This window comes from Agelaius tricolor, unplaced genomic scaffold, assembly GCF_023055355.1.
Source record: "Agelaius tricolor isolate 1412-34295 unplaced genomic scaffold, bAgeTri1.0.p SCAF_22, whole genome shotgun sequence".
In the NCBI taxonomy this organism is placed as follows: Eukaryota; Metazoa; Chordata; class Aves; order Passeriformes; family Icteridae; genus Agelaius; species Agelaius tricolor.
Genome location: NW_027269282.1, coordinates 833084 through 1111784, shown reverse-complemented (window position 1 = coordinate 1111784; position 278701 = coordinate 833084). Strand labels below are relative to the sequence as shown.

General features: G+C 50.0%; 8 protein-coding genes across 22 annotated transcripts; 2 read left to right on the top strand and 6 right to left on the bottom strand.

Annotated features, from left to right (window-relative positions):
• Positions 1-10037: 10037 nt before the first annotated feature.
• NPM3 (nucleophosmin/nucleoplasmin 3) lies at positions 10038-14330 on the bottom strand. The gene is made up of 6 exons (XM_071446446.1): positions 14028-14330; positions 12406-12491; positions 11585-11704; positions 11251-11344; positions 10727-10850; positions 10038-10612 (listed from the first exon to the last, which is right to left on the bottom strand). Exons 1-5 carry the CDS (start codon positions 14320-14322, stop codon positions 10759-10761), a joined length of 687 nt encoding a protein of 228 aa, XP_071302547.1. The 5' UTR covers positions 14323-14330; the 3' UTR covers positions 10038-10612; positions 10727-10758.
• Positions 14331-15545: 1215 nt separating this feature from the next.
• On the bottom strand, positions 15546-37656 carry OGA (O-GlcNAcase). The gene is made up of 16 exons (XM_071446445.1): positions 37114-37656; positions 33526-33577; positions 33106-33203; positions 31731-31861; positions 30917-31088; positions 29956-30054; positions 29527-29811; positions 28829-28987; positions 27204-27814; positions 26637-26811; positions 23041-23126; positions 22079-22183; positions 20409-20494; positions 19469-19661; positions 18515-18674; positions 15546-17828 (listed from the first exon to the last, which is right to left on the bottom strand). The coding sequence occupies exons 1-16, from the start codon at positions 37298-37300 to the stop codon at positions 17692-17694; spliced, it is 2736 nt and encodes a 911-aa protein (XP_071302546.1). The 5' UTR covers positions 37301-37656; the 3' UTR covers positions 15546-17691.
• A 2630-nt stretch (positions 37657-40286) lies between these two features.
• Positions 40287-83373, bottom strand: KCNIP2 (potassium voltage-gated channel interacting protein 2). Of its 5 annotated transcripts, XM_071446469.1 has the most exons (9): positions 83058-83372; positions 45990-46089; positions 44751-44871; positions 44300-44369; positions 44132-44202; positions 43514-43621; positions 43038-43142; positions 42721-42783; positions 40287-42400 (listed from the first exon to the last, which is right to left on the bottom strand). In XM_071446469.1, the coding sequence occupies exons 1-9, from the start codon at positions 83128-83130 to the stop codon at positions 42353-42355; spliced, it is 759 nt and encodes a 252-aa protein (XP_071302570.1). In that variant the 5' UTR covers positions 83131-83372; the 3' UTR covers positions 40287-42352. The 5 variants fall into 5 exon arrangements, with proteins under 5 accessions (XP_071302570.1, XP_071302571.1, XP_071302568.1 ...); XM_071446470.1 differs by lacking the exon at positions 45990-46089 and having other exon boundaries at positions 44751-44875; positions 83058-83373; XM_071446467.1 differs by lacking the exons at positions 45990-46089; positions 83058-83372 and adding an exon at positions 62986-63823 and having other exon boundaries at positions 44751-44875.
• Positions 83374-91176: 7803 nt separating this feature from the next.
• Positions 91177-214617, bottom strand: ARMH3 (armadillo like helical domain containing 3). Its single transcript, XM_071446213.1, has 26 exons — positions 214484-214617; positions 207513-207624; positions 206990-207046; positions 206718-206864; positions 204821-204928; positions 203898-203990; positions 202948-203022; positions 202211-202297; positions 198912-198968; positions 197876-197919; positions 196306-196366; positions 195305-195351; positions 194565-194640; positions 191888-191981; positions 187008-187109; positions 182489-182547; positions 181115-181180; positions 179969-180038; positions 178442-178502; positions 175752-175840; positions 162938-163020; positions 162313-162439; positions 159599-159674; positions 124989-125067; positions 99373-99489; positions 91177-93537 (listed from the first exon to the last, which is right to left on the bottom strand). The coding sequence occupies exons 2-26, from the start codon at positions 207612-207614 to the stop codon at positions 93445-93447; spliced, it is 2070 nt and encodes a 689-aa protein (XP_071302314.1). The 5' UTR covers positions 207615-207624; positions 214484-214617; the 3' UTR covers positions 91177-93444.
• Positions 214618-214734: 117 nt separating this feature from the next.
• Positions 214735-218745, top strand: HPS6 (HPS6 biogenesis of lysosomal organelles complex 2 subunit 3). 2 transcript variants are annotated; one of them, XM_071446207.1, is made up of 2 exons: positions 214735-214872; positions 215159-218745. In XM_071446207.1, the coding sequence occupies exon 2, from the start codon at positions 215160-215162 to the stop codon at positions 217605-217607; it is 2448 nt and encodes an 815-aa protein (XP_071302308.1). In that variant the 5' UTR covers positions 214735-214872; position 215159; the 3' UTR covers positions 217608-218745. The 2 variants fall into 2 exon arrangements, with proteins under 2 accessions (XP_071302308.1, XP_071302309.1); XM_071446208.1 differs by having other exon boundaries at positions 214751-214872; positions 215130-218745.
• A 2185-nt stretch (positions 218746-220930) lies between these two features.
• On the bottom strand, positions 220931-231701 carry LOC139599156 (prominin-1-A-like). 4 transcript variants are annotated; one of them, XM_071446211.1, is made up of 25 exons: positions 231563-231701; positions 230431-230637; positions 229322-229377; positions 228887-229092; positions 228365-228485; positions 228171-228234; positions 227668-227757; positions 227225-227415; positions 227071-227145; positions 226707-226770; positions 226324-226483; positions 225919-226071; positions 225311-225434; positions 225068-225159; positions 224759-224843; positions 224508-224651; positions 224193-224264; positions 223972-224061; positions 223804-223857; positions 223389-223469; positions 223011-223079; positions 222825-222914; positions 222447-222559; positions 221520-221537; positions 220931-221124 (listed from the first exon to the last, which is right to left on the bottom strand). In XM_071446211.1, exons 2-25 carry the CDS (start codon positions 230558-230560, stop codon positions 221073-221075), a joined length of 2394 nt encoding a protein of 797 aa, XP_071302312.1. In that variant the 5' UTR covers positions 230561-230637; positions 231563-231701; the 3' UTR covers positions 220931-221072. The 4 variants fall into 4 exon arrangements, with proteins under 4 accessions (XP_071302312.1, XP_071302311.1, XP_071302310.1 ...); XM_071446210.1 differs by lacking the exon at positions 231563-231701 and adding an exon at positions 230840-231037; XM_071446209.1 differs by lacking the exon at positions 231563-231701 and adding an exon at positions 230840-230961 and having other exon boundaries at positions 230431-230641.
• A 1780-nt stretch (positions 231702-233481) lies between these two features.
• On the bottom strand, positions 233482-259275 carry LDB1 (LIM domain binding 1). 5 transcript variants are annotated; one of them, XM_071446217.1, is made up of 11 exons: positions 259017-259275; positions 239624-239726; positions 238983-239027; positions 238696-238771; positions 238363-238465; positions 237999-238171; positions 237646-237768; positions 237391-237474; positions 236963-237086; positions 236402-236544; positions 233482-236031 (listed from the first exon to the last, which is right to left on the bottom strand). In XM_071446217.1, exons 1-11 carry the CDS (start codon positions 259039-259041, stop codon positions 235801-235803), a joined length of 1230 nt encoding a protein of 409 aa, XP_071302318.1. In that variant the 5' UTR covers positions 259042-259275; the 3' UTR covers positions 233482-235800. The 5 variants fall into 5 exon arrangements, with proteins under 5 accessions (XP_071302318.1, XP_071302317.1, XP_071302319.1 ...); XM_071446216.1 differs by having other exon boundaries at positions 236396-236544; positions 259017-259273; XM_071446218.1 differs by lacking the exon at positions 259017-259275 and adding an exon at positions 256948-257008 and having other exon boundaries at positions 236396-236544.
• PPRC1 (PPARG related coactivator 1) lies at positions 256847-276720 on the top strand. Of its 3 annotated transcripts, none has more exons than XM_071446206.1 (14): positions 256847-256891; positions 266623-266766; positions 266885-267040; positions 267431-267547; positions 267921-270675; positions 271089-271142; positions 271528-271588; positions 271936-272021; positions 272188-272986; positions 275051-275230; positions 275397-275460; positions 275678-275799; positions 275935-276086; positions 276389-276720. In XM_071446206.1, exons 2-14 carry the CDS (start codon positions 266707-266709, stop codon positions 276490-276492), a joined length of 4710 nt encoding a protein of 1569 aa, XP_071302307.1. In that variant the 5' UTR covers positions 256847-256891; positions 266623-266706; the 3' UTR covers positions 276493-276720. The 3 variants fall into 3 exon arrangements, with proteins under 3 accessions (XP_071302307.1, XP_071302306.1, XP_071302305.1); XM_071446205.1 differs by lacking the exon at positions 256847-256891 and adding an exon at positions 262678-262862 and having other exon boundaries at positions 266888-267040; XM_071446204.1 differs by lacking the exon at positions 256847-256891 and adding an exon at positions 262678-262862.
• The last annotated feature ends 1981 nt before the right edge of the window (positions 276721-278701 follow it).

Here is a 278701-nt window from a genome sequence, read left to right as displayed (position 1 = left end):
AGGCAATCTGTACTTTTTTATATATTAAAAAATCAAGGAATTCAGTCTATTTCCCAGATGCTGCTCTCCTTCAGCCGTGGCCACCTCTACTTTATCCCTGGTTGGCACGGGATCAGGCAGGCAGGCACATGTTACCCTGCACACCACAGTCTACTCAATAGCACCATTTCCAGAACAGCCCAGACTGCCTTAAATTGGGAGATTTATGGTGTCCTGTACAGGGTCAGAGGCAGCTGCAAGCTGACAGTCCCGTGTGCCCCCTGCCCTCAGCAAACAGGCTCAAGTGCCAGTCATGGCTGTAAAATCAAGCCAGTGTGGGATCACGCAGGGGTGGCCACACTTTGCCTGACAGGGGATGACAGACGATGCTCCTGTCAGCCATTCGCAGGCCTACAGCCAGAGCCTCCACAGCCCCCATCCCACCCCACCTTTGGGAAGGGAAAAGGAACGAGCAGGTCGGTGACAGCAGCCAGGCACAGGCAGCTGGGCTCACCCCACCTCTGCTGCTGCCTTGCATCATGGCCACAATCTGCTCCTTGCAGGGAAGATGTGGGCCTGCACAGAGGCATTTGCCTTCTTCCCTTGGTGCTTCCCAACCTGCACACACACAGAGCCCCGCACACACCTGTGTTTGCATCAAGAGTGACACCCCCACCTCCTTTTGTTTTTAAGTAAAAAAACCTTTTTGGATATGCTCTCGCCCATGCCAGGCAGAACAAGGGAATTCTGCCTGCCTGTCAGCTCCTTCACAGGCCATCTGAGATAAGCCCCCTGGTCCACAGGGTGAGGGTCCCCTCCATCCCCTGGCACAAGGCTAAATGGCTTGTCTGGCTCTCCTGGGGAGAAGAGAAACTCCAGTCCTGTGCTCCTGAGACCAGCTGGGCCTCAGGCCAAACTGCTGTGGGGATGGTGGAGGAAAGCCCCTTGTGGCAGAAAGGCTTGGGGACCTGCTGTGCCCCCAGCACACCAAGCAGCCATTGGGCTGTGATCCCTGGAAGAGCTTACCAGCATGGTCCCATCAGATCTTGTCCTGCTGCCCCACTGCTCCATTGCCCTGGTCTGCAGAACTGGGACCATGCTTAGGCTGGTCAGATACAGAAGGGTTTTCCTTCAGAGAAGAGCTCATGTTCATGTTCATCAGGGATGTTAAATGCTGCAGATGAAGCATTAGCAGCAGAGATGTGAGCTGCAGCCCTCCCATCCCCTTCCCCACAAAGCTGAGGGTACCAACGTGCAGCCACAGGGCTACAACACCAAGAAGCAGGAGCTGAGAGAGGAACCACGACACAGAGGCATCTGATCCAGCCTGGCTGGGGTCCAGGCTTGGTCTCAAACTTTGCCCACCTCCTTCACCCCACACAGAACCTCCTGGCAGCTGGGGAGTGTGGAGGCAGCTCCTGGAGCAGCCTAGACTGAGATAAGACAGGAAGCAGATCAGGAGAGGATTTGAGATGGAAGGAGCAGCAGGTGAGGGACTGTGAGGCTCTGGGAGGGGTCTGTGCCTCTCTGTACAGCAGGAACCAGAGAGAGCACAGCAGGTGCTGAAGAAAGCTCTTCCCATTCCCCTTGTGATGCTCAACACGGCACCCCCACAGCCCAGGACCACCCCAGCACCATCCCTTCTCTCTCCCAGGATCTCCCTTAGCACATCTGCAGGACAGAGCCAGATTTCACCTCTAACTTCCTGCCTGCTTCTTTACCATCCCTGTCTAGCCCAGTTCTAGCCAGAAATGGCCCACATACACCCCTTTCCTTGTGCAGGATGACAAACAGTGGTGTCAGCTCCTGCTCCCCACAAGAGATCAAAGCCAGCAAGGAGCATCAGCCTGAAACCTCTCCACTAGCACCCCTTCTTCCAGAAAGACAGAGACAAGGAAAACAACACCAACTGCAGCTTTAGGGGCAAGCAGTCCAAACTGGGCTGCTGGCAAACTGGGAATTCACATCCTAAGAGGGGTCTGGGAGAATTTGGAGTGAGGGGATGCCAGCAAAACACCCACAGGAGTTTTGCCTTGAATACCTCTTCCAGGGGGAACTACCGGTGGATAGTTTCAGGGGAAGCTGTCGGGTGGAGAAGCAACCAGGACGTTGCTGTCCCTCACAGAGAGAGGCCCAGAGGCAGAGTGCCCTGCTCCTGGCAGGCAGGGACACAGACGGGAGCACAGCGCTAATCCCGACCGATGGAGGAGAGCAGTACCTGCAGCAGCACACAGCAGCGCTGAGCCGCCCAGAGGGCAAGGAGAGCTCCTCTCTGCAGGTGCAGAGCGCTCAGACAGGCTGCAGAGCGGTTGCCTGGGGGACTCTGAAAGGTGACAGACAGTGTAGGCAGCGGGCTTGAGGGTTAGCCAGAGGCTGGGGCTCACAAAGGTGGGGACACTGAAGTGCAGGAAGCACTGCCCAATACCTGAGCATCTCTCTCTGCTCCAACACCATATGAAGAAGAGCCAAAATGCACAGAACGCAGAATCCTGTAATGTTTTACAGCCATGCCTGGAGGATGCTTGGCCATAAACTAACTTTTCCACCCCAAAATAAAGACATGGAGGTTTCCTAGCAAAGCCAGAGGGATATTAGCCTACTCTACCCTCACTCTTCCCAGCCCTGTGGCCCAGTGCCCCCGGCCCTGCCTGCTGATCCTTCACTGTGGCTTTAATGGGCCGTTTCAGAGGCAACAGCAGCTCCTCCATGGCTGAGCAGCACGGAGCAGCCTGGGGCAATCCCGCTGCTCACCATTAACCTGCCCCCACCCCCCAAAGGGAAGGAACTTGGCAAAACCCCATTGGGATGTGTTACATGGGAATGACCTTGTCTTCACTACCCACAGCACCAAGGCAGCCCCAGGGCAAACGAGGAATGGGGAGGGGAGACACAGCCCACTCACAATTAATTCTTCTCTCTATTCAATTACTGGCAGCAAGACTGAGGCATGTTTTGTGGGCCAGGAGACTGTCCCTGTGTTCTGGACCCCCTGTGCAGGACCAGGCTGGATGAGGTGGCCCTCTCTTGTCACTCTTCAGCAGCCTGCTCTCACAGCTTCCTTTCAGGGAATTGGGCTGACTCCTATGCCCCTCACCACCTCCTGTCCCTCCTACCCAGCAGCTTTCTAGAAACACGACCTCTGCTTCCATAATTTCAGTCTGTGCTCCTGGAATTGCAGGTGTCAATATTGGCTTCACCATCCCCCAGTGGCCCCGTGCTGGCTCCCAGGCAGCGATGCTCCTGCAGACCAGAGAAGGCAAAGCTGGGCTCTGCTTTCCATCCAAGCTGGGCCATGTGGAGGAGAGCTCACCACTCACAACAGCAGGGCTGCCAGCACAGCAGGGGCAGCCTGGGTGGCTCAGCCTGTGGCAGCTTCACTCCTGGCTCCCAGGCAGAGCAGAGGATCCTCCTGTCATCCAGGACAGTCCATGGATTCCCACATGGGTTTTCCAATGGTGTTAAGCATCCCCTGCATTTGGGTCTGTTGAGGCTGGTCTGTTCTCATCTCTGGCATCCCCACCCAGCATGTGGGGTGAGCCAGGCACATGGGTAATGATCTGGCAGTTGAGCAAGACCAAGAGCCTTGTGGAGGGCACTGCAGGGGAGGCACATGCTCAGGTCCCATCCATTTGCAAGGAGAGGGAAACGGGATGGCTCTGCAACTACCCAGCTCAGGAAGGGGTCCACACAGAGTCTTTGAGCTAAGCAAGCCAGAAACAAAGACCAAAGGGTCCCAGTGAGGGCAGTTCACATGGCATCAGCTCAGGGAGAAGGTGACATCTCCAACCCTGCAGGATTTAAACCCCAGGCTGAGTATTTTTGTGCAATTCTGCTCTGCATTGAACAGCGGTCAGCAAACAAGCAGCCTGACCAGGAACGGCCATGACACGTGCACGGGGAAGGGGTCACACCCGTGGACATGTGGATGAGGACGGGTGTGCTCATGGCCCTTGGCAGCTGCACTCCCTTCCTGACCCCCTTGTACAGAGCAAACAGCACCTCCAAAACCTGCTCCCAAGGCATTCCTGGCTGGCAAAACTTCCCCAGCATCACAGCCCCAGCCCAAGCTGGGGTGTCCAGCCACACATCATCAGGCAGGGCTGGAAAGGGGGGGGTCAAAGCCAGGCTGGGTAGGCAGGGGCTCCATTGGCCACCCAGGAAGGTGGGAGCCATCACTCAATGCCAGGTGTCACTGTCCTGTCTGTGGGATGGGGTCTGTGGCTCCTTCAGGATCAGGAGTAGCTGAGACAGAGATGCAAAATGCTGTTTCTTTCTTCCTCATTTCCCAGGCAGCCCCATCAGGCAATTTGGCTTGGTTTGGGTCCTCTTAGGAAGAGGACTTCTACACCCAGCCTGCAGTGGGGTTAAGCCTAAAACCAACAGCATGGCCCGGGGGGGCTCCACGTTGCTGTAACTCTACCTTCGTTTGTTTGCTTACAGCATCCACCCAAAATGCCCGTGTGTGTCTCTGGGCCTCTGTGTCAGTGGCAGCTGAACTGCTGACCCCAGGAGTTTGCAAAACATCAGGGTTATGGCCCCTTTGACATCCCAGCCCAGCAGAGCCTCAGCTCATCCTGACCCTGGCCCCGAGGAGCCAGGCCCCAGGGCACCCCACATGGCCATGGGGACACAGGGGGCCAGAGGGAGTGAACCCCAAAGGAGCGTTGAGGTGGGCACACACGGTACTTGCTGCTGTCCAGGCTTGGCTGCAGCCCCCCACATTTCTGGGGACCACCACAACACAGACCTGCCCCAAACCCCCTGCTAGTCCTTATCCATGCCCAGCCCTTCGTCTTCTGTCAACTCCACAGCCCCCACCGGCACAGGAACTGTGCCCCTTGCTAGCTTCCATGCCCAGGCCATGCCTGGTCTCTGTGCTGCCCTGCAGCCCTCTGTGTTTTAGGAAGGTGAGGAACATATGGTCACAGGCAAAACAACAGCCAGAGCCTGGAGACAGCCTGTAATTGGTTTCTCCCCAGTTCCAGCTGTGGTAGGCACTTCATGCCACCCTGGAGTGTGGCCATGGCATGCACAACCCAAGCTGCCATCAATGGTGCCAACACCATCTCCAGGATGTGCAGGGGTGGCTCAGGGCTGCAGGGAGTCAGCCTAGGCACAGGTGCAAATGCCCAGGGAGTTCAGATGGAGTTTGAGAGCTCTCCAAACATTCTACTTCCATTTTTTTCTCCAGGAGCCAAAATCCTACCTCCCAATGGCCAGGCCCCACTGCTAGACCATGCTCCCTTCCCCTGTAAGCTGAGCATTAGGAGGTCTAGCAGGACAGACCTGCCACAGACAAGGTCCCTGTCCCCTCTGCTCTCCTCATCCTCTACTCTGCCCATCAGCAACAACCCTTCCTATCCAGCCCAAAACCTCATGCACTGCAGCTCTTTGCCTGCCTAAGAGCCTGTCAGGGGAGCAGGGAATGGAGGTGTGGAGTGGTGTGAGGTGTCCCCCAGGCCCTCTGTGGAGACATCACCAGCAAGGATACCACAGAAGATAAATCCTGCCCATCCAGGCCAGGGCTCTGCCACTGACATCCCTGAGACAAAAACTCTGAGAGATCCTAAATCCCCTTGGGACACAGCCCAGATGCTCCATGCAGGCCCCGTTCCCCTGGATGCCACCAGCCTGGCAGGGACATGTGGCCAGTAGTGGCAGTTGTGCCAGTGCCAGGGACAGCCCAGAGCAGAGTGGTCAGATTGCACCTCGAGGGCAGGAGACCTGCAGGTGCTGAGCACAGAGCTGCCAGCACTGCCCTGGTGTGAGGTGGCTGTGCAGGGGCTCGGGAGGGGACAGTGTGGGACAGCTCAGGGAGGCTCAACCCAGGCTGCCCTGCATGGAGCTCTCTGCCACGGCCCAAACACACTCACTTTTAGCACCTGCTTTACGTGTCTGTGGGTGTCTGTGAATTTAAACTCACACAACCCCTGCTCCAACGTTGTCCCGTGCTTCTCCAGCTGTGCCCTTAGTGCACAACAAAAAGCCACAGCAGCACCTTCATGGAATCAGCCCCCTCCTGCATTCTGGGCAGCACTGTGGGGCTGGGGACACGAGTCCACATCACATTATCACAGCCTGCCACCACCCCGGGCATGAGCTAACCCCTGTGCCAGGGTGTGAGTCCAGACATCTGCTGTGGAACTGGGAGCAGGAGGAACCTCTTCTCCTCCCACAGAACACTCAGTGGGTGAACAGCCACACATACAAGCTCCCAGCAAACTTGAGGCAGCCTGGGGAGGACCCAGCACGTATCTGAGCACCAGCATGCAGGAGATGACACCAGACCTGAACTTCAGTTTTTCCAGCAGAGAAGGCCATTCCCACACAGTGCACCAGCACCATTTTCCTTTGCAAGGCATATTGATGGGAAGAGGATGGGAATTACTGTCAGCCTGACCCTTCCAGATCCTGCTGCTGCGTCCCTTGTTTGCAATCTGTCCTCAGCGCGCTCCACCCAGGCCTGCCCTGGCTCCCTGAGGCAATAGCAGAGGTACCTGTGCCCACTGCAGCAGGATGGAGCAGGGATGGCACAGTCAGCTAACACTCTGGAGAACAGGACACTCATCACACCCACCATCAGGGCAGTCCCAGCTAAAGGTGGCTCTGCTAGCCCTTTTTCTGGCTCCTGCTGCCACCAGGGTGCCACATGGCTCTCTGCCCCCTTCACAGAGCTGCTGCACCCCAGGATAATGGGATGCTGCATCTCCTGGGGTGTCCTTCTTGCTTCCTTCGAAGCCCAGGCAGCCAAGACTCAGAGAAAAAGAGCTTTACCCTGGATCAGCGTGGGAACCAGCAACAGGGAGCTCATGGAGCAGGGGACCAGCCCCACCTACAGCACAGTCACAGCTGTGCTGCTCAGCTGCCCTGGGGCCGTGGTCTAAGCCACAAAGAGTTGAAACCCAGCCAGAACTCTGATAGGGCAGGACCCGCTGGGGCATCAAAAGGAAAACCACTTCCTGGCCACGCTCAGCAGAGCAGCTCCCCATCCTGCTCCTCCATCCCTGAAATAGCAACTCAGACCTGACCTCTGAAATCAGAGCATCCTCTGGGAGCTGCTGGCCTGGCCCAGCCACCCAGAGGGAGGAGGCAGCCAAGCCCCAGCCTAGCAAGGCTGCACCTGAGCCAGGCCCTGCAGCAAGCAGCCTGAGCCTCTCACCAGGAGCAGCAGGCTGGTTTGGGAGGGCTGTAGTGTGTGGCACCACGGGTGCACAGCCACCCTCATGCAGGATGAGCTCCACATTAAGCTCAATTTCTCTGCTGCATGGCTCAGCCAGGGGCAGGGTTACCCACTGCTGCCAGAGCAGGGAGGGGTCCATGGCCAGCTGTACCAGCATGCAGAGCCCTGAAGCAGCAGAGAGGAGGGATGCTCAGATCAAATCAACTCCCAGAGCAATCCTGGACCCACCTGGAGTGGGGCATCATTTGGCTCCCCAGGTACTGGCACCTCCACACCCTTAGGTGTGTCTCCAGCATGGGGAGCTCACGTCTGTACATAGAAACACAACCAGTGGATTACCCCTCACCCTGTGGAAGACAAGGCAGCCCCACACCAGGAGCCCCAGCCTCACTCCCTGTGCACAGAAAGCCTCCTGCCCCCCACCAGCACTGTGTGCCCCCCAGCCCAGCCATGCCCGAGCCCACCTGCTCTTAGCCAGCCCTGTTTGTTTGCCCAAGGTATTTGCAGCCGGGGGCACCTGCTTTGATACCATCAGCTCCACCAAGGAAGCTGCTCACCTAGCGTGACCCCTGTAATCCCATCCTTCCCCATTAAGTGCTGTGTGAGCATCCCCCCTCCCAGCCTCCTGACATTTCAGCATTTATCTCCCTCTCCCCAAGCTGAGCACATCAAGGCTCTGACATTGCTGGGGAGCAGGAAGCAAACCACCCAAAGTCACTTAGAAAGGGGCTTGGCAGTACCAACACGCCCCAGCCCCTCTATTGCTCCCTCTGGGTTGAGGGCACCCAATTCCCACAGCATTCCCTACAGCAGCACTGGAGACCAGCCAGCACTTGTGGAAAGGTCTTGAGCTGAGCTGGTCCTACAGTGGGGTGTACAAGCTTTGTCTCCTCAAGCCTCCTGCCACCACCCTCATGTCCCCCATGGTGCCACTTTCGCCCCTTGCCAGGACAGTCCTGCCTGCCTCTGCTCCAGCTACCTAGACACACATCAGCAGCCTGAAATAATCTCCTTTTACTGATGAAGAATAATCTCCTGTTACTGATGAAGAATAATCTCCTTTTACTGTTGAAGAGGCCAAATATTCCCTCTCGTTAGCCCACACAGCCTCTTCCACTCTGTGTGAAGCAACAGTTCACCCTTCCAGGATCGAGCAATGCCCATTCCCTCCACTCATCACTCCCCATCAGGCTGGGAAGCAGATGCCTCCCCCAACCCTCCCTTCCAAGAGTGCCTTGTTAAAAATGGTCTGCTGGCTCCCGTTCCCCTGGAGTCAGGCTGCATTTCCGCGGAGCACAAGCACAGTCAAGGTCTGGCAGACAGATTATCCCTGACCCCTTCCAGGTGCACATAGCCAGGCAAATCTGCAAGGTGATGGGGTGCCAGCCCTGGCAGGGGCTGGGCACTGTCCCAGCACTGTCCCAGCCACGGCTCCATCCAAAGCCCAGGACTCCTCTCCCGTGCCGTCAGCACAGGGCACTGGTGTGTGTGCCCACCGGCACCTCTCCAATATCCACTGCCCCACAGGGCGATGCTACTGCCTCCCCTCACCCACCTCGGCTGCAGGAATGTCCCGCTACTAAGGACATTCCCAGGGCAACGGGATTTGCCGAGAGATCCTGTGGCGCCTGTGGGCACGGGCACCGAGTGCCAGCCCCGGGCACACGGGATGGCGGGGGGGACAGGAGCCCTGCCAGCCACAGCCGGCCTCTCACGGGAGATGAGGAGCAGCAGGGCGGGATGCCCTGTGCACCCTGCCGGGGGAGAGCCCCCACGGGCCGGACGGTCGGAGCGGGAGCGGCCGTCGCGGTGCCCCGGAGCGGCCCGCAGAGCCCGCCTGCCCCCTGGCGGTGCCGCTCCGGCCCCGGCATCCTCGCCCGCGCTGCTGCCGGGCTTCAGCTCCCCCGGGCCGGCTGGTGCCCCCCAGGCAGCCGAGATCGCGTTCCCCGGAGCTGGGATGCCAGCGGTCTTGGAGACATGGAATTTTTTGGGTTGGAAGAGACTTTTAAAGGCCATATATTCTAACCCCCCTGCCACGGACAGGGACATCTTTAACTAGATCAGGTTGCTCAGAGCTCTGCTCAACCTGATCTTGAATGTTTTTGGGGATGGGGGATCTACCACTTCTCTGGGCAATCTGTGCCATTGTTTTACCTCCCTCAAGGGTGGTAAAAAGCCCTTCTTCCTTATATTTGATTTAAATAAACCCTTTTAGTTTAAAATTATTACCCCTTGTCCCACCTCAACAGGCCATGCTAAAACATCTGTCCCCATATTTCTTACAAGCTCCCTTTGAGCACTGAAATGCCACAGGAAGATCTCCCCAGAGCCAGCTCTTCTTCAGTCCTTTTCCCTTTGCTGCTCGGGGCTTTGAAGCCTCATTCTGAGAGCTAAGCAAGGTCTGTTTGGGGCCAGAAAGAAACAGTGAATAGGTGCAAAGGAGCTGCCCAGGTTCCAGAGGAGAGAAACATAATCTAGAAAACAGCCTGAGCTGAGGATCCACCCTGGATTTCCTACATGAGTCCAGGCTACTGAGAAATTCACTGTCCCAGGGCACGCACAGAGCCAGCATGACAGAACAGTCCATGGTGCTTCTCAGGGACAACAGCCAGTGTCTCAGGCAAGGAGGACAGCATTGACACATGGGCCAAGAATGCAAGACTGATTGCAGACAAACTGCCAGAGAAACATTTAAGGGCAGAACCAGCCACCATGGGTGAGAAATGCCACCTGGCTGAAGTGCAGAAAGGATCAAACCCTCTCCAGGTACCCAGGCAGGGGGACACAACTCCTCAGCAAAGGGCACAGCTCAGACTTGCCCCACTGAAGCGTGCATGGGAAGAACCTGCAGCCAGCAGGGACCTTTCTTCAGACCTGATGCCTGAGAGATCTTTATTGAGTGTAAGAACAGTTCTTTACAATGCAGATTGACCCAGAACCTCCCCCAAATCAGAGAGGCTGTGAGCTTCCACCTCACCATAACTGCAGCTGAGAACAGAGCATGGGCCCCATTTTACACTTCCAAGTATAAAAACCACCAAACTGTGAGTAAGCAAAAGCAAACACATTAGAATCAGTGAAAGTGCCTGTCCCACACTGGCTTTACACCCATCTGCTGGACAAGGGGCCAGGACTGAGTGTTTCACAGCCAGGGAAAGGGGGTGCACAGAGCAGAGGTCCAGGACAGCAGAAAGGCACAGGGTAAGGATCACCTCCTCAATCCCCAGCTCCCAGAACAGGGATCAGGGAGAGGGGATATACCAGCAGCATCCATCCAGTTTTGGGATCACCCTCCCAGGGCTGTGTGAAAGGAGACATCTCAGTGCCAGGAGCAGCCTTTGCTCCCCAAATAGTTAAAACAGCATTAAAAAAAGAACAAACAGCAAATGTTGAAGTCGTGGCAACAGGTATCCAAGGTAAAAACCATCCAGGGAGAGAAGTTCCAGTGAGTACCTAGGGGAAGAACCAGGGTGAGATCAGCAGACTTGAGCAGCACATTCCACCCACACTTGCCACACCATATTACAGCCACCCAGATCCTTCCTCCAAGGCAGCCTGGCCCCTCACCTTGCCTGGAGACAAGTTACTCCTTCCTCCTCCTACTTCTTCGCTGGCATAATAGGAGGAAGGTCCTCCTCATCCTCCTCAGATAAGTCATCATCCTCCTCAAAGGAAACATCTTCCCTGTGCACTGGGACACACAGAGGTAATTGTTACTCACCAATGCATGTCTGTGCAAACACAGCTGGCTCACGAGACACCCCAGGAGCAGAGCAGCCCAAGGAGCTCTGAAGCAGCTTTCACAGCAGCTAACAGTGGGAAATAAGCAGCATCCCAGCTGGAGGGAGGTCTCAGAGGGGAATGGTGACAGGCAGACATGAAAAAAGGGGACAGTTTGAGACATCCAGACCCCTTTTCCCATGCAAGGCCTTATGGTAGGGAAGGAATCCCTGCACTGAGATGGCCCCTGGGGAACCAGCACAAAGGTAGCACCCAGTGCATCTCCCAGCAGCTGCCTGGATGTTGTTGAGACTGGAGCCCCTTTATCCCCCTCAGTCCTGCCAAGCTTTTCCCCACCCCTCAGTCCTTACTGATCCTGTGCCAGCCAGCCAGGTGCACTGGGCCAGAGCCTGCTGCCAGCCGAAAGGTCACTGGAGGCTGCAGCTTGAAGTTGTCCAGACTCAGCTGCAAAGAGCAGAGATGGAGCTGAGTTAGGGACAGAGGCAAAAAGCAGAATATCCTGTAGCTCCCAGTACAGCACCTGGCCCAGTTCAACATGTCCATCTGAGGGCACCTGCAGCCAGGCCAAGGGTACCCAGGGCATTTGCCTGTGAGCTGCAGATCCTAGATCAGAATCCACAAACTTCCAGAGCTGTCCTGTTCCCTGCAGCCATCCACCCCTGAGTCTTTAAATCAGCCTCTTACCAAGGGCTGGCATGACAACTTCAGGTTTGCCACAGGCACAGAGATCTCTTGGTTCTCATGGTTTCGCCCAACGACTTCCACCACGTTGCACTCGTCCTTGGCACCATCAGTGAGGCAGACCTGGGTGGGAGTGGAGACTGTGAACAAATGCTCTTCCAAGGGACACATCTGGGACAGCTGGAGCTCTCCACAGGACAAGGAACCCACAGCAATGCTATCAGCCCAGATGTCATGTAAGGTGTGGGGATGGTGCTCCACAAAACAGGGAGAGCACTGAACAACCCCACTGCAAATGTCCGCTGACTGCCCCAGAGAGGGCTCTGTGCCTCTCCCAGCTGCAACAGCTGCTACTGCAGTCACATACAGGGATGGCACCTAGGCTGCATTTTCTGCTGATCTGATCAATGCTGACAGGCTCTGTGCTCCCAGGATAGAAAATATCCCCAGGAAGAGCCAGGAATGAAGCCTTACACCTATCTGGGCTTGGGGAGCACCAAGCCAGAGACCCAGCTGGTGTGGATGTGGTGTGAAGCGCCAGCAAGGTCAGATACAAGGGAAAATTTTTTTTCTTCACCACGTGCCTGGAGCATTCCCCTACTCAGCAGTCTCCTGACATTAGAGGCTTTGCACAGGCACCTCTGTATGATGGATAATTGTGACCACTCTGTGTCGTGCCCTGAGAGCAGCCAGTCCTGGGACCTCAGCCAAGGGAGTCCCCTGATCCAGCCCAGCCAAGAAAGGAGGATGAGCCTGGAAAATGGGCATAAGGATATGGGCAACTACAGGAGAGAACAAGCACAGTTAATTAATATTTTTCTTACCACAGACAGTGCTAAAATGTGGTCAGAGTTGTCTTCTTCATCCACCTGAAATGTGTAGGATTTGGTACTGGCAGTCAGCTCACAGCCTAAAAGGAGGAGATTAAAAAAGCACTAGCAAGTATTACAAAACAACAGTCACTACAGGTAAAGGGTCCTGAGGAGCAGCCCTGGCCAGGCATGCACATGGCACTCTAAAACTCTTTATTTTCTCATGTGAGGAGCAGCATCAGACCAGGGCACCCTGGGCTCCAAGGTCTCAGAAAACCACACACCTGCCTCTGCCCCATGCAGGGACAAAACCTGGTGTCCCCAAAGCAGGCTGCCATGAAGCAATGCCCATGGGCACCCAAGGTTCCCAAGCACTGGCACAGCAAGGTTCTTCCCTTCCAGAGAGCAGAACAGTCAGGGCACACCACTGTGAGAAACAGGAGGGAGCAGACAAAACAGTGGCTCTGCTCATGCCATCGCCAGTACAACTTTTTCTTGAATGGGAGTCTGGAAGCAGAGACAGACACAAAGTGCCAGACCTGAATGATGAGGCACAACCCAAGGGGAGGATGGGTCCAAGTTGCAGGGAGCTGGAGTGCCTCAAGAGAAGTTTTGAGACATATTTTATTAAATACCTCAGACAATTACAAAAACAAGGGAGATGCATAACTACGTCCTTAGCTCTTAGGATCAGGATTCAGCCGACTAAAGGGAGGGACTAAATTGCCCTGGGTGCGTTTACTTATTACAGGATGATTCACCAACGTGAGGCTGACCGGAAAAACACAGAGCTGAGCACTGCATACCGGCAGTGCCGGCACTTCAAAGGGAGAGGAATCAGCCTTCACAAGCGCAGCCCGGGGCAGCACCGCTTTTTTCCCCCATGCTTATATATTGAACTTACCGAGGGGAGGGCCGAACCCAGGTGCCTGAGAGGCCTGGGGAGCTGTAACTGCGCTCCTCCCGCAGTGCGCGGAGCCGCGCGGCCCGGCCCGGCCTCACACGGGTGAGGGAGCAGCGCAGGGCCCCGCCTGGCCCGGCAAACCCCTCCCGGAGGAGGGGCCCGGCCCCACCGCCCTGCGACGGGCGACCACGACACGCTGACGGGGGAGCGCGGGGGGTGAGCCGGAGGAGCGGGAGAGGCCGCGGGAGCCGGGGCTGCCACCCCGCCGCCCCATGAACCCCAGCCCTCTAAAGCCGCCAGAACATCAAAACCCCACGCGGCTCCCTCAACCCGCCCCGGGACCCCCAGCAGTGCCTGCTGCCTCCCAAGCGCGGCCAAACACGTGTGTCTCCACGGCGTCCTTCCCCCACGGCACGATAATGCCCTCCACGTGTGTCTCCATACCCACGTGTCTCTCCGGCCTCCTTCCTCCACAATGTCTCTGCTGCCCCAGGTCTCTCTCTGACACTGCCCCCCGGCTCCAGCTGCCCCCATACGTGTTCCCCCCCACCCACACGTGCCTTTCCAGCCTCCACGCCGTCCCCAATACTCACCAAAGTCTCCTTCTGCCCCGTCTCTCTCTCACTTTCCTACGTCTCTCTCGTCCCCACACCCCCGCCTCGTGTGTCACCTCCCCAATTCATCTGTGACCCCCCGTGTCTCTCCCTCGCCCTGGCCCGGGGCCGCTCACCGAAGAGGACGCTGCCGGGACAGGCGGGCCCGTGCGGCTCCATGAGGCGGCGGCGCTGGGATCGCTCTGGCAGCGGGGCGGGCCGTGCAGCGCTGTGCCGAGCTGAGCCGAGCCGAGCCGCTCCGCCCCGTGCCCGCCCCCGGGGACCGAACCAAAGGGTCCTGCGGCAGCGCCCCGCCGGAAAGCTCAATATCAGGGTATTTCCTGGCCACCCTGGGCCTTCAGCATTTACTGACCCCACCGCCAGCTGTGGAAACGCCACACCGGAAAAATGGCCCTTGCTACCGCTGCTCATCTATCGCCCTTCTGGGCACCATCCCGGCCCACGGCAGCAGCCGCCCAGCACTGGGGAGGAGACACAGGGCACATGCAGAGCCCCCCAGGGGACTGAGGGTATGAAGAGGAGTATCGGGGGAACAGGAGGGTGACAAGGATGGAAACAGGAGGGCAGCGGGAGGGCGCTCTTCATCTCTATCCCTTTAAGCATGGGCAAGAGCAGCGTGACCTGACACGGGGGACTGCGGCACAGGAGCATTTGAGAAGAGAAGGCAACATCCTACTTCAAAATCTACAGCAAGGAGGAGAGGGCTGGACTGGTCTTTCAAAGCAGAGAGGGAAGCAGTCTGCTTGGTGCTGCAGAGGAGCAACCAAATTAAAACAAACCCCACTAACAACGAGATCACATTGCCTTCTGGGGACAAACCTGGCTCTGCTCCTACCACAGAGACCTCTGCTAGCCAACCACTTGCTTTGCTTGAGCTGGAGTAGATTCAAGGAAAACCTGACTGAAGGTTTGAAAAGCTGAACCAGGTCCCAGAAAGAAGCAAGTGCTCGTGCAGCAATGGTTACACAAGCACACCCATGTGCTTCTCAGCAGCTGCTCTGCGCAGCCACCTGACCCTACCTGACCTGTCTGAAGCCACCACCCCGGAGCGATGGAGGCAGGAGCTTCCATTCTGCATTATGCTCCCTTAAAGGAAAAGAGTCTGGGGCAACATCAGAGCCCAATCCCTTTTCCCAGGCCCACATGTGCTGTACAGAGACAAGTCTGTCATAACCTCATGAAATAGGCTTTAAGAAAACATAGGTGACTATGTGCAACACATTACTTGTTTTAACAGAGAACATTTACTGGGCCAGGAGAAAAGTTTTCACCTTATAACTTCCCTGCTTGGTTTGTGTGTTATCCTGTTCTCCACACTGCACAGCTTCTGAGCCACCACCAGTGAGTGCACCCATGCAGCAGGTGGACAAACTCTTGTGAAATAGCCTTAGGAAAGAGCTGCTTTTCATACCCCTTTGATTATTAGCTGTTACTCTAAGCAGGAAGCTACTTGCTTTAGGCATCTCAGTATTTATCTTCCCAAGTTAAATTGTGTGGATGTGCAGCTGCCAACACCAAAACCAGTCACAAGTCTCTGACAGCTGATCCCAAGGGCATCAAACACTTACAGTGTGATGTAATGTACATTGCTGAACCACTTCTGGTTCTGGACCAGCTCATACACAAAATACACATTTATTTACATTCACTTCTCAATTTTTATTCTATTTCTCGCATGGTCTTCAAATACAGTTTTACAGGTCTTTTTCTGCTACAGATACTGTTGATCTAAAACAGATTAATGAAAGTGGCATTCCAACCTTAATGAAAATTCATAACCATGAAAGATATGTCAACATATCACTTTACAATCCTAGAATGATGGTATTGGCCTGACATTCCATAGGCTTAGACAATTAACTTCTATAATAATAACAAATTCATAGGAAGAGAAAATGTGGCAACTCCTTAAAAGCCAAGAAATAAGGCCACAAGCATCCTATGCTGTAATGTTATGCATCCAGATGAAGTAAGTCGAGTCTGGTATCCATGAAGAAACAAAACTCTCCCACCTGGTAAATCAAGGTTATCAGCTACTCAACATGCACTCAAAGCTGTATAAAAACTAGTGGCATTCAGCTTGGACTTAATGAAATCCCACAGCACAACCCCATACCTCTCTCTAAAAATGAAATGAACTTGTTTCAACTTAAATACTTTGCTACCGCATTAAAAATCATTCACATTCTGCAGAAAAAAAAAAAAAAAAAGAAACATCTTGCACATGACTGCACCAGAAGGCCAAACACAGCATCTCCTTACAGGCTGCAGAGAGCGTTACTGCAATCTTAATGCCATTCATTACAGGTTGCAAATCAACTTCTATGCAGCTGGAGGCTTGTAAGAGCAACCAAGCTTCCTTTGTGCACCACTGAAAAAACCCCAGGAAAATTTAAACGTAAGATATAGACAGCTTATGGCAGCAGGTGGAAGAAACAAAGTACTGCAAAGTGCATACCATTGTCCAATCACCTGTCTGGGACACTGGGCCTACTGCCAAGTACCATTTCCATTAAATGATCCAACTACCTGAATACCAGGTCCCATACGAAGCCAGTTCCATCCCATCACCAAGCATGTCCATCCTGGGTAAAAACATTAAACTCTTGGAACATTTAAAAGTAGATAACCATTTAAATAATGTGTAAAAATGTGCTTATTGTGGCATTTCTTATAGAAAAGTTATTTGATACAAATGTGCAGGACTTGAAGACCCTGATTTAATCAAACTAGTACGAACAGGCTTTGAAACATGGTGACTCTTCCAAGGACAAATCCCAGCTGTGGGCCAGCTCTCTCTCCCTCTCACCATCTTTCATCCATAATCCCATGTGAACATTACCAAAATTAACGGGTTCAGCAAAGCATCCTGTGAATTGCTGTTTCAGTCCCAGGAGAATGATACCCTCGAGCAGTGACAAACTGCTATCTGAAGGAAGGGTCAGTTGGGATCTGCTCCCCTTTCCCAAGATGGTCAGTACCTAGCCCTGGATATGAGGCACAGTAAGAAAGGTCAGTGCTGAGGACAGACTTGTTCTCGATTGTGGTTTTAGGTTTTTCAAAAGTGCCATCTTGGACCTATACCATTTCACTTTTCAAAAGAAAAAGTTACAAAAACCAGTAAACAAAAAGTTAGTCAGCATACATCTAGGTTTATATACACTGAGATTTACAAGTTTGTCATTGAGTGACTTCTGCCACAGACCACTGCACATTTGTCCCTAACAAAACAAAAAGCTTGAACCAATGGTCATTAGAAGTGACAACAGGTCATTGCTTTATCAACAAGCATAAAGGTAGTAAAAAATAGAACTGTAACTACTTATCTTTAAAAATGCTGATTGACACAAGCAACCCCTCCGATTTCTGCAACTTGCAATTGCACATCCTGCTCTATGACAGAGAACAAAACCTGCATCTTTATAGGCATTCTGCCAGAGACCAATTTTCTGTTGACACTTGAACACAGAGAACTGTCATCAACCACAGCACCGACTGAGAGGGATTCCTCTGAGAAGCTATAGCCCATGCAAGATTCCTTGGCACTTCACACAGGACCAGGAGAGGACAGGGTTTCTCTTTGTTTAACAATGTTTTCAGCAGCATTATCCCCTTCCAACAAATGACAGTCTGAATGTGTGATGGGTGATTTTCGCATAGCCCCTTTTACCAAGCTGGCTTATTGCTGGCTTTGTGCAGTTAGACCATATGAAGATCCCCACCACTACCTGCCCAGCTGTTAAGGGTCTACAGTACTGGAACAGTTCACTGTCAAGCACTTCAAAGGCTTCTTCCAAGGATAACAACATCCTTCGGAAATCCTTCCATTTTAGCAATTTCAAAACAACCCAGCTTGCTGTAAAATTCCAAGATTCTTTTATCATCTGGTCTCACTTCACAAAAAGCCCCACGGGAGCCTGAAGAAGAAAGAAAAGAAACAAAATACTGTAGGAGAAGAGTTACCATACAAAGCACAGACATCAAATATTACTAGAGTTCCCACCAATTTTATGAGGTAAATCAGTGATCCAATCCCACACAGAGCATAGTGCCCAAGAGTCCAGATTTATGGCAGCACAGCTGACCATCCCTAACAGCACTACACACTGCAGGCATCCATCAGTCTGAACAAACCCTCTGCACACCTTTCACTGCACACAAAAATACCTGACGTTGGCTCCAAAAACAGCATTGCAGGAGGGCACCAAGTGGCACAAAGGAAGTGTGAGTGTGAGGTGCACAGTCAGGGCAGGCAGCCAAGCACTTCCCATACTGAAGGTTTGGTAATTACCCACCAGTGCACACAGCCAAACTTTAAAAAAAGCATCATTGCCAATGCCAGCAGGAAAAATATAGACTTTTGGGCAGTGTTCAAGATGTAAAGATGTGTGCTCTCAGTGCCAAATTGCTCCCTCAGTTCTGCCTATCTTCTAATTTGCAGGATAATAGCTAAAATGAAAAGCTCCCCTTTTCAAGGCAGCAGCAGAAGTCAGCTGTTCAAAAGCTTTTGTAATTATTTACCCACATCTTCCCAAGTTTGCCTGGCACCCTAGAAATGACATGCAGTTAGGAAAAAAAGGAATTCTAAGTGCAAGAAACTTACCATTAGCCTTTAGAGAAGAGAGCAGGCAGGCCATCATACTTTTGGCCACACTTGGATCTGTCACTTTTTTGTGGATATCAATCTTTATCAAAGATGGGAAGTTAGCAAGGAACGATTCTGGCAATACTTCTTGTTCTTCATGGAAGCTTAGCATTATTTTCTGGAAAGAATATTAGAAACAGGTATTTAATAATTATCCAGCTTTTCATTTTAATTGATCTTTATCAGGGGAGACTGCTTTTCTCATGGAGTGTACCCCCAAACCAGCAGGCTTTTCAGCTACACCTCTTGATGGCTACTTAGTTCCTCATCTGCTAAATTGCTGTACTCTACACAAAAAGACTGGCTAGAAAAGCTTCTCAGACCATCAAAGGAGGCATGCAAAGCTCCTTCTCAATGACCCGTACTTCAAGTGAAAGAAAACATAAGCCAACACATAACCAGCAGTTTGCACACAGATACTCATCTTTGTTTCTTTGCCTTTTTAATGAGCAGTTTTAGGCTGCCTTGCACCATTTACAGCTGTCACACTCCACAAACAGCTCAGAGATTTTCACACCAAAACCAAGTGCTCTTGAATTTGTTTTCCCTACTTAAACTGGTAAGACTTTCAGTGCTCTACCTGCAGTATGGGGAAACTAATACTACATTTTGCAGTAGAACAGAGCAGGAGCAATAGTTTACTTTCAAATGTAATTTTCTCCAGATGAAGGTGCTTTATATTTACTGCATGGATTACTACTCAAGTACACCTCATGGGTGTATTAGAGCACATAGCTGTAGCTGACTGGCAATGAATAATTCTACTGTCTCCTTCTGATACATCAGATGCTTTAATACATGCTCAAAGTCTTCAGAAAGGTGAAAAAACTGAATTTCATGTGAGCTCAAAAAGCAAAGACCCACTTTGGAAAGACTTCAGCATACAGTTCTGACCTCACAGGTTATACCAACCTCTGCTTCAGACAGCTCCTTGTCACTATTTGGTTTAGTGTATTTTTCTTGCATGAAAGGGATCCAAGACATTTTGCATTTCTTAATGAAGGGAGTTACATCAACTGTTCCCAAAGCATAGCCACATATGCCATCCTCATCTTCTAAGACGAAGCAGTAATCCAGGCTGAGGGTGAGCAGACCTCCAACTAACCTGCAGGAAAAAAGTACAAATTCAGTCAAAAGAAGGTCTGTTTGACCAAGTATGCTCTTCAGGTTCCACAGAGGAGACTCCAGAGTCAACCAAAGAAGTGAGTCCTCCAGTATGGAATTAGTTCCAACAAAGCACTAACTGACTGATCAGCTGTCAAAACTCAGCTGTGAGCAACATCTGCACCTCAGGCTTCAAGTGTTTAATTCTATACACACTGCTCTTCAGCTTTTGCTCTTAGTAGCTCATTTTACAGCTCATTTTTAATGCCCCATTTTTTTTAAACTTCATCTATCATCGATTATCCTTTTAAAAAGTTTGTATATGTACTTCAAAAAAAACTTGAGGCACTTGACTGGGAGACAGCACCTCAAAAACTGTCAATTCTCTTTTAAGAACTACAGTAGGTCAGAAAAAATACCAGAGGATAACTACAGACTATGGACAGTCTCATGATATACTTTCACAAAATTTGAAATAAGATACTGTGATGCACACCTTTCATAATATAGAGGTTTCAGCTAAATTTATTTTCTAATAGCTCACAACAGGCAACCAAGCACATGAGCTGAGACATAACTGTCAACAGTCTCTTTAAGAAATCAAAACCCCAATTTCCTGAGAGTAAATTATTTTATCTGCTTCAAATGTTCTTTGTATTCTTCCCACACACAATCCTAAAAATTCAAATTAAATACACTATCAGGACTTCATCCTTCAGAATGAAGGACACTTGTTGCTAATACATACTTGTCTCCAATTAAATCTGGTAAACTATGGAAGGGTTGATCAGCTCCATCAGCATACATTTCTCTGCAGATCTTATATACAGATGCCTAAGAGGAGAAAAGAGATTATTCAAACTGAGCAGTCACATTCAAAAGAGAGTGTGCCATTAGCAGCTGCACTGTAACCTAGCACTGACAGGCACCAGTCACCAGAGATCAAAAGTATCCATCTATGCAAAAAGGATGGCATTCCCTCTACCTCTTCCCTGAAAGTAACTCAAAGTTGCCTTCAAAAACATGGCAGTTAAGTTGAATGGCTGGGAAGGAAAGGCTGGAGGGGAACCTCCTGCTCTTGTAACAAGATTAATTCTGAGGGGCAGATATCTAAACACTCAGTGCCACCATTGCTACAAAGTCCCTTCACAAAACCTCTGATGCTCCAGTATGGCAACTCAACCTCTGCAAAGGACAGATACATCCTGCATGTTAAAAGGCTTTCACCTGCATCTCTTTAAAAGAGCAAATTTGAATTACTCCCATCTTAAATAAGAAACTTCACTTTTTTAAAAAAACAAAAATGCTCTGCATTTGACACTCTCTTCCTTTAGTTAAAGAGTAACTCCTCAGAAGAAATACTGTTTATGACTGCATGCTCAGCTGCACCTCTCATTGCTAAGGTGGTTTAGAAATATCAATTCCATTTTCTACCAAAGAACAAGTCAGCTTAGGGGGAGTCCTGCATGAAAGTTTGGAAAAGGCTGCTTTACTGCTCGTGTAACAGCACAGGATAGAGCTGGCCCAGAAATGACAGGAAAAGGAGTCTTCATGTGTCAGCCTAGTACGTCTGACTGGCTTCAAAGTTAAGACTTGTTTGAAATACTACAAACTCAACCTAGAAACTCCTGTTTCATCTCAGTCTACCTACCAACACAAGATCTCAAGCTGCATTAACCCCTACATTGTTTAAACTGCATCCATAAAGAGTTAATTAACTATTGGCTGATACTTCACTTTCAAGTGTTCTCCATGCCAAGCTAATAGGAAAGAAACTATACTAGAGATCCATTCAGAAAACAGGAAAGGTAAAAAGCACTAATCAAAAATGACTAATGAAATTTTCCTGATTTTAAAGTAATCAAACACTCCAAAGCAGATTTGACAACATTCTTTCAAAATCAGACCAAAAAGCTTCCAACTGTAACTAAAATGATAAGAATGGCTGAACCATGATCCCATTTTTCAGCTCCATTTTGAGATGCAGTATCAATGTTCTGCCTATACAGCTCTGCAAATACCAGCAGGTACCACAATAACCATTGACTGAAACAGGCATACACACCCACCTTCTAAGGTTAATTCACTGGATGTTTCCCTGCGGCAAGAATTTTTCTACCAGCTGGACAAATTTAACTTGTCTTTCATAAATAAAGAAGGCACTCAGAGATTTGAAAGGGTGAGAGGGTGGGAGGCTGGGAATCAAGCTGTGGGTGTACATGAGGTGTTGCACAGCATATTGCTGAAGCAGAGGCATATCATTTAACCTCAGTTCTCCTGTGAGCTGGCATTTGTACTTTGTGCAAGACATCAGGACATCTGCTTCATTAGGGAAGACGGGACTCAGCAATAATCACTGTTGCCCTGAAAGAACGTGCATCACTCACAGCAAAAGTGACAAGTGTCAAAAGCAGTTACCTCATCTTTAGGGAAGTAGGGTCGTATGGTGTACACTTTGGAAGTGGGTGTTAATGGAGGTGGTTGAAAAAAGAGGTCATTTGCCCCATCAATAGGCAGCAAACGCTGTGAAAACAAAATATTTAATATAACTGTATGAACAACGAACCCCATCACTCTTGGGTGTGCACTGCAGACTCCCAAAATAACATTTGCTACTTGCTACCCCAAAAGAAGGTGGGGTTGGTATGCTTTACAAATGCAAAGACCTTATTTGAATAGAAAATATCCAATTGGTGTTCTAAAATATGCAATTGAAACAGCACATTAAGAGTCTGTTAATCTTAACTGCTTTAAAAACTTTTTACCAATCATATCTATACTGTCTAAGAACACAGAATGTCAGGAGGAAAGGTTTGGTCTGAAGAGGGTTAACTGGCCAGAGGAGACGCTTTATCCCAAAAGCAATGCGCTGATTCAATTTGCTGCGCGCAGAGCACCTGTGAGGGGGGAAAAGTACAGCGCCTGAAAAATCCATGAACAAATCTGCACATGGTACAAACAGCGAGCTAGGAATACTGGCCAATTGAATTCCTCGCAGTAAAGCACATTATGGCATTATTTCCAGAGGAACCAAAATTTGGAGGACGATCCCTTTTGCTCATGGAATTCCCATTGGCAGACAAGCATGCGCGCATTGTGCAATTGCGGGCGCAGGTAAAAATGCTGTGCGACCTGCAAAGAAACAATGTGAAATGTACAACTAAAGCCGCTGCGCTTCGCATGCGCGTGGGACAGGCAGCATCTCCTTGAGAAATTACTGTAGAAAGGGGAGGAAAATTATTTTAAACCAAGCTGTAAGGCTAATGGGCTTTGGACCAGAAAGCCTTCGGCAGACCAATCCTTCCAGACCTCTGATGTGCAACAAAAGGTTTCTCATAAAACAAAGAAAATGTCATTCAGTTGTGAAGTCATATTGATACCTGGAACTCTCCTGCTAGACCACCTCTAAAGGCCCAGGGTTCTTGGTCTCCACTTAAGAACTGTGCTGAAGATTGACTACGACACCCTGTTGAGATCAGATCCAAGCGGAGAATGTTACGAGAAGGGGGATTTCCTGGGTGTCTTACATGTCCAAAAAGCTAACATACACTTGTGGAAAAAGCTCTCTAACTGAGCTAGAATCCAGGGCTTGGGGAAGGGGAGGGGCTGTAATAATGTATCATTTATAAAGCTTTTGTGCTTGTGCACTAACTGTGGTACTTAAAATTTTTTTCATTACCTGTAACAGACAGGTGAGACAATTCAGCTACACACTTCATTCTAGACCAGAAGGCACAAAAATGGTGCCATGCAGAACTACATACTCTTCCCACACATTTTGTACACTTTTTTTTTTGGGTATTTGTGTCAGAAACATTCATTAAATCTATGAAAATCTGACATCTTGGAAGCTATGTGGCTCAATAGATACTACCATAAATTTTAGATCAAACAAATGCCATTATCACAGCCCCTGAAAAAAAAAATGGACCTTTCTGAAGTCACATTTTAGTACTGATTGTTTCTAATCTTGTCAGAAAACTAGGACTAGCAATACATGTAAATAGTCTGGAACAGATGAGGCAGCCAGGACAGCTGTATGAAACAGCATTCTTGCAAGAGACTACACAGATTTACGTCATCCAGGCGACACCTTCACAATACTGTTGGCACATTAAAAAGCTAAGTAGTGTTAACTGGAATTAACTCACAATTTAACTAATACACCTTGGTGGCCACTACTAGCTTTGCTTTTTGTATCTTGATTTTTATTTCCACAAGCATACTGGATGCACCAAGGACCCTGCTGCTCAACCAACAGCAGCAGCAGGCCCACTGCAGTGCTTAGCTTTAGCTTGCACTTGCTTTAGAAAAGAAGCTTCCATTGGCTGTTTGATTTTTAACACCGTTCTGCCAGCAAGGCACTGCAGCCTTTGCCAAATAACATAAATGACAGCTCTGGAGAGACAAAAAAAGCCAAGTGGTATCTGGAGTGGAGATCTCAACTACCTGCCTAGTTTTCTGACAAGAGGAGCAGCGCAAATACTCTTTTCCTTTTGTGGACAGCAATCTACCTCCTGTTCAAGTAACAGTCTCAGATCAGTACAGACAAGTATGTTGTGCTAGTCAGAGAGTCCCAAAGTGTGCCAAGTTTGACATTTATGCGAGTTTAGGAAAATAGGTTCAATACAAACTATCCTTAGTATGGTAAATTTCAGAAACAATCCAAACACCAAAACTCAAATTTGGTTCACTCCCACATTTTAGAATTCTCACATAAGAAGAGATCCTTCCCAAAGAGATCTAGTCAAAAACTTGGAAGACAGTATCTGTCTGTCCTTTGAGACTACAACTTAACTAGCACTTCCAATAATTACAGTAAAGAGCTGTGTGAATGAAGAGCTGTATAAATGAAAATCATAGTTAATGCCTTAGTCGCTGCGCAAATGTGACTTCAGTTCATGCCTGCTGTACATCTAATCTATCTGAGCTGCCTCACAGACAAAACCTTTCCATTTTAATTAATTAATGACGACGCGCTGTGAACATCTGGCGCTGTCCATCCAATAGCAGTAGAAACTTGTGCTGAGGATTCTCCCATCTGTACACAATGGGGAAGAAGACAATAGAAGTCATTAGTAATCCATAGTACTGTACAGCCACACTAATTTAAGGGACTGAATGCTAGCTGGACTTGGGAGGAGAGGTGAAAAAAGTGAACATCCAGTGGACCATTGAGCACACCACTGTGAAAACTAACTTGTTTGGATTTGTAATGTACTTGACTTTATATAATGAGGTATTTTATCAAAGACCTTTACTCTGTATTTACACCAGTGATCAAACACAAGCTGAAGACAAAAATGGCCCCTCTCACAGAAGCACTGTTAGCATAAGAGTATTAAACTGTACATGTGAAAAAACCTTAATTTTCCAACTATCTAATACCAGTGTGAGTACTGGAACAGAACAGTGCCAAAGTTAACAGAGTTGGTGTTTACTCAGTTGGCTTCTACTCAGTTGGCTGTGAACCACTCCAAATATTTGATGCACTTAGAGACTTGAATCTAACTTTACAGGGACACTGAAAACAATTTCAGCTGAATTTAGTACATAGTCTGATAATTCTGAAAGGCAGTCTGCATTGGGCCCTTGATGAAGACTACAAGAACCACTGTTCCCTTTATAGAGCTTTGGCCTAGAGTTGTAAGCAGATTAAGTTATCAAGAAGAGAGCATTCTGTCTAGCTAAATGTCAACATACAGCAAGGATAGTAAAGTTGGAGGAGATGTGTTACACTTAAAAATGCACAAACTAAGGCTTTAAAAACAGCATGAAGTTGTTCAAGAAATGTTATCATACTACAATGCTGCTGAGTTTTCCTCCCCCACTATGTTTTCTTCTCTGTGCTTTGCAGAAGGCAGTCTTAAAAGCTCTCTTCTTTATCAACTATGAGTTTGGGGATCAGATATTTAACAAGCACAAAACTCAGGAATTTGTTGGGCATAGATGAAGTTGATCATTTAATAGGTCTTCTCTGTCCCTGTTTAAATCTGTCAGTATTTAAGAATATAATTTAAAGACAATCCAAACACTAGGATTAGATCAAGGTTGTGTAACGGTTAGCCACTGTGAGGTTTGTGACAGCTACAGAAAGTGTGACTTGAGACCATCAGCTTTGCTGTCTGCTGTGTATATCAAGCAACTCCACAGCATATTCCTTACAGTTGGATTGAAACCTGAAAGTGAAATGAGGTGACTAGAATTACCCAGGCCATGCTGGTGCTATATGCCAACTTAGGATCTCTCAAAAATATTTCAGGAAAAAAAGCAACAAAACAAAACAAAGTGCCACACATTAAAAAAAAAAAATACTGTTTCAAGATTATTTTAAGTCTCAGACTAAATCTGTCCAGAGAGCTCCACAATTTCCATCCATTACCAAAAACTAAAATATAGATTTAAAAAAAATTAAAAAATCAGCAATTTGGAAAGTGTTTAAAGGAAATGATTTTGCACCAGAATAGCCTTATGCTAAAGCTCGCATGCGCACAGGGGCTGGGAGGATCACCTTCCTCATGGCCAGGCCCATTGAAAGGTCTGTTGAAGACAGCAATAACGTTATCAGACAGAGCAAACAGCAGATGGCTGAGGTGATCACATTTCGTAGTGTCATTTCCAATCAAACAGCGGGGCATCCAAGGAGTTACATGGCATAGTCCAGTGTGCATTCAGTCAAGAGTAAGTTAAAGTCAACACTTACGTGTCAGATGAGATTCAAGTTTCATTAGCCCAAGAAGAAAATCAAGGTCTCCAATCTTAAGCATCCAGCAGACTTCACTTTTAATAGCAAAGCAAACTCACTGCAAGCATTGCTTCAAATAGCAAGACAGGAAAACCTTTAAAACAGGGTCAAACTAGACCCCCTGTCCAAGAAAACACATTCACCTAATGCTTTAGTTTTCCCCGTGGGCTAATTAAAAACACACATAAAAAATAATCTATCTGGGATTATAATGGCTCCCAATGCACCTACCTAACCACTGCACAAAAGATTTCACCATTGACATAATACTCTTGATATCCCAGACGTAGGAGTACATGTCATAAAGGATTGTCCTGTTGGCACAATTGGAGAGGCGAGTGAACATGCCCATCACCAAGCTGCACATCTCTTCAAACTTGGCTGCTCGGTTACGCCATTCTTCTATCTATGAGAAAGATCCACAAGATCAAACACAGGCTCCTAGAGAGGAGTGGTACTCTAAATACGGAGAAAGACTACGCAATTCACCACTTCTTTTTACCAGGAGGGACTATCACACCACACATGACTCACAGATAGTCTCTATGGCTGTTAGAAGTCAGGCCAGTACAGGGAACACTAGTCAAATGCAGATACTAGGCTGCCTTCATAGCTGTGTGGCACTACAGGGCTTAAAACAGTAGATTCCACTGGAGGAATGAAAATTACTGTGACCCGTGGTTCATTATACACTACCCTTCAGGTCCTACTAAGTAGAACACCAGTCTCTGTTACAGACAACAGATAAAATTGCTTTATATTTTGACATAAAAGGAAAGAAACAAGATTTGCACTCACTTTTTCAGCATCCTTTCCTTTGCAATTTACGCTGACAACACTGCTATTTGCTCTAAGCCACTGGAATTCCCTCAGCATCTGTGCACCTTTGGGTCCATGCTCATAAGGAAGGTAAAACAAGTCAGCAAGAAGCTGTAAGTCCTCTAAAGTCACTGGTTCTACTGTGTAAAGAGGCTTTTCATTCGGCCCAGGCACAAAATGTTCTTTGTTAATTTGCTCATCAGTCTGCATAGGTGCAATGTCACTACCAGAGTCTTCCTGCATAGACATCTCTGGAGACTTTGACTCAACTATACTCTCCTTATCGGTATCCATTGGCTTCAGCTCCTCTGCCATCTTGGCTTCAGCAATATCTGTCAGTATCTGGTTTGCATTCTTGTCTGCATCGTCTTGTTTTTCCACCACCATGTCCATTGGTTCCTCATCAGATTGCTTCTTCTCCTCCTCCTTGGCCAAGGCCGGTGAGTCACTGCTCAGCGCTGCACCCTGGCTCATGATGGGCTCCTGGTACACCGTGGTAACCACTGTTGCTGCATTTAAAGAGGATGGTGCCACCAGCGGCCCTACATCCCCTACAGAGGTTTTAGCACCACTGTGGGCCACTTGCCTACCTGAGAATAAGAAACAAATTTTGTTTTCAGTATCTGCCAACTAACATTCAAATCACCAACTCCTGCAAATGGTGGATGATTTTGTTACCACAGCATCCCATCAGCACAGATTCCTTTTGGTACTTCGCCTGTTCACTTCTGTCAATGTAACTCTAACTATTGACTTTGAGTTTTGCAAGTTTCCTTTTCACATAACTGGTAAGCAAATATAGGATGAAGAAAAAGGTAGGAAAATGATTTAATATTTATTTTTAACTATGCCATCAGAATAAAAAGCTCTCCAAGTAACTATTTTCCCCTCCGCATCAAATGACTTGGTAAAGTTGTATTTGAATATAAAGGACAGTTCATAATAAAAGCTTAATATAATGAGGTGATGCTTAAATATTTCAAATTCAAAACTGTCTTTAACCTGGGGAAAATTGAGACATTCAAAACCTTACCAGATACAATCTTGGACAACATGCTCTAACTCACCTGCCCTGACCAAGGTCATTAGACTCAAGATATCCCAAGCTCCTACTGTAGAAAAAAGGTGTACAGTGCCAGAAGGGACTCAGCTGATTTATGCAGACAAACTCAGGAAAGTAAAACTATCTTAAAACAACTGGAAGAACATAGAGTGTTCAGGACCAGAACTAGTTTTTAAAACAATCTAACATCAACTCAAAAAAGAATTCCCAACTGTACTTCCTATTCTCACAGGTTCCACTGAAGCCTAGTAAGAACTGGGACTAGCAAGATCTGGACCCTTTCCTGCCTTCTATCAGAAATGCCAAAAGATAATACATCAAGACTGCTTCTGTTGATCAGTCAGAGCATTACAAGCACACTGCAGAACATCAAGCATTCTTACTCTTTAATTAAGGTTCCCCAGTTACTAAGGCAGAAAATATTTCCAGCAGAAGTGTATGAATTGCCAGGATCTGTAAAATAGCTTTAATCAAAGCACAAATACTGAACATCTAACACCATTTTTCTACCAGTCCCAGAATGATACCAAATCATACTCACTGCTGTATTGCTGAGGTACTCCAAACTCCTGTAACCATTCCGTTAAGGCCAACTTCAGGGCCATTTGTGGGCTGTAGAGAACATCTGTTTCAATATCTTCATCACTCCCCTCATTTTCCAATTTAATCTGGATCGAAACCGTGCTGTCTTCAGTATCAGCTACGGAGACAAATTTTAAAAGTTATCACGTTAGTTTAATTTAATATAGCAAAAATAGATGTCAGACAAGGCATTCAGTAACTCAGGGGCTTACTTGACAGAAAGGACAAGTTACTAGATTTTAATTAGAAAAAAAAAGAAAATGATGGTCACCACCAATGTGAACGCAGAACCCGACACCTTGGCATTCAGCGTGTCTTCTGATCTGAACTGCTTCTATTCCAATGAAATCATATCCATGGACATATTTCAAACTTGGGCATTAAACTCGCTTTCCAAAAGCATTAATTACATAACCACAGAAACCTATCCAGACTAAGAAATTCTTTGATACCATGTGCTACAGATATGCCCCAGGAAGTCAGTAAAGCAAGATCATTATCTTTCAGGCAACTGCCATTTACTTATGGAACAAAAAAGGCTAGGTGATCATAAGAAGAAAAAGTTGGTGAGGAAGAGAGAAAATCATTAAAAACACAGAGAATTGGTATGATTTATATGGTTAAGCATAGATCCAGCAAACAGTTACACATACTTACTCATCACTACATCTTTTCTCACTCCATTCATGTTAGACTTGTACCAGGTCGCAAGCGTGTGAATGGCAACATAATTGGCTTCAAATTCACAGTTTGGATTGGTCAGAACACCCTTGAGTCGAGGGATGAGCTCAGTTGACCGACCCTTGTAAGGCCCAAGAAAAAGCCTCTTCTGATCATAATCATTAGCATGAATGTTATCCCAGATAACTGGAGCTCTCCTGATGATCTTAGAAACTTCTTCAATGGATTCTACCGGAATGTCTTTGGATACAACTTTCGGACCTAAGCAGGAAAGAGGATGATCAGAGGGCTTTGCATATACTCGAAGATTCAACCCCCAAGTAGCTGGACAGTTTAGTTTACAAAATACGTATGAGAAAATACTTAACACCAACAAAATAAAAGAAATAAGCTATCAGTCTTTACCTGTCCATAACACTTCAATTCCAGGGAGCAGTTTTTCTCCTACAGTCCGTAAATACGGCGACTGGGCAACATTTGGATAACAGAAAGTTCCACAGTACTCTGCACAGGAAAAGAGAATGTCACTGTCAATAGAAGGATGCACATGTGTGACAACATACACAACTGTCCCACAAACACATTGAGAGAATACCACCCTTGGAAATGAAAAACATTTATTAAATTAATCAAGTAAGGCCCAAAAGTCTAAAGTATAAATGAAAAGGACATTATGAATGACATTCAGCATAAATATCAGAAACAAATGGTAGAGAATTATTTTAAATTGCTCAAATGTCAAAATTAGGAAAAAATCAAGTCCTTAAGTACAAGGCCTGTTACAGCAGATAGTATCCAAGAGAATTAGAAAACCCCAGCACTCATCACAAAGTGCAAATACCTAAAAACTGTAATAATGGAACATATATCTCTAAAGTTAAGGTCTGCAACAGAACCACAGTGTAAGAGGACAAACTAAAAATAATTTTTGATAAAAAAAGCAACTCGGTGACTAGTGAAGTAAGCAATCTTATTAAAAATAGGAACCAGTGACAGCTATAAGCACAGACTACCTCTACTTTAAAAAATTCTTAGAAACTAACAACCTGCTAATTCAAGAAGCAAACATTTCAGTTCAAGTTAGGAAAAAATAAATTTTCCATTAGCCTAATTCTCAGTTCAAACTTCTTGAACTGTTCTATCAAGCTGCCTTATTTGCTTGGCATTGAGCCTTTCAGAGATTTATAAATTTGAAAAAAATCTTTGCATACATCTGAATAATCAAACTTTTCTTTGTAAAACAATTTCTCCAATCAACCCCAAAATACTCCTTAAGGCAGTTATTAAATGTTAAACCAGGTTTTCAAACAGTAAGATAACAGTCCCCCTCCTTTAAGGCTCAGTGAAAATATTCTGCTTGTTTTACCTGTAGGACAGAAAAGGAATGTGTCTGGTTCTCCTAGATATTGATAAATTTCATTTGTGATTGAGACTTGAGCATGAGCAAAAGAACTGAAAACTTCTTTGTCTGCTGCACACATGTTGTGATCAATATCATCAAAGAGCAGTGCAAAAGATCTGCAGCCAAACTGAGAAACCTAATACAAGAGACAAGAGTAAAATGTTTAATTTGTTAAATTATTGTTGCTTATTCTAATCAGACTGTAGTACTTTTAGATCTAACCTAAGAGACAGCTACAGGAACAGGGATATCATTCTATTCACAATGAATGTCTGTCTCTGACCCATAGCTCTGCTTCTCTCAAAGATTAGATCTTTAAAGACCTGCAATCTGTTCCAGTTTTAACCATCCAAAGCTGATCTCACAGGATGGACAGCTGGGGAAAAAGCTAATTCTGTAACAGCTCTTGGACAAAGGAGAGGAGTCAGGAGAACAAAGAAGATGCACATGTCAGGTCTGCAAAGGCATTTATTCTGGGCTAGAGTTCTTGCTTTAGCAGTGCATCTTGGCTTCAAGATTCTGAAATACTCTGAAGACAAAAATAGCCTTCAGCATCCAATACAAGATGAGAATTTTTTTTAAAATCAAGGTTATCACTGGCTACTTTTGCAATGCAACTTGAACACAACCATTGGAATCATTCAGAGACACCCAAACTAACACCTGAAAAGTGCTGAAAAGGTTCAAGAAGCTGGTGAAAAGCTGCAAGAGTGAGCAAGGTACTGGAGCTTCCAAATTAAGCAGCACTGGAACTGTGCTAAGTTTGTGTCATCCTTACCTGGTCCAGCTTACGTTTCAATGTGGATACCTCTTTAGGATTGGAGAAAGTGATGTCAAGTCCAGGTGAGATTGCATAGATGAATTCTATTTCATGTTCTCGTGCAGCTGATATTAGAGTCATTAGCTGCTCTGGAAATTAAATTAAAATATTTCAGAAGGACTCAAAAATTTCTCAGGCATCATCTTAAATTGTATTATAAAGTGCAGATGCCTCTTCTATCATAATTAGAAAACCAAATTTCTGGGATTTCTTGAAACTAACACAGCAAAGAACCCCAAATTATTTGGAAGATTTTTCAGCAATTATGCCAAAAAGAATACAACTGTCCTTGTATTCTCATTTTCCATATTAAAATTTTTATAAATATTTTAGAAGTTTTCTTTATCTCAACACTGTGAGACAAATATGGCTATAATCTGTTTCCACAGTACATACATCAACAGTTCTAGAATTATTACTCACTTTCCCCACACATACTAACAATTTATTGCAGTAATATCACCCCATGTGACAGAGGTTCATACACCACTCATATGACTGAAGCTTGGGCACATGAAAAAGTGGGGCATAACATCACCATGTTACTACTTCATGTGCAGAAGTAGTTTCCTTAAGAAACAAACTTGCAATTGAATCTTTCACAGAATGTTAAATATTCTAAAAATATTTATTCATTCTATTCATATTATAAAAAATATTTATTCAATCTCTGATGTTATTAGGTATTACCTTGCAGTATCCTTTATTTTTCTGCATTGATACAAAGAGGCCTCCAAGAAGGATTATTTACTTTCAAGAGAGTCTAATTTTTCCCCTCACCCAAGGAAAACTATAATCCCTTCAGTTTAATACAGCACCATAAATCCCATAAACACCAGAGGTGGATAAAACAACTCACACTAGTGTGAACAGATCATTTATGTTCTGACTAATTGGTCAAGAGCTGTTTTTCTAACAGGTACTATTTTCATTGAGACAAGGACTTAATGAATCACATAAAAGGACATGCTATTTGCTCATCAATCTTTTTTTCCTTTCCTAAAGCAAATAATTTCTACTTCAAAAAATGTTCAAAAGACATTCAAGAGCCAGAGGAATAAGTCTAAGCAACCTTTCCTGTGACAAAAAATAAATCCTGTAAGACAAAGCCTTAAAAGCAGTTTCAGAAATCATCTGCAGTTATAGTTAAAAGAAGTAAATCCATGCTTGTTCCAAAGCTCCCATAAACACACCTGCAGGGTATTAAAAAGAGGCTTTCAGTCACCTTTGGGAATGGCTACTGTGATTAAACACACACAAGTATACATAGCAATAACCAATTCATTCAAAAATCTGCTTCTAGAAAGCACAGAGGAGAAATAAAGGCAATTACCCGCTTCCTCCACAGAGTACATTTCTCGCCAAAACATCCTGTGCTTGTAGTCATCCTTTGGAGCATACAGGTATGTATTCAGTCCCCACTTCTGAAGCCTAAAACACAGGAAAAAAGCCTTCCAATAGCCCACAAATTCAGGAATTCTGTGTTTTACTTCATGTTATTCTTTTACTCAATCGGATTTTTTTTTCTTCACTGAACATTGTGTTATATTATTAAGTCACAATAACTTTAAGCAAAAATTATATTGAACAAAATTGGTATGTGCAAGATAAAAAGGTGAATACAAATCCCAAGAATACAGATATTAGGCAGAAAGTTGCTCTAGGTTAGAACAATAATTCTTTCCAGACTTAAGTGGAAGTTTATGATTACATTCCGATGGAATGTGCTGCAGTAAGAGGAAACATGACTTGCCTTCTAAAAAGTTCCTTCCTCTGCTCCATCACCCAAGGTCTTCCATAAAATCCTATGGGCAACAAGATTAGAATTATCCAGTTAGATTATGCCTGCTTCATGAAACTTTGTATTACAACCCACCATTTTCTTCTTCTTTTGCTACATTTGTCAAAAAGCTTTCCAAAGCAGAAAGGAACAAAAAATAGTTAGCACGAGGAAAGTGTTATAACCTAAAGTGATCTAAATTTAAAATGCAATTATAACTTCGTTTATTTCTTATGATCTAAGGTCTTATAATTTTGGCCACTGAAGCAATTAATTTTCAGAATGCAAACTGTGTTCCTGAGCATATGCCCTTGACAAGTCAAGTCAGCATTTTTACAGCAGCAGACTGAACAGTTATATCTGAATTAAACTACCACACCAGACACCCACAAAATAGACTTGACTTTAAGGTGAACACTGAAAACAGTTGAAAATATTTACCAGCTCAAAAATGCTTAACTGGTGGTACAGACTAGGATTTATATAAGCAGAATATATAAATGCAAAAGATGATGTGTAATTAAAAAAAATGTGCAAGTGAGTCAACAAAATGCTTAGGATTTTATTTCTTTTCTGTTTAATAGGATCTTTGTCAAAATTAAGTTGCAAAGTGATATCCTACTTTACCATTTCCACATTTTACGAGCTAATACTATGTCTGTGAATAATCATATATAAAAGCATCTACCCAAGTGATTTTAGAGTGTATTGAAAGTCATACAATTCCATGGAAATTGCAACTGCTTCTGGCTTTAAATCTAATATTTCCATTCTAGAAACAATACTTTAAAAAAGCACTCTCAATGCCCTCTTAGTCAAGCCAACTCACTTAGACCTATGTGCAAACAGTTCAACCACAAGTGGGAACTTCAAAACAAAGCTTCAGCTTGCAGCCCATGCAAAGACCAGGGACTAAAATAACATGAAATTTAATAAGCTCTGCTTTTCAAACAGCATGGGCACTCAGTGATGAATGATACTACTAATACACAAAGCTCACAAGTATCCGTAGAACACCAGCTCAAAAGGTAAACAATATCTTCATTTCCAAAGCTATTCACCCTTGTAAATCTGCAAATATTCAGTCTCATTGAGGACACAATCACCCTTCTACCTTCAAAAACTCCAAACTGGTGCAACTGAAGACATTTTCTATATATTATATTTCAGTTACATGCTAAGTGTACAATGCTCTTTTAAGAAGCTTAAAACAAGAGGCTCAAGTTTTAAGAATTATTCTCTCTAAAAGTGATCTGAAACTGCCTGGCACCACAACGTGGCAAAACTGAGCAACTACTCCTCACAACTGCCTGGTGCAACAAGGAGCAACAAGAGAGAGCTGGGAGGCCTGAAAACTTCACAGTTTACTTCACCCAGAAGGAATTTCTTATTTTCACTATAGTTTCCAAACTCTGACTGATGCTGCCCTGAGGAAGCTCAGGAACTCACAGAAGAAGTAAAATCCTGTGAAACCTAAAGAATTTCCCCTATGCCTCATAACTTGTTCATGACACTTTTGCTTTACTTTTAATACTACTGTTTCAGACCTACAAGCCTAAACAGAGCACAGCCTACTATTAAAAAAAGGAAAAAAGAAAATCAGTTATCAAAAACTTATTAAATAAGGCTGAACAGAACTGGCTAATCTGCAGCAATACTCTGTCACCACATTTCTTAGGTTACTACTGTTACCAGCCAAGTACAATTCTTGGATCTTTCTGTCTAACTAAAAAAATCGACCTAGTTTTGTATTACTCCCTCAGGACTGTGTGTCAGGTTAATACGAAGTCAACAGATTATGCCAAAATACCTCATCCCATTACCATGCTCTCCATCACTGAAAGTCAGGACATCCTAGAGGCAGTGCATCCAAGCTTTGCATTCAGCAAGCCCTTAGACCTTATTACTGTGCAAAGAGTGAATTTGGTAAGTGGCATACACTCTTCACACTCTTAGAGTGCACACCCACTGTTTGGCCAGCTGCCCTCTGCCTTTTCTACCAAGATCCAAATTCTCCATCTCAGCACTCTAACCTCACCACACCTTAGTCTGTGCTAACCACTACTTTATATTTAAGTATTTATCTACACTTCTGAAGTTAATTCCTGTTTTTCCCTTAACTCTATAATTCCCTCGAGTCACTAACGAGACAGATGTTTTCACTCACTACCGTTTACCTCCTTCACCACAAGTTTGTTTTTCTGTTGGTGGTGGTTTTTTGTTTGCCTTTTTCCTCAACACTCCCCTATTCCTTTTTTCCCGTATTATTGTCAGACTGGCAACTCCTAACCAGTGTTTGACGGCTTCTTCGGGCAGAGGCCATTTTCTTGCTTTGTTTTGTGCACAGTACACTCAGGAACACCTGCAACAAAATATATGCTGAGGCAACCAACGATGTAACTAACATGACAAGAAAATTTATTATGGTATTCTCAGTGGTTCCAACAGAAACCTGGATGAACAAGAGATGTTCCAGGTGTATCAGCAGGAACATGAGAAAACATGTTGTTCAATCTGTGTTTTTCTTCACTGTTATGTGTCTCCAAAGCCCTCAATTTGGTATCTACCTTCACAGAATTAAGTCCATTAGCAGAAGAAAGGCATTTTTCTCTACACTGATTGTATTTAAGCCTTACCAATTCACCTATCACAGTCATATTTACAGAACCCGAACGATTTTTTAAAAGATACAAACAGAAAACAGTCTGCAAAGCAATGCAGATACTGACTTTGATAAATGGCCTGTTTCCCTCTCCATTCCATCTGCTAATAATTTTTGTTTTCCTACTGGAAAATCATTATTGGTACAGAAATAATTTGAGATCATAAGAAATAAAACTATTTAAAACCAACTGTTACGCTGGGAATAAACCATTTTTCCTGCTGACTTTCAACTACCTACCTTAACTGACCTGTCAGAAATGCATTACTAAGAACTACAAAAAGTCCCTTTATTCTGCAGCTTGAAGAACAATTTAAACCTTTTAATGGTGCAACTATGCTAAAAGACAGAGGATTGTTCTACAACTAAAATGAGACGCCAAAATATTTTAGAGAACAAAGTGCATTTAATTTTTGAGTAGAAGTCCACGGAATCACCTATTTCCTACTCAGGACTGAATGTGAGCCTCTGGAGCGCAGGAAGAGCACGTACAGCCAAGATAATCGCGCGGTAGCTCTGCTCTCCCACTTCCCCCTTTAGACACGTACGAGCAAGCGAGCCCCAGCACCGCCTCAGCCGCTCGGAGGAATCATCGGCGCGCTGGGTGCCGGGCCTGCCCTCGCCCCGCCGCACAGCTGCCATCAAAGGGCGCTCCCCGCTCCGCCACAAGCCCCGGGGGCAGAAGCCCCGCCCGGGAGCCGCGGCTCCTCCCCACCCTGGCGGAGTCCCGGCCAAGAGCCGCACGCCACCTCCCCGCCGAGCGCGCTCCTCCGGGCGGGGGAGGAGACGGCAAAGCAAAGCCAGCTGGGACCAGCCCACCCCCCGTCTCCCGCGGATACCCAACCCCCCGTTCTCCCGCATCCCGTCTCCCAGGGGAGACCCCCTCTGAAAGCTCTCACCTTCGACGACTCCGCAGAGGAAGCGGCGGGAGCCCAGCGCGGTCTCCGTCTCGGTGTCGGTCTCCTCGCCCCCTGGGACCGGCCCTGCCGCGGCGCCCGGCGGTTCTAAGGGGGCGCCGGGCACCCCGGCCGGGTTGGGACTGCCTTGGGGCTCCTCCAGCGCCGCCTGCCCCTCCTTCTGCACCATCCTGCCGCCCGCCGCCAGCGCCGCCGCTCGCTGGGCCGGGCCGAGCCGAGCCGAGTCCCTGCCGTCCCCGCTCCGCAGCCCCTTTGTCTCCGCCGCTCCGGGGCCGCCGCCGCCGCTTCCTGTTTACGGGGCGCTGCGCCTGCGCGGGGAACCGGCCCCAACCGGTCCGCGCCGCTCCGCCCGCAGCCGCCCCGCTCCGCGGGACCGCCGCGGGGGCAGGGGAAGCGTCTGCCTCGGCGGGACGGGAGCGAGGGACGCGGGCGGTCGGGACGGCGCCGGTGGAGCGGGAACAACGGGCTGGGGCGCGGGAGGCTCCTCGGGGAATGAGGCGGGCGGGCGGCGCGCGCGGTCTGCGCAGCCGCGGGGCGCGGGAGGGCGCGCACTGCGCGTGCTCGGCGGGGCCGGCAGCGGGAGGGGCGAGGCCGCGGCCGCCTCAGGGCGCTTGCGCGGGGAGGCAGCGCGCGCCCGCGGCGCACGCGCGAGGGGCCGCAGGGAGTGAGGGGGAAGCGGCAGTGGAATAGCACGCATGCGCACTGGGGTTTGTGTAGGGAAGCGGCGCCGAGGGGGGAAGGAGGGTGGGGAGGGAAGTGTTTACCTCTGCTCTGCGCCTGCGCCTCGCGGCGTAGCGCCCCGGCGGGAGCGCGCCTGCGCGGGAGCGGAGGGCGCGCGGGCTCCCGTGAGACGTGCCCTACTTCTCGCGCTGCCGCGCAAGCGCAGCAGGGCCCGCCGGGGACAGCGAGCGGCTGGGGGCGGGGGTCGGCTGTGACCCTCACGGCACGGGCGATGGCACGCCTGGAGGTGTGTCCGTGCCTGGAAGAGGCCACGAGAATGCTGAAGGTGGGATGGTATCAGTAGATCAGAGGTGGGCTGTGAGGTCACACAGCATCTCTCCTGCTGCAGCCGCAGGGGAGCACCCCAGGGCTGAGGTGACCTCTCTTGTGACTGTGGGGAAATTCCGGCAAGGCGATCCTGCCAGCCTTCCCAGCACTGGGGAGGCTGCAGCAGATGCCAGCCAACAAGGAACAAGTTAATAAAGAGCTGCCGCAAACCCCAGCTGGCGAGGAAGGGCTGGACGAGGCCTGCGGACATCAGGGCAGACACTTCACGTTTCAGCCACGTTTCCGCTCATTTCCACTGACAGCAGCTCGGGCATGACGAGAAACCGAAGGCGGCTGCGTTTCCGGCAGCGGCAATGAGCCTTGGCCAAGGGGCATCTCTAGTTACTACCATCAGCAGGCCAAAGCTTTCAAGGAGCAAAAATAGAAATTGTACAGATACCCTAAATAGGAGCCAGCTAAATTGTATTGACACACGAGCAGTCTTTACAGAAGGGTTAGAGAGGAGAAATGCACAGAATCTGGGTGGAGAACACACAGGACTGTCACACACCTCCAGAGCTTGGTGATAACCACAGGGTCACATAAGACCCTGAAGGGGTGCTCATATCTCTATCATGGCAAAATAATCCTACAGTAATAATTCTCCCAGTGTTGCAATCTCATCCTTTTACAAAATGCTTGTGTTTCTAGGCAGTGTTCAGGATGCTGGAGTGAATCACTGCCCCAGGCTGCATCAGCTGCCTCATCCAGTTGCTCAGCTGTTTTACCACATAGCGACTATTATCTTTTCCTCTGAAAGCTGTGAAAAACTTGGCCTTTTCCAAGGATCCATCAACTCTTCTCTCTGTTCTCATTATAGACCAAATGACTTGGCGGTCCACCCTTAAATGCCACCTCCTACTAACAAGGGTCATCCAAGCCCTGGCTCACACGGCAGCTTCTCATGGCAAGCTGAAGGCATACCTAAACGATCCCAGGCCTCCCTGCCCTCAGGCCCTTCCTGAGGGCCCCTTTTGGGTAGAGCTAAACAGATTATTTTCGACTCCCAGCTCTCCCACCCTCCCCTCCAAAAGCTACACTCCCCGCACAAACCTTTTCCCATTTGATGTGAAAAGTCTATGGCAGCATTCCAAGGCTGAGCCCCACAGCGCTGTTTTTCCCGGTATCACCTCAGCCTCTTTCCTGCCTTTCCCCCTGGGGACAAGGACGCACGGGATCCCATCAGTGGCTCACAGCATCCCTGTGCCACAAGAGGGCACATCAAGCCCTTGGATGTCATTGCCCGAAATAGCAACCAGCCGAACAGAGCTCAGGGGATAGGATATACCGGGGAAAGTGGGTTAGAGGGGAAAACGTGCTCAGGCCCATTCATACTGCCATACACAGCCCTGGGTGATGGCCAGCAGCCCAAAAAGGTCCCTGGAGAGTCAGAGGCTTTGGAAAGATCAGACTTGCTACTTACCCAGTCCCACAATGGTAATTCCCCCCACAGCCAGAGCCCATCCTTTTAAGGCTCTGTTTAGTCTCCAGGCAGCTCTTTGCATTGAGCTTTCAGTTCCTGGATCAGTCTGTAGAATGCTGGACCACTCTGCTGTCCCACATCAGGTCCACCACTCTCTTGTTCTGCTACTTTCTTACTTACGTGACTGTTCAATTAATTTTTCCCAGTTTTCAATGGTGGACTTTTCCAACAACCAGTAATTGCCATAAGAAAACCCCTTCCCAATCCATACCTAACTCCTCAAGTGGCAGGCTACCATGTTCCTGCTAGCTCAGCCTAAACTGCCACATCCTAACAAGGGTCACCTGGTCCCAAGCTTAGGTTCACCCAGCAGCACCTGTGGCAAGCTGAAAGCACACCTGGCAGCCTGGCTCCTGAAATGCAACACACTTAATGCAAGAGCTTTTTAACCTTTACACCTCCAGCCTCTTAGCAGGAGAAAAATCTGTATTTACAGGACCACCAACAACATGGCTAAGCTCAGTGTGCACCCTGTCCCCCATGCAACCTCCCAGAGCACCCATGCAGAGCACCCTGCAACCAACCACAGCACCCCGTAAAGGATACCAGCCCTCTGCAGAGACCCCTCATATTTCCTGCGCTCCCATCCCAGGCAGCTGACAGATGCAAAGACAGTACAGTAGTGTGCATAGCGATTGTGGTTAGATTTTATTGGGTTTTTGTTGGTTTTTTCTTTTGTTTTTTTAACTCATGTAATTGTTATAATACAAAATATACAGACTGGAGATGCCAAGCAGGTTGTGGGTCACCATGCCCCAGGACAGGGGGTCACACCATGCGACCTACAGCGTGAGGGAGGAGGCGGCAGGTGCTCCACATGGCAGCGAACAATGGGTACCCCAGAGAGCTGGGAGGAGGGAGAACAGGGCCAAGAGATGGAGGGGTAAGGCCCTCCCACCCTTAGGAGAATGGAAGTGGGAGCTCAGCCCCACAGCAAACCTGGAAACAGGTCTGTGAGATGAACAGTGTGTTGAATGAACCTAAAAAACACATCATGTCCGCAAGATAAATAACATGTCAAATGAGCCTAAAAAACATGTGATATCTGCAAGGGCTGGGACAGGGATAGTCCCCCTGGGAAGGAGCCCCATAGCTTTGGCTCAGAGCCCCAGGGGTTAAATTCTAATGTCTCCAGCCCCAAGGCCTCAGCCCTGGTCTGGCCCAGCATGAGTGCTGATCCCAGACATCGCAGCTCAGGCCAGCCCAAACCACCCCTGGCCAAGGATACAGAGAGTGGAGCCACAATTGGGTCTACCAGGGCTGGGTATGTTCCCAGTGCCTGTGAGGGGCTTCTGGAGTTGGCATGGGATTAGCCCATGGGCATCACTCTCCAAGCTATGACTTGGAGTGGAATGTGGGCAGGACAGGCCTGTCTGCACACACCCATCTCCAAGGAGCTGGTGGTGACAAAAACACCCAGGGTCCCCATCCCCAAGGTCCCCAGGCAAGCTCTCACACAGCCATGCTAGAAAAAGGAGAAGAGTCCCCTGCCCCAAGGTGACCCTCGAGCCTGCCAGAAGCATGGCAGTAACTCCTGACTAACCCCAGCCTCAACTTTCTCCTCCAGGAGCTGCCAGCTCAGCCATGTCACCAGCACAGGGCTATCCTGTGGGGACTCCTCTCTGCCTCATCGCTCATTCCCCCGTTCCCAGGGCAGCAGGTGGGCTGGGATGGGCCAGGGCACAGGAGCAGGGCAAGGTCAGCAGCAAGTGATGCCAGGAGCATGACTGTGAGCCCTACGGAGCCAGAATGGCCACCAGAGACCAGCCCATCTCCCTCTTCCACATGTCCCCATACCATGGCTGTCACATCCTCAGGAAGGGTTGGAAAGGGTGTCTCTCCACTGGAGCCTCAGAGTGGATCCCTGGGGATCCCCCTGTGCCAGCACCCCAAACCTGAGGGTCAGGGGCTGAGGTTGCAGCTCTCCCAGCCTTACATCATCCCTCCTGGGGGACAAGTGCCACAAGTCATCTCTGAGTCCCTTTAGCCTCTGCCCCTGTCAGGAAGAGCCTTGTAGGTCTAAGCAGGACCCTCGGATCAGGGGATGCTCCCCATGGCTCATGCAGCAATGAACCCCCAGGGCCTGTGTGCCTGCCTTCTCCAGGAATGGCCCCTCTGCCCACCCACTGGCTCAGGACAGGGAGGGTGCCCGGTGGCTCACAGCGGACACACCGGACATCTTCCCACAGCAGGGCACAGCCAGGGCAGGGGAGGAAGCCGAGGCACTGGCTGTGCCCATTCCAAGACTTTATTGGTGTCTAGACAGTGTTGCTGGAGGATTTGGGCTGGAGCTGGGACCGGGGGCTCCTGGGGCTGGGGAGGATCAGGGTAGGCGAGCTGTGGGTGCACAGGGTGGTGTGCATGGGGAAAACCTCTACTGCAGCCCAAGGATGCATCTTTTCCACCGGGATTGGGTGCAGGGAGGTCCATCCAGGTGAAATTCTCATCCTGTGCCAGCCATGCCCATGCTCCAACATCTGGGAGCACCTGCTTGGGATTCCCCGAGGAAAGCAGAGCTGGGCCAGGGGAAAGGGAAGATCTCGGCACTGACTGCATCTCAAGGAAGGAAGGCCCCTTTCCATGAAGGTGTCTGTGCAGCTGGAGGAGGGGAGTCTCAAAGGAAAAGTCAAGAGAGAGAAGAAGGTTCTGGGCCCAGTGTCAGGAGAGCTCATCTGGAGGCAGGTCCGGGAGCTAAATCACGCTGTCGAAGAGCTGCATGGATCGCATGATGTTCTCATCCTGTCAGGAGCAGGTGGGAAGCAGGCAAGTTGGGCACAGAATAGCAATCTGGGCAGCTCCCCCAAACCTTGCTTCACCCTCATGGCAGCTCTGGCACATAGGACAAGAGCCCCAGGGATTACAGAGCCCTAGTGGGATCCATGGCTTTCCTCATCTGTACAAGGATACTGGCATGGGTACAGTTCCCAAAGCAGAGCCCCAGCCTTGCCCCTGGGAACCCTGGCTTCACTCCCTCTCTGCAGGAAGGAAGCAGGAGGGACAAAGGTCCCCAAGGAAGAGGGTGGTGACCTAGCTCAGAGAAGAGTTGCTGGTGACTTTACCTTCTGGCAGGACTCCAGGAACTCCTCGATTGTCACCACACCATCCTTATTCCGGTCCATTTTCTGCAGACAAGCACAGCACAGGGAGCATTGCAAGGACAGCCCCAGCCCTAGGGAGAACCTGGTACCCCCTGCCAAGGTCCCACAGGGGCTGGACACAGTGCACCCCTGGCCCCAAGCATGCCCAAGCACCAACAGGACCAGCACAGCCCTGCTTCATCCCCAGAGTGGGGTGTTTTCTACTGCACCCCCTGCAGCTCTGTGCTGGAGCTCTGCTTCCCCAGTGCTCATGCTTCCTGAGGATGTGCTCAGCTCACCTGGAAGAAGTTCTCCACGTGCTCCCGGGGTGCTTCCTCCCGCATGGCCGGGTAGGTGTATTTGCCCATCATGTCGTAGATGGACTTCATGATGTCCAGCATTTCCTGATGGGAAGGGGAGCAGGGTTGCAGTGTCAACATGGGGCTCTGCCTCCGCCTGGTCCCCAACCCACACCTTTTTCTTGATGCTCCTGAGGGACCTGTGGGGTGCTCAAATGTGTTTCTGCTGGCTCTGTGCACAGTGTGGGGCCATGTGTGCATGTGTGATGGAGCCCCAAAGCTGCACACCACTCATCCACCTCCATCCCAGAGTCGCACCAGTGCCAGGGGGCCAGGAGGGACATTTGCAAAGCTGAGCTCAGTTAAATATTGATCCCCTAGGCCCTTCTCCAGAGCTCAGCCGAGTTCTGCCCTTGTCCCTGCCAGGTTCAGACTTGCACTGGCCCCAGGGACTAGTCTGGATCCCCCCATCCCACCTCTTTGGTGATGCAGCCATCTTTGTTCAGGTCATAGAGGTTGAAGGCCCAGTTCAGGCGATCATCAATGGTGCCCCGCAGGATGGTGGACAGCCCAGACACAAAGTCCTGCAAGGATAGACAAGGCAGGCAAATGGGAGTTACAGCCACAAAGGGCCTCAGAGACAGAGGGTACAGCCCTGCTTGATATTCCAGCAGGGAGGAACTCAGCCCCAAAGCTGATATGCCCTGGGGCTGGGCTGACAAGGCAAAATGTTTGGTATCAAAAAGAGTTGGGGGAGAAAAAATTGCTTAACACTGTACATTTTCCACACTACTCCTTTGGGTCACAGCAACCAAGAGGACAATGTGTTCAGTCTTGTGTGAACAAGACCCAGCCATGGCTGTGTCTGCCAGTCTGGGTCCCTACACAACCCTACCCAGAAATTACAGAAAGCCCCTTTTTTATGCTTTGCATTAGTTTCTGTTGCCTCTGGGAATTTAATAAACTCCACTAGGCCTGCCAACTCTTCATCCATCTGCAACAACAACACTGCGGACCCCAGTCCATGGTCCCTGGAGGGCTGTGCTCTCCTTGCCCTGCTGCACGCCATCACCCCCTCCCTGGCCACAGCTCACCTCAAAGCTGACGGAGCCATCATGGTCGGTGTCAAAGGCGTTGAAGAGGAAGGTGGCGTAGGTGCTGGAGTCTGCAGGGAGGCAGACAGCATGAGGGGGTGCTGGGTGACCCTCTGCCCTGCAGAGGCACCTATGTGTATAGGGACAGGGACAGGGATGGGCACTCACCTCCTTGAGGGAAGAACTGTGAATAGATCTGCTTGAAGTTTTCTTCGTTGACAATGCCACTTGGGCACTCCTGCCAGGGCAAGGTCACAGTGTCACTTCCACATTGCAAAAAGGGCTGAACACCCCCTAAAAACCTATGTCTGCCTTGCCTTGCCCTCCAGCCCTGTGCACCTGGTGGGGTGGCTAGAAAATCTGCTTGGAGCATCTCCCTGATTTTTTGGGCTGCACCACTTAGTGTAGGGGCTTTGAATCCCAGGCACCCAGGAAGGGGCTCTCTGTACCCAAGGAAACAGCACAGGATCAGGTCTCCCCACTGAGCTCCTTGGAGGTAAGATCAGGCTGTAGCCTTATATAAACTTCAACCCCAAAAACTTTCACACACAAAGCAGTACCCCAAGGTGGACATGGCAGCAGAGGTGGGGGCTATCAAAGCTGGTCAAGGAGTACTCACATTCTTGAAGCCTCGGTACAGGACCTGCAGCTCTTTGCGGGTGAACTTGGTCTGCTCCTGGAGCTGCTCCAGCCCCTCGGGGCGGTGGCAGACGGTGGAGAGCTCAAACTCATCCTCAACACTGTCTGCAAGGAACCCAGGGGAAGAGAGGGTGGCTGAGGCCAGCACTGTCCTGCCCTATCTTGTCATGCCAGGGGGCAGAGAGGTACCTTGCACAGCACACACTGTCCTCTCACACCTGCCCAGGTTGACACATTTTTGGGGTGCTCTGCTCAGCCAGAGCTGGGTCTATGCCAGAAGAGGACACTCAGAGACACCCTGGCTACAGACCAGGGACTGACACTGGCAACAACCCCCCTCCAGTACAGCCCAGCTTGGGCACAAAAGGGGTGTGAAAATCCCCCAGTGCTGAAACCCTCCCTGCCTGCCCTTCTCCTCCCACCAGCACAGGCATCTACCCCGTGGAGTTCAGACCCTTGATGTCCTCCAGCACCAGGGCTCATATCCAGTAGGAGAGTTGCCCCTCAGAACCCCCAGCCCCAAATTCCACCCCCGCCCCAGCCTTTCCAGATTCTTTTCTACCCACTTTGCTCTCACCTTCCTTGACAGCTTCTCTCCACCACCTGCCAAGCTGCACAACCCCTGCCTGCAGCACCAGCACCCCTACATCCCACTCAGCCAAGAGGGGCACACAGCAGGTACTCCCTCTTCATGGGACGGCTCAGACCCTGCCCCTCCACACTCACCTTCTCCCAGGGGGGATTGGCTTGCACTGTGGAGCTGGGAGAGATCCTGACCAGGGGCTTGGGCTCTCCAAGGAGCCAAGCACACCCAGTACAGGGGGTTAAGGGACTCTGCACTCACACCCTGCTCAGCCTCTCATTACTCCATCACATCTCCATCTCCAGACCAACCCTGAGCTTAGAGAAACAACTCCCCACCCCTCAGACCAGTGCCGGGAGGGCCCTGCTCCCTGAGCCAGCTCCCAAGCGGTCCCTGCCGCTGTGCATCCCGTGGGAGCTGCTCCAGGGGGATGAGCAGGGAGAAAACCAGCCTGTGAGCAGGTAATGACAGAAGTGGGTGCAGAGCCCATGGGATCGGACCCCTCCGGGGCAGGGCTGATCCTGACAGCCAGGGCAGGGAGAGGTGGAGGCGTCCCCTTCCCGCAGGCAGAGCCAGGGCGGAGAGCAGGCAGCAGCACCGCCGGGGACACACACACACAAAGGCAAGAAGAAGCACTTGCTTTCACTGAGCGAGGGGATGGATTTGGGCCGGCAGCAGGGCAGCAGTTTGAGGAATCGCTGCTTCAGCGCTTTTTTAGTTTGGACTGGCGGGTTGCCTGGAAGAAAGAAGGAGTCACCAAGCAGAAGAATTAACACAGCATCAGCCCCCGGTCCCGACGGGCAGCAGGGTTGGGCACCCGGCGCGGGGTGATCTGAGCGGAGGCAGCACGTGCAGCGTGAGGCTGGAGGAGCAGGAAGGCAAAACCCAGCCCAGGCTCTGGTCGACCTTCCTGCTCAATCCCAGGACAAACCCAGCACTGGAGTATCCATCCTTGGGAAGGATGAGAACAACCCTGCTAGGTTACCCACACCCAGCCCTTTTGTACACCTCCATCATACCAGGGCGCCCTAGAGACTTCCAGGAGCCCAGAAAGTCAGGAAATGGCAGGGCCAGACTCTGTCCTTTAGCCTTGAGGACAATTACCTGCACCCTGGGGACCCTCTCGAGAGGCTCTGCAGGGAGGCAAGGTAGAATGAAGCTCAAGAAACAGCCTGTGGAGGAACCAGGGCATTGCATCCTCGCTAAGCTCAGGCTGGGTTTGATCCTGCTGGCACCCAAGGGCTGAAGGCAAAGCATGCACCAGACCCCCCCCATGCAGCCCAGACTGCAGCATGCACCCCCACCCCAGTGCAACACTGGGATCTGAGCCCAGGGAGCTGCTTTGAGACAGCCAGAAGGGGAACGGGGCTTTGCCTTGGCCAGGCTACACGGCTGGGTGAGGGACTCCCCACACCAACCTGGCCATGGCCACTGCATCCAAGTCACTCTGCATTAACAGTAGGTCCCCTCACTGTACTGACCCCACTGCCACCCCCTGCTCCCCCATTTGGACCCCAGTGGGTTCACTCAGCCCCATCTCTCCCAGCTGGTGTTGCCCCATGGCTGCAGGCCCCCTCCCTCCCTTCCCACAGTGCCTCAAGCCAGCAAACTCAGCGCAGGACTAATGCTGCAGGTGGGGAAAGGAGGAGGAGGAGGAGGGGATGAAGGCCATGCTGGGCTCCAGCCTCTGAGGGAAGGCAGACACCAGCATGGGGACAAATGGGACAAAAGGTGCAACGTCCCTTTGGGGCTCTGGTTTGTCACTGTGTTTGCTCCAAGCATCCTGAACATCTGCAAGCAGCAGGTTGCAATGCCTACACATCCTGAGCCCTGTTTTTGGGGCTGTTTCTCTAGGATCTAGCAAAAGCTGCCAGAGAAGCTCCTTCTCAGCCTTGTGGGACTAAGCTGAGCCCCAGACACCAGGAAAATGGTGTTGTATTGTACCCAGCTCCAAGACAGAGACATGGGTCTGCATCCAGCAGCCACTTCTAGGCAGGTTGGCCCCAAAGTGCCCACAAGCAGAACCTGGCACCCTCTGAGCTCAGACCAAGGCAGCTCCACCATTCTAGGGGATGGAGAATAGCTCCAGGAGGTCATGGATCCAGCAGGACATCCCAAAAAGCCACTCAAAGAGGGCAAATTCTCCCCAGGGATGCGGCATCCCCACTATAGGGATGAACCAACACATCCCCTGGCATTTGTCAGGGGGTGACAGGGTCAAGGGTGAGGACCAGGATCTTGGCACTGGCAGAACAGCACAACCTGGCAAAACAGCACACCTGCCTGCTCCAGGGTTTGCAGGCAGGTGAGGAAAGAGAACTTTTCTTTCCTAGAAGTGCGCTGCACATCAGTTGTACATAAACCATGATTTTGTCCCAGCTACCCTTCCAGGGCCTTAATTTGCAGAGGGAAAGGGAAATTGCACCTTTCAGCCTTTTAAGGATGCTCTGGGGCCAGGTCCCTCCAGCAGAGCTGAGCTGTGGGAACAGACCTGACAGGCAGAAGTATCCCCTTTGCTGAGAGGGAAGGGACAGGGTGGGCAGAGCAACACCCAATGCCAGGGTGATGCACCCAGGAGGGAGCAGGGCAGGAAGGAAACCACACAGCGAGAGAGATGCAACAGAGAGTAAACTGTGGTTGGACTCACAGGGGCAGCAGGTATAGGCACGTGCAGTAGGTCAGGTCGGGTGCAAGTTACACTTTAGTTTGTTATAAAGAAGGAAAAAGAAAAAAATAAAGAACATGGGCGTTTTCTCAAGGAGGAAACCAAAGGGGGCCCGATTCCAGGGTCCCTCAGGGCAAGGGGGTGAGCACATTCAGCACATGCAGCTTAACAACAGGAGAGGGGTGACCAGGACTGGGGTTTTGCTGTCCTGGCTTTAGTGAACACAAGGGCTCTGCTGAGTAGGACACACCACCCTCTTTCTGTCCCCAGCATCCAAACCACAAGCAAGTCTGGGAGCTGCTTCTTGCTGGGAAACAGCTCTGCCCAAAGATGAGGAGCAGAGCTCAACCATGTGCTGCCACTCTGGACACAAGGGACATTGCAGCACAAAGCCCTGTCCCTGCCAGCGACAGCTCCTTCTCCACCCTCCTGCAAGGGCCATCCAGCGGCCGGCACAGAGCAGAAAGGGCTGGCAGGGCTTTGTCTGCGGCGGGAGGGCTGCTGCGTTGAGTGGCTTGTCGCTTCCCATGCATCGCTCTGCAGCTCGCCGACTTCAAAACACACAAACGCACACAAGCTGACACTCCATCCTCGAGTAGCACCAGAAGGGGAAGGGATTTCCCATCCCCACCTTCACACGCTGTTGAAATGAATCCTGAAGGCTGGCTCCAAAGGGACCTACAGACTGCCATCAGGATGGCCACAGACCACTTTGTATGGAGCCACCAGCAGCTGATGTGTCCTTGGAGGCTGGATCCAGCCTATGCCACCATGCTGAGGGTTACCCAGTGCTGGGCTGACACCCCCTTCCCACAGAGGACCCAAGAGGAAAAGCAGGAGACAGAGTCAGTCAGGTGCATAACAATGTCCCTGCCCTCCCAGACAGCCACAGCCACAGTGCCCTTCCAGTGACAGCTGGATGGGGAGACCAACCCACCCCTCCCATAGCACCCTCCTGCTAGAATACACCCTCAATAACAAACCGACAGGCAGTGCCAAAACTTCCCCATCACTCTCAGTAACCTGTCAATAAATGCATGATCATGATGGGTGGAAAATGTGCATCCCACAATAAGACCCCCCCCAGTGTCCCCAGCCCCAGCACCATTCCAGGAGGGGAACAGAGCACCAGCAGCCCACCAGTCATGCAGCATCACAGCCCCTGCTCGGCCCCGTGGGCACCACTGGAGGCAGGAGGAGCTGGTATCCCAGGCTGATCTGAACCCAGCTGCCCCTAAAACCTGTGGCTGACAATCACCCCTGTGCAGGGCTCAGCCACTCAGGGAAGTGCCCAGCCTCGGGCAGTGCCATCAGCCACTGCTCTCTGGGGTCTGCAATGAGCTCAGCCCGAGGAAGAGTGAGTCTCCCCTGGGGAGTCAGGATGTGTCCCACCAACAGCAGCTCTGCAAATGACCCTCATCAGTCAGCAATACAGAGCCAAGTGTAGCAAAGGTGCCAGACAGTCATCCATCAGAGGAATGAAATCACAGCTGGCACTTCCCAGAGCCAAAGAGTCCCTGTCCTGGGGGTGGGACAGAGATGGGAGCAGCAAAGCTGCCAAGCAAGCTGCAGTCTGTGGGACAGCAAAGGCTCAGGACCAGGATATTCCCTGGTGCCAGACAGAGAATCAGCTGCACAACCCTTGTGCTGAGCAGAACGGGCCAGAACAGGGCACAGAGTCAAGTGGGGCTCGCAGCACTGCTGTCCCCATTGCCATCCCCAGCCTGTGACAGTGCTCCCAGAGAGCCTGGCTGTGCCCAAAGGAGATGCTGCAGAATCATAATGTCTTCATACCACACCATGCACAAAATGTTGTGAGCAGGGAATGGGAAAGGATACACATCCCAAGAGACAGTGGAGCTCAGGGGCTCCCCAAATGGAGCAGATAAAGCTGCAGGACTGGGACAGCCATATGCATCACCCTGCTGCAAACCCACACACACAGGGACACATCCTGCCCCCATCAGCACCTCCTCTGGCAGCAGGAACCAGCACATCCAAGGTGCCAGAGGAGCTGCCCAAAACAATGCCCCAGTGGAGCAGCAGCTCCTCTTGGCTGCAAGCAGCGAGTTCCACTGGAGAGCTTGAGTTCTGCATATCCATTACCCAGATGTCATCCATACCCTCCACAGTAAGGCACAGGGACAAAAAGTGGATGTGCTTCAGCCACACCCCAGCCAGATCCCAGGCAGTTCAGGGACATTCCCCATCAGAAGGAGGTTGAAAGCACCTCCTGAGCACAGCACCCTCTTCTTCTCCTCTCTCTCTCTGCTCTAATACTAGTTGCTCCTCTGATCACTCCTGACCACACACCTCCCATTCCGAAATCTGGCTGCCCAAGGGGATGTGATCTGCAGTCCCTTCATTTCACAGCATCCCCAGTGCCAGCAAGGATGCAAAGGGGATGGAGGCAAAAAACCACATTCATGCAAAGTCCATTGGCAGCCCTTGCTTGAGCTGGGACTGTCTGTGGCACCATCGAGCCAGAGGAAACAAGGCATCAGCACCATGCAGCTCCCTGCACTCCCACCCTCACCAAGCACAACCAACAGGTTGTGTATCCATTGCTCTGACGTATTTTGGGTCCTCTTCTTTGGCCACATCCAGCCCTGTCCTCAGTACCCACTTGCCAATCCAGGAAGGCCAACACCCAGAGCATCCTCGTCCTTCCCCAACCCTGGCACAGCCCTACAGGGAGGGAAAAGGGGCTCTCGGCTCTTTTCAAATGCTCTCCCCATAGCCACCAATTCCTGTAGCAGTGAGAAAGCTTTGCCCTGCATGGTGCTACACCCCACATTCATAGCTCTTTTCTCCCAGTTCACAATTATCTCTTCAGCCTCAGTTACCTGCAGTGCTTTTCCCCATCATCTGACAAAGCCCAGTCCTCTGCATCCCATTGTCCTGAGACTCCAATAGCCCAGACAGTCTCCCTCCCCCAGCACCCCACATGTCACTGCATCCCAGTGCCTCAAGACATAGATATCCCCCACCCTAAAGCTCCCAGACACCTTAAATTTCTAGCATCCTGCACCCAACACCACACATTCCAATGTCCACAAATATTCCCACCCAATATCCTAACACTCTGAAACACCCCCAGACACCCTCACTTCCCCAGTTCCTTACACCCTAATGCTGCCAGACATTCCAATGCCCCCCTGCCCCCCAGCCCCCCAAAAAAGCCCTAAACCACACTAATCTTTCAGAAACTCCCCTAAGCACCCTGCAAGCCCTTGGGATAGGAGGAGCACCTCCACCACCACATTCCCATCTCCTTCCAACCCCATCCCTGTCCCCATCCCACCTCCCCTGGTCAGGTCGATGATGCCCAGGGCATGGAGTATCTTGAGGCTGGAGCAGAGCAGCAGGATGATGCCCACGGTTTGCAGCCCCTGCAGGTCCCAGGGTGCCTCAGCAAGCGCCATCCCCAGACACACAGCCCCAGCCGGCAGCTGCTCTGGCAGACCCAGCAACGTAGGAGAGGGGAGGGCAGGGGAGGAGAGACCTGCCTTGGCCCTCCCTCTTCCTGCCCTGGCACCCTCTGGGGTCCCCCGGGGCACCCAGGCTGCAGAGAAGGAGAGCCTTAGGGGTCAGCTCTCCTGCAGGGCACCCCTGCACTACACAGCCTGGCACAGGAACCTGCAAAGGGGTGCACAGTGGGCACCAGTGGGGGCATGGAGGTGGCAGAGGCTCAGCCACACTGACTTCCATCCCAACAGCAGCTCGTGGTGGCACTGGAGCTGAGCAGTCTGCAGGGACCCTCGAGTTCATCACACGCTACTGGGATACTGCTGTCACCAGCCTGGGGGGCAGCTCTGCTTAGGAAATCCCCTCTGCCCCATCACAAACCACCAAACCTTCCCCCCAACAGTGTCCCCACCTTGCATGGCACAAGTTCCCTGCCTTGGAGCTCAGCCTTGTCCACTGATCCCCTCCACAGACATCTGCAACCCTCATCTCCTCCCTCTTCTTCTGCATCTCTGCACCAGCAAGTCAGTCACAGCCACAGCTGGGGCTGCCAGCCCTGGCTACGTTGCTTGCTGCTGGAGGGAAATGTGCTCCATAGGGTGAAAATGTGCCCTACAGGGTGCAAATGTGCCCCACAGTGTGCTGCCTGGAGGGAGAGCAGCACATCTGGGACAGCCAGGGTGGGTGCTCCCCACAGCCCACCCAGCATCCTGCTTTGAGGGCAGCAGGAGAGACTCCAGCCTGGCAGCAGTGGTTGTCAGAAAGCGGCTTTCAGCTGTCTATGCATCTCTCACCTAACAGCTGCTTCTGATGAGGCCACCTCCTGCCCCAGCAGTACAACAAGCCCCAGGTCAGGCACCCATGGGGGAATGAGACATTCTCCTCTATCCGTGGGAGGGGATGCTGTAGCCAAGCATGGATGGCACATCTGACATCCCGATAACAGCACTCCAGGGACTCCATACTCCTAGAGCCCAGTCCAGGGCACTTCTCTTCCTACCTGTGCCCAGTCCTGGGGTCTAATCCTGCCCCTCACAGGGGAGAGGTGAAGGACATCCCAATGAGCTCCCACAGCACCCTGGAGCCCAACACAACCTTGTGCTAGAGAGCCACAGCCTCTCCCACTGGACATGAAGGTTTCACCCTCCACCAACAGAGCAGGACTATAAAGAAGGGCAGTCTATTCTAATAGGCTCCTTTGATCTCTACATTTCTTGCTTTTTCTCCAGCCTGTGGTTTTCTCACTTCCCTGTGGCCAAGTGATCTCTTGTCCATCTATCTGCTGGCTCAGAGCTCATCCTGGGACAGAGTGGGGGCCCTTTCCCATGTCCAGCTGGATCTCCTTGCTCCCCTCTCCAGGCACATCAGCAACAGTAAGAGCAAATCAGGCCAGAGGGAATTGGGAAGGAAGCAATGTGAAAAGTGATTAACACAAGGCCGGAGGGGGAAGAGATTCAACAAGCTAATTAGGTCTGGCTGGGCTGAGCAGGACATGTCACCACGCAGCAGCAGAGGCACAGGGAGCACTACAGGTACTGTGGACCTTGGGGAGCTCAGGGCCACTAGGAGAGCCAACCCTGCCCAGCCCTAGAGCCAGCTGACAAACCTGCTAGCCCATGGAAGAGCAAGGGTTAAATCCAGTGCAGAAGGGGGAATGTCTGGTGCAGCCCAGCCCAGGGAACCCCAAACTTCAACCTGGAGTGCCTGCAGCTATCCTAGGCTAGACTTCTGATGCTCCAAGATCTACTGCCCTGTAGCAAGCTCACCTTGACCTCTGGGTCTGTCAGACCCACCAGGCTGGATGACACCCTGAGCCCAGGGACCAAAACATCACACCCCAAAGGGCCAGTCCCTCCTGCAGCCAAGACACAGCACTCCTTACAAAGAGGTTCCTGGAAAGCAGGAGGAACCAGGGATTGGCACAGGACTTTGCTCTCACCAGCACCTTGGGGATGCTTCCTTTCTCCCCTCTCCAGAGGGACCCTCATCCTGAGCCAGCCATGAGGAGGGGTCCATTCTGCTCACTGCCACCACCCTCCTGCCTGGCACCTTTTGGGGTGCTGGTGGCACCCAGGCATGCTGCTGCTCCCTCCTGTTTCTCCCACATTCTGGAAGGGCTTGGCACCCTCCCAGCCCTGCTTCTCTCTCCCTATCCTGAGCTCTACAGCAGCAGCAGCCCCCAGGGAAGGCAGAGGCCAGCACACCCTATGCTGGGGGCTCTCCAAGACACCCCCAGTCCTGCCTGTCCCCCAGCACGTACCCTGAACAGCCAAGGCAGGAACAGCCCTGGGCAGGCACCAATTATCCTGCCGACAGCAATCTGCCACTTCATTCAATATTAATCTGTGGCTGGGCTACGCGGGTGGCGCTCCCGCCTTCTCCCTCCCGCCACCCCTCCTCCCAGCCGGGACCGATTGCTCTGAGCTGAATTATTGATGCTGCACTTCAAGAGGCAAAATTGATAGCGTTTCTCTCCACCTGCCCCATCCTGAGCGCTTGGCCAAAGCGAGATCTCAGCAGAGCTCTGAGAGCCTCCTGCATGGGTCTGCCAGATCTTCAGGGCTGGGGACAGCCATGATGGCACAGGGCAGAGGTGGGATGACACAATCCATCATTGATTATCCAGCTGGTAAACAACGTCAGTTCCAGCATTGATCACCTTGAAGATCCTGGAGCACAGTGCAATCATGGGGATGCTCCAGTGGTGCTGCCAGACAGCGGCTGTGCCCGTGCCACCAAGGCTGAGGCAAGGTCCCCGGGGGTACAGCACCAAGCAGACAGGACAAGGGGTCACAGACAGTCAGCACTTCTGTCCAAGCCCTTTTTCAGGGAAGTGCCAGCTCCAAATGAAGGATGGGGTCCTTGGGGCCTCATCCAGCTGAGTTTGGGAACCCAGCAAGCCTGGAACTCCCCCAGAATCTCACTGCAAGATGCTCCCACTGAACCCTTCCCCCAGACTTAGAGAGGTTGGCTTGGTCCCCTCTGGAGCTGCTCCATTCCCAGCCCATCACTGTGGTGGCAAAGCACAACCTGGGCAGAGAAAGAGCTGCAGTCAGGAGAGCAGCAGGGATGGGGCAGGGAGGGCCTGGGCCCGCAGCTGGAGCAGGGAAGCACCGCCGGCAGCATCGATGGCTCGGGAGCAGGGGGCAGAGCCCCGTGTCCATTAGCAGACCCAAGCCATTAGTGTTTGGTTTCAGGCTCTTTGCCATCTCTAGGCTGTCACTGTTGACCCAGCCTGTAAACAACCCCCGGAGGGGACACAGTATTTACCAGCCCTAGACACTGCCTGGGACCTTCCCTGGAGAGCAAAATCCTACCTGCTGCCTCTCAAGTCAGAAGGGGCAGCAACCTATGCAACAGCAGTTAAATAGTGATGAAAACTTCAGCCTTTCCTGGGTAATGAAAACCACCTTTCCTGTCCTGCAATCAGGTTCACAGGATCAGAGGGAGAGATCCCCCCATCTGTCCCCTCTCTCCCTCCCTATCCCCAGGCACAGCCATCCTGTAGGTGCAGCCTTGGGTGCTGGCTGCTTCACTGCTTGTGGAGGTGAGCATTCACCACTACACCCAGCCCGTGTGCACCCAGTGCTGGAGAAGCACAGCAGATATCTCAGGGCACCAGTGGACCAGGAAAACTGTGTCTCCTCCTCACCCTGTGCATGCCCCGATGCCAAGGGCCAGGCAGGCTGCAGCATCCTTCAGAGAGGTGTGTGCAGGCACGGGCAGGGGCTGGGGGACCCTTCACACAACCATAACCCCGGGAGCCAGGGAGCACCCAGCCAAGCAAGTCTCGACCTCACTCCCACCATGAACAAAGCAGAGTCCCCGGGTGGATCCAGACTCTGCCAAGTGTGTCCCGTGCACAGCACTCAGCACCTCACACAGCCCATCCACAGCTGCACAGCTCCCTCTGTGTCCCCCAGCCTGCCCAAGGGCCACAGGGAGCCTTGGGAGAGCCAGGAGCAGGGAGCCCAGCATGCACCCATCCTGCCTGAGCCTGGCTGCTGTGCAGACTGGTGCTCAGCCCAATACCTCACGTGCAGGGTGAGGTGACCATGGACTCTGCTAACACCTTGCTCCTGTGGAGGTGCTGGAAAACACCCTGGTGCCCACAAACACGGTCACACACAGTCCCAGCCCCCAGCATCCCAGCACACATCAAAGTCACCACCATACAGCAGACACATTGCCAGCCCGGTCCCCTCCCTACATCCCCAGCCACTGGGACAGGCAGGATACTCTGCTCCTTCCATACTACGCCCCTATAAGCAGCCAGTGGACACCAGGACTCTCTGATGGATGCAGCAGCCTTGGAGCATCCTTGGGGGCAGCTCTGGACACCCACCACCTGCCCCTCATGTCCCCAGAGGTGACAGCACCACCCACACCCGTTACCTTCCACGGACACAGGCTCGAAGAGGCCAAATTGCTCCAGCACCTTGACGAAGAGGACCAAGACCACCAGCACTGCAATCATCTCAAGGCCTTCCAGGTTCATGGTGGGGGTGTCTCATGGCCCTCACCCCTCCACCCCTCCCTACCACAGTCCTGGAGCCCCCTCACCCCAGCACCTCGCATCCCCAGGGACCAGGGCCTGTGTCCCTGGTGGGGGTTTGGCTGTCACCCCCTACTCAGGGACAGCTGCCATCGGCCATGGGCAAGCGAGGGGTCAGCACAGGGCTGTGGCAGGAGGCTCTGGGAGCCACAGCTGAGAGCCCAGGCACAGCAGGGCCGTGCCTGTGAGTAAGAGTGGAGAGAGGCCAAGTGCAGGGAGGCGTGGGGGGTGGTGGGGATGGGGGGGGGCAGAGGGGGAAAGAAGGCATGCCCTCCCATTCCAATGACACCACCTCCATCGATTTGCTTAATGCAGTTGCTAAGGAAACGGGCCACAGATATTAAAAGGCACTCGGTTCCCAGGGGGGGACACGGGGAGGGGCAGGACGCTGGGCACTGGCAAAACATCCAGGATGGGCATGACTCAGATTTGTCCTCTGTGCCCCAGACATGTGTCTGCCCCACGGGGACCAGCTTGGCTAAACACCTCAACATCTCCCTCCTGGGGAGTGTCTGGGGCAACAATTCCATCTGCCCCATTTCTGAGCAGGCAGATGGGTCCACCTGTTTTGCTGGGAACATCAAGGGAAGATGGGGAGCAGGTCAGGGAGAACAGGCTGGGAGCAGAGTCTGTGATGTAGGACGCCCAAGACAATAGCAGGAGAGGAGGACAAGCAGGGGCTAGGGACCCAGCCAAGGTCACGCAGAAGCTGGAAACAGAGGGTGAACCTGTGCATGTGTGCCTCGAGCACACATCCACACACAGCCAACAGGGCTAAATTTAGCTCTTTTCTAACAGCATTCCAGCCCCTGCCTGGCTGTTTGATCACAAACACAGGGATCACTGGGGATCCAGGTACCTGTGGTCACTGCCTATCACCAGGGCTCAGCACCCCTTGGGGTCTTCCCCATCGCTTCCCCCATGGATGCCACTGGCAGTGCCCATCTCCAGGAAGACAATTCCCATATAGCCCATGATGCAAGACCAGTCCTAACTCCAGCACTGGTGTGGTAAGCAGGGAGCAGGGCTGCCCCCATGCCACTGCTGCCTCCCAGTTCACCCCAGGAGCAAGGCCAGCTGCCACAGGTGGGGTTGCCATATCTAGGATATGAAGCAGACCCCTGGCAAGAGCTCCCAGCAGGGATGCCTCACACCAATCTCCCAGGAACCCCCATCTCCAGCACAGCAGGCTGCAGGTTTGTCCCCTGGCAGGGATGGGGAGGGCTGGTGTCTCAGTCCTGGGTCACAGCATAGCCTGGCTATCTAGTGGCTCCATGCCACAGGGCTTGGCATCGCCTGCCCACCTGGGGCACGCTCCCAAGGTTGATCTAACAGCAGCAGAAGATGCCAGAGATGCATCAGAGGTCTCTTGGTGAAAGAGCTGAAAGCCTTCCCTGGGGAAACATTCTCCAGGCTGGAAGTTTTCAGACCTCACATTTCCTTTTCTTGGAAAGAGCTCAGTTTCCAGGCACTGAGCCTGGATTTCATGTGTTTGCTTCCCAGTTTTGCCCTTGAGTCAATCCCTGAGGGCTGGGGTGGCACAGACCTGTTGCATGCCTGCAGGAAGTTTCCGTTTCCAACTGATGTCAACTGTGTTGTTAAAGCCACTTTTCTTGCTGAGCCCCAGTTACAACCCATCCTCTCCTCAAGCCTCCAGCTGCTTCCAGCGCTGATGCCTGTCCTGCAAGCCATGAGTCTATTTTTGCAATCTAGTTTTAGCCAGATGTAGAGGGAGAGGAGCCCTTCCAGCCTGATCCAGAGGGTTCAGGGCAGTTTCTCTGCAAAGGGAACCTGCTCAACCCATGTGAACAGACTGTCATCAGCCCCTCATGCCTCTGGCAGCATCGTGGGATGCTGGGGCTGAAGCAGTGGCAGGTCAGTCACCAAATGACAGCTTCCTCACCTGCCCTTGTGCCTCCCCCATGCCAGCCATCTTCCCCAGCAGAGCAGTGCTGCAGGGCAGCAGGGCTAGGTGTGGCAAAGGACCACCCCTTCACCTCATCAAGGTCCCCAGGGATGTTACTCCATCTGGAGCTGTCCCCAGGACGCAGGAGACACATGGGACCACATGTGGGAGGTCACCAATGGAGCCAGACCCACAGCTGTCTGCAAGGGATGCTCAAGAGCACGTGTACCCCACCAGAAGTATGGGGCAGGGCTTTGCCCCCCATCCCACTGAGGGGCATCGCTCCCAGGGGTGCTCCCTGCCCCTGCAGCCAGTCAGCATTTGGCCATGCTGTGGGAAGCGCCCCAAGGCTCTGGCTGAGCTGTGCAGAGGGCTCACAGACGGATGGAGCAATGCACACCCCGGGCAGGAGAGGCTCTGCACGTCCCCAGACACGTGATGCCAGTGTCACCCCTCCTGCCCTGCTCCTTGCCTTGGGGTCTCACCCTGCAAACCCCCAACACTCACATCCCACTGCAGTGGGGCTTGGAGAGACCCTTCACTGGGGAAAGTGGGACCCCCACCATATCGCAGAGCTCCCCAACACACCAGCTGAGCACCAAAGATGTGGGTCACGCCCAAAGGGACCCAGAGCCCCAAAACGCAGACTGAGGCCCGAGCATGAGCCGTGGGCACCCTACATGAGTGGGACGCCCCAGAGAGCCCATCTGCATCCCCATCTCACAGTGAGGGGCAGCAGCACACCAACACCAGCAGCATGGTGGACCCAGAGCAGCACTGGATGCAGCCCTGAGCCACAGCTCAGCCCTGGGCTGCCACCGGCTGCTCTCACACACAGGAACAGGACCATGGCCAGGAGGAACTAATGGAGTCACTGAGGAGATGGAGCTCTCCCAGAGAGGGAGTCCCCAGTGCACCTCTCCCACACCAAGCATGTGGCCCGCCTCACCGCTTGGCCTGTGGAAGTGGCCGGGCTAGGCCACCCTGTCCCCCCATGTCCCCAGCCCCGTACCTTCAATGCCGCTGATGATTTTGAAGCAGCGGGTGGTGAACCAATAGGAGATGAGGAGGAGGATGGCAATCAGGGAGGCATAGAGCAGGCTGTCGTTGTGCAGGGATGTCCTCTCCATGGCTCCATGCCCCGTGCCCCGCTGTGCTATCTGGGGCAGCCCTGTCCCGGCAGTCCCCTGCCAGAGGAGCGGCCACCGCGGGCAGGGAGGCGGGGGGCCGCACGGGCAGGCAGGCAGGTAATTGGGAGCGTTGTGTGAGAGCCAGGCTCCCAAACCAATTACCTTAATTGTGCTCAGACAGCACATGGCAAACAGTTAAAAATAACCCTCCTGGCCCGGGGGGAGAGTGGCACCATCAGCCAGGAGAAGGAGGCAGGGGGCAGAGAACAGACGGGGCTCGTTACACATGTGGCTGTGTCTCAGTGCCATGGGGCCAGCAAGGCATCACCACAGCCCAAGGGCTGCTCAGAGTTCCCTGATGATCTTGGGATCCTCAGGGCTCAGCTCCTCGCTGCCACACCACAGGTGAAGCTGAGAGTCCTGGAAAAGGGACTCCCTAGGGAATGATGCTGCCAGGATCTCTGCTGATGCCTGTGTCTGTCCTTGCTCCAGACACAAGAGCTTGAAGGAAGGTGTCTCTTCAGTTCTGCCATCCTGGAGAGCTGGGTCTGGCATCTTGTTCCCTGTGTCCCACAACAGCACCTCCCCAGAGATGTCTGCCATCAGCATCTGTTTCTCTCAGCCTGGAGTCAGAGCCAGCCAGCCTGGCTCCTGCTCCATGATGCCAGGTGCATTTAGTGCCACTGTGGGTTTGGGCACACTCACTCACAGATGCCAAACCACGCTGGATTAGCTGCACCCATGCCTGAGACACTTCTGGCCCCGGCACAGTGCTTGGCCCCATCTGCTGTCCCATGGGACATATGGCTGAGGAGGACACTCGACCCCAGTGTTTAATCCCAAAGCCTCTTTGCATACGAAATGTCACATCCCTACCCTGCACCCACAGCCAGGGGTTGTGGCCACCCCACTGTGTGAGGAGTACAGCATTGCCCCAGTTGTGCCCCTTTCAGGGAGCAGAATCCAAGCATGCAGATCCATCCCTCTCTCCCTTCCTTCCTCCCTCCCTTCTCTCTCCCCCAAGATCAACGGCTCTGAGGATCTACAGGTGACGCAGGACAGGATGGCAAAGTGGCCCTGGCACATGCCCATGGCTCAGCACTGAGGAGAGCTGCAGGCTCTGTAACACAGCCCCAGGACCAGGCAGCCCAGTCCGGCACTGAGCCCATGCTGCCTGTCCCACTTTGGGCTGTGACACTGACAGCCACAAAGTGTTCCCTACCCAGCCACCCCTGCCCTGGCTCTCCAGTGCTGCCAGCAGCACAGCCCTGCCACACTGCTAAATTTAAACACCCTGCCAGCCACCTGCTGGGTGGTGTATAAATAACCCCTGGAGGGGGGTTCTTGCCCAAAAAGCAGCTCCATGTCCACAGCATGCCACAAGCACACCCGGCTAGCCAGGTGGCTGGGCCTTGTCTCCATCCTCCTCCCAGCACTACCAGCAGCTGGGGATGGGGAACTGTCCCCCACTGCAGGATGGAGCAGATGGGGACAGAGCAGGGCAATCATCCATCGTCAAGGGGTCTGTCTCTTCAGGAGGGGACCATGCACCTTGCCAGGATCTGCCCTCCTTGAGAGCCACTCCTGTGGCTGCCCCTAAAGTGTTCTTCACTCAATGCAGAAGGGTGTCAGGACACTACTTCCACAAAATGTGCCACGGGACCTGCTGGGTCACACTGAGGTGATGGTCCCTAGGCACAGCTGGACAGCTGCTGCCCAGGTCTCAGGTGCTCCTGACCTGCTGGGGGGCCAGCCTGATGGATAGGAATTTCTCCTTTTTTTTTGGTTCTCGGGGCCATCATCCATTAGGGAGAGTTAAATTTAGGTTAAAGCTGATCCCTTATTACCTTGCTGCTAATCAGAGCACGAGCAGATTATTAATAAGCACATTAAAATATTGGTGAAATGCTATTTTTGGGAGGTGAAGTCACAGTTTTAATCTGGTTAATTGATTGAGTCATTTCTCTTTGCCCTCTCCGGCAACCCGTCCTTGGCCAGCTCCCCAGAGCACCCAGCCAGGGGGCCCCTTGCCCCACGCCCACCTGGTCAAGCACCCAGTGCCTTCTGCAGTGAGCTCCAGGAGACCTCCTTCACTATGCAGGAAGGACAGGGGGTCACTGCCTCCCAAAAGGGAATGATGTGGTAGGATAACAGCCAGAGAGGGGTCAGCATCTTGGTGACCCAAGGATCAGAGCAGCAGCTGGGGAGGAGGTGAGCTGCAGAGGGGAGGAGGCTGTGCAAGCCCCACATCCCACACCCAACTCAGAGCTGCCCAGCTTTGGGTTTCACCCCACTTTGGCTTGTCTCAGAGCTTGGGAAGACACCAAGAAGACGGTGAGGGTAGTCAGTGCCCCACAGCCAGCCATGCCCTCTGTGCCCATCCCAATCCCATGCACACCCAGCAGGGCTGTAGGGAAAGCCCTTGGTCCTGCGCAGCACCACAAATGGTCACTCCAGAAACCCAGTCCCAGGGGACACCTGCTACAGTCCCAAGGCCATAGCACCCAGCTGTAAAGCCCAGGACAGAGGGAGAAGGTCCTGCAGGATATCCTTGCAGGTGGTGGGGTTTGGGAGCATCCCGAGGTCCCATTCCCTCCTTGCTCCATCACCTGCAGCTCTGCCCCTCGTGCCCTGGGCTGCACTCAGCTGACTCATCCTCTGCCCCTCCACTCCAGGCAAGTTGGCTGGTGCCCAATGGAGCCAGCTAGCGGGGATGGAGCTGGCACTGCGTGTGGCACACCCAGCCTCCAGAGCCTGGCATGCTGCTGGGCCTGGGGACTGTCCTCTGCTTTGACCAGGAGCCTCCGCCCCAGGGCTTGGGTCCCTGTGGGCAGGAAGGCAGCATGCCAGCTGGAGACACAGCTGGAGAGACAGGTCAAATATTGCTCCCACATCCCATCCTCCCGGGCTGTGCCAAGTGCTCCATGCTATTCCTGCCTTTCTCTGGCCCCAAGGACAGGCACAGGCTGTGCAGACCCAGGGGTTTCCCCAGGCAAGGAGGGGACAAAACCTGGGAGGGGCCTTCCAGGCAGGCTGAGTCCTGGCAGAAGCAGTGCAAGTCCCAGCCCTGCTCTGAGGCGTGACGCTGCCACATTGGCCTAACAAGGCTTTCCCTGCACTCACGGTATGGTGCATCCCTCCCCAGCACTGCTGCGGCCCAGAGGGGCAGCCCAGTGCTTCTCAGCAGGGCAAGTCCATGGGGATGCCACCTTTGTCCCTGCACAGGGACGCAGGGACAGGGGTGGGAGTAGGGCACCCAGATTCCCAGCACACACAGGCCCAAGATGACCTCCCCAGGATATGCCCACTGGGTTCAGGAGGCAGTGCTGGGTTCACATCCAGAAGATGAGGTACTGGGCAGCTGGCAGGGCAGTGCAGGGGCTGGCACAGGGGTGAGGGTCCTGCCATGGCAGTGACATCAAACCAGGAGCACACAGCAGCAGCTCCATCCCCAGGACCAAGCATCCCAGGACAAAAGCACCAGTAGATGCAGGCACCAGGGTGTGTCCCTGCCCTGGCTCATGGGGCACACCCAGGGCACACCCATCTTTGTCCAGCTAGATGGAGGTCATGGCTCCAGCCCCAGAGGAGTCAGATTCCTTGGCATGTCAGGCACCATCAGACCAGCTGCAATTTATTTGTACAGCAGCTCTTTCATGCTCCACTTTGCACCAGTCCCCTCCCTAAATAAAACATTCCCCTCACCCCAGGTCCACAAGGGGCCTTCAGGGGCTTTTGTTGCCTCCTGGAGCCATCTTCAGCTTTGCTCCACACGGAGCTCAGTGCAACCCCTCCACCAGCATTTCTAAGCAGCATTTCTCCCCTCCCCAAATAACCCCACAGAGCTCACCAGACAGACATCCCCTGTCACAGAACAGAGACCCCGTGTCCCCCAGGACGGTACTTACCTTGGGAGAGAGTGCCGGTGACAAACTGGTAGAAGAAGCGGATCACCCGGCCCAGCTGCCTCTTGCAGCGCTGCTGGCAGTGGCTCATGGCTCCAGCTCCCAGCGCTGGGGAGGGACCCAGCCGCACCCCCTCCCGGCCGCCAAGCAGCCCCCCGGCTCCTGCGAGCAGCGGGCGATGCCCGGGGCAGCACCGAGCCGTTCTGCCCGGAGCGAGCCTGCGGGCATCGGCGTCGCTGCGGGCCGGCGGAGCGGGCAGCGGCAGCCCCGGCAGCGCGGCACCGCCGGCCCCGCTCCCGGCGGCGGGCAGCGGGAAGTTTTGCGCGGGGATGCTCCGGTGCAGGAGGGCAGCGGGACACGGAGTTGGGCCGCGGTGCCGCTCCCGGGGCTGGAGCTGGCGAAAGCCGGCCGGTGAGAGGGAGCGGGATGTCCCGGTTCGCCCCCCCCGGGCCGTGCCCTCCCGCCGGCCGCAAAGTTGCGGGGAGCGGCGGGGAGCAGCGTCGGGGCGATGCGGGGTGCCGGGGAGCCCGGCGGTGCCAGCCAGCCCTCCGGCAGAAGCGGATGGACGCCTCCCTGGCTGGCAGAGCCTCGGGTTGCCCCCGGCTCCTGATCCGCCCCTTGGCACCAGCTCGACCCGGCACTTCACGCCCCGGCTGGCCGGGAACCAGAGGCAGGTTGGTATGGCAACCCGCAGACTCCACAGGTCCCGCTGACCAATGAGGCACCGCTGCATCCCAGGGCCGCCTCTCTCCAAGAGCAGGCGAGGATGCTCCTTCCGGAGGGAAGCCGGCACCGAGAGCATCCTGCATCCTCGAGCAGGAGCCACCCACTCCCACAATCAAGTGTTGTGAGCATCCTGCATCCCTGGGCATCGGTCCTTCATCACTGCAAGTGTCCTGCAGTCCTGCATCTCCAAGCATCCACTTCTGCTGGCTCCACACAGGGGAGGAGACAAGGATGGATGCAAGGATAGGAGGAAGAGGAGTCAGACTCTGAGCCCACCCAGGCTAAGAGCTGCTCACTCCAAAGCTCAGCCTGGCAGCAAGTTGCTGACTTGCACAGTATGTCAGAGCCAGAAGACAGACTGGAGTGTGGTGGCAGTGGGATTTCCCTGCTCCCAGAGCCAGTCTGAGACTGTCTGTGTAGACTCAAGACAACGTCCCTTCCCCTAGTACCATTTTCCCAGCTGTATTCCATCTCTATAGTGCATTCACACCCCACAGCAGCAGGATTCTATCAGTTCTGAATCCATTCCAGACTCTGTAATCTCATAAATTTCATCTCTTATTAATAGGGAAGGAAGTGAACAAAAAGGGACCTGATGGAAATTACAGCTTCTGTTCCCTCAGGGATGGAAAAGAGGGTGGAGCCATGATACAGCCAGGAACAGCCAGACTGTCCAGTCCCTACCAGTACCTCAAGAAGGAGTCCAGAGGGAAGGGGCAAGAGCACCACCACTTCCCCCCAACCCTGTACTGGGGCTGGCATAGGGGAGCCTCACCTCCTGCTCCCCAAAAAAAGGCCATCCCCTCCAAACCAAGCCCCCTCTGTCTGCCCCTCTCTCTTATACAGGCTGTGGCCCTGCCAAAGGGGCCAGCTGCACACAGCTGCCCAGCAGTGTCCCCACACCACAGCAGGACAGTGTCCCAGAGGGAGGGGACCTGTGGCAGGGGATGCTGCACTGGCCGCTGCATAGCTGAGCCAGGTTTGGAGAGATCCTGAGCAAGGCACAACACACAGCACAGCAGGGGCATGCAACCCTTTAATAATACATCCACAAAGCCCCAGGCCAGGGAAGGGCTGCAAGGGACATCAACCTCACAACAGGAAGGGGCCAGGCCAGGCCAGCTGAGGCAGATTGGGCAGCTCAGCACATAGAGACACAGATGTAGAGACAATCTATGAATGCAACACCTTGACTGAATCTACCCCTGTGAACCATGTGGCCCCAGCTGAAAGTTCAGAGACTGGGGAGCCAGCAGTGCCCAGTCCACTCCTGACACCTTCCAGGAACAGGTGTGGGGTTTAGGACCCTCATCCATGTCTACAATACCCAGGAGCTCTGCTCCTGGCTCAACCCCACAACACAAATACATTGGGACAGTTTCTTGCAGCGATCAGGTCCCATGAGCTGTGTGATACAAGGCCAGATCCTGTAAACACACGGTGTCCCCAAATCTACTGGGACCACCCAGCACAAACACCAGACCAGGGCAGCTGCAGCATCCCAAAGGCCCGCGGGACACAGGACAGGCGACACAACAGCCACAGGAGGGTGCCAGAGCCCACAGTACGTGGCAGCACACAAAGTTTGCAGATCCATCCCAAGCCCTACCAGTTCCCATCCGCCAGGGAAAGCTGCTCCATCCCAGCATGTCCCGGGTGGGTGAGACAAGTGCCATCCTGTTCCCCCTGGTCATGCGGGACAGGGGACCTCCTGTCCCTTCCAGATCAGCAGATGTTGGCCACCCCCGTCACTGACCCTGCTCCTCCTTGGAAAGCCAAGTAGGAATTCAGCACAAATCAAAAGCAAGCCAGAAGGCAGGGCTGTTGAGCCCACCCCTACACAACGTTTCTCGCTAAAGACCCCACCTGGGTCACACCCACCCACGGGTGCCACTGCAGGGTGCATCCTGCCAGCCTCCTGCCCCACAGCCCAGCCTGTGGTTCTCCCAGACCTGCTCCCTGCTTAAGAAGGCCAGTGGTTCCCCCACCCTGCCCCAGGTGCAGCCCCAGGTGAGCTCCATTCCCCGCAGTGCCTCACTGTGGACAAAGGAAACTATCTCCCAGAAAGATCCTTAGAGTGAGCCTGTGTCCCCAGAGCACCTGCTGGGCCCCCAGAGGGGACATGCCACTGCTGGAGCTTCAGCAAAGGGAAGGAGGAAGACTGTGACTCCAGGCTCTGCCTCCAGCTCCAGCACGTGGTCCCCCCATGTGCTTTTACCCTGGCAAAGAGAGATACTGCCCACCCCTCCTAATGCTGAGCCTGCACCGGGGACCAGCCTGGCTTAGGGGATAAAGAGCAAATTCAGAGAGACTGAAGAACAACACTGTCCCGCACTTCCCTGCCCCAGTCCCATGGCCGCCTGCTGGCTGTGCTGGGACACCTCCAGCTTGGAAGCACAGGAGCCAGGGCGGGCAGTACAGGCCATGAGACACTCCCTGTCATGGGTGGGGACACGGACTGCCCACACTCCCTGCCCCCCGCTCCGTGCCACTCACTCCGTGCCCCACACTCCGTGCCCCACGCTCCGTGCCCCACACTCCCTATCCCACACTCCGTGCCCCTCACTCCATGCCCCACACTCCGTGCCCCTCGCTCCGTGTGCCCCTCGCTCCGTGCCCCTCGCTCCGTGCGGCCGCGGTGCCGCCGCCCGACGCTGAGAGGAGCCCCGGTACAGCGCAGCAGAGCGGCGGAGCGGCGGGAGGTGAGCCGGGGACACGGCTCGTTCAGACGGCTGTGGCAGCTGATGGCACACGGGGGACAGCAGGGGACACGTGTTGTTGTGTCGGAGCGTGGCCCTGCACGCGTGTGAGAGGATGCACGGGAGCCGTAAAGGCCACGCGGCCACCACGGACGTGCGGCCACCGCGGTCCCCTGGCAGTGCCTCGGAGGCTGAAGAGACAGTGACAACACCGCCGAGGAGGGGGACACGACACACCTGCCCACACCAGAGACGCTGCTTGCTTTCCTACCCGGGCCCTCTCCTCCCGGGATGGCTTCCTGGTAGATGCATCCTTCCTCAAACACCGACTCTTGGGCTGTACCTGGCGAGGGAGCGCAGGGAGCTGCCGGGGGAATTCACGCTGGTTCCCGGCCATGAAATATTCATTAGCACAGCCGCCAAGAGAAGGGAGGAAATAAAAGATAAACAGAAGGGGATGGGGGAGAAGACATAATGCTTGCAGGCAGCTCAGCATGGCACTGACAAGCCCATGGAGTGGCTGAATCAAGGTCTTTATACCAGTCATCACACCAGTATGTGGGTCCCCTGGTGTCCATGCAAAGCCTGATTCACTGTAATGGATGTCATGGGCACATAAACACCCTTAGAAAATGCAGCCAGGAAAGAGCAGAGCTTGCAGGCACACCCAGCATGGGTAGGGATGTGCCTGCCATCCAGCATGTCACAGGGATGCCCTGTGACAGGCACATCACCAAGGGGCACCATGCTGGGCTGGTGGTCAGAGACTGTGCCTGTGCCAGCCCTGGATGGTGCCTGGCTTCAAAGTATTTCAATCTGGGCTATAGCCCTCAGGGACAACAGTAGAGAAGGGCCCCAGCCCAGGGCACCTTGGCCAGGGCATCTGTGAGCTCTCTGGGGTCATCCTGTGGCTGGCAGAAAGCAGATGCAAACATTTCTCTCAGAGAGGAAGGGCTGTCAGGATGGGAGGCACATTTCCAGTAATGAGGAAGGGCAATCAGGGCGGGAAGGAGGAAAATTTCCATTACCAAGGAAGGATAATCAGAGTGGGAAGGATGCAGGACATCCTGCGACCCTGTGCCAAGCCTCAGCCCACCACTCAGGTCCACAGCGGCTGAGCAAATGCTCTGCTCTCTCTCTAAATAATTCAAACTCACTTCTTTTTTTTTTTTTTTTTTTTTTCAGATGGAGGGCATACACATCCCAGCAATGCCAGACCCACAGTTGCTTGGCAGGGACAGAGCAGGTCCTGGCTGGAGGGAGAGCTCAGTAGGACTCACCCCAGAGCCAGGACACGATGAGGGAGAAGGAGGTGGGCATCCCAGCAGCGGGGATTACTTCAGGAGCCATGAGTTTCTGTTCCAGATACACCACATCGGGGTGGGTGGCTCCGTGGGATCCCGACACCCCTGCCACCAGCAGAGGAAGGCTCAGCCCAGCCAGCCCTGCGTGCTGCTGCTCTGCTCCTGCCTCCTCCCAGCCCGGGGAAACCGCAGCCTCCGGGTCTGGGGGAAGTGCTGAAAACGTGATGCCAGAGAAAATAAATAAAGCAGCTAATGAGGTAATTTGCATAGCTATTAGCAGTCAGGATTTGCAGCGGGTCTGACATGGGATGTGCTGTCACAGCGAAGCTCAGCCCGAGGGCTCTGCTTGCAGAGGGAAACACTCAACACAGCCGTGCTGCACGGGCACAGCGCAGGCACCCGCCGCAGGCAGCCCACCCCACCACCGGGGAGGCCAGGGGGCAGCAGCAGATCCAGCGAGGAGGTGGAGGAAGGCTCGGAGCAGGGCACACGGCCTGGGAGGAGCTGCGTGCTCTCACCGTGAGCCCCTCCTGCCTTTGGCCACGCAGCCCGCGGCTTGGCCCTGGGATGCACAGATCGTGGGCCAGCACTCAGCTCCTACCTTGCCAAGGCTCAGAGAGCATCCATGAAAGGACGAGCTTGCAAAGGCCAAGGAAAAGCTGCCAGCAGCCCAGGCTTCCTCGCAGGGCAGCCCTACATTGTCACAGCCAGCTGGCTCCCTGTGCTTTTCCATCCAGAGCTAGCCACAGCTCCCTGCACCCCTTACATCTGCTTGCTCCCTTGTAGCCCTGGCCTGAAACACATCCCCAGACAAGCACAAACCCTTTTCTACCCCAATCTTTGCTGGCAGCAAACCCACCTCATTCTGACTGCCAGCAAAAGGTGCAAATTTTGGGATGTAGGACTGTGCATGAAGCATAACTCCATCAACAGCTCTGCACCGTAACTGCACCCACCCTTAGCTGTTCAGGTCAGGAGTCATTGAACCGCAGCAGGCAGGAGGGCACTGGCCATCCTGGCACATTCAGGGATGCAGGGGCACGTACCTGCAACCTGTGACACGGCTGGATCCCTGACCTGCTGTGCCCAGTAAACTGTGACAGAGAGGAATGGCACGCAGGGCCACTCTCCCCAGGGCTGCCAGGGCACGTCTGGCTTTGATCACAAACGTGCAGTGACAGCTCAGCTCGTTCTCAGCTGGTGGATCTTGCTAAGAAATGCATGTGACGTGATCTGTCTGCTCGGGAAGGCGCTGCCAGGGAAAGAGCCCAGCCCAGCACTGTGCTGGGTTGGTTTCTGGCCCTGCAGCACCCACCTGCCAGCAGCTGGCAGGCAGCAGGTGAGGGGCAGCAGCCTGGCTCTGTGGCACCTCGCTAGGGATGGCACATGCCAAAGCATCCCTGCAATGCAGGGAAGGGATGGGGCACCCCCACTCTCTGATGGCAGAGACAAAAGACCCAACGGATGGGTGGTTGGACAGACAGACACAAACTCCACCACCAATTTGGGTGGTGTGTGTCAGGCCAAGATGAAATCAGAGCCCCACAGGGTTCACCCTGGCGTGTCCATCACCCCCAGAACCCTCATGGTGGCCCTCAGACATCCAGATTACACTGAGACACTGAATGCTCCCAAGCCGAATCTTTTTTTGTCAGTTCTGCTAAATATTTTAGGTATTTACACAGAAAAGCTCTCTGTGCTCAGCGGCATGTCGGCCCCCTTGGCATCACACAGGCGGCCAGACACGCCCCCGCCTGCCAGGGTATGAATAATTCATTGACCCCACGAACAGGAGGGTGGTAGGAGAGGACAAAGTTGGGGGAACAGCTTCATCAACCCCCACCCCGGCTCCTGGGGTGCACCCCGAGCATCTCCATGTCCTGCAACAGGAGGGCAGAGAACTGGACCAAAGCTGCAGGGAAACAGAAGCACAGGGAAGGGAGAAGAGCCAGGAGCTGAACCCAGCCCTGGTTATAGGGCTGACACATTGAGACAGCAGCTGTAAGCGAGTAGAACCATAACCTGCCTGGGCCATCTGGGGGTATTTCAGAGCTTTTTGTGTCTGAAAAGCACAGCAGTGTTGGGGGCACCCAGGGTATATCAGGCAGTGAGGCAGCACAGCAGCCAGGAGCTCCAAAGAGCGTGGCCCTCACAAGTGTGCACTTTGCTGTACAGGGGTGCACAGCTCACACTGGGGCACAGCACAGACACAGCATCTCCTTATCCCAAACCAGCATCTCTCTGCCCCTCAGATGCCCACCTTGCTCCAGGCCCATGGCACCCCATGAAAATCAGCAGGGATTTCTAGCTCCAGTCCTGTTCCAGCACCCATTCCAATCATCACCAGGGTTTCCTGAATTGAGAAGCTGAGAAAAATCTCAGCCTGGTCACAAGTGATGCCAGCCCTGCTCCCAAGCCTGCTCCAGAGAGGACATTGTCCTCAGCATCTCTCCAGCCTTGCCACCCTCACCGCCCCACACCAAGCCACAGTGATGGTGGCAAATTAATGAGCTCTGTGCAATCACACATAGGTTGGGCTCCAGTAAATTGGAGGTGGCACCAGGCTCATTTCCTCGCAATCAGCGCTCGCTTGGCCACCAACAGATCTGTCTCGGCAGGGTGACAGGAGGAAGCACAGTGGGAACAGGCTGGGACACGACCTCGGCTCCCACGTGTTCAGGCAGCTCAGGGCTGCCTTGGGCCGGGAGTGGGACCCCGTGTGTCACCCAGGCGGGCGCTGTCACACTGAGTGACACGGGCTGTTAGCGCCACCGCTTAGCCAGGGGCTCCGCACACACAGCCTGCACAGCTGGGAGAGGGAGATAAGACGCCCAGAGGGGAAAGATGCTTCAAATGGCAGGAATCTCCCCCAGAATGGACTTGGCTTGAAGGCACCGGGAGTGTTTGCTGCTATTAATAACTGCAGAGCTGTAATGAGGAGCGTGCCCTCGGCTCAGGGAGACACAGCAACGAGGCAGGGTGTGAGAGCAATGTGGTGTGGAATGGGGCTGAGGTCCTGACCCATGGCTCCTCACCAAGCCCATGGAGTCCCCATGCCAACAACACCCCAGCACTGGCCTGAGGCCCCTGGATAGGTGGCTGGGTGGACCTGGGGGCTCAGGGCAAGGCAGACACACAAAGTCAGTGCTGCCCTTCCAACAGCCCACAGCCCACCTGCGCCCTTCTGCAGCCTCAAGCCAAGGCACAGTGCATCCCCATGGCTGGGCCAATGGCCCCCCATGCCAGCATTGACCCTCTCCCCACTTGGGAGCCTTCCACCCTGCTGCTCTCTGCCCCACAGGGCAGCAGGGCCACCCACTCAGCATCTCCAGGGCACCTGCCCAGGTGACTGCCAACCCAGGGGGGCCCTAAAGACTGCCTTTTTAAACTGACATTTTGGGAACAGGAAAGCTATTTTCAGTTGTTTCCATTGCAGTTTGTCTGCCTCCACTGGAGGGAAGGATGCTCTCCCTGGAGGTGCCATGGCCACAGCTTTGTGTTGGGCTGTGGTGCCCAGCACCAGCTCTGCACCACTGGGCCATCCTCATCCCTCCTCTGACTGTCCAGTTCCTGGACCCACTGTGCTTGGGAGCACATGTGAAGATATCCCTGGGTTCCCAGGTGGGCAGGAGGGTCAGGAGCATCCCATCTGGGAGGCTTGGGGCAGAGCCCAGGGGCCTTGCTCCTCCCTAAGACCTTCTCAGCATCAGCAGCTTTTCTTCTACACACCTTAATGAGACAATCCCAAAAATTAGCACACAGACCTGAACAGCACCCCCCTCCCTGGAGCCCCCAGGCACTCTTGATAGGAATAAATGTGCCTGGCAATTATGGAGGGGGAGTACAAGCTTCCAGTGCAAGACCTGCTGAGAGATTCAGAAATAAATATGTTAATAATCAAATATCCATCCTGTGTCTGAGCTCACGGGAGGACTTTCAAGTCTAATTAGTGGAAGATTTGTACCATTGCTGCCAGGGCTCGAGGGACAATTTGCCGTGGTTCCCAGGAAGTGAGAGGTTCTCTATAATTAGCCAGTCTGCAAGGATTACCTCCAGCACTCCAGGCTGGGGGCAGGCGGGACCCAGGTAAGCCAAGATGAGAGATGGCCCCGGGCTTTGATCTGTGCAAATCGAGTCTGGAGCTGCAATTCCAGGGCAGGCAGGGGGACGGGCTGTGAGGATGGGCAGCACACCAGGAGGAGAGCTACCCTGAGCCTGCAGGTCATCCCATGCTTCCACATCTGCACACAACCCCTACATCACCACGGAACTCAGCTCCCCACAACATCTGCCACAAAGACCAGGAGTGCCTCTAAACCTGCTCCATCTCCAGACTGATGGTTTCCCAGCCAGGACCCCAAGAGCCAGGGCTGCTCAAGTGGGGGCATTTCCCAGTCTACCCCAGTCAGACATGGTCTGCATCTGCTCCCTGATCTATCACAGCAGCACGAGCAGTGCCCAGGGGAATACTCCTACCACCCCAGCCCATGTGTTTGTAAACAGGGCCATATCCTGCTCCTGAGGATTTGACAACAGACTCCATTTCCACTGCTGCAACAGCTTGTGGGGTGGCTGTGATGGGGAGAAAGGAGCACCCAGAGCAGAAAGACACAGGGGCAGTACCTGGAGGTGCACCATTGACAGTGCCCAAACTGGGACCAGCCTCAGGGCAAGGTGCAAAGGCAAAGAGCACAGGGATGAGGAAGGGATGGAGACTGAGCAGAGGGAGCCATGTCTGCATTGAGGACCAACAGCACAACCGAGGATGCTCTGCTGAGCAGGGAGTGGGACCCATGTGTCTGGTCTCACGGGGGGACAGCCTGGCAGATACTCTGCCAGAGACCACTGCCCTGGCAGCAGCTGCCAGGGACACTCATTAGCACCATTAGCACCAACTAATTGCAGGCAGAGGTGGCTGGCCTGGCAGCAGGCACCCTGACCACACACTCTTCCCAGCCTGGTAGCTGGCAAGGCTCCAAACTGAGGGGAGAATTATAGATGGGGTGTCAGTGGTCACATCCAGGGCACTTCCTCAGGGCTGGCCTGGAAACATCTGTGCCAGAGATCCTGTGCCCATGAACAACAAAGCCAGCACCTCATCCCTCCCAAGGGCATGCAGGTACCCCATGTTCAGCCCTGTTGCCAGGGCACAGCCATCCCCACCCAGCTCCTCTGGCAGCCCCAGGAGACCTCCTCAGTGCCACTGGGTTGTTCATCCCAGCAAACAAGGGGTTACCAGCCCCTCACTTCCCCATTATTTAATTAAGCAATGATAAAAGAGAAGTTGTATTATCCAAAGAGTGACAGCAGGTTGCAATTACAGCAGGGCAGGCTGAGAAAACAAACAGTGCTGAGGGAGGCACAGGATGGTGCAGGGCTGGGGGGACACCACAATCCCTTGGGACCCACGTCCCTGTCCTGGCACTGTGGTCCAGGGCAGAGGTGGGACTCTGGAGTCTGTGAGGGATGGAGGAGGAGAAAAGGCTCCTTTGCCTCCATGGGTGTGGTCCCAAAAGAGCCTCTCCCTCCAGCTTACTCTGCATTGGGATGACCCCGATCCCAGCCCCTCCTGGGGGATGCTGGGGGATGACCAGTCCCAAGGAACAGCAGGTTTTCAGTGAGTCACTTGGAAATATTAAACACCATCTCCTTCTTCCCCTTTCTGCTTCAGGGCAGCCCCCTGCACTGAGGGGCTGGCTGCCCAGCTGAGCCAAGGGCACTAAGTCCCAGCTGGGACAAGGCACACAAAGGGGCTCTGCCTGCTCCTTCCCCCCAGTCCCCCCACCCAGGCACGATGCTCTCCTGCTGGGTTACTCCAGGCTGGGCTTTGAACCTGTGCCTGGTGTCTCACACAAAGCACAGATGGGTGGAACAAGAGGCACGGCCACACTGCAAACAAGCAGCTCATAGCCCTGTCCCCCCCAGCCACCAGCAGCTCTCCCCGAGGAGGGGAAAAGCTTCACTCCATGTTCCCTGTTGGAGGGTACCATGGGTGCCATCACAGTGGCAGCTGGGACACATCAGGGTGGCTCAGTCTTGAGGAGTGCACAGCATTCCCTGCCCATCCCAGTCTTGAGGAGTGCATGTCATTCCCTGCCCATCCTGCACCATCAGACCCTGTGCAGCCCCCAGCCCCAGCCACATCCCTTCCCTTTGTTAAATCCTCCTGCCCTCAGCCCAATCCTCTTACGCTCTCCTCTCTCATTACAGCATCCTTAAATTAATGCCTGGCCAAGTGTGGAATAGAAGGAAATTAACCCTGGGGAGGAGGAGCAGTCTCTACAATGCCTCTTATCACCTAAAGCACTGTTCCTTCTCTTCTCCCACTTGATATGCAGGGGGGACATAGGATCTACCACAATCACAGTGAGCATTCCTCGAGCACAGGCTCTCAGCCCCCACAGCCCTTGGCTTGTGGGGTGCCAAGAGTCCCCTCTGGGCAGCCCTCTGCTTGGGAGGCTGCAAGGTCTGCCAGCTGCGCTTGGGTTTACACCAAAAACAGCCAGCTGGGAACTCACTGGGAGCAGTTCCAGAGCTGCCTGCACCGTTGCTGGGACACTTTGGGGTCCCCAGTTCTGGAGCAAGAAGTCAGGAGGGATTTGGATGCTGGTAGGAAACTCTTGTGACACCCACAGCGTGGGGAGCTCAGAGGAGCTGCAGTGGGTAGGAGGCAGGGATGTGGCCAGAACAAAGAGTGCCACAATCCACACCCTGATCAATGGAGGGGACACTTCTTGCCTCTGCCACTGTGGGGGAGCTGGAACATGTCCCCTTAGGAGGATCTGTGTGAGGCTGAGCAGACACCAAGGCCATGACAAACAGGTCCATCCCCCCGGCTGGGATTCGGGCAAGACTTGATGGCTTTTGGAAAAACACCTCAGGCATCCGACCCCACTGCTGCCAGCATGGTGCAGCTGTGGCACCAGCAGGATCCCATCAAGCTGCCCTCTCCCAGGGCAGTGGTGGCCAGGGCCAGGAACTCCTTGCCAGAGCAGCGCTCCCGCTGATCCTCTCCGTTATGCAACAAATTATTCCACTCGCATTAATGACTTTGCGGCAAAGGGGGAAATGACATGAATGATTCCTGGTGCCGGGAGTGACTCACTTTGCACGATGGAGGGGAAGCAAGCGGGGAGGGCGGGCTCCAGGGGAAATTTGTTTGGGTCAGCATGATCAGCAGAGGGCCGGGGATGGGCTCAGAAGATCAACTGCTAGAAGCAGAGTGAAGGGGAAATAAAGAGGTACTTAGGGGTAGATCCCACCACTCAGGAGAGGGCTGAGATGTCTCCAAGAGATGCTGGGATCAGTCAAAACCACAGCATATTATAACATCTGTTATTGTGCTGCCCAAGCCCCACACCCCTTTTCCACCTGGGCTGCGACCCCAGAACGTGGCACCAGCAGCCATCCCTCCCTGCTCCAGGGTCAGATGAGACCTCAACCAAGGGCAACCAGGGCTGGGGGTGCTGTACCACATCACTGAACCACCCAAATCCAGCATGCCCCTGGATAGCCTAGCAGGATGGGCAGCTGCCTGCCACGACCCTTGAGGCAGCAGGGGCTGAGGGGGATGGCAAAAGGGACCTGCCACATGTGCTGCAAGACAGAGCCTGGCATCTGAGCCAGTCCCTTCTCCCTCACCTCTGGAGACTTCACTAAATCACACCATTAAAAATTAATGCATATTCCCTCCTGGAATAAATCAGAAGCTGTCAAGGGCCAGTGCTGCCAGCCACCTCCTGGGGACACCAGAGACACGTGGAGACACTCTGGGGACTTCAACAACCCACTGCCCAGCAGCCCCAGGGGGGCCTTGCAGTGGCAGAGGGCCAGGTGGATTATTGCCTTTAAACCCATTCAGGGGCTTTCTGTAAGCAATGCAATTTTTAAAAATTCAATCTCGGAAGAAGCGATTAACCAAAGGGGCCAGGGCAATGGCTCGCCTGTCTAATCTCGTTAGCGAGCAGGCCAGTTCCCACTCACCCTGCCCCTGCATGGGCTGCAGGAACTGGTGAAAGCACATGGATGGCTCTTCCCTGGCTCCTGACCAGGCTCCTGATGGGTGAGAGTTTCCTGGTGCCTCCCTGCATCCCACAGGGCTACACCTTCCCCATCTGGGTGAAGGAAAACCCTCTTCCCTGCGACTCTCATCCTGGCCAGATCATCACCAATGATACTCCATCCCTAAAAAGCACTTTTTGTGTCCAGATGCGTGGTTGGTAACAGGAAGAGGACAGGTAAGGGATTTGGTGCATCTCTGCTCTGCTGCTGGGGTGAGTGCCTGAAGCCAGGAGCAGGGTCCCACTTTCTGCCCCACAGGCTCAGTGACAGGCCATGCCAGTCTCTCATGGGAGCATCTTGCCAAGAAGCCTGCCTCTGCTTCAGACTGTAAAGCCCCTTCCCAGCAGGCCTGTCACTGCCATGGGATATGTCTCACAGGGACATCAGGACAGACCAGGGTGTCCAGTCCCATCCAGTTCTCAAGTCTCTGCAGGGCAGAGCTAAGGCAGTAGATTTGTGCCACCACCCCACCTCTGAGTTAGTCACTCCATCATTGTCCCTGACCTGCTCCCTACAGAGGGACCACAGGTGAAGCTGTCCATCTCCACTGGCAGCCCCATGGGGCTCTGAGTGGTCCCTGCCTTCCTACAGGCACTGCTGCTGCTGCAGCATGGTCCCTGACAGACTCTCTGTGAGCAGCCAGACCCTACACCTCCCTCTGATCAGGACAAAGCCATCTGCCTGTTCTAGGTCCAGCCCAGGGCTCTTTAAGCAGAGCAGGTTTGCCTGCAGGCAGGGTGTGCAGTGTCCCTGCTGGCACAGGGCACAACCCCTAAAACACTCACTGTGGATGAAGCTGGAGCAGGAATCAGGTGATCACACACGCTCAGAGTGGGGCTCCTGCTTGTACATCCTGCAGACCTCTCAAGGCCCCCCATGTTCCCCGGTGGAGTGAATAGGAGCAGCATGGATGGGACATTGACCTTCTTGCCCAGCATCCCCAGCAGCAATGACAACACCAGCCCAGGGTTGGGAGATGTGCCAGCTCCCTAAACAGAGGGGATCTCCAACCCAACAGGTTCAAAAGCAGAGTGCTTCCTGCCAAAAGGGGGCTGGAGTCATCTGGAACCTGATGGAGCTGAGCCTTTGGGGCTGGAGAGGCACACAAGGCATGGACACAAGTGCACGTCAATGGCAGCGAGTGCCTTCCCTGCCCAGCAGTGTCCATAGGTGACTTGCCCTGTCTGGATCACAGAGGAAACATTCAAGGAAGCCGAGGTTCAGAGGCAGTGAAGGTGGCAGCTCTCCACATCCCCCATCTCTGCCAACTCCTGTTGAAGGCAGCAGTATCCTGCCCCAGCTCCCTCCTGCAGGGCTGTGTCTCCAAACAAGGTAATTACTCTCACTGCTCCCCAGGAGCTGCACCACCCCTTCTCATTTGAAGACGAAGACAAGTTAACTTAAAAGCCAGAAGCAGCCAGAGCCACAGCAGCTCGGGGACAGGAGGACCCCAGTAAGAGCCTCCCACCCAGCAGAGCCCGGCTGCCACAGAACATCTGCAAAGCCCTCCAGGGGAATATCACTGGGACCGGGGTCACTCGTCCCCTGTACCCTGCCACTCACCCCATGGCATGGCATGCACCCAGCCCCAGCTGCCAGCAGAGCACTCTGGCATGGACAGGGGGTTGAACATGACCCCTGCACCCATCCACAGACCCTGCCCCATGGAAAGGGGCTCCTCTGCCCCTTTGCTTCCACAGAAGCCGCTCGCAACAACCCCAGCAGCTCACTTGCTCAGCAATAACCACCCTCAGAGTTCTACAGTGCTAGTGAAGGGCTGTGGTTCCCCACCTCAAGGCAGAGCCCTCACCATGGCATCAGACCACCCAGCTCAGCCCCCCGGCGAGGCACGACAGGGAGATTGGTTTCACTGAGGGCTCATTTATCTGCGGCGTGATTAGAGAGCAGGGCTGGGATCCGGCGGCAGGAGAGCGATTTGCAGCAGATGGATTTATCATCTCCCAAGCACAGCAATTTGGCTTAAACAAAACCAAACCACTTCTCCTAATGAAAACATCACTAATGAGGAGTGAGGCAGAGGCAGCTCCATGAATGGGGTCTCTCCTGTCCTTCAGGGCTGGGGCGACCCACCGACATCCAGGCTGTTAATGCATGAAGCTCAGGTCCAGCTGGGACATATGGACCCAGTACAGCCAGGAGAAACCAGGGTTTGCTCCAGGGACCAAACCTCCTCATGTCCTGGCTCACAAAGCTCTGAGGGCAACTGGTTTCAGCAAAACCTACAGTATGAGAACAGCACCACTGAGTCGAGACACATTTTCCAGTTGTAACATGGTCAACAGTGAGGAAAAACTCTCTGCTCAGACACAGACCTGGTGAAAGAGGCTGTGCATGGTCAGCCCTGTGCAGCAGGAGCTGTATCCCTGGCCAAAGTTACAACAATTCATGAATTATGCATCAGCATCTGTAGAGATCAGCTGTTTAACCGGCCCAACCAAACCCAGGAACTTCCTGTCAATTAATCCTGGGCCACCAATTCCCCATGGACTCCAACCTGCCTTTGCTTGCAGGGATGCAGCAGCGGCTGCCAAAACCTCAGTTCCAGCCCTTCCACCTGCGAAATCCAACCTGCCCATGAGCAGTGGCACCCAGCAGCATCACTCACATGCTCCTTGCCCTGTGTGTGGCTGGGAGCAGCATCCCTTCCACCAGGGACCCTCAGGATCTCAGCAACGCCACAACACCCCATGAGAGAGAAGTCATCAAAGTCAGCAGCATCAGAGGACTGCAGACAAGCCAGGACAGCAAAGAGGAATGAGGAAGAGGGTACAGGTGCCAGAAGGAGGGAGACAGCAGACAGAGATGAGGCAGAGTCAGGCAACAGTCCCATCACCCCGGGAAGGTGCAGCAGCCACCGAGGGCAGGCGCTTTGGCACAGAGATGACCCACGGGAGCCCCTAACCTGGCACACGAGGGGAGACCCTTCCCTACAGCACCCCACCCTGGCAGAGAACCTCCTGGGAGCTCGGGGACCTGCCTCGAGGGTCAGTGTGGCTTCCAGCCCAGCCTCACTGCCAGGCTGCAGGAGCAGAGGTGGCAAGCAGAGGGAGGTTGCATGGGGCAGCAGCAGGAGGGGAGGCAGGTTAGCGGGGCAGCAGGTGGATGGGCAACACAGTTCCCATGGGTCAGACACCCAGGGGAAGGACACTGGTGGCAGTCACCCCTCCTGGGGGCTGCTGTTAGGAGGAGGGGACAACCCATGCTTGACAGTGACCAGAGGGATGCAGGTAGCTGGCCCTGCCAGACCCATGAGGACAGGGCTGTACGGGGCTGTGCAGGGCTGTTCTCAAGAAAGCAACTGGGCAAGAGAAGGGCCTTTATTCTGGATGTGGGTGAGCTGGTTTTGGGCACAGTTCCCACCCCAGTCCCCCTCCTTGGGATCCATCCAGCACACAGGCACAGCACACAACCTGCCATGCACACTTGCAGCTGAGCTCCTGGCCAGCCCCTGCCTGCTCATGCCCTTGCTCCCACCCAATGATCCTGTCACTCCATCTTCCAGCTGCAGATCCCAGTGCTTCCCCCTACACACACTATTATTTGGGACAGGCTACCACTGACACCTCCTCCACACTCTGGGAAATAAATTATCCCCCATGCAGATGGAAGTCCTACGCCATGGCAAGCTGGTGGACATGTTCCCCCCAGCTGGCTGATCAGGGGCTGTGAGCAGACATGATGAAGCTGCTGGGTTTGCCCGTGGCACAGCCCTAGCTCTGCCCATCACCTGGGGCCCTCCTGCAGCACTGCCAGGACACAGCTCCTGAGCTTTATCCCATGGCAGGGACTGGAACCCCGCTCCCACTGTCCTCCCACCGACCCAGCTGGCCTCTTCTCCCTCTGATGTGTCTCTGGGGGACAGCTTGGCCCCACCTCTCCTTTCTTACTGCCATGGGGAGAAATACCTCTGAAGCACCCTCCCTCGAGGTGGGGAGGAGAGCTCAGCCAGATGCTGTGCTGCTGCCACGCTGCTGCCTAAGGCTTCCATCTCACAGGGTGGGCTGCTAGAAGTGCTAGGAGTTGGGGAGTCCCCATCCATCAGCCGTGCCTCTGGAGACAGGAGGATCCCAAAGCTCTGCAGATGATCTCTATAGCAATTGCTCAACCCTGCAAATGCTGCAGCTGCTTTTGGGGTGGTTGCTCAAGTCCCCAGATCATGACAATTGGAGGAAAAAAGCAGGGGTGAAAAAGCAAGAGTGAAAAGTGAGCCTCCTAACCCTTTTTCAGGGACAGCCCTGGAGATAAATCCCTCATTTTCCCAAAAGGCAGGCAGGGGCTTTGCCCACCCCAGACAGCCTGGATATTGACCCTGTGCTGGCACATGCTGTCCTGCTCATGGGATACAGCATGGCTGGGAGGGGTTTGTCCAATAGGGTATGACAAGTTCCAGGCCACCCACCCTTGTTCCAGATCTGGAGCTAGGGCAGCTGTGATGCCCACACATCCCTGTGGAGAATCAGGCGGGAGGGAAATCCTTCTCCAAGCTCACTCACCTCTCACACTGCCGGCATTCAGGGTCAGGGATGTGGCACCTGCACTTCTTGGGACAAAGTGGCTCTGGATTCCCATTTCTTCTGCATGGAGAGCCATGGCCACAGCAGTCCTGAGACACTGGCTCTGGGCGCTGCTTGCACACTAATTGCTCATGCCATTAGAGGCATGAGGAATAATGTAATTTATGGATGGCTTTTATTTCTCGCTAGCGTCATCTAAATATCCCAGAAATGGACCAGTTTAATTTCCTGGTGGTGTAACCTAAACATTTCTCTCCTCAGCACCCAGGTGGGTGCCCAGCCTCAGGCTCAGCAGCCAGGCAGGCATGGCTGCTTCCTGCCCCGTGCCACCACAGCAGGGTCAGCACAGGCAGGGTCTGTCCTGGCTCACCCAGCACAGCCTCTCTGTGTTTCCCCCGCACAGGGAGCGCTGCTGCTCTCCCCACTGCTCACACACAGGCAGTTCTCATTCACTCAGGCCTCTCACACACACATCCAGGTGCCCACGTAGCCAGGGCAGCTGGGCATCTCTGGAGATGCTGCAGGGGGTGGGGACTGTCACTGCACCCTCATTTCCAACAGCTTTTTAAATTTAAAAATGAGTGGACATTGTGGAGTGTATCCACCCTGAGCATGGATAGGGGTCCTGCTTAGCCCCTCTCCTCCTGGAAGTGGGTGTGCTAACCCTTCTGTGGGCATGCACAGGTGGGACTCACATTGCTGTCACCCGTGATTTTGGGCAGTGATGGGAGGCAGCATCTGTCTGCTGTCCTGAACACACTGGAGCTGCTGTCCCTGAACACACTGGAGCTGCTGTGGGGCTGCCACCTCGCCTGGCACCAAATCATCTCTTGGTTAACAGCTCTTGCATGGCAGATTCCTCTAAACTCTGACACATCCCGGTGGATGGGGGTCTCCAAAGCTGCAGGAACACCCCAAACTGCTCATGCTTGACCCCAAGCAGAGCTGAGCTACCAAACAGCAGGTGCCAGCAGCAACCCTCCTGTCTGCAGATAGAGCCCACACAGGCACTGCCAGCTTCACCCCAGGGCGTTGCTACAGCCCTGTGGAGGTCCCGGCTCCTCAACACATCTCCAGGGAATCAGGAGAGCCAAGAGCAGGTCAGAAGGCATGGGGTCAAGCTAGAAAACTTCCCTAGAGTTAAGGTTGCATCCCCTGCCTGCATCACTTCCACACTTTCTGGGAGAAAGACAGCTTTCCCTGCATAGGGGAGGTCAGCTTCAGTGCATTCAGCCAGCACACGGGAAATCTGGGACCAGCTCCTTCTCCTCCATGGTGCTACTGCAGGCTCTGCCCTGGCAGGTCACTGACTTGACAGAGATGGGAAATGAGTGACATGCCCTACAGGGCGTGTTTCCCACTCTGGGAAATGGGGCAGATATTTCCACCCTTGTTCCCCAAAGCCCCATCCCTGTGGGCAGGGACTTGCATGGTGGTACAGCTCCACTCCATCCATGTTTGCTGCACAGCTGGCTCAGAGGTAAGCCCTGGCATAAAAGGTCTCAGTCTTGGAGAGACGAATTTATTTTTAACTTTGATTTGATTTAAATCCATATGGACATTTTAAAGTTACCGGAGAAACCAAAAGTTGTGTGTGGGTTCCAAGTTCCTACACAGCTCAAAAATATCTTCCCTGCAGCACGTTTGGGCAGACAGTAAGCGGCGTTTCCCATGTGTGGGGCTGTTCAGGAAAGCAGAGTAGAGGTCCTGCTCTGCTACCACCACCTATTTGAAATTCTAGAGCAAATCCTGAAATCCACCCCTTCCAGACTTCAGCAGGAAAAGCATCACTGGGACTCAGGGAAGCTGCCTGTGCCCACACAACAGCGCCTGTGGCACAAGGACACCGAACCCCACTGGCTAAGGAATGGTTCGGCTCCATCGGGGTCCCAGAAGGCAGCTGGGAACTGCTGCCCCATTTCACAGCTGCAACAGAGGCCCTGAAAGAGGACAGGATTTGGCCTGATCTGCGGAGAGCACGTGGGGAAGGAGGGGTGTTGTGAGCTCCAGCCCAGCTGCTTCCCTGTCGGACAGTGGAAGATGAGGTGTGACAGACGGACAGATGTTGTGGGATGTGGGATGCTCGGCAATTCCCTCATTGGGCAGAGGATGAAGGGGAATACAATAGGGTCACAAATGGGTTGATTTAATCCTCTCTGTCCCACGGCTATCCCATCCAGGGGCAGGACATCTCAAGGGGTGCTCTAGGGGACACCGGGTGATGAGTGAAGGCACCATGGTGCTGCTGGGGTTTTCTGAGAGGAGTGAGCATCTCTTCCCTGGGGAATCTGCTGCCGGGATGCGGCTGTGCCACCCCAGGGTGCGGCGGGGGCCCAAGGCACGGCAGAGAGAGCCCAGCGCCGGACCCTGGTGTCCCGAGGGGCTTGGGCGTAACAGTGCGGGAGTGTGAACCTGGGGGCGGCCGAAAGCGATCCAAGCATTCCACCCCCTGCCCGGGCCCCTTTCCTTGCCTCGGGACAGCCCCTGCAGGCTGGGACCAGCCCTATCGCCCCGGAGCACCCTCCCCCCGGGGGTCGGGACTGTTCCCCTGCTCCAGCGCCGGGGTCGCGGCCGTTTCCCCTCTCCCCGAGCAAGGCGTGCGGCGAAGCGGAGCGGGCAGGGAGCGGGCAGGGAGCGGGGCTGGGAGCGGGCAGGGAGCGGGGCTGGGAGCGGGGCTGGAAGCGGCTGCCCGGGACCGCCCCGCGCCGTGTCCGAGTGGCTGCTGCACCTTCCCCGGCGGCGGCACTCACCCGTCAGCTGGTCGTAGGAGCCGTCCAGGTCGCGGGAGTCGGACAGGCTCTCCTTCCTGCCCTTGCTCCGCATCTTCCCGCCCCGCCGAGCGGCGGGGGGAACGGCGACGGGGCGCACGGGCTGCGCCGGCGGGCAGGGGCTGCCCGCGGCCGCCGCCTCCCCCCGCCCCGCCGCTCAGCGCCGCTCAGCGCGGCAGCGCCAAGGGGCCGGCGGTGCCGGGAGCTCGGCACGGCTCGGCTCGGCTCGGCTCGGCAGCAGGAGCGCGCAGCCGCCCCGGTCCCCGCCGCCGCCGCCGCCGGGGCTGGGCACGGCCGCCCCCTCCCTCTCGTCCTTCCCCGCCTCTTCCCGGGAACCGCCAGCCCGGCCCCGCCGCCGCGGGGAAACTGAGGCACGGGCGGGGGGCGGAGAGCGGGGGCGCTCCCGGGAAGAGGCAGGCAGGGAGAGAGCGGCTCCGGACCGCAGCGAGGTGCGGGCTCCAGGGGCAAGGGAGAGCCCCGGGTATCAGGCACCGCGCAGGGACGGAGAAGCGGACAGAGATGGAGAAGGCGCGGGGCAGGAGGGGTGCAGACCCCCACAGCCCCTGCGGGCGAGCGATGGTGCCCCGAGCCCTGCGTGTCAGTGCCCATCCCGGGCTGCGCCGTGCGACCCCCAGGAAGGGAAACCCCAGCCCTGCCCGCTCCCGCGGGGCTGTTGCACCCCCGCCCGGGGGGAGAGGCTGGATGAGAAACCGGCCCGAGACAGAGGGGATGGGCAGGGGTCAGGAGATGCAGCAGAGGGGTGGGGAGGGCGGCCAGGTCCCTCTGCCTGCAGCCAAGCACAGAAGCGCATCCCACTGCCGTCCCCATCCCGAGCATGGCTTTCCATGCAGGGTTGGAGTCTTCAGCAGGATTTTACCCCCATCTCCTGCGGCCCCAGGGAAAGGATGAAGCAGCTGCATACTTGGGGAGGCTTCCACAGGCACGGTGCTGCCAAGAGAGGAGCTCACAGCCCACCGGTACATCTGGCACTGGGAACTTGATGTCCCGCTGCTGCCCCTGGTTATTTGTTGCCATCTGTGCACGAAGCCATCCCCGGGGGATGCCGACTGTGCTGGAGAGTCCCCTCCATGGACAAAGCCGGGGGCTTTTGTCATGCCACTGCCTGAGTACTGACTGTTTGCACCATGGCAGGGGTTCTGGGCACGTCTCAGGGGCCGTCCAGCTCCCATCGCTTCCCAGCGCTCCTCCCTTCAATCTCTCACCCATGCAGAGAGACAGAGGAGAGCAGGGGCTGCGGGAGGAGGCAAAGCATCCCTCCTGGTCGCTGTGCCAGCCCGCCACACGGGAGCCGCAGGGCAGAAGGGAATCCAGAGCAGAGGAGGGAGGGCCGTGCTCACGAGGCAGCATGTTGTCAGCGTGCTTTGGTGTCAAGCCATGAAAGAAGCCGCCTTAGCGAGGCAGTGATGCTTAGCAACTGCCTGGATCTAAAAATAAGAGCCATTTAGCAAGGAAAACGCAGTGGAGAAATGCTCAGAGAACTAAACACATTCCCCCAGCCCTCCCTGTGGCCCGGCCAGTGCACGGAGCCTGCCTGCACTGACTGCCTGGAGGGAAACTCCCGGGACAGCTCCAGCAGTGCCCCCTCTGCTTAGCCTGACAAGCAAAGCTGGAGCCTGGCCAGCCCACAGAGCCCCTGCACTCCTGGGCTTGTCCATCCTGCTGCTCCCTGGCCTCCTCAGCCTCCATCCTCCACCCTCTCCACCACGTGCTTGCCCGCATTTCCTTGGCTGCCTTGGGGACCAGCAGTGTCCCAGGGAGGTGGGTTGGGAGCACTGTGTGATCCATGCCCAGGCTCACCCACCAACTGCACCTTCCTCGGGGTCCATCCTGCTATGCATGTGGCAAGCCCAGCAGAGCTGCACAGGGAAGTTTTCACCTTCTGCCATCCCTGGTCCACTGGGAGGCAAACATGGCTATTTTTATCCTAGCTAAGTGCTCCTGTTCTAGCAGGCAAGCAAGAGATGCTTTGCCAGGCTGGGGAGAGGGGGGAAGCTGGGAGGTTTGGTGGGTACCACATGGAAGGATGGGACAGGCCCAGGCCCAGGCTAACATATCCCACCCCACCCCCCCCCCAGTGTAGAAAAAGGGGGACACAACTCACTTGATCGCTGGTTACAGCTCCTTTCCGTAGCAGACATGAGGGCTGGGCATTCTGCCAGGATTCACAGCCTCTGAGCCTTTCTCTGCTTGGGAAAAATACAACATCCTCCCCTAAATGTTCCTCTGGGCACTGGCAGGTGGGGGTCTGCAGGCTGCCCGGGGAGGAGCAGCAGGAATGGCTCTGGTCTCTGCCCTCCTGTCCAGCCCAGACAGGTGCCCTGCTGTGGGTGCACTGGGCGCAGAGATGCCTCCGTGAGTGTGTCTGGACAGGGACAGGCACAGCAGCAAAGTCACCCCAGAATGCTGAGCATCCCTTGCAACATGTCTCAATCTCACCAGGACGTGCTGCAGATGCAAAAAGAACGGGCCAGGCTGAGGAAAATCACCTAAGCGGTGTCTGAGGCTTTAATCAAAGCGTGCCTTGTGCAGCCTGGCTGCTGCTGGCCACATCCACCACAAAAGCAATCAGCAGGTTCAGGATGGGCAGGAGCCAGCTGCAGGCAGGGCTGGTGGTCTGCACTGCGGAGATGTCACTGGATTAACTATTTCCAGAGGATAGAAAGAGCTGTATCAGCTCCTGAGAGCCCAGATCCCAGTTACACGGGGTGACTGGGAGGAAGGGCTATGCTCTAGCTGGCCAACACATGGCACAGGCACCACAGGCTCAGCTAACCATGAAACCCATGCTCCAAAGCCCAGGGCCAGGGAAGTGTGGAGGGCAGGCAGCAGGTAGATGGATTGAGCCTGCTGGGGCAGGCAGGGGTCTGGTGGATGCACCCAGGTCCCCAAAACTCACCTCTGCAACAGCAGCAGAGAGCCATGAGGAAAACAGGGCCATGTAAACCAGCCCCAGGGCTTGGCACAGCCAGCAGAGGGGTGGGATGAGTAGGAGACAGAGGGAGACAGGCTGGGGGTTCACATGGTGCTGCCCCATGAGGTGTCCCCAGGCCGTGTGAGGCAAGGTGTCCCTGGCACCACTCAGACACCTCATCATGATGGAAATCACCCAGGCATGGTCCCTGAGTGGCCTCTCTGTCAGCCTGTCGAAGACAGCAGAGCTTTGGTAAGGGACATCTGCACAGGATTCCTGCTGCTCCCAGGCAGTGAAGCTGCAGCCAGGAATGACTCTTAGGGTGAGAAGAGCTGGAAAGAACGAGCAGGGTCGTGCTGTCCAAGAGCCTTGTTCATCCCCAGCTCATCACGGGGCCACTGCAGCCTGGTCATAACTGGGGAAGAGAAGAAGTTTGGAAATTTTCCAGATTAAGAGTCTGGCTGGAGACAGAACTGTGCCTGGCTGCCACCAGCCTCATCCACACCCAGGCTGGACCAAGCTGAACCCACTCACAACCATCCCTGCTCCTCCTCCAAGACATTTACCCTGCAATACTGGACTGATCCTTTGGCTCATCTATGCCTCCTGCTCCCTGCTGGGACACCCCAGCTCTGGGGCCACAAGTCCCTACACTCCCCTGCTGAAAACCCTAGGCTCCACAGAGAACCCAAGACAGTCCCAAAACACAGAAGACGACCCTGGAGAGGAGTCAGGAGTGCTTGGGTCTGCACCTCAGGGGTAGAGGAATGCAGGGAGATCTCCCCAGGCCCTCTGCTCTCTGCAAGCAGCCTGGGGTGGATGTGATTAGGGGACAGGGAGAGGGAAAGACATAATTTAAACATTTCATTAGGTAACTACAAGGCATTGATCTGCCCTACCATCCTGCACGCTCTCTAATTGCAAATCTCCATTCTTATTAGTTCTATCGAAAAAGCAGAGAGCAGCACTCAGGAGTCTGATCCTATCTTTAGGAAATTTCAAACAGAGATGTAATTGTGGAGTGCTCGAAATCACGGTGCTTTATCCACTGTTAACAGTATTTTAAAGCCATGATCATCAATAGCAGTCCTCGGGATGAGCTCCCAGCAGATGCCATTAATCCTATTTTGTCTGTGGTCACCTGGTGTCTCTGGGCTCAGATTTACACTTGGTGACAAGGGACAGCTCTGCTTCCCCAGCAGAGAGGGCTCCCAGGCAGCTCCTGGGCTGGGACAAGGGATGCAGCCCCCAGGGACTGGCTCCAGAGGCAGAGGGCAAGCAAGAGGAGCTCCTTAAACCAGCTTCACCCCTTGTAAATGTGCCAGCAGATGGAGATGAGCAGCTCTGCACCAGGGGCTGGATGTGCATGGCCATGCAGGTGTCTGGGAAGGGCTCCAGGCAGGGCAAATGGCCTCACTCAGGAATAAACCACAACATTTACTACATCTGCAGAGGAAATGGATCTGGGTGACACGAGACCAGGATGGGCCCCTCGGTCTCTGCAGAGATGGGAATCTTGGAACAGCTACAGCAGCAGACCAGCAGGTCCCTGGGAGGTGATGCCCCAGGGGGACATCAGCCAGGACACACACACACAGGGGAGGGCTGCTCCCATCTCCACTAACCCACCCTGCAGAGACACATGGACAGGTGGGATCCACGGTGAGATTCAGACCTGGGGGGAATTTCAGCTGCTGAAAAATCTTGCAAAGCTGGAGGAGGAACAGATGATCCTGCAAGCTGCTGGGAGAGCCTTGCAAGCAGGAATGCTGCAGGAGGAAGGGAAATTCCTCTGTCAAATGCAAACTAGCAGGTATGAGAAATCTGGGTGTGCAGGAGGGAGAAAGGACTTGGCATCACACTCTGTATCCTCGAAAGCCAGGCACCTGCCTCTGCTTATCCCTCTGGCAAGGAGGGATTCCCCAGCATGGCCTCACTGCTGGTGGGCTGCAGGGGGGCTCTGTGTCCGCCCAGAATGTTTCTTTGCCACTTCTGCACAACAGATACAAAGTCTGTGTGAAGAAAATACTTAAGTCTGGGAAGTGGAGACTGGAGCATTCCTGGGCTCAGGACATAACCCTGTGTCCCAAAAGCCCTCCCAGCATTACAAAGCGTCTCATGTTTGTGTGCTCAGTGCCTGTGGGCTCAAGTTTTAATTAAAGAGGAACTAGATACTATTTCCAACCTTCATTTATGCCACGCTGGATGCCACACCAGGGACTCTTTCAGCAGCTCAGGTTTGCTAGGAGAACAGATGTGCATCTCTGTCACGAGTGAGTCCACACTGCGGACACGTGTCCTCCTGCTCTGCCAGGGCAGGGCAGGGATGTCTCCACTGTGACTCTGGTCTCAGCTGCCCATCCCAATCCATCCTATCCCATCCCACTGGCCTGCCACTGGTTGCAGCAAGGGGCTGAAAGCAGGGCATGGGGCTGGAGTGCTGCTGGAGCACCACTTGTAGGCTGGGGGAACAACAGGATTGGAACTCCTGAGCAGCCACAGGTCATTAGAGCATCCCAGCCCCTGAACACCGTCGGGAGCACCCTGGCTGAACCCTGGAGCAGGGGAGCTCCAGCTAATTAGTCATTAATTGCTTCAGAAGGGAAAGGAGCCAAGCCAACCTCTGTGTGCCTGTAGCAGAATGACCCGCGGGCCCTGGGACACAGCCAGGCTGCACATCACTGGGAAATGGCCGAGGGTCCATCTGTCACAGCAGAGCTGGACAAGCAGCCCAGCACAGTGGGTGTCCATCCCTGCAGCCCCCCCAGCCCCTTCCTGCCCCCACAGGACTCCTGGGAGCTCCCAGTCTCTGGCAGCAGCTTGGCAAGGCTCTGAGCTTGCTGCAGTGAGAGGCAAGCCCAGCTCATTTAATCTATTCAATTGGATTCAATTTCCAGCCACATGATTCAATTAACCCTGGAGGGACAGTACATAGAGCAGAAGCTGCAGAGCATGGTCCAGCCTGTGCTCTGCAGCTGCCAAGCTGGGAGAGGGCAGCACTGGACCCTGTGCTTGTTCTGGCCCTCTGGGATGAGCTGAGATGTCAGGAGCTCCAGGGGAGCCCCATTCTGTCCCAGAGAGCAGGAGCTCCTCTGGGCACAAGCTGCTGGTCCTGGGTGATGTGGGCAGCTGTAGGGCACAGCTGGGGAAGCCCCATCCTGAGCATCTCTCTTTGCAGCCAGTCACAACCCTGAGGGGTGGCAGCCACACTGGGTCAGATCTGAGGTCTGCAGCCCTGAGCATCTGCCAGGGTGGCCCAAAGAAGCTTTAGAAAGACAACAGCATTCAGCAATGCTCCCTCGAGGGTGCTGCCTATCAGATACATTTGGGATCACCCCTCTGCTTGATCAGTGTCCCCCTGGGCACAACCACTCTGTGCTGTAGGTGGGAGAACCAGAGCTCTGACCAGCACAAAGGACTCTCAGCAGCCCCAGGGGCCTCCAGGTCCCACCAGCCTTGCACCAGCCCTTCTCTAGACTGCTGGTCCAGACTTCCATTCATCACTAACCCTCCCCCTGAAAGCATCAGCAAAGGCATTAATAAGTTGCCACCATGGAAAAAAGCTCATCTTATACCGGCCCCTTTGGATTTCTACTCTTTCCAAAGCTGGGCTTTACCTCTTTCAGGTTACTGCAATGCCTCATCTGCCAAAGAAACCCATCAAACTTCTATCCAGCACAACCCTGCTCATACCAACAAGCACCAAACAGGAAAACAGAGCCCCACAAGAGATGAGAATAAATACTCAAAAGTCCTCAGTGCTGACCAAGAGCTGCTTTTGAGTGCCAGCTGTAAATCTTACCATTAACAGCTGGCCACACACTGTCCCAATGCACACAGTGCCAGCTGTGACCTGGCAGGGGGAACAGCCACTCCCTCTGCCTGCCCTGTACTGGAAGGGGAGCTAGGGGAGAGAGCAGCTCCATGCTGAGAAGGACGTGTGGGGAAGCAGGTGGAGCACGCTGGGGTTGGTCCCTTGTGCAAGTGCTGTCTAGGAGATGTCTCTTTCTAGGACTTCTGCTGATATCCACCACGGAACAGTGTGCAGGACCCCAGAGCAGGGAGTGTCCAATTCTTCAAGTGGGGTTGAGGAAAGCACCCCACAGCAGACACCAGGACCTGCTCATATGGAAGGCAGCTCGATCCTGCAGAGGAATGGCCCCTGTGCCTGCATACAGGACCAGAGCAGGCAATAGCCATCACCAGGAAGAGGACAAAGAGGTTTGCAAAGCAAACACGGCAGGTGGGCAAAGGTGCACCCTGCCCTCTGGCTGCAGCACACGATCAGGGGCTTGGCTTGCTACTACCTGCTCCTGGCAGCTCCAAAGAACACACAAAACACCCTTTGGAGCTGCTGGCCCATGCAGGGAAGACTCAGCTCCTGAGGAGCTGCCCCCCTCTCGAGTCTGCATGAAAAGTGGGACCTGTAAGAGCTCAGGAAAAAGAGATCAAAAATCAGTGACACTTACAAAACAATTCTTAGTAACTCCCTCCAAAGTTTAGCTCAAATTCAATTCTCTTCCAGGTCATTATTTTGTAAAGTATTTGTCTCTCTGCATCTGCTGCATAATTTAAAGGTAGCAATCTGACTTCTCCCCACACTTCCCAAGCCTCAGAAACAGCTCTTCCAATAACAGACAGAGTTATGAATTAGATATAACAAAATACACTCACCTGCTCAGATCAGATACAGGGAAGTTGGAGGCTGTCACACACATCCTGAAGCTGAACATTAAGATTTAAATGACTTTCTGCTCAGTTCAAGCTGGCCTCAAAACACAAATTGTAGTAGGGTGTTTAACAAAGCAGACAATTGTGCAGCAGAATCTGTGAGCAGGAGTTTGCTGACACCAGCAACAGAGAGCATCACACCATGCACAGGCAGGTCCCTGCATCCCTCGCTCATGGGCTCAGCCTTGCTCATGGTTTCCTTAGTGCCAGCCACAGGGACGCGTAGGAGGAAGAGGGATGCTGACTACAGGGTGGTACCTGCACACAAGGACAGAGCATCACTGTGCAGCACCACAGCCTCCCTCTGCACAGGCAGGAAGAGCCCAAGGACAGGTGACAGCCCTGCTGCAGCCAGTGTGCCACCAAATGGTGACAGGACCACTCCCCAACCACCCCACTCTCCCTCCAGTGAAGGACAAACACTGCACACTCTGGACAGATGGGGCTCTGCTATTTATTGAGTTCTAGGTTTGTATGTACATCCATTTACAGTGCTTGGTTCAGTGACAGTGTGACAAGAGGACATGTATCACAGTCTTCCCCAGCTCAGACTTGGATGAGGGCTGGGCTCAGGAACTGATCCTACACATGCCTGGGCTTCTATGATCATCCCAGCAAGGGAGCACCCTCAGGGAGACAGGATAGCTGAGCCCAGAGTGAGAAGCTGAAAATTCCAGAGGCTGCCAAGTCAGAAGCAGACTCATCCCAAACTCTCTCATGTATGTGTCTAGGCTCAGCCTAAATGGGCTCAGAGAACAGGAGGCATGAGGACAGCTGGATGACTCAATGCTCCACCAGTCACAGTGCTGGGGCTGCACCTCAAGTCCCCTTGAGAAGGTGAGATCCTTCTCACCCTCAGAGGGTGAGATCCCCTTCTATCCCCCCAGACAAGCACCACGTACTGCAAACATCTGTTCCTCATTTTCCACTGGAGAAGCTGCCTCCTCTACATGCCCTGGCCTGTTCTCAAGCAGTGATTTTATGGAGCCTGCTTGCTCTCCCTTAAGCACTGTCCCTCTGACACATACACATTCCCATACACTTGCATGGCAGAAAGCAAAGAAATGTCTGGCTTAGCTGTTAAAAGCCAGACAATTCCCTGCTGAGGAATAGTATCATCTGCTGAGAGAAGCCAGTGCTCCCAAGGAAAGCACAGGGATGTCATCAGTGTTGTGTCCAGTGGGTGGCCAAGGACACAGCTTTCAGTTTCCCATGCTCATAGCAGGTAAGATGAAACATTAACACAATTAACGCACATTAGCATGAAAAAAGCCTTGCCTAAAAATGGTAGTAAATGAGCATGACATCCACATTACTCACACTAACCTACAAGGCTAAGAGCAGGACTAGGCACTTTTTTTAAAAAAACATGTTTTCTAGGGGGAGGAAAAAAAACCAGTGGATCTGAGATGGAAATAACTTCTCTACTTCAGTCCACCAAGTCAGGCCAGATCCTAATATCATAACATCACTGCTGGGAGCTGAAAATGCATGAGCAGGGAACAGGTGTGGAACAGGTGTTCATGCTGTGTATTCCTGAGCTGGAAGCCTGACACAGCACTCTAAACAGGCTCTGCCAGATGTGGGCACCTCTGCAGCACTGGCTCTGGGAGCAGAGTCTGCCTGTGCCCCCGAGCATGATCCCAGAGCTCCTCCTTGGGAAGCCCTCAGCAGACACGGCTGAACGTCGCTTGGTGAAGACAGGAGGGCGAGAACGTGAAGTCACTACTTCTCCAGATGCATTTTAACTGTGTGCTACACACAAAGGAAAAACTGGAGACTTCTTCATTTATGAAGGTCACCAGGCACCTGCAAACATGTGCAAGGCAGATGTTCCTGTGAGGAAGAGGAGGATTGTCGCAAAGCGGTCTCTGATGGGCAACAAGGTGAGTGGGGAGAAGGAGTCAGCCTCTGCCCCATGAAAACCAAATATCTAAAAATGTCCCTCTACCTTAGAAACAGCAGATGAGCTGGGGCTACCAGAAGCAACAGTGACCCCAAGCAGAGCAGGTCTCCAGTGACAAAGTGCTCTGTTTGATGACCCATATTCTTGGATCCTGGCTCACACTGGACCCTGCAAGCCAACAGCCTTGGAAGCAAAATTTCCCCTTTTTCAATGGCTTGGTTGAAGTGACACCTTTTGACATCAGGAGACAGGAGTGAGCAAGGCCTGCTCCTTGGGGAAACTTTTTTATAATCCAAAGCCATTCCCAATGGGATGGCAATGGATTTGACTTACATGACAGGAGGACACATTGACCCAGGCTGATGGACAAGAACAGCCCTCACCTGGGACCAAAGAGCTTTCCCCATAGAGCAGGTGAGCAATCTCTACCCAGAACAGTTTCACACAGCTGGGCTGGTTTTATTATTTCAGTTGTGAGCTCTCCCCAGCTCTGCTACAAAGGTTTCCAGTGCATTTTCCCTGAGGCTGTGGAGGGAATCTCCCATTGCTATGTCACAGGAATGGCTGCCCACTCCCGTGGCACCATAAAAAGTTGCTTCCTCCTCAACATGCCAATCAGCTCTCCTCAGCCCAAGTTCTGTTTAAACACATTCCTTTGGGATCAAACACACAGCAGCAAGGCGTTCCCCTAAAAGAAACACAGTCCCTTCCGCAGGCAGGAGGCGACCGGCCGCAGAGCCGAGTGTCCCTGCCCACCGGGGCCGGCCCGGCTCCGCCCGCGCTGCCGCAGCGTCCCCGCTTCAGGAGATCGTCGAGAATTCCTTCAGCAGCAGCTCCTGGCTCAGCGTGTTGAAAGCAAGGTTCTTCCTCACGTTGATGCTGATGGAGCGAACCTGACAGAAACAAAACGAGATGTTTTAGCCACGGACTTGTCCTGGCTCCTCATGAGCCTGGTGGTTTTGACACTGCTGACCTCCATGCTCAGCATGAAGCTGTTTTGCATTTCCAGCTGCACAGCAATTGCTGCAGCAAGCTCTCACTGAGACTCCAGCCTAGCAAGGAAACACTGAGGTTCAGGTGTTTCTTGGAAAAACAGCAATGTCTACAGTGACATCCCAGCAAGGAGAGTAAACTCCCAATGAGACAGGGATGGGAGAAGATGCTCTGTATGGATGCATGAGCTATGATGTGGCTCCTGTTCTGGGGCAAAGAGATGGGGCAAGTGAGCACTCCCAGGCCGCAGCTTAAAGATCATATTTTATCAATGCCCACCAGAGCATTTCCAGTGAGCATTTCCCAGATTAATGCAGTGCCATGGCCTCTGTCCTGCTCCAGAACCCACAGAGCCAAAGATACAGACTGAAGGAGAGGACAGAGGCCATGCCACTGTGCTGCAAACACAAATTATCACCCAGGCTGGCAGAAACCCCTGGGTTCAGAGCCAGCTGTGTGTATTCTGAGCGCTGTACACATGCAGCTGGCTCACTGGCTGTCTCTGAAGAAGAGACACCTTTATCCCTCAATGACACCCAGACTTCTGGTCACCCACAGAGCACAAAGAAGAGCTGGGCAGCCCTGTTGACAGCAGCTTCCCTTCCCCCCTCGTGCCAGCAGACTCCTTGGCCAAATACGCAGGCCCCAGACTGGGCTCAGTCTCAGCTGCACTTGGCAACGAGAAAACAAAGTCAAACATCATCTGTGTCAGCGACTGTGCAGCAGTGACAGAAAGCAAAACTGACACAAGCTCATCCAAACAACAGGATTACAGTTCCCAGAGACTTGGAGCCTGTGATAACAAGGTTGTTGCTGACCTGGTTAGTGTTTTGTACTTTTTAAAAGCACTGGAGGAAGAATTATATAGATGCATAATGAGGAATCCAATACCAGGGGCTGGAAGAGCATATATATACACACTGCTGAGGGTCTCACTTGCTACCCTGGTGAGAAAAACACACTGAAAGGGCAGAAAGCTACCCAAAAGGTAGAATGTGTAAGAAAGGGAGGGAAAGCAAAACTTGGAAGGTTAACAGGGAAAGCTGTGAAACGAACCCCAGTGAGCCCCATTGCATAAACCCTGACAACCTGAGCACACCAGCAAAGATGTCTACCCTAAGAGACAAAGTACTTGAGTTTTATGTCATCTGCAGAAACCACAAACTCTCCTTCATCAGGATGCTTGGCAGAGACCCCAAGCATCTTTGTTCCCTTGGAGCACCCCTTCAACTCTCTACTTTAGGTGTCTTTTTACTTACTCCATCCTCAAATAGTTTGGGACCACATCTTGCAAGATAAGCACGGTTGTACCCTGTGTTAAACCCCTCTGCAAGTGGTCTCCAGAACACTGGCTGGCACAGGTCTGTCCTGGTGCCAGGAGACAGGAGTCCCACTGACAGGATTTGGTTCCAGTCCTACCAAGTGCTCCAGTGCCAGCGATCCAGTCAGTTCTTACAAGAAGGAAAGAACACGTGCAATGAGCTGTGGGGAGTTCTCTGCTCTGGGGAATATCAGTGCATGAAGAAAGGGGGCAGATGCTATAAGCAGTGTAAGCCAGTATCCTTATTCTGACTAAAAGCATTTCTGTGGGTCCCAGCAACACAAAGTACAAGCAGTAATGAGCTCCTGGCCTCAGGAACTGCTGCCAGGACTCAGGCACCAGCAGTAGAAGATTCCCGGCTTGTATACACATCAAGGTCTCCAAGAAGGAGTCTCTGCAAGCCCAGAAAGTGAGGCTGGAGTGGCACAATAAGAACACAGGGCTTAGCAGAAATTGTAGCTATGGGGTAGAGCACAAGAAATTAATTAGCCTGATTAGTTTGCAAAGAGAAGGAGGAATAGAGCAAACACACTCCATTATGTAAAATGAGGTCAGAAAGAGAACAGTGAGTAATATTTATCTGGCTCCCCAGGGATGGGGCAAGAAATACACAGCCTAATTTAGACAAAGAAGATTTACACAGGAAAAGAGGAAATACTTTTGAAACCTATGGGCTGTGAAGTGCTGGAGGAGCTCGCCTGAAGCTACTGTGGAGCCAGTTTCATTTAAAGAGAGCTTCAGGTTTCAAGAGAAGCTTTAGACACAAACTTTGGTCAACAGCAGTCTAGATGAACATAGATCTGCCTTAACACAAACTGGGGAGAAGAGTGGGCATGATAACACACAGGAGTGACGTTTACACAAATCTCTGCCCAGCATTTCTTCTGCTCTGAGAAATCAGGCAGCCCGAGCCAACCCGCTTAAAAGGTAAGAATAGCTCAAATTAAAGTTAAATCAAGTTATCTCCAGCACCAGGGCTCTGCACAGGGAGCCAGAACTCATCTCCCTTTTGGAGTTGGAAGACCAGACAGTTACACAGGGAGGGGTCAGTCTGTAACAAGGATACATTTCAGAAGCTTCCTATAGTGTACCTAAGCTGCTCCGTAAGGATACACCCCAGGACTCCTCCTAGCTCTGGGTGCAGTGGGCAGCCCAGGCCTGGCTGCCAGCCTGGAATTTACCAGATCCCTCCAGACTTACACAGAGGCCCCAAAACTGTAGAAATTAAGGTCAGAGCTTTAACATTAATTCTGCTAGGAAGTACAAGCAGAGCACGTGTCCTCTCTTGCTTCTATATGGAGTATCCTGGAGAATTAGGGACAGAAGAGTTCTAAAATTGTTTTCTTTCTATTAGTCCACAAATGTTGAAAAAATGGAAAATGCATGAAATACTGACATAACCTGTGGAAGAATGAGTTAATGAAAGAATGGATGAAACAAGGGCATTAACCATGGGGGGAAAACATGATTAAATTTTAGTTTTGTGTCATCAGAGCTGGAAGTGTGCAAGGTTTTACCGACACTCCTATTTCACAGCAAGTCTCATCAACTAAACCTATTCCTAATCAACAAGCAGCCCTTAAATTATTTGTACAATGGGAAGAACATTTACACTGACTACTACACTTAATTAAAAGTCAAATTAAGATAATTTCCCCAGTCGAAATCAATCCCTAATCAGACTATGTTGAGACTGATGAAACCTATCTAACTGCAAAGACAGTGTTTTGGAAAGATGCTGAAATCTCTTTCTACACATTCCTCCAGCTGCAATGTGAGGGTCCAAAAGCTCACATCCAAACCATTCATTCTATCAAAGCAGCACAGACCTCAAATGACATCCCTGAGGCTTCAAAGGAAAATAAATAAAAAGTGTAAGAAAACTTCTTAACTTCATTCCTTCAGCCCCTCAAAGGCAGCACAAAATGCCAAAAACCCCAGCTGATAAAACAATCTGCACATCACCTTCCACCACAATGTGGCTGCGGTATCGCAGCCTTTGAAAACCTCTTTGTAAAGGCAATGGGAGAAGAAAGCAGATTTTTCTTTGGGATTAGCAAGAAAGAGCAGCACCGAGGCAAAGCAAGAGAAGTGAAGCAGTGAATTAGCAAAGCATGTCAAAGGAGTGAGAACAAGATTTCTAAGCATAAAGGAGCCACCAGAATGGCTTGGGGAAGCTTCTGCTCACCTACTTAATGGGAGCAAAGAGAGATAAAAAGGCAGCTGAAAAGGAAAATGTCTCCTCTGTGTCATTCCCCACCCAAGAAGGGTTTGCTTTGATGCAAACATTTGCAGACAGTGATAAGAAAACCTGTCAGAATCTGGAAAGAATTACTTGCAAACAGATCCTGTCCAGGAAGACCCGATGGGAACAATGTGAACTCAGAAACTTGTAGTTCACTACCAACCCTGATCCTTTGGTACAGCTCACAAAGAGATTTGCAGCAACTTCCCTCTGCCCCCTCCGTGAAATCCTGCAAACCTCCGAGGTTAAACCCAAAGCACTGGGTAGGGGGGTATTATCCAGCATCAGACCAGCAACAGAAGCTGAAGTAAAATCTCAAAAGCTTTACAAAAAGAAAGCAAGTACCTGGTTTGAAGGGACTGTGGGAAGGACAGGGCAGATTAGGGCCTTTTTGATGAGTTGTTTGAACAATTAATAAAGCCATCAGTTACTGTGCACCTAGAGAAAAGCAGAGCGAGAGGCCGGGAGGCCAAGTGGATTTGCTGAAGACAAATCACAACGTATCAGGTTCATTTCCCGCTGTGCTGAGGCAACGGCTTAATGGAATGCAGGGGATTTTCTGTAGCTGTGAGTAAAGAACATTTAATAGGGTCCCAATTCTCAGGGCATCTAGAGATGTGGATTAAACTGATTCACAACTGGGTCAAATCAGCACATTTATACAGTAATTATTCAGGCTTTTATATGCTCTTGAGGAGAGGGTCCCAGGGGTACCTGGATGGGCAATTTTCACAAGGGAGTTGATGGGCTGGTTATAATAAACAGATTCTTAAATGATACAAAATTGGGATTTTGAAAAAAATAGGAAATTTGTCTAGGAAGAAAATAATTTTAGCTGAAGTGTTTTGTGGCTGTGATGATCATAGGACTGAGAATGTCATTTTAATCAATTGGCATGACTGGCCTGAGCTTCTTCCAGGCCAAGTGGAAAGTGGGACATGCAGGAAGCAGAGCAGTCATGTGGCCAAGGAGAAGGAGATGCTGGATGAGGGTGGGAGCCCTTGGGACAGAACAGATGACAACAGAAACAGGAATGTGTCTTATTTCTAGAGTACAGTAACAGAAAAAGCCTGTGTCACAGGAAGGCTATGGCCAAATTTCTTTGCTGTATTCCAGGAAAGCTGTGTCAAACAGCAGGCCAGAGAGACAAAAACAGGCACAAAAGAACACAGAAAAATAGCATAGAAGCAATTGCAAATGGTTTTGCCCACATACTACCCAATGTCAGGGCTGGAATGACCCCAAGAGAGTTAAAAGCATGCTGTAAAAGGAAACAAAACCATTTCAGGTGCCTGTTCTGGAGCAGAGCTGACAGAAGGATGCACAACAACATCCAAATGCATGGAGACTCGTGATAGAGTAGGCAGGCATCAATTACTCATCAATCAGCAGGGACAGAGCTGGGAGAAAGAATCGGTTCTCAGACTGGTGGAGAAGGTTGCCAAAGTTAGAGAGCCCTCCCTTTTGGTGAAGCTGTAATGATTCAAGAGTGAGGCTTCCCTCACACACCAGTCACTACAAAAACACTGCCTCCATGCTCATGTGGCTGTTGGACAAGAAAAGTTCCAACAGGGCTCTCTGGAGAAGGGTAAGCAAGCTGGCTTGCTGAAGAACTATAACTTCCAACCTGAATTATTTAGACTAACTTTTGTGGGTCTTCCTACCATCAGTCTTCTCTTCTTGCAGAGGGAGACATTTCTAGGGAATGCCTTCACTTTCTATGCCTGGAAACCCTTTTTTTGTGACTGATGGAGGAAAGCAATGAGCAGGAAGATGTTTCATCAGTCTCAAACTTCATGGTCCCCTTAACAACAGCAAAAAAGCCAAGTTGCTCTGCATGATTAACCCCAGGTGGGAGCAGCCAGCTCAGTCAGCTTCTCTCCATACAAATTTACCACTACAAAGCAGAGCAAATCCCCATGGCAAAAGGGACAGAGACCATCTGACCAGTGCTGGCCTAAGAAGCCTGGAGGCTCCTTTTCAGCCACACAGGGAGCTCCAGGAAGCTCTCAGACATGCAGTGTCTGCCCAGATCCTGCTCCTGCCATGTCTTTGGGGGCAGTCCAATGGAGTAACAGGACTGTTCAGCTACACCCCAAATACCACTGCCCAGGCCATAACAAGGGCTCTGAAGAGGGCTGTTGATTGCTCAGAGGCAAGGCAGCTCACCAGCTCTTTGAAGAAGGCAGCCTCCTTATGCTGCTCCGAGTAGCGCTCGTACTGGTCCAGCCCGTCCTGCAGCTTCAGCGTCAGTGTGTCGTAGTTGGACCTCACCACCTCCAAAACCTGCCAGGAACAGCCAAACACAGCACAGGAATCAGCATCCACACACTCCTCAGCACAGGAGGAGCAGGGCTGAGATAGATCACAGCTCTGGCACCTGTTTTCACAACAGAGACGGCTTTAACAGCTAATATTTGGCTCATGATTAACAACATGGAGCTGGGCACTAAAGGCTTCCTAATGCCAAGGAACAGGCCTGAAATTTACAGAATTTCTCCATTCATGAGAATGCTAGATGAAACCTATATCCATGACAGCAGCAGCTTTCTGTCATCAGAATTAGATATATTAATAAACCAAGCAGCTAATTACCACATGTACACCCAGATGCAACACAGAAGCACAATACAAACACAGATTTGCCCAGTCCCACAGTCCTTCCAAGGTTAGTTTTGTGACCACACTTCCCTCCTGGCTCATGAATCACCAGTCACAGCCTGCTAAACCACCCGCTTCTAGAGCTGCTCAGTCAGCTTCATACAGAGCACTGCATGCTTCTCCTGATAGGAGCAAGCTTCTGACAAGCACTAAGAGAAGCCCAGCCTTGGTATGGACCCTGCTTTTAGAAAGACATGAAGACATGAATCCAGGTCTTTCTGCCCAGGAGACACTTGACTATCTTTGGTTTTTACAGTCAAAGCAGTTCCAGCTTTTATTACAGCCCTACTCTGCTCCCAGCATTGGGCTGTACTTGCAAACTCATAGTTACACATCTCTGTTCTATTGGACTATTCATTTTCCTAACTAGGGAACACCAAGAGGGACTCCCACAATGATTTTTAGCTTTAAAGCATTGCATGGACATATTCCTCAAAGCACTTATGAGATGGTTGGTCACAATAATCTTCCTACAAGGAACCATAGAGGTCAACACTCCTGGGCAAACATATGCCTGAAATGATTCTCCTAAACACAAGAACTTCATTCTTAGGCTGTTGCCATTTGCTCTGAGAGCTAAACAGAATATGAACATCTGAGGTTTGCACTACAGTAACCCAGCTCATGACAAGCTTCAGCCAGAAGACACATGGTAAAAGGTGCAAAAGAAGAGGACCCAGCTCCAAGGCATCACAACTCAGAACAGATCCTAAGAAGAGCATTGCAGAGGATTGAAGACAACAGTGACCAGAACAACAAGGAGCCCTTACACTTCTCCTTTTGTATTCCCAACAGTGTAAGCACTACTGTCAACTGCTCCTTTAGGCAGCTGGCAGCTCCTGCCCTTTACAGGAATCTTGTCCTTATGTCTTTTATTCTAAGAAATCTGAAGTTGCTTAGGGTTCCTTCAAAAGCTTGTTTCCCCCAAACTCTGCATGTGGCAGTGGTGCACAGAGACTCATGCAAGGGGGGCCTGAGATGGCAGAAGCCACAGGGAATCATCCAAATGAGGACTGGGGGCGAAAAAGGGGTTCCAGAGTGGTTCCCAGGTGAGATGGTCACACAGCAGTCTCTGCAGCTCAACTGTCCTCCAGCATTGCAGACAAGCTAGGGATAGGAATAAGGATTTGGACTTGAAGGGCTCAGAGCCCTTTTCCAACTGCACTGATTCTGATTCTGCAATGCTATTTAAGAACAGCTTGCCAGTGTTGCAAAGGCTCACAGCCTCCTCTCCAGCACTCATTTCCTAATGCTGTTTTGTTTGTCAGCTCCACTGGCAGAAAGAATTCCCTGCAATGACATCCATCTCCAAATTCAGCCTGCCCTTCTTGCTGCTGTGTGCAGAAGCTACAAGAAGTATTGCAGAGCCAAGAGCAATGATGAAAGAAAGCCACCTGGGCACAGGAATAACTATCCACTAGGGACATGGTGTAATAGCATAATGCACCTTCTTCTGAGCAATAAAGGATCTGGCAGCTTGCTCCTGTCAATCAGAGGAAGCCAAATTGATCCAGATTAATAAGCTGCAGAGAAAAAACCTGGTTTGAAAGGTGAGGAGTTGAACAGGCTTCTCTCCAGAGCAAAGGCATTTCATTCAGGGCTACCTGACTCCCCAGGAACCTTCCCTTCAGTCTCCCTGTATTCCCACCCACACAGGTGTGCACAGTGCCACACAGCTGTGATTGCTCAATGCATGTGTTTCTTTAGGAATAATCAGGATTCCTCCTTGCTAGCTCTGAGTAGAGATCTCTTCAGATACTCAAGAGAGGCATCCTCAAACCATGGTGAAGAGAAGTAAACTCTGAGAGCAGTAGTGAGCTCTGTAACCAGAATCCTTTAAATCTGTCTGCTTGCATCACCTTTGAAAGGCAGCTAAGAACTCAGTTTGATACTTCAGGATGAGGACAGGGAAGGAAAGAGGCTCCCAAAGTCTCTACTCAGTTATTTATTGTAATCTCTGCAGTGAGCTTGAGATCAGCTTATCCCTTCAGCTATGTATTTCATTGGCTTCCACTCCTTATCTCCTTTAATTATGAAATAGAACTTAAAAAGAAAGGGTAAGTTAAAAATAAACAGCTTCTCCCCACTGCCTGATAATTTCCCTTTCTTGCTGCTACTGAGAAAAAAATGCTACGTGGGATCTGAGATAAACCCACTCACAGATCATTTCAACCTCATACCTTGTAATGGATAGAAACTGTTACTGAGATTAGGACCTGCCATCCTTGAGATGATTTCATCTGCTCTTTAAGATGCAGCTGCTAGACAGAGGACAGGTCAAAGAGCAGCAGAAGGTATTAAGAATATCTAACAGGAAGGTTTAAAAGTCATCAACTTCCTACACAGATGACAAAAAACCTCACATCCTTTGTGTAATAGAAGACTGTATGTTAGCATCCTTTGCCCTTCTTACACATTGCTTTGACTTTTGCTCAGGAAAACTACTGCAGGAAGAACAGCCTTTTTCCTTAAACACACAAGATCTTTATCTGCACCTTTCTGTCAGATCCAAAGGAACTAGAGCAATTTAATTTTGAGATTAAAACATTTCTCCTTCAAAGTCTTGTTCAACCCATTCTTCTTGGAATTCTTGTGTCTAGAAAACATGAATTCCAAGATGGTCAAGTATGAGAAGGGAAAGGATTTTTAGCTGCTCTTCCAAACAGATTTTAAATACTCATTCAGATTTTTACAATCTCATGAGAAGCTGGAAAAACACCAGTTTTAGTCTCAGGCAAGGACAGATGAAATCGGACTGTAGATGATCTTCAAGGAGTTTGATGTGACACCCCTAAGACTGCAAGGATAAACATGCAGGGGAAGCTTTTTTCTTTTTTTTTTAAATAGTTTACTGGATCTTTACAGTGGAAAAAAACAAAACCAAAAAAACCCCAACAAACAAACCCTAATGGAGTCACAATCTAAAAGTCTTTTTGTAGGTTACCTTAGGGGGATCAGAGTCTTTAAAAAGCATTATGATGGAAGCAAGCAACTCAGACAGGGTCAATACAAGAGGAGGGAAGGCTGCTGAATTCCCTTCCTGCAGTTACCTGTATCAGCCCCAGAGGCTACATTCGCTCATTTTTTCCACTGCAACAAACCAGAACACAGTGGACCTGCACCACTGTAATTTAAAGATAATTTGCCATCAAATTAACCCCCTATCACCACTCACTCTCTGACTGCTTTCCAGAAGTTCCAGAGAACAGCTGGAGATTCAGGTCCCTGCATGTGTGTCCCCATACCAACTTTTCAGGAGCTGCTCTGAACAGCAAGTGCTTTCTCTGGCATTCAGATTTCAGCTTCCTCCTGCAGCTACAGCTGCCCATGCCCCATAAAACTCTCCTTCCCCAGTCATACCAACAGCTTGTGAGCAGAGGCATCCCCTCAGGAACATGGCAGGAGGGCTGGCTTCCAAAGAGGGACTGATGTGGGGGCTCAGCTCTCTGCAGCAACCACCCAGGCCACACCAGGTCACTGCACCCAGAGGAACAAGATTATTTCACAGTTTGTGGCTCCTTCTTTGCTCCATCCACCAGCTCCTTCTACCACTGCCTTGCAAACTGGATGGACAATCTTGGTCAGTTGGGTCAGTGGCCTCCTCTCATGTGAGCTCTGAAACCATTTCTCCCAGAAGCAGTTGCCCCTGCCCTGAAATTTTCAACATTCAAACACACCCCATCATTTTGCTGTACTAGTCACTATACACTGACTTTTTCCTTACTGCAGCAGAGCTGTTCCCTCTGACTGATCCTCAGCAAGAGCCAATATACTGCACTCTCCCAGGAGAGACCTGTCCTCCTGGAAGATCCTGTCCTGGAGAAAACAGGGATTAGCAGTCTCCTATCCCCACTGTGCCCAGGAGAACACTGCTACTGTTAGCAGCAATGCCACAGAGGGAGCTGCACCAGCAGTAAAACCTAATGGGCAACATGCAGCTCTAGGGCCCATCTATCTAACAGACATCATTTGCTTCATTGCTTAGTAACTTTTTAACCTGCAGAATCTTTCATCATCTGCATCTGCAGTCTCTGCCTTACTGGAACATAAAATTAGAGAGCACCAGCAATTCAGAGCACCCAGCAAAGGACCTGGTGGTGGGTAGGTTCCAGGGAGCATGCACAGGTAATGACAAAAATAGAAGGAAAAACAGAAACAAGAATAAATCAAGGTCTCCACGTTGTCTTTTTAATTAGCACAGGAAAGCACAAGAATGCAATCAGTCAGCATCACCAGTACCTCACTAAAGCCTCTCCATGCCCCTAAGACAGTCATTAACTACCATGACACAGATTGAATGATCTCCCATCAGGCAAAAGGCAAAACACCCCCAACAATGCCCAGGTTAAAATGCATTTGTCCCTTTACCAACTCCCAGCTGCTCAGGGATGGGGGAGGGTCTCCAGGTCAGGACTAGCAAGGCCCTACAGGACAGAAAAGCCAGAGGCTCTGTCCCATCTGTTCCATGCCAGAGGATGGAGCAGCCAGGCTATGGGGCAAGTAATGCCAACCTCTCATCAGCACTGCTGCACAACAGAGCAGGACTGAGGGCAGCCAAACATGCCCTCTGTGCACCCTGCAGAGGTGGTGGAGTCACTGCCTGTGTACCACACCCAGGGGGAATTCTGGCAGTCCCACCTCCCAAACCCAGTCAAAGCACCACAAGCAACAGCTCAGAGGGTGGAGGCTGTAGGAAGAGACTCTAGGGTTTTCCTATTCCAGTAGAAATGTGCATTTTACATTGCAGTCATCAAATGGGCTTGTTTATTCCAGGTTTAGTACAAATCTTCCCCTTTTTCTCCCTCCTTAATCTCTACAACAACTTAAAGTCCCTGAGTGTTTCTCTTCATGAGTTCAACTGAATTGCAACATTTCTCATTGTAATGAAAAGGCTGCTGACACCTGGACTACAAAGAGGCTATTGCCTCTCCATAATAAAGTGCTGGATAATTGACATCAATTTTACAGTAGTAACTTCTAATTAATATAGAAAACAATTTTTTTCCAAGTGCCATCACACTTCTCACAGAGCAACTTTAAAGTTGCTGATGCAGGCTGAAGTCTTTGTTGAAATTAATCCCCAGAAGCACCACAGAGAAAGAACATAACTAAATAATTAGAAGTTAAATAAAAACACACACACAGCTGCCACATTTCCCAACAGACTCTGCCCAAACCCCAGCTGCATTCATCTCCTTCTCCCTTTCCTCTTTCTCTGTCTGCAGGAGCCAAGTTCAGAGAGAGGCTCCACTAAGGCTGCCAATGCTACACACACATGCTGGAAGCAGCTGCCACTGCCACTGGCTTCCAGAAAAGCATCCCTCCAGGACTAGCAGCAGCTCAGAGCTTTTGTCTGACCCAACACTGCCTTACCTTTGCAGCTATCCTGGAGCTAAGTGCAGTGCTGATGCTTTAGCACCACTCCTCACCCCCACACTGATCAAGCCATGACTGTTATTTTCATGCTCATGAATGCTAAGAGGAAGGGGAGGAGGAGGATGTTGCTATGATAGTTTCACAACTCAGATTCCCAGGACATGCTGCATGTACAGCACATATCTGTGGATCCAGAGGATGTGGAGTGGGTCAGATGGGAAAGACAAAGATGTGGGCTGCAGATTCAAGAGTAACCATGCCACATATGTGTCAGACTGACAGCACAATGCCAATCCTGCTCTGGTGTCCCAGATCTCCTGCATCCAGCAGCTGCAGCTTGTACTACATGCAGTGAAGGACCCATGGCCCTCTCATACTGTGGGCTGAGAGCATGAGCCTGCAAGTCAGCCCCCACCAGCTCACACATCTGTCATTCCCAGAGTAGAAGGCATCATCTTTTCTGCCCTGAGTACAGGAAAAATTACTGGAAGAAGGACATTTTTCCAATAGTAAAAAGTTCAGCCTGACCAAAAGATTAAGTGAAAGCTAAAAAGGGCAAATTTCTCCTCTGAGGTATGAAACAGGGTGTCACTGAGGTGGGATGCACCAACACTGCTGGGCAGTAAAGCTGTAAGAGGTCACTGGGGAGAAGCACAGCCTGCAGGGGTGGGTTCAGCTCCCCATGAGCTCCAGGGTAACAAGAGACATGAATACATGCTCCAGTCCTGCTGTGGAGAACCCAAAGCTGACAGAACTCATGAGAGTCTTGTTCAGTGTCTGAAGCTGGACACACGGACAAAGTTGAGCAGCTCGTAGCAAAGATGGGCGAGCCAGGAAACAGGGAGAGGAGGAGCCTCACCCTGCTCTCCACTGCTAGGGTTGGTGCAGGGACCCCTGCACACAGCTCCCACCAGGTTTACTCTGGCAAGCACAGACTAAAAAGTCTCCCTCTGCTCAGCTGACTGAGCATTAGCCAGGACACTGCTTCCTGGAGTTTGGAAGTGAACTGTCTCTGCCCACTAGCTGGTCCTGTGTCCCTGCCAGTCACTTCTCTCAGTTCTGCTGTTTGCAGTGAACTGCTCTGTGCCCAGCCAAATGTAAGTCTAACTTTCTGTGTCCCAAATCCTTCCTGAGGACTGCTTTTATACATCTGCACTTGGGTGGTAGCAAAATCCAGGCCTCATCACTTCCCTACACAAGGAAAAGGTTTTGATTGTACTTAAAAGATTATCATTATTATTATTTTAGTTAGCAGCATCAAGGAGGGACATTTCACACCCCCTTTTCTCACAGCATAGAGCCAGTCTGTCAGGCTCAGATGATATATAGTAGCTCAGATGTTTGTTCAATGATCTCACAGGGATCTGTGATCTTTAAAGGAACAAGCCCTCAAAGGCAACACTTCTATCCATGGAGCGTGAGGGTTTGGTTACAGTCTTTTTCTTCTGCCCACAGGTGCCTCTTCTAAAGATAAATAATTTATAAGCTCACTCAGAAAATTACTGTTGTTCTCTGAACTCTGCTAGCAGAAATGGCATCCTATTTTAGGACAAGAGTTATCTGCCTCAGAAATGTTTTAAACCCACAATCCATTAGAAGCCTTAGGTGTTCAATTTTATTTAATGGTGGTAAAAAAACACACTGATCCAACCAATCTGGAAATCACTCAGCTTTCAGAAACGTCTCAAAGCCAAAACTGTTACCCAGCTCCACCAAGAAGCAACTGTAAATAAAACAGTGCCCACTCCAAGCTCCCACAGGACAGGCATTGCCAACAACCAAGAGGTACATTAAGAAGCAGTAAGGCTGCAACCAAGGACAAAGGCAAGTAACAAGGAGACAGACATATGGTCTCTATGTGCACAGCTGGCAGGACACTTCATTTGTAAGAGGTATAGACAGGCAGAACAGATTGATGTGGGGATAACCCTGGACATTCCTGCAGCCATCACTAGGACTAGGCAGTGCTGTGCTACAATAAATACCTTCTGAGCTCCAGCTGCCAGGTAGCTGAAAGCCTGCCCACCTTACCAGAAAACCCATGCTAGGAATGCTTCTGCTGCAAAGGAATTTCAAGAAGTCAGTCATGTCTGTATGTGTTAAATGCGCTTTACTCAACCCATTCAGGTATGGAGCACGTGGAGCAAAATTGCATGTGAAAAAGCATCACTCTGCTTTTTCTCAAACCCAGTCCACCTTTTCCAGTTCCAAAGATGGTCAGTGGGTTTATAGTAATCTGCATATACCAGTTGGCACAAAGAACCTGGTATTCTTTGTGGGACACTGGGTGCTCTTTCCCAGACTGTAGGGGCAGGCTCTCCAGGGAAAATAAAGGAGGCAACTCTGTGCCATTCAAGGAAGGAAAACAGGTTCACTGGGCATCTGACAAGGGAACAAACCTCCATATACTGCGTAATGCTGGCCCTTTCAAAACCTAGGCAGAGAAAAAGAAGTCAAAGATCCTGAAACAAATTATCTTTAAAATTATCAGTTAATAAAATAAGCAGTCTCCAGAGCAGACATTTAGATCTGGAAGGGGAGATACACCAGAAATCGAATGAGACCTGCTAAGCTTGCCTGTTTTTAGAAATTTTGTTGAGAAAGGCAGGCAGTGTTAAGAAAGGCCAGGATGATGGCAGGAGCATAAAAACCTGAGATAGACAGATTTGCTATTTTGGAGTTACAGCCCATTTTGGAGTTGTGAACCCTTATCTCCAGCTGGTGGCATTTATGAAAACATTTCTCACTGCTAGGTACGTAAGAGCACTTGCAATTCTGCCAAGGCTCGAAATGCACTGCGGATAGCAATGGACTGGACCGTTAATTTTTTTATTTCCCCTTTGTGCTTACAATTAACTTAAGTGCTGAAAAGTGATGGGCTATTCCAGGAGAAGCTTTTTATCTACCAGCTGCATTCTCACAGAGCAGTAAATCAACTGCTGTCACCAAACCATCACACAAGAGGACAAGAGCATCCTTATGCTCACTGTTATCATTCATGTTACCCGTTCAGCCTAAGTGGCTAACCAGCATTCAGCAAATGAATGCTGTGATTTGTGTGCAACCTTTGGTGCAATTCTCTATTTACAGAAGACCTTGTCCTCCTGAACACTGAGGAAAAAAATAGTCAGCAGCAGCTCTTCAGCACCATTTAACTGACCAAAGCAAGACCAGTAACCCTGGTGCCCAAAACAAGATAAAACGAGTTTTAAGTTGGGAACTGCTGCTCCAGCTGAACTGAGAAGCCAAGATGTACAAAGTTATTACAGAAATCAAAGACAGACAGAAGAACCTTAAAAATGGTAGCTGAAGATTTTAAGAAAAAGTTTGAAATAAAATCCTTCTAGGACCAGTAGCCAGAAAGCATCCTGGCAAATGCTGGAACTCAAATATACAGCTTTCAGCTGAGATTGCCTTAGTGAAATGACAACAGGATACCTGATGTACACGAGAGGAGACTCATTTCCAGCAAAGAAATTCAAATTTGCCCAGACGACAGTTAGCTCAGGAATAAGGCTGTCTAGAGAATAGATTAAGGCAGGATATGCAACAAAGCCCTTTCTGTTCAATCAAACCCAGACAGAGTAAGTGCACTGCTCCAGCTCAAAGAAACCAAAACCTAATTGTGCCCAAGGAAAAAACAATGGGGAGCCTTATTCTGGTTATGGTCTAATCAAACACCTGCAGTCACATGAGGCTTCTGGAACAATGACACCTGGTCAGGTTCACAGAAATCAGCGGAGAATCCAAGAGACCTTGTGCCCCTCACACAGCCACCATGGACTTCTTTGGGATATAATGATTGCAGACTAACATAGAGATAAAACCAAATCAAAACTCACCAGGACTCTGACTTGAAGATCAAGACAAGTGAAAGGAGAACACAGACACTCCAAAAAGCTAGGGAGCTTGGCATGCATTTTGATTTTCTTTTTGATCTTTTACAGCAACTAGCAAGCCAATGGCCTTTATGAATGTACATTCCTAGGTCTGATGCTTGCTGAGAAAAAGTGGATGCTAGATTAGGTTTTTTTCTTTTTTTAATGATCAGAAATCTTTTTAAACTTGGTTTGCACAGCATGAATAAATTTAATTAAAGGAAGCAGCAAAACTAAACACCAACATGCCAAAAAACTGGCCACAAACCAAGTGGATGCTTGTATTTAAAGTAAGTCAAATCAATATAGGACATGCTAGAGAAAACCAGCTAGGACTGGAGAAGGAAGGTGTACATTTGCAGGGGCAGACATAAGGAAGATCAGTTCCCTAGCTCCTACTTACATTTCAGCAATTAGTGGAAGTGATAAAAAGCAGTCATTCAGTGGCCTGAGGAGATGCAATGAAGCCAAGAAAGAAGAAACACTAAGCTCACCTGCCTGACTACATGTGGAAAATGAACTGAAGTCTGTTCTCAGGGAAAATAAAAATTTTTGAATACAAGCAAGAACTCTGGATAGTTAAGAAACCCATTGAGCAAACAGCTGTTTGATTATTTGCATTATTTTGCAGTTCTTTGGTATGTTTGATGAACTAGGGGCACTGGAATCAATACACAAGATTTAAAACATGAGTTTTCAAAGACTTACACAGTGAAAACAACAGTTTTTCTCTTTTATTTTTGTGCTCTCTCTAATAATTTCTAATTCTCTATTTGTCTTTATGACTACTGTTGAGTCTTGAGCCAACATTCCCAGACTTATCACAATGACTCCAGGAGTCCTTTCCTGCATGACAATATCTAAAAGACTTAAAACTACAGTTTAATGATTCTGAGACACTTACAAATTCAGTCTGCAAAAATGCCTTCTAAAGATAGAACCCAAAAGAAACAGAAGATCTGTACTCAACTGGTTAGCTACAAATAGCTAGAAAGACTGTAGTAGCAGTATGCGAAGGTAGCAAGCTAATAAGGAAAGGTGGGCAGTGCTTGGAAATTTGTGTGACTCAACCCACATAAAAGTTCTAGCTCTTAAGGCTTTTACAAATCTGGAGTTGGAACAGACAGCTATAAGCTGCTGGATGATCCTTATCCTACAGAAAATCCTGTAGTGAAAAGAAAACTTCAGTTGCAAAATGTCTGCTCTAAGACAGCAGTCCCAAAAGTGGCTTAAGCCAACCTAAGTGCAGCTCACCTAGCCTGCAATCCAGAATCTGGAGTTCTTCCTTCAAGGGCATTTACTGCAGAAATAAGACATTCTTCTGTGCAAGTCAGAACTCTCTCTGCTCTAAACACAAGTACCAAGGATGCTGGGGACCAGGCAGTACTGACATCAGGAGGGACTGAGAAGGTAAAGGAGGAGTAGAAATTACTAAGAATGCAGCTGTGCAAGACAGGTTTATAAGAATTATGGAATTCCTACCAAGACAACAATATAAAATAAAATCTGTCCCAACTAAGTGACTCCTCAGAAACCCCAGCCACACTTTGGGATCTCAGACTAATCTGCACTGCACAGCAGAGGAAAAGGAGTGGACAAAGTCTGTGATGAGGGCAAAAATTAGGAAACCAAATAATTTCTGATATGCTGAAGGAGTGAAGCTCGTTAACATTTTAATTTGTTGAATTATTCCCTTTTGTGCTGTTGGAATCTGTCATTCTTCTGAAACTCCATCTGGGCAATGACCAGAACTGAAACAGAACGAGACCCTTAATGCTTGTATCCACAGCCAACACAGAAAATGCTTTCTGCCTGCAAAACCAGAACTGCTTCAACTTGACTGCTAAGTTAATTTAAAAGGAACATTTAAACAGCTATTGGAACAAATGGAAATGCAGGGGCTACTATCCAAGATAATCACTAGCAAGGGCAGGACTGATGAGATGATGAATGCTGTAGGCTGAGACACATTTTGACTGAAATGGATGTGCTGGAAAGCTGGCCAGCAGACAGCCAGCAAGGTGAAGCTGAGTGGGAGCAGAGCCTTGGGCATGGACCACACAGAAAACAGCTCAGATATTTCTGAGAAATCAAACTGTCTGCTGCTTATTACTGTCCTTCGCAGAGAAAGACATCCATGTGCAATCTCTGGAATAAACACAGGGGCACCAAAGGTTGCTGACTCTCATTTGTTTCTAGTCCTTCATCCTCGTATTACCAGAGCCTAAGATAATAGCTATGCCTCTGAAGAAGGAGTCCTGGCATGGTTAAATGGCATCTTGCAATCAAAACATACTTGGAGAACAAAAAAGCCTTGTATGCCTTGGAACACAGTGTTTATCCCATAAACATTTCTTCCACTTATGTCCTTAAAATATCAGACCTACCACCCCTTCAGCACCAGCACTCTCACGATTCATATGCTCCCAGCAACAAGCCCAAACACTCCAGGAGACAAATCTCTTCAGAATGAGGAGCTGAGAAAGACTGAAAAGAGGCATCTTACCTCTATGACAGTGAGCTTTTATCTCCACAGACATTCAGATGCTGGATGGGCAGGAAGGACATGACACAAAGGTGAGGTTTATTGCTGACAGGCCAGAGAAGATTACAGTGTTGGCTGAACACCCACCACTGACAACCAAGGAAAAGGTGACTTGTGCTGGCATCTGCTCTCTCCAAAGGATGAGGAGAACAAAAGAATACAACCTATGCTTCCTTTTCAAAGCACCTTTAGCTGTTGACTCCTCAAATTGAGCTGATCAGCAAGTTGAGCAGCAAGCTGGAGAACCACTTGTCCACAGTGCCTGCCCTCTGAATCAAGAGCATGCACCCTTTGCTGTCACAGCTCTAAACAGAACCTGCTGGCTACAGAGGTGGGATATGCTGAAGACTTAGGTAAAGACAATGCCACTGTCCTGGGGATATGAAGCTGATCACCAATGCTTCTGCTTTCTCGATATATTTCTCTTTTGCCATATTCCATGGATCAGTACCTGCAGGATCTGTGATGGAAATATCATCTCCACTGTAATTTTTGCAGTGCTTGGAGGACACCATTGTTCTACAGGCTAAAAATCCCTGTGTGAGGATTTAATGCTCCCAAGTGCCTCTTGGACATCAAACATTTTGAAAACTATTAGCTCTGATGGGTTTTTGAATAAGGCTCAGGGAAGCCACTTCCTCAATATTTCTTATGAGAAAAAGGTAGCTCTGATCTGGTAGAATAAAAATCACTGAGAAGGAAGAAGAGAAGGTAAAAGGAGAAACAAAGTCCACACAGCCCACATCACCTGTAAGCAAGGAAATGAGATTTGATTCACTCTGTGATCCTGAGGTGTATTCAATTTCAGCCTGAATTTCCACTGCATAAATTCAACTTGGCTGAGCAATGTCCCCATTAGGGACTGTCCAAAGCAACCTAAGATTACCCACAAATGATCTTTGAAGCTGAAGGTTCAAAGCCTTGGTGAGGTGGGGCTTTTTAGCATATTTTTGCATGAGCAACCCATAAACCCATGTCTTCCCAGAAGTTTGAAGAAGACAATATAAAGAAAGCAATTAGATACAGTGCATACACAACTCCTTACTGTTGCCAATTAATCAATTTATTTATTTAGTTCACTGGTTTAATTTCCTCTTCCTACACCACAGAGAACAACTCTGGGTCTGTTTTCTGTGAGTCAAAGGGATTAGATGACAAGCTGAAGTCACTCACTAAAAGGACTTGAGGGCTTCAGTTCAGGGATTAATAACTCAGCAGCTTTTTCTCCAGATTTTAAAACCTTTAATTTATATTGCATCAGCTGGTAGTTTTATTTGCAAGACTATTTTTGTTTAAATGGGAATCAAACCCTGCTCTTCCCTTCAAAAATCTTCTCTTCAAAATGCTGCTGCATTGCCCTCTTGATATTATTCTCACATCCAAATTTTTGACTATACGTAAAGAGGATTTCATGCTTGCTCAGGGAATTTCTTAAGAAGAAACTGCACCTTATACTAATGCACAGGTTCAAGTTCTACTTGGCTTTTCCTGAATAACCAGACACAACAGCTGAGCAGTCCCCTCAGGAATTCAGCACCACTAGAAGGCCTGGGTGGAAGCTTTGGACCAGGTCTCTCTGTGTCTTCAACTCAGTCTCACAATTCAAAGAAGCTCTACAAAATGTTTGCCTGCATTTGATCACATAGTAACACACCTTGAAGGATAAAGCAGAGGGATCCATTCTCACCCTCAGCTAATGCAGAATAAATTGGTACCACGCTTATCTTGCTAAGAAAGACAGTGGCAGAAGCTAAAGGGGGTCACATTTTTAATTACCCTGTAGAGACTCTGATCTTACAGTTCTAAGCATCATTTGCTAAAGGGAGTTTCAGTGAAATAGTGCTATAATTTAACCCCAACACTTCTACATCTTATACTTTATAAATAAAACACAGAAGCAAGTCTACAGGTTGAAAAATTCAGGTACTTTAAAGGTCTGGGGTTTCTTGGAACCTGAACTGGCCTGACTCAGCAAAGACTGAATTTCTTCCATATGCCTTTTTAAGGCCCAGCTTGTGACTGTGCCTAGAGCTTTTATTTGGTGTATTTTCACAAACTGCAATAAGTAGAGCTGTTCACTTTGTTTACTGCTTCTAGACAACAACTGCCATCTACAATCAACTCAGAGAGGACAGCAGGGCAGGGCTGGCAGCAGCCACAGGATGCAGCATAGCAGCAAGTGATGGCTGTGCATTAGGAAAGGTCCCATCATTTCTTCTTCTCTAAAATATGTGAAGGGCACTAATTAACAGGCTACCCAAGGCACACAAAGGCCCCAAAAATATCATCCCTAGTGTCCTGTTAAGGCCCAATCCTAAGATGACTACCAAGGCTTGAGGAACCAACTGAACTCTCCCAGTCACAAGTCTCCAAAACTGATACCAGAAAGAATTCCAACATCACAAGAACTGCAGAACCAAGAAAAGGAAAAATGAAATAAAGTGACCTACTTTATATTCTGTTATCACATGTTGAAAGAGACCGAATCATAAAATGCCAGAAAGGCACATGAAAAGGAATCCTCAAATTGCCTGCACTGTCAGCAGTGTGACAGCACTCAGCCTCCCACAGAAAAAACAAGGGAAAAAACTCCAGTCAAACACTGTGCCAGAACAACAGTTCAGTACCCAGAGAGAAGGGAACATACAGTAGGAGCTACAGAGAACACAAGAAGCCTGAGATCTGAAATGCCACTTGCCCTTATCCCAGCAGGCTCATCAGATCCTCTGCCAGGGAGGGACACTGAGCGTCAGAACGATCCCATCGCCCTTTCCAAGAAAAGGGACAGAGGCAGCTGTCTTAAACGTTTTGTGGCTATTCCTCCAGCATCTGTTCCTGACTCAGTCACAAGTGGCAGGGCAGAAGAATGTGCAGCAGTCTGTAAACACCCAGGTACAACTGTGTGAGGTGACTGCAGAGGGCTGACAGCCCAGAGTCTGGATTTACCTTTTCAATAACAATGCTGTTAAGAACTGGAAAGTAAGGGGCTTGGGGAGAGTGTAGGCAGGTGATTTTCACCCTCCATTCCCCAGGCTTCTACAGATTATTCCATAAAAATAAAAACCACTTATTCCCCAGATCTAACTTCACAGATTTTTGCATCATTCTTTCCTAAAATAAAGATCAGGGTCGAGCCAACTGGCCAATTTTCCTTTGAGCATCTTAACCTGACCTTTTCCAAACTCGTCACAGAAAAAGGTCTCCATGACATACCTAAGCTGAAGTCATGCTGAGTTGTGATCTCATGTATGAAAAACATGGCAGCTTCAATCCTCATCTCACAACAGAACAGAACAGTTACCTGCATCTTCAAATCATGTCTCACTCAGCTGAAGGGTTTCTGGGTGACAATGAGGGACCAGGCTATGCCTAAAGCTAACAAGACCACATGTTAACAACCAACTTCCTGAGCAATTAGGACAGGAGTGTCAGTGACTAATTTCTCTATGCTAAAACATTTGGTATGACATGAACTGCCCAGCCCCAGTACCACTTATTCCTAGTTCTGATGCATCAACACACTAAATAGCAACAGAAGCACTTTAGGACTCAAGCAGTCCAGGAATATTATCCCTCTGGGCACTACTGAGGGTGGAAAGCTCAGCAAAATCTGCATGATGTGGAAATCTGTCACCAACCTGATAAATTAAGGTTTAGATCATGTTAATATTCTACCCTGCAAAAAGTGTGTCACGCTCAGGTATCTGCAAAGAGGCTGAGATGAAGTATTACAGCAGATTTCTTTTTATTCTTCTGAGAAGGGGAGTTTAGCCCAGCAACAGACCTAAGTTTTCTTTCTGTGCCTATAAAGTGACTTGTAGGTGGTACTGTAATTAAATAGGTCCATCCCTTAAAATAGAAAAGCACATCTTTACAGCTGAGGTGAGAACTAATGCTCTGTAGTGAGATGCTTCCATCAAGTCACTAGTCACTAGTTTTCAGGAGCATAAATGACAGGGTAGAAAATTCCCAGCAAAGCAGCCTGGATGCAAAAAATATAAGCAGACAATCAAAGTCTGAGTTCCAGCATGCCTACCTCAGCTCCCTCACAAATCCACATTTCTGTTTTCATCAGTGGAAAGATTATTCTTGTTCTATCGTTTCAAAATGTTCAACAAAAATAGCACTTACTGCAAACAAAACAGCCTTAAGGACTCTACACTGCAGTTCACAGCTACCTTTCTTAAGAAATGAAAGGGAGAAATGCACCTGCAGATACAGTCACATAAAGCTCCATCTAGAACCATGTTCTGTGCTGTAAGCTGTTTATAAAATGACAGATAAACTTTGTGGTGACAGACATAGCTAGTGTTTCCTCCAAGCTGGACAGATGCCTGACTCCAGCAAACCACCACCATAACAGAGCTGAGCAGAGGCTGGTACCTGTATGGGGAGGGGTATATGTATTTCTAGTGCAGAAGAGAAGTGGAAAAGGAGACTCAGTCATTAATCAGCCAGCTAAGCACACTCTCCCTTTAAACACTTAGAAAGAGAACTGCTGGCAGAATGAGAGCTATCTCAGGGTTCTGTGGGACTTTCAGATTCACATATGGATTGATTCATCCTGGGTTTGGAGCATTATTTGCCTCTGAACTAGGAGAATGCTGCAAAGTACAATGCACTACCTAAGGGAAAAGAGTGGTGCCTTACTCACAGGAAGAGCAGTAGTTTGTTTTACAATATGCTGAAGAAATAGAACCAGAGGGGAGTTGGTAGCAGTGCTCAGATTCTCACAGTATTCCCACAATACTGTTACTTCCAGCTTTCCATTGTGTTAAACATGCTCATGGGGCTCCAGTGCAGCTCAGTTTGGTCTGAAAAAAGGCATTGCAGACCTTCCTAAAGCCAAAGCACCCCAAGAAGAGTTAGCCAGCCACCTCATGTTAGCTCCCTGACACTACATCTCATTGCTATAATGATGCTTTGTCTGTTCCTGCTAGCAGCTGCCACTGTCTCAGAGACAGAAGCTCGTTCATGCCATCACAAATAGCAGAAGCACTCATAAGAACTTCTACAGCTTTCACATAGGACCCAAACCCAGCATTTTCAGAGTAGTCAGGAAGCCACAGAGTATGATTTCAACAGCATTTTCTGTGTGTTTTTACATCCAACTCAAAAACAAATGCAGTCTGCCAAATTACAGCTGCTGAGGAAAATACACTTGGGAAACCTCGATAGGGTTTGTGCACAAATAAGCCTTCAGCAGGACAGTTCATTAGTGGGATTCTGCACACAGTGACACTTAGTGGCAAAGTTTCCAGCTATGAGACTAAGGCATATGGCAGGAGTCACTGGAAACAATGCTATTAGGTGACAGTCTGCACATTACTGCCCTCTCCAATTGTTGAGATTGTAACAGTAGATTTTCCATACTTATCCAACTAGCTGCCAGAGGTCATCCTAACTAAGACCCGCTTTCATGGAAGAGAAAAGCTTGCTAGTTTAAACTAACATTGATACAACTGTGACACACCAGTTAACACTGATACCAGTGATGCTTGCTGGGTCACATCAGCTTATTCTAAAACAGTATGTACTGTTAGACAATGCTCCACAACAATTTACCAGTTTCTTGTCTGGGAGACCAGAATGCATTTTTCCTCTTAGAAATTCCTGCTGTGAATCATTTATTGGTGGAGAACATAAATCTACAGATCGGAAAATGTGAAAGAGGAACTCCTCCAAGCAGGTGCTCAGGTGAAAGCAAACACAGGGCTATGAATTTATCCTTCTGCAGGCCTCCACCCCTGCCAGCTATGAGGCAGATGCTGCTGCTCAAACAGCATGTGCTGCCAGCAATGCTTAGCTCCCCAGGAGCTTATCTGTGCCTTAACTGAGCCATGGGGGAATCCTGGGGCCCTCTGACTAAGGCAGTGGAATTGATTTATAGCCTCTGGCACTTGGCTGATGAACCACCTTCCCCAGCTCCCATCTCTCCAGACATCCATTCTCCCAGCTTGCTGCCTTTTGAGTGGCACATCGTGGTTCCCTGAGCAATCCCAGTGCCTGTCCCAGATCTCCCATGAAGACAGGAAGAGTGACACACATCAGGGGTGCCATCCTCTCCACTGTTAAAAGGTTTGTCTTTGAGGTCCCTACTGTGGACAATAAATTTCTCTGTACTGCCTTAACATCCAAATGTCAAGTGTCAGACAGCCAAAAAAAACCAATCTTACAGCTGAGTGGAGCTCTGTTCAGATGTGGCACCTTTTGGCTCAGCAGCATTTACTCTCCTGCTCTGGAAGGGGTGGAGACCACAAAGCTCCACATGTTTCCCACTCTGAAATCAGAGCCATGACCCAATTTGTCACTTTTGGGAAACAGCTGCAGCTCCAGCTAGAGAATCCAGAAAAGGAAGGCAGAAAAACATCATCTGTAACAGCAGGATCCTACCAGAGAGAAGGAAGAGCAGCAGTCTCTAAAGGCAGGAGTTTTACCCTAAAGAAGCTCCAGAATGAGCAGGACTGGCAGTCACTGCAGTCAGTCCCCTTTTGTGAGAGGAAAATGTGACTCCAGGCGTGGTGGCTCACAGCCACACTGCTGTCTGTAGCTGGCACAGCAGGCTGTGCTCTGTCTGCTTTCAGGACTCCCAAGCACAGGGACAACTGAGTGTAAGGAAGCTTAGGGTGGAGCTCAGGACTAGAGTAACAAGTCATAGTGCTATAAATCCAGCTTTACAGAGGACAGCCAAAGAAGTTTGCACAGTATCTATAGGCATTATGGCAAAAGCCAACACCGATTGTTCCTTTTTCACAAGGGATTAAAGAACCTTCTCAATCTGAAGTTTTACAAAATGCAAATTGAATTGTGCATTCACACAAGCCAGACGTTGACAGCTTCTGCTTTAATCACAGATGTGCAGAGTTGTAATTTAATCTTTATAAATGCAGACTGTTTTGATCATTCTGTTGCAATCCTCTGTGGAGCTTTCCCTGCCCTATACAGGCACTTAACAGTGACAGGAATCTGTAAAACTGCTCTGCACTTCCTCAGCAGCCTTCCCTGGCAGATCCCACAGCACTTCAAATGCTGCCTGGCTCCCCAAGGGCTCCCTGCTGGCTTCCCTCACTCAGGAGGACACAGGGCTCAAGGTTTGCTCAAAGCAGCACAGTGACAGCAGAAGTTCAGACCCCACCCTGCAGCCCCTTTCTCTAGCAACCCACAGCCCCTTTTCTAGGTTTAGAAGCAATAAAAAGCATGTGCAAAAGAAGCACATATAAAGCAAATCTGAGAAGTGTTTTGTGAAACAAACTCACTGGTAAAGAGAACAAGCACTGGGACTAGAGCAACATCAGCCTGTCTCCACAATGCAGACTGGGAGCTCATTACAAAGCTGAACCTATGGCTCATGCTCAGCACACTCCCAGCTGTGAATCAGGCTGGGCTCAGAACTCACACCACTGAGTGCAGCTTCTGTAGCCCCAGCACAGAAACCTATCCAGCTCCACCTGGATGACTTTAAATTGATGACACGGCATTCAGTGGCAGCCAGCAGAGAGGAGCACCTCCCCAAGGCAGCTCTTCCAAGCCAAGTCCCCAGCACTCAGTGGTCACCTGTACCAATGCAGTCTTGGGGCCCGTATCAGTCCCTGCTGTAGTGGCAAAGCCAGGCCAGGATGTGAAAACAGCCCTAAGAACTGAAGGCAAGCCTTGCTTTGAAGTTTAATGGATTTATTTTGTTACTAGTTTGTATCTCAAGACAGTGCCTTATCTGCCCAAGAGGGCAGCTCACAAAAGTGGTGGAAGCATGCCTCAGCATCTGAAGTGCACAAAGGGTGGAAAGACTCCTCTGCTCCAAGAGCAGCCCAGGTTTTTTGGGGTCACACTGCCTCTGAGGCCAGAGCAGCTAAAAGTCCCACCAATAATAAGAGGCAGGATGCTGGGGCACCTGTGTGTTGAGCCTGAAGGAAGGGAATGGAAGGGTTTCTCCCATTTCTTACTGGAATAGGGTTCCATCTCTCCAGTAGCAGCTGTTTTTAAAAATCAAAGTCCTTCTTTTGTCTCTCTAATGGCCTAGCACACTTGTCCCCCCTCCTCCAGTGACGCACAGTTTACTGCATTCTGCATGTTAATAAAAGGCACTACACAGCACAAAGTCACTGCTCCAAAGCTCACCTCCAGCTCCAAATCTCCTTGCTGCAAAGCTGATCAGACCTTGGAGCCTGTTCAGACCCATTCAGTCTGGCACATTGCATAAAGCAGTCTGAGGTGTTAGTAAATAGTAGGGACATTTCTCTGATAAAACAAAAAACAACAAAAGCAACAACAACAACAAAAAAAGAGGACAGTAGCTAAACCAGAGAAAACACCCATCAGCTAAGCAAACCAGTAATTTGCCAATTCCAAAAGACTTTTTATATAGATTCTTTCCAATTTCACCTGGTGCAGCTCTGCTCTTTCTATTTAAACAATAAAATCTGTTTCAAGCCATTAGTCATGAGTAGGTGTCTGTAATGAGGCCATGAAAGCCAACATCCCTGCCTCATTTGCAAAGACATGATGACTTTAAATTAAGGTCTTGCCTTGGTGATCCCTCCTTAGCTAGAGTTTCACGTTCCCATTACTGTGTGCAACACAACACCAGCAGGCTTGAGATCTTCTGCCCCAAAGCTCAGTGCATTTCAGAAGTGAAGCACCATTATGCCAAGACCATTATAAAGTATTTCTCAAGCCCTCACAACACTTTATATTAATGTAAGAGATTAGGGGGATTTACTGTGGTAGCACCTAGCACTGACAGTACTCTGCATTTCAAAAATATCAAACACAGACATTGACAAGAGGCTTTTAACACCACTGCCAGCAGTGCTAAAAAAAGACAAAGCATTTGGTTTCTGCCAGTGGTTTTGGTACTAGTTACAGAAACCAGAACAAACTGAATAAATCCTGACATCAATGGCTTGGAATTAAAACACTTTAGGGCACCTAAAACCAACCACACCCTTTTGTGTCTTTCTATGCAAGTTCTTGTGGAACCTCCTTGAGCAGCACTGCAGGTTAGTTCCTCAGAACCTCACCAGGTAAGAGAGGCCATTTGGATTGGGGTGGCAAGAAGGAGCATTCAGTAATTGAGGTATGACCTCAGTGGCCTGAACAACTGGATTGCAGCTACTGGTAGTGCTGGGTTAGTGGTTGGACTACATGAACTTAAAGGTCTTTTCCAACCTGAAACAATTCTAAGAGTCTATCTGAGTTACAAAGGTACTACAGTGTGAAAGAAGCCAAGTATTACACTCATTTGTCACAATTTCAAAAGTGATAGAGTTGTCCTGTTTTTCCATCACAATCTTTTCTGGCTCCCAGCATTTTCCATCTGCAATTACCAGACATAAAACAGGTGTTCACAGCAGTCTCTCACACTGAACTTTACCTCCATTTTGGAGATGACATAATGTCCCCACTGTGGCTGGGAAGAAAGAGGGGCTTCTACTAAAAAAAGCACAGAGATGTTCCTGACTAACAAGCCTTTTCAGTCCTGTGTGTCTGACATCTCAATTTTAAGACCCTCAGAGAGGAAATCATGGAGAGAAAAAATGCCAAAGAGAAAACAAGACCTCAGTGAGCAATTTTGTAACTGGCACAAGACTTGATTGGCATGCAAGGCACCACAACCCGTTTCTACTCAGAGAAGATTCAACCCAAACTAAGGGGCTCCTCTCACTTCAGCCTTTCTGGAAAGCTGTGCTACATTGCTATCAGGCAGAGAGCTGCCTTCTTACAAACAGCTGCTCTTTCACATCCAGAAAAGTGCAAATGTGAGACCCCACCTAGACCATTCATGCTGTGTTTCCATCCTTTCTGTTTGTCTGCATTTGCTCTTCTGAAGCAAATCTTGTGTTGCTGTTTCCTCACTGCCTTGACCCTGTTCTCTACAACTGCTTATGCTAGAAAATATTTTGGGAGCTTCTCAGATCAGATATGGCACTGAGAAAGTCTACTGCCTCCAACATATTAAGTACAAGGCAGTGCAATCATCTGGAAAGTACAGATAAGCCTATGAATTCATTTCATAAAAGGCTATTTTGCCCTTTGACTCAAAAACGTACCAAAACCTCTTTGAAGACATGGGAATAATCACTTGCATGGAAGAGCTAAAATTACATTGGCAGTTAATGGCCAACCCCATCTTTTTGACTGTGCAGCATATTTCAGCCCCTTAAAGGATGTGCAGGGAGGAACCAAATGTGTTGAGAGAGAGAATACCACAAAACAACAAATTAACATTGAAGTCAGGTTTAACAAATTAGCAAGTGAGGAAAGATGCCAATAACTAGCTAAGACATTCCCTGCTTCATGGTGAGGAACTACAGCAAGGTCAAAACAGCTAATGACTGGGAAGGATTCTGAGTTTGCCTTGGCAAGGAAATGCTTTGCAGAGGGCACTGAGGATCCCATAGTGTTTACAGACTGAAGGGGATCATTGTTTGCTTGCCCCTGGGAATCTCCCACTCATTGCTGGAGAGAATATGGGATGGAAAAGGTCTTTTCCCAATATTTCTGATCAGAACATTGGATAAACCCCACAACAGTCAGCAAAGCAGTTCCATGAAGTCTTACAAATATACTTGCCTAGACCAGAAACCTGTATATTCACACTATGGCTCCTGGAAATCTCTAGGGCTGAGAACATACAGCGGCATTAACAGCCTACCCTTAAAACAATCCCACATCCATCACTTTCAAGGGCCTACAAATCCCCTCAGCATGTAATATTGTTAAAATTAATGCTTGTAAATAAAAAAGGAGAAAGCCCTGAAATGACAGACTTAGAATACTAATAAATGGACATTAGTAATTAACAAGGCAATAAAGGCTTCAATAGGATTAGGAAAAGAAGAAGATAGAGCAAAATCTCTTTCAGCTGATTACTTAGCTACATTTAAGGATATTAAAATATAAAAATAAATAAATAATCTAACACATGAACAGGGTGTCAGACCTTAGCTTCAGGTGAATTTGAAACAAAGCAGAGCAGCTGGAAATTCCCCTTCAGACATTCCTGCCTAATCAGCAGGAGATTACCACAGAGGAGTGTAAGCAGCCATACAAGAATCTAGAGAAAGACTGGTGTCTGAGAAGGAAATCTCAATTAAAAGTTTTACCCTTAAAATTCTAAAAACAAATGTTTCCAGTAAAGAAATATAAGTCTTCTGAAACTACCGGGATAACTCAAAGGAGAAAATGACCAGTCCCAAATGTAGCATCTGTGTGTGGACACACAATCTAAATGTCAGCATTAAATATTTCAGTGTGGTACACTTCAAAAGACAGGGCTATAAAGGATGGTGGATTCTGTATAGAAAATATTTAAGGAGAACAGAGAAATGGGTAATTAAGTGAACACACAATTTAAAACAAAGGTACAGCTGGAAGGAAAAACAAAAAAGGAAAGAGACTGCAGCAGCCAGAAGGCAAGCTTGATCCCTCCCCTTCCCACACACATGCTGAACAGCTCACACAATGAAAACAGCAAATTCTGTTAGCCCACAAAAGCCAGAGCCTGGGCTTGATCTGGGCCAACTACCAGTATGGCTCATGTACTTACAGCTACTGACAGAGGGGAAACCACAGTCCAAACACACAGACCTGAGCTCACTGGCACAGCTGCAAGTGGAGGCAAGAAGTCTCCATCCCTCTCCTCCTTGTGCAGTAAATTGCAGGTGAATAAGCACCCTGGGACCACACACTCCCTCACCACAGTGACATCTCCCTTATTTCTCTGCAGTTCATCTGGGGCTATTATTGCTTTATTTTGTTTTATGTTCTCCCTATGTTGAGAAAGCATGAAGGGAGAAAAGAAAAAAGAGAAATCTGTCTGCCTTTCAACTTCCTAATCATCTTCCTCAAAATGCTTCATGCATCAGCACTGATTTCATTATCTGCCTGCTGCTAGGGATTTTATTTAAAGAATAACACACAAGGAAGAAAGGATTTAACCTGACCTCCCTGAACTGCTGGGGGATGAATACTACACAGAGCTGACAGTGAAAAGCTCATTTCCTTTCTCAGACTAACTCAAAGACTATGCAAAATTCCCCTCTATCCAAGCCTCCAGTTTTAAATTGGGCTATCAAAGGCTTTTCTTTTTTAGAGGCCTGGGTTGATGTAATCAGTGTATCATCAATGAATGAGGATTGATAACACAAACCATCACAAAGCATAGCTATGGATACAGTGACTCTCAAAGGCAGAACAGTAAGGAAAACTGAATTAAAACCAATGTTCTTCTATCCAACTATACCAAGAAGAGAATAGAAACCAGTAGGGGCCACCTTTTTTTCCCCCCACTGCATCAGTACAGCATTCATCCTAAGTCTTTGGGGTGTTACATATTACAGATCAAGTAGGTTACTAAATGAAAAGGTTAGTGGGAAACATGGAAAGGTATAATAAAGAAATAGTAAAAATATCATGGACAGAAAGGAAAATGAATTGCAGAGCAGGATACAGTCAGGACCTTCTAGCATGCACAAGTATGGGATCCCATCCAGTGGAAGGGACAACCCAAGGTGACTTAAATGAACTCTGTCCGGGACTGCATAAGCAATTTCTTCTCCAGAAGGTCCAGAGTTGTTGATACAGCTGTATCTGGGATGATTCCCCAAGCTCTCATTGGCAGCTCTGCATTTTGTCCACCACATGCTCCTGCAGAGTCATTTATCTCTCTAAGAGTGATTAATGTATAATTCTGATATTTTATTTTGGGAAATAGGCCATCTCTTCCATTCCTGAGACCACTTACAGTAGCCTATTTTCAAAAAGCCACGTTTACAAATTTATGCAATACAAGCAGAACACGAAGATAGCAAACCAGGGCAAATTAAGGAAGGAAAACCTAACACAATCACCCTCTTTATTAAAAACCTCTGCTTTTTAAAATCTAACCCAACTGAATTCAATTATCCTAGAAAATTTTTACCAGTTGCTGTCAGAGCTCCAGGTCCCCAATATCACCAAAAGAAAACCATCAAACTATGCTCAACAGTTCTCTGATAACTAAGTTTGCTGCCAAAGACATCCTGTCCCATTCTAAATGCCAGCATCCTCACAGTGTCCAAATACACTTGCTGACAATGCTGAATATTTTTCTTGTTTGTACCCATCCTTCTACATCTGTGGGACCAAAATCTCTCTATGTGGTGGTAAAATTGGCTAAAGCAATTCTTGCTTTTCTTTCTCTCACCCTCATCTGAACAAGGAACATGAGACTCCCACTTGCATCTCCTACTGCTGCCACATCAGCAGTCCCAGGGAGCACAAGGTACTCCTGAACACCCACATTCCAGAGGTCAACATGAGAAAAGGCCATGGCATGCCTGGCTTACCTGGTCCTCGGAGAGCTGTGATATGTGATTCACTGCAGCATAAGACTCTATCTTCGGGTTGAAGTGATTTATGATGGCTCTGAAACAAAGGAGGGAAATTTTCAGAGGTCTCAGGAACAGCTTAGAGATGCAGCAGAAATTCCCTGCCAGAGTAGGTCAACGTGGAGTCAGTACTGCAAGAAACTCTTCCCTCACCACAAAGTAGTGTTTGCTGTGCTGATGGCATGCCCCTGCTGAGGCCAGTGCAGATCCTGACAAAAGCTCACTGGAAACTGCAAGCACTGTCCTACACCTGGGTGCATTTGTTCCAGCAGATACTGGCCTGAGCTTGCTGCTCTGGCAGGGGGAATTGTTGGGAACAGGCTGCAAATTGCTCTGTGTTCCAGCAGAGCCACAGCAAAGCTGGCCATCACTGCCCCATCCTGCTCAGGGAACTGCAGCCCCTCAGCATGGCCTGACATTTTCTGAAACTTTGTTGCCTGATATGATGAAGCTGATAGTTTATTGCTTTGGATTTTCACTCCATTTAAAACGTTATAGCTGGCTGACTTGTAGTCATCCATCACTACAACCACTACATTTTGAATTCTTACAATAATGACTTCAGTCCTCACCCCAGTTTAGATCATTAGAGATAACTTATGTCAGTGTCCCAAACACAGCAGCAAATACTGGTCACTCCTGCTCTTCTGCCTCATTTCTCTCACTAGCTGCACCAATCTGCACCACTCCCTTTCCCTTCTAGGTGGATCTAGAAGCAGATGTGAGAAATCTGAAATTGAAAGTAAAATAACAATTGGGGGAAAAAAACTCCACCAAACTGCAGCTGGAGCATTTCCCTGGCCATCCTTCTGCTTGTCAGGTGCTGCTGCAAAGATAAATGGCAGGACAGAAAAGGCTCCCTGGAACAGAGTTTGCAACTGCTCCAGTTGGGATATTAGTCATGAGCCCCATTGCTGAGGTAAATATTCATCATGGGAATAGGCCATGTCAGTGCTCAGCACAGATGAGTTCTGACTGTGCCCAGAGAACACTTGCTCAGCCAGATTACACTGCAGCAGCAGGCAGGGCTTCCACTCTCATATTCATCAGCATGAAAATTCACTCCAGTCCTCTCTGTTGTACTCTAATGGGTTCCCTCCTCCTTATTCCTCCACCTGCAGAAGGACTTTCAGCTGCTTCCTCCAGACCTCATCACAGCCAAGAGCTTGTCCCCCAGTCTAGAAATACATGATATTCAGTGGTACCAGTCAGAGCGGGTGGATAAAAACCTACCTAGAAGCATCCTTACTTCTTTAAATAAACAGATAAAGAGTGTGGAAGGTGTGGAGAGAGGGAGCAGGGAAAAAAAAAAACCAAACAAACAAACCCACAACCCAAAAATATCTCCAACCCAAACAGAATCTGCAATTCATAGACTCAAAGAATTGTTTCAGTTGCAGAGGGACCCGTAAAGTTCATCTAGCACAACTTCCCTGAAATGAGCAGACATATCTTCAACAAGATCAGGTTGCTCAGAGCGCCATCCAACCTGACCTTGAATGTCTCCAGGGATGGGTCATCCACCCAGTTCCAATGCCTCACCACCCTCATTGTTTAAAACTTATTTCTCATATATAATCTGCATCAACTCTCCTAGTTAAAACCATTATCCCTCATCCTGTTGCAATAAGCTCTGCTAAAAAGTTTTTCCTCAGCTTTCTTGTAAGTCCCCTTTAAGTACTGAAAGGCTGCAATAGTCTAACCACAGCCTTCTCTTCTCCAGTCCTCTCAGCATGTTTTCCTGGGAGGGTTCATCCCTCTGAACTCTTTCATGGCAGATAGGATCCAGCCCTGCACTGGCTCCATCCAACATGTCCATGTCCTTCCTGTGCTGAGGAGACTAGAGCTGGACACTGCACCCCAGGTGGGGTCTCAGAGAGCAGAGCAGCAGGACAGAATGATCTCACTCACCCTCCTGGCTGTGCTACCCTCACTGCAACACTCCCAGCCACACCTCATCACACACCAGGTGCCAGTCAGCACACAGGGCCAGTCACCCTTGCAGCTGCTCCCACAGCATCCATACACACCTGGCACTGGAGGACTTGTGCCTTCTCACCAACCCTGACACATCCAGAAAACAAATTCAGCAGTGCCTCTACCAGGCTTTCCATAACCCCTTCCCTCTGGAAAAGGCCAAACACACAAGTGGAGACATGCTCAGACTCTCCCATTTCAGTGTGACCAGAGTCACAATCACACTGTCCATTACCCAGCCTCTCCAGCACTCTGGCTTTCAACTGCAAGCTTCATGCCTGGCTGGAGTCATATTTATACCCCTACAGGACACATTGCAAGTTATTGAAAGAAAATGGAACACAGACTTACAACAACTTAACTTCTGGCTTGACAGAAGGTTTGGCAGCTCAGAGGGGTTCAGTGCACTCACATGGTTCCAACATTTACCAGGGAACAGATTTAGCATTCATTTGTACCCACTGCTGTGAAGCACTTCAACATGGGCTGCCTGCTCACAAGTCCCCCCTTGGATCTGAGCTAGTGGAGCAGCACCTGCAATCACAGCTGGGATTCACCAGTGAAAGCAAAACCAGCAACCAGCTGCCACTGCAGTGAGAATCAACAGACATCAAGGAAGGAAAAGAATTCAAATCTTCCTCATTTCCCAAAAGGTGAATGGACAACTCCTCAGCGATTAGATGAAGTTCAGCTGTTTAATTTGTTTTAACTATGCAGAATCCCTCCCCAGCCATCTGCAGAGATATCTTCCTGAACCCACAGGCAGCCTGGGGCAGAGAAGCATGAAGAGCTTGGATTCAATCCTGGCTCTGTGTAGCCAGGTTCTTACTGCCCAACACACCCACCAGGGCTAGGCTTTGCACATGGTGAAGCTCCTTCTCATCTGCTCTGAGAAATTCCATTGCTATCCAGGCCAAAAAACACCTTTCTGCATCAGCTACTCTCATACACCTCTGCTATTCTTCCATCTCTCAAAATACATCTTGTCCCTGCGGCATGTTTCTGGCAACTGGCCTCCTGGGATATTCACTGATTAACAGCTGGAATTTACTTTGCAGAGATGCCTCTTCAATTTGATCCTGGAGAAAATGGAAGACCAGAACTTTGAAACACAGTGTTATTGAGAAAAGAACCAGTGGTTCTGCCACCATTAGTTCCCACACCAGCACATAACAGCTGATCCTTGGCAATGATTTATTTTTACACTGTGATTGCCTCAATTACTGCCATACCAGCCAGTAGCTTTGAGGAGGGGGAAGGGAGCAGTTAAAGCACTTAGAAAAGATTTGTGATTATGTGTTCTACTGAGATCTTCATATTGATCATGGGGGGAAAAAAAAGAAAACCCTTGTGTTTGGTATTCATGAAATGTGAACATCTTCAACACATTTGTAAAGCAAGGAAATGGTGAAATGTCAACTGAAAGACAAAATGCTGCAGTTCCCACACAGCCTTCCACAGGATGTGCACTCACATGTTTGCACACTGCCAAGTGTCACACAAATTTCACAGCACCTGTGGGACACAATTCTCCAGGGACTGAGAGATGTCACTTCAGCCAGATTGCCTCCTCTGACAGATCCACAATTCAGCAGTGAACTGACAAGAGGAGACTGGACAAAGGAAAGATGCTGAATAAGCAGAAGGCTTAGGAATTAAAAAACTGGCTCTCAGTGTCTTGTCTTGAGATGAATGCTTAGTGCTCTAAGGGAGATCACAAGCCATCTCCACATTCTATATTCCTCAATCTCCTGGGGAGAGATGTTATCTCCCAGTAAATACACAAGGCATACCAGTGGTCTCCAAAAAACACACATCTCACATCACTTCTTCATGCAGCTCTTCAAGCTACCTACACACCATGATGCCAGAAACATGTAGAGACACATATTGAATGAACCTGCATATTTCTCAGGATAAACAACCTAGGGCACTTGAATTTATGTGTCTTTGCATTTATTGCATATTTATTGCATTCATTTAATTCTTCATGAAGAAGAGAATGATTGCAGGAAAAAACACCCCGATTTAGAAACCTCAAAGTGCAAATGAATCATTTATTTGTACTAGCTGTATTAATCATGTTATTAGACAGTAAAAGCAGGTCCCACTGTAACAGGTATTGTACCAATCCAGTGGTGGAAAGCCTCTGTCCCAGGGGCTAAGGATCTCAAATGCAAGAGAACAGGGTAAACACAGAAAGCTCATTGGCAACAGAATATGTAACAGTGCTGCTCCTGATTGAGCATCACAAAACAATTCAGTTTGAGATAAACCATGGACAGAAAAAACACAGAAAGAATACTGAAGGAATAATAGAGAGATGGGGAAAAGGAGGTAGAAGGGCAGATAGGATCAAGATACACAGAGGTGAAGAACTGCAGAACAGGGAGGATCAGAGAAATAGCAACTCATCCTAGGGCAGTCTGTCCTCTGCAAACTGGAAAGCTCCAACTGCTGGAAAGTTTCTACTTTGGCTATTCTTGAGGCTGCAGAAATTGGCCAGTCCTGAAGTGACTGTTATTTGCCCTTTCTCCCTCAAAACCACATATGCTGGAAGGTGAGAAGCAGAAGAATTTCCATGTGGGCCCTACTGATTTTTTGCTCCCCAAATAGGGACATGACACTGTGGCTCTCACATAGAGCTATGGTGAGAGAAGGAATCCCCCAGGTAAGCTGCATTCCCCTACCCTCACTGTGTTCACTGCAACAGGACTTGCTTCTGCAGTGGCTGCAGTAGCTCTACAGACAATAACACTTAAAAACTAAGGTTTATAGTCTTTAAAAACTGCCTAGTGTTACTCCTTGATATAGAGAAACAACCAGTGCTGCCCTGCAGAGAGGCCCAGACTAAAAGAACTTCTGAAGACACAAATTCTGATGACTGGAAAGGGCTCCTATGAAAAGTAATATGGCATGCATGGAAAAAAAAGTTTTAATTAATTCCTGAGTTTAATTCACCACTAGTTGTGACATCAGGTGTGAGAACTGAAACACACCAGCCACACAAAGGCACTGGTCCCACAATTAACAGGATCTTCCAGCCCAGGTGACCCCCCATGGTAAGGAAGGCACCTCATCCTCCTTAACCTCCCAATGAGCTGGGCTGGGTCCAATGTGTAGGGAAAGCAGAATCATCACTATGCTCAGGCAGGCAGCATTTCTTCAGCACGTTTTCTCTGACCTCCAGACTCTCCCCATCAAGTTATTGCAGATGAGCTGTCTAATACCCACTCTTGCCTGACAGCAGCTACATTGCCAGTGTCCCATAAGACAACACTGTCCTCTTATCCTGAGCAACAAAGTAAAGCACTGTGGAGGTGCTGAAAGTAGGCTAAGGAAAGAACAGAAAGGCTGCAAAGCTTATTATAGAGATGGGAATGCTGAGCCATCATTTGCTGCATGAACCTGGCCTTTGCACCTTCTTCACAGGTCCAGCATGCAGTGCCTGACAAAGTATCCTTCTGGATTCCTAAACATTTCTTGCACAATAAAAGCAACACCACAAGTTCACTTCTTCCTACATTGTGCTAGAGTGGAACAGAAAAGCAGCAGCTCTTGGCTGGTATTTACCCCTTCCCAGGAAATCAAGGGTGACCTTATACTCACTGCAGACATTCATCTTCTCATCTGCTCATGCCAGCACAGCACACTGGGCAGCAGGGAATGCATCTCAGTCCTCACTGAGTAAAACTGAATGCACAGCAAAGGCAGCCAGTTCACTCACCCTCTGCAATGAAAACTGGCATGATCTGAGATGGACAAATTCTTAGCAGACTCTAAGCCTCATCCATTATGAAGGCTAGGAATAGGCAAGCAGGAAAGGGCATAGTTGCCTTTCATCATACTCCACAAAGCTGCTTTACTGCAAAAAGGAGGCCTGAGATGAAGTAGTTGTTGTTCAAGAACAGGAATCAATAAGTAAACAGTTTCTCTGTGATTTGCCACAGCAGTTCCCTCTCCCTCTCATACATCTTAGTTTCTCCTTTATGAAATGGAAATAAGAGCAATCACTTCCACAAAGTGTTTTACCCAAGGTGGTAAGACTCAGTGTTCTACTATGTGGTATGTTGGAAACTGTTCAAGCACAAGGCAGCAAGTAAATTACACACAACACAGAGACCAAAGTGAACACAAACCCTCTTTCCTTTTCTCCCATACATGCCATCATAACCATGGTTGCTGGAGATTTATGTAAAGCTTCCAAGCCAATCTTCCTGCAGCAAGCTGTGTCTTCTTCCTGCAGCAAGTGCTGTTTGGGGCAAGGATCTTGCTGACATTGCTCTCACAGGCACTCCCAGAACTCCAGACAATAAAACCCCATCTGTTCCATGCCTGCAACAATTAGATTGAGTTGCTCCATATGTACAACCCCACCTGGCAGGAGGTGAGAGGGTTTAGATTATTTTAACACACATCCATGAAGCATTGCTATGAAGTACACATACCTACCATACCTAAGCTGTCTGCAGCAATTAAAAGCAAGCAAACTCCCTGGAACTGTGCACCAAATTCTTCCTTCTACTGTGGTTTAACTCCAGTCTGTTAAATTTCTTTTGCTCCTACAATTTAATGAGTACTGACATTAAGCTGAAAGTCCACAACTCACAGTGGGAGGCACCTTCCAGACACAATAATAAACTGCAGGGAAGAATCCAAGACAAAAGGGTATTTTAGTCAAAAGCATTTGCTTTAGAGCACACTGAAAATATCCGAGTCAGCACTGCAGCATTTCAGAGGAGAAGCAACTGCTACACCTGTTCAATTCTGCCATCCTGAAAACTATTGATCCCAGTGACAGCTTCCATGGCAGAGGGAGATACATGCTCTATTTATGTAATAAGGAGGGGACAAAAGAGTGCACACACAGCAACTGAGCTTCTCACATTTCTCAGCATGGTTTCACCAAGCTCCCTTCTGCAGGGTCCAAAGCAGAAGATGGGCATTCTGAACCACCAGGCAGCTACACAGTGCATCTTGACACTTCAGGGTTTGCTGGATACTAACCCAGTATCACCACAGCTACAGGATATGCTGATTTCTCTTTTTACAGTCCATGTCTATCAATTTAAATCAAGCAAATCAAATACCTCACTTAACTTCTATTTGTCTTCTTAACTAAGGAAATCCTCATGGGTGAGCAGCTAACTCATCTTTTGGAACAGCTGCACAACCTCACTTGAGACTCACTTGAGATAAATTTAGGGAATTTATCCACTCACCTATTTTCATGCAGCCAGTGCATCACTGGAAACTAATCTAAGAAGCATTTCTGTTCCCTTTTCTCAACAAGTAAACATCAGAATTCTTAGGTATATGTAACCAGCGGCACTGATATTTTAAGTAGTATGAATGACAAAATAAAAAATATTACCTAGGCACAGAGAGTGAAAATATCTATTGAAGCACAGGGCACCAGACTGATCTGTGTTCCTGCTCATCTCCCAATCTGTAATTGACTGCTCTACAACAAAGCGATCACTTGGTAACAAATACATTTCTCATCTCAAACATGTAATTTATGAGAGATCAAATGACATATTTTATAGCACATTTCACTGCTACAAAACAGCTGGCTAGCAGTGGTGAGAGTTTGGCAAGAGTTTACATTTACCAGAGTACAGACATTAAAAAGCCAACCCTTCATTACACCTCAATTCCAGAGAGCAGCAGGTAACTTATACCTGCTCACCTCTGACTACAAACAGAGCTGGAGCTGTGTCATGGAATAGAGAAACTCTGTGCTCAGGCCACCAGCACTAAAACCTGCAGCTCACTCTAGCATGTCCCAGGTCTGAGAGCCAGCCATGATTCATGTCAGCATACTGGATTTTAGGCACAATGTCTGTGCTTCTTCCACATCCGTGTTACCAATTTTGAAGATTCAGCCAACTTTGAAAATGAGAAGTCCTTCTTTGAAACGTCCTTAATATATGGTTTTAAAAAGTACCTACTGCCCTAGGGCTGTGGTCCTGGCTTAATATCTGCACAGAGCCATAACAAGCAATATTAATGTGGAACTAAATTTTTCAGAGCCTTAACAACCTTTTCTGTAGCACCTATTTCCCAGTTCTTTTACCTCATGTACATTCCTTTGTTCTAAGTTCTTCAGCTGTACTAAACAAGTACAAAACACAGGCCAAACAGGCTATGGTTCTTTTAGTATCCAAGCATTCTGTGATGCAAACAGCATTATTGTCTCTTATAGCCAGTTGGTGTAGAGCAGTGAAATGGGTTACAAAACACTGCTTTAACATCAAATACAGCCCTTCAGCCACACCAGCTTTTCATTCCCATGTACAAGGCAACCTACTCTCTAAAACAAACAGCAAGGTATGAAGGAACAATTCATCCAGAAGGCAAGAAAAAAAGAAAAACTAAACAAGGAAAAAAAAAGGGGGAAAAACCCCATTTGACGGTAGTTCATACATGTTTGCATGGCCACCTTCTCTGGTTAGGACCTGAAGTAAAGCATTATGGCAAATATTTATTCTCTGCAAGTGCTATAAGTGGGTCAGCATCTACCCATTGCTTCATAATTCAGGTTACAGGATGCCATCCAAGCCTCCTGAGACAGAAGACACATGGCAAAACCTCAAACAGAATCTAAACTTGGATTTTTTAAATTACGTTTAGTATCTTCCTCAGTATTTAATCACAGGATGTTTAACTTTGAGGAAAGCCTGGATTATTGGATACTGCATCTAGCACAAAATACTGTACAGATGCACACACCAGGCTTCCAAACACATCCAAGCTAAGAGTGAGACTTAGAAAGTTTATAAGTCATCCCACTGGGACCTTTTAAAGCTCTCTGAAAAAGGCTCTGAGTGGGCTGCTAGTTTAATTAACTTAGTGAAAACTTGCCATCAACCCTGCATTATCTAGAGTGCACTGAAAACGACTCTTATTACCTCATTTTGTCAGGTGTGAGCCAGCAGGTATTACATGAGGTCCTGAACACCCTGTTTGCAGGCTGTGGCAGCAAGACAAACCTCTCTCTTTAGGTCATGGAGCACAACCTTATTTTACTGACTCAGAGTAAAACCTGTGCCTGCAACAGAAGTCCCAGAGGGAAAGGAAGGCCCTGAAGGATCAGCATTTGTCTGTATTGAGTGAGTGAAGGGTTAGAACAATGCAATCGAGTTGTGAAGTAGCTGGATATTAAATTACAGAGAGAGGAGGGGAAGGAACGTTGTCTAAGCAAGAATCAGCTACAGTCAAACCTACTTTGCAAAGGAAATTAAAATGAGTCCCACAACGGTATTTAATTAACTTAATTACACCAAGTGTCAGCTATGGCTGTACCTGCACAGCCACGTAAATTACGGTTCACAATATCAGCCTTTGAGACACTACCAACTGCCAGGCCAACCAAAACCCATTATTTACAGTCCAATTCTCTGAAAATACAAGATGTTGCAAACCTCCCAATGTTTTTCTTGTCAGACAGGTGCAAATGAGAATCACATTTGTTGAAAAACGCCTAGTGGAATTCAGATCCTTCCAAAATCCAGGACCAAGACTGAAGCATGGATTCTGTTGATACCCCCTGACACACCCCAAGTGAATACCACATCCTCAACAAAGATATCACCACACATCACCTGGGACAAGGTAAAGTTGGTTTTCAATGGCAAGAAAAGCTAGAGTCCAACAGCATTACAGCTGAATGAATGGTATTCTTTTCAGGATATTTATTTCATGTCTGAAAGACTGGAGGGCCTGTAGTTGATTAAGATTCTGTTTTCCTGAGACAGGCTACCTGGTTTATGGACCAGTGGAGAGCTCCATCTTATCTCCTTTGCTGTATTTCATGTATACCCATCTTCTTCCCCATTTAATTGCCTTAACCTGACCCAGCCCCCTGAAAGTCTAGCCCCCTCCATCCCAATATTCACACATCTCACAAGTATTTACACTACTGAGATCTCTACACTCACTAAGAGCTGATGATCAGAACAAAGTGATTTATTGACATTGATCAAGTTACCAACTGAGTTACTGGCAACAAGCATGTGTAAATCCATTGTTCCTGCAGAGTAAAACGGCACAGATAAACTCTCCTGTGCCCACACACTCCCAGTTCCAGACCACAGGAGGACTGGGATCAACTCATCACAGCCCAGAGGACAAGGGGGAACTTTTTTTCAATCATCTGCCTCACCAAGGGTTTCCAGAATCACTTGAACAGAGCTGGGGTTTTCTGGGTTTTGCTTTTACTTCACCCATCCTTATCCTGGAGTGGATTTCAGGCAGATGTTGACAAAGCCCGTTCAGCTGAATCGGCCATTGAACTGCAAATCTTTGGGAACACTTTCCGATGTCACAGAAGCAGAAAAATTCAGTTTCTTTTCAAACCACCCACTATCATCCCTGACACGTCTATGCATGCTCACCTCTCCCTCAAAGCTTTGGGTTTGTAATTTAGACATAAGCTTTTTTTTCTGCTCTGTTCTTTGTATGGGTGTTAGCAAAAGCAAAGCCAGTGAAGTGCATTTTCTATTTCAAAAGTGAAGTATGGTCCTCCAGTCTTAGAAACAGCAGCACACCAAACATTTCCAAGTTAACTGCTGATGTTTTCCCATCCATCAAGTCAAACAAAAAGCCCAACTCCTACAGTGTTCTGCTACTGATATATCTTTCCTGCTTTAGAATTCAAGTGTTTTTCAAGGCTCTTTCAAAAAAATAATGCAAAAAAAGGCCACATGATTTTTAACCAGTTACATGTGACATAATACAGGTGGCAGAGGATCTGAAAGATCTAAGGAAGGAGCCCTGGATTTTTCTCTATGGAAGGAGAGCTAAAGGTTTGCCTCTGCTTTTTCCTTATAATTGCTAATATACAATATACTACACACCAGGGAGGTACATTAGTTTTAACCAGGGCAGCTTTGGAGAGCTCAAGTCAGTTTCTTTTTGAAGCTTAAGCTGCACAATTCTTACACCAACAGTTCTAATTCAATATTCCAGGCTTTGAGTCAACCTCTGAGTTGTGCAACACAGTCTGTGTTTTATCACCTCCTTTCTTTTTTATATTTGAAACAAAGCATCCATGTATTCAGCTGGTGCTGAAAAGGTTTGTAGACACTCAGCATTTGGGGAAGACCACACAAATTCCCAATGCAGCAACCACACAAATACATGTTATCCATAATCAAGTGAAAATGCAAGGGAAAAAAACCCCCAAACTTAATGAAAAAAGCCACACATGTTGCAGTTTTTTGAAAAATAATTAATACCAAAAAGGAATTCACCACACTTAGTTGCATTCATTCCTCTGAGCTCTATTTGATTCAGAATTGCTCTAGTGAACACCAAAATCTAAGCATTAAAAGGCTGTTGAAATCTTGACTTGTCATTTCACATTGTCAAAAATGCAGTGTTAACTACTTATCAGCGATTTGATTTTCCTCAGTTCCTTTTAGCTCTTCCATTCAAAGATTGAAAGCAGCACTTCTCTGGTGGTCCAACCACTGCAGCAGGCTGATTCCTACTCCTGTCCCACCTAACCACTCTTCTGTCTGATGGCCAGGGGCCAGAATCTTTTCCCTGGTGTTGTGAACCAGCATTACCAAAATCAGCCCAGCACTAGAAAGGTTGGAGATAGGAGTGCTGTCATATGCCATGAAGGGAAAGCTGCCCAATTTAAGCATTTTAGAAAACATGGAGGAACAAGTATATATTTAAAAAAAGGCATTCAGCACATATACAGGTCACTATTACAAAGTTTTTAAACTGTCAATGATTACTGCATGTTTTTGTGACACTGCAGATTCCACCACATTTAGAGAGAAAAAAAAATTGCACGCCTTCTTTCCCTTGGCTAGCATTCCTTCTGAGCATATGCATAATTACTTACTATTGATAGGCACACACTTAGAAATTTCTGACAACTTAACCCAGATCCAGCACTGCTCTAGCCTGACTGATACAGCATTTACTGCCAGGTAAAATCCTGTAAAAATCTTGCTCCAAAAACTCTAGTCCAATTTGCAGCAAAAAATGTGTTAGAGCAACAGAAAGCAATCAGACTTGCTCACTGTTCACCTACCAAACCCTGTTTTCCCTTTACCCACACTGCTCTTGCTTAAGACATCTTTTTCCTGACTGTATTTAAAAAGCATTCTTTGCCAGCAGCTCTCCAGCTAATGTTAGTTAGCTTGCATGGCAAAATTTTCTCATCTGTTGCAAGACTCCTGAAGGAATTAAATCATGAGAGTCATTAGAGAACTTAGATTATTATTTTAAATAACAGGTGAGATGATTACAGAACTCATTCAGTATCAAAGCAATTAATTGCTGCTTTAACAGCCAGGGTGGGTTAGCCCTGGCTAGATGTCCCCACCGAAGACACTCTCTTTTTCCTTCTCAGCTGAAAGGTGAGAGAATATACAATGACAAGGTTATGGATTGATATAAGGACAGGGAGAGATTACTTACCAATTACCAACACTGGCAAAACAGACTCGGCTTGGGGAAGTTAGTTTAATTCATTGCCAACAAAATCAGGGATGGGTAATGGGACTCCTCACACACTTCCCCTGCTCCAGTGTGGGTCTGTCCATCCAATAGGAGACAGTTCTCCAAGAATTTCTGCAATGTGAGTCCTTCCCACAGGCTGCAGTTCTTCATGAACTGCACTAATGTGGGTTCCTTCACAGAGTGCAATCCTCCAGGAACAGGCAGCCCCAGCCTGGGTCCCTTCAGCAGGATCCTGCCCACAAGCCTGCTCCAGTGTGGGCTCCTCTCTCCATGGCACCACAGGTCATTCCAGGAGTCTGCTCCAGAGAGGGCTTCCCATGGGGTCACTTTTGGCCTTCTTAATTAAATTATCTCAGAAGCACTACCAGCACCACTGATGGGCTCAGCCTTGGCCAGGAGTGGATCCACCCTGGAGCTGCCTGCCACTGGCTCCATGGGACACAGGGGAAGCTTCTGGCAGCTGCTCAGAGAAGCCACCTCTGTAGCCCCACCACCAAACCCTTGCCACACACCCCCAATACAACAGCCAGCATGCACTCACTGAGCAATGGAGCAAAGTGATATGGGCTGTGGCATTTGATGCTAATGAGCAACAGCACTTAGCAGTCTGCAAGAGCCAAGGCTTGGCAGCATGCTCATTATTCAAGAAAGCTAAAACCGTATAAACCTCTTCCTGGAAAAAAAATTAGATATGGAAAGCAAAAAAGGATATAAACCCAAACAAATAAAACAAAACCATGAATGCTATCTAAAGGGCAGAACTGCATTTGGATTCACAGACAAGCTGCATAATAACTAAATAAGAAAGGTGAACAAAATTTAAGAGGTTTTTTCTTTTCCTTCCATATTTGTCTGTAAATTGAGATGATTCAAAACTTTGGACAAAATTCAAGATTTCAGTTCAATTTTGAAACAAGGCTTGGGGTAAAAGTGACAAACCTGCATGTTGAAAGCATCCAGCTCTGTAAAAAAAGTGAGGTGATATTTCAAAATAAGAATTAGCAAATATTGAAAACTGGTTTTATTTCAGCTGTTCACCAGAAAATGGATACATCCAAGTTCTTTCCAAGCAATCTCTAAAATAAACCCATTGGCTCCAGCAGAGAGTATTTCCTTGCACACTGCACATAGACACAAAACAGAACTACCAAGGACTAATGGTTTGCCTCCCTTTCTAGCAGGACTCCTCTTGCCAGAGAGCAGGACTCTGTGGATCTCTAAGCCTTCAGACACAACATCCCTGCACTCAGAGGAGATGTGCAACTGCTCTGTACAAGTTGCTGCCAGGCTCCTGGCAGGAGACCAGAGGTGCTGGTAGCAGGCCCAAGTTTGGGGTGTATTACAGGCTGGCATGCCTGTTCCCTGCTCAGTGTGTTCATCATTCTGCATTAATAGAAGCCAATATATTTCCCCCGACCTTTACTTTCCACAGTTCTCAGAAAGCCTGAAAAATTAATATTCAGGCAACTTCCAAGTTTCATTCTGCATAGTGATGAACAGTTTCATTCTGCATAGTGATGATCAGGGAGTGCCAGCAGAGAAACAAAGAACCTCTTGCCTCAATGCCAGTGGCACAGGAGAGCAGGAGTAAACAGAGTGCTTAACCTCTTGAATAGCAATGGCAAACCTGAGAGCTTGATTTGATGCCCCAAAACACCTCTTGCCATTATACAGCAGACAGAATTAGGGGGTGGCATGAAAAGAGTGAAGACAGACCTGCAGCCCTTGCAGATTCTCTGCAGTTATGTGCTGGGGCAGCTACAAAAAGCTCCAAAACAGATTGTCCTGGGCTTTTTTACACCCTCCCTCAGAGCAGCTCTTCATGACCCAGCAATAGATCTGCACCAAGTATTGACTGTTTTTCCTGTTTCCTTTAATGGTTTTTAATAGATCATCAATCACACCATCACTTTCAAGTATTTTTAACCATTCCAGGAAAACTGCAGTCAGACAGCTGCTGAAGGTCGAGCTCTCTTCCAGCTCTGGCAGGAGCTGGGAGTCACAATTCACTGTGGCACAGCTCAGCAGTTTCCTTTCTCCTGGTGGTGGGCATCATTAACATTCAGTTTCCACCCTACTTTTACACACAAAGAGTTGCTATGGGACTGCCAGTAGTGTTCCAATTGCAGAGTATCTGGATACCTGGATACAGGGGGCCTCTTCCAGGTGCCAGGCTTCACACCCTGAAGCTGGTAAACAAGGTCCTCTTGTGCCAAAGGCTGTCTTGGCATCCTCAAGATCACAGTGCTCAAGAACACCAACACTTCCAGACAACACTTTTTTTAAAGTGCATACTCTAGAGTATGCACTTTAAAAAAAAGAGAGACTTTGCTGAAATAATCAGCATACTTAACCCTTCCTTGGGTTTGAGGACAATTCCTAGCATGATTTACTTCTCCTATCCATTAATTCCAAGACTTAACTTGGAAAACTGAGCAAAATTCATTCAGTAAAACCTTATTTTTTAAGGCCTCTCTGAAACACTCTAGCTTTCTTTTGCTATTTCAACTGAATACAAAACTCTTTCCATTCTGAAACACAATGGGAAAAATCCCTTCTCCCCTACAAAACTGAAACATGTACTACTGAAAATTCAAATTACAGATGTAATAATTTCTCTTGGAGGTTAAGCTGGTGAACAATTTCTCCACACTTCCTTGCAGCACAAGTACTTTCTCCTGGGCCCTACTCTCTCAGAACAGCCATCACAGTGACTGCAAACTGCAGAAAAATTAAAAGCTTGTCGTCTACTGACATCTCATTGACTCTTACCTCTGTCTTGTGGTCTCAAGAGAAAAAATGCCTCAAAATAATTCTCAGGGTTGCCCTTCTATTTAATTGCTCCATGGATAAATTTCAGTATGCCTATGACTGATGTACAGGAGGAGAAATCTCTCATTGCAAAGATAAAAGCCAAAAGCACGAGAATCCAGAGTGAATTTGTTAAGTTTTAAATGCAAAATGACACCTTTGATCCAATCGACCTGATTCATGCACTACAAGTCAGTAGATCAGTTTATCTGAACTTCTGTACACCACATTTTTCAACATTACCCTTACAGCATTACTCTCATGTCAGAAGCTAGCTAGAGCACCTTTCACCAAGGTATTCTATTCAGATAGGAACAGGAGGAGAAAACCTTTCAGTCATTTACTACAGTGATTAATTACCTGTTAAGAAATGGTTATGTAATCTACAGCTGCAATTTGGTTTCAGTGTCTAGCCTTACATTCCTTTTCTGTTTTGGTATTTTATCTTGTCAAAGACGCTCGAACACTTTAAAGAGCATACCACAGGTTTTGCTTTAAAGAGATTATGATACTGAAATCTTGAAAGCATTTTCACTAGTTTCTCATAACTGGGGCTTCTCTGTCCTTTCTCCAATTATTCAATATCCTTTTTTGAAACAGACACCAGAAAAAACTGCAAAATATATACAATCACAAAATCACTTTCTGTCTCCTGTTAATATTTCTAGGATCAAATAAACCTCTTTAGCTGAATGTTTCATAAAAGACCTAGAGTAAAGCTGTCAGTCAATGCTTCTTGAAACACTTTTTCAAGATACAGTCCCTTTTTGCAAGCTGGCACTTATTTTTTCAAGAACTGCATTTCAAGAACTGCAGGGTAAAAAGCAATTCAGATCACACGCTTCATCTACTTCATGATTTAACCTTCTGTCAGTCTTCCAGTAACTTGCAACATTCATAAGAAATTCTTATATCCCTTCTGATCACTGAAAAATTTATATAGCACTCTTTTCATCCTTATCACCTAAGAAAGGCACCCTCCTTTTCTTCTAGAGATGCTCCACAAGTGCTTTGTCACATCATTCACTCTTGGCATCTCCAGCATTGTCACTGATGCCCGCTACTAGCTCCAAAAGAAATACTATGAGTTCCATGTGTCCCTAGAACCTCAGGAATCCCTGCTATAAAACTGGCACAAAGGCCCTTAAATACTACTTCTCTCTGCTGTCATGAGCTTTCCAGTTGACCAGATGAGCTACAATTGTCAGCAAATAACACCTGGGGCACCAACATCAAGCCAAGTCACACCAGCAACAATCTCAAGGAGTTTTTTAGTCTTGTCCTGCACTGACATCAAGAGCTCTCCAAGTCCCTCTATGCACCTGGAGCTCCTTCAGCAATGAATGCTGACATATGACTCCAATTCCTAAAAATTCTTTGCCAATGGACAATTGTTTGTATGGTTTGTCTGCTTTAGCCAAGACCAAGTGCTTGCTGATAAACAATCTGAGGCAGAATTAGTGAGTTCTGGACTTGTCCCATCACTGTTGTCTGCAATGTCCTGTTTGATCACATCAGCAGTTTTGGGGCCATCAAGTGCAGAAAAGTGACAGGAAGACAAATCTCAGCTCTGACAATGGGATGCATCCATGTTTCCTCTCAATTAACAAAGCTAATAGCACCTAGACACATTCTTCATCTGGCAATTGTAGTAACTGCCAGGGAAACATTTATTAGAAGCAATTTATGAGCACACATTCTCTTTCCTCTACAGGAACCACTGCACATCAGCTGATCTCTCCAATGCAGAGAACTCAAGATGCCATGCCTACAGATCACTCTGAAGAATAATCAGCCTTGATATGATGGATATTCCTAACTGAACAATCTAAGAAATACCACATCCCTTTACCTTTTTGCTTTCTCTACACATAATTGAATAGAAGAAAAATCCAATTAAATTTCTAAAAAGAGGTCACCTTTAAAACTCCTATATGCTTTTTACAAGACTGCCAAGGAGTTCTCATACACATCTGGACCTAGTCCAACCTGAAATATATTTTGGTGCCCTGAAGTCCATGGAATTTCAAAAGGACAAAATATTCATCAATGTCCCCTATGTACTAAAATGCATTCTGCAATGTTGCTGGCACAAAGTGGCTGTTTGCCATGAGTGGGCAAAATGATTTATTTAGTATATATACATATAGCCTCTGAAGCACTGCAGTCCTGGTGACAAAGAGGCATACAAATGTTAGGATTATGCAAATAAATCACAGGTGCAGGACTGGACTTGACTATACTCCCACTGTGTGTGTACATATATAATCTACAAATAGTTTCAGCTGAAGTTTTGTAATATTTTAACATTAAAAACCCTTGTTTCCATTAAAGTTGATTACCACTTTCAAATACCTATCTTCCTGCCCCTGTGTATTGACTAATACATTAAGCTAGAATAAGACAATACACTTCTTGCTTCACAGCTATTGAGAAACTCTTAACCATGATTAGATTAGCTCTATTCAACCCAGACCAAAATTATTTCTGGGATGTTCCCACAGCACATTTCATCTAGTACATCTGCATTATTTATGGCATTTACACAAGGTGAATTGAAGGCTTTTATAAAGTAAGACACAAATCAATACAAGCTCTTAGCAGATGGGGCCTTAGTAGGGTTCCACAGCAGCATTGTTCCACATCAAGCAAACTCTTTCAACTGAATAACCAGTAACACAGAAGGAAAGGTTTGTTTAGAAAGTCAGGAATTAGAGACACCCTCAGCACCCAGCCTTTCCAGGAGAACTGTACCTGCATCATTTAGAGCCTAAACAGTCAGGACTAGGTCTGCATGCAGTAGGCAACTTGAAGTGCTTCACAACATCAGTCCACAAGCGTCACAATAGCTCTGTTTCATTTGCTTCCCCAAGCAGAGATAAAAACGCTGTAACACAGATGGCTTTCCCTGTAAGAGGTACCATGGACTGGGGAGAAATGGATGGGAAGCAAATTCAGCCTGGCACTCAGTCAGGTCAGCACTGTGCTCCAAAGGAGACCCCTCTCAGCCTCCTCTGTGCTGGTGCTGCTTGTAGGGAGCACAGGCAGGGATGGAGAAGTGGCCTGTGAGACCAGCTCTGGGCAGGAGAACCAGCTGGAGCCACAAGGTCTCAGCTCCTCAGCAAGGGAAAAATCCTCCCCAGCTCCGTTCACTGCTAGTCTGGGGACAACATGAGGATATGTGGCTTCACCTGCTTTCAGATAATGCTCCTTTAATTCACCTTGGCTGGTTTTCACAGATAAACGTTCATCACAAAGAACAGATCATTATTTGAGGCACTTACAGCAGAGATCAGATGACCCTCATCCCTTTTTTTCCTAACTCCTCTAACTTGTGCACTGAGAATTCACTCTAGTTTTTTTTTTTTTCCTTTGGATTAAGTGAAATCGAAAGTTGTCTTCAGACATGGCAGCAAAAGAACCTTTTATACATCTATTTATAGAGCAGTGCATTGGGATCTACAGTAGCCAGAAGGAAAAAGGAATGAATGATAAATTATCCAACACAAACTTCCTTTAGAACAGTAACCTGCAACAGAAAAAAACCTGATTATATTCCTGCTCAACTCCTTGCTCTACAGATGCAGTAAAAGGATCTGTCCCCTTAAGCAAATTAAAGAAACACAAGGCCTTTAACTTTTAATTTTTTTAATCAAAGAAGTCTCAAAAGGCTCCACCAACTCAGCTTTTTTTAGCTGACAAACAAGAGGCCCCTGAAATTAAAAGACTTTTATATTTGGGTTGGGGCTAGCAAGGAAGAAAAAAAGACAAAAAAATCCTGTTAGTCTTAATTAAAATCATGCCTTGCTCAGCTGGCACGGGTTTTATTTTCATGAGGTTTATAAGTACATGATCCTGACAGCTCTCCATGAGCTCTTTCTGGAGAAAAAAGGAACAGTGAGGATGACTGAAATCCTAAAGTGAAATCATGAGGGAAGAAAAATCTTCCATGGTTATTCATTCTACTCTTGTCTTCACCAGTGCTCCAGAAAATCATTCCCTTGTCTGCCACTCCCACAAAAGACCAAAAGGCTGCCAAACAGGAGATCAGCTCACGTTCTTCCTTAGACATCCCTATTTTACATTACCAGAAACAGAATTTCCTGTGCACACACAAGTAAGAGCAGCAAGCCACAGAGAGGCTTGGAGGCCTCCCCTTCTGCACACAATGAGAGTGTGGGTCACAGTGCAGGTAGGAGACCCCTTCACCAAACAATGAACCCTTACAGACCCCTACCATGGGAATTCTGCTCAACTTGCACCAGACTGACTGAGACAGACTGAAAACACCATGTACATAACCAGATGTGTGACTGAAAGCAAACTGCAATGCCTCCACCCTGAGAGCAGTGAGAGGGGGATGCTGACATGTGGATTTACCCTTGGCTAAGGACTTTGAAGCAACTTATTCTTGGGAAAATGCTGACAGATAAAATTTATGTACACATTTAAAATTGCCATACTGAGGTAGCAAAGACCTCTGTGTCCCTACTTCAAAACTGTCTACAATTTGGAGCTCAGATAACAGTATAAAAGCAGACAAACAAAATGATACTGCCCCAAAAAGAACCCTTACTTCCAGCCAAATACACTTCAAGAGAATATGTGAAGCAGAGGTGACATCTGTATGATCCAGCAACCCATTATTAAATTCTGTTCCACTAATTTGTATAATCATTGCTTTAAATTCATATAACTTTTTAGACATTTCACAGCTTAACTAAGCATAGGATGAAGCAGTATCTCTTTGGTTCAAGCTTATCTGATCTTCTGATTCACTCTCTTCTTACAACTCCCCTTCACCTTCTCTCTGACATTTGGTATTTTTTACTAACTCTTGTATATATTCTCTGCCATTTCTTCCAGTCTGAAGACTTGTCAGGTATATAAATGTTCTTCATAACACATCTGGTTCCACGCCTTCAGTCATTCTTGATGCCCCTTTCTAAAACCTTCCTAGTCCTCCTATAGCCTTTTGAATTTTCTAAGCTCTGTATAGATGGGAAATGAAGGACTAGGTTAATAAATACAGAAATTGGCCTTGCCTTTGGAAATCAATTCTAATAGAAGATAACACACTATTTTCTGAGGGAGAGGGGTTAAATTGAGAAGCAAATTTTTTTTAAAAAGTTATTACAGCTGGGTAAGAGAGAAGCTCCATTATAGACCAAGAGATCTGAATGATTTTAAACACCACAACAGTTTAATTGATGCATATCACACATTTTATCTAGAGTGGTATAGCAGAATAAACATTTTAAAAATTTTGAAATAAAGAAAACTGACAATTTTCCAACTGAGCCTCTGTAATGCTACTGTGGGAACATTCAGTTATGTGCAAATCCCAGTCTTAGGACTGCAAAAGAATAGGGGGTTATTTTGTGTGTGCATATGGGGGGTAGCTGCCCATGTAGTCAGGTCCCTGACTGAGGAAGGGAGCAGGAACTAATATTCTAAAGGCTGAGGCAAGTCTGGTAATAAAAACTTAAATTGATTTTTTTTTTTAATTTTCCTTAAATTTTTTACTGCTGGCCTCCTTCAGTAACTGTAGGCTGCCACCACAATTCTAGTGCTGTTCAACTTCTTGTGTTTCTATTTTCCAGGTTTTCAGGAAAAAAGGTGTCTTGGTTATGGTCACTGAGTACAGAGAAGTCCTCCAAGAACAAGGAAAGCACATATGGTCCTTCCCTCCAAATTTGCTCTGAAACATCAACAGCACAGAATACTGAACTTATTGATTTTCCACCTGAGACAAAAAGCAAACATCCTGGCCACTCAGTGAGCTTTACACTTCTCAATAAAAACAGAAAGCTTAGTTTATCTGGATAAATTCCTGTTTGTGCAGCAACCCCAGAAATTTGCCTCCACAGCTTCAGTTCAAACTTTCCTCATTCCTTGTCCTAGACTGTCACATAATGAATCTGTGCAACATTAGAACCATTTCTGTTTCAGCAGAACACCAAAGAAAACAGAAAAATCTCAGGATGTATCCTCTACAGAGTGTGATATTTCTGTAAAGGAACCCAGAATATTTCTGGAAAGAGGGCAGTGTGATTACAGAATGGTGGTCAAAAGAAAAATACAGACAACTTTCCTGAGGCTAGGAGAAAGCATGCTGTGCTAAACAATTTAATAATTAAATTGAAGAAGAAAATACCACTGTAATTAACATACAAAGAACCAGCATAGCCCAGCTAATCTCATCATGAAGAGATGGAATAAAGTAGCAAGCATTTTATGGAGCAATTTAATCTGGCAAGCAATTAATCGTAAGAGCACTAAGTCAAACGAACAGATTTCCCTTTAAGGAGATCACATTCATCATCTGTAATGTATTCTACACTGCAATTTCTTAGCCAGCCCCTGAATTTTACTGAAGACATTTACTGTCTTCCTTCAGTGGGAAAGTGATCCCTGACTGACAGGAGGGAGTGGCACCAGACTTTTGGAAATGGCTCCCCTGTTAACAGTAACAGGCTCTCAATCACTGATGCAGGAAGCAAGTAACCTACATACAGTGTAAGAGCAGGTATGAGTTTTTAGCAGTCTCATACTGGAGGAAACCCTGCAATGGTATCCATCACACTGTATGAATCACATCTTAACCCATGGACCAACATGATGTGATCCATCTCCAACGCCCTGGGGCTGGTAACATTACTGATGAGGGAGGGGGAATTAAAAAATAAAGTCAAACCCACAAAAAAGCCCCCACCTCCCCTGCTCACTGAGAACCTCTGCAGACATCTTTCACCTGGGTTACTCCTGGTACAAATATAGGGTTCTGGCTCTCCCCAGTCTCTCATATTCTCAGCTTCAAAATAATCCTTCCTTGTTTAGATTGCATCATTCTAACTGATTACAGGAGTGCCCCAGCCTTTCAGTGCTTTTAATTTTAGAAAACCTTTCATTTCCAACTTTTATTTATTCATGATACTCCCCCCCATCCATTTGTTCCCATTACAAACAACCCTTCAGCTTCAGAAGCTGTTCTACATCACTTTTGTTTTCCACTACATTAGCCGTATCCACTACCTTTCTCTTTGCTGGATTTGGCAAAGCATGAGCCAAGAGTTCTTCAGAAAGAAATCATGATTCCTGTCCCCATACAAGTTTATCTTTCTATAAGATGAATTTGAAGGCCTCCTCTTTTCCTAGGAAAGGAAAATACTTAACAGAAAGTCTATCTTCCTGTGTAGATGGCATTATTTTCCTTCTGCATGAGTGATCATGAAGATTAGCAGGCTGAAAGCAATCAAAGCTCACATCCTCTAAGTGCCCTTGGCCCAAACTGATTCATCTCCAAACACAGCAAATACTTTAAAATTAAAGTATGAGCAGAGAAAAGGGCCCTAAGAACGCCTCAGTACAGTTAAGTCTTATCAGGGACCACTAAACTTTACTGAAACATATGTGATAACATTTCATCTAGAAAACACACAAAAAAATTCACTCAAATGAGGCTACTGGCCATGTGTGAACAAAAGCTTGCAAGAGACATACAACTTCTGCCAATGCCTTCCTGGCCCACTGTCACTCCAAATCAATTCAAAGGACAAATTTCTTCACAGTAATGACAGGATGAGACCTATGGCTGGCTGCTTTCAGTCCTCTTCCAGCTTAATTTCCCTTATGCTCCACTCAGACTGAAGGCATGAATATAAAGCAGCCCCATGACAAATCAAAGTTAAATATGTAGTCCTGGAGATAGAGTACAATTTAGAAAAATAAGAAAAAATCCCTGAGCTATGCTCTAGATGAAGTTCAGTTAGTATCATCTCATTTCAGAAACAGTTAACGCAAAGCTTATATTAAACTGATTATGAGAAAACACTACTTTACTCCACTGTCAAAAAAAGCACAGAGAAAAAAACTCCTTAAACCAAAATTAATCAAAACAAAGATTTTTGTACTCCCAGAGGGGAAGAAGAAAACTCCACACCGCAAAAAGATGTCTAAAGTAGAGGAAAAACTCCTGATGGCTAAGACTTTAAACTCCTCTGACCTGAACCCAAGTGCATGGAATTGCTCCCTGATGCCTTCCTGCTATATAACATCATACTCAGACCAACACCACATTAAAACGACAGCAAGGGCAGGCACAATTCATTTAACAATTAATCCACCCTAGCTATCATTTTCACTTGTCATTAGCTGCCTCTTAAATGCCCTCAATCCCATATAAGCACAGCCTCTTCCTTTAAAGGCACACACACAGGGGAATGTGCAATTATGGGCATTATTCAAAGCTCTGCTTTCCATGCCTGTCATCAAGCACAGCATTAATCACACTGAGAACAGTTTCTCCTCACAAAAGACTGAGTTGTGTAGTTGGATCTCATTGGCAGGATCCAATTTAATGGTAAGATCACAGACAGCAGGCAATACTGGGCATCTGCAACAACACATACAGCAAGTTCTCTAGTTTTTACCCTTTAAAGATCTTTCAGGGAAAGAAAATAGATGCCAAGCACCCACTGATTTAAGTGCCCTACTCTGCACATCTAGCAGACAGGTCCAGAGTTAACACACAGCACAACACATTCCATGAAAACAAGCTTTCTTGCTTCTTTTACCATTTGACCATGCAATGAAGAGACCTACTTTCTAAAATCAAATGGTTAAAAAGGACCTTGGTTAGGTTAAGAGGTTAGGTTAAAAAGGACCTTGGCAGGTTCCATGGTCCAACTTTGTACCCAGCACTGGGCCAGTTCACTCACAGCTATGTTCAGGCAAGGTATGAACAAGTCCCAAGGATGGAGATTGCACTGAGCCATATGTCCAGTATGGGATCACTCATTCTGAGAAGAGCCTCCTTTATTGCAATCTGACTTTATTTCCCAGTCAAACCTCAGATCCTGGACACTCTTGTTTTGGGACTCTTCATTTCTGACATTAGCTCATGCTAAGAGTAAAAGTCACCAAACAAGGAAGAAAAACAGGTGCTACCCAGCAAGAATTGCACAGTCTGCTCCCTCAGCAAGGCTCAACATATTACACGTGGGCTTAACCTCAAAGCAGCCACAGCTTTCAAACCAAGAAATCAAGAACAACGTATGGCAGATCTATTGCTTTCTAAGTTTACAAGGAAATGTCTGCCCCAGACAAGCTCATCTCAAACATCATTAAAAATTAATGTAAAGCTCAGATTTCAAAGCAAACAGTGTTGCAACATTACAAGAAGGACAATAAATAATTAGAAAAAATTGTAAGTAAAAGCAGTTGGCCTTCGTTCATGTACACTGCTTTGCTAATGACCTCTCTGTAAAGTCTTTACAGACACACCATGAAGGACATTATATGAAGTATATCATGCTCACACCCCTCTGTCAGCAGCAAGAGCTTTACATTAATTAATACAATACACAACTACACAATCTTCCAGAAGAAGGATCCAGTTTAAAATTCCTCATCCAAAGTGTCTGCAACATCACATTTGTTTAGAATAAAAGGCATTTATCCTGCCCTCAAAACACTTACCAGACACATTTTGTATAGCAGATTGCAGCATTTTTTTACAGTACCCAAAGCCACCACTGAAATTCAATGTTCTAACGTTTGAAATCATCCTTCCCTTGGCCACAAAGGTTGCATTACTTCCCATCCCACACAGACTCAAAAACTTTCCATAATCCAACTAATGAGAAGAAAAATGCCACTGTAATTAACACACAAAGTGATGACCTAATTAATCACTAAAGCAGCAACATGAAAAAGCTTTAGGCTTTCAAAGTTTTCTAGCAAAGTCAGGCAAAATGATTGCCAGGGAGCTTTTAAGGTCATTCCACTTCTGGTCACCCTGAAAATAAGATCCTTTGGAGACCATGCTTTCATATCCTATCCAACAGGACTCCACTGCAGTGAGATGCCTCCAATGAGTCAGTGATCTCCTACTTCAGACTCTGGACCCAGTAACACCCAAGTTCCCACTTTTTGGGCTCACAGTACTCATGTCTCAAGCCCAGTGCTTAAGGCAAAGCTTGAGGCAATGATTATGTTGATATTAACAGCAAGAATAGTTTGCAAACCACCCTGCACTATACCAGCACAAGCAAGAGAACATGTAAGTTTAGACCCTGGTCACATCTGTGACCACTGATGACATCTGTGACCACTGATGACTCTGGACATAACCATAAAGAACACTTGGTAACATTTCAGCTTAAAACTAGTTTAACAGGTCAATGTTGCTAAGAGAGACTGTCCTGCTGTCCCTAACACTGAGCAGTTTGTGCCTCCACCCTCTGCAGGCTAATACAACCAGTCACATGTGTGTATCCAATGAAGGCTTGAGAGCAGAGCCACATTTAAACACAATGTTTTGTCTTTTTTTGTCCCACCTACAGAGTCTTGAATCAGGTCTCCAGTCTCCTCTTCTACATGCAGCTGAATGATGCAGGCTGCTTCCACAGAAGAGAAGGTAGGAACTCTGTCAGTTTATACCTTCCCCAGGTGAACAGAGCACAGGCTGAGGAAGCACACTTGGGGCACTTTTGCTAAAGAAACATCCTTGAACTAAACCCTTACCAGGATGAGATATCAGAATCTGGTAGCCAACACAGATGAATTCTTCATGAGATCACTGTTACCTTAACCTGGTTGGCTTTGATTGCTGAGAAGCAGCCAAGCACATGGGCATTTCTGACTGCTGAACTTTCAGTCAGCATCCCTTGAAACAGGCAACAGAAGTCTGACCTCAGAGCTAAGGGAGAAATTGCTACTGCTCAAGCATTATGCCATCATTTCCTTGCAGCCAGAATTTTCTTCTAGCTGCAAGGGTTAGAAAAAAAAATTAAAGACTACATAGAGTAGGAATAAAAGGTTGCATTCTAGGATTCCCAAGCAGTCAATTTCATTCAGGCCACCAGAAACTCTGATGTATCTTAGAGTTTCTATGTGGACTCAGAGATGTTAGAGCACATAGACTTCACATTTTGGAAGGTGAGGGGTGGGGGTGGTGTGTGGAAATCACACTCACTAAAGTTCTATTTTTTCCTCTCCCCTCCAAGCAGCATCTTACTTTCCTGGGAGTTGCAAAGTCAGCCGCTTTGCAGTCTTGATTTATGTGAGTGATTGTGCACTGCCTCATCTGAAGAAGTGTGGCACCAGGCAAGAAATTGTTTTTTGTTTTGCTTGACAAATAGAGCAAGACAACCTATTGGTAGGGTAAGACAACCTTTTCTCCCTTCATGGCTGGAGCGCCTAAGAAAACCCCAACAATTTAAAAGCTGGAAGAAGTAGTTATTTAAAAGAACAAAGTCTTAGAAACAAGATGTCTTCCTCTCACAGTCCCCTGGGAACTGAGCTCCAGATTCTGGTGCAATCTGGAGGGGGGCACCAGGAAAAAAAACCAACAAAAACCACAGACTGAAGTTCTGCAGTCATGCTAACAATGTATTATCCTGGGTATCAGTTCAAGATAAGGTAGGTACTTCATTACCTTAATGAGCAGATGTACTTAATGAGTGGGTACTTTGTCAGTTTAGTACTAAAGGAAGATTAGGAGAACAGGGCATTTACATTCCTAGAGCAAATCCAAATTTGAGGCCCCCCACTAGTATAAGATAATAAGAAATACATGTTACTGGCCTTTGAAAAGCTTTTCTTTAAGTACACATCCCACAGCCCAGACTTTCAGAGGGAATAATAATTCTGGCTGCTGCTGTGAGCAACAGATTTCTTTTAAACAGAAAGAGCAAAACAGCATTATACTACATCACTTTTCAAGGGAAAAAGGTGTTATTTAAGCTCACAATGATTTTTACATTGTTTGGGTTATGAAGAAAGTTGCTTAATGTTCTTTCTCCACTGAAGCAAATCTTGAAAGCCAGATTTGAGACCAGCAGAGATCAGAATCCTTTATATTTACCCAAAGAATAAAACCAGCATGGATGGAGTTCCAACAAGCTATAAACAGCTGTTTCAAACTGTGCTTCAATCATGTTCCAGTAGAGCCAGTTCTTGGGGCCAAAAGAATCTGGTTGCCTCCTGGCTGCAACAGAGCAACCAACAAAGACATTGACTGTAAGGTTGAAATCTATCAATTAGGAACTGAACTCATGCCAGCCACAGTACCAGAGAAATAATGAAGATTGTTCTCATAAGCAGGAGGAAACAATACAACAATTCAGAGAGAGAAACAGCAGGGCTCTCAGGATTTTGAGCTTCAACAAAAAACCCAAGATGTTTACAAGTCTGCATCCTAGGTTTGCATCACCTGCTTTAATGCATTACTGAGCTCAGACATAACTTGCCTGTAGTCCAGCACTGGGATTCAAGACCAAAATATCTGCAAATGACATAGAAAAATAACTTCTGACCAATAAATACTATATCCACTTCTGAAATAAACTGGAAGTACTCCCCATGCTGACATATACTCTCCACTACTTCGATGTTTCTACAGAGAAAGGTATTTGGCAAACAAAACAAAAAACAATTTCTTGCCTGGTGCCACACTTCTTCAAACCAGGCTGTGCACAGTCACTCCCATAAATCAAACAAGAGACCTCAATTGCACTGAGAAGTCTCTGACTTCTCTACTGTTTTCCCAAAGCTTCACACCCCAAATGCATCAGCACAACAACTGAAACAATGTGCCAACATCACACTTCCAGGGCTGCATACACAGCTTTCAAAAAAAAAAAAAATTTGCTAGCAGCTTAACTAACTCCACCTTGTAAGCCTAAAATCTGCACCCATGAGTCCAGTAGAGATCTGCAGACAACAGTTCCCTATTCACAGAGCAGTTGTGCATTTGACAAAGAACAAATGAAATCTGGGTCCTAATACATTTGCAATGGATGCAACACTTCTCACCAAACTGATAAGCAGCCTACACATCCTGTCTAACTTTGCAAATCTTTCACATTTCAAGGAAAAAATGTTTCCAATAAAATGTCCAGGAGGACAAAAGCTCACAAGTGGGCAAACTGCATTGAGATGTTCACCTTACAAGGATCACATGAACTAGGAGACCTGCTGAACTTCAGAAGAGGCTGCCAAGCAGTGCCTGCTCTGCAGAGGAGTTTCCTCTCCACCCAGCAAACAATCCTCCCTTGTACACAGGGCTCACCTCCACAGCAAATCCTACAGAGCAGCTGAAGTACAGAAGTGGGATGTGCTCCCAGGCCCCTCCTGAAGGCCAGCCTGTCTGTCACCTTTGAGACATGAGGAAAGGAGATGAAAGCTGCTGATACAATTGCAGACCTTGGGGAAAAGCTACAAAAGCCAGTTTAGCAAGGCTACTGTCCTAGAAATAAATCACTTCAGATTCCAACCGCTCCAATCCAAAGAGCCTTGTTTACTTTGAGGAGGAAATTTTAGTGATCTCTGCAGAATGGCATCCAAATGCACTGAAGAAAGCAAGCCATGGCTATAGTATCTCAGACAGAGGCATTCTTTGCCACACAAACATCTTTGCTTAAAATCAGCATCAGCTCCAGAAAGTGTAAGTCACCACAGAAAGAAGCAAGCAACAAAGAAATCAATCCTTTTGAAAACCTACTGAAAACAGAAGTTCATTAACGAGAAAACAGGCTGGACATTGTCTGAGTCCCTTCATGACTGAAATGGAAGCAACTGGCAGAAAGCAGGAAGGTGAGCTGGGATGTACCATGCTGCTGTGTTTGTGGAAATGGCCCATACAATGCCACTCAACCAACAGATTTGCTCTCTGGATTTGGGCCAGTGGCAGACACAACATTTAATTAAGCCACTGCACAAATGAGAAAGAATGAAAGAAAATTATAGCAGAATGAAATTGGCTATGGCTCTATAAAAGAAACAGACCAAGATGAATCAGTTAGTAAATAAAGAGTAACAACTGAAAACTAACACTTCTGTCTTGAGAAGAAATCGGATCATGTACAAGAAACGAAGCACTGAAGTTACACAACTAGATGAAAGCCCTAAATACTTACAAAAATAACTGAAACGTGTTAGACTGCTGTGAAAAGATGAAACATGGCAACCCAAGATAGGAATTTCCTTCTTTTTTAATTCTTCTGCTATTATGTTGTTGGTCATAAGGTCTTTCCCTTTCAATCTGCCTGCTTCCTCTGTTCAGGTGCCAGCTAATGCCAGAACCTGTTCACACCAAGATCTGCTGCTCCTAGCAAAGGAACTTTCCCTACCACAATACTGCAAGGTGGAGTAAAAAACAAGCAGTGATAGCAGGTGAATTCTGAGTAACCACTATAAATCTGTTATAACTACTGTGGCATTTCAGGAACTGCTCTGCTGTGCCAAAGTCCCTCTGCAGCCAGAAAAGCATGCAACAAGAAACACATGAAATGCCAAGAAGGGACTGCTACTTTTGCTACTTCTGTGAGGAGTGACCACAGATCACTAAAAAAGAAGCAGAACAAAGCCAGAGTCCTCATCTAAAAATCTGCTTTCAGATTTTCAGCATCAGAATTTTTTCAGGCTACCACGCTACCACCTGAAAACTGCAATGAACTAATTCTTCAAATAGCTTGGATGCATACAATTCAGAAGTTTTCTTACATCATTTTATTAAGAATTTGATCCATAATCTTGTCAAGCTTGTGTTGTGCTTTAAAGGTACTGATAAAATACATTGCTCAGTTTCTCTTTGGACCTTGTTGATTTTTTCTTATTAAAAAAATAATTGTTGACTGCCTTGTACTATCCTGTGATCTGAGCTCAGGCTGATTAGCAGTGACAGCATGTCAGAGGTCATTACCATTAAACACACCTCAGTGAACAATTCAATGGAGTTGTTATTCCATCAGTGTAGTCCTCACAGGTGGTTTCAAGAATTGCAGGGAATAAACTCCAGATCACTGTGGGCTGTAACCTGCATGCCTGAGCACCCTCTGCTGCTCTGAGCAGCTCCACATGGTCCCACAAGCCCAGGGGACTCATCCAGTGCAACCATACTGCTGGAAGAAACAACACCTGAGCATCTATAGCCAACCCTTGTGGTTCATCTGGGAGAGGCTACAAACAAGGTTCTAGCTTGATAGAACCCTGGTATTTTCAGCTCAAAGATTATGGCTTCAATAAACCCATTGCCAAAGGAAACATGTCTGTGTGTACGTTGTAAATAAATATATATAATTTAAGTGTATATATGTGTGTATGTCTGTATAAGTATTATATATGCATTATATATACACAGATATCCAGATACAGATATTCACATTTATATAGGTGCATATACCTATAATGTTCATACAGATATCTGTATTTTAACATATATGCACATAGATTTTCTTGACCATTTCTTTTCATAAACAGGCTTTAAGTTTGTTCTCCCATTTTCACTCTGATTCATATTGGCAAGAAATGTGTTTGTATGTGTATTAGTCTGTAGAGAGAGGCAAGGAAGAATGTGTGTGTGTGTGCAGATATAAACACATATTTTGCACACAGTCTCAGCTGACTGTAATCTGTAGGTCACCACCTACACCACAAATACAGATGCATTTCTCTATCAGCAGGTCCACTTTCACATATCCTGCATAAAAGCCATTGCAACATGACTAGGTCAGCAGCATTAGGGTCTTCTCTCTCCTTAAACAAATGCCAAATTCCTCGCAGTCTGGTGGAACAATCCTGAAGGTACTAGCTGGACTGCTTGCAGTCACCCACTTTCTAACAAATATCTGAATGGAGCCTTCTCCTCTGTCAAGATTTTCAATAAGTGCAGTTCTGTGAGTGCTGGTAATTTATCAGGAGCTATAGCTTCAGGGCCAGGATGACAAGTGTCCTGCAACAAACAAGCACAGTCCAATTTGGCCTAGCTAAAATTGCCAATGTTCCTTCAGAGTGCTCCTATGTAGACTGGCACCAAGCATAATCATTTTATACACATCCATGCAACGCTCTGAGTGCTCCTCCCAAATCCCCAGTCTCTCCTTTACAACCCCAAAGGAGCCCTGGGAGAAGCAGCACCTTCCATTCAAGGAAAAAGCATCACACAGGGTGGCTCAAGTGGAACAAAAGTGGCTGCAAAATGGAAGAGTGAATGAAAGCAGCCAAGCAAGGATTGCAGCCTATGCTACAACAGCACAGAAAACACCTTAAAAAAATCCTATCACCCAGTTCCATGCCACAAACTTACTCTCTGCTTATTAAAAGTGTTTGAGTGAGAAAAATAAAATTATGACAGGGCTGAATTTCAGACAAGGGAGAAATTCAGCCTATTAATCATTGAGTTAATCTATTTATTCACCTTGGAAAAATCCTGATCAGGAGAAAGTCTATTAAAAGAATACAGGGATTCAGCTTCCACCTTGCTCACTGAACAGTCAATCAGAAAATGCCCCTTTGAGCCCTGTGTTAATAAAGTTCTCATTAAATGCAAATCTGCACAATGTTATCTGGAAGAGGCTCATTAGTTTAAAAAAAAAAAAAACTTGTCTCAAAATGTGTTTATTTCCTCATAGGTGAGAAGGTGAGTTTTCAAACCACCAACTGCTGCACCTTCCTATTTCAACCTCATCAGTGCTGCAGCTATATCTTGCAGTCTATCATATCTCAATTATTTATGAAAGCCACAGAGACAAATCCACAGACAGAAATTATAATGACTATTATGAGATAGGACAGCAATCAGAATCACTCATTCCAGTTTGGTATGTAAGATTTTCAGACAGATAAGGATATTATTATTCTTTCTTCTTCAATTTTTCATTTTCTTTGGGTTGGACAGAAATTATAAATTATCTGTAGAAAGGAAAGAAGGCAGGAATAGTCTCCCTATCTCTTAATACTCAAAAAGAATATTCATGACTGCTTTTTTGACTGGAGTAAGGACAACAAGATTCAAAAAATCAGCAACAACAAAACTCAGACTCTACTGGAGAATTTCTAGTCCAACTAAAAGGTGCTGTTCATACCATAACAGGACACACAAAGTGGGATTTCTCTGTGGCTGAGTTTAAAGAAGAACGTGTCTAAGATTCTCTAGGCATTACTCATCCTATCTATTTAAGCAATTAATCAGCAGAGCTCATCAGTCCAGCACTGTGGGGAACAAACAGGACTGTTTCAGTGTCCCCTCAATAGTTACTCCTGTAACACAAATGCATAGCAGCCTTGAAACACTGTAAATAACTCACCACCCCTCTCCCAGCAGAAACGCACATAAAATTGTACACTAGGATTTAAGACACTTGTTAAAGCCCACTGTATGCATGCACAGGCAGATGCTTTTATATTTCTAAAACCCACTAAAAGCCCTAGGATAAGGAAATTGCAATGTTTATTTATTTTTAAATAGCTTGTGTAATGAGACCAAGATATAAACCAAAGCATGACTTCGCACTTCACAGTTAGAGCAAAAAGCAGGTAATCACTGCTCATAAAAACTTTACAGATGAAGCAAGGGGAGGAAAAAATCCAGTGTGGATTTCTCTAAATTCATTTCCTTCATGGCAAAAGCACCCAAATAAGACACAGTACACTAAGACCATTCTAGTGGTTTCTAGTGGGAAAACCAAAGGGGCACAAACAAACAGGAAACCCAGATAATGGGGAGCTAAGCCAGGTTCTAGTCCCTGTCACCATCACACTGTCAAACACCTTCACAAAAGCACACTGCCTTTGGACTTCTCTGGCTGCTCTGAAATCTATTCAGCTAAAGAATCCTTCAAACATAGTATTTTTACCACCAGAAGAAAACAAACCAGAAGGAAGACAAAACTCTCTTCCTTCTCTTTTTTGAGAGTGAGGCAATGGGATAAATCAGACTAACTTCTCAGAATTCTAATCCCTCTCAAGGCCTTGAATCATCTGTAATTTAGACCTTTACTGATTTCACTGAATGAAAAGCAGTCATTCATGAAATTTCAACATAGATGAGCAGTTGGGTGGAGCAGAGGAAAGCTACCATAAATCCAGAAGAGAAACAGACTAGAGGCTCCACTGATTGCAGACATGAACACGTCTGATACAGGTTGTCCTTGAAGGTCTATCATGTTCATACCATAACAGGACACACAAAGTGAGGGTTTTGCTGGTTTTTTGGTTGCATCTTGTCTCAACTGCATGCTGATCTTCACAAAAGGCAATTGCAAAGTCAACAGGAAATAAGCCCATGCAAAGCCTTGGTTCCACAAACCAGAGGTGAGCACAAACTCTCTATGATCACTTGGTTTTTCTCCCTTCCAAGTGTGGATTTCTCTTGCTGGTTACACAGAGCATTCCCAGAGCAGGCACTTTGTCACATTAAGTGACATTAGTCAACAGCCACCTGTTCTGCTGCTTCACTCCAACTGCACTATCTACCCACACATGTTCACTTACATCTGTTTAAAAAACCTCAAAAATAAGGATAGCAGTAAAATAAGTCTAGAATCATATATGATGCTTACAGACTTTTTAAGGGAACCTTTAAGGTGGTTTACAGACATAGATGTATATTGACTTGAAAAATGCCCTCAGGGAGTTTGTCCTACACAATGTCTTTTGTAATGAGGAAAACAATGAGTACTAGCAATGCAACATTACTGAGCTACCTGGTGTTGCACAGACACCAAGTGTCTGGAGTGACTAGGGAAGTGATGTACAGATTTTTTTTCAGTAGAAGTACTTTTATCTTACATGGTTTGTTTATAAGCCAGAGCTAAGAAGTAAATTTTCCCTCCCAACATTCCTCCATTTTCCAATCAATCATATCCATGATCTTCTTGCCCAGTACCCAGCTTGGCCACTAGTAGCTGCTTTAGGTGCCATAAAAATAAATTATTGCCATTGTGAAAGAATACATACCTAGATTTACACTCCTTAGCCTTACAAGTAAAGCATAATTTCTCCCCTTCTGCCCTTGAACGTGAAGTGGAGGTTTAAGAGAACACTGAAATGTCCTTAAATAATCAGTTTTAAACACACAAAAATCTTGCAATGTTAAGAGGCCTCAAATCTGCTTATTACAGCAGGCTTACAGTCCCCTTCATAGCTTTGTGGAATTGCTATAGAACCATGCAACAGAAATCCATTAGGTTCACAACTGCTCTGCCAGCACAGCATTATTCTCCACTGTATAACTTCTCCCAAGAATGATATGAGGATTAATTCATTATAGTTTGTGCTACACTTTGAAAGCACTCAGTCTACAGAAGAGCTGAGAGAATTATTAGGGGACAATCAAACCCTGGTGTTCATTCCTTTATGCCTGTGAGCCCTATTTGAGCAACAACTTAGCCCAACAAGTAGAACAAATTCAAAACAACATTCATTAAAACAAATGTGTAACTGTCATGATAAAAATGTAGTCACATAGAAAATGAGAAACTTTAAAAGAGCAATTAACTTCTACTCCTTACCTAATATTGACTAATGCATGGGTCACCTTGCTTGCAGGCTCTTTCCATTGACCAGCATTGGTAGACAGCCTTAGAACTGAAAGGAGAAGACAGTTAACAGTGCTGGCACAGAACTGGCAATTTCGTAATTCAAAACAGGAAAAAGAATCTGCTTTGGCAAGATGGCAGTCCAGGAACCACATCAAAACAAAGGTAATCTTTGAGAATCTGTGATCCAGGGTAGAAATTCCCTTCAAAGCCCATCTAAGAAACATGAGGAACATGGGAGGGGTGAGCAGAATAGATTAATGACTTAAGCCACAGGGGATGGGAGAACCTGGGTGCTCCAAACTGCTTTCACTATCACATACAGAGTTCATTTTCCTCAGAAAAAGAGCAGCATCCCAAGCCTAGAATAGCTCTCATTCCACACACAGTTGTTCTCCTCCTGCTCCTGCTAATGCAAGGTTCCATCTGAACTGGACTACATAGTGAAGTTAAAACCCTCTCCAGCAATGAAGAATTCCTCACATGCCCATTTATCTAGAGCTGCAGAGAGGAATTACACACCAGGGTAAAGAAAAAACACTGCCTGTAGGAAGAAGGGTGGTGTTCTCCTGCACAGATGGTCTCTGACAGACTTAAGAGCAGATCTGAAAACATTCTGCAACAGGAAGAACTTCTAGGGAATCCAATTCATTTCTGCCAGAGTACCAAAAATACTTATTTAGGTCAAAATATGTAGTGTTTTTATGGTGGCAGTTACTTGCACAACTCTTGGTAAGCATCAAAACAATAACAGATCCTGCAGCAGATGTTTTGATTAATTTCCATCTTGCCTGAACAAAGGGAATTTTCTATGAATTTGTACATACAGGGGTTTCTGGAGGTTAGACTCCACAAGAAAGGTTCACCCTCAATTTAGAAGTGAAGGAATAGCTCATCATCCAAATTTAGGATCATCCAAACATGGATTCTACGAGTGAATGCTTAAACACAGTGGCTGCATACTTATGCTTATAATTGAAGGACAGAAGCTTTCAGTCCTGCAGATCTGGATAAAGCTTAGTTTCAGAACAAGAGAAAAAAATCAATTAGATTCCACCTCCACTCCCAACATGGAAAGTTTCAACCACATTAACAAAAAACTAAAGGACTGAGTAGCTTTCTCATCTGTGCTAATACCCCAAGGCTAGGGGACAGAAGGGTCACTGTAGTCTCAGAGATGGGCTGACAAGCAAAGGGAAGCTAACAGAACACCTGGTAGCTTTCATTAGCTTGAGACAGTGCTACCTTCTCACCTCTATTCTACCATTACATGCCATCTGCAGGAAAAAGTTGTCATCTCTGAGTAACATTGTTTTGTCAAACAGTAGGTACTGTACTAGAATATCTGAAGTAATATATTCAATCCAGGCATCTGCAAGAGTAATTCAACAGGGTTTACTCTACATAGGAGGATGGCAAACATTCATGTGATGAATTGTTTCAACAGCTCAGTGCTGCCTTTTGCAACTCAACTGAGGAAGTATTTGAGTGCATTATTCTTCTATTCCACTTACCTTCAGCTTCTACAGGGGATGGGTTTGAAAAAAACATTACTTAGTAAAAGCACCTCATCTTACTAGCTGCAACTCTACTCAGGGAGTAGAAAATGGGTAAGCAAAAAATCTTATGCACTCAGAGGGCACAAAAATGGCCAAGCAATCCCTTATGTAACAGTTGAAAACTGTGGGAAATTTATACAAAAGGGCAGTTTGTTTCTGCTTGCAGTTACAGGGGTAGTCAGCAACTTTCATTTCGGTGAGGATGTCCCTCCCCCATGTCAGAAGAGGGCTGTGGCCCAACTGTCTGCCCTTCAGCTCTCCTTACACACTTATATCAATTCCTGTTGTTCCTTAGGTGATCATGCTGAGAAGGGAGCAGAGGGTGAAGGAATGAAAGGTCCTTTTGGAACGAAGCAAACAAAGAACATAGCTGTGTTCTTTTTTTCACAGCTTCAAGTATGCAGTGCACCAGTGCTGCTGCAGCTACCCCGGGCTGCAGGTGCCAGTGCCTAACACTGACCAATTATGCCTCCATGCATTCCTTGCTTTTCTTTGTTCCTCTTCCCAGCTGGGTGACACTTGGCTCCCTTCCCTCTCTCTTGAAGGTTGGCAGCTTCTCCCTGTTTTGCCAGGGGGCACATTCTTCAGTCCAGCAATTCACTTGTCACTGCAAGCAGGTTTGTCAGGGTTGTTTTCTTGGTTGCTTTGGCAATGTGTGAAGTAGATGTGATTTGTCTAGCACAGCAAGCTTCTTGCCGTAAGTTTCTCAAATTCTTTTCCAAATTCATACTTGCATTCAGTGTTTCTCTATGCTGGGTGGTTCTGCAGCATATACCTGCTTTTTGCCTTGAAATTATCAAATGTAATAGAGGACAACTACACAAAATGCATTAAATACCACATACTCCATTGTGACAATAAATTTATATTTCCAACATTAAGTGACAGAGGGAGGGGCAAGGAGCCTGTTTGTATTTTTTTGTGACATTAAAAAAAAAACTTATCCTTTTTATAAGTTTATCCCCTCTCAATTCCTGATTTACCAACATGCCCTAGTACACAAAACATGTTCACCCAGCACAGCAGACATCAGTAGCAGGTAGCCAGCAAACACTTGACACAAACATCCCTCTTCCACCACCCTCACTTCCAGGCAGCAGCAGTCCTGACGAGTCAGGAGGTACTCACCCATAGAATAAAGGTTGTCAAAATTCTGGTGCATGCGAATGATTTCATAATAGAGCTCATCATAGCTGCTGGGAGTGGGCAGAAATGTGTCCCCATAAGTGATGAACATGTTGAACAGGTTCACAACCTATACAAGTGAAAAGAAGTTGCAACAGGAATATTTATCCCAAATCTATTCTGCAACAGAAACAATACACATTATGTCCAAAACCTTCAAAGGAATAGCTTGCAGTAGCAGCAGATTTTCCTTATAGTACCTGAGAGACAGACAAGAAGCTTAAGTACTCTTTTATCTAGGGCCAGAAACACATGTTTCTATTTTGAATACAAAGGAGCAGAGAACAAAAAAAAATGAATTAACAAATCTGGAAAATTAAACTAGGCCTTTCCTCACACAGACTTCTTTATTTCAATGAGCCAACCCTATAGTCCAAGCACTGCCCTTTCCAAACACCTAGTGAAACCAACCACGATATTCCCCTGCTTCATGGCCTCGTTCTCATATCTCCTTAACAGGCCAGAAATCCTTTCTGGAATCCTTTCAGCATTAAAATTCCTTCCTAATATTAGCTCACAATTAAGTTGTTAAAATTAAGAGGATTTGTGCAAGGCTAAAGATGCTCACCATAAGAGCAAGGGTGAAGATGTTGTGCTTGGCCAGCAACACAGTCTCATTAGACATGAGGAACTTCAACAAGTTGATCAAAGCTAGGAGAAAATAATAAGTATTATTAAAATACTATAAAAAGCAAAGCCATTCTCAACAAGTCACTTATATATAGATGCATTTACATTATCCAGTGTAAATTAAACTAAATGCCAGCTATCCACCTCAGAAATATATCAATTTATATGTAGGGTTTGGCAGCGCTTTTAGTTGCTAAAATACCCTGCCAAACAGGTAAGTGACAGTGATTTTACCTTCCCACACTTATTCTCATTCACTGGCTTCCCAATCAAATCTACTCAGGCTCAAGGTATGTCCCCTGTTAACTCAGTCAGTTCAAGATTTTTCTATCAGCTAGATCGTGGAGCAAGCTTTGGGGTTGGAAAACCCAACTGTCTCATTTCTGCTTCATATATCACCAACATGATGTATGCACAGGCAGCCCCAAACTGTCACTCTTGTTGATACCCGCAGTTATAAAAAATAAAAAAGGTAAGAAAACCCCCACAGCACAGCTTTTCTGTAGCTCTGTGTCAATGCTGCTGCACTGGTAAAAAGAAGGATGTAGTACTTTATTGTGTCAGTTATCTGGGGCTGTGCCGTAAAGATTACAGATCTGGTTCACACTTGTCTTAAATAATAAAACAACAAAAGCTCCTGCTGTAACCATCCAGTATCAGTTAGTAACAGTGGCAATTAACAAAAAGGTTGGCTAAAAATGCCTTAATCAAACAGACTTTACAATAAACAACTGCATTCTATGCACTTGAATAAAATGTAAAGTTTCTTATCTTTTTTTTTTCCTAGCTGTTGAAATTTTCAGAAAACTAGTTTCTTCTGTATTATAGCTGTTCAGGAGTGAAAGCTGATGCCTGACTAGAAGAGATTCTTAATGTACTCTATTCTCTAAAGTCAACACATTTCAAGACTTAAAACATCTGAATTAAGATGTCCTGAAAAGTCAGTGCTGGAACACTGTACACATCTTTTAAAAAAGGTTCTTAATTATCTACTAATTAGTAACTTCATCCAACAGAACAATACCAGGCATTACTCCTATTTCTTACAGGCACAAGTAGAACCTGTTAATCCATTTTTCCCCCCACCATTACACAGGTGTCACACACCATCCAGTAACTGGTGAGAAAATAAACTGTGGTTTAGGGAGAACTCCACAGTGAATGCAGAAAAGACCATTCAGCCCAAAGTACAGGCTATGAAAGAGGAAGAGATAGAGCACAGGGAACAGGAATGAGGTATGGGCAAAATTTAGATACTCATCCCCATTAAGATTGCAAAGTATTCATAAAAGGTAAAATCAAAATACCTACAGCAAAACCATGCAAACACATCAGTCTGATCTTGAATTAAACAAAACTGTCAAATTCTGAATGCAGTCCTGCAACCTCTACTTTACAGTACTACAAGTTTATACATGCACACACAAAGGGAAGCCTGCAGCCCAAGGTGGGTATTTACCCATCACAGGCAGAAGCTACTTCTGTCTAATCTTCCAGCAGGTGCCTCATGCTGAACTGAAAACCAGGAATGAACAAAATTCTCTGCAAACTCCAGACATGCAAGTGATGCATCTTTCAGAGCTATTCCAGAATTAACCATCAGCAATAGCATTTCTCCCTTCCATGTCAGCAGCTCACCTCATGAAGCAAATACATTAACACCTTTTCAATCCAGCCACATAACTCTCCATACCATCATCACCCCATCATCACACAAACTCCTGGGACCAAAAGCAGAGCCTGGATGCCACAGTAACACAGCTCTGAAAATACCCCTGTCAGGTTTTTTCCTGCAAAACAAACGTTTCAAAACAAAGTAGCAGGTACAGATGGGCTCTCCACCAGAGCAAAGATCCAGCTAAAAACAGGTTGCCAAGGTAACCAAACCTCCACAGCAAAAAAGTCTCCTGCAGTCAGTGCCTTGGACTGCAGACAGCTGCCCTGCATCTCTGTCACAGCAGCTCATTGGCCATTTCTCCATCTCATGGTTACAAGCTTGGTTTTACCTCCTTCCCAGCCACAAAGTCCACAGCTCTCAAAGTCCACCGGGTGCTGCTGCTCTATTACCAGCACCTTGGCTTTGTGGAAGCAAAGCAGCAGAACTCTGGATTTCCTATGACAAGTTGTGAAGAAGCCCCATGTTCATTTCTTTGCCTCTTACTCTCCCACAAGAGCCCTGCTGAATGGCCTTTGTCAGCAGGTCATGGCACAGTGTGACAAGGAGCCAGCACCAACCATCCAAAAACTGTGAACATGAAAGCTGTCCATGATAAGGAGAAACTATTTTTAAAAGAACAAGTGTATTTGTCCAGAGCACAAGCACCCACCAAATGAGAAGGACAAGCACACTACAACTGCCCACTGCAGTACTTCTCATAAACCACCCTGAAGCACTTGTACTGCTCTATATTGGTGACAACACTTGAAGGAGAACTTTCTCTGTTCTATCCCTACATTTGTTTCAGCCATTGTGATGAATCTATGTTTAATTTTCCTGTTTCAGTTACAAAGAAGACAAGAGATTAGCTCTGCTTGAAATCAGTATTTATACCTGAATTGCACTGAATCATAGCCCACTCAAAACTTTCTGTGCTGTTCCCTCCCTAAGAACTAGGGAGGAGAGGGACATGCTTCACATGAAGAAGAAACTGAGTGTGGGCTTAGAGCCTGGTCAGAAGAGCTACCTCATCAGAGGTTTACAGCCACTGTGTGCTCTGCACTGAAAAATTTAATCAACTGCTAGGAAACCATACAGTCCTAAAAAAGTTGCAGTGTTCCTAACCGGGAGATACACTACACCGATGCTAAAAGAGCAACCAATCTTTTTCCATACCAGCACATTCTGCAGCAGCCTCTACTCAAGTGTCTCTAAGGACCACAAACACTGTGGAACCTTTAAATCCCTTTGCCATGTCTCTGTAGTTTGTTTGTAAGGCAGACCCTGTACTGAAAATTAGGACAGCTATGCCCTGAAGTTTTCAGAGCTAGCAACTTTTAGATCTGGCTTCACATGCCTAGTGCCCTTCAGCAACAATTACACACACAAAATAAACCTTTAGAGGAAAGTCCAACTGACTGAACACCCCTCTGCCCTTGAGCTCCAACAGAGCACTGATGCTACTATTCCTAAACAAGATGAAGCCAAACCAGATGTGTCACATTTTCCCTGCTGCAATCAACTGCTCGCCTCTCACACCCCACCTGCAGACTGCCCTTTCTAGCCAGGAAATTATCTTTCTTTTTTTTTTTTTTTTTCCCAGCAGAGGAGCAATTCAGTCTCCCAGCTGCACAGGCAGACACAAATGTGTTCCTTGCTTGGGCTCAGCCACCTTATCCCAAATTATGCTCCAGGGTTTAACAGCAATGGATGGTTTGGGTATGAGACCTATTTCAACATTAACTGGAAAACAATTTTTGCAGTACCCTCTAGAGCCCTTTTTTCCTCCCTAAAGATATCTGTTCTTGGCATTCATTAGCAGGACCTGAAACACCCACTGTGGTGAGTCTCAGAACATCCATAATTTCACAATACAACAGTGTGACTTCTTTAGCAATAAAGGGAGAAGGCTGTAACTTAACAAGCAGCCACCAGCATGTTCATGTAAGTGACCTGAGCTGAGTACACTGGCTATGCTTCTTAAATCAACAAGAAGAGAACACAGCTTTGGACACCTATGTTTAGAGCCTCAAACCCAAGTAGACAAGCATGCTGAGTGGACACAGAGCCATGTGACAGGCTGTATGTGAAAACTGGTATATAGCAGGTTGGCTCTTGGACAATTTTCTCTCCAAAGGATGAAAGGTGACATCACAGATATCCTCCCTACTTTTTAAACTGAAATGACTGCAGTGAAAGAACCTCTTAGCTCTTTTGCTGCACAGCTGCTTTTAAAGACACTTTCCCTTATCACCTTCTGTAGCCACTCTGTCTGCTAAGGAGCAGCAGTACACGCCTGCTCAGTTATTTGCTGCCCTCCCTCAAGCCAGTCCTCTGTGAGAAGACTGTGGGCAGCCACCATCTCCCATTTTCTTCTACCAGGAAGGAGGTAATTCCTGTTACAGTTGCCCTTCACTCCCTCCTTCCCCTATTCCTATTCACATAGCAGACTTACCTTCTCTCCCTCTAAGCCTTGTTTCAAACAGAAGGATATTCAGTCCCAGATGAATTTGGATTCACATAAAGTTGGGGTTTTTTTTATTTAGGGTCTCAGTGTTCTCTGTTTGGATCATGTGTAATGCAACAGGACCATGGAGGTAGGCCAAGAGAAAAAGGGGAAAACAAGTAGTAGTATTATCCCCTGGGCAAGTCAGAATGAAGCACAGACTCTGCCAGGAGCATCAGAAGGCTCTGATGTGTTATTGCACAACGGAGCAGAAGAGAAAAGCCCTGAAACACTCATCAATGAGAGATGGATGGGTTGAGCACAGTACAGAGGCCTCTATCACTGTATCTGTGCTTACAGGTCAAGAATCTTCTAATGGTGCATATAATGGCCCTCAAGAAAGGAGCAAGGCAGAGAGAGATGTGAGGGCTCCTCAGCTGCAGTATAACATCCATTAACAGGATCCAGGGCTCTACTAAAATTTTCCAATTTTCTAACCTTCAACTTTCAGAGCACACAGGGAAGAACAGTGATTTTCCCATTCCCTCTAGAAGCTACCATTGAACCAACAGTGTATTCAGTGTCCTCCTTCCAGTGTCTCAAACCACAACCCCCTTAGAAGGATCCTCACCCATCTACCACTAGAAGGCAGCTGATCCTGACATCTGGGCAACACTTCCATGCTGCAGAGAAGTCATCTGCCTACAAGTGCTTCAGCAGCACAGTAACCACCCTGCACCTCTTACAGCCACCCTGTTCACATGTAGATACTGCCAAGGCAAGGTGCACACTACTCACTGTAGCCAGATCCAGTTAAGGCCAAGTGCAACTAAGAATAGAGTGGATTAGATTCTCCATGAAGCAGCACTGGTCTTTCTGTGCTTCAGTTCTTCCAATATACAAGAGAAAACAGGAGCATTCTGCCTGCAACAGCACTGGAAGTATAAATAGAGCAACACCACGAGCCCTGGCTGTACCTGGCCAGATCAAAGGTCCACCTAAGCTTAGTGTTCTGTCTCTAAATGGTCAACATCAAACACTTGTTGAAAAACAATAGGCCAAACAATGCTTTCTAATATGTTCTTTCAGATTCCAAAATTCAGCATGATTCCCTTACATGAGGGAAATTACAGCACAGAATGTGAAAAAAGCAGATTCTCACAACATGCCAATACCATAACCACCAACCAGTCCACTCTTTTGTTCCAGACTGGAAATCACAAGGGCTAAGCTAGGATAACCATACAGCCCACTGGGCAGCTATGAGGAGAAGACACCCCAGAACAGAGTAATCACCTCTAGAAAATGCTATACCTGAAAAGCAATTCGAATTTAGGGAAGCAAAAGGCTCAAATATGACATTCTGAGATGACCTAAGTGTTAAGAGGGTGCAGATCTGGCCACATTCAGCTTTGGCAGGCACTCAGAAGAACAGTAATCAAAACAAACTCAGCAGGAGATGAGAATCTACAGATTGGGTTTGACAGGAAAGAACCTACAGAGGTATTTTCCAGATAGAGTTGTAGGAATAGGAATCCTGTCAGAGAAATAGTTATATTGCTATTACAAACTAACACACCAGAACTCCCTGAGGCACAAACTACCCCAGCACCCTTGGACAAGTGAAGCAATTACTCAGGGACAGCACTCGCAGCTTCCTGTCAATCACCCACAGCATTAGAACACAAGACTCTTGCACCAACGCTGCAGTCCCCTCTCGGGAGCAGGGGAAGCAATAAAAGCTCTGTCAACATCACCAGTCAACATGCTCCAGCTCCTTCCCTCTGCTCTGATCAGGAGGGAGCATTCTGCTCCCTGCTGTAACCATCACCTGCCTGAACACTCCTCTACCCTCCCTCTTGCTGCCACAGGCACTGCAGAGTTCCTCCTCCCAGCCACCACAGCTCTGTGGCAAAAAGCAGCTGGCAACTGGCAGGCTCCCCATCACCAGCACTCTACAGCTGCCCTCTCTTTTCCCCATGACTGGCTCTCAAGGGCCCATCCATGAAAGCAGGCTGTTTTCTTAATGAGAATCAACAGCTTGCCAGAGGGCTGGAGCACACGCTGGCACGAGCCATCGCTCCCAGGATTAGTCAAGCAGGCTCCTTCACTTCCAAGCCTTTACTCTCTTTATATAGCCCCCATCCCTGGTACTCACTGTTCCCACCTAAATGGAGCCAACAGTGTGAAATTGCAAGCTTAATGGAAATGCTGATTGCTGATGCCAGAGCAATGCTGCTAGATGGCAATCCAGCAAGCAATAAGAAATAACACAAATTTTCCAACTTCAGCTAAAGCTCAGATGAACAATATGCTTTTTTTTTTTTTTTTTTTACAAATAAATAAATAATTAAAAAAAAAAAAAAAGCACACACCCACAAGCTTCATCCCTCTTTAGAGGAAAGGGTAGTATTGAGCTAAATTCTGTTTTGTCTGACAGTGTAGGTTCACACTGTTAAACAATAGTCTTGGGAGTTAACGTTGCACATTTTTGCCTCAGGTTTTAAAACAGAAAAGGTGGAGAATCTGGAGAAAGAGAAGAAATATTGTGTGAGAACATGGAAAGACTGCAAGGTAAGGAACCCAAGAGTGATGCTGCTTGAACACAAAAAGGGACATGGGATAAATTCTGAGTGCTGCATTCTGAGTGCTGCAATCCCTCCCTGCAGATAAAGAAACAGCTTTGAGCAGCTGACTGTAACACTTCTATCACCAATGGGACCATTTCCCAGGAGAAATTATCACACTTTCTCCACTAGGTCACTATGATCTGCAAACTGTTAATGATCCACAACCAAGATCTCCAGCATTTGTTAGCTTTATTTAAAACACGGCAGAGCAACATGTGTGGATGAGATCTGCCAGGCTGAAGCAGGATGACCAAAACGTTGCCAGACTTTTACCCATGCAAATTACTAAATTCCATTTGTGCTTATCTAAACAAGGCTATGTTGAGAAATTCTCACCCTCATCTCACCAGGTGATCAAGAACAGCCCCAAATCTTATATTATACTTTTTCTGTTCACTAGCTATCAGGGTCAAACTCTTTACCATCAGTATTAAAATACATTAGCATAAAGTAAAACTAAACTAGAATTAGGTAAAAGCAGATGCTTCCTTAAAATGACCCATGCAGGGAATTTAGAACCTCCTCCTTTACAAGAAAGCCACTGAGTTTCTGCATTTCTTACACTATCTTCTTTAAGAGTTTAATACCAGGGCACTTCACTAAATGGCTGGAGCGTTCCCATGAAAATATTCTAGCGTTGGTTCAGGAGGTAATGTGGAAAGGTCAGCAGGACATTGTCCCACCAGCTGAGAATGAAAGCAGAATACTACAAGCAGACATTTGCAGTCTTCCTTTTGACCTTCCCATCTTGCTGCCTGTAAGTGAATTGTGTAAGATGGGCCTGGGGTTTTCTTTGGGGTAACATGGAGTTCTGCCAGGAGTACAAATTAAATAAATCAATAACTATCAACCCACAACACAGACCACAACTATAAACAAAAATTATTTTATAAAACCGTCTTTCAATTTCAATCCTTTCCTGAATTCCTTCAGTATGATAGATATATCACACTGTGAAATAGATAACAGGATTAACAATTGCATTCCTGAACCCAGCTTGGGCTGACACAGTACCACATTATCACAAGCACCAACACTCCTATAATAAAGAAAATAGGACCCCCTAAGAGCCGCAAACTTCCAGTATGTATTCCATGGCACACAAGACAGTTACAACTTTTAGTTTGTGTGAGAAACCAAGCCATTTGCTAACTGGCCAAGCAGCTCTATGCTCTTCCAAACTCTCATGGCATCCAGTGACCAGGAACTTTGCCAGTGAACTCGACTGTGTGGTACACCAGTGTGTGAATCCTGCCTCCACAAGAGCTGCAAGCTGATAAGCTTCCCTTGCCAGATAGGTGCTGCAGAAAGTGACAGTGACAGCTGGATTAGAGATGAAGGGAAGACACAACATCACCTGACTTCCAGTCTGTTCAGCAACATAAATCAGAGGGTTGAAGCAGACCTGATCCACAGTTGTAGAACCAGAAATTACATAGCTAACACACTCTCAGTAATGACCATTTCAGTCACAAAAATAATAAAGCAAATTGATTAAACAATACCATCTTAAATATGCACTGCATAAGGGCAGTATTATATATACTGAAATTCGGGGGGGGGGGGGGGGGGGGGGGGGAACATTCTCCTCCACAAAAAATTGTTTCTTTATTTTAAAATCTTGCACACAGGAACCTTTCATGTTTTTATTATGCACCCAAAAATTTTTGAATGCAGTACTATTCTTGTATACTGCAAAATACAGAACCTGACAAAAAGATCTGAGGAGTGTACAAAAAGGGAAAAAAAAGTGTATTTTGTCTAGTAGCATTGTAGAAGTCTGCTTTGATAACCCTAAAATGAAAAGGAGAAAAATTAACTTCTTAATGGTGCTACATATTTGAAGTACCCTTATTTTAACAGTTAATCTAAGCTAAAGATAAGGAACTACAGCCTTATGTTAAAACAATTTGAAAACTGATCTTCAACTGATCTTACTAGTGGTAATACCCACTGTTAATCCTACTTTGCATTCAACTACCCCAATAAATAGCTATTTCACCATTATTATAATTCAGATTTTTTAGGCTCTATTCTTGCTATTAGAAGTCTTTATTAGTACTGCTTTTCTGTTTCTTTAAACATAGCTTTTGCTTAAAGCAAACCATAGCAACTGCAAAGAAGTTACCTGCACCCCCTAAGCTCAGCGTGAATTGCTCAAGCATTGCTAATTTTGAAGTGGGAGGAGTTGAAGAAATGAGGTCTTTTTATATAAAAAGCTTAAATGACTCATGAAAACTCTTCTGGCATAGCTCATACATGCTTGACAACAACAACAACACATATAGCACAGTCCATCACTCAAGTGCTGTACAAACCAGCCCAAGAACATTGGGCATTACAGGCTGTTTCTGAGACCAGTGAACTGGCTGTTCCCAAGTTTCCTAATTGGCTCTAGGAAGTAGCTTACACTTGACATTCAATTAATCAGTGTTTAAAAAGAATAAGGTACCTGGCATAGCAGTCCAGGAGACTTCCAGTTGGCTGAAATGTCTGCAAGCAAACAGGTCAACAGAGTAATATCCACTTAGAGGTTCTGACCTTGGCCAAACTTACAGGCTGGTACCAGCAATGGTATCTGGTCAGTGGCAAAAAACCTGAAGATTTTCTTTAGCACTCAAAGGGAAGAGCTGCACACTAATCAGTGGTGGAACAGAAGTGAACAGACTGCTGAAGAGGGCTACTAAAAAAGAACCAAGATCGACAGACATTTCTCTATCTGAATGTCTGGTCTAGTAATGGCCTTTGCCAATCACTTTCATAGGTTAATCAGATTACAGCTTTTCACTCTCCAGCCCTCCTTTTAAGATGTTCCAGAATTTAGCTCCACTAGTAATCTGATATTTATTTTCACACTGCTTTTAGCTAGAACCTGCTTCCACACACTACTGTTGCCACCCACAGATTTTCCTTTCTGCCAATCCTGTTTCCAGCTCTCAAATCCCTGCATCTTTCTCTGTCACCTAAACATTCTTGGTCATCTGGTCAGCACAGCCAGAGATTTATACTGCTCTGAGTGCCATTGCCCTGGTCCCTTAACTTAATGTGAAAAAATTATTCTAATAGAGAAGCTCAGGCTGGATCACATCCAAAGACTGTAACAATATTGTTCTTCTTTAAGCTCAGATGTTGCAGAATAAAGTTCAACAGAAATAAGATCATATGGAAACAATGCCAAATAATGGCATATCCAAAAAAGCATAAAGTATTACAGACTGCATAAACAGCATGATATGTGTCCTGAGAGATGCCAAAGCACCTGGCTCCACTGCTTTTCCCTGCCATCACTGCAAATTAAAATCAAACAGTAAATGCAGCAACTCTCAAAGTGTTGCTGGCCTTCCATACTGAAGACAAAGCATCCACAAAGGAAGAGCATCAATCCATCAGATGACACTCAAGTGGTTTTCCTTAATTAGAGATTAGCTAACATTAGATTTGGCAAGTGAACAGAAGGCTCCATACACTGCTACTGCTTCCACCTCCAGCCTTTATCTCAGTTCCTCCACACCCAATACCGACTCCCTGCCCCCAGTATTCTCTTTGTCTTCTTCTCCCACTCAATTTTCTGCCTGAAAAAACTCTCCTCCTTTTATGTGCCAGGTATAACTCTCTCCCTTTCTTCCAATACTTCCTTACACAAATTCTCTCCAGCTTCTTTGTTCCACTCAGCTCTGCTGGGGGGCCTCCACTGCTATTATCCACACTACACCACAGGGGCATTGCTTAAGTCATCACAGACTTTGTCATTCTAGAAGACAAGTGTGGGCTTGAAGACCTTCTGTGAAGCACACCTGATGGGGCAACCAGGTATCTCAGACCTTACAGTGAATAGCTGCTCTCTTTTGGCTGTTCATCCAGCAGCGATAACTAACTCTTCGATCCAAAACAAAAGCCTGATGGTCATATGAAGGGCAGAAATTATTTCAGAAGTCTTGTGCTCTGGTTTGGAATTGTCTGTCACATAGATCAAGACCACAGAAAGAGACATTCTTTCACATCAAAGGCAGCAGCATTCTGAGTAATCAAAGAGCAACCTTGACAGGGTCAGAGTTAAGTACGAAACAGATCTCAAGACAGGGCTGGCAATTAGCATTTATTCTGCAACTTATATAGCATTCTAGAAGCACACCTGGAGCAGCCAGGACCTGCCCTTTTACAGGTGTATGCACCATTTCACCCAGGGTCTTCCAGCCTGTATAAACCACTTATGCAGCTACAGAAGAATCCCTGTTCACCTCAACATCCTATTAAAAAATAATAATTTTGAAACATTCTACAGTAGTTTACTCTCAGAAAAGGATCACCTAAAATACACAAAAATCTATAGTAAGCATGGAGCTCTTCAGCTACATCAGGTGTGCCAATGTTTCAGTTCCTTCACAGAAACCTGACCAACCCAACCCAAGTGTTTTTATATTACTGCTTTGCTTTCAAAGCATGTGCAGTACTTAATACTTCTGAGGCACTTTATGCTTCCAAAGGTCTATATAAACACCAGCTAATTAGAGACAGCTAACAAGAATATCCCAAAATGCTGAATCTCAGTGTGTAGTGAGTATGTTAATTTTCTCTCCTTCCCTAAAACAGGGAAAGTTAGGGATTTAAAGATGCCAACGAGTGTGCTCCCTGAACTGTGGAAGAATACTTTCAAGCAAAAGGTGCTATATTTCAAACTTCCATTCTGCCAGTGCATAGAAAAGCAGAAAATTCCAGCCTGGCCAAATAGAAATGCCTCTGGTTCACTGTAACTGCTGAAAAGATATCACACACATTGCCAGATGCAATTTTCATTCACAACAGACATCCACATTCTACACACTCATCTCCTGAACTGGCACTACACTACATCCATGCCTCTAGGGGCTCTGTTCTGAGGAAAACAACTGAAAAGGAACTGCTAATCCCTTAATTAGTGGCACCCACTTCACCTTCTGCAGGAATAATTTAGAAAGTCTGAATGGGCCACATGTCACACAAGGTGAAAATTCAGTAACTGAAAATGACTCAGGTTGTTGGTTCACGTCTCAGTACCTAGATCTCAGCTGGGCAAGGCTACTGAAGGGAAGTACTCAGTGTCAATTGAGAAGAGCTTCACAAACCACTGATCACTGCCTCTTTCAAAAGCCATCCTCTCAAATTTCTGATGAGAGTTTCATTACACCAGGCAAGTCGCTGATCCTAGGTCTCAAGCACAGCTCCAGGAATACACAATTAGGGCCACGTTCCCTTGAATTTTCATAAAGCTCTTGTTTAAGCTACAACAGCAAGGGGATTAACAGTACTTTCCTGGCTGAGCTACTTCACTGGCTAGATAACAACTGAAGCACAAACCATATCCACCAAAGATGCCTGTTAGGTCTCATCATCCATTCTGCTACTCCCCTCCCCAGACCTCCCACACAATGACTGCTTCACATAAGAGTCCTACAAAGCTGTCCACTAGATTATGTCAGACTCCACAATACTTATTTATCCATCTTGGGATGCAAGCAGCATCAACCAGACTATCTACCATCAACTCAAAGGTCAGAGTTAAAAGCCTCTCTTCCCTCACACTGACATTTCAAGGCTGCTCTCTTTAGGAGCTGCATACGCTATTCAATGCATGAGCATCTCTTGCAGTAAAAGGAAAAGCAAGGTCCATCTCCCTTTACCCAAGAGCCTACCTCCTTTCTACTCACAAATATCTGAGAGAGAGATACTACTCCATAAAACATTACTCCATTTTCTCCAATCAGGTAGAGAGAGACTCAGGTAATGGAACAGAAAAACAAAGACATTTGGATACCATAGTAAGCATGGAAGACAAGGAAGTAAATTAGCTACCATTATGATAATGAACTGGCTTTCCAAAGGAGGTAATTTGCATGCAGCAACTAAGAAGCAACATAAAGATGCTTTAACAGAACTGCTGCTTGCTTTTCAACCCAGCAGCAATGGAACAAGCAGTCATGGCCACAAAACAACCATCACTGTGGGTTTTTCCTGTTTGACTGTCTCTGCAGAGGCCGAGTACCTGACCAGAGCTCCCTCCAAGTGTAATGAAGCCTCACTCTGCATTTCTTCTGGTAGCACAGCAGCTTGTGCACAATCTGAATGCACCGTCTGGAAAAGAGAGGGCAAAGGATTAATGACATTGTATCTTCCCACAATTTCACAGCAAGCCTGGAAATATCACTGAAATCAGCAGCAGAGAAATAGACAAATTCAAAGACTATCAGAGGATGATGGGAGTTGTGACTTTTGCCTCCTAAGGGGAATCAACACTCACAAAAGAAAGAATCTGACCAAATGAAAAAAGGGGCCTGTATGCCAGTTTACACACAATAGGATAGGACTGACCACAAATGCATGTTTGCCATTTAATAAATACTTTTCACCTTTTGCTACACTAACCTAAGGGCCTCAAACTCTACAGAACGAGTTACTTAACTTGCAGTGAGATACTGCAAGCTACTGTAAAATTTGGACACAAGGAAGCTTCTCTGTTTCTCTGGCCCCAGTGATGAGGCTAAAGGAAATGAGGGTGTCAGAAAAACTACAGGATTTTTAGTTTGACTGAGGTGTATGGTTTAATTACTTAAAAAATAAAAGAAATCTATTTCTATCAAATTTTCCAGTCTCCGTAATTTAAGTATGAGCTTTGGAATGTTCATGCAATACACATGGCAAGCTTTGGAATCCCCCAACATACAAGAAGTGCACTTCTCAAGTCTCCAAATCCTGTAGGTCTCTAAAGCATCTAATGTTCATCCAGCCTCTTCGGTGCACAAACATTCTTCACAAATAACATCCAAACCAAAAATACAGTACAATGAGTAAATTCTCTAACGCTATCATTGTGGACAAGACAAAAAATATATACAAATTTGAATTTGTCAGGCCAAGCTATTTTTAGCTATCAACATGGAGAAAAAATAGAAGACTACAAAACAGAAACACCTCTTTCCCCCCAAATCCCTATTTCTCAAAAACACGTTATCTCATTAAAACCCACATCTTTCTGAAAAGACACTGATGAAAGACACTGCACATCAAATAAACATGGAGAAATTAAATTCTAAAAATTTGCATGGAATTTATTCAAAATGAGGTGAAAAGTTCAAGACAAGACTTTAAAACAAGGTTGTAGCAAAAAAATATGCAGAAGGTATGCATTATTCTTTTCAGACCCATAGATAGTCCCAAAAATACAATAAGGCAAGAACTGAAACTAACTTGGAATAAAGGTAACACTATTTATAATCACTGAGCATGACATTAAGTGCTGCATTTCAAATTGGATTCTCATAAATTCAACCAAGAAAAGGAAGCAAACCAGCTAGGATAGACAGCTGTCTTCAGATCAGGAACAGGAACCCCTATGGGGAGAAATCTCCTGTTTCTGATGTTACTGGTACTGGACAACAATGCCCAGCACCTTCTCACCTCTGTATCTGCTTGGCTGTAAGTCAAGTTATGAAGTTATCTGTCCTGGTGGAATGTCTCTGGTTTTTAAAAGTTTCGTGCTGAGGATTCATAATACAAATAATGGACAAAAAGTACTCTTAGTCTATGGAACCTGGATTTCTCTTTTAAATATTAATATGCCCAGCCTTGTGCAGCTTCATATTGTCACCTCTTAAATGTACTGCAGAGAAGTATGACACTACTTGTGCATTCAGAACACCTGCTTTGTCTGCAATAACTGTGTCTGCTATGGGATGGTTTCAGACAGGAGCAGAGTGAAAGGACTGCACAAACATGCCAAAATAAATGGATACAAATGTCCACTGATGGTTGCTACTGCTCATTATTTCTGATGTTATGGGGTTTCTAGATGTGATGCTGCTGTTGAGTCCAAGCATTTCACACCTTTCTTGTGAAACTCCAGAGCATTACACCCATCTACAATTAGCTCTGCAGTTGTCATTAAAAAAAAAGAAATTCTCACAAACTCAATTGAACTGCACAACCCTTGAAAAGGCACTGTAATTGCAAGGTTATTTGGGCAAAACCAGAATATGCTGAAAAGTTACCTTAAGGGAAAACATCCTATGTGTCTTTATCTTTGCTCCAGAATATAGTGCTGTTCACATCCTGGGGAAATTCAGCACTGTACAAACAGTCAGAGCCAAGCCAACAAACTGTCTAAATCCTACTTCTGCCCTCCAGGCTAAAGCAGTACAAAGCATTGGAGAGGCTCCTGTGGGACACAGGGAGTGCTCATGAGCAGGTCTGTCCTCTGGTCCCCTTTTGCCCATTGCTGAGTTTTAGCCCTTGCTGCCTAGCAGCCATCTCAGGCTTAAACCTCCCTCCCTCCCTCCCTCCCTCCCTCCCTTCCTCTCCACACTGCCTTTCAGGCCTCGTGCCAGTCATCCCTGCTTTTTCAAAACTGTCTTTTCTGTTTCTAGACCAAGATTCATCTTCTGGGAAGTGGGGATTGCTGCAATGACTCTGTGTTATGAAACTTCTTTTAGACTGAAAAGCTCTTTGTGTTAGATCAAGTAGATTAGGGAAACAGTCTGAAATTGAATTGCTTTCAATTTTCTGGAACACAGAGGATTTTTGAAGAAGAAAAAGTTACTGGAAGAGTTCATGAAAAGTCATCCCACTCCCCACCAGCCACAAAGTGTTATTTCAGCCAGAAGATTGCTCTACAGGCAGGATTCTACCTAAATTCAAACTTCAAATGAAATCACAGTGAGTTACCCCACAGACACTTACACATAGAGATCCATAGGAAATTCTTTCATCATGTGTGTTACAATGAATTCCACCATCAAATCTGACAGAAAAGAAAATTATAAAGTAAGTATTGAGCTGGCTACTGTTAGCTTTTAGTAGACTACAAGGAAGTCAAACTGCCCCACCTACCTATCTCTACCAGACAATAGTCCTGCTTAGATGAAAGGGATTTCACTTTTTTGTTTGTTTGTTCTAAAGAACAGTAGACATTTACCAGAACTAGAGAAGAACCTACTGGAAACTGAGGGTACATACTGTAATTTGCTTTGAGGCACTGCTTCCCCATATGGTTTCCCCCACCATTAGTCAAATAAAGACTATACCATGACTTCTGATGTTTAGAATTGCTCTCATATTTCAAGCCCTGTCACTAATGACAAATTCCATTAAGAAGCACATTTTAGAAATTTATTCAGAAACAATGCACAACCTAGATGCTACTTAAAGAGACATTGTAAATAACACTTATTTTTCCTAAAACAAATTCTGAAGCAAGTAAAGCTAGTTTGATCTCAACACAGGCTAAGCTTGTGCTTAAGACTAATTCAGGGAAAAAAGAAAAAGTAGAATGTGTCTAACATTTAAGGGCTTCCAGTATGAAGATAAGAGGCAAAGAATATAGAAATACAATTGAGAGAAGCTAACCAATGACAACTGAATATGTGTGGGGGTGTGTTCAACCCAACTTCAGCACGAAATATTTATACCAAGCCACAATTATGAGCTGTAACCTCCTAGGGCAGTAAGAGCCCAGCAGTGTGACTCAACAGTAACTAGAAACAGTGCAGGTGAGGAGTGTATGGGATCTGAGAGCTCTAGAAAGATTATTCATGCAGCTGTTGTGTCTTAGCTTCAACAATCACATTTGAAAATGCTGAAGTCTAAGACTGCTCCTGTACCATCAGGCTCAGCAGCCATTCAGGGATCCAGGCTCCATCCATTTCTGAACTCACATGTGCTTTTGGCCTCCACAGTAACAAGAGTCACAACTTAATCATGTGCTGCATGAAAAGCTTTCAACTACGCCTCCATATCCAAAGGCAAAACCAATCCTAGCTACCAACATTCCTGTTGTTTTTTGGCTCAGAAAAGGCTCAATGCCCAGCAAACACATTCACAAATATGTTTTTGTGAACCATAGGTCTGCCATCACCATATCATCTATAAAGTACTTGTCGCTGCTGCCACACTCACCTAAACACTGAATTTATTAATCAACTGCCTTCCCTCTTACTAAAAACTCAGCTCAAATGGACCAAGCAGTGTCTGTAAAACTTTCTGTAAATGTATGTAGGATTTATTGCTACAGAGCTGCAATCTTGGATTTGTCTGCAAGGTAGCCATGTACAAAGATGGGCATGGATTGCTGAAAACATCTTTAGTATGTAACTGTCCTTCTTCTAAGTCCATCCACTGCTCCATTTAATCCTCAAATCTCATATTTCTATTGCCCAACAAGAGATGCTTCAGGAGCCACAAGCACCCAGGTGCTCTGACAACACTCACCGAGCACTGCACACACCAGCGGGCGGCAGGGCAGGTTCTTGTCTGCTGCTTTCTTCCGATGCCTCATTGGCTGCAAACACACAAAGATGAAAAGAAGTCAGCAGAAGCCTCAAGTGACAGTCTGTATTACTGTATTTTTCAAGCAAATAGTACAATCAGCACAGGCTTCCTTTTGTCTTTTTCTCCAAATGCCATCTTATACATACTAATCCTAAAGACCATGGCTGGAGCAAAATTGTGTCTGTTTTCCAGCATGCTGATACTGGGGATTTGTTTCTCTAGCTGTGTACCTGGAAGGCACTGTTCTACTGAGGGGAGGGACCCCGAGACAAAAACAAATCACACAGAAATTCCTCCCCCTTGGTTAACATATTGATTTGTTTCTGACCCAGAAGTCTGACTGGCATTCTTAACAGTGTGTACAGTAGTCGGTGGCTTTCGTGTTCATTGGAACAGACCAGAAAGGCAAACTGGAGAGCAAATCTGTTGTTAAGGGCTAATGACTAGCATCCTTGCAGTGTGGTCTCCATAAAGTAAGATGTTTGTTTCTTTCTTGAACAGCGAGTGACTTTCAATTGCTGCTTCACTGTCAGATGAGGTGGAACTTTGTGCCAGTACCACAAAGACAGAATGCATCAAGTTAGGATAACTATTCAAGTTACTTGTAAGTGCAGAGCTTCATGAGCCAGGTAAGGACACTTCCATCACAGGAAAAAGCTCTGGAAAAAACACTTTCCTCCCCGAAGGTGAATTACTCCACCCAGAATAAACCAAATAAGAGCACTCAGTGTAACTCCAGCTGGCTATTATGTATCACATGAGGGCTAATGATTGCTGGAGATTAAGGCAGAACATTCTCTCTAGCACTGATTTCCTCAGAGACCTCCTAATACACAGCTCCTCACCAGCTAGACAGGCCTCTGAATTCACTGACAGGGCAAAGAGCTCTTTGTTCTTTGAAGAATGGAGACATTCTGAGAGCAACTTCAAAATCATTCTGCAGCTACTGCATTTCTGTCAGTATTTCCACATGCCTTAGCAGTGTAGGTTAGATGTCTGTGACACAATTTTCAACATATACTTTTCATACATACTCAAATCCTCTGTGCATTCTAAAGAGAAAACAATCTGGAGGAAAAGACTCACCATTCTGTGTAGGTTTACACGAAAATTCATGTTGTCATCATGAAGAAAAGCATTAGCATATTGATCCTATTGAAAAGGGCAAGAAAAGGGAGGAGATATGAAAAGCCCAACACCCTACAGCTGCCTTTCAAATCACATGTGTTTCAGTGTCAAACTCCCAAGATACAACCACCAAGCATTTCTTCTTGTCCCACACATGTTTTCAGTCATACAAAAGTAAACCCCTCCTGATCCCAATTCCACTTTAGAAAAATAAATTGCTAACAAAACAAGCAGTAGTTCAGTCTAACTTTCTCCCCCTTTGCTCATTTAAACTCTGGACTGTACACACCATAATGTCACAAGTTTAACAAGTGCTCCAGGTATATAATACAAGAGGTGGGTCTCCAGCACCAGTTCTGTAACTGTGTGGATAAAGGTTTCTTCTGGCATTTTGATTCCAGAAGCTACTACAGTACTAGCAGATAGGTTTATGAGCTGGTCTACCCCTCAAGCTAATCTCGTTCCAACACCACCTCTAAATTAAAGAGACTTCTCCAGATAATGCACAGCCAGAATAGCTAATAAATATACCCTCTCTTTAATATCAGAACCAAAGAATGTCCTTGTTATGCAGGAACAGAATTTCTTATCTTCTATTATCTATGCAGCCACCTGAAGAACAAGTGCCAAAACCATTTAATTTGAAAAATTTTAAATGTAGATGATTCGTTTTCAGGCTGCACCCTGAAGAAACATTATTACAGAATCCTTACAAGGACTATCAACCTCACTGCTTTTTATTTTTTAAGGATGAAAGGTCTTTATTTGCAAGTAAGCAAAATGTAAATGCCACACAAACACAACCACCATTCAGGACATCAGTCAGCCATTAGAACATAGTCCCCATGTGACAGGGCCACATTCAGCCAGGACTGCTGACAGAACTCTGTGATGCTGCTTTCTCACCTTACTACCACATTTGCTACTTGTCTTGCTTGTAGGGACCTACAAACATGTGACTTACTTTCAGACTTGTATCCTTCTTTGGCAGAAGGGATATGGCACAGCCCGTGTTTACCATGAACAGCTCAGAGCTGAAAGCCAGTAGCACATTACTCATCTAAAAGCCACACCACAGGGTCACTCAAAAGCTTAGAGAGAAAAGGCTTAGGTTCACTCTTTTTTCTCCTCATCCCCAGAAGTTGGCTAACTCAAATAAGATGATCCAATTTTCAAGTTTCAAGTCAACTTTAACAGTACTGCACCAAGTAAGTGTCTGAGGACCTCACCACTCAGTACCACTGTGGACATTCAGCTCCTGGCCCACAGGAGGCAGGGGCATAGAGCCCTGTAACACACCATCAGCTGAGCAGCTTCACAGGGGAAACCTACCTCTGCTATGCATGTCAGGATGATGAGGCACAGCTTGCCACTGTGCAGCCGGTGCTCATCTGCAAAGGAGAGAGAACACATTCTCCATGAGCCACACAAGCCTAGCAAGGCTGAGGAGCAAGACAGCTGTTGCAGCAAAAGAAAAGCCCAGCTTGGAGATTCTTCACAGTCCTACTTCCTCCATGATAGCTAATAGTATTAAGCACTCTCCCTCCAGCCTGGCCACTAAATCCCACTCACTTGTCACCAGTCTGCTCCAACAGCAAAGGTTCAGATTTGAACTTCCAACAGCATTGTAACAATCCATGGGCTTCTGTCACATTCAGTTTTACTTGCACAGATATTCTAAATACTGTCCTTCTGTCACAGCAGAGACACACTGTTCCCTCTCTTAGACAAGGTGGAAAGCAAAACATCACCTTTGCTGTAGGTTATGAAACAAGCAGCAAAGCTTTCACAAAGGCACAGCACTGTGTAGCAAAACAACTGCTGACATTATGCTCTAAGTTCCAAGCTTTAACCCCAAAATTGAGAGACACGACCTACTTTGCTCTTTGCAAAACCATGAAAGAAGGGACTCTGCAAAGACTTAGCATTTTTAGCCAAGAGTTTCACCCTGATCATGTTCCACAACTTCTTATTCATCTCACAACTTCAAACAGCTTTCACCTTGAATGACAGCTGGAGCAAAACAGAGGGGCTAAGGCAAAAGAATGCAATTTTTATTTGGATTATTTAAAACTCCTCTCAATTTTAACCTTGAATATAAAAAAACCCCAAGATACATATAGTCATGGAGTAACATGGGATAGAAGAAATCTCTGGTTCAATCCTTGCTCAAAGCAGGATCAGCTAAGATCATGTTATAGAAGGTACTGTCAAATCAAGCACATTTAAAAACCTTCATTCTAAAAAATAACATGCCTGGACCACACACCCCCAAAACCCACAAAAATAAACCAACAAAAAACAACACACTCATAACTAAGTTCTGAGAAGGCTCCACATTGCACATTCCCAAGATTTCCAAAAGCTGTTCTAAAGCACAGGAGTACTAAACATGCCATCGCAGACTTCTGCCTTAGACTCAAACTCCAAGGAGAGGGATATCTGAAACAGTCAGACACATTTTCATATAAAGCAGAAGACAGCACCAGCCAAATTCCTTCTTTGCAGGTGACTTTGACAAACACTTTGCTAGCTGGTGTGTATATGGTAATTATAAAACCAGATAGAATGGGCTTAGCTAGCTGTTCTGTTTAGTTTGACACCTGTTTTGTTTGCTTTTCTATGCTGCTCAGGGACAGATATTTACTAACAAGATGTGCCCTGAAGTGTGCTGATTTCATCTTGCAGCACTAAGATGAAGAGGAATTTTGGAATGGAAGAGTTAAAAGCCTCTCCCATCTCCTTACCTCAGCTAAAACGTTTAAGTGTGAAGTTTTGTACTTCAGCAAGAAGGAGAAATGACCTAGAATAAAACTGATACACAGGAGCCTTGTTATTTTTATATTGTAAGGCCTCCCTGTATATTTCTGTAGGTGTTGCTACCACTTCTCTCTCTGGGGATCATGCTGTAAAGGCTCCTGTGCCACACCATGGACTCTGCCCTCTGCCACTGTATTGTGAACACCAGACCATTTTCAGGAGCTGTGGGACAGCTATGCAAGCAGTTACTTGCACACACACTTCACACTTTCGCAGAAACCTTCATTAAAGCAACAAAGCAGACCACTTTCTACAGGGAGGAATAGCACCACAAAACCTGTTTTGCAGATGGGAGAAAATGACACAGAGGTTTTGTTTCTCCCAAGGCAGCTGCCTCTAGCTGACACAAGGGAGGATAACAAGAGAAGGATCTAGCAAACACAACCTATTAAATTGTGCTCTCTGGGATAGGACCAAAACAACTGTCTAGTCCTGGATGTGGAAGAAACCAGTTTCCCCTCTAAGTGTTCCCACCAGTCTCAAGACACAAGGAGCAAATGAGAATTATTCATTCTTCTTGCTCTATTGGTGTCACATAGAAGCACAGAATCATTTAGGTTAGAACAGACCTTTAAGATCACGGAGTCCAAATGTTAATCCAGCACTGCAAACTTCCCAGTAAACCATGTCCCTAACTGCCACATCTACATGTCTTTTAAATATCTTCAGGGATTGTAACTCGAGTACTTCCCTGGGCAGTCCGTTCCATGATTGATCTTATACAAGAAAAAAAATAAGGCAGTGCTGCATCTATAATCAAAATAGAAGGACAGGAACATACCCACTAGAATTAATAAGTATTAGTTTGGAAGGCACACTTTTTAAATGATAATCAGTGGAGCTCACTGCCATGAACTACTGTAGTGGGAAGGAGGTCTATCAGCTACACAAATTTCAGACCTTATACAAGCTAGAACCAAAGTAAAGAAAGAAAGAAACATCAACTTCTGTCTCATAACACAATAAACTCATCTCTCACTGGCTTGTTTAGTAAGGAATCCCTTCTATCAGATTTCATTCTATCTGAAACTAATCCTGTGTGGCAGCTTCCAAGGCCCTGTGCAGACTTTCCATATTACAGTGGCTAATAAGGGCAGAAGTTAAATTGAAAAATATAAAATTGTTCCACAAGAGTCTTGGATCAGCAAGACAGACCCTGAGAAAAGCAAATGAGAATGAGCAAATTAGAGAGCTGGTAAGTCCTCCTCACATGTGTAATCTATTAAAATGACTGAGCCAAGACTGATGTGGTTTAGTTCAAAAGACGAAAGTAGAGGAAACATGAAAGCAGTCTTCAAATATGTAAGGGATGACATATAGAAAAAAGAAATAATCCATTCTCAATATCTATTTTGGAGAAGATAACTAGTAATTAATTTAAATCACAGCAAAGAATCTAGGAAGCACAAAAGGCTTTCTCACAGTAAGGACAGTTAAACACTGGAATGGATAGTCTGAAAATGGTGCTCTATTATCACAGTATCTTCATCCAACCTGTCAGCAAAACCTGAGAAAAGATACAGGTAAACCTGCCTGGGTTCCAAGGAGTTATGGTTTAACCCCAGACAGCAACTAAGTACCAGGCAGCTACTCAATCACTCACAATGCTTCTCCTCTCCCCACTGAGGGGAGAAGAATTGGAAATAAAAGGTAAATCATGTGGGTTGAGATAAGAACAATTTAATAACTGAAACCTCATCATCATAATCCTGATCATCATAATAATCATCAGCAGAGTGAGAGAGGGTAACACAACCAAAGAGAAACAAGTGATGCACAATACAGTTCATGATACAATTTCTCAGTGCCTGCTGCCCATCCCATCTCCAAACAACAATCATCCCCTTCTGGGTAATTCTTGCAGTTTATACCGGGCATGACATTCTGTGGTGTGGAATATCCCTCTGGCCAGTTCAGGTCACCTATCCTGACCCTGCTTCCTCCCTGCTTTTTGTGCACCTCCCCACTGACAAAGCACTGAAAAGTCCTTGACACAGGATTAGCACTACTTAGCCAGAGCCAAAATATCAGTGTGTTCTCAATATCATTCTCATCCTGAATCCACAACCACAACAATGTACCAGATACTAAGAAGAAAATTAACTCTGTACCAGCCAAAACCAGATAGGGGTGCATGAAGTTCCTTTCAGTCCTAATTTCAATTATTACTTTTTCTTCAACTAGCTTACTTACTGAACAAGTGCCAGATAGCCAAACACAATTTCACTGCAAGCTAGATAAAAGGAAACTGCCTGCTCTCTTATTCAATGCTAAGCATTCATGAAATTCAGTAATTGATGTATCATAGCTCTGCAGATATCTTCATATTTCTATTGTTATATCAACTTAACAGCAAAAGTCAGTAACAGCCTGAAATACGGCACAAAGATCACTTGTTATGTTCACACTGTGGTCCTGCCCTTATAACCACTGGGCAAAACAGCACCCTTGGGTACCCTGAGCAGGAGATTAAGCAATACTTCAGCTCCAGCAAGCTGAAATTAACCCCCATAGAACTACAGGAGCAACAAAAAGCACAACAGACAGATACTTTCTCAAGCAAATTACTGCCAGTGCAGTCTAAGTTGCTGCTGCCCTATTTATAATAACAGAACAACCTGTTTAACCAAAGGACAAAGGAAATATTTCCTTCTAATGCTGAGCTTTGCCCTCTGTGTCAGTTTCTAAGTGTTCTTAAAAATACAGCTCTGGTGTCAGACTTGCCCTCTCTGACAGATAGTTGTGAATCAGATATACTCACACCTTTGGCACATAGACAGGCTTGGTTATTAGGTATTATCTTTTATTATTACATTCTTTCCATACCTGACATCTCTCCTGCCAGTATTAGGTCTCTCCTACTTTCATAAGTCTTATCTCACAATAAGAAATCACTTAATTTTTTTCAAAAGGTGAAATCTTCAATCTTTTTATAAAGAGACTCCACTTCTATTTCTGGAGTCACTAGGCATGTTCTTGTGCCCTCCTGACTTCAGAAGCACTGTTGGCTGCATCCACAGGCTTCACTTACCTTTTGTGTCCTGCATCACAATCGAGCTGTACTTCAAGAAGGTTATCAGCAGGTTGCTCGTTTGCACATCAGCATCCAAAGGCAGCTCTGCAGAGCTTATAACTGGAACAAAGCAGATAAAACACATTTATCCTATACAAATACAAGAAATAACCATACAGAGAACTAAGACACAGACTCACAGGTCTGGGGTAGGATCAGCCTACCTGCAGGGCCACCTGACCTCCTCCTCCTCCATGACCACCCAGGAAAGATTTTGTTATGAAGACTGGTACCACTGCCTCAGAGACCACTTCTCCTGCTCTAAGCAGACTGTGGTACCCTGCAAAGTGATATCCTTCTGTGTGCTGCCCTGCTCCTCCTCCCAGGGAGATGAGCCCAGAGTTTTAGCACTCATCAACATCCCCAGCCGAGGGAAATCAGGATATTTACACTGATATCCAATTAATTCTTACAGGCAACACAGATAACAGTCACACGATTCCCATTTTGTAAAAAGACGTGCCCAGGAAAGGCCCTTCCCTGTTTCAGCAATTTTGAAATGTTAGTTCCAAAAGGTCTGTGTCAATTCCCTTCTTCCCTCTCAATAACAGTTTATCTTGCAGGAGCAACACACAAGACATAATGTAACAATTATTGCAGTACCAAAGAGATAGAAAAAGAAGGCAGAAACAGAAGATCTACAAAAACCAAGAAGCAAAAGCATCACAGCTTGTGCTAGGTACATCCCAACCCAGCAGGAAGCAGAACTGTACCTTCCATACCCTCAGCAGTTCACTGGCATTTCTCTAGCACACCAGCTGTACTTTTGACACCCTAACCGTGGACATCATCAGCCTCAGACTCTACAAGAAGCTGTTTCATCTCCTCAGCTAATTGCACAATGTGCCTCCTCACTCATTCCCCCATTCCCCAGGCAGGATCTGAAGCACTGAGTTTATGAGCTGTCAAGCCTCTATCATGTGACTGAGCCACATTTTTACTGATGACTGAGCCTGAGCTGTCCTAAAGGGCCATTCTCTGCCTTTCCATTTGGAAAGCTTTACAAGAAATATTGAAAGGGAGGAGAAAGATCAGTGGGAAACATGCATCATGCATTTACCTGCAGATCCTGTCAGATAAGTCTGATACCATTTAAGATAAAGTAGCTCAGACAAAAAAAATCCCCAAGCTGATGGAGCTAGCTTAGGAATATTTCAGTAGAGTACTTAATACAGCTTTGTATTAAAAAAATTAAAAGTGAAGGAAATAGGTGGGAACCCATAAAGAAATTTAATTTAAATTAAATTTCTTTTCTATTTCACATCAAAGATCTGGCAAACAAGATACAATTGGAGAAAGTACTGGTCTGAGAAAAAATTACTGCTTGAATTCTGTAGACATCAGTTTAGAGAATAATTCTTTGTTTTTCTGTGTGACCTGGACATAATTGCTTGATAATGAATCTGCTAATGGCAGAAAGTTGGGATGTGTAAATACAGAGGAGTATCAGACTGCACACAAAGAATGGGATAAAAACAAGAACAGATAATAAACACAAGATGAAATTAAACAATGCAAGCCATAGGGTCAGGAATTTGGGGATTTATTTCCATGGCAAGCTGAGAGCTCATCAGCTGCAAACAAAATATCATGATCAGATGACAAGGTGAGAAGCTACCAACATGAAGGGCTGAGGAGCGCAGTTCTACTCCTACATATATCCAGAAATGCACTTCCAGCAGAGAGAAACACTGTAATGCCCTGCACTAGGTGCTGGTGAGGCCTTGTCTCAACCACTCTGCATAATTATGCACAAGATGGGTTCAAAGAGGACAAACTTGAACAAATTTAAAGACAGGCTAGTGTGTTGACCAGAAGAAGAGAGTCCCTTTCTTGTGAGACAGCAAAACACACACATGTGAAGAGCAACCTTTGTTTCAAGGGAGGCTTAACGCCATGACAAATGGGTATGAATTGCCAAGAAATCCAGGTTGCAAAGTTGAATATTTCTAACCAAGGAACAAGATGCTGAAACTGCTCCCCAACAGAAATTACTGGGAAACAAATTTAACAGATTCAGTCAGAGCCTGATAAATTCAAGGGATTGTATGCCTGCAAGCACAGGGCACTGGGCTCAAGAGTTAAGGAGACCTTTTCCAGCTCTATGCAGCTATCTTGACATGGCAGTAACATGACTGTTCTGGCTGCCTAGGGGTGAAACACAGATTCTCACATTTAGGAGGTCATAGATGGCTTGAATTACGATTGACCAAAGTCTCTCTCTTCCCATGCTATAAAAACAGCTTAAGACAGGGCACCTTTTGCACTGGAAACAGACTTGCAGACCACTAGTACACACATTTTAAGTATTTTATCATGTCTTTTCTGCCCATCCTTGGGAATGCTCAAGGCTTTTCTGAACTTATAGGAAAGAAAAGGGCATTTATCATGAGATTGGACTTTTTAAGAAGTGAGGAATTACATCTGATTGTTGGATGACTAGGTTGGGGGCTCTGAGGGGAATTTCATCCTGTACACAACTGTATTTTGGTTCAGAGAAAAGTCTGCTTTAATATAAAATACCTTTCAAAATTCAAGGCTTGTATCTCATCACCCTGTAATGAGGCAAGTCAGGCTTCAACTCGGGCAAGAGCAGGCACAGAAGGATGAAGGAGACAAGCCAAGAGTAAAATGCAGGATTCTTTAAACTGTGCAGCAAGAGGCCCAGAGTACAGCAGAGGTTCTCATGGAATTCAGGATTACACAATCACCTTCAATACAAAACTGTAGCCCTTGGAAACGAGAGGTCAAATAGATCAGTGTAACTTCACTGTTTGAATCACATAAAAAAACATAATGGGGATTTTAGGTTATAAAGGTTGCACATTCCCAGGCACTAACTGTTTAGTTTAGTCCACTCAGTCTTGAAGACCTGGGGCTCCTGACACATTACTCATGTGCCATGTCTGTTGGCAAAGTCTGTGCAATGAGACTGGAAGCTTTCTCACTCCCAATATTATGAATAGCTCAAAGATTCAGCTAAAAGTCTGAAAAATGTATTTATATCCCCAGTGGATCCTTCTTGAGCTGTTACAATGAACGTAGTGAATGAATATTTAACAACAGTAAGCAAACTGACATTTAGATAACTATGGTGACAGGCACACTTGATTTACATATTATGGATAAACAGTTTCTAGCAAAAGCCTCATTTCTCAAAAAAAAAAAGGAAGAAATCACTCTGAAGCACACAACTCTGCTTATCCTGGTTAATGATACAGACCTTTTTTAACACACATTTTGAAACTTTACAAGGTTTTAATTTAGACTATAGGTTAACAGCCAGAGAAATTTCAAACTAGAATATGAACCCCTTTTTTATCCCAGACAGCATAAAAGAAAAGCACCTGAAATTCACTGATGGATTTCTACATGTTAATGTAACTTGTAAACAGTTCAACTACACATTATTTCAGTGCAGTAAAGAGAAAGCAGTCTTATCATTCCAAAGCCAAAAAGCCTCTTGCTAACTGGCAGCCATAGGCAAATTTTACAGCTGAGTTGCAAGACCTTATTAAATGAGGAAAATTCTGACATCTCTTTAAAACAACAGTACTCAAGCACCACCAAACTAAACCAAGCCAAGGGCCACAAAAAAAAAAATCACATTGTAGGGATCAACAAGGTGACAACAGATAAAAATAAAGCAAGCTTCCCAATGCAATTGCTGCACATAGAGATCAGATCCTTTTCTTAAATTTAGTAACCATACAAGCCACAAGAAGCCTCAAACTTCTCAAGATCACTGCCTCTGCTGAAAGCAGGATGGAGGTTTTGTTTTGATTTTGGTTTGTCTTGTGGTAAATGAAAAAATAAAGAAAAAAAAGTGCAAGCAAGCTGTAGATGTAGGTAAGCACAAATTCTGTCAGTTGTGTAATATGGTGTGGGGGTGGATACATTTGCAATGAACACGTTGAACAGAAGCCCACAAAATGCCCATCCCTCCACATTTTATGTTATATGCACACAGAGACATAGGGGACTCTTTATCTGAAGCTTTTGTTATCCATGGCAACCAGATAGAATTCATCCATGAGGAGGATCATCCTTAACTAGGGTATCAAATGACCTGAATAGCTGATATAACTGAGTAACCCAGGCTGCTTTTCCCCAGAAATATTTCCAAACTGTGCTCTATTCAAATTGACTCTGTTCCTTCATTAAACTCTCTTCAGCCCAGATGCCATTAAAGTACATGAAAACAGCCATTTCATTTCTTCTCTTCAACTAGGCTATATCCATCCATACCTTAAAATGAAAGGGTTTCATTTTAGATGATTTCAAAGCATATTTATGTGGACACATAACATCTCATTTAGAAGAGAGATCTCAGGTTAAGCAGTCTTTTACAAAGCCTATCAAAGAAAAGGCAATAAGAGGGAGGAATACTTCCACACCCAGACTGAATTCAAATCCCAATTAATTCAAAGCTGAAGACAAGTGCATTAAGGACAAGCAGGAATCCACAGCAATTCTCTGTAAATCTGTTCCAATGAGAAATAATCCCAGGCAAAGGACCTGACACTAGAAATATTCATAAGTAAAAGCCTACACAGAATAACTAATGGGCTGGGTGTACTTTCATGCAAATATTGGGGCGGTACTATTTTCAGAAGGAATATCAGCATAATTGCATTGAGCAATACACAAGGCAAAATAAAAATAAATTTGAGTCAAAGAATCTTGCTCATTTTTAGCAAGGCATATTGCTCCAGGAAGAGACCACCAAGTTACATCTGCTCCAGACAGACCTCATTAGCTGTAGTCTCCAGAAAATAGTTTGCTAGTTATTTAACAGTTTTAAATTCTTTTTCCTCAGGATATCATTGCATTTTTACCATCTGAAGAAGGTGGGGTGGTTCCAAGTGGAGTGACAGGTGTGGTTGGAACTGGGCTCGTTGGTGATGTCATCAGGCCCATTTCAGGATGGCTCTAAAAGAAAACACAAATGCACAGGTCAACTGCTTCCCCAGGCACTAGAAACACTGACCACTACTTGTACTGTTCCATGCTCTTGCACAATAGACATGACTGAAGAAGTCTCAAGAAACTTCAACCTCTTCTCCAAAGAGCCAGGCCATGGTTCCTGACCTTGGATGTCTAACAATTAAAGTGTACATCAATTTCTCTACTCCACAAAACAAAAATACATCAGAAAGTGGTGGCTCTCTCCAGCAGACAGAAAAAATCCCCTTCCCTAATGTAGAATGGGAGAAGATTTGCAAAAGCCTACAATGTTAATAGCTTCTAATTCCCCCTAAAACAACCCAAGGATGTGCATTTGAAGTCTTCCTCCACGATCCTTCTACTTCTATTTCTAAGAGCAAATTCTCCTTGCTCCTGCCCCCCACCTGTTCATATTCAAAGATAATAGCAATTTATTACTTTCCTGTCTCACTGTAAAGCCCTGCAGGAAAGACACTGCAGGAACACAGTGCATAACATAAATAATACTATCATTATTGATCCTCTCAGCTTCTATCAGCCAGTCACTCTCCCTATTTCATCTTTGCTAATAGTTGCCTGCCTAATTACTGCTTTGACTTCACTCTTTGCAGGCTTCCGGACCCATCCACACTGGTGGGAGTGCAGGCAATCTGCCATGCTATTTTTGAGCCTGGCTGCCAAGCAAAGTGTCCATTTCATAGGGCAAGTTTTACATAAATGTATCATCTGCCTTAATATATCATCACAATTTCAAAATAAAAGGAAGATATAGAACTGCTGATTTGATGTTAGTTAGTTCCATAGGATTTTTCACAAGTGGATATCCTCCACACTGCCTTCAAATATCTCATTTTATGAGCAACTATAAATGCATATATTTTATAGGAAGCACAGACACACATACTAGAACTCAAAAACAATTGACGTCCCTACAGCTACCAACTTGCATTTAAAATACAATTTTTCACTGAAAGTCTTCCATTAGCCAGATTTCCTTAGACAGGTTTTGGGGGCTTACCTTCTTTCTCCAGAACAATGACTGGCAGTTGAGAGACAAGAGTGCCACCCAGCAGCAAACCCAAGTACCCACAGCTGGTGAGCACACACTCAACGCTCCAGATACCCACACAACTGAATCCCTGCTCTTCCCATGTGCCACACAGCAGCAGGAAGCCATTCATGCAGCCCCAAGCAATGGACACCAGCTTAGGCAAGAGCATTCATCAGCTTTTATGAGGTTTTTTCACCATGACATGACCTACCCTGCCCTCTCTAAAATGAAGGATTACAGACAATCCACCCAGGAGTATCAGTTCTCCAATTCAACCCACTGATCAGTGGCTGCTTCAACTTCTTTCACAAGTAACTAGTCTATCCTTTTATTTTTAAGAGCTGATCTCTAGCTGATCTTTTTCTGCTCTGCTCTTTTCCCTGCCAAATGCCTCTCTTCCCTCAGGAGTATCTTGCCCACAGAAAGGCCTGAGTTGGTATTACACAGAAATGAAAGAGCAGAAATCTCTGAGAAGTGGTAGGAATGAATAACCTGGGAAAAGACAAGCAGGGAACTTCAGCAAATTAACCACCCATGAAACAGAAGCTTTCTTCAGAGGCTGTAGATCTGCTTATCAGACCTCTTCCATCACCACTACTGTCAGGAGTCCCCAAAGGTCTCCTCTATCATGCCAAGTGTTGAGCCTGAGACCTATGGCTGCACTCTGAGGACCTGAACAAACTGGGAAAGGTGTTCATTGTTTTGTTGATGTTGTTCCTCTCACAGATTACAAGCAGTACCTACAAACCAAAATTAAAAGCCTGAACCTGAAGGTCCATCAGGCTACCCTTTCAGCACAATCACTGCATCAGACAGGCTCATTATCTGCCTCCCAGCAGCAACCACCTCCCCAAACTCACACAGTGTTTAGAAAAGCATCCAGAGACTTGTGATCAGAGCAGCCTCTCAGAAGGCTGCTCCTCCACCATAAAAAGCCCAAGGACAAATGCTATGCTCCAACAACTGGTTCCCATGCCAAAGGGGCTGGGCTCTTCAAGGAAGTCTGAGGACAAAATAGTATTTGAAACAACTGTCACATGCCAATTGGTCCCTAAGTGAAGAACACCCAATACACAGTCCATGCACACACATACAGGACAATCCATCCAATTTAGGAGCTGAATCAGCCTCTTTCTCTCAACCCTAACTTAACAAAACTGTGATTTGTTCTGAGAGCTACAGCAACTGCTTTGCTCACTCCATCCTGCCCCTAAGTGGACTATCAATAGGGCACAGAAGGCACTCCATGCAGCCCTTCCCATTTAGTGGCAAGAATTAATCATTCCAACATGAACTGTGACCTCAAAACTCTACTCATTTACTGTCAAGGTGGGAAGTATATCATAAAAATTCTTCCCCTGGTCCTGGTCTGCTTCTGCTCTTTCATGCTGATCCTATGACAAGTACATAAGGGGGGAAAAAAAAGGAAACTATCTTTTCACCATTTCCATTTCTAGCTCTCTGATTTCAAAGACATCCACTACAAAGAAATGGGGAAACATTTCACTGAAACTCACTTGTGCCAGAACTGTGATGAAATTCCTGTTTAAGTGAACAGCTTCATAGAGGGCCAGAAGGATTGCTTCATTTGTTCTGTGGGAAGGATGCAGACAAAGGCACAGTCAGTGATCAGAATACAAGGAGCCAAGTTTTTCAGAAGCATGGCCTATCTGAAAAAATAAGAATTTTTTTTCAACTACGGAAAACTCTGCCTTTGCAATCCAGTTGTTCTTCCAATTATTAGTAGCACTAATAATAGTACTAGTAGTAGCAACCCACAAAAATAGCTATTTTTAGAGCACAATTACAATCTTTGTTGCCTTCCCACTGAAGATGTCCCTAGTTGCTCAGTGTTTTCCATTTGAAATCCTCTTCTTTAAGAGCATAGGGTCCTAAAGACACTAAAATCCCTCGTATTTATCACTTGCCCCCTTAATTTAGAAAATACTTTGGTGAGGGCCAGAGTGCACAAACTTTTGCTTTCATGTGCCACCTCTGAGTCACCTATTATATGTCATAAATACCTCATAAAAACCACTGGAGTTTTTTTTATAGACTTCATTACAAGCAATTCAGCCATGTCTCCTGCTGTACCCTTCCACAGGAGGGCAAATCCACAGTTTGCAGGGTGTGGTACCATTTTAGTGACAGGAGAGCCCGCTCCTCTAGTGTGCTTTGTGACATTAAACAGCCCCGTGAGGGAACGGAGGGCACTAACCACTCCACTGTGTAAATAAAATAACATCTGTGCACTTACTGGACAGAGATCTTCTCATCAGCATCTGCTATGAACATGCTGCCCACCTATGGAAAGAGAGAGCATTGCACAGCAGGAATTTGGGAAAGCTATTAAACAGCAAGAGACAACATATGGATAAAAATACATTTTAATTTGCTGTACTGTCACTGACCAATGCTTCACCTGTCAAATCACAAAAAAAAACAAAAAAAAAAAGAAAATACTGGATCTTGAATCCCAGCCTGGATAAGTTTGCCATTTTTTAAGAGGACAACAGAGATTATTTCCTACCTGCTTGCCCCAGGGTGGGTGCAGTTTTACCAAAGTCACTCCTGACAGAGAGCTGTCTACACTGAACTACCCTCACCTACAGGAAATTTTTCTGTCAGTTAGATCTCAGAATACTATGAAATCTCTGACTAAAGCAAAGCTAAACTGAACAAGGGGAACAGTGGATATTCTTTACAAGGAAGAAATTCAGAACTGTTTTTGAAGGGTACCCCTTCAAAAATGCAGAGAGTGCCCACTGCAGAATCCAAGCATTACTCCATAGCTAAAGTGCATCCATGCTAGAGAAACAAAACAGTAAAGAAACAGAACCTCAAAGACTAGTGACATTCCAGACTCTGTGCCACTATGCTTTAGGCCACATCACCAGAGCAGCAAGTAGTTTTTAAAAATGCATAGCTGTTTAAAAGGATTAAGAAGTTTAAAAAATGATTAAAAGTTTAAAATAAGGTGATTTTTAAAATAAAGTCACCTAGAGTAAAGAAGTTGCAGGAAAAGAATTTCAGCTATCAACACAAGAGTAGAGGTCTCATCCTTTGAAAGAGCTTTCTCAGCCAGACAACACACTCCTCAGAATACATCCACTTCAGTTGTATTTAGTTTTGATTTGTTCAATCCATCTCTACCTCCAGAACTCACATTCCAAACTCACACTTTTTAGAAACACTCTCCTGCTGAACTTGCATGAATGCACCTTTCTAAGACTGGAAAAACACCGTTTCCTTGCTTACCATGTTAGTGAGGGCTGAGAAGAAACCAGTCTGATGCTCCTCTTCTTTATCTTTGTATTGCCTGAACAAAAAGGAATAAGGATGAAGTTTCAGGGTTAAAAATGGAACAAGGGTTACTTCCCCCTAAATCTCTATGTGTTAGTCTTATTTGACAAGAATATAGGATGGAGGAAAGTTCAACATTCAACAGCCTTTTTCAAGAACTCACAAAATAAGAGACAAAGGGTATTAAAATATTTGTAAATTGGGTAGAGTTGGAGTGAGGTTGCTGAAAGATGTGAAACTTGAACAATGCTTGTGCTGTTACAGAGGACACAAGCAGTTTGGGCTAACTCTGAAGGAAAGGGATCAAATGACTTCAGAAATTTTGTCCTGCACTGACAAACAGTAATAAGCCATACGAGCACACAGGGTCAGTAACCACTGAACAGTTTCATTTCATCCACTACAGAAAAAATCAGAGTTGGTCACCCTACTGGGTGCAGAAAGAAACCAGTAGAAATGGCCAGCAGAAACCACATGGACCTTTATGGTTCATGGCCTGATCCCACTTTCCTAGAGCAAGTGAATTCAACAAACAGGTTGGGTACCTCAAATTTAAGCTACACTGCTTCATCTGGCACTCAAAGGGAGCAAAAGCTCACACGGCCATTTATTTTGTCTGTCACACAGGAATCTGATCACACACATGTAACATGCCAAGAAACCAACTCTAAATTCTTGGGAAAGGGGGAAGGAATGAGCTAAGCAAAACAGGCCATGATCTGAGACAGTTGTTGTCAGAATGAAGGAAATTGGGTGGGTGAAGTTTTTTTCTGCTTTATTCTAATCATTTACTGTGTTAAATACATCGACATGATTTGCTGATTTTGCAAGTCAGCTGCATAACTATCACAGCAGGCTTTCAAAGGAATTAAAACATTTTTCTGGATATTTTGAGAATCCTACTGCCCAAAAAATCTTGAGTTTCCTAGGTGAAATTGCTGTAAGTTTCCAAATTTTTCTGAAGCACTTTCCTCTTAGAAAAGCTTGCATGTTTTATGCTGCTACTTATGAAGTAGAGGCTAAGAATATGCTACCCTTTTTGCAGAATTTCTGGCTCTCTCTTCAGCAGGAGTTACTGCTTTCCACCATTTGGAAGATCATCTCTGATCTGGCATGTGGACAGCTCTGGATACATTTGTTTGTTGCAGATAGTGTTTCAGCTAAATCAATTTTTCAACAGAGAAGTTGTCAGGAAATTATTATCTTTTCACTTGTGACTAAGATTTTACACAGAGTTCATACAGAGGTAAAACCCATGACAGTAAAAACAGACAATGGATATCTTCCCCTACAGTAAGATCTCTCCTGAAGCACATTAGCCCAGCTGGTGCAGATGCACTGAGACTTGCAATGACTGCATCAACTGAAGCAAAGTACCTCAAAAAATAACATTATTCCCTGCCTCTCCAGGTGCATCAAGGCTGTCAGGTGATAAACAAGTGCTTGAACACAAAAAGAAAATAAAGTTTGTGAAAATGTACAGTAACTATCATGTATTGAAAAACAAGACACAATTTGGTTTTACCTGTTATATTCCGATAAAGCCTGGGCAATTACAAGTCCCATTCCCTGAAAAAAAAGCATTTAAAAAAAACTTCACATTAAAATCTCAAGGGAGAAAATCACACACTGAACACACATTGCAATGCTGCCCCCCCCCCCCAATAGATAACCTAGCATGCTATGCAGAATTTCCCTTGAAGGTGTTTGAACTATTAAGATGTGCTATGATACAACATTATAACAAAAACTCAGACAACAAAATTGAAAGTTAATTACTAATTACTAAGTTAAACAGAAAGCATTTACTCTTCTTGGACCTCCAGATAGAGCTCTCACTCAAGAAGTCTCAGGAAAGCATCAAGAAATTTAGAAAGAAGTTGATGTCAGAGGAAGAACATCCAAAAAGTCAAAACAAAGAGTCATAGACACGAATAACCTTTGACTTCTTGCAAACAGCCTCCACCATTACAGAACTACTAGCAGTTCTCACCCTTTATTTAGCATGGAGCTTGCTTTCTACTTCATGCCTAAAGAGCAGCTTCCAAGTCCAGAACTCACATAACTCAGTCTGCTGTCAATTTTAATCCAGGCCTGGATATAAAACTCAGACTGTAGCTACAACCCAAAATATACTGCAGGACTTTTCACTCAGTTACGAGCTTCTACTGAGTTACAAGAATTGACTTGTGGACTGGTAAAATCAAGTGACACAGCACCTGGAATGAGATTCCCTTTGGCATAAATCATCCTGTGCCTCTTTGGCACATGACAGCAAACAGTGTACAGATAGTTCATGACTGCATAATAGATCAACTTTAGCATGTTCCTTGCTACCTAGCTTTTAATCACCATTTAACTGGTGATCAAACTGACCAAATCATGAGCTGCCTAACCTATTGCAAGAACACAGGGCTGAACAAACCACTGCACTGCTGCTCCTTAGAGCAGCACTGTTCTGAGACCTGATTTCCACCATACACCATGCTGGCATCCATTAGCCTACACCTCATGTCAAAGAGCATCTCCAGCAGCACAGAGGAAGCAAGCCAAGTACTCACATTGAGTGTGGCCTCATCATCCACAATGGACAGCTTCACAATGTAGGGATTCACTGACTGCTCAAGGTGGGGCAAAAAAGAAGAAAGAAAAATGGTTTTAAATTCAGCCTTCAGGGGAAGAAAAACACTATTATGTTTCCAAGTTTACACAACCACCTGGGAAGAATCTCTGTCCAGTCCCATAAAACAGAATACACATAAATAAGCAGAGTCACAGCACATGCTAAGATCACTAGGCCAGGGACATGTTCCCCTTATTGGCTCAGCCAGGCAGTCTCCTGATTTTATTGAGGAGGGAGTTTCTGTCCCTCCACCAGCTCATCTGTCAGTCTGGAAAGTGGAGCAGCCATCCTGCAAGCCTGTTATCTGTGACACACACACAGTTTTGCAGCAGGAACAGGCAGTGAGACTGGATGCAGGATTAGTGCTCTGCTATCCCCCTTCTGCAGCACCCTGCACAGATTCCTTAAAGCATCCCCCAGGAAGGCAGGACAACATTCTGGACTCATCTGCTGCTGGGTTAGAGAGCAACACTTTGTTTGCACCACTAAGAGCTGGAAGTCTCTAGAGAATATAAATGCCTTGAATTTAGCTGAAGAAAGCACACAGGATTCATCTATAAAGACAAATGCTAATAATTTCCAAAGCATTTCAGATTAGCAATGCACATTTTTCCTGGTTTTTGGGTGTCAGTGCAAAACTAAAAAAGTTGATTTTGAATCAAGACACAGAAGAAAAGTCTCATCTGCAGGCAGGTCATTTTGCAGGGAATTGGAGCTTGAATAATTACTTTTTTGTTAAAGAATTAAAAAAAAAAAAAAAGAGTTATGCAAGATCTTTGGGAAAAAAAAAAAGAAAAATACATGAACTTTCTGATTCTCCAAAGCTGTGACTTTGAGCACCTGTAGTTGTCTATACCAAGGAGAGGCAAGTGCACAAAACTGGACACGAAGGGCTGCTGGATACACTATATGCTGTCAGACAAGCACACAAAGGGAAACCCCCACATTTTAACTAATTTCTTTCAGCTCTAACAAGAGACAAGGTAATTCTAGCAGGCTGAACATGATGCAAACAAACTTCTGCCTAGATGTTATCAATGAGGATGTATTCAAAAGTCACCACTTGATTTTATGTTTTAACTTGCTATCCTATGAGCCATCCCTTAAAACACTGGGAAAGTGATCAAATAAATACTTTTTCTCACAGCATTTTCTTTCTCACAGTATGAATGCAGAAGCATTTTCTCTAAAATAAGGACTAGTATTAAAAAAAAAAAAAGAAAATATAGCTGAAGGCTTGGATAAGTATATAGTTGGAACAACTTCTAAAAACTATTAGGATCTCAATCAGGGGCATCCCTTTAAAGGTTCCAAGTAAAGAGATGGAAATCCCTAGAACAGAAGTCAATAAGCAAGCCAAGATCTCATCAACATGGTAGTGACAACATGGAGAGATACTCTCCAAGGAATTCAAGAGATTACAAAGTCACATCCCAAAAACACAAAAGAACATCCTAATGTAAGACACACTGGTATTTATGCTAAAAACAGACACAAAATCAGAGTCAGCTAATGAATTTTGAGCCTTATTAGATTTTCTTAAACAGCTGGGAACACAACCAATGGAGTTCAGACCAAAAGAGAATCTTTCAGCTGCACCACAGTTAACTAAAAAGAGAACTCCAAAGCACCCGAGGCATGAAAGTGTGCTACAATTGACTGACAACCACCATACTGACCCTAAGGGCCAAAGAACAGCAAATGAAAGCAGCTACTCCTCAAGGACAAAGATTATGGCTGCATTACTGGAGGCTTGGCTTGTAGCACTGCTACCAAGGGCAGTGTTGAGCAGCTGTCACATAAAACCCTCCTGGGAGTGACTTTCAGCCTTGCCAGAGGAGCTGCTTGAGCTGAAGTTCCCCTTGCTACACGTCTGCTTCAGTTGGATTGTATGGATTGCACTTTTCAAACATCAGCACAACTTCCTTCAGAGTGCCCAGTTTCAAGATGTCCCAGAGTGTTCTCCAAAGCACTTGACCCCAGCTCAATACTGCCCAGAAAGCCAAGGACAAGCCTCCTGCACTCACAGCATTCTACCTGACTAAGGACATAAACTGCAGTCCCAGGGATCCCTGCCTCAGGGATGGCATTGCACAGCTCTCCACCATTTGTCTGAATGTCGCAATGACACCTCTGGTCTTCCCATTCCACCCTCATAAGCAACCCGACTTACAGATAATTCCCAACAGTTTTCCCTCACAGCCATATACTGAAATCAGGCTCCATGCTCCTGTTCCATGCTACCACAGCACAGAATGCTGAAGAGAATCTGCAATTCATGATTCTGACATCATTGAGAGGAATGAGCAATTGACAGGCATTACTTTGACAGCAAGTGTAGTTCCTGTCCTTGCATATTCTCTAGGTCTATTCATAATTCAGAACAAGATCTATTATAAAACCAGGTAGGTTTTGAAGCCTGCTCCCTCCTAGTAATTCTGTTGAAGGGCAGGTTATTCCAGAACTTTCCTATTTGCTGCCTAATGAAGTATATTAGATATTCCTATTTATGAAAAAAAAAAAAACCCTGATCATTAAAGTATCATGCCTCATACAAAGAAAAGCCAACATAAGGTGTTGTTCTGACATCTGAAATGTTTTTTTTCAAGCTGATGAATAACAGAAAAAAAAATGGGAATATACCACAAACATAAAAAGGACGATGAATAAAGTTCCTCAAAGAGGAATCCATCAAAGAGAGAGAGAGAAAGACTTCTCTTGGAACTACTACCTGTGATGTTTCAGTTCATTCTTTGGTCACAGCTTCACCATCTCTTCTGGGGATCTGTGCTCTTTCAGTCAGCTAGTCAGGTCCTGAATCACAAATTCAGTCTGAAGCCCAGGATGACTGACAGCTCATTTTACTTTGGAGATTATGTATAACCACAGACTCACACACACACAGAGGCAGACATGTGATTTGGCACAACAGCAACTCTTCCAAAGGACCTTCCTCAGACTATCTCCACAAAGGAAATGCAAATTCCCTAGGTAGTTTCTTTCGTGCTGGCACAGAAGGAGCTGTAGGAGTACCATACACATTTGATTGTACACATACATCAGAGACAGACAGGGACAGGGAGCATAACAGGGCTGCCTTGCAAAGCTTCTCCTGCTCCATGCTGATGCCCTGATGCTACAGTGTGCACTGCTAAAAACTGCACTGTGTGCTGCCTTCATAATCCAGAGGCCACTCTAAATGAATAAAGTAGAGAGAAGTGATGTTTCTACACCTACCTCATACTTTCTGTAGTTGACCAGCAAGGCCAGAAGGACAACAGCATCATACCCGTGTTCCCTGCGACTGAGAGGGCTGGACAGGATCTGGAATAAACAACCACACTGCTCTGTCAGGCCTCCTGCAGGAAGCTTGCAGTGACTCAGAGCACAGCCATGAAATGCATGTGTAAGAGCAAATTTTGTCCTATCTGAAAGACGGTATTTGGGTGAAGGGAGTGTCAGTGCCTCAAGGAAGTTCTGCACACAGAGAAGCTCATTTATCACAGACAGGATGCACATAGGCTTTGAGGGCATAAAGGGCAAATATATTTCACAACAGCATTGTACAGTATCTCATCATGAACTGTGCAAGTGTTCTGGGTTTCTCCAAGGCTCAGTTTCACTGAAAAAAATATAATTTATCCAAGAGCAGAAAAAAATATATCCACACTACCTTTTGAAAAACAGTTTCTGCAGTAAAGAAATTCTGTGTGAAATTAGCCCAGAAATCTGTTCAGATTCTAACTGTGCAGAAATGTCTCAAGTGAAAATACTTTAAATAGTCAGTAGTGACTAAAAACAGCAGACTAGAGTAAAGGGGAGAGAACATTACAAAATATATGTATGACTGAGCTGTGAATGGATGCAACAACAGTACCAGTGAACTACACTGCATTGAAAAAGCTGAAAAGCAAACACATTACTGAAAGTTCTCACTATGGAAGAGTCCCCACAGTAGAAGGAAGAACCCTTACCTGTAAAATAGCTTCAAATATGCTGTTAATCATCACATACTCCAGGATGGTGTTCTGGCTAATGTTATCTGTCACCTGAGTACAAACACAAGTTTTAAAAGCTCATCCAAAACTTCCCCCAGTGCTGTAGCTGCCTCTGGCACACATTGGGAACAGGAGAGTTCTGCTTCCAGATGGACACATTTATCCAGAATCTCACACTTCACAAGTCAAGGTGTGACTAGCAATAGAGCTAGACATGAAGTAAAAGAAATCTGTCCTGCCTGCCAGCCCTCTCTCTGCCAAGAAGCACCACCCACGGACCAAGAGCTCCCCCACTCCTCCACACGTTGGTATTTTACACAGCTGCATGAATGACAACAGCCATCAGCTGTTGCAGGCTCCACAAAGGAGGCAGAGAATGAAAAACAGGGCATATATGATTCACTGAGAACCTTCCCATCATGAAGAGGGCAATGAAGAGCTCCACCACTCTCAATTATCTCTTATCACAGTCAAAATAATTCACAGTTGACCATCTCCAAAAGCTGATGAGTGGCAATTTATTACAACTTCCTCATTCTTCACATCCTCACCACTCTGGTCTATTCCACACCTTCTGTCTTGCCTCCACCCTTCTCCCTTTCTTTCCATTTATCTGAGACTTCTTAAGTACCTTTTTCCTTTAAAAAACCCACACCTGTGAATCCAACTGATACTTCCTCCTGCCTCTCTCCCTTCAGCCCCAGTTGGCACCTATCTAACAGGATGAAAAGTGTCTGCTAGTCTGCACTGGCATCATGGTTGGGGCCATCATGCATATTCTGGACTGACACTGGCTCTCATTCACCATTTCTTTCTCCTTCTTAAGCTTCACTCTGCAGCATTCTGCTCAAGTTTTGAAACAGCTCCATCCCTCAGATGTGGCTCATATAAGCCCTTAAGTCATTATACAGCTGTTAATTACTTACTGTCACCAAGCAGAGAAGTAGCTTCAGACACAAGCTTTTGAGGCTTTCAGAACCTTCTGCACAGAGGAGGGAATCCAAGCTCTCCATCAGATTCTAAAGAACAACAGTCACATTATTTAAAAGTAGTACTTTAAATTACTTGAAATGTTTTTTATATAAAGCCTTCTGGAAGATTCAAGTAGCAGAGCACCAATACAAATCCATGTTATTCCAGAATCAATAACTGAGCCATTACTACTGCTACCCAGGCCATATTCATACTACTGCTTCTCAACACTATTTGTGTTAACTACAGCTTAATGACTACTGGTAGAACATCATTATCATTTTCCATGAGTTTTCTCCAGATGCAGCAGCACAGCTCCAATTAACAATACATACACAGCTTATGGTTAAAAATCTGATAGGCAAACTACTACTTAATGTTTTCCCCAAATATACTACAGGTTGTATAGAGAAGAAAAATTGCTACTCTTGTAGAGAGATGAAAGATGCAAAAAGAATTCAGCTTTATCACTGGTTACTTTGTCATTTCCCAAACTTAACATCTTTACAATGAAGAGCATCAAGTAGGTTTAAAACAGTACATGTGCTGATGGAGTGATGAGAACACAGGGTATGACACTCAGATAAAGAAAAAGATGTGAGGTTCAATATTAGGTGGTGATCACCTGTGACAGCCTTTTCTGGCTTTAACAGTGACTACACTGTGTGGAACTAAAGAAAAAGAACGTGCTTTATTATATTACTAACCAACCCAGGGACCCCAAATGTCTGTACTACTGTCAGGTACAACTATTTTTAGTAAGTGGCTCAAATATTTCCCCCAAAAGCTGCTGCCTGGTAGACACACCCATGTACACTCACTGCCCTTGCAACACAGCTGCTGTGCAAACTGCTTCTCTGCATTGCCAGGGCCTCACCTTCATACACAGCTCTGCCTTGTCAAAACCCACAAGCATGTTGATGATGTCAAACCCAGAAGTGGATTTGTTCTTCTGATGGACACCCCGGATCAATGCACACAAAGTCTGCAAAGGGAAAAAACAGAAGGTGAGATGTAAGGCAACACCTCCAACTCAACAGCAAAACCCACTGCATGGTCCTCTCCTAGCACTGGCAGATACTGAAATTCATACCACCAGCCTGGAGGCCATACATTTTGTCTGACCTCTCCTCCAGCTCTGGCATTTCTAAAAGGGATCTTGGATGCTGAAAATTTGTACAAATTGGAGAAGAATATATTTGTCCATATTTTTCTTGTTTGAGCACAAATTTCTGTTTGGTTACCACATTGCTATACCAACTTGGACCAATAAACTGTGTCTTTGTCAACAAGAAGAACCAATCTTCCCACCAAAAAGAAAAAGGCTCCAAGTCTATCAGGCAGCTTAATTACTGTTTCATTCCAAGTTCTTGAAGATACACAGGTATCAGCACACTATCAGCAGACTCTCTGGAAAATTTATAGGCAGCAAATTACTCATTTGTCCTAAGAGACAAAAATGTCTGGGGTGACTTTTGTCATCAGGCACCTCTCAGGCCTGTGAAGAGGGGAATGAGAAGGAATACAACCACTGCAGTTTTAGATTCCAGCTTAAATTCACAAGTGAGAGGTAATTAGTTTCACATGTAAAGCTGGAGACAAAACAGACCTGATGGAATTAGCAGATCTCTAGAACCACACAAAAGCTAGAAGGTAAGGTAGACATTCTTTTTTTGTTTACTGTCAGAAACAGATCCTGGGCTAAACAAGTCTTTGGTCACCATGCTGATTCTCAAAAAAAAGGATTGCTTAAGTAAGTTTTGGCATCAAGATCACTTTCCACATTAACATAGTCTGATTAAGGGAACACTCTCCCAGTTTGAGCTCAGGATGTGTTACCTGGTTCCTATTTACATGCATACAGCAGGATTCTTGCGACCTGCCCTAAGTTCTTCCAAGAGTATGGATAGAAGTTTAAGAATTTGGGGTTGGTCTAAGCTGTCTATGTAGCTATAACTGCAATCTTAGTAGCACCCTTTCAAACTAATTCTAAAAATAACAATAAAACAATGCAAGATTGTACAGAGATGTAATACTCTGTTTTAAATCAACTTTTCCCAGCTCACTGCTGGTCCAAAGTCTCCTACAGATGACTTCAAACCTGAATTTCATATCCTGTACTCCTAAAGCTGAAATGTATTCTGCATACTCCTAAAACAAATGCATTCACCAAACTGTGAGAATCAGCTTGTGAACTAGTAACATCAAATATCAAAACTGACGAGGGGAGTCTCCCACACAAGATATGGAGCAGCAGAGCTTTGGTAAGGAACAATCTGCACAAAAATGGCTATGAATTCTGAGTGATAATTCTTCACAGCTTCCAATTAGGAAGTGTCCAGCTGCGGCAATTTCCTGCGTAAATTTCACACTTAACTTCTCCAGAGCTTTATTTCTTTTTTGACCCAAATGGAAATTGAAAAAGGCAGCTGAAATAAGGGAGAAGAGGTGAAAGTAAAACACAACTACACAGCCTAAGTACTTTTGAGATGCCAAACTAACAGCCTGCAATGTGAACAAGCTCCTTTGATTCTTCACTGCCATCCACTTCATCCTCCATCACCAGATCCTCATGAATTCTGAAACCATCTATTGCTGTGCCAAGAGTGGACACTATGAATGTTTGGAACCTCCACAGACAACAATTAGCAACTACCCTGTAGACATCACTTCTCAGTAACAAAGAAACAAGCACAAGGTGTTTGATACCAGCAACAAACACATGGCCTCATCAGAAGCAGAAAGACAGCATTCCCTGTCCCCCAGCGTGGTACCTGTAATGCATTCACCACTCTGATTGGGTGCTCCTCACCCAGGGCCTGGATGCAGTGCTGAAACAAGCAGTTGATGTTGTCTTTTATCTTCATTAATTCTTCCCCATCCAGAGCCTCCAGCTTGCCTTCTAGATACTCCAGGTTGACCTGTCAGGTTAAGAAGCAGTTCAGGCACATTATACCATCACCAGCACCTTAGAAATAGAAGTCCTTACACTGTCTGACTGCCACTTTGTAGGCAGAACAGCAACAGGATGTTCATGGTCTGTTACCTTCATGAGAAATAGCTCCTCCCAAAACCTAGGGTTGCATGTACTGGGGTCCTCTGTCTGTAAGGAAAAGGAACAGGCATGAGGGCAAAGAAATCATTGAGGCAGAATTTAAAGAAAGTCTTTATCATATGTAGCTCAGAGTCAGCATCATCTGCCAGATGACCAAGAGGTCTCAAAGTGCAGAATTCTGGCTACAGAGATTACCAGAAGAAAGAAGGACCAAGAGAAGCAGCTCTCAATTGGGATGCCTCTGTTTATTTTCTGAATTGTTATTTGAGAAACACTGGGAAAGCCACGACTTTCCATAGATGGTAGGTTCTGGTAAGCAACAGGACACAGAGACATTTTGGAAAAGAGCAGAATACAGAGTTCTGCAGGACAACAGGAGAGCCTGGAGCACGTGCCTACACTGTGCAGGCCTTACCTTGAGGAAAGAAATCCACTGGAAAAAAACCCTCAGCATAAACTAAACCAAGAAAATTTAACACAGCCCTTTAGAAAAAAGAGAGGCTCAACTGCTTACCGTGAAAATTTCATCATACATCAACACCACTTTCTCTTTCAAAGGCTTCTTGGAGGCTGAAGATTTCCGGAGCAGCCCACCTTTCTTCTCTGTTTGGGCCATGCTGTATACCCTGAAGGGAAGAACAGACAAAAAAGCTTAGAAAACTTGAACTTTTCTTCAAGGCATCTCTGGCCTGCCTCAACCATCAAAGATTTTTTTCACTGCACGGAAATACTAACAGTGTCTCACAAGCTCTAAGTAGGGGCATTTATAACTATACCAGATAAGAAATCAGATCAAAGGACCCATCTAGCTCTACATCCCATTTCAAAGACATGCAGAATTCCACACACAGGCAGAAACAGAATAAGCTTCTTATGGATAAATTTTAATTCTTCTCTATTAGAAACTGATTCATTATCCAGACCAACACAGTTTACATTTAGAAGAGTATGTATTTTTTAATCTCACTGGAGGAATTGTGATACTTGATAACAAATAGGTACCCAGTCTTTTTTGATGCTGGTCAAGCCTCAAAAGCATCTGGTGACATGAAGCTCCTGAAACTATTAGAAAGTCTTCTCTTTTCTGTTTAATTTGCTGCCTAACAAAGCACTTCAAATTCTGCTTTTTGTACTCTGAAATGGCATCCAACACAAGGAAAGCCTCCATAAAGCCCTCCTACCCTTGTTCACATCTCCCCCTGCACCTTAGCATCCTTATCTGGGCCAGCTCCTCTGCAAGTTAAGCCAGAGAGGAAGCCCAACCCCAAAAGCATTCCATGTGGTTCAGTTTTGGGAGGAGGATGCAAGACAGAGGACAAGCTTTACAGGGATTTTTTTTTTAACCAAAATAATTTAATTATCCATTTGACAGCAAAGGGTTTTCTAAAACCACAGAGTTTTACTATCGTTAATTGGTGTTTTACTGATTATACTATTAAAAAAAGGAGTATCCTTATTACAAAATGAGCCATTACACAAAGTAATGTGGTCCTGAGCCTTCTGTGAGAGACAACCCACTCCAGGGGCTGAGTCAGAACACACAACTTGCCACATATTCTCAACCTCATGTGTGATGCTACCAAGTGCAGCACTACTCTGACCTCGCAAATACACATTTATCTGCAGTCACAGATTTTCCTGGCAAGCATCACAGCTTTAGCACTGTTCTAACCTCCTCCATCACTGCAGAATGTCACAAGTACTCAGCAGAAAGGGAATGCCATCCCTTCTCATGTCCCTGAGCTCCCAGACTTTCTCCCATACACCCAAAGGTAATTACACATATGGCAACAGCATCCCACACACAGAGGCTTGACTTAAGTCACGCTCCAGGAAAGCATAGGAGGCTCCTGTGGTAGTTGCACTCAGCCATGATAAATCATGGACACAGAGGGAAGTTCACTGTTCCAATCAGGACCCCAGAGCTTTCTGAGCTGGCAGCCATGGAGGGAGCTTTGGATGTAGCCTCAATCCAGACTGCCTGAACCCCCTGCCACAGGCTTAGATCTGCCTTTCCCTCAAAGACCAAGTTCTACCAACTATTGAATTCCCGTTCCAAATGTCCCCTACATTCTTTCCACTGCAGGCAATTTTTAGCTGACTTACAACTCTGTTCTCAACTAGAACTCTCAGGCTTCCAGAGACAGTTACTCAAACATCCATCCCTTTAGCCATAAATATTGGTTCTAAGGGGCAGAAAAACATTTTCAGGCCTGGAAAAACAATTCTGCTGCAAAAGACCCTGCCCCAGGTGCAAAGGGAAGGAGCTTTGCCAGGATGGGAAAGGACAGAGAGCAGCAGATCTCACACCTGAAAAGCTAACATTTACATAAGGAGAGAGGTGTTGTCTTCCCACTAGGAAGGGAACCAGCTGGCTGGTTATGGGCTGGGGTGAGATGGAAAGAGCCCTAAGACACCCTGAAGAAAGCTTAGCAACAACTGCACCATAACCTTCTGTCAAAACCAAAATTATTCCCGTAGCCTAGTAGGTCTATGTATCAAACTAAGATGGAAGAAGCTTCCAACTAACAAACAAAAAAGAAAACATTATTCAATCATCTTGATAGGTTCACTTTTAAAGACTTTGCATTATTTTTAAACTGTCAAGGGAAATAAGACATTATTCTAATTAGAAACACAACTGGAAACACTGAGAAATCTATTAAAAACCAAATCAAGAGTGATGTCACTTTTAGCCTAGGAATACAAATCTTGGGTAAGATTGCACAAAACAATTTTCCTACTAGAACTGTAAGTTTCTGAACCTTAAACAGCTGCCAGCCCCAGCATACAAACACATCCATCAGTGTGCTTCTAATTGAATTACAGCTAACGAATCCCAATGTCAAAACTAATAAACTAACTCTCAGTGCTTCTAGGTCAGCATTCTCACATCAAATGTGTACATGAATGGGAGGGGATCAATAAGCTCTGCTTAGTCCCTGGATTTCCAGAGCTGCATTTTAACCCTTCTCCTCCATTTCCAGAAAGACAGAAAAATTGAAATATATCAAGATACAAAGGGTGAGGACCAGAAGGATCACATGATCATGTGAAAATTCTAGTCTCTGTCAAAATGGGTCTTAGGATTCACATTCTCTCAATCAAAGCTGCACAGAGCACATACAAAGACAACTGCCAGAGGCAAGGATTAAATAATGTTCTTGTTTATAATTTGCTATTCTACAAATGAGCATATGGAGGAGCAAGGAGAGAAATGTTAACCATGCTTCTCATGCCAATGCTTTATTAGGTTGTGTTTGTTTCGTGACCTATGATGATCAGGTCATACAAATGGTTTTTTCTTTTCACTTTATGCAATTACATTTTCTAGATGTCATAAAGACAAACAGAAAACTGCATTTTGCTAATGGAGACCTTCTACTCAGCTGCAGAAAACAACAGTTAAATGCACAAAACATTTATAAATAAGTTGCAGAGGTGTCAAATTATCGTGATGCCCTGACAGCTTATGAAAACAACAACACTGATGATAATTAACAATTTTCCTTTAAACACCACATTTAAAAGACATCAGTGCATTTTCCACATTTTAGGTTCAAATGGATAATTTATTCTGTCAATAGGTCATTCCCATTAACACATGCTGCTAAGTGAATCCTGCTGTATTCACTGACTGCACAGGAGAACTGCCCCTCAGGGCCACGAGAAGCACGCGCATGGGGATTTTTAGAACAACAAACACTTTGCTGCGCAGCAGAAGATCCAAGATGCTTCGTCTGGAACTAAAAGACAAGTTGACAGAGCACGAGTCTTGGCAGCTCAAAGGCAGGAAGATAAAAGACACAAGTTCAGGCAGACTCTTGCTTTATCTCTCATCAACCCCAGGATCAGCTGATCCAGTCAGGAAGAGATGAGCACATCCAACCATGCACCTCCTTTCTGTTTCACTCCAGGACTCGTAACAGAGATTCCAACCAAACATACGACATTCCGATGAACACAGCTCTGTTAGCTTTTTGTTAGAGTAGCCACAGGGAAAATGAACCTGGTATTTTGAGTCTGAGATTTACTCAGACTTGTGCACACTGAGAACTGCTACACAATGCTTCACACTGTCACTCAGCTCCTGTACAGACTTATTAGTATTCCATAGACTGTCTTTTAACAGCAAAAATACTGTCAAGAGGATAACACTAATGCACATCTACACCATAATGACATCAGGATGCAAAACTTGTAACTTGTGTAATCTTGCATGCAGCCCATCAAGCACAGCATTTTGTATTCAATTGCCTTGGCTAACAAACCTGAAAGTTTTCATGATTATAAATGCACATACACAACCCCCACATACAACCAAACATGAATAAGTGTATTTTTTCCAGTGTGGACCCCTCACAAAATATACTGCAACACTTCTTGGTTAGACAAAAAGAATACAGATGATGCAAAATTGTATTTTCACATAAGACTTACTTGGCAAACCATTTATTCACTACCCGGAAAAGGCTGTGCAAATGATGTGATTAGTTTGTTAATGTCAAAGCCCTGAACCTCAATCAATTTTATAAAGACTCTGAATAAGAACTAAGATACTTCTGCTTTTCGAATCCAAGGTCCCTTGCTTGACTTGCCAGAGCTACTGAGATTGGACTCACCTGTTCAAACATTTCAAAGGCAGCAATTGCCTCCTCCCTCCTTGAGTGTATGCACCTGGGACTCAGTGTGCATACTTTGCCTTTCAAGGTGCTCTGCAGGTACATCACTCAGGATTAGAGGAAAGTTGTTCAAAAACTGCCTCCATCATGCAAGAGGAGGGGATAAACCGCTGTGTAAAAGTTAACTCACAGCTTCTAAAGCAATGTGCTACAAGCTAAGCACTCATACTTCAGTGAAGTACCAGGAAAAACTTGCACTTCATCCATGTGATGAATGTGCAGAGTGAATACTGGACCTGAACAACAGGCAGGTACAACACAGGTCCCAGAGCCCATCCATCGTTGGAAGCAACACACAACCTGCACCCAGCACAAGAATTTATGAATCCCAGTGCACAGGGAGTGCCTGCACCCAGCTCCTCTGTTAAAAACCTCAGGACTTCCCATCAGCAGCCCAGCAGACCACTATTGAAAACAAACAGATCAAGAACACATAGGGCTTTTTTCAATGCTTTAGAAACCACCATGGCCAAATTTCTGCCATAAGTCCTTTTGCAGCTTATTCTCCACAAACTCTTGCATTGGCAGTTACAGATTGTGCAAGTACATCCACACTGCTTATATATTTGATCCATTGTTTATAATTTCATTTGTATATTGGCCATTGGAATAAAAACTGCTCAAACTGTGCTTTCCTCTACAACTGTAAGGTGCTCAACCCACCAACAAGGGAAACAGTAACACAGCATACCAGTTTTGGAGCCATGCTGCAGAATTTCCAGGTGCCTTCAGGCAGTACACAATGAGAAACATATTCTGAAGGTGTGCTGATGACAAAAAACCCATAGAGATCCTATTTTTTCCGCAGTACAAAGCAACAACCTCCAACACAGCCACAGTGTATATATATATATATATATTGTACTAGAAATTCCTTCCATCCCACTCAGAGCAGTCTATGTGCTTCTACATAGTACAATCTAGTTACACCATTTCTGACCTATTTTTTACCTCTCAAAAAATTAGAAAATTAGCTTCCCAACGCTAATACAACCACATGCTACCTCTCCCATTGCACCTCTTTAGCAATGATATAAAAGAGTAACATTTGAGCTACAATTAACACTTCGTGCATAACTGCATTAATTTCTATATGTCCAGTTAAAATAACACCCAATGCATCAACTTCACACCACCAACTAGCTACACTTCTTCCTGTCAAGTCCATCCAGACAAGCGCTGCATGCTTCCACCAGCATCTGTTCACACCATTTTCATACAAGGTAATTTTTTTCATTTCACCACACTTTCTCTCTGTGTTCCTGGCTACCATGACCAGCGCTCTCATGTCAGAAAATGACTTTGGGTTTTCACTTTTCAAGCTCTTTAGAATCCATCCCACATAGTTTATCATGAAATATTCTGCATTGCCTTTACACTCCCACCTAAAAGCTCATGTCACCTGCAGATTTTTTCAAATGCCTTCCTTCTGAAGAAAAACACTCTCCCTGTAACCTTCCCCTGCCCTTTTCCCATGGCTTCAGCTGGTGGTGTGGATCCAAGGCCCATGCTGAATACAGTGCAGCTGCATGACCTCGGCTCTGACTTCTGAGGTAGCTGCTATGTTCTAAGAAGCTGCACAGTACAGTCATGCCAAGATAAGAAAGGTAGAGCTGCAGAGTGGGTAGCATTTTTGAGATACAGACCATCAGCAGCACAAGTACTCAAGTCTCAAGTACTCAGGAGTTAAAATGCAAACATGAAAAGGTGCAAGTTCAAAAAAAAAAAAAAAGGGAGCCAGAATACAGCAACTCTGAGCAGCAGAGGCTGACCCTTCCCCTCCTAAGGGATGTCTGCATGGCTGCCTGGTGTGTTAGCTGGGGGAGGGAGCAGATGAATGCTTAGCCCAGCAGCCCATTAAAGCCTCACTGTTCCTTTTGTGCATGCTAGTTAATAACTGTTTAACTTTTTTACACTGTATGTACCCTGCCCACAGTATCTCTTTGCACACACCAGAAATGCTATAAATGACACAGTGGATCAGCCTATTATCACTGGAAAGCCAAACTGTTGTCCTTTCCTCCCCTTGAAATTCCTCTCCTACATTTTTGTCACATTTCCTACTAGAGCTCAAACAGCTGGTGAACTACAGCCACCACCTAACGCAATGACTCTAATTATCTCATTGCTTTGCATATTCCACCCACCCGCTCCCCCTAATTGGCTCTCACCATACATTCGGATTACAGTCTCTGCTGATGAACAAACTTTGCTACAGTGACATACGCAACAGGGTTTGACCCAGGCCGCAGCTTGCTCGTGCAGCAAGTGCTTCTGCCTTCAGCACAATAAACACTGCAAGCTCCCACTGCTTTGCCCCTATTGCTATTCCCCTTTGCTTTGCCCGCACAAGTGTTCGGAGAAGGGTGAGGTAAACCACACAACCGGAATGATCAGCGAATGTTCGTTCTTTCCCTAGGAGTTATCTCGAGCCCCAACCACCGGCAGGCAGCCGGGGACGGTGCGGCCCACGAACACCGAAGGGCTGGGCTGCGGCAGGCCCCGAGGCCTCCTCGAGGCCGGCACCGGGGGCACGCACCGGGGCACCGCGCCGTTACCGGCGGGCCATGAGAAGCGCCTCCCGCTGCACGGGCTGCGTGCGGCCGCTCCCGCAGCTAACCGGGGTGGGCAGGGAGCGGCCCTGGAATGAGGTGCCGGTACCCGGCGAGGCCCCTCGCGGCGGGGAGCGCACCCGCCCCGCGGAGCCCCCTGTGCGGCGGCGCCCCCGGTGCCGGAGGGGCAGCGGGGGGCGCCCGGCCCCGCGGGCGGGGTCCCGTGTCCCCCCCGCCGCTCCCGCACTCACCTGCGGGCAGCCGCTCCCCGCACACCGCGCAGGCGCCGCGCGTGCGCCCGCCGGTTCCCCGCGCGGCCGCGGCTCCCGCAGGCGGGGCGGGCGGGGGAGGCTCCTCCCCGGGCCGGCTGGAGCTCCGCTCGCCCCGCGGGCACTGACACACGCACGTACACACGCACGCCGGTAATAAATGGCCCCGCTGTCCGCGGGCACCCGCGGGTCGCCCTCGGGACGCGGCCCCGCAGCCCGCTCCGTACCGGCGGCGGAAGTAGGAGCGGGCCGGCCCGTGGCGGCGCGGAGCGGCTCCGCCCGGAAACCCGCGGCCCCGTGACTGCGCAGCGCTGAGCGGAGCTGCCACTGGCCCGGGCCCGGGCCCGGCCCGTCAGTTGCCGCCGCGGCAGGTGGGTCCCGGCGGGAGGGGGACCTGGCGTGTGCCCGGGGCAGCGCGGAGTTCTCCCGGGCGGCGCTGGGTGTGCGGAGAGCTCCGGGCGCGGCCGGTCCCTGGCAGTCGCTGCCGCGGAACCGGCTCGCCGCGGGGGGAAGGTGCCCGAGGTGTCCGTGGGGGCCTCCTAGAGAGCCGAGGGAGCACGGTGCCGGGAGCAGGGTGTGGCGGGGCTCCGGGAGGGAACTGAGTGCTGGCTGTGGCTCCGGGCCCCAGCTCGCCCTGCTGCACGCTGTCGCTGACAGGATGAAGCTGCGGCAGGTCTCCGACTTGAGTGACTTCAGCCGAGGCCACTGGCTGCGGGAGTTGCTGTGCCGCGGAGAAGAGCCCAGCCACGTCCAGTCCAGCCCCGACGGGCAGCATGTCCTGCTCCTGCAGAAGAGCCGGCCGCCCGCCCTGCCGCGGGTGGTGGCCTTCCAGCGCCACAGCATCGCTGGAGCCGACCTGGAGAGGAGCTGGCAGCCGCCCCAGCCAGCCCCTGTGGGACTGCTCTTCCTGCAGAGCCCTATGGTACCGGACTCGTGGGTGCTGGCCGTGGTGTGGGAACACGGCCGGACCGAGGTGTGGCACTTTGTGGTGGCCGTGGGCTGGCAGCTGCTGCAGACGCTGGAGCTGTGCCAGGGTGCCCGGGCACGAGTGGTGTCCGTGTGCAGCCAGGGAGCCAGCCTGGTGTGGTGTGAGGAGAGGCCGCCGCTGGGCGCTCACTCGGACGTGAGCAAGTGCGCCTTCAGGTTCTGTGTCTGTGCCCGTGCTCTGGAGCTGGGGGAGCAAGGCGTGCGGCTGGGCACTGCGAGGATAGTCCTGCACAACAGCCCCGAGTACCAGGTCCTGGCCTCTCCCCAGCATGTCTTCCTAGTGCCTGCTGCTGCCGGCTTTGCCACCACTTCCAAATTCCTCCTCATCTGGCATCCAGAGAAGGCAGAGTTCACCATCACAGCCCCCTCTGCAGGCTTCATCCACAGCAAGGTGCTGCGCTCCAGCAGTGAGTCAGACTTCAAGAAGCTCCTGCTGGGTTCTGTGGGTCTTCTCTCAGGTTTTGCCCCTCTGGACATTCACACCTCCACTGTGTCCAACAGCGGGGGTCTGCTGCTGGTGAGCACAAAGGGTTCTGTGAGTATCGTGGAGCCAGATGGGACACAGAGGCATATCTTTGACCTGGAGGGTGGCCCTCTGGCCCAAGGGAGTCCTGTCCAGCTGAAGACTTTTGGCAGCATCCTGGCCTGTGTGCTGGCTGGAGTACTGTACCTTGTCGACCAGAACAGTGGAAGGCTTGTAGAAAAGGAAGTCCTGAGCATGAAAGAAGTGCATTTCCTGGAGTCCCAGGGAGAGGAGGACAGTATCCAGCTCCTCAGTCAGAGTGGCATCTACAGCTTTAGCTTTTCCAAACCTGAGGACAACAGCAGGCCTGAGCCATGCCTGGTGGAGATGGTGTTTGAGGAGGCCTGCAGATATTATCAGAGGAGGAGCCTCAGCAGCTCCAAGCTGACGGTGGAGAAGTTGAAGAAAGGTGGTACGTTCCAGGCTCCTGTGGTCCTCGCTGCCATCCTGCAGCACAGCCTCCACCAGAAGCAGAAGCCAGCCCGAAGCCTACAAGACTCTTACGCCAAGCTGTTGAGCACAGTGAGCCTGGAGCTGCAGAGCTACATGAGCCTGGAGCTCCTCAAGACTTGCGTGGTGTGTGCCCCAGAGAGTGAGGTGGAAAGCTACTGCAAGGAGCTGGTGGAGCAGGAGGTCAGCCGCATTCTGCAGTCTGACATGGACAAAGACAACTTGGCCTATCTGAACTCTGTTTTTGCCTCCTTCCCCAAGGCTGCCTGGAAGGCCACAAGGAGCTGCCTGCAGCTGCAGCACAATGGGGATGGCCTCTTGGTAGCCAGGGCCACCCCAGAAGTTTGGAAGAAGGTCCTGTGTCAGCCGCAGCTGGAGGAGGTGGGTCAGAATGGGATGGTCCCACTCTTTGAGCTCATTTGTGCCTCCTTCCTGAGGTTCAAACCCCAGTGGCTGCCCAGCTTTGTGGAGCTGACCCAGCAGTACGTTAGCAGCTCTTGGTCATACGGCAGCAAGGAGGGCCCAGAGGGCCGGGTGCCACTGTACAAGAGAGCACTGGGAGTGCTGGCCCGAAAGAACAAACACGGCGAGGCAGATGAGGAGATGGAGCTGGAACTGCTGCTCTGCAGCAAGAGACCTAAGGCTGTTCTGCAAGCTCTGCACCTTCTCATCCATCTGAAGCAGTGGCAGCGGGTGGTGGAGGTGGCAGAGAAGTTCTCCAAACTCAGCCCCTTGCTTAACAAGGAGATATTCATCACACTGCTGGCTGAGTTTGCCCAGCACCGGGAGCTGGACCCTTACCTGGACAGGCTGTGGCCGCTGTGCCCTGCTGAGCTCACCACCTCAGACATCCTCACCACGGTCCTGCAGCACCTCCCTCATTCCCAGGAGGACCCAGTGCCCTTCTCCAGCGAGGGGAACCAGCTGACTGTGGGCTTGCTTAAGCCGCTGCTGCAAAGGGTTGTGCAGCGTCCCAGTGTCCAGGACGAGATGTACTCAGATGCCCTGCAGAGCAGCACCTTCCCCCCTCCCACCCCACCCCGAGAGCACAAAATCCCCTCAAAAGCAGCGGCTGATGATATTCTTCAGCCATCTGTGGCAAGGACTTCCTCGCCCTCAGCACTGCTACAGGATGACACTGTGTGAAGGGGGGAAGGACAATGTCATCCTCATCCCAAGCCCTGGGTGCACAAGGAAGGGAAATCCTACCTGTGTTGGCAGTACAGAAGCCTGCTCCTTTTTGAAGCATCCCTGCAGCATCTCGAAGAGCCTGTTGGGTGGCTGAGATTGGGGGATCTCTGAGGAAGGGCAGGCTTTCTGGTTATTCCTAGCAAGTGCAATTGTGTATGTGCCAGTGGAGGAGCAAATGCCAGGTGCATTGGCAGATGAAAACGCTGGCTGCACTACAAAACTACAGAACTGCTCCCTGCCCAAAGCACTTTGTTTTCGGTTTGTTTGGCTCCTTTCTAGCTCCACTTCTACTTCCCTGATCCTCTGGTACTGGTGGTGGAGTGGTAGGCAGTACACAGTCTTTCCTCCCCATTCTCTGCTCAGTGAGCTGGGTGGTACCTCCAAGCTCTGCCTGTGAGAAACGGCATGTTTCCTGCAGCTGGGTCACTGGGTGCTGCTGCTTTGGGCTCAGTCAGATGCTAAAGGCCAGTGTGGCACAGCTCCATGGCACTGGGGATCCCAGCACACACACTGCCAGTTGCAGCACTCCACACGTTGTCTCGCCACAGCTCCTCTGGGATCAGTCCTGTAGCTGTGACTGATTGCAGCTACTTAGCTGAAAAGAGCAGCCTAATTCCCTTATCTCTCTGTCCCAGACAGTACCCAAACTCTCTGCTGAGCTGAGAAGCTTGCAGCAGGCTACGAGAGCTTGGGGCTGGCCCTTCCTTTCCCTTTCCTTTGTGGAAGCTTAGATTATGCTGCAGGACACCCAAGCCCTCTGTTCCCATCTCCTCTACCTTTGCCCTTTGCATACAAAGGGGCTTTGTCAGGGTTTTCTGGCTCATATTGTGCCTCTGTTTGCAAAATCGATGTAACTTGAGAGCAGTTTGTGCAGGAAGATCCAGGTTCAAGCCTCTCTCAGGTGCCCCGTGCCTGGTCCCCTCCGCCAGGAGGGAGACCCTCGCTGTGGCTTTGCCCCTGCATTCTGGGCTCTGGTGTAAAGGAGCTGTCTGGTGCCTTGTTGGGCTGTGGAGATTGACCTGCATTAATCCTCTTGAGAGTGGTCTTAAGTGTGGAAGACAGACTCCTTTTAAAAATAAAGGTTCCTAAAGCACTGCTGAGGTGGTGGTGGATGTTATGAGGGTACACACCCTTAGGAGGAGGGGAGTCTTGTTTTGCCTCTGGTGAAAAGTGGCCAGGCTCATCTCTCTGGTGCTGCCCAGCATGGCTCACAACTGGTAGAGCTGGGCTCAGAGAGCATGCCCAGGCAGCTCATTACCTCTGTGGTACTTAGCTGCTTACCACTATGAAGCCACAGAGGCAGAGTCTGCACAGGCAGGCCGCAGCTGTGTGCCACAGGGAAGGGCCATCCAGACCATGCACAGCTGTGGCTGGGCCCAACAGAGTTGAGGAAGGGAAGATTTTTTTCTCAAGAGCTGCAAATTCTCTATTTTTTAGGAAAACTAGCAACAGAGAGCACCTGGCTGGCCCAGCAAAATCCTGCTGCCAGGCACAGTGTCAGAGCTGCCGTTGGAGAGATTATTGTTTGTGAAACCACTGTAAAGATGTGGCAGGGTCTCCCCCAGAGAAAGGCTTGGCTGTGGAAAGTCCCTGTGGTGGAAAAAGGCCTGACTAAGAGGAAGTGCTGCAATGGTTCCCTAGAGACTGGGTGGTAATTGATGAGACCTTCCTTGGGGGGTCCTTGTGCTGTGGCCATGGGGCGCTGTGAGATTCCCTCTCACTCTGGCAGCTGCCACACATGTGCAGAGGGAGTGGGGCCTGAGAAGAGAGCTGGTGGCATCCACTGTGGGCATTCTATATAGAACTGTCCTTGCCTCCTCTCTAGGCAGCTGGTGGCCTTGCCTGACTCTGGTGTCACCCCCCTCCCAGGGCTGTTTGGGAGGAGGTCATGGATGGAGCCCAGCACCTCTTAGAGCCATGGCTCCAGAGATTGGAACACTGCCCTGGAGCTGCACTGAATGGGGAGCTGCTGAGAGCAAGCCCCACACCTTGGCAAAGGCTGTGCAGTCATTTGGGGGGGATATCTTCATTGCCAGGGCTGGGTTTGGATGCAGGTAGCCACAGTGACACAGTGAATGAGGGTGAAGCTCCCTGCCTTCCAGCACTGGCTCTGCAGAAAACAGAGCAGGGAAGAAGCAAAGCCCACAAAGCCAGCAAGCAGAAAGTGAAGCCAGCAGCAGTGCTGTGTAAGACACAGCATCCCCGAGGCACAGCAAGGGAAGAGGAAGTGGGAACATGACACAGTAGGGACAGCCTGAGGCCTGGGGGCAGAAGCCTCCATGTATGGGCCCCACACAAACAGGAAACAGAATTCTGGAGGCTGAGGGTCCAGGGCAGAAAACAGAGCTGAGTGCTTTCCAAGGGGTTGCTGGATATCTCACACCAAGAACCAGGAAGGGTGAGCATCCTTGGGGGAAGCAGGGGCCAAAGCAATCTGAAGGACACATTGAGCTGACTTACAGGCAAGCACAGGGCTCTCTCTTGTAGTCAGATTCTGCTGGGGGGAGACAGGAGGTAAGGCCGGTGCAGCCTCAGATAAAGCCCAAAGGAAAAACTAGCAATTAGATCCTAAGGCAAAGTGGAAAAAACAGTAAGAGATGCACGTAGTGGAGGGGGAGCTGGCCTGGCCCTCTCACTCTGCTCCAGAGAAACTTGGACTTTGCAACAAAGGAAATGAGTCAAGCTGCTCACATATATCCCCTGTGCCTGACACAGCTTTCGGGATGGGCCCTGTGCTTGCTCCAAGGGGCAGCACAAAGCAATACCTGAACTCAGCCCAAGGCTCCAGACCACATCACCCTTGATTTATCTGTGCAGAGCACAGTGTGTGCAGGGGTGAGCATAGAAAGTACCCATGGCACCGGTGCAGAGAGAAGGAGGTGTGGGCTGCAGGCACCCCATAAATTCACTGGAAATCCACAGATGATACATGCTAGGGTTGCCAGAGGGAAGGGCTTATGTGCTGAGGACAGCTTGGGGTGGCACTTCATAGACAGGAGGCTCTTTGTGTGGCTTGTCCCAGGGAGGGACCTGGCACCCAGTCAGAGGTGCAAAGGGCTGCCCAGTGAGGGGACATCACCCAGTCTTGGTGACACTGAGCAGTGATCCTGTATCCACCCATAGAATGGCTGTGGGCAGAGCACACTTGGGAACACCAGAAAGAGCCCTGTGGTCCCAGGCACAGCCTCAGCTTGCGCCAGCAGTGGGGAACCCTCCAGCCCCTAACCCTGCTTACTTCCATCACTGCTAGACCTGAGGAGCAGAGTCACATCCCACAGTGCACACAAACACACCATTTATTGTTTGACACCAAAAATTACAGCCTTGGAAAGAGGCAGGTTACCTGCAAAAATAAATAGTCACATTTTTCAAGTGGGGGGGAGTCTCTCCATTTCCTCCTCCATCTGTGGGTGTTGGGAACTAATGCCTTGTGGAAGGCCTGGGGATTTTGTAGGAGTTGAATGTTGGTGGCCTGCAAAACCAAGGTCACATATGTCACCCCTAACCACAGAGGGGGGTAAGGGATAGCTGAGGATGCACTGGGATGGTCAAATATCATCCCACTCCCATCACCTAGCCCCACAGGAAATAGGGTATGGAGACAGCTTCTCCAAACCCACCAGCTTGGGAGAGTGGGACCAGCAGCACCTCCAGTCTTGGGAGTGTGGGAAGATGATAGGGGACACCACAACTGCGTGCACTACAAAAGTCCCACCTTCACAGCCATCCCCTGGTACCAGCACACTCCTTGGTCTGCACTCACCCTGGTCCCCACCCCCTCCCTCTGTACCTACACCCCTGACCCCCCTGTACCTACAGGGGCTGCCCCCCACCCCACAAAGGGACCTGGCAGTGTAAGTAGCTTACATCTCAAAGTCTTCATTCCTAGAGGGGAGGAAAAAAGAGGGGACAGTGTTAGTGGGGCAAGAAGATGCCTTGTGGGACAGGACAACATCTCACAGTAGGACAGGGTGTCCCATGGGTCACAAAAGGAGAGCAAATGGGCTTCAGGGTGCTGTGGTCCCTCCATCCTGGCTGTCTGATCTGATCAGAGAGCACTGGCTCTTAGAGGCTCCTTCCCCAGGCAGGCAGAGCAGGGCCCCACGCTCAGCAGCACCAGCTCCCTATGCCTCAGCTTGAGCTCCCTGAGGTTCCTGGGCAGCTGAGCCCATGTCTCCAGCCAGCTCAGAGGGGTGGCAGGAGCTGGGGAACCCCCAGCACAGCAGCTGCACCACAGGGCCACAATGTAGCCCTCAGGAGTCAGAAATCCAACTAGAAACTGCTCACTATCCCCAGGGGTCAGTGCCTGTGCTGGTGGTGGAGCTGCCAGGCAGAGTGGCCCAGAGGGCTGGGGGACAGCCTCAGGACACTGGTGGCCACAGGCATGTGAGCAAGCACTGCACCCTCGTGGCAATGCCACCAACCACACAGCACACTGCATTCTGCACAGCATCCATGGGCTCCCATGCCAGTGCTCCAGCACAAAAATGGTGCCAAACACAGCGAGTCAGGTGATGGACTCGAGCCAGGCTGTGGCTGCAGCCCTGCCAGGCTCCTTCCTCCAAAGGGAATGCACCTTTGTCTGCCCTCCCTACCAGGAGGCTCAGAGCAGGCAGAGAAAAGCTCCAGAACATCCCCATCCTCAGAGGCTGAGGACCCCAAGTCACCTCTCAGATTCTCCCCAGCCCACATTGCTTTAGCATGAGCCCCACAGGCTACCACAGGACATGAAGGAGCAGGTGGCAGGGGGACCCCAGACCCAGTGTGGTCCCAGGGGGTGGGGCTGCTGCTCACCTGTACACATCAGCAGTATCCATGCGGCGGTAAAACTTGGCAAGTCTGACAGACAGGATGATGCTGGGCAGCAGGAACAAGGTGCACCAGCCCAGGCTGAACCAGAAGGCATTCTGCATAGGGTGCAGGAAGAGCCATTAGGTCCAGAGAGTGACTGGGAGCATCTCTTCTGCTCCCAGTGCTCCCCAATGACCACCCACACCTCAGAGCCTGGCCTTTGTTCTTAGCCACAGCACTTTGCTGGGCAGAAGCTGAGCACTGCTTCCTGTGCATCCCTGATCCTTCCCTGCATCCCTTATCCTGTGCATGAGGAGGACAAGAGCACCCCACTGCCACCCCACATGTGTGTGTCACTCTACACACCACTGCCCCACTCACCACAGAGTCCATGATATAGTCACAGCCAATGGCCTCCACATTATCCAAGGACTGAGCTATGGGCTTGCAACGTGCCACATCTTCTGTCACCTGGGGACATGGGGGGGACAGCATATGTCAGCATCCACCAAGCCTTGCAGCTCATTCTCCCCTTCTCTGCACCTCACTGAGGAAGGCTCAGCTTACCCTGCTCTTGGCCCATGAAATGTAGGTCTCAAAGAAATCCAACAGCTGCTCCAGGAAGGCCAATGTCTCCTGGAGGGGCAAGAACAGAGTAGAGATGTTGCACCACCAGCCCCCTCCATGCCCCATGTCCCTTCCATGTCAGGATCAGGACTCTCAGACCAGCTCAGCCCAGCAGAAACAGGGCTGAATGCTTCACCCCACCCCAGTCCCTTGCCAGGGATGCCATAAGGGAAGGGGGCACCCAGAGGTGCAAGAGACACTCAGGGAAGGCAAGCAGGATGAGCAGCCAGACAAGGTTTGGCTTCCTTGTATAGAGGGAGGTCTTGGTGAGGGGGTCTGGTGTGTGACCTGACAGCAGGGCAAGGCAAGCTCACTCACGTTCTTGATGATGTTTGGCATCTCCCTCTCCAGGAACTCCTGGGTTTTGTTGGCTTTGTCCAGCGCAGCTGTTGTCTGTCCCTGAGGTGAAAGCTGCTCTCAGCACTTTGATCTAAGCGGGGCCTCTGCACTTCACCAGCCCTGCTAGCAGCACTCCCTGGGGCAGATCCTCTCAGAGCTGTGGTGTTCCCAGCAGTGACACGCTGGTAGTGCCAGGTACCTCAGGTGGAGGGAGCCTGTGCCTGGCAGGGTCCATGGCCTCCCTCCCTCTACCCCATGAACAGCCCCTGCAGCACATGAAGAGTGCCACAGCAGCCCCCAGACTGCAGGTTAGCCCCACCACCTCCACTGCAGGACCTCGAGGGTGCTTTGCAGGGTGCCCGGGACTGGCATGCACTCCCCTTGTGCAGCTTACCTCCAGCTGGGCAGCCCCACTCTGCACTGAGTGGATGTTCTCCTTCAGACTTTGCTGGGGACAGAGAGAAGGGGGGTCAGAGGTGCGGACCCCAGACCGTGCCAGCAGGCTCTGAGCTCTTGGGAAGCCCAGCCCAGCCTCCCCAGGACGTGCCCCAGCGTCGCTCACCAGTGGCCCAGAGAAGCTCGCCTGCATCTCCTTTTCCAGCTCCCTCAGTTCACCAGCATTATTTTCCAGGTCCTTCTTCACGTCTGTGCCCTGGAAGTGCTGCAGTCAGCAGTGCCCAGCTCTGTGCCTCCCCTCAGCACCCAGGCAGGCACAGAGGAGCCCAGTAACCAGTGGCTTTGGGGACAGGGTGGCTATGGCCCTGGGGTCTCATGGTCTCTCACCACTTTTTTTACCAGCTGCTCCAACTCTGCAGCCAGATCCAGGAGGCTTCCTTGGGTCATATTCTGATCCAGCTGGAAAAGGCAGAGACAGAGGCATGAGAATGAGGAATGGGGTTCACAAGGGGAGCTATACCCCTTCTTTGTGGGACAGAGTGGAGCCAGGGCCTTCTAGGCAGAGGATGTGCCTTGTTACCCTAACAGGTTGCACAGATGGCAGAGGACTCTCACAGCAGCAAAAAGGAGAGTGCAATAGACCTCCTCAACCCACATCCAAACCCCCACCCTGATCCCAAGACCAGGCTACACCCAGCACACCTGCTCCAGGGTGAGGGTGAAGTTGGAAGGCTGTGCAGCCTGACTGGCCCTCAGCAGCAGGTCTGTCTGGCTCTGGTTGATCAGGGAGATGGGGCTTAGGGTGATGTCCATCTTCTCAAAAGCTGTGGAGATGTCTCCTGCATACTGCCAGAGCAAAGGGGGCCATGATGGGACATGTGCTCGCCCCTCACTGTCCCCTCAGCCCTTGGTCTGGATTCCTGCCCTCCAGACCCTGGCACCCCCACACTCACCTGGCTGATATTCAAGAGCTCATCCAGGGACACGCTCTGGTCCAAGTGCAGAGTTTGCCACAGGGGAGCATCTTGCTGGCACTGCCTGCAGGATGGGGGCATGGGGTGTAAAACAGGGCAGGTGAGGGCCACCTTCTCTCAAGAGCATGTCCTCACCTGTGCAGGTAGGTTGCACCTTGCTCCTTCCCTGTGATCAGTGCCTACCCACAGCCTAGGAAGGTAGGACAAGCTGCCCTGCTCCTGGAGATTATTGAGGGCATTGAGCAGCTCTACCCCCACCAAGAACACAATGTCAGGGCTCAGACCCACCTGTATATCTCTGAGAAATTTGTCATGTCATCCTTCAGGCCCAGCAGCTCTGAGAGATTGAAGTTAGGGATCTGGCCAGGGGTGTCCAGGAGCTAAGAGCAAGGAAAGAGATGGAGAAACTAGACATAGTGCAGGACAGGACACGTTGGAAGAGCATCTTAAATGGCTAGTGCTGCCTCTGCTCTACCAGCAGCCCTCATTAGGAAGCAGTATCTCCAGGCAGTTTCCCCACAACAAGCTTACCTGGAAGAGCTCCTGGTTGCGCCAGGACTCACAGAAGAGCATGTAAATGTTCCCCCCCAGCACGAAGATGATCATCACCAGCAGCATGAGCAGCCAGTAGAAGATGAAACTGAAGCCAACTCCTCTGCCGGGACAGAAATGCCATCACCACCAGCAGCCCAGCACTGATGCTGGCATTGCCCCCAGCTCGCAGAGCCCAGGGGCTGCACACCCCACAGTTGTGGGAACACCACCCTTCCCACAAGCTTGTCTCTGTTCTGCCTTCAGACCTCAGAGCATGACCAGGCTCTGCCCTGGAGCTTGGGCTCCAGAATGGCTTCCCACAGCTTTGCAAGCCAGTGCTCCCCCGCAGAGCTGCAGGACCCACGCTCACACTGCCAGCCCTCGCTGCCATCACAGGGCAAACAGGCTCCCCTCAAATGCCTCACCAGCACCACGATTGACCAATTTACCACCTGTACGGGGAGTCACCCCGGGGCAGGCCATTAAGCTGCAGTAAAGTGATGATTTAGGAGCTCGAGTGTTCCCAGGGCAGCCCTGCCCACCCATCCCACCGCTCCCACACGTGTCCTTGGCAGCCCATCCCACCGCTCCCACACGAGCCTCACGCCATGAAGAAGTTCCCGCCAGCATTGGAGAGGCTGCTGCGCTGTGTGGGCAGCACACCTTCCTTCAGCCCCAGGGGCCCCAGCAGCAGCCCAAAAACGTTGCAGAGGACCACCAGCAGCACCGTGCAGCACAGGAGGGCACACACGATCAACCTGGGGCAAGACAAAGGGCAGGAGTCAGGCAGCAGAACCTGGGACCCTGAGCAGCACCCTGCAGCCCACTGGCTGCCTTCGTGGGGAGGAAAAAAGGTCCCAGACACCACAGTAGGGAAGGGGCATGTGTGTCTGCAAGGCACAGCTCTGAGTACCCTGCACCCACAACCCCACCACCCAGCAAGGCCCCACCTCCAGCAATGGGAAGAGCCTTAAAACCCCCCAGACAATGGAGTCCAGCCCCTCGCCCACCTGAGCCCGTCCCAGGCCACAATCGGCTCCCTGTACTTCTCCAGCATGGATGTGGCATTGTTCACAAAGGCCCCCACTTTCTGCTCCACATCCCAGAGTGGCAACCTTCCCTGCAAGTTCCTGATCTCCTGCCTGATGAGGAGCAGCTGGTCCCGGCTCTCTGCAAGGCATGGGGACACGCTGACATTCTGAGCTGCTGCCCAGGTCCTGCAGGGCAGAGGGGACTCAGGAAGGATAGGAAAGGGGCAGTCATGGCCAAGGATGACATTGGCATGATAGCCCCTGGGGACAGCCAGGGCTGCAGGCCTCCAGGAAAGAATGGCTTGAGAAGGGAGGAGGGAATCCTCGAAGAGGGAGAAGCCAGCACACAAAGCCCTGCTTACTTGCCACCACTTCTTGGGACTGCTCTTGCACCTTGTCAGGGGTCATGCCCAGTGTTTTGTTAACCTGCATCCAGGGAAGCACAGCATGAAACTCACATCCCTGCCTGCAATCCAGGGCTGAGCAACACATCCCCTTGAACCCAGATACTAGTAGCACACAACAGCCAGGCTCCCCACAGTACCAGTCCACCCTAGCAGTGTGCAGGGATGGCTGGGACAGCAAGCAGACCTCTGGCCAGCCCTTCCCTCCGTGTGACACACTGAACTCCTGACAGAGCTCTTCCCAACCCACAGCCTGTCAGCACAGCCTCAGCAGCTGCAGGAGCACCCAGCTTTGTGCCTGGGCAAAGGAGACACCCCGTACCTCCTCTAAATCAGACTTTATGTTTGACTTGGAGACCTCACGCAGTGCCTCCAGCTGCTGCTCCACACCTGGGATCTGTGGGGAAGAGCCTGGAGTGAGGAAGCTGTGGGGGCTGGGGCAGGGGGCCCCTCATCCACAGCCTGCCCCCCCTCACCGTGCTGAAGTTGGCAGTGAAGGTGAGCCCCTTCAGGGACACTCCGCTGCAGGGGGGGCCACATTTCTGCAGGGTGCCATTGAGCCTGTCCCTCAGGCTGACCAGCCCCTGGCTGTAGTTGCTCTGCAGCTCCTCGAGGTCTGAGCGGCCGATGGCAATGTTGGCAAAGGCGCCGTTCAGTGTCTCCATCCCTGGGGAGAGAGCAGGGAGCTCAGGGCCTCATCCTGCCACTGTGGCAGGGACTCCTTCTCATCCAGCTGAACCTTGGGAACCCATGAAAAAATGCAACATAGGGGCACCTCCAAAGTCATGGCACTTGTCCCAGGGTGTAGTTGGGAGGCCAAAGGGATCCACCTCCATGGGATTCTTACACAAACATGCAACCACCCTATGTCTTAATCCCCCTGAGTCCCTTGCCAGTCTCCCAGGGATAGGGCCAGTACCTTGCAAGAGGCTCTGGAGAGATCCCAGAGCCCCATCCGTGCTGCTCCTGATGTGGGAGGTGATCATATTGCCCAGTTTGGGCCCAATGTCTGCAGAGATGGGAGAGGTGGTGTCAAAAACAGGATCCCTGCAAGATCCTGGGGCTTGCAGGAAATCTGGTGAAGACACTGACACCATCAGCACCCCTCCCTCACCCACCCCCAAGGTGGGGGGCAATGGGAATATCCTCACTCTCCCACCACCCACGTCACCCTTCCCAGAGAGGAGCCTGAATAGGGGAAAGCAGAAACTGGAGCAGAGCTGGAGCTTGGGAGAGCCTCCAGACCCAGACCCTTTAGACATCCCCATAAGAACAAGCCCAGGGGCCTGCAGGGTCAGCAACCACCCCCAGGGCAGAAAGGAAAACCCACACAACACTCGCACTGCCCAAGTACCCCCGGCCCTGGGGCAGCTCCCACAGGGCCCTGGGGATGCTCCAGCCCCTCCCGTCGCACACCCTCACCCTGCAGGCTGTGGTTGGCATAGTTCAGTGGGACATCGCTCTTGTCGATGACAAAATCAACTTGCTGTAGGGACAGAGGTGTGGTGTCAGTGAGGGTGGGGAGTTTTCTCTGCTGCCCTTCCCCAGGGGGCTATTTGGGCTGCTCCTCCCGCCCGGCCCCTCGCCCCCAAGACGTGGCAGGGGCCCATGCGTGCCTGGGGGATGGAGGCCAGGTAGGTGTGGATGTTGTCCAGAGTGTTGTTCACATTGGGGAAGGTGCTCTTCACAGCCTGGGAGAAGCGGGTGTTGCTGATGAGGGCACAGACACCACCAGCCCTGCAAGGGACGGGTGGCAAGGTCAGTCCCAATGCTCCCCCCAGCACCCTCCAAATCCACCCAAAAAAACCCCAGCCTGCAGGGTCTGGAGCACACCAGTGACTCCTGCTTCCAGTGCATCCCAGCCCATGGCCTGCCCCGAGGGACCAGAGAGGAGGGACGCAGGGAACTGAGGCACGGCAGAGCCCGGTAGCCGTGGGGAGGCTGTCGGGAAAGGGCTGCACGGTCTGCAGTGCGCAGCCCCCCGGGGCCAGCTCCCCACCGCCGCTGCTTCCTCTCCTTTGTCCCGCCGTGCCGCGATCTACTCGTGAACAATGGCAGTTTCCTGGCACGGCCGCCAAGCGCCGGCATTTCCAGCCACCCCTGGGTTCCATCCGGAGCCTCCCGGCCCGCGCACTCACAGGAGGAAAGCGGAGAGCAGCAGGACGGAGGCCCAGAGCGCCCGGCGCCGGCAGCGCATCCGCCGGCGCTGCTTCTGGTACATGCGGCCCCCGCAGTTCCCGCAGCAGCGGCAGCAGCAGAAGCAGCATCCCACCAGCGGCACCAGGATGATGAGGAGGACTCCAATGGCCACGCAGACCAGGAAACCCCGTTCATAGAGCAGCAGCTGGGATAGGAAGAATGAGAAGCAGCGTAACATTGGTGTCCCCAAAGGTCCCTCAGCTCTGCGCACCCTGTCCAGACCCAAACAGACAAAATGGGTCCCCCAGGGAGCAGAACATGTCCCCTTGCTGCCACCCAGCATCCAGGGCTCAGCCTCAGAGCAGCACCCACCAGCATCCCCCAGTCCACGATGCTCTGGGGCTGCCAGCTCCCCACCCCAGCTGCCTGCTCACCTCATTGATGTTATCTTGGCTGAACCCACTCTGGGACTGCTCAAAATTAATCAGCTCTGGGAGACAAGAAGCACAGAGGGCTGTGAATAGGTGCTGGGCCCTATGGAGCTCTCCAAGAGGGCCCCAGACCCTGCTCAACCCTCCCAGCCCAAGGCATCACCTGCAGCTCAGACCAGCTCTGAGTATGGCATTTTTCTCCCTTGCAGCTCCCCTCCCCAGCCATCACATCATGCAGCATTTTTGCACCCAGGAAAAGTTCTGCCAGCTCCCAGGCTCTCAGGAATTCACAGAACAAGGGAGCTCCTCACCACTGTGGGCATAAGGGACACTGCCCTGGGGCTGCCCTCCTGCAGAGAAACCCAAGGGCACTGCCAGTGAGGAGTGAGTACTGGGGGCAAAGGCCAACTGCCACACTGCCTCTTTCATTCCCAGGGCTCTCTCTCCCTGTGCCACATGCCCTCATTACAAGCCTTGATAGCACATGAGGACATTGATTGTACCCTGGTGTCTGTGTGACGCAGGTCCACAAAGCAGGACCTGTGCTGCCAGCCACACCTTTGCCAGCATGTTCATGGTGAGCAGGGGTCAAAGCCAGTGAAGGAGGATGCACAATGGCAGTACCCAGAGTGGCATTTCCCTCCAGGTGGGCAGCACTTCCCCCATGAATATGGAGCAGCTGCAGGGTCCTGGTATCACCTGTGCAAACCTGCAGCTGCATCGGGACAGAGCTGTGACAGCGACAGGAGAACAGCAAGCACTGGCAAGCAGGGCAGTGCACAGGGAGAGCACACAGTGCTGCCCCTGGCACCAGGATACTCTGCTCTTGGTGGCCAGCAAACACAGAGGGCTGCAAGACAGGCAAACAGCCTGCAGGCAGAGTGGGATTTGCTCTGCACATTTTTGGGAGCCTATGATTAAGTTACCTGGAGGGAGGATGGGGCAGGACTCTGCAAGGTGGCACTACCTCTAACACCTGTCCTGGGGCCCAGCTAAGATGACCCCACAGTTGTTAGGGGACATGAGCAGGATACAGCTGGCAATCCTTGGGATCCCATTCCCGATGACCCCCGCCATTGCAGCCCTGCCAGCCCCCTCTGCCATGCACCCACCTGTGGGCAGGGCGTTGGGCTGCACCAGCCGCAGGAAGCCGTGTGCCATCGCCACCAGCCCCGGCGTGCTGCTCCCCGGCGCCTCGAGGCCAGGGCCGTACGTGGGCTTCCAGATGTTCCCCAGCTCCATCGCAGCAGCTCCTGTGGACACCTGGGCACCGAGAGGAGCTGTCGGTGTCGTCGGAGCTCGGGACCACCCAGCCTGCCCTGCCTCCGACCAGGAAATGCAGAGAGAAAAAAATCAGGCACCTGCCCGCTCCTGCCCGGAAGCACAGACCTGCGGGAGAGCACCGAGGAAGGATGGGTGCACCCATCCCCACCCCTGTCAGCAGTGGGGTGGGAAGCCAAGCAGGAGGTGCCCACGAGGGACTCAGGGGCTGTGGGGGTGGAGCGGATTCAGAGCACTCACCCAGTCCTCTGACACCTCTCTGCACCCACCGCTGCGGCAGGGTCCGGCCGCAGCGTGCCAGCGCCCAGGTCTGTGGTTTAAGTTTCAGCGGTGATTGCTGACAAGCTGTTTGCCGGGGGAGGCGGCGATGCCGGGATCGCCCCACCCTGCCCCTTACGGCTCTTGGCACTCGGCCGCTTCGGGCCGCCTCCCTATACCGGGGTCAGGGTCACCACCGACCTGTCCCGACGCAGGCATGGGGAAGAGTCCCTCTCCTCCCTCTCCGCTAAGCTCCCCTGCCCGTGCTGGTTTCCTCCTGCCCCAGCCCAGGAGCTGGGTGGCCCGGGGTGATCCCGAGGGCAGCCGTCCCGCCCGCTCCGCCCCACACCATCTGCATCCTTTCGGGATGGGGTGCGTGGAGCCGTTCAGAGTTTCAACACAAACCAGCTGTAGCCACAGAAGCAGGTTTTGCATCTAAAAACCTTGCGAAATGGGGCACTGCGGCAAACCCGGCATTTTCCACACGCGTCCCGGTCCCCCCAAACGGGGAACAGCCTCAGGGGTCCCCAGACAGCATTTTCCCCCAAAGGCTGGGCGCCCGCTGGGCTCCATCCCCGCTCCCCGCGGAGCTTTCCCACGCCGCGTGGCTCCATCCCCCGCCCCGCCGCCGGAGCTCCGGGAACCGCAGCCGGAGGCAGGGGCGGGAGGGGCCGGAGGTCGCTCCCGGTTGTGCCGCGGACGCACCCGGTGGACGCGGGGCAGATGGCCCGAGGGTCCCGTCCCGGCAGGCGGAGCTCCCCAGCGGGGCACGGCTCCGCACCGAGCCCGCGGCGCGGGTGGCTCCGGGAGGTGCGGGAGGGCCGGACAGAGCCGCCCCTTCCGCCCCGGCCCGCCAGGGTCTGCCCGGCCGCGCCGGGCCCCTCTTCTGCCCAGGGGGAGCCCTCTGCCCACCCCTCCCCGCTGCACCTTGGCACCCCTCCTCCACCCGAGGGGCAGCCCCGCTCCTGGCCCCAGCCCATCCTGACATCCTGCATCTCCCCCAGAGACCCCGGCCCCTGCCCTGGCCCGCATGGGAGAGCCGGCCGCCCACCAGCCCTCTGCCTGGGTTGCTCCCTCCTTGTCTAAGAGAACCAGCACTCACCCCACACTGCCAGAGCCGCTGCTGGCCCCTCCGGCGGCCCCCCCGCCACAGCACCCTTGCCGAGAGCCTGCTCCGCTGCCCACCTTGCCCCTGCGGCAGCCCTCTGCTGTGACCCCCACCTCCTGCCCCGAAGTAGCTGGAGCCCCCAGCACGGTCCTTGGCCCCTGCCCTGTGTCCCTGCATGTGTCCCCAGGCTTTTGGACGGGACCGGCAGGGACTCTGGGTGAGCTGTACCTGCATGACCTTTGCATGGGGGCCTCCCTGCCTCTCCAGCATTCACGGCTTGCCCGTGGCCACCTCCCGGTAACTGCTTAACTTTCCTTGGCACAGGCAGGCATCACTGCACTCCGTGACCTTAGGTGAAGGTGGCCCAGTGAGGAGGGCAGCCCTGCTTCAGGTTTTCTTCCTGGTCTGGCCCATGCTGGGTGCCAGTGTCATGTGGGACCCTCTGGCACAGCACTGGCACTGGGCAGAGCAGCAGCGGGCACAGATTCATCCCAACAAAAAAAGAGAGGAAAAAAAAAAGCAACAACTAGTGGTTTTCCCACAGCACTGGAGCTGATGTGGGGGAAGGAGGTTTGGGAGCTTCACAGGTACCCTTGGGCTTTCCAGCTCGGACCTCAAGCCTGAAGTGTTGCCTTGGGGCCCTCCAGCAGCTCTCGGGTGCATGTGCAGGATCCAGCCAGGCATATGGAGGATCCATCACAGATGGCAGAATCTGCTCCTGCAGGGCATTGCTCCCTTCCCATCCAGGGCATCCCACTGAGCCTGCCAGAGCTCGGGCATGTCAGAAACGAAGGTATTTATTGATGCCTCAGCTCTGGGTGCCACACCATAGACTCATCAGGGCCACCCTCCCCTCACCTGCCCAGCCATGAGCTCCTACCACAGCACCTGTGTCCTGCAGCCCCCCAACCTCAGCCCTGTCACAGCCTGGTGATGTCCCTCATTGCAGATTTCGACCCAACCCCTGCTCCAACTTGGAAGATACAGGCCCATCCTGTTCTCACCCTTTGCTGCATCAGCCCTGTTTTACAAGCATGGTTTCCCCCATATCCCTATAAAGCTGGCACAGGGCACCCCAGCTTCTGGAAGGAGATTGTTATAGTCCCCTGTCCCTCCTTTGCTCCCCCCAGGACACCTCCACGGTGCTCAGCTGCTCCTGCCCTGCTCCCAGGCAGGATTACACGGCCCCCACTGCTCCCCAGGGAACGTACCCATCACCTTGGTGTCCTGGCAGGCCTTGAGCTGCTTGTTTGCTCTGCCTGGGGGACTGAGGCCATTTCCCAGCAACCCAGTACCTTACCCTTGCCGGGATTTCTGCTCTCCATGGCATGGCAGGGAGCCAGCTGTGGCGTGCCTGGGAACCAGCAGGCACAAGCAGGCCAGCATCATCCAGGGAACACAGTGAGCCCTGTGCCCACACTCCCTGCCAGGGTACCAGGGACATGAGGGGACAACTCCCCTCTGCCTTGTCCACGTCAGCCTGGTCCCATGCTCAGATGTAAGTGATCAGGACAGCTTCAAACCGAAAAGTCATTTTATTGGTACCATACATGACTCATAAATGGCACAAACTATGGAGGGGAGGAAGGGGGGGGAAAAAAAAAAAAAAAAAAAGGAAACAAAAAGGCATTACAGTGTGCCCATGGCAGTGAGGGCTCTGCACCCTCCACGGCAGCCGTGCAGCATGGCATGGAGAATCGTACCTTAACTGTGATGCAGAGCCCCCCTCCCTGCCACACTGGGCTCTCACCCCTGCCTGCAAAGGGGCTGTGGGGACCCCCGTGCCTGGGGGTCTGAGGGGCTGAGCCCTCCTGCTCCGGCCTGCCCAGGGAGGGGCCCAGGAGCCAACACAGGCATCTCTCCAGGGATCTTCAGCTTGAGATCACACCAGGGCTCACTCAAGGCTCTGTCTCCCTGCCCAACCACATGGACAGCAGAAGGAGAGGACACACAGGGTGACCCCCACCCCATCTCAGCAACCTCCTGCAGTCTCACCAGGAGTGGGCAAAGCATGGAGTGCTAGTAGCACCCCTGCAGCAGCCAGAGCCCCAGGCACAGGCAGGCCCTCAGTGACACCTGCCAGCCCCAAGCCTCATGGGGCAATGGGACACAGACTGTGGGATCCCCAGCAGGGAACTGGGGGTGTCTGATAGAGAGAATGGAGTGCACCTCTCACTCCCCCAAACTTCAGGGCTGCTCTGCCCGCCCCAGGCTCCCTTACGCACGCAGACAGACACGCAGACTCTCGCACACACACTCTTACACACACTTATACCCCCACTAGGGCAGTCCCCTCCCACAGCAGCACTTGCTGCAACCCCTCCATGGGGCATGCCACGGGGTTCCCACAGGCAGCCCAGACTCCCACTTTCCCCCAAAACCCCACTCCAAGGCTGCTGGGATGAACTGGTTAGTTAGCACAAACACCCTCCCCCGGCACCTCCCATCTTCTCCTTGGAAAAAGCCTTGGAAGGGATTTTTTTTTTCTCTTTTTTTTTTTTTTAAACCAAAAAAAACCCCAAAAATTATTATTTTTCTCGTCGTTTCCCCTAACATCAATGGAGGCACCTGCTCTAGTGATAACACATTGAAAGAACAGTATCGTACACACTGTCTACAGCGCGGAAATGTACAAGCACGAGGTACACGAACCCGAGGGGGGAGCAGGGACAACAGCACACAAGATTTACATTGAGAAGAGAGGCAGGGGTTGCCCTCCCCAGCCTCTGGAGGGATTAGAAAGGAAGTCTGCAAAGTCTCTCCTTGGTTTGAAGCTCTCCGAACTGGATATAAAATGAGACTTCCATGAGAAGAAGCCTGTACAAAAGTCAGGACAGGGTGAAAGGGTTCAGGACAGGAGGGGGGGAATGGGCAAGGGGGCTGAGGGGGTATTTTTCCTTTTTTTTTTTTTCTTTCTCTTTTTTAAACTTACAATTTAATAATATTATTTTTTTTTTCTTAAAAAAAGACAAAAGTAGGAGGTACCAGGAGCCAGGGGTTGCAAAGGGGCCCCAGGCAGACTCACGCAGGGTGGAGGGAAACACAGGGGCTGTAGGCAGGGAACAAGGGCACCGGCTGCTCCAGCAGAGCCGCGGGTCCCCCGTGCCCCCCCAGCCCCCCACCACGCACTTCCTATATACAAGAGTCCCCCCATGGCTGTGCTGCGCCCTCGCTCTGGGGAGCGAGGGGAAGGGGAAGGTGCAGGAGAGTGGGAAAATGCGACGGGACCCTATCCTCAACACCATCCCAGCACTGCAGGATCTGACCCTGGCAGGAGGAAGCTCCATGGCAGAGCCCGAGGCACAGGGAAGGCTTTCCATCACTGCCCCTCCCAACCAGCCACACCTTGGACAGGGGATGTGCAACCCCACTGCAAGTGGCTGCTCAGCAAACACCAACCACAGGGCCCAGGGAGAAGGAAGGTCTCTGTGCTGTGCCAGACCCCAACACATGGCATCTGGTAACGCCAGCCGCTGCCAACACCTCCCCACTAATTCCCCCTCGGTCGGCAGGGAGGGGTTGGGCATGTTGGGACAGGGATGAGAAGCTCTCTGGGCAAGAAGCAGAAAAGAAGAGCAGAGGGGGAATAATGAAGCTACGGCCCCGGAAAGCCACCCTGCCCTGGGGTCCGTCGGGGAGGCAGGCGTGGGGGTGCGGGGAGGCGGCGGGGGTGACGGTGGGGGCTGCCTGCCTGGCGTGCACCCCGGGCCGTGCACCCCATCGTTCACGTGGCGCTGATCCGCCCCCGGTACCTCGCCGCTTCCCAGTCACTCTCCGTTGCAAATGTACAGGTAGATTGGTTGGGACTGAGTCCACGGGGCGGCGGGGGGGGCCGTTACTGCGACGCCTGCGACGTGGGGTTCTCTGACTTGCTCTCCTGGCTGGAGGGCGGTTTGCTGTTCCAGGGGCTGTTGGCCCCCAGCGCGGGCGAGTTGTTGAAGCTGTCCTCGTCGTCGATGCCGTTGGCGGCGTCAAACTGCGTGTTCTCCAGCCGGGTGATGAGGCGCTCGTCCTCGTCCCCAAACTCCCCCCCCATCAGCGTGGGCTCGCCTACCACCATCACATCCTGAAAGGGGAGACGGTCCCGAAACATAATCGAGGTGGGGGGAGCCTGGGCCGCTAGACCCCCCTCTCATCAACGCAGCCCCTTTTTGCCCAGCTGTAGGGCCACTTCCTCATCTCCACTGCAGAACCTGAGCTTGGCGACTGAGCGGGGCAAACACATCCCCACTCCCATGCAGAAGAGCAAAGGGACTCATGGAAGGCAGCTGGGACATCCCTTCCTTCTTTTCCCCACCACATGGGAAGAACTGGGGTGGCTCAGATAGGCAGTCCCTGGGGGTCTCCCCCTAGCAGCTCCCAGGGGCAGGGGCAGAGAACCCCCCCCTCCACCCCAGAGCAGGAAGAGAGAATGGAAACGGGATGCTTACAGGTACCTGACTGGACAGGGCAAAGGTGCTGGCTGGGCTCTTCTTCTTGCTGTTGCTGTTGTTGGTGTTTCCCCCACCAGAGCTCATGGTGCTGCCCCCCGACATCTTCCTTTTCCGGCGCTTGCTGGGCTGCTGCCGTGCTGGCTCGGCTGGTGAAGGATGGAGACATACATGGTCAGTACCAGCAAGAGGAAGCTGGTGCCCCCTAGGCCCTTTTATGCAAACCCTACTTCTTCAAAGAACACATTCTCCTCCAGGCTGTATCACCACCCTCCTCACCTCCACAGCTCTGCTGTCCTCCAGACCAGAGGACAGGTGAGGGGCAGGAACATTTCCATCCCTGCTTTGCTTTCCACTGGCAGCTGGCAGCCTCAAGGCAGGGGGCACTGGCTGCCTGCAGCCCTGCTCTGCCCCACGGGGAAGGCAGACCAGCACAGAAAGGAGCCAAATGACTGGATCACCACCCCCAGCCTTATGAAACAAAGCCAAGAACAGCTCTGGGGCTGGGAGAAGCCTGCACTCACAGGCAGTCCCAGCAGGCAGCAGAGCAGGCAGTGTGAGACTCACCGGGAGGAGCAACCATCCGCTGCCACTTTTGGAAGAGGCAAGTCTTGAGGCAGTCCCGGGGACTGAGGCTGTAGGTCTTGTGCCGTGACATGAGCTCCTGCATTGGTTCTAGGATTACACAGAGCTGCAGAGAGCAGACAGACTCTGGGTTAGATTGCAATGCTCTGAGCCTCAGCAAAATGGGAGACCCCATAACCTTAACCCTACACCTCTACTGGCAGGCGTCTGTGCTGCAACGACCCCACCCACGCTGTGAGTTTGTGGGATTTGACAGACCCATAGCCCTCTACAGCCCCTCTGCAAGATCCCTTTTGCAAAGCCAGCCTTGCAGCCTACCCACACCCCAGGGCAGCCAGGCTTCAGGCAGCTGAGAGCACAAGACGTGGCAGAGCTGCAAAGCTGCAACTCCCCTCTTCTCGCACACTTACTCGGAGGTAGTTGAGTGTGGAGTTTGAGAGCCCACAGCGTGTGATGTTCTTGGATAACTGGTCCAGCATCTGGGGATCCTGTGCCTAGGAGTGAGAGGGACAGAAGGCTCAGCTGCATCCAGGCTGGGAACAGCCCTCCCATGCCCTGGCCTGTAATGCAGGACTGAGTTGAGGTCCCCCACTTGCAGAATAGCCTGAGGAGCTCACCAGCCCTATGTTGTTCATGCCCAGGGGAGCTCATGGAGCTGTACTCACATGCATGGCAAGGATGCTGCGGGGAATAAGTTCTCGATGCTGGCGGATGCTGAAATGCCACGTCTTTATCCTCATCATGTCATCAAACATGAACTCCAGGTAGAGCCGCCCCTCCACACACACCTGGGCGGGCAGGGCACAGGGTCAGGCACAGGCTGCCCCAGCTTCCCCCAGCCCAGATCCCCTGGGAACCCCCTGCTGCACACTGGAACACACTCACAGTGGCTTGCCTCTGCTTCTCACAGAAGCCATTCCCACGAGCCCAAAATGCACAGCCCGTGGGACTGCAGCCACCAAGAGGGCACAAAAAACCAAGGCAGGAGGGCAGCAGAAGCTGTGGGTGCTGGCAGTACCTGGGTGAACATGGGCTTGCCGTGCTGGGTGACCATGGTGCACTGGTCACAGTCCAGCGAGACGAAGTTGTTGTGGAAGGATTCCTTGGGGTGCTTGAGCACGTAGTACAGCTCTGTGGCTCCCCCTTCAAAGATGCTGCGGAAGTAACGGGGAATCAGAGTCCGACCAATCGCTGCAGCAGGAGAAAGAGGAAAATAAGGTCAGTAAACCCAGCTTATCCAGATGTTCCTTGGAATATACATGAAGAGGGTCCCCCCATACCTTCTGGCTGGAAACAGCTGAGCTCTGACACCCTACCCACATCCCCCATAGCACACAACTGCTGCAATGCCCCTAGGAAGGAGGGCTCAAGCTGGTACTCACTGTATCTCTTTGGTCCATCCTCCAAGCAGAAAGTGATTGTTAACATGGCATCATCCTCAAAGAACTCTGTGGTGAAGGCATCCCACCACAGATTGTCACATTCCTGGGGATGGCAGAGAGATGCTAAGTTATAGGGAGGAGAGAGAGACAGACAGACACTGGCTGCCAGGCACAGCAGCCATGTGCTTAACCCAGGGAAGACTGTGCACCGAGCTGAGTGCTCAGAGATGGGGGTGACAAGCCCTGTCCCACGGCCACATGTGGAAGAAGGCAGTGGGGGCCCCTACTGCTGAAATACTGCCCTGGCCAACCCTCACGCTCCCAGCTGCCTACCTCTGTCCAGTTCTGCAGCCGCTTGTTGAGCTCAAATATCCTGTAGTCGGTCTGGTTCCCGTACGGCGTGTGCCTCCTGCCCAGAGAGCACAGCAAGCCATCAGAGGGGAAGACAGCCACAGGGTGTGGAGGGGTCCTGAGCCCACAGGGGGAACACATACAGCCCCTCCAGGGCTGGCAGAGTCTGAGCAATCCTCCCAAAAGCCCCAGCTGGCCCTGCTGAGGCACCCCCACCACAGGCATGAGCTCCCCCCCAAGCAGGGTCCACACCAGCCCCCCATGCTTACCCGATTCCAGGCTCCAGGTACGTCGGTGGGTACATAGGAGTAGGTCTAGCAGTGGAAAGAGATGCAGACATGTCAGGGCTAGCAGGGATCTCCCTGCTCACCACATCTCCTACTTCCCTGGCTACAGCAGGCAGTCAGGCTCACTGGAGCTGAGTGACTCCCCACAGTGCAGACTGTACTCTGGCTGCCAATATTTGATAGCCCCATGGGGCAAGCTGTAGCCCAAAACTGGGCTCTGATCCCACAGCATTGGCTCCTCCACCCCTGAGACCTAGCCAACTGCTCCCTGGGGACATACCCAGCTCCTCTGCAGTAGTGACTGGTGCCAGGCAGGACAGACAATGAAGAAGGGGCTGTTTTGGCAGGAGCTGGGAGGGCTCCCTTTCATTTCAGGGGCTTAGTCAGGCAAAGGGTTTGGCCTCACACAGCTCAGGACCTGGAGGCTTCCTTCATTCCAAATATCACTCATTCTCAACCCACTATCACATGTGCCTGCTCCAATTCCCTCTTTGCTCTTGTGCTAACTGAACTCCATGCACTGCAGTCTCTGTTTGCTGCTGGGAAGCATAACACAGAGACCCTAGGGTGCAAACTGCAGAGTGTCCTAGACATTGCAGACCCCTCCCTGGGCCCCAGCTCACCCCACATCTCGATCCAGCATGGTGCCTGGGTGGAAGGGGGGGAAGGCGTTGCCGTTCGGGGGCTCCTTTGGCGAGTACAGCTTGAATGACTTAGAGGAACAGCCTGGAGAGAGAGAGAGAGAGAGAGAGGGGACATGGGTCAGTCAGGGGCACCCTGTGAGGAGAGAGACACTGCTCCTGCTGCAAGGAGGAGGAGGAGGAGGAGGAGGAGGAAGGATGCACTCCATCAGCACAGCCCCATCCCTCCTGTGCTTCCCCCTGGATGTCAGCCTACTCCCTTCATCCCACACACAGCTCCAGGCCTCCCCTGTGCAGGATGGAACTCACAGGGTCAAGGCTGAGCTCTCAGGATCAGCAGCCAGAGGGGCCCAACCTGCATCCCAAGGGTTTCTCATTGGTACCCCAAGTTTGTCAGTTCTCAGCTGGCTGGGCTCTGGGGATGTGCCCGAGGGGGACAGTCCAGCTGGTGAGCCTGAAGAAGGGCTGGCTGGCCCTAGCCCTCCCTCCCACACTGCTCCTAATCCCACTGACCGACCCACCCGGGAATCACACAGGATCTTTTTGCTGACCTTTCTATCGTCATGGTGACGGGTGAATAATTGCCCAGAGGGATGGATGGCAGGTCCCCAGGCAGCCACCATCTGCCGCTCAGGCAGGCCAGTGGCCACCCGGATCCAGGCGGACTGACAGATCCCACACGCCAGCCCCCAGCTGTGATCAAACCACCCCAAAGCCTCACTGCCCACCAGGGCAAAGGACAAAGAGCCCAGAGAGGGGCATGGGGTGTGATGGGGTCTGCAACAGAGCACACGATGTGCAAAACCAGCACACATTCTGAGAGCAACCTGGGGGCCCCCAGACCTGCCAATAGGAGACATTAGGTATGCCGGGCAGAGCCAGCCCCATCCAGGCTCCTTAGGGGCAGCCAGGGGCTCCCACACTCACCAGCCCACTGGCAGCACAAGGGCAGGTTCCCGGCAGCAGCGGCTGCCAGCGCTGCTCCCGAGCCCCGCGGGGCCGGCAGGACCCGGCACGCTGCGCCAGGATGCTGCTGAGGCACGCGGCTCCCTCCCTGCCGGCAGGCAGGCGGGCAGACGGGCTGACCTGGATGGGGCGCAGCAGTGGGCGAGCTGCCAGGCAGCTCCGGCTCCACCGGCTCAGCCGGCCCTGCCGAGCACAGACACGTCTGCCCCGTCCCGCCGCAGGCGGGGCCCCGGAGCCGGCCGTGCCGGGCTACCGCGGCAGCCGGGGCCAAGGCAGGATCCCCATCGGCTCCCGCCCGCACACAGCCCCGGGACAGGCACTTCCCAACGCCCACCAACCGCCAGGACTGCCACCCGGTACTGCAGAAAGCAAACCCGGCAGCGGAGGGAAGCGTCCCAGAGGTGCCAGACACCACTGCCCCTCTGGGCTCCACGGCCACGCTGTGCAGAAGGGTGCCGGGACAGGACCGGAGCAGCAGCTCGACCACGATGGATACAGGAGGAGAGTAAAAAGCACCAGAGTCAAGGAAAGCAGTGCCACCAGCACAGGGACCCAAGATGTCCAGCTTGTTGCAACTAAGAGCTCATTAGCCAACAGAGGTGAACAACCAAGGTATCACCTTCACCCCTGCCGAGCCATCTGGGACCCCAAGTCAGCAGTCACAGGGATTGCGCACACTGCTGAGCAAGGGCTGGTCAAAAATAGAAGGGGTCACCTCCCGAGCATTAAATCCAACTTGCAATGGGGGAATGCTTTTACTTCTTGGTTTTCTTGGGGCCTTTTCACCATGTTTCCCCACAGCAGGTGAAGCCAGTCTCTCTCCAGCACTCACCAGGATCTACCAGTCCTGTGGGGCTGGAGCCAGCCCAGCCACTCAGCCGTGGCTCACTGTTCCCACTCCTGCCCGCCTGCAGTGAGGATAAGTGGGACATGGCACAATTTCTCATACGGCTGCTAACAATGTCGGCTCCTTGCTCTTACTGAATGTTTTCATAGATAAAACAATTTTTAATAGAGACTTCAGTGCTAGTCAGTTGCTGCTGCAGAGGAGTTTTTGCTTTCTGCTTTATCCACATCCATTTGTGCCTAACAGACAATAATTCACCCCAAACTGTAGTAGAAACACAGCATTTCTATTTCCTCCATTCTGCTGTTATACAACATGACACTGAAGCATGTTCAGCACATAGGAAACTTCCCAAAACTCCCCAACTTCTGTTGAAAACAAACCAATTCATTAGGCAGAGACAGTAGCAGCTGATGCACTGCTTGTTTCTGGTCATCATGTCCTGAGGGGCAGAAAAAAAATCAGACCCAGCAGGTCTCATCCTTCAATTCTTTGTTTTTATTCACTGATGAGACATGGGAAAACTAAATTCCCAAGGCTTCTTGCTATCCTCAGTTCCCATCTTGTTTTTCAGGGTGCAGGAAGGTCTCCTGGTGTGATTAGACCAGGGAGACACATCACTCTGCATCCATTGTGCTTCTCATGCTCTTCCCTAGCTCCCTGCTGCTGGAGATAGGACAGAAGACAAGCCAGGCCATCACTTCTATCCAAGCCTCCATTTCTATCCTGGGCCTTTCCCAGCAGGTGAACATGGAGACACCCTGCTTTTGGAGCTCTGAGTGATCTGTGCCAGGATCTAGAGGAGTGGAGAGAAGCCTGTTATGTGACCTCAGCAAGACTGGTATCCTGACCAAGTATTATTTTTAATGCAGCGTAAAATATGTCACTGGATTCAGTGGTTTGAAGTAATACTAACAACAGCCTTAGGATTTGATACAAACTGTCCAAATTCTACATTCACTGTAGACACACTACACACATAACATGAAGTAACACAATTACTTTACAGCAGCAGGAGCACCAACTTTTACTCACACACAGGCCATGCTGCCTGGTCCAGGACATCCCTCCATCACCACCTATTTCCTTCATACTGCCCCAGCTGCCTGCAAGCCCTTTCCAGCCAGGTGCAGTGACACAGACACGCAGATGTGGCCCGTCCCAAGCACCCGGCCCTAGCTGCTGTTTCTGCATGCCCCTGCTCTGCCTCCTGCAGTGAGCACAGGACCTGGGCAGGCTTGGTGATGCAGGAAGGCTTGGTGCAAACAGGGATGCTGCCTGGTGGCTGAGCATGCAATGCCCCTGTGGAACATGAGGCAACAGGAGATGCTTCCTGTGGCTGCTCACAGGTGCTGGCCCAGCGACACAAAAACATTCAGCAAGGGAAAAAAATCAGGCTGACGCTGCAGCTGGTGAGCTACCAGCCCAGGCAGGTCTGGGCAAACAGCACAGTGCTCGTGGCCAGGTGGGAGGCTCCATGGCTCCTCCTCAGCGTGGAGGTGCAGAAGGGAACCCCGGGAAGGGATCTCACAGCTCAGCATCCTTGGCCGAGGCCAGGTCCACAGACCTGCCACAAAAGCGTGGGCAAGTCAACAGCTCCAGGTGGGCACCCGCCCAGGGAACAGAAGGCAGGTGCTCTGCCCGTGACTCACGTACAGCCCAGCACTGCCCAACCCTCCATATGCCTTCTCCTCTGCTGTTCCTGCCTGTGAACTATCAGCCCTTCTGGTGCACTCTCCAGTTTGCTGGAGCAGGAATGATTCACATCCTAGCCAAGCTCACAGAGCTGGGGAACATCAGATTTCCCAAGGCACCAAAAGCATGCTGGACACCTCACAGAGCCAACACAGCCAGGAGATATCAGGGTACTGTGAGCTGAGACCAGCACCTTGGAGCTGCCTGCCTGGGCAAGGGACATGGAAAGGAGGGAGAAAAGCCCTGCCTGAACTCCCATAACTTCAGTTCACCATCAAAGAGCAAAGAACTGCTGAGGACAGAGGCAAAGCAGCATCATCTTGTTCCTCCTATACCTGTGACTGCTGGCAGGAATCGGTGCCCCCCTACCAGACAGGAGCCACCCCTGTCTGGGCAGCCAGTGTGCTCTCTGTGTAAGCAGCAAAGCTCACCAACAAGACAGAGGCTAAAAACATAAATGATGAAAAAAAATGAAGAAGTGGGGCTTGAAAGGGGCTGCAGGGTTACAGCTCAGCTGGGGAGTGTCCTGCTCTGCCCAGCAGCCCAGGAAGAAGAGGCCAGCCGGGCTGGTCCTTCCCGGAATGCTCCGTGCCTGCTTCCGTGCTGCCTAACGAGGCTTTGAAGTGTAAATAGCGGCATTGTTTCGCACGGCTGCCTCGATGGGGTGTGGGCGCCCTGATAGGGGAAGAAATACATCTTCCCAGGCCAGTACCGCTGGCATGAGGGTGGTATCTGGGACTGGGTGCAGGGCAGCGTCTCAAAGAATTCACGTGGTTTTGCCCAGTGACAGTGCCTGGTGTCCGGGAAGTTGGCAGGGCTGGGAGGCAAACACCAAGTATTCAGAGTGACTGGGACAGGCAGAGGCACATGGAGCAGACCATGGTCTGCCCCCACAAGCTTGCCTTCACCTCTTCTTTCTCCTTCTCTTTGGAATAGAGGGGACTAGGAGAGGCCAGTTGCAAACTCCGATGCTGTTGTTAAGCCCACAGGAGCTCAAGTGGAACCCACCAAGACACGGCCTGAGACATTATTAGTGACAATATCAATTTGCAGAAACCCCAAATGCTTTAAAAATGCACAACTGGTGAAGCTGAAACTCCCACGAGGCTGGGCTTTCCAGGGAAGAGGAGATACCACTTTTGGAGGAGACCATGTGCTACGGACTCAGTGGCATCCAGAGGCTGACCCCAGCCAGGACACTGCCTGGCCCTGACCTGTCTGAGAGCAAAACCTGCATTGCCACCTGCATGCAGGGATTGCTCTCTCTCTTTTCCCAAGCTGCACATCTGAGCCATCCACAGAGCTTATCTGGACCACAAGCTGCCTCCCTGCCCACACCACACCACACCACGTGCATGGTGTCCCAGCCCCAGGTCAAATCCTGCAATATTAGTGCAAAAGTCCCCCACAGCAGCACACAAAGCATCTGAACCCAAGGGTGCTCTTCTCTGCACAAAGGGTCACAAATTTAGGGGGACAGCCAGAGAAGGGACAATTACCTGCAGCTAATTATGACAAAGTGACAATCTTGATGTAGGCTGCAAAGCAGTGCTATCTGAAAGCATCAGGTGAAGAGAACCTGTCCGGGATGTGGATTTACAGGTCAGGGCTCAGCACAGTCCCACAGCCTCAGCTCTGCCAGGGTTCAGGGTCTCCTGCAGTGTCTAGGGACAGGAGGAGTCTCCCCCTTCCAATTTTCTTCCTCAGATGATTCAGACACGTAGACGGGGAATTCTCCAGGAGGGAAAAAGGGAGAAAAGCACACCCTGCCAATTGCAAAACAGCCAGAAAATTGAATCACGTTCACGGCTGCAAGCCCCAGATGCAATCCCACAGATAACCCAGTTTCAGCTCCACTACTATCAACTTACCACGAGGCAGTCATTTCCTGCAACTCTCAGGGAAATATCCCACTGTCCCTAATTACTCCTTTCAGTTCACTGTCTCAAAGATGATCCATAATCAAACGCTGTCGGTTTCAGCCTCAGAAATGCACTTTCAAATTTTCAGACACTTTCCCTCTTCTCCCAGACCCCTTCACCCTGGGGCCCTGCCACTCTCACATCCCTCCTGCAGCACGCATCGGTGCAGCCCTGGCAAACAATGTCGTGTGGGAACCATGGGGCTGGAAAAAAAACCCCTGTCAGCATACCTAGAATAAAAGCCTCCTGACAAACTAGGATTTTCATCATCAAAGGTTTTCTAGGCTCTGCGGCAACACAGAATAATTCAGTTATAGCTAACCATGCCGATGGCCCTGCAGAACATGAAGCCAACATCCCCGCTCACAGCTGCCTGCCTGCCACGCACATGGTGGAGCAAAACTACACAGCTCTGCATGGTATTGTGAGCTTGCTGGTCAGGGCAGCCCTCCACAGAGACAAGATTTGCCCAGGAGAGCTGGAGCCGAGAGCCACACTGCAGGGAAGTGACAGCAAGAGGCTGAGGTCTGTGCTTACACTGAGAGAGGGGGATTCACAGTGACCCTCCAGGCCGGCAGGACCCCCAGCGCCGCTGCCTCGGAGCGCAGGAGGCTGTCAGCCCCACGTGGCGCATGGAGATCCGCGATCCCGGGATGCATCGCTCCCCTCGCTCCCTGCCGCTGCCAGGCGCCGAGAGCTGCACGCTGGGACGCGTAGTCTCCGGAGACGCGGCCCTGCCGCCGCCGGCCGCCTTGCTCCATGTTGCCTCCTAGGTGGAGCCCCGCAGCCCTGGCAGCCGGCCAGACGCCCGCTCCGGAGGGGGGAAACAAGCTGGATAACTCCCGGGGCGAGGATCCAGCTGGCCTCGCTGGGGCAGCATGCGCCCGGGGGCGAACCATGGCGCTGGTGTGCAGCGCCTGCAACAAGGTCTGGAAAGCTCACAGATGCCCATGGAGAGGAGGGACAGTGCGGGCATAGCAGGAACCTTCTCAGTGAAGCTCACAAAGCACCTCCGTTGCTTCTTCGAGCTGCCGGGCAAGCCTCTGCCCTCCTGCTCAGGCAGAACTTCTCTCTTCTCAGTACTCGGTTCAAAGGCAACCTGGGAGTTGCTGAACAAGGGACAGGCAGGCTGCTGGCATCACTGGGGACAGGGCAAATGCAGTGGTTGCAAGACTCCCACCTCTGAACAGGCAGCTGCCACTGGTGTCAGGCCTTTGGACAGCCAGTGCAAGACAGGGCCAAAACCCCAGGAAGAAAAAGGACACGGTATGGTCAAGCACACCTACCCAGTGCTCCTGAAGGCACGAGGAACCCAGCCCCAGGGAAACCCTCTTACCCCGGCATCCCTGGTTACAACTCCACCCGACACAACAGCAACCCACGGGGCAGCAAAACCTCACTGCGGCAAGCGTGACAACCCACAAACACACATAGAGCAAACAACAGCAGGAGCACTCTGTCCCCAGATCACTCAGAGGATGGGAGGCTTCCAAGTGAGAGGGCCAGGAGAAGCACTATCCTGCTCTGCCACCACACTTTAGGTTTGTCTTGTTAATGGCCATGTCAAGCTCATGCCAGCGCAGAGCCGCAAGCACATGAAAGAGGGCACACTGAGAGAGACCACTCAGGGCCAAGCACTGCTGCCACCCTACCAGCCATGGAACAGGAATGGAGTCCTGGGGCTGGACTGGTCCATATCACCCTCTGCTCCCACATCCTGAGGAGCTGGGCAAGCTCAGGGCCTCCAGCTATCGCTGCTCTCTGAAAAGAAGCTGAAAGAGGCTCCAGGTCCCTAGCCTGGGGAACCTTTGCTTCAACTGAACTTCTGTGGCTTTTCACTGCCCTTTTCCTATTTTACATGGATTGTGACCTGCTCCTGGTGAGGAGAAAAGTCACCAAACGGCAGCAAAACCTTTGTCACCAAACCTTCCAGCACCAGCCTGTCCACCTTGGATCACAAGTTCTACAGTTTGAGGCAACACAACTTTATGTCATTCTCCTCAGCACTACTCAGTCTTTAAGGGGTGCTGAGACCACAAACCTGGGATTTCTACAGCATCAGGAGTGGAAAGACCATATTCAGTTCAAACCATAATTCCCCCACAATGAGAACACTCCAAAACCTAAGGCTTTAAAGGAACAAGGACACTGATATTTACCCATACTTGCAACAGAAGCAGTAAGAGCTGATACCTGACCAGCACTGGAGGAGTCGCTGCAAAACTGCTCAGACAAGGCGCTACTGAAAGCACGTGGAGAACAACTGGGAAGACCCTGGGAAGGGGTGTTTGCTCTCACACCTGCCCGGCCCAGCCTCGAGCAGGCTCAGACCCTCCTGATGAGAAGAAAGCAGGTGACAGTTTGCAGTGTGGGATAAGTGCACACTGTGTGCCCCCAGAAGGTGGCTCCCTGTTAGACCCCACAGCCTTGGAACCCTTTGCTCACACCTCACCCTGAGAGTGGCTGACACCTCTGGTTTTGGCTCCTGCTGCAGCACTGGCTTTGGCTAGGGACAGCAGTTGCTCAGCAGGTTCCTGCCATGGTGCCTGCCAGCTAAGGCTGCAGGGATGGGATTGGGGGCTGCCCAAGCCAAGGGACCACCAGGAGTGCTTATCACCCATCCCTAGCCGGCAGGCTGGCAGGGACTACTAGGCCAGACACCCAAGATCAGGGCAGCCAACCACAGCAGGTTCTACCAAAGGGGCTCCAGGAAAACACCTGCCAAGCTAAGACACCCCTCCACAGCTCTGGCGTGCATGCTGACTCCTAAACTGGAGCTGCTGAGGCTTCCCCACTCCCGAGGATGCTGTGCTCACCCTCAGCTTGGTCCCCACTTCTGGCTGGCCCAGGTAAAGCCAGTGCTTTGTCTGCCAGGGAGAATGAGCACCCTATGCCCAAACCCCCCTGAGCCTCCTGAACCCAGCAAGGCAGCTTCTGAAAAATGTGTTTTATTCCCTTTGCACCCGTGGGAGGCTGGCGGGACCCTTTGAGCTGCGAGCAAGGATGAAGTTGCAGCAAGCAGTGAGGTGCTGCAGGCGAGCAGCCCCAAGAGCCAGGCACTGGCCCCGTAAACCCCGTGACAGCACAGGCAGGGGGACCAGGAGGGCGTGGGGCAGCTGTCAAGGGGCTTCGGCAGGGGAAGGAACCCGGAGAAGAACAAAGGGAGCTGCAGGCTGGGATGGAGCAGGGCACAGCAGGGCATGGGGGCTGCTGGCAGCACCCCACCAGGCTGGGGGTGCCGCTCCAAAAGCCAATACGTGCTGGAAAGAAAGGGGAGCCAGGGGAGGGGAGGAACACCACAGGCAGGGAGGGGGAGGACAGACATGGGAGCTAGAGGGGAGGGAACGAGCTGAGGGGCCAAGGATGCACTGAGCAGCTGGGGAGGGATGAGGAACGGGAGAACTGGGTAAGGATGGAGAGGGAAGCCGAGGAAGGAGAGAGGAGCTGAGGACAGGGAGAACCGGGCCGGAGGAACAGAGAGCGGGCAGAGGGCTGCCGCGGGGACCCCGGGCCGTACGGGGCCCCGGTGGGGAGCGGCGGCGCGGTGCGGCCGCGCACAACTTCGCAGACGCGGGGGCGGCGCAGGCGGGACCCCGGCCCTCACCTCCGCCGCCCGAGCGGGGCCGCCACCGGGGTGGGGGGGACCGGGAAACTTCCGCGGGGGGGAAGGGGGGCGCGGGGGGGCGGGGTGACTCACGGCGCGGCGGCGGGCGGGGGTCCGGCGGCGGCGCGGCGGCGGCGGGCGGGCGGCGCGGGGCCGCCGCGGGGCGGGGCGGGCGGGGCGCGGGGCGGGGCGGGGGCGCTTCCTTTGTCTGCGCCGCGGCCGGGACCACAATGGCTGCGGCGGCGGCGGCAGCGGGGCCCGCTCCCCCCGCACCGGCTCCCCCGCCCCGCGCCGCCCGGGGGCCCACGGGCCAGGGCTGACGCCCGAATGGGGGTCCCCGGAGAGCTGTCCCCCCCCCCCCCCCCCCCCGCCCGGTGCCGGTACAGGCACTCCCGAGATGGGGATGAGGGAGCCGCGTCCCGCTGAGGAGCTCGGCACCAGCCGGGGCAAGGATTCTTTCCCTACTGCGAAAGTTTGAATAAAAATAGACCTTTTCCCTAGCTTGGTTTCGGGGTGTCTGAAGTTTTTTCAGGATTTTTTTTTCTTTTTGAAACTTGTTTCCCTTTCTCCCAGTTTCAGACGAGAAAAGAAAAATACAACCGGTTTGTTTGTGAAGGGGGGATGAAAAATAAAATGCTCCAGTTTGCAATTGCCATCATACTCCCAGGGTCTCCTTTCCTTGATAAAACTGCAACCTCTTCTAGTTAGAAGATTTTAGGGAAAAAAATCCATTATGAAAATTTCCGTTATAAAGAAACTCCATTTTTCCCATTCCCCTTCTGCCCCACATCTGCCCCTTGCAGCTTCTCCTGCCCTGGTAAGTCAGACTGGCACAGACCTCTGCTGCCAGCCCAGCCGGCAAGCCCAGGGGCTCAGTGCATGCACACAGACACACACACATACAGACACACGTACACACGTGTGCTGGTACAGCTCACCCTGCACACATGGGCTGCTGTTCAGGCCGATGGGCTGGCATGCACTTGCATGCCTTCCCAAAGGCCTCCCGGCACAGCCCCGGCTAGGTGTGCACCCATGCCTGGGGCATGCACACCCTCCCACATCCCCCTGCTTGCAGGGCCAGGCCCGCTCCTCATCCCCTCCCCGAGCCTTGGGGTAATGCAGTACAACCAGTTGGATCCTGCCAAGCACACTTGCTTCCCCCCACCCCCCCTCCACCCAACAGAGCAGACATGGCTGGTGCAAAACCTCATCCATGAGGTTTTGGGGGCTTCCTCCCCTCTGTGCTTGTGCACCCCCAAAGCCCTGCATCTAAAGAGTGGGGGAAGCCCCCTGCTCCCCAAACATGTGGCTGTCTGGGACCAGCACTGCAGAGGGACAGGCAGCATCCCCTCACTCCTGTCCCTCACACTCATCGGCTGAGTAGGCTCCAACCCTGTCCTGCTCCACATTGCACCACCATGATTTCCCCTTCCTCTTGCAGGCTACCCTGAAAGTATCATTTTCCACAGCCACATGGCTAAATAGACCAAAACTCTTTGTAAACCCCAGATTTACAGAGAAAACAATTCACTGTAAACCTAAAAACCTCTGTGACATCCTATTCTGTGAAAGGCACATGCAGCTGGAGGTACCCATGCTGTCAGTGCCTTGATAACTGGGTACAGGGATGCTGTGAGTGCCCCAGCACGCCAGCCCTTCACTGCCTTGTCCTCCTGACAGCCCAAATCTTGTGGCGCTGGGTGAGATGGGCCTGCAGCATGCTGACCCTCACCATCATTAGGCCAAAAAGAGTGCTGGCTGCAATGCTGGTGACAGCTACGGGATGGCACAGCCCTCCTGGCCAAGACTGCCATTAAACACAGTCCACCCGCACCCCATTCTCACTCCAAGGCACAAAGACACACAAGGCACAACCACCCACCAGCACTGAACACCACGCTGCTACTGCAAAATACTGCAAAACAGTGAAATAAGGGTCATTTTGTCCCCATATTAGAGACTCCTGGCACCAGTGCCATGGCCAGGGGATCAGAGAGCAGCCCCCATTCATCCCCAGGCCCTGTGCATCCACAGCAAACATGCCTGGAGCAATTTATCCCGGGGCTCAGCAGCCCTCTGGGACTGCTCACGTGTCCCTGCTCAGCTCTGACGACAGCACTGGACTGGTCCACGTGGCTGCAGCAGCCCCAGCTGTTTATGGTTATAGCCGAGTTAATAATTAAATAGATGCTGGATGGAGAGCAGAAGGGCTGGGATGCAGCTGGGAAGTGTGTGTGGCAGCAACGGTGTGGGGGAGCCCCTTCCTCACCAAGTGCTCATGTGAGGGGAGCACAGGGCTACACAGTTTTTGTGCTAGGGCATTACATCCCCCAGATCACAGCCTCCACTCTCCCCCTAGCAAGGGCCCCATGCCTGCCTCGTCTCCCCAAAGTGCAGCCCTGATCCAACACCTGGTACAGGTCTCAGCCCAGGGAGCTGGCAGCAGCTCGAGAGCAGGAGTGAGCACAGGGATTCCTCCCAGGGAAACGGATGGGAAGAGCCCAGTGTGGACCAGGGTAGCCAGGGGATGCCCAGGTCTCTCTGATTCTCTGATCCCTGTGCCATGGCTCAGTGTGCCTGCAGAGTGTGCCTGAGGGATCCCAGGCAAGCAGGGCAGGAGGCAGGGCATGCTCACACTGACACCCGGCTGGGGCCCTGGCAATAGCAGGCCTAGAGCAGGGCCGCGGACACGCGCTTACATAAAAAATAATAATAAAAATCTGCTGGCTCTGCAAACAGCACAGCCTGCACGAGGAGACGGACTGGCCTGGCACTTCCAAACCTCACGGACTTGTCCAAAGAGCAGCCAGACCTGGGCACCATCGCACGCATGCAGATGCAGCCTGCAGCACTGCATGCGTCCTGGAGCCCCCCCTTTCCAGAACACAAGAGCCAACCCCGCAAATCCTACCATCCTTCAAACAGAAATATGCTTTGTTTCCCTGTTTCTCAAGGAGGGGCTTCTCTCCTCCCTAAAGCTATGCAAGACCAGATAAAAAGGGAGTTCTGGAGCAGGAGGGGCCCCTGGTTTTGGCTGGAGAAGCCACAGATCCATCTCTCCAGAGGAGGTTTGGGGGAGGCTGAAAACTACATGGTGAGTCATGCCAGGCAGGCAGCAGATCCTGGGGGCTCCTGGGATTAACCCTTCAAAGCCAGAACCACTTCCAGACACCCAGAGGCAGAAATAAAACCAAGGGGCTGGGGAAAGGCTGCCAGAGCAGGATGAGAAGTTACAGGGCCACATCTATGTAAATCTGCATCCTGCATGGGACAGAGAAATCAATCTGAATATGTGAGCAGTGGACAAGCAGCAACCAAATGCATATATTGGTGCCTATCCTCTCCAAAACAAGAGGATATGGAGAAAGGTTACAGTGGGGTGCAGAACCCCAGAGTGCATGAGGTTCATATGGGGTGTCCACCCTCACATCACACCTTGTTCTGGTGTCATGGGTCAGCCTCAGCACCACTGGGCTGCCCAAAGGCTCCAAGGGGAAGGTGCAGTCCACAAGCCAGCTTTGGCACATCCTGCTAGAATGGGGTTTCCCCGTGGCACTAGCACAGAGAAATGCCCCACAGCGTTCCTGTCCCTGAGACATCGCAATGCACATCCTGTAAGACCTCATCCCCAGCATAGCCACCCACAGCAGTGAGCCCCAGTTCCTCTGCAGAAGCCCGGGGCCAGCCTGCCAGAGCTGCAGGGTTTTAAGGCTCCTCCAGAGCCTCCAGGTGGATTCTCTCATGTTACAAGAATGGTTCGTTTTACAGCCCCTTTCCTGGCCTGGGAACCCACAGCAGGGAGGGGGTGACATGCAGCATGGCTGCACAGCCCCAGCATCCTGTGCCTGCCCTCTGTCCCTCAAGAAGACCAACAAGGGACAGGCACTGCCGCTTCAAAGACAACCAAAGCAGAATCCTCAACACCCAGCCCTGCAACTACAGGAACTCAGCCCTGGTCAGAGAGCATCCTGGTCTCTGGCCCACTGCTCCCCCTGCATTTCCTCCACTCTTGTCTCCCAAGCCACAGAGGACCCTTGGCATCCATAAGAGATTTACATAGCCAGGAGCTGCCACCCACCAAACGCCCCCCCCTCCCCCCCACTAAGGCAGCCATCCCTCCTGGTACACACATGTCACTGTGCCCTCCCACACTAGAAGCTCCCCTGGGAGAAGGTAAGGGACATCTTACAGGGCCATGGCTGTACATGGTTGACTCGAAGCAGGTAACTCCAGCAGCTGAGCCCACCCTCAGCTACCCCCCCACATGGTGCTGCTGAACACTCCCGAGCAGCTCTCCGAATATAGCAGCATCAAATAGCTCCATCAATAATGCATTGCTTCTGCTTCCTCTCACTGCCGTGTTTTTGTTGCTAACATGCGTGTCCTTCCTGTTAGCAGCTGCCTCCTCCCCACCAGCTAGGCCAAGCAGGGACACGGCCACGGTGGGATGGTGATGGCAGCTCCCACAGCTCCAGGTCCAGTTCCTGTAGGGATTGACACAGAGCCCCATCTATGCCACTCGGGGGCAGCCTGGGGTTCTGGGGGGGAACCCTGCCACCGTCCAAGCCTCCTGCTGCGCACGCGCTGGCAGCGATGATGGCATGCCGTGGCTGCCCAAAGGATTTGGCAGGGGCACCAAGCTGGGAGGAGCATAAGGACATCTCCCCAGCCTCAGCAGGGAAATGCCCCTCTGCAAGGACTTTTGGCAGCCTGGCACTCCCTGTACCCATGCAGCACCCCCATTCCCAACTCCATGCAATGCTGCACCACATCAGCTCCTTCAGCAGCTCTGCGTTGCCATCCCCAGCAGGGAGAGAGCTCCCGCTGCCGTGCTCCTGCCTGCCCCTGCCCGCAGCTGCCCCGGGCTCACCCCGGGCCCGCCCTGGGCCAGTTGAAGCAGGCAGGTCGGGGTGCCTGGACCTGCCCCATGCCCAGCAGAGTTGCGTGCCTGCAATGCCATGAGCTGCCATGGGCTCCTAGTAGGGAGGCAGGAGTTGGTGTAGGCAAAAGCTGGCACTCACCACCCTGCAGCTACTCAGAGCAAGCAGGGGCAACCTCTGCCCTGGAGAGCAGACCCCCAGGCTGAACAAGACCCTGGTTGGAGGAGAATGCACATAGCAGAGCAGAATTTGGTGCAACTGGCTGGTGTAGAATAGTCCAGCCAACACCACCAATGTCCCAGCTTGGCTTGAGCTGCAATCACTATGTACAGCCACCCGAGCTGTACTGCAGAAACCTGGCTGCATACACAACGCCTGTCCCTTGGTGTGTAGTAGAGGGCCTGAGGCTGCTGCTCCTGGCAGAGAGCAGGGGCCCTCCCACCCCTTTCGTGCCACCCTCTCAACCAGGGGTCCATCCTGGGGCACAGGCACCGTCACCTTGGTGCAGGGTAAGCTCTCCTACCTGACTGTGGGTTCTACAAAGCCGAGGCAGAGAGACACCCTGCAAAAGGGGGGCTGGAGCTACATGCCACAGGGCCCCCCAAAGGAAGTGGCAGCAGAGGGGTGCGGGCAGGGTGTTATCGGTCACCCTGCGGGCAGGGCGGGTCAGGGCTGGACAGGGGCCAGCGCCTGCCACAGTGGAGATTACGCCTCGGGTTTAACGTTCATCCCCATCCCTGACCTGCCCAGGAGAGAAGGGGGTGAGCTGCACTGGGAGGCTGATCTGACAGCTTTAGAGACTCCTGAGCCCCACCAGCACTCCTGCTCAAAAGGGACATCCAACAATGGTGCACAGCCCACTTTCCCACACCCCAATGAGCACGCAGCAGTGAACCTCCCAAAAACCTGCCAAGCATCACCCCTGCTGCAGCCACCCCAACCGTGCCCAGCAGTGATCCTGGGAGAGGGGCAGACTACTGCCACTATCCCCGCTCCAGGTGGGGCACAGGAGCCCCCTGGCAGCCCTGCCTGCTCCCCAGCACCCTCCCCCCGGCACCGGCAGGAAACCACAGCCGCAGCCTGCGGGCAGCTGATAACGGTCACCCAGCCCCATCCTGCCTGCACCCCACCACCCGGGGAGCTGTCCCCACACCCACTGCTCCCCAGCCCCAGGGGTGCACCCACACCGTGCACAACAGCAGCCCCAGGGCCCAGTGTCACCCTGCACAGAGCTGGGGGCTCTCGCTGACAGTGCAGCTGGTGCACCAGGACATACCAACAGTTGTTGTGCATGGGCACCATGCTCCCAAGTGTCCCAGCATGCTCCTGGCACACCATGCAGACCCATGCCTTTCGTGCTCTAGCAACATGGATATGGCGAGAGAATCCCAGAGCAGACTGGGGGAGGAGAGGGTGGCATGAAATCGAGTGATCTGACCCGAATGGGATGGGCAGGGGACACTTGAGCTCCTGCCCTGCCTGGGGGCACACAGCCACCTGGCCAGTGCATTCCTGGCCACAAGGGTACCTCCCTGCCCTGGAGGTCCCATCCCCCAGGGGCATCCCCTCACTCCCCTGGGAGCAGCTTTCACAGCAGTTTGTGCTGAGCAGGTAACAACATTCTTGGAATAAACTTGGGGCCCAGTGCAAATACACAGTGCTGAACCCGCTGGCATTGGTGTGGCACTAACCCATGCAGGATTCTCCAGGCATATCCTGGGTGAGCTCACACTGGTCCCAAGGAGCGCTGTGATGGTGCCTCACACCAACAACAGGACCCCTGAGGAATCCCCTCACTGAGCACCAGACAGCCACAAACCCATCACGACTTTGCCACAGCATGCCATAAGCGGGCAGGCAACGCAGCACACACTGTATCAGTGTCAGGCACTGTGCTGCTGAGGGGGACAGGGCAAGTAACGCGTTCCATCCAAACATCACTGGTAACGTGAAGAAAGCCTGGACTAGAGCACACCAATATGCACAATGAGGCCTCAGGACCCCTACTGCTCCCCTCCTCCCCAACAGGCCCAGGGGCACCCCAAGGTGCCAGGCATCCCCGGGGGTGTTTGGGAGCCAGAGCCCACAGAGGTCAGGGCTGCCTGGCCCCCCCGCCGCGGCACTCAGCCCGCTCGCTGCCATCCCTTTCCCAGCGCATCTGTCGCAGAAGGCATGTGGCACAGCTCGGCCTCGTGACAGTGGGGGATGCATGGCGCCAGCTCGGCAGAAGGGAGGGATACGGCAATGGGCCGTGCCCTGGCTGGACGTGTCCATCCCGGGACCCAAAGCATGTGCCCTGGGAAGCTCTCCCTCCAGCCAGAGGGGTGCACAGGCTAGTTCTCTACAAGGTATCCCAGGGAAGGGGCTGACCTTGGGAAAGTTGCTTCCCTGCCATGAAGCTGGAGCCAGCCCCGCAGGGAGGGAGAACAGCTCCACTCTGCTTTGCTTCCTCCTCCCCCCCTGCACTGACACCATCACTACAGGGGGAAAAACAATGATAATAACAAAAATAATTAAGGAAGAAAGTGCAGAGCATGCTGGGAGAGTGAGAGGTGCCCCCAGGGGTCAGGGCCCCGCTGGGGTCTGGATGCCAAAACCTGTCTGCCGGCCCTGCTCCAAGCAGCCCTGGGCACAGCACCACCGGCACCAGCACCAGACAGCTGCTGCCCCAGCCGCTGCCACCTCCTCTCTGAGCCCATTGCGCTCTTGCTGCTCACCTCTCCATATCTGAGGTGGGGGGCAAAGCCCCCTCAGGCCTCCACTGGCCCCAGCAGCTCCCCACTATCCTCAGGGACAAGAGTGCAGCAGCTTCCCAGCTGAGCAGCCTCCCTGCTCCAAAGCTCTTGCAGAGGGGAAGAAAGGAGCAGGGAAACATCTCTGGAGGGATGCAAGAAGAGCTGCAGCGGGGCAGGATGCACCCCCAGGGATGGCAAGGAGTACATTATCCCTCTGGGAGGGCACAACTTGGAAGGGGGGCAGCCAAACCCCCCCCCCCCCCGGCAGCAGCTCCCAAGCAGGAAACTCCTCCAAGTTAATGCAGCCCTGAAGAGCAGCCTGGGCAGAGAGGCTCATTAAATGTTTCTGGCTGGCGGGAGGCCAGCGGCAGAGCTTGTTTTTTCTATATTCCGATAAACAGTCCGGGGAGGGGAAGGGGGAGGGGGGCGCAGGCTCTCGATGTGCCACCCAGCCCCAGCGGGGGAAGACGCGGGGGGCACATGTACATTGCACGGCAACACTGCACAGCAGCCTCGTGTCCTCCCTGCCCTGGGGCAGCGGGCAGGGGCGGCGTGGGGGGGACACAACACATGAAGCCGTCCAGAAGGATACTCTCAGGTGAGGGGTGACCCCACGGCTCCCGATCGAGGGAGGACCCCCCTCTTTGCACCCACCAACATGCCGATGACATTCCCAGTGGCGTGGGGCCAGCTCCCGGGGAATATGAAGGGACCCCCCGTTGGCCGTCACACGGCCTTTGCCCTGCCGCGACGGGAGCCCCGCCAAGGCTGCGGGTGTCGGAGGGGTGCCGTGCCCCCGGTGCGGGGTGCCTGCGGGGCGGGTGCTGTGGCTGCTCGGCCTGGCTCGCAGGGAGGTTCACGTGACTTTCTGCTTGAGGAAGCAGCGCTCTGGCAGCTTCCAGTGGGAGATGGAGGAGGAGGAGGAGGAGGAGGAGGATGGGGGAAGGGGCCGCCTGGCTTCATAGAAACACGGCGGCGAGGCGCAGGCAGCGCAGGGGCGGGGGGCCGCCGCGCAGGGGCACCCCTTCCCCACCCCGCTCATCCAGCTGCAGACCCCTCGGCAGAGGCGGCGCCGGGGGAGGCACGGGGACCGTGTGCTGTCACAGCGCCCCACTGCCTCCAGCAGCCCCCCAGCACGGGGTTCTGGACTAGCAGGAGGCTCTCGCGGGACCACAGGGATGCTGCCACGGGAACTGGGCTGAGGGGCGTCCCTGCTGTTCCCGCACAGGGACCCCATGTGCCAGATGCCCAGGGAAATGGCACAACCTTCTCCCCAGGGCCCCCCAAACTTGGCTCCCTGTCTGCTGGCCAGCGCCACGGGGACCTGGTGCTGGACAAGCTTCCAGCAGCCCTCCGGGACCCCTGCCCTGCCTTGTTCCTGGCACAGCAACGTTCTGCTCACAGCAGCAGGCGATGCAGCCGGGCCAGCTGCCCCAAACCTGCCCCCAAGCCCAGGCGTGCAGATGAGTATCCCTGCGGCAGCACCCTCCTAGGTGCTGAGACCTCACCAACTCATCACACCTCCTATGTAGTCCTGCAGCCTTGCCAGCCCGCAGGCTCCAGAATTAGGAACAAGCTCTCCAGCAGACACCCCACAATGGCCATGGTGGGGGGCCATACAGCATCCATGTCCACCAGCATCATTGCAAAGTCTCTGCAGGGACACTGTGCCTCACACCTACACGGGGAGCTGTGGCACCCCACAGACCTATTGCTCTGGCCACAGGGGTACTTTGGGGTCACTCTTCACAGTGCCACCTGCATGCCTGCCCAATGCCCCTGCAGCACTCTGCCTGTGGGGTCCCAGTTCCAGGCTGGTACCAGCATCCATGTGCTCTTGGGTCCCAGATCTCTTAGTCCAACAGATCTCAGGATCCATGCCAGAGGAACCCCAGCACCCATGCCATGGAGTCCTAGCCTCACAACCACATCCCAGCACTGATGCCATGGGTTCCAATCCCACAGTCAGACCCAAGCGTCCATGCTCTAGGGACTCCAGCCCTTCAGCTGGATTCCAACAGCCCATACCATGGGGACCTCAACCCCATGGCTGAACCCAGCACCCACACCATAGTGACTAGGACTCCAGTCCCCACACCTTGCTGACACCCATAGCTTATCCCCAGCATCAGCACCATGGCCAAACCTCAGCACCAACACTGAAAAGCCCCCTGTGTTGTAGTCAGCTCCCAGCAGCCATGCCCCGGGGACCCAGCCCCATAACCAAACCCCAGCACCAATACCACAGAGACCCCAGCACTAGTGGCAGATGCCAGCACCAATGCCATGGAGACCTCAGCACCAACACCGTGAAGACCTCAGCCCCATAGCCAGATCCCAGCACCAATGCCATGCAGTCCCATGGACCAATACCATGGAGAACCCATTCCCATAGCTGGACTTCACCACCAATGCCACGGAGCCCCCAACACCAATGCCATGGAGACCTCAGTCCCGTAACTGTAGATCTCAGCCCCAAAGCAGGACAGCAACATCAATGCAGTGGGGACCCCAGCCCCACCGCCGGACCCCAGCGCCCATTCTTAGGGGACCCAGCCCCACAGCCGGACCCCAACACCAACACCATGGGACCCCAGCCCACAGCCAGACCCCGACACCACTGGGGCCCCCACCCCGTAGGTGGCCCCCAGCTCCCCACCCAGCCCGATGCCGCGGGGACCCCAGCCCGAGGGGCAGCCCCCGCCCCGCCGCTGCGCACTCACCAGGGCATGCACAGCCCACTGACATCTTCACATGCCTGGCCCGGCCGGGGGTCGCTGCGCGCTGCCCGGGCCGCGGGGGTCTCGCATGGGCGGCGCGCCGCGGGCTCCGGCGCGGCGGGCGGCGGGTAGCGCCGCGGCCAGAGGCGGGCGGGCGGGCGCGCCGCGAATCGGCGGAGCAGCGGCGGCAGCGGCAGCAGGAGCAGCGGCGGCGGGGGCGGTCGGGGCGGGGGCCGCGGCGGTGGAGCGGGAGCGGGGGCGGGGGCGGCTGCGCCGGCGGCGGGCGGGTGGGGGCGCCTCTGCGCGTGCGCGGGGCGTCCCGTTTCCCCCCCGCCGCGAGCGCGTGCGTGTTGCGTGCGTGCGCGCCCCCCCCGACTCGTCGCTGCCGCCGCTGCCGCGCTCGCACGCACGCGCCCCCCCCTCCATTGCCCCCTTCGCCGTGAGGGGCGGGGGGATCCCGGTGTGTGACCGGGGGGGGTCCGTGAGGGAGGACATGAAGGGAAGGGTAAAGGCTCCCCCCTCCGCTCTGCTGAGGCTCTCGGCGCTGCCCCCTGGGGTTTGCGGCCGTCGGAGCGGGGGTAGCGCTCTCGCCTGAGCCCCGTGTGTGGGTGAGGGTTCTCAGGGCTGCGGGGCTCCCGGGGGCAGCGCAGGGCTGAGGCTTCCGTCCCCCCCGTCGGCCGGGGCTGCTCTTCCCAGGCCCTGAGGGGGACTCAAGTGGAGGGACGAGTGCTCAGGGACCCACGCCCGGGGTGGCCGATGAGCGCCCCGAGTGTCTCCGGGCAGCTCGTTGAGGTTTCCACCCGGGAGGCCGTGGGGACGAGCAGAGGACGCCGCGGCTGTTCCGCATGGAGGAGCCTGCTGAAGGCTTGTGCTTTTTGGGACTTTGCCAGTCTCCCAGCCCCGGGGCACGGGAAAGACACGGCGCTGTGGAGGTTGTAGGTGGGAGGGAAGGGGGCAGAGAGGGCCGGAGGGCAGGAAGGAAGGGGGTTCGCAGCAGCGCTTTGCATAGTCAGAGAGAGAGTGACCTGCGACTGCTGTGCCTTGTGCAGCAGGGTATGGCAGAGGCTGCTGGACAGGAGGCTGGGCGCTGCTCTGGTCTGTGCTGCACCCTATGCTGGAGAGATGTGACAGCATCCCGCGTGAGGCTGGGGGCCAGAGAGCTGCCAGGGCAGAAGGAGCAGAGTGCCATACGGACAGGGTCTCTCTGGGGGACACCCACCAAGAGGACCTCACCAGGGATCCTGGCCCAGCCCCACGCAGCTCTGCTCCTGCACACCAGCTGTAGGGCCAGAGCCCAGTCTGCAAAGGCAAGCACTGTCCCTCTACTGCCCTGCCAAGATGCAGCTCCAGCCCCACGATGGGAGCAGTGTCCTGGGCTGAGCAAATTGCCCAAGGGAGCCAAAGCCCTCTCTTCTCTCTGAAGGGGCCAACTTCAGCCATCTGCTCTTGCCTGGTTGGGACACACATTCCTCTTTACTGAGTGGAGTGTCCTTTAAGCATCACATGGTTTTTGGGCTCTCCTTTTCACACTGTGCCTATTAGCCCTGAGCAAGCTGCCACCCTGGGTGCTGCACAGGCTGAAACTGGATGGCCCTGAGCAGCATCTGGCTGTGCCTGGCCAGGGAGTGGTCACAACACAGAGAGGGAAAGGAGGGGAGCCAGGGATGTAGAATGCGCATATTCCTTTCTGGCTTGTTGTTTGTTTTTCTTGTAAACCAGCAGGAATGCCTGGTGTTGCCCTGTGCCAGGAGTGCATCCCTGCTGGGGATTGTACTGGGGGAGGGAGATAACTGCAGGTGGGACTCCCTATGGTGACACTCCAGGGACCCTATGTGCAAGGAATATGGTTCCACTTTACAGCATGCACACCAGGCCAGGCTTGCTCTGTCAGATCAGCCTTGTTGTGCCACAGGGCCCTGCCACACGCAGGGACAGAGGGATTAGGCAGGTCACTGCATGCCCTGGATGTGCCCAGGGGAGAGGACATGACAGGAAACGAGGGTGTGGAGCAGGATAAGGAAAGCTGCAGGGCTCCAAGGGGAACGTTGCTCCACATCCCTGTCAGCAGCTCTCTGGGTGCCAGCAGCTTCTCCTCAGGCCAGTGGACAGAAACGTTGACATTTGAAAAGTGACTTGTTCCTTGACCACACCTGAGCTGCAGAGAACCTGGAACACTTGCCCAGCCTCCCCAGCTTCTTCTGCAGTGCCAGAAGCAGGTGCTGGCCTGAGGAGCCAGTTACATCCAGCAAAATCCCCCACACCACAGCGGTGTGCTCTGCAGCTCTCAGACATGGATGCATAGCCCTGGAGAAGGACACAGCCACCTGCTGCTCAGACAGCATTTTGGCCAGATACAAGTGTTGGTGAGAAGTACTATGGGCTCCTTGGATGAGGAGGTGGAGGGGAGCAGCTCCCCTGGACAGAGAGCCTGTTTGTGGCTAGGGAGGAGCAACCCCTGCGAGGCAGGAAGTGACGAGTGATCACATTTAAAGTCCCTTGCGGCAGGGATGGAAGGAAGGAGAGCAGGATGAGGCTCCATGTGTCAGATATAGTTCAGTCCAATGAGCAGGCACACAGGGCTGAGAAAAGCAGCTCTATCCTGTGGATCCCTAAGGGAATCTGGCCAGGGCAGGCCTGTGCTCCAGGGACTGATGTAGAGGAAGGGGCAATTGCTCCCCACCAGGTAAATCGTGCACTTCAGGGCTCCAGTGACATGTCCACACTGCACCTGTGCTGCTGTAAGCACATCCCTGAACTCCATGAGATGATCCTACTGTCTGTCTGGAAGCCAGAAGAGCCATAGGAAGTGACAAAGAGTCCCCAAAGGGACTCTGGGCTTCCTGAACAGAGGGCACAAAGCAGGGCCAGGCCAAGCACCTGTGCACACCAGCATCCCTTGTCTTCTTGGGGAGCCAGGCTGGATAGCAACTGTGTCCAGTGAGCCCAGTTTGGCTCCCTCACATTTTCCAGGTGATCTTCTGTGTGCTAGCTTTGGAGAACAGCGCAAGGCTAAACACAAGCAGTGACTTGGGTATCCTGCCCCGTTGCCATGCCAGGAGGCTGCACGGCAGCTCACGGTGCCCATCCCTCCTTTCATACCCGATAGTTTCTTTCATCCACCCTGTGCCCACCACACGTGCGTCTCACCTCCACCAGCCCCACACAAGGTCGGGCTCAATGGAGCACCATGGCACAGGCACCTCAGGCAGAGGGAACGCTGCTCACAGCCAGGAGACGGCGAGCCCACAGCAGCTCTGCCCCTGCTTTCCGGAAAGCGCGGGGACACGCGGGTCGGCCGCGCACACGTGTGCGCCGGCGCCGGCGGGGCCGGGGCGGGCCCGCGGCGCCGCGGGAAAATGCGCGCCTGCCCCGCCCCCAGGGGGCGCTTCCCGCCAGTCCCGCCCGCGCCGCCCCTCCCACCGCGCGTCGCGGGGCCGGGCCGACCCTCCTCGCCCTCGCCCGCCGCAAGGATGGCGGAGAAGCTCGGGGGTCTGCCCGCCCTCAAGATGGCCGCCCGCGCTGCCGGGGCCGGGCGCCCCCTAAGGCTGCTGCCCACCTCTCGGCGCGCGGCCAGCGGAGAAAGGGTGCGCTCCCGGCGTGCCGCGCGCGGGCGGGGCGGCGCGGGGGTCGCCGGGAGCTGTAGTGCGGGGCGGGCGGCGGTCACGTGGCGCTCTCGGCAGTGGCCGCGCTGGGAGCAGAGGCGCCAAGATGGCGGCGCGGCGGGGCGGAGCGGTGCCCGCCGCCAACGGTGCCGGGGCCGGTGGCGCTGCCGCCGCGGCCGCTCCGCGGGGCCTGGCGAGCGGCGGAGCCCTGCGCGAGCCGCCTTTCCGCGCCGGCAGCCCCCTGCAGGTAAGGGGCGGCGGGGCGCGGCGGGCCGTGCCGTGACACGTGGAGGCCGGGCGCGGCTCCCGCGGCCGCTGCACCACGTGTGCCGGAGCGGGCCCGCCGCACCGGCGGCGGGCAGGGGTCGCAGTACGGGCCGGCGGCGCCTCCGCTGGTCCCGGAGTGGGGCGCCCTTTCTTTGGGTGGGGGAATGGGGTGCCCGCAGCTCTCCCGCCGGCGTGGGGCGTCGGCGCGGGGAGATTACGGGGTTAGAGGGGCCGCAGCACGGCCACGGTACCCGGCGAGACGGGTGGCTTGGTGTCCCCTGCGGGAGATGACACCCCGGCCTTGGGTAGTGGGGGACAGGGGGATGCCGCTCGCGTCATTCCCCCGCGGTCCTTCCATCCCGGCGCCGCTCTCTGCCACCTGCGGCCGCGGGGAGCTGGGGTTGGCGCGGTTTGGGACACCCGCCGGTTTCGGTGGCAGGAGCTCTGTTTGCAGAACGTGGCCCGGGCCGGAGGAGGTTCCCCCAGCCGTACCGAGAGCTTATCCACGAGAAGCGGGGCTTTATTCTTAGTAAGAGGTTTCCGCGCCGGGGCCGGGCTGGGGCGCGGCGCTGCCGCTGTCACCGGCCCCGGTGGGTGCCTGCCGGGGCCGGGCTGGGCGCGGGTGCCCTGCTGTCTGGGTGGGGAGCGCGGGGATGCAGCACCCCGGGAACGGACGCGGGGGCACCTGCGTTGTGCGTTTGTCGGGATTTTTTTGGGGAAGGCCCTAGGCTTCTGCCTCCGTCAGGGTCCTGAGGGGCTGCGGGGGAGACACCCCCATCCCGACCCTGAGCTGGAGGACGCCAAGCCCGCCTCGCCCCTCCCCGACGCGAGCAGAGTGGGCTGCGTATGGGGGAAGATAGGTGTGTTCCCGCCTGATGCTTTCTGAAAGCAGCGGGGGAATCCAGGGAGCATCCTCTGGCTGTGCCGCGCTGGCCGGGCGGAGCCCCCCGGCTTCCCGGGCTTACCCCGCGCCCTTGCCGGCAGCTCTGGCGCTGTAGGAGCAGCCTTGGCAGCCAGCCGGGGACCATGGCCGCCCTGTGCTCGGGGCGTAGCCGCAGCACGCCGGGCACACGTGTCAGCAGCGGCCTGCGGGGGCCTCCGTTGTCCCTTCCGGGGAGCAGAGCAGCGAGCGCAGTGTACCCTGCGCCGGGTGGGTGCCGGAGGAGCTGGTGGCCTCGCTTAGACTGTGTCTATTGCAAGCAGTCAGCTCCAGTCCCGGTACCCACTCTGGGGCTGTGGGCATCCTCCCTTCTCCCCGGCAGTGCTGGTTGCTTGGGCACAGCGTGGCCAGAGCCGAAGCCTGTCCTTGAACATTCCCGTGACCCTCTTTCCCTGCAGCGTTGCTTAAAGCAAGCACAGGGAGCTGTGAAGGAAGGCACGGCGGGTTCCCCCCTTCCCTCCGGGCTAGGAGTGACAGGGGTCTCTGGCAGGGAGGAGCGCGGGCAGGGACGCTGGAGCAGGCTGGGCTGGTTCGTACCCCCGCCCCGACGCACAAGCGATGCTCGAGTGATGACGGCTGCAGGAGGTGCCCGTCCCCAGGTGGATCAAAGGGAATCCTGGGGGAACACAGCCCAGGCCGGTGACTCACGGCTGTGAGACTCCTTGTTGCAAGGCGCTGAGTCAAGGGAGTCGAGGAAGGCATGGGAGATTGCCCGCCCTCCCTCCCGGGCTGCGGGCAGGAGCCACAGGAAGAGGCCATTTGAGTGGGAGGGTTTTACTTCCCTCCCTCCTAATGTCCAGCGCTGATCACAGCTGGAAACCTTTTATTACATGTTTTCTTTGGGGAGAGCCGCCCTGTGGCCAGATGAGCAGGGCTGTGCAGCCCCGGGGTGTCCTTCGGATCCCTTTGCCATCTACAGGCAGGGGTCAGATGGTCCCCGCGTCCCTGGGTTGCTGATGCTCCATCCTGCTGGCTCCTTCAGTGGCCCGGGTACCTCTGCCTGCCGGTCACCGCTGACTCAGGGTTGCACTCGGGGCTGGGCGTGTGAGCCTGGATGTCCTCCCAGTATGTGCGTGAGGATTGGTCGGGAATCGCAGCCAGGCTGCGCCTAGAGGGCTGCCAGCAGGCTCTGCGCTGCGCTCTGACCAGCAGCCAGCACCGGCGAGGGAGGGGACTGGGGATGCTGAGCAGGAAAACTGCTCTAAAACTGCTCCATAGCCTGAACTGCATGATGGGCTGGTGTCACTGGTGGGCTCCACTTCCAGGCAGAGCGCCCTGGAACAGGCTGGTCTGGGCTGGCAGCCTGTCTGCTGAGCCCCAAACCACTGCAGACTCCTGGTCCTTAGGGTGTCATGTCACAGACTGGGGGAATTTGGGATAGGTAGCTTCAGGGCATTGCTGTGGATGTCCTGGCTTTGATTCCCAGCCTGGTATTGGGGTGCCTGTGTTCTGGGGTTGCACAGGGCTCCTGGCTGTGCTGTGGCCAGGAGCTGCTGCTTAGTCTTATCAGAGGAAGTCTCTGAAGAGCCCCAGGGACCAGGGGTTTGGGCACGTGGCTTTGGTGCTGTTGTATTTTAGAAACATCTATTTCGTGAAATGCTTGCTGTCTCTCTGGTGCAGTTTACTGCTTGCTAGAAGAGGATTTCAAAGTATTAGCAGATTCTCTCTAGGGACAAGGTACAATTTGTTCTGCATGGGCACAGGCTCACGCAGGCTCTGGTACCTACATGAAACAGAGGTGAACTGCATCATATGTGCATCCCCCAAGGTTCGGCTGTATTCTCACGGTGCTGGTGCTGCTCCAAGGGCAGGAAGATGGGTCGCAGCCTGCTCCTGGCTAGCTTTGGGAGGGAGGTGTACTCTCCCAGGGCTCTGTCCTTGGTGCCCTTATCTGCCCAGCCTCCATTATCTCTCAGCCTAAGCCCATCTACAAACAGGAATTCGCATCCTGTCTCGTGCCGGTGGCCTGCGCCGCTGCTCTGCTCTGTGTGTCCTGTGGCTCTGCTCAACTGGGGGCTGCAGCCCCTTCCCTTGCCCAGCATCTGGCTTTTCCTGGCTGTCCTGCAGCATGGCTGTGTGACACCCTGGAGTGCAGTGCAAGTACTTTTTTGAAGTTACCCAAGCATCCCTGGAGGTGGCTGGGGGACTGGAAAGGATGTGGGGTTTGGAATTTAGAGGAGGAAGAGTAACAAAGCTGGTTTGGTCCTGGATTGCAAGCACAGACCATGTCCTCTTGTAGCCTGCAGCAGAGGTATTGGGGTAGGGCTCCAGCAGTGGCAGATGGCTGCACCCCTCTTGCTGACTCCTGCACTTTTGTTATGAGTTTCGTAATGGTTTTGGGCTTATCTGAAGCACCAACAGCCGGAATTGGAGGAGCACGTGACAGTCCATGAGGTGGCTGGAGCTGGCCTGTCCCCTCCCTGTCCTGCAGGACCATGTGTGGTGTTGGGTAGAGCCTGGTGTTTTATCCATTCATCTTTCCCAGTCATGCAGCTGCAGAGTGAATCAGGCAGAAATTTTCAGTGTGGAGGCATCCTGGGTAATTGGAAGGGTCTTGGGCTGAAAGCAGCACAGGCCTTTGTGCAGTGGACTCTCCTGAAAGCAAGGAGAAAGGTCCCCTGTGCCACCTTCTGACCTGCAGCTGCGTCCCACCTGCTTCCCCTGCGTGTTCAGGGTGCTGGGGGTCCCCAGCCACTGTTTGCAGCACAGGCTGTTCAGAGCCCGTGTGTACTGTGAGGAAATCAGTGCTGGTAGTGGGGCTGTGCAAAGTGTTTACCTGGCTCCCCATGCTCCTCAACAGTGCTTTTCCCTTGAGGACGATGACCTGAACTTAACATCGTTGGATGCAGAGACCATCTTAGAGGCTGAAGAGATCCTGGGCACAATGCAGAACTATCTTGACTCCTCTGTGATCTCCATCATTGAGGATCTTTCTCTGAGTGAGGTGGGAGCTCACACACAGATGTGGGATTTGGCATGGGTGGGGGTGATGGCAGTGTCCTCAGTGTCCAGGTCTTAGGGCTGTGTCCCATCGCCCTCTGAGACCGTCCCTACCCTTGCAGCAGAGCAAGGCCTGCCTGGATGCACAGAACGAGCTGTCCCTGCTGACTGCCATCACAGAGATCCTGGACAGCACAGATGATGAGACCTTGTCCCCCTTTGACACCATCATGGATGCAGAGCTGCTGACCTCACCTCGTGAGCGGGAGAATACCTCGGTAAGTCAGGGGCAGATGCAGCCTGACCCCAGAGCCCATGGGAAGATGCTCTGGCAGGGCTCTGCTAGGTCCTAGCATGACGGTGTCCTGAAGTAGTAGGACCCCGGTCCCCAGTACCCTGAGATGTACTGTCATGACAGTTCCAATGTGAGAGAAGTGCTCTGGGGGGCCATGCGTCCCCCTTGAGTCTTTATAAAGAGCTGGAGTTGTGCCAGAGGCTTTGGGGAGCAGCATGTCCCCAGTGGGAGCTGTGTGCAGTGTGGGTGAAACAGGGCTGTTTGCTCTTGGGCTTTGTGGGGTGAAGTGTGTGAGCATTGTGGGGCTGGGGGTGGCCTGTTCTCTCCAGCAGCATAGACCTGCCACTGTCTAATCTTCTGTCCATCTTTCCAGTTTCAGAAGTTTCTCACCTTATCCCGCCCATTGCTGGAGTGTGAGAGCCCTACCCTGGAGCAGCCTAAGGCTCTCAGGCCTCTCAGCAGCAGCAGCAGTGTCTCTGTGGTTGGGAAGGTGAGCAGCTGAGCAGGGCAAGCTGAAGCAGCACTGTTGGGGTGGTGCTGGGATAACTGCCTCTGCTGCAGCCCCCAGCCCCGGCCTTCCCTCCTGGCACAGGCATCCTTTCCCTGAGACGATGCTTTTGCAAGGTACCAGTGGCAGTGGGCGCAGGGTCTGCCTCATGTGGTGGGTGCCAGGGACTGGGGATGCTCCCATAGGAGCATCAGATTTCCAGCTCTGTTGTGTTTTACTGGGCAGGTCAGATGTGTCCCAGCTTTTTGTCAGCCATGGGGCTTTGCTGTAGAATTGCAGCAGACCCAGTTGGCTCTCCTGGGGGACTGCTGCTAAAAACTCAGGAACTGATGTTTGCTGTGATCCCCCTTCCCAGACTGACACAGATGTGGCCTGGGACCGTGCTGCTCATGGCCTCGAGGACCCAGTGCTGCCAAAGAAGCAAGTCTGCAGTACCCCGAGAGTGGAGAGGAAGGTGAGCTGGCACCGAGCCCGAGAGCAGCCCCTGCCACAGCGCAGTGATGGGGAGGAAGAAGAGGAAGAGGCTGCCTTGAGCCTGGAGCTAGACAGAAGCATGGAAGCTGTGAATTTCTGTGTGAGCGAGGCAGGGGCAGTGCTGGAGGAGCATGAAGACCCCTGTATCATCAACACAGGTGACGTATCCCTGAGTGAGCTGGTGAAGTCCATGCACCCCTACTGCCTGCCCACCTTCACTGTGTGCCTGGACCCTGACACGGAGCCTGTGGCCAAGGAGCTTCTGAGCAGTCCTGTCTTGCTGGAAATTGTGCCTGGAGAGGGAGAGAGTGTGGAGATCCCTGTGGTTCTGCAGCCCTTGACTCCCAACTCCTCTGACCTGGAGCCCCAACTCCTGGGAGTAGAGGAGACTACTGGTGAGTCAATCCCAGAAGATTGTGGGAAGCTGCCAGGAGCTCCAACCCAGGAAAATAGGTTGGAAGAGGAGAAGGAGGAAAAACTGCCCGGGAAGGAGCCTTCACCCACTAACCCAGAGGCCACTTCCCCACTGGAGACAGCGGCACCTGGTGCCTCAGGTCCCAACAAGAGCTCCTGCCACAGCACAGAAGCCCCAGCAGGTGGAAAACGTGAATGCTCTGAGAAGGGGCGGGGCCGTGAGAGAGCAAGGAAGAGTCGGAAAAAGAAAGCAGAGGAGGACCAAAGCAAGCAGGCCAGGCCTGGCAGGGACTGTGTAGCCCACCGGCTCCGTTCCGCTGGCTCTGGACAGCCCCATGCCCAGCCAGCCGTCAGCAGGCAGCGGGCAGAGTGTCCCTCTGTTCAGGTCTCAGACTTCCTGGCACAGCAGCTGGAGCGAGCCCGGAAGGAGGGGCAGATGGAGCTGCATGCTGAGCGGGCACCTCGGCCCCGGGGCAGGCCTCAGAGCACAGCAGGGGCCTTGCTGCCCAAGAAGGTGAAGCAGGAGCTGAAGAAGGAGCCAGCACTAGAAACCGTGAATGTGGCTCTGGAGAAGAACAAGACTCTGATGTCCCTGGAGAAGACTGCACCAAGCGTGGAGGGGCAGCCAGCAGCTGCATGTCCCAGCCCGACAGACCAGGCTGAGGGCCAGGGAGATGTGCGGCCGTCTGCCGGACAGAGCAGTGGGGTCTCGGAGGCTGCCTCTCAGCTCCCAGAGCAAGGTGTTGGGCTGGAGCCTGCCCAGAGGGTGCCAGCAGCAGAGCCAAGTGAGGGCCTGCCTAAGGAAGCCAAACCCAAGGCCCTGAGCCTGCGTGAGTACCGCATCCGCATGCTGCACCGTCAGCCCAGCGCGGGTGGCAGCCAGGAAGGCAAGAAGCAAGTGGCCAGCAAGTGGCCCAGTGTCCCCGAGCCTCCGACAGAGCTGGCGGAGATCCCCTGCCTGGTGTCACCCATGCGCTCCGCCACCGAGGCAGACATTGCTCAGAAGGGACCAGACAAACCCACCAGCCCTGCTGCTGTCCCTTCTCCTGCCAGCAAAGTTCCCACTGCTCTGACTTCAGCCCCAGCACCTGCCACAGCTCCACCACCGCCATCAGCACCAATGCCTTTTGTCGCACCAAACGTGCCCCCAGCTGCTGGGGTGGCTCCCACTGGGATGCCGCCAGCCTCTGCCGGTGCTTATGCCCTTTACCCACCAGTGCCTTCCTGGCCCTGCTTCAGCCCGCAGCCCATGGGCTGCCATGGTTTGCCCCCACCACCCAGTGCCAGCTCCTCCAGTGCTTTTCACGTGGTGCCTGGCCTCCCGCCTCCAGCCATGGCCTGGCCCCCTCCACCTTTGCCACCCCCGCCTCCATTTGGCCCAGGTGGCCCCTATGCCCCAGTTGGGTGGGCACCACCATCCTACTGGCCTGGAATCCCCGTGCCACCTCCGGTGCCTTCCCTTGCGTACAGGGACCCTGGAGCAGCCGTACAGGCCACCACTGCCTTCCCAGCTGGCAGCCACCCTGGCACAGCCCCTCTGCATGGGCAGTCTCCTGCTGCCCCTATGCTCAGCTGCCCAGAGCCACCAGCCTTCCCTGCCCAGTCACCTGCTGCCCCGAGCAGCGAGATGGGGCCTGCAGGTGGCCCGGCCAGGCCGGCGGCTGGCAGGGTGTCAGATCCCAGGAGGCAGGCACGGCTGGCAGGAGAGAGCTCCCTCCCCAAGGCCGCTCTGGCCCCAGCCCCAGCCCCAGCCCAGCCCCTGCCAGCCCCCTCAGCTGCCACTGCCACTGCCCAGCCCAACAGGGTCCCTCCTGCAGTGCCAGTCCCCCAGGCTGTCCCCACCCAGCCTCCGGAGGAGTCCCAAGCTGCAACTCCCAACCAGCTCCCAAAGGCCCCCCCAGCTGCCATCTGCTGCCCATCAGAGGTGTCTCCTGCCCCTGTTGGGGAGTCCCCTGGCACCCATGCCACAGAGAAGGCTGTAGAGCCAGGGAAGGAGGCAGTGGAGAAAGCCCCGTTGGAGCCCAAGGCAGCTGCCGGGCAGGCGGTGCCTGGCCAAAAATCCACCTCCCAGGCTGTGGCACCACCACGGAAAGCAGGTCGAGAGAGCAGCCTTCCCACCAAGGCACCCACTGTGCGGCCATGGAGGCACCAGCCACTCCTCAGCTCAGCCCAGCCCAGAGACAGCAGCAAGGACATTGTGCAAGCCTTCATCAGTGAGATCGGTGAGTGGGAGGGCTGCAGGACGCTGGGTTGAGTGTCAGCAGCCAGCAAGGCTGCAGTGCTGCCGGCAGCCTGGGTAGCAGGACCGGTTCCTGGCACTTCTGGGGGTGAGGGTGGCAAAGCCTTGCCCACAGGCTTGCAGTCTCTTCCCAGTACTCTGCTGGGATGTTGCCTGCAATGGATGGTCTAGGCTGGCTGTCCTGAAACTACTTCCTTCTGGGACTGCAGAGCTGGCTGCTCCTGTCCATCTGGGAGACACAGAGCTGCTGCAGGCTCTGTTACTGCTTTTCCTCCCCAGTGCTTGTCCCACCATCCAGGGAGGCTGATGCAGGGGGAGAATGGGGTTGGGGTGCATCACTGTGGTGCTGGGGGAATTCTAGCTGATCTGACTTGCTGTGCTTTCTCCCTGGCTCAGGGATTGAAGCCACCGACCTGTCCAGCCTGCTGGAGCAGTTTGAGAAGTCTGAAGGTGCGGATCTGGCATGCCATCCCCTGCAGGGCTCCCTCTGTGCCATGCTGGCCTTCCTGGGCTGTCCATGCTCCCTGTGTCAGGGTGGTAGTGGGAGGGCTGTGATGCTGCTGCCTGTGGGCTCGTGTTACCCTGCTTTGTCCTGTGTGTTTTGTCCTGTGGCTCTCTCTGCCTCCATCTCCTTGGCCTGTGGAAATATCTGGGGGTCCCCATGGCAACCAAAGGGGTGGTGAAGAGTCTGTGAAGGAAAAAGGATGTGCAGCTCCTATCTTGAGGGAGCTGAGTTTCAGGAGTTGTGCTCTTCCAAGCTGTTCCTGGGGTGCTTTTTTGACCCTGTCCTTCAGCCCTACTTGTTGCCACTCTCATCTACCTGTTCTCTTTTCAGCCAAGAAGGAGGAAACTCCTGTACAGCCCCCTGAGGAAAGGCAGCTGACGGGGAGCTCTGGGTGAGTATCAAAACCTTGGCAGCTGGTGCCCAGCATGGAGCCCAGCAGAGCAAGGGCACAGGGCAGCTTTCAGTCCTGGCAAGATTTGAAGTGTGGTGGCGCTGTGTCCATTGGCCCAGGAGGGGCTGAGCTTGTTGCTGGACTGGGACAGAGCGGGCACTTAGGGAAAAACTGGGACAAGCAATGATGGGCATGACAAGGCTGTGCAAGTTTTATCCTTGCAGCTCTCTTGGATCCTCTGTCCTCGTGAGCTGGCCAGTGCGGCAGATTGAGTGGGTGCCCCAGGCTTGGGGAGTGGGGCTGGGTTTTGCTTGCTGTGTTTGACAAAGCTCTTTTCCCATTCTCAGACCTGAGACCCAGCAGGAAGCACCAACCCAGCAGGACAGGAAGCCCCCAGATGGGCTGCAGGCCTCTGAGCTGGCCAATGTGGCAGGTAAAGAATACTTGGGACAAGGGAGGGTAGTGTGCCATGTCGTGGCAGGGCTGTTGTGTGTCTGCGGGGACATCTTGGGGAGTGAGGAGGGCTGGGATATGAGGGAGCCCCAGCTGGTGGGTTGCAGCAAAGGGCTGCTCTTGTAAGTGTTCTGGTGCTCTCCCAGGCCTCACGCCCCCAGCAACACCTCCTCACCAGCTCTGGAAGCCTTTGCCTGCTGTCTCACTGCTGGCCAAGACCAAGTCACCTGGGTCCATGCCCCAGGAAGGGCCCCAGAAGTCAACCAAGCTGATGAAAGCCAAGCCACTGCTCCCAAACAAGATCCAGGTGAAGAGCATGGTGCCAGCCCCTGCCAGCACAGCCCCCAGCCATGTCTGCTCGGGAGACCACGACTACTGCATCCTGGGTGCACCGCAGCCCGAGAGCAGCAATAGCCCTGGCACGCAGCCCCCTGCCGAAGGTGGCTCCCGCTGGAATGTCAAACACCACTGGGACATCACTATCAAACCCATCTCCTCCTTAACCAAACGGACGCTGGACCAACCTGAGCCCACCCCACCAGCCCCCAACACCGCCATGGGGCACAGCCCGGAGCCCCTGGGGATGGTCTGCCCAGCTCCCCTGGATTATCGGACTACCATCCCCAACAAGGCCACCACTGGGTGCAGCAGTCCCCCCACCTCAGTGCTCCTGTCTCCAGCTGCATCCCCCTGCCGGGAGCAGGAGGTGCGGACTCCCAGTGCCCAGCCCAGCCATGCTGCTGCCAAGAGGTCCCTGCGCTGCTACCGGAGACCCCAGGACTCACCCAGCCCCTCTACCGACAGCTGGAGGGCTGGCCGGAGCCGTGCCAGCCGTTCTTTCAGCTCCAGTTCGGATGGAGCTAGCGAGTCCTCATCTTCATCTTCATCCTCGTCCTCCCGGTCCCGGTCACGGTCGCTCTCCCCACCTCCCAAGCGGTGGCGAAGGTAAGCAGCAGATTGTTGCTTGCTCTTGAGGAGTGTCTTGGTTTGAAAAGACAGGTGTCTGATAAGGAGGGCAGGAGCCTCTCTTGAAATGTAAACCCCCTCCCTCCAAATTATTTTAATTTTGAAATTAAGGGGCTCTCAGGCAAAGATATGGGAATAGGAATAACAGTTCTTAACTAGGAAAATTAAAATAAAAATGCAGTAATACAAAAACACACTGACAGAGTCAGAATACAACCTCATTAAATGGTGGCTGCCATCCTCCTGGAGTGACAGGTGTGGTTCTGTTGAAGCAGCGATCCTGTAGAAGGGTGTAGTTTTCTTCTGAAGGTCCAATGGTGGTGTAGATGGGCCTGGTCTTCCTCTGGGAATCCTGTGGGAAAAGGCTCCCCTGGGTTTCCAAATATCAGATTTTTCTTTAGGTAGGAATGCTTGGCTCCTCCCCCTGGGTGGAGCATCTCACAATGGGATGATGTAATTTTATGCAGCGAGTCAATGGCCCATTAACTGGAGATATTTCCCTGGATGGAGTATGGGTCATGGAGGAGATAAAGAACACTGCTCCACCTGGTTTCAACAGGTGATGATAGAATACCTGTAGTATTTCTGGTTACATCTTTCACTGCAACCTAAAACAGGCAGTTGTCCAGTGGCTGGTCTTTTGCAAGAGCCCAGACACATCTTTATGGTCCTACTTAGATGGCTGGATTTGATGCTTTTGTCCTTGTGACCCTTCTGAAGAGATGTTTGGCTCACAGAGGGTGGGGGAGCTGCAGCAACACACTGCCCATCCAGTTCTGGCTGAAGCCCACATCTGGGCCCATATGCCTGCAAAGCCACCACTGAGCCAGACTTCCCTACTTCTGGAACATCCAAACCATGTTACAAGTCCTTGGCTGCATCTTTGCTTTTGGATGCTTTTTCTGGAGTATTACAGCAGGTGTTCATATTTGTGCTGTGGGGCTGTTGCAGCCCTTGGTATTAGAAGTGAGAGAAGCCACAGTGGAGCTCCCCAAGGAGCTGCTGGAGGCAAGCAGGGAAAAACCTGTCTGGCTTGGCTGCCTCAGGGGCTCCCTGTTCTCTTTATGCAGGTGGCTGTGTAGGAAAGTGGGACAGCTTGGATTCTGTGGGATGCATTTCTTTTGGAGTCCTTGTGCATCTGAATGATGTGTAGCTTGTCCCAGCTGGGCTGGGAGGCACTGGAGGTAGTGAAGGGTTTCTCTTTCTGTCGTTCTCTTGGTGTTCAGCCAGTTCTGGAGATGTCCCTGGGCATGAGGGGCCTGTCCAACCAAGACCTCTTCATTGATAGCCAGTAAATGCAGAGGCTGGATCTGGAAAGAGCAGATATAAAAGTGCCATGTTCCATGGATGTGCAGCTTGGGGATTGTGAAGCAACACATCTGGCTTGGCTTTCCAGCAAATCAGCTGGCCTTGTGCTGGAAAATGTCCCCATGTACTGTGCCACCCTGATTTGCTGTCTTCCAGGAGAATGTGGCATAGGAATATGTGGCCAAGCCAGGCAGCATGCCCTGCCAGGGTTTGCCCGTGGCAGGGACCACTTATGGCCAGCATGTCTGGAGAGTGACTGTGCTCCTGGCTGGACAGAGCAGAGCTTAATCCCAGCTGTGTTTTGGTCCTGCTGTCCTTAAGGTTTCCCTGGCTCTTCTGGAGAAGCTCTTGCAGTCTCTGTCCACATGGCTGTTGAGCACGAGGTGGATGTAGTGTTGTCCTGTGCATTGTGTGGGGCTCAGCACAGAAATCCCAGCCTTTTCTGAGCCCTCCCAGGCACAGCCCTGTGCTTCACAGTTCCCCACGACTATTTCTTGGAAGCTGTGCCTCCTATGAGCCTGCTCCCTTTTCTCTGTGGCATTGGGAACCAAATGGAGCAACATTTCTGTAGTGTTGCTGCTCTGGCAGTCTTGGGCAGAGGCTTCCCCATGCTGGGGATGGGTCCCGTCCGAGTGGGATGCTGAATACCGTGGGGACAATGGATATCTTTTCCTGCTTTGGAGCCTTATGATGCTGGACAAAGGGAGGGCTCAGCTGTATCTCTTCTTCCCCCAGGTACCGCTCAAGATGTTCCCACAGCTCCCACAGTTCCTCTCGCTCCAGCTGTGGGTCATGTGGCAGGTCCCGGGACAGGTCCTCATCCTCATCGTCAACATCCTCCTACTCATCCAGGTCCACATCCCGCAGCCAGTCCCGCTCCCCCTCGCCCCGTGGGAGGAGTAGCAGGTGGAGAAGGTGAGTGTGGCCATCCTGCAGGGGTGTGAACTCTCCCCAACCCATCTCCCAGCCTTCTGTGGAGGAAGGATGGACCCACTCCTTCAAGATCTCCCTTGTGTTTGGAATCACTCTTCTGACATCCCCATGATTCCATAACTCATGTGTCTGGTTTCTGCCCTGACAGATACAGCTATGATGCACAGGACCACTACCAAAGGCAGAGGATCCTCCAGAAGGAACGTGCAATAGTGAGTGATGGAGGGCTGGGAATCTGGGACTGGAAATTTGGGGGTTCACAGCCCCCCCTGTCACTTCAGAAACAGAGGGGGTTTCTGTAGGGGGGTGCAGCCTTGCCAGCAGCATTGCTGGGAGGCCCTGGCCAAGGCACAGTGTGGTGGGAGGCCATGCAGGGAGGGTGTTCTGTGCGAGGGGTCCTGCTCATGGATGGGGCATCCCTGTCCGCAGGAGGAGCGGCGAGTTGTGTTTATCGGCAAGATCCCCAGCAGGATGACACGGTCAGAGCTGCGGCACCGCTTCTCTGTCTTTGGGGACATTGAGGAGTGTACCCTGCATTTCCGCTCCGAGGGGTAAGAGCTATGGGGAGATGGGTCAGTCCCTTCTCAGGGATGACTCCTCTTGGCCCTTTTCCCATTACTCAAGGGGATGTTGCAGACCAAGGGGGGACAAACATAACTGTTGCTGCTGGTCTCCTCCAATGTCAGGGATAACTATGGCTTTGTCACCTACCGGTATGCTGAGGAAGCCTTTGCTGCCATTGAGAGTGGGCACAAGCTGCGGCGCCCAGACGAGCAGCCCTTCGACCTGTGCTTTGGTGGCCGCAGGCAGTTCTGCAGGAGGAACTATGCTGACTTGGGTGAGTTGCACAACCTCCAAGTTGGGGGTTGGCCTCCCTGGGTCCTTCTCTTCTTTCCAGAGGCATAGGAGTCCCCATCCTTGGGATCAGTCAGAGTTGGCAGCAGAGCTGCATCCAGGAACTGTCCTGCCCTGAAGGATTGAATGGGGGCTCCCTGTCTCTCCAGCACTGTGTTGGAGGCCGGCCCAATTCTGGGTCTAGAGGCTGGCAGGTGAAACAAGATAAGAAATTTGCTGTGGGAATGGCCAGAACTGTGCCATTGTTTCCATGAGCTCAAGACAGCCTCTCCCCATCTCTTCCAGATTCAAACCGTGAGGATTTTGACCCAGCTCCTGTCAAGAGCAAGTTTGACTCCCTGGACTTTGACACTCTGCTGCGGCAGGCACAGCGCAGCCTGCGGAGGTAGCGGCAGGCAAGGCGGAGCACCCGCCCCCACTTTTATACTCAAATACAAAAGGCAAAAAAAGAATGGAGAGAGAGATGAGATTTTTAATAAAATGAAAAAGGAAAAAAATTTGTTTTATAACCAATATTTAAGGAGGATGGGTCATTGGCCTTCAACTGGAGCAGTCCAGGCAAGTCACAGCCCTGGGCTTGCCCCAGACATATAATAAATACGGATGCCCAAACAGCAGCACTGCCTTGTTTCCTCTTTTGCATGGGCTATTCCCAGGTGTGGGCTTAGGCTGTGCCCCCCTCAAGACCCCAGGGACTCTGCCTGTGGTATGGCCCCATCAAATGTTGCACAGGTCATAGACTGGGCACAGGAGTGGAATGTTTGGGGAGAGTGGGGCAGGATTGAGGTCACCGAGTGTGTGACTGTCACCATGGCAGCCTGCAATGGCCTGGCACGGGGTGAATGCCTCTCTGAGGACCCCTCTGACAGTCTCTTGGGCTCTGCTGGGCTGCAGGACTTGGCACCCCGAGCCTCCCAGCCGTTTTGGGGCCACTTGCACCGCCCGCAATGGCCACGGGGGGGCAGTGCAAGATGCTCCACCGCCGCTCCCAGCAGTGGGCTCAGTCCTTGGCCAGAGCTCGGGCAGGGCTCTGCTCGCTCCGAGCCCACTGCCCTTCGAGCCTGCTTCTTGGTATTGCTCCGGCTCGCCAGAAACAGAGGGGAGACATCTCATCTCTGGGTTTCCCCTGAGGGAGAGCTGTTTGTGTGACTGCAGAGGGATTACAGCTGTCTGCAGGGGCATGATGCTTGGCAGGAAAGGATGGCCAGTGGCAGGCACGGAGGGATGGATGGTGCCTGTCTGGGCCCTCTCAGTGCACTGCAGCTCCTGGAGGAGAGGAGCGATCGCAGGCAGCCCCCAAGGGAGCAGGCTTGGGCCTGCTGCCAAGCATCTTTTCTGCTCCCTGCTCTTCTGCTGGCAGTCAGAGAAAAGCTGTGCCTTGGACTGCTTCTGGGCTAGGACAAGCTTGGGCATCCCTTGCAGGTGGCAGTGCTGATTTGGGATGCTGAGATGGCATCGAGTACCCTGGCTTCAGGACTGGGACAGGCTTGGGGTGGGGTGCAGTGTTTGAGCCCTCTCTTGGCACACCCTGGGTTAGGAAAGCCTGCAGCTGCCCAGGTGTGGAGGGAAGTGATGGGCAGGGGATGGACCCCCATGCCATTCCCAGGGTTTTTCATGGTGTTTGGGGTGGACAGGGGCTGGTCAGAGATCCCTTACTTGGTGGAGGCAGCACCCACTCCAATAGTGTGAGATCAGGGAGGGGAATAGGGGCAATAAACCCGGGGTGGGGGGTTCAGCCAAGTTGATGCTGATGTTGCCACTTGGATCATGTTCGAGGCTTTGAGCCCTTTGTGGCTGTGCCTGGGTGTATTGCAGCACTCTTATGGACTGGCACTGTGGCTGGAGCCCACCTCTTCCCTCGCTGCTCTCCTAGGTGGAGCGAGGTGCTCCTGCTCCTGCCTGCACACTGGTGACTTGTGCTGCTGCACTGCTCAGCCCAGGGAGGCCTCTGCAGTATGCAGGGATGTGGGGTACAGTCAGGCTGCCTGCAGGTGGGCCCTGAGTGAGCTCCCACCCTGTTCTCTCCTCCTGGCCCTGGACTTTGCACAAGGGAGGGTCCAAGGAGGCAGCTGCAGGCAAGGGTGTGAGTGGGATAGAGGGAGGCAGGCAGGGGGCTGTTAATCAGCAATGCAGTTCTTCCAGCGACATTGAAGGAGGGGCTGACAGCCAAGGCCCAGTGGGGTCTTGTGGGGAGGATGTGTGTCCCTTTCTGTGAGTTCATGCAAAGCCCTGTGGCTGCAGCATACCTGCAGCCCCTCTCCTGCCCAGAGCTGCTGGGCTGATGGTGGTGCTGACCAGCATCTCCTGATCTCAGAGCTGCCACAGGAGTGGCAGATGTGGATCCAAGCATTACAGGGAGAGCATCTCTTAAATCAGCTGTGAAAACACTCTCCAGCTGCTGGGTGATTCAGACCTGAGGAAACTCTTGTATGCCTTAGAGCTGGGCTTGTTTCTACAAATACTTTAGGTGATCTGAAAGTTTCTTTACAGCCTTTCCTTGAAACTGTGGTGCATCTGAAGAGGCAGGCAGGAATGGGTAGTGTTATAGGCAAAGAGGAGTTGGACACCGGGGATGTCTGCTGTCAGCAACCCTGGGAA

Excerpts from the sequence above, each read along its gene's own strand:
- KCNIP2 (XM_071446467.1), bottom strand. The coding sequence starts at position 63,784 with ATGCTCTCGGTGCCGGCTTCCCTCCGGAAGGAGCATCCTCGCCTGCTC. Across the intron at positions 43,622-44,131 it reads ATGGCTCCGTCAGCTTTGAG|GACTTTGTGTCTGGGCTGTC; the intron begins GTGAGCTGTGGC and ends CTATCCTTGCAG. Across the intron at positions 43,143-43,513 it reads ATGGCTGCATCACCAAAGAG|GAAATGCTGGACATCATGAA; the intron begins GTGGGATGGGGG and ends CCTTCCCATCAG.
- ARMH3 (XM_071446213.1), bottom strand. The coding sequence starts at position 207,614 with ATGGCCCAAACAGAGAAGAAAGGTGGGCTGCTCCGGAAATCTTCAGCC. Across the intron at positions 195,352-196,305 it reads TCTCAGCCCTCACTAACATG|GTGGGCAGCATGTTCATAGC; the intron begins GTAAGCAAGGAA and ends CTCTTTCCATAG. Across the intron at positions 191,982-194,564 it reads TCATCACAGTTCTGGCACAA|AGCCATCCTGAAATGGGCCT; the intron begins GTGAGTTTCAGT and ends GTTTTCTTTTAG.
- LOC139599156 (XM_071446211.1), bottom strand. The coding sequence starts at position 230,560 with ATGGAGCTGGGGAACATCTGGAAGCCCACGTACGGCCCTGGCCTCGAG. Across the intron at positions 228,486-228,886 it reads CTGCTCTCCGCTTTCCTCCT|GGCTGGTGGTGTCTGTGCCC; the intron begins GTGAGTGCGCGG and ends CGTCCCTTGCAG. Across the intron at positions 226,484-226,706 it reads GTCCCAAGAAGTGGTGGCAA|AGAGCCGGGACCAGCTGCTC; the intron begins GTAAGCAGGGCT and ends CATGCCTTGCAG.
- HPS6 (XM_071446207.1), top strand. The coding sequence starts at position 215,160 with ATGAAGCTGCGGCAGGTCTCCGACTTGAGTGACTTCAGCCGAGGCCAC.
- LDB1 (XM_071446216.1), bottom strand. The coding sequence starts at position 259,041 with ATGTCAGTGGGCTGTGCATGCCCTG. Across the intron at positions 238,172-238,362 it reads GGATGGACCAAAGAGATACA|CGATTGGTCGGACTCTGATT; the intron begins GTGAGTACCAGC and ends CTCCTGCTGCAG. Across the intron at positions 236,545-236,962 it reads GCGGATGGTTGCTCCTCCCG|CCGAGCCAGCACGGCAGCAG; the intron begins GTGAGTCTCACA and ends ATCCTTCACCAG.
- PPRC1 (XM_071446204.1), top strand. The coding sequence starts at position 262,722 with ATGGCGGCGCGGCGGGGCGGAGCGGTGCCCGCCGCCAACGGTGCCGGG. Across the intron at positions 271,589-271,935 it reads CAGCTGACGGGGAGCTCTGG|ACCTGAGACCCAGCAGGAAG; the intron begins GTGAGTATCAAA and ends TCCCATTCTCAG. Across the intron at positions 272,022-272,187 it reads TGAGCTGGCCAATGTGGCAG|GCCTCACGCCCCCAGCAACA; the intron begins GTAAAGAATACT and ends GTGCTCTCCCAG.
- OGA (XM_071446445.1), bottom strand. The coding sequence starts at position 37,300 with ATGGTGCAGAAGGAGGGGCAGGCGGCGCTGGAGGAGCCCCAAGGCAGT. Across the intron at positions 31,862-33,105 it reads GTACTCTGTGGAGGAAGCGG|AGCAGCTAATGACTCTAATA; the intron begins GTAATTGCCTTT and ends TTTAATTTCCAG. Across the intron at positions 31,089-31,730 it reads TGAAACGTAAGCTGGACCAG|GTTTCTCAGTTTGGCTGCAG; the intron begins GTAAGGATGACA and ends CTCTTGTATTAG.
- NPM3 (XM_071446446.1), bottom strand. The coding sequence starts at position 14,322 with ATGAGCAGCGGTAGCAAGGGCCATTTTTCCGGTGTGGCGTTTCCACAG. Across the intron at positions 11,705-12,405 it reads ACATTTTAGCACTGTCTGTG|GTCTGCCTCACTGATGGTGC; the intron begins GTAAGAAAAATA and ends ACTCCCACCCAG. Across the intron at positions 10,851-11,250 it reads GGCTGGCTGGCACAGGATCA|TGCACAGGGAAGATGTTTCC; the intron begins GTAAGGACTGAG and ends TGTGTGTCCCAG.